The following is a 217963-nucleotide window of genomic DNA, read 5'->3' as shown; positions in this document are numbered from 1 at the left end:
TAAATGATAATAGAAAAAGCAGAATGTTGTTTCTCGTGCAAACAAATCTTATAATGACCTGCTGTAAGGACTATTATACTCCGCTGGGTGTTCCCATACACTATTTGCAATGTGTGCTCAGATTTTCATTCTCTGGTTTCGTAGATGAAAGCAAAGAAAATGTCCCCTTATGGACAAAAAGTGTTGACCTTGTTTTAATTCAATAAGTAAAGTGTCTCCAAAAGTGTAAGGACACTTAAGCCACACCAGAAAACAATTGTCATAGCAAAATATTAAACCAAACCAAAATACCAAAACAGTACATTTAACAGCTGCTGTGATTATCTTTCATCAACAAAGTGCAAACAAACCAGTCTGCAACTCTGCATCTTACTGAGCTCTTCTCCTAATAAAGTGCGGTGTAATTATAGTCTGTTAAGAGGCGTTAATGAATGAGGTTGCTAATGCATATCTGATGTATTCATTGCTCAAGGGAGAATATCAAAGAACTATTGGCAAAACTTACCAGAAAGATTAGCAATCAGATAACACCTTTACAAGATTTACAACAAGCACTGGGGACTCGATCCTGCAGCAAAAAGACCAATAAGAAAAAAGGGATGGACATGAGATTGACCAGGTGCAAACACAGATAACACTCCAGCTTCATGCTGATATGCCTAAAATACTGATGTGATGACGTGAGTGCTGTGAAACCAGCAGAAATCTCTGCAGCTTTTTTGGGTTTTGATCTCACTTATTCAACATGCCCTCTCAAACGATCCCTTGGCATGACTTCAGACAAGTATGATTTAACCCTTACAGCTATTAACTTCATAATTATCATTACCACTTGATAATTTAGTGTACATATGTATACCATACATGCTCTTTATTTAATTAATTCATTGTCAAGAAAAAAATAGCATATGACCTTCATTCCATTGTGATTGTTAAATAGAAAAACAATAAAAATATTAAACATTAAAAATAAAATACAATAATGTCTCTTTGTTAACATTAGTTAACTTATCCCTTGTGCATCAATTAAAAAAAGTTAGCCATGTCAAAAAACTGTCATAAAAATGTCACGCTTGGGAGCACAGATTTAAGTCTGGTCTCATTTTAAAGAAGACCATTGGCAGATTATTGCTGAAGTAAAACCAAAAAAAAAGTTATATAGGTTTAAGTTTATGAAAATGATTTATGAGCATTATTTTATATAAAATTTATATTTTATGAAACATGTTGAACTCTAAAACTGAGCTTTCAGGAAGATGTTGTTTGGGCGCAGTACAACATTTTCCCCATTAGATTCCAGTGGTGCACACAGTGGTTGGATTTGTGATTTGCAGTTGAGTTTTTCTCTCTCTCAAATGTTACAAGCACACACACGCACATTTATTTTATTACACACATGCAAAGCACACTCTGACATCCATACCAACACACCCACAATTATTGATTGTAAAAAAAAAATAGTAAGAATTTTGAAGCCTTGCCAACAAGCCTCTTAACAAAGATTGCATCATTAATTGGCCCTAAGATTAAAAACTTGCAGTTTTAATGAGTTTCAATGCAGACTTTTTTTGTCCAAAGGGTGCTGAGAGCAAGTATTTTGTGTACCTAGTGCAAAATAGATTTTTTTTAAAGGAAATGGGGGTGGAATAGTAAAATTCTAATAAAAATACACACCTGTGCCAAACATTTATGCAGTTGGCATTAACACAGACAAAATTATAAATAAATAAAAAAACACTGAAAAAGACAAAAATGTCCATAAATATGTAATCCATATTAAGCAATATATTTTTACAGCATTTATTAACCTGTTAGTTAATAAAAATTCTTGTTCGTGTTAGTTCACAGTGCATTTAATGTTAACTGAAACAACTTTTTTTAGAATCTATTAGTAAAATAATAAATTAACATTAACTAAGATAAATAAATGCTGCAGAAGTATTTTTCATGGTTCGTGTTAACAAATGTTATTAACTGTTAACAAATTAAACCTTATTGTAAAGTATTACCAATAAGATAAAATACAATTAAAAAGCAATAGTCAAAATATGTGGTTAAAATATTCATGTTACTTTAATAAAATTGAAAACTCAACCATGAGATAAATATGCCCTCCTGGGACTTCAGATATCATTTCAAATTTCTCGGATGATTGCCTTGCATCCTCGAAACAGACTTGAAGGTCTACTATTACACCATTAGGTGGAGCTATTTTCCTGCCACACAGCTTTGCACTCCCCTGCTCTTAGAGTACAACACCACAATGATTTTAACACATCTGGCATGAATCAAACATCAGTGTGTAAATAATATCTTGAATCTGGATCAGAAGGAGAGCTGATTTTCTTTATTCCAGCGTCCCAATAAATCCTGCTTCTGCAATTTTCTTGCAGGCATTCTCAAAATATTTATTTATTAATTAAATTAATACTTGAATAGGGACAATACAAAAAAGAAATATGATTCCAGAAAAAAAGAAAAGCAATACAATTTAAAAAAATACATTGTGCATAGAGAATATAGCATAATTTGCATCTCTGGTCCCTATAAAAGGATTTTTCTCTTTAAAAATAAATAAATAAATAAATAAATAAACAATGCCGACTGCCAACCCTGCTTACCTTTAATATCCCATACATGCATACATATACACACCTAAGAGAAAACACTGGATATATTTACTCACAATTAAACAGCTTATCCATTGTGTTGCAAATGCCTCTGCCTTAAAGCTCTGCTAAATTCTGAGTGAAACAGAAAACCAGAAGGTTTTAAATGTTGCATGCAGGTTCAATGTATGAACCCCCCCACCCCCCTGTACAGCGTTTATACTTCACGGTTTAATTCCAAGTAACCTCCTTTAGATTTATCAAAATGTGTCTGTCAGAAGAGATAAAACATTCAGCTTAATCCCATTTCCCTCTGCAGTAATAGCACCATTACAAGGCTGTGTCTGTTTTTGTTGTCCTGGATAATTACGTGCAAAAGCCTCTTCATTAGGCACGGCTGAGAATAATTAAACAGACATTTTTGGAAAGGTTTTTTTGTGTGTGTGTGTGTGTGGTAGAATGATTTTAATTATGCATGTATGGAAAGGATTGCATGTTCCAAAAAAAGTTGATAAAGCATACAGCCAATGAAACATGGTTGAAACATTACAGCTTGGTTTCAACTACATTAAATTTCCAAGCATCTCAGAAGGAAATGAAAAAATCTAAATCTGCTTGAAAATCAAATAATGTAGCAAAGCTGCACAGTGTTTTGCTTATATCTGCATACATGTTTTTGTGTTGTTTGCATCCGACTTTGTGTAGGAGATACATATCAGAGTTATCCCTCACTGAAATCACGCTAACAAGCAAGCAGAGCGGCATGTATTATACAGTACATCAGCACTGCATGATCCAAACTGACACTTTGGGTTGCTGAGAGCCAGTTTGAGACTAACTCTGCTGGTATCATTTATTGAGAGCCTGAAGCATCTCAGTAATGGTTCGGCTGCCATCTCCTCTTATTCACGTTCCCTTGTCTTGCAGAGATCCACACTTCAGTGCTCTGTGTATTACTGTCTAACTTTTTAATGAGTCCACGGATCACATAACTTAATTGTGTCGTGAAAGTAACACGACATGTCTGAAAAGAGGCTGGTGATTATTTGATCCGTGTATTTCCTGCCCTGCTGTTGTTTGCGCCTGCACTCTGAGTGATGGCATGTCTTAATCCCCCTCTGCGTGTGTTTGTGACTAATATGCAAAGCACAGTATGCATGCCATATGTGAATGTGACGTAGCAGGCTTGGTATTTATATTTTTGCTGCATACAACCAATTTGTAAATCCAATCCATTGGATTGTGAAGATATACTAATTTAGTCATTGTTTCCAGAGTCATATATTATGGTTGGCTTTGAGAATGCACGTAAAGATGTACTAGAACAATTATATGTGTTATATCATGCAGCTATTAGACTGATTACTAATGCACCTTACAGAACGCATTGTGAATTGTATTCCCTTTTAAATTGGACGTCATTAAATATTAGACGGGAACTACAATGGTGTATTTTTACACTGTAAAAAATGATCATAATTTTAATGGTAAAAGACTGTAAAAATGCTACAGTGGAAAAACTGTTAATTGGTTAACAGAAAGTTTCCGTACTATATACGGTAAATAACTGTGATAGATCTAATGGTACATTTAATGTAATTTTACTGTAAAATACCGTTAAATTTAGTTTTTGAAAGTGAAAAAGAACAACTCATTGTATAATTTACAGTGAAAAATCGTAAATTGACATTCCCACAATTCCCTGTGTGACACTTCACATTTGATGTATTTTTGTTGAAATAACTATGTTTCTTCATAGTTTTCTTCGTTTTTCTAATCAGTTATGTACATTAGGGTTTTATGTTACATTTAATGTTGTTAAATTAATGTTTATTGCATTTTTTAAATTTCATGTGTGTTACTGTGATGGTGTTTAATGTTTGTGTGAATGACACTGTGCAGCTTCTATATTAACTTTCTTGTGGAAGAGCTGCTTGTGATGAGCTTTGATTGATCATGTGACTCTCATCACTGCTGTGATTGGTGGTTATCAGTGTATTACAATGGTACAAAACAGATATTAATACTTCAATAGGACGGTAAATTCACATTATATCAGATAATAAAATACGGTTTATTACTGTAAATTTTAAGTTAAGTATGTAAAACCAATAACGTTGCTACCGTATTTTTGACGGTAAAGTTCTGGCAACCACAGCTGCCGGTTTTTACCGTAAAAATCACGGTTAAATTTTGTTACATAAATATCTTCAAAAGTTGCTGCAACATCATGTTAGTACATATACAACCAGATCAACTAATCATATTCTTTAGATTATCCCAGAAAGAAAAGTGTTTATGGTCGTTCACTCTTGGTTTTGCTGCTCCACATGATTGGATTGTGAAAAGTCATTGAAATTAGAGACATATATTTCAATCTCTGCATTTAAAAAACTACTAGTGTTTTTATCACTGCCTGTAAATGTTTTAATTGAGTGTGTGTAGCAATGTGTGTTTGTATGTCAACACATTGCATGGGGTCGCCAACAGCAATCTTAACAGCAGGTACAAGGATGGCACTTGCTGTACCCAAACAAGAGCTTTAAAATCAAAATTCCATCCATGTCTGACTTAAGTTGCAGTTTTTCTAACTGTGATAATGAGAGATGTCCTCTTAGACAGCACCAGTAATGAGGTATTCTAAGTGCAACATCAAAATGAAGCATTTCTTTCCTGTGACACTAATGCATATTTGATTTCTAGATTGTATTTCATTTTTCTTATACAGTTCATATATTTTTTTTAGTAGTAGAAGCATTCATACTGTATGTTAGATTTGTTTTGTAAAAAGCAGTTTTCATAATTGCAAGTTACTGTGTCTGGGAAAAAAAAACACTTGCACCTCAAGCCGTAGATGCTTGTTTCCTTGGTAACGGGGGTCTCGTTGAATTTCTCCATGCATGGCACTTGAACGCGCCTGTTCTGGAGCTATATCTACGGGTGATATATGGAGACAAGCTCTCATTGATTCTTTTTTTGAAAATGTTGCATCCCTCTCTGTTTTAAATTAATGGAAAACAAGTTTATCGACAGTTCGGTATGTAAACGATGATCATTTAATGAATAAGAATGACACGGATTTATCAGGTTGCCATAAATTGTTTTTTGTTTTTTTTACGCAAGCAGGGCTTCCATATTAAAAGAAACTAACGATATCTAAATGTCACCAACAGATTAATGTGAAATAACAATATTCCATAATAAACCATGCAGTTTGTCAGTGTAGTTAAATAGGCTATTGGTTGCCTCCGTGTGAGAAAATTCTGGACAATAGATGAACAAAACAAATAGGCTACAAAATATGAAAAAGATAATCTTTTTAAAGCTTCTCTTTTTAAGATTCACACAAAACTAATACGTACATCTTACTGGTCTCATGTGACTTACACATCAACGTTGTCCAATCAGTTCAATCACACGTTACTGTGATGACCTGAGATTTTCCGCGCATTAACGCAAATGGTTTGAAGTCTATTCAAACGTGACAGCTCGGTGATATCAGGGGTAATCTGCGAGTGCGCGCGCATCAGTGCGCGAGCACAGTTCTCAGCACCAAGGACAGCGTCTCTCACAGAGCATCAGGTCACCCTTGACAAAACCTTGACTACGATTCACTCACGGCAGGAGCGGGAGAAGTGAACGCAGGTGATGACTACAACATTACTGCAAAACTGAGTGCTCCACCTTTTCGCAAGAGAGAGCAACAGGAGCGAGCATCATTTTCTAAAAAGGCGTGTTGACATGGTTTTCTTGAACATGAACGGGTTTCATGAGTGGGCTCAATGAGTGAAGCCCATTCCTCAGCGGACTAGACTGAGGCGATCGCATTCCAGTGCTGCTGGAGAGGACGCAGTGAGAGCGGATCTGTCTAATCAACGGACATCGACACGCATCCTCCACGGGCCACTCAGCTTGACTCCTCTGCCATCCAGGGCAAAATGCGTCTGGTTCTGTTCGCCTTCCTCATCTCGTGCTCCTGTGCGAGAGGAGGATGCGAACCAAAGACTGTGAATATCGGGGCTGTCCTGAGCCAGAAGAGATATGAGCAAGTGTTCAAAGACGCTGTCACTCAAGCCAACAATATATACGGCAAAGATAAGTTCAAGATGAACGCTATTTCAGTCACCCATAAGCCAAACGCCATCCAGATGGCACTCTCCGTATGTGAGGACCTCATCTCTAACCAGGTAAACACGCATTTTGAAAACATCCGAATACATATTTAATAAAATATTTTAAAGTGCCATGTCATATTAGTGCTCTCATTTTTTGAAAATAATATTAATAATATTAATTCTAATAATATTAATAATAAATTAAGAAAACCCGTTTAGAAACATCTATACCAATCTACCTAGGCTAAATAATGCTATAATATTATATTTTTATTATAGGTATATATAGTTATATTTCACTTAATTGCTAAATATCACAATATCATATTGAATTAAACGAGACATTTTTAAGTATACTGACATAGTATTGTTACTTGCACAATTTCTTATTTTAAAGTGCGGTCAAGCAAGCTCAGAATCTATCTATCTATCTATCTATCTATCTATCTATCTATCTATCTATCTATCTATCTATCTATCTATCTATCTAATATGTTAAACATGTTACCGTTTCGGATGAATCCTGTGAATTTAGGCTATACTTTATATAAGAGACTTAAATCAAGCTTTCATTTTATTCATTTATTTTTATTTTTATTGTGTTCTTTGTTAGTTTTTCAACTTGTACTAAGCTAATTGTTTCTGGTAAACGCGAGAAAAAAAAGAATATTCATATACAAATAGCCTACAAAATCGTCAAAATCATGAATCATTCATTCATGGACAGTCATTTTCAGCCAGATTTAGTTACTGTAACTTTGTTTTCTCCAAGGTCAAGCGCTGTCGCGAATCTCGATTTTTATTTGTTGCATGTGAAAACATTCAACAGGATCCGGGGGTCCATTTTGACATACCAGTGAGTGAGCATAAGAAGACTGCTCAGAGGTTACATGAACTGAGATTGAAATAATGCAAAGTATAGGCTATAGGATATGTGACAACCTGTGATTCATGTGGCGTCATATAAATAATACAAATCCAAGCATAAGTAGCTTTTAAGGTAGCATGTCTAACCCCTCTACGAGGCGCCGGCTTCACCGCTGGCCCTCCGCCTCTATTTTAATGAAAAACGAGGCCAACATGGCGCCAGACTCAGATAACAGCTGCTTTGTTCTGCTAGGAAAGCTCTATCAGAATATTACACAGCGACGGAGGCAGAGATTATAGACTTCAACGCTGTAACACGGATTACCATCCAAGTCACACCCGCCTAACATACGCTCGCACGCACAGACACAAGTGCATGCATGCAGTTCATGACAACCAACCTGCAAACTGCTGATGTTAGATCAACACTTTGACATTTACTGTCAACTGGCTCGTCTGGCAAGTTTAAATAATTGCTTCACGTTTTAGAAATGCGTCAATAACAAAATACAGGCAACTAACTAAAACAGTCATGTGTTGTGTGCATGATTACAACTCCTCCATATTGCTAAATTGTTGCTCATTTTAATGGAAAAGAAATGTAAAAATGCTACAAGAAAAAAAGGTTAACTACAAGTTACCTTAACATGTAAGGTGAAACAAATTAATTATATTTAACGGGACATTGCATAATGTAAAATTACTGTAAACTTTTGTTTGTAAGTAGCCCTAATCATTTTCAGTGAAAAACAAGATGTTCCATTCTGACGTAGGTTAGACACTAGATTTTGTTTTTATTTAGGCTAAACATTTATGTTTCTTATCATTTTAAAATAACCAGTTACCCACATTAGTGATAATGCCGTTTTCCTGCTTAGCCTATCAAAAGGCTATCTCACCAAATAAATAAATATGTGGCAAGAAATATTGATTTGAGTTTAAGATATTTTGTAGGCTACAAAAGAATGAATGTATAAAACTATCGGTTTACGAACAAGACGAACACTCTCTGCAACAATATTACTCGAGTCCTAAGAAATCATATTCGCTACAAACGATAACTGAAACGCAAGATGGCGCCAGATGCTTTTGTAACAAGAAAGCGTGCAAAATTAAACGATACATTGAAAATAGCGTCGCGCCAGTTTCAGTTACCCGGATGAGTGGAATGATGCACAGCGTCCATTAACAACGGAGAATATTACCCTAGTGCCCTCCTGCAAAGTGGACTTCACTTCACTCCCAATTGAGATTTTAGATCGAAGAAGCATTTATGTTCTGTCCAAAGGACACTGCAAACTGTATAGGGAACAAGGGTACATGGATATAACGTAGGCTATCACTTCACAGAAAGCAATGAGGAAATGTTTCTGTACATAGTATACTTTATTAATATGATATTTACTGAGTTTGGTCTTTTAATATCACTGTCTTAGCCTACATTAAGCGTTTTTCACGTTAAGCGTTTTAGAATGTCCCAAATTTACCAACCATTCATCGCGTTCCAAATCTGCGCAACTAGAATTTCGTCTGTGCTGATTGTGCTCGATGACGCTGCTGGACGTTCCGAATGAGCATTTTATCAAGTCAACTGAATTTGATTGAACAGATATTTAGTTTTAGAAGTGAACACTGCGTATCACCCTGTGAATCATAACACAGCCTATGAAATTTTTGACCGCCACACGTCCTGATTGACCAATCTGAATCTAGTAGTAAGTCACGTGATAAGGTGAATATAATTTATTTTTACATTTCATGTTGTTTAGTTAATGTTTATGCCATTATACTATTTTCACATTTGTTAGCCTAGTGGTCTTTGTTTGGTAACAAATCCAATCTTTATTAATATGGTCTTCCAGTTTACCACCTGTTTTATGGTGGTTATCAATAGGCTATTTTTCTAGTATCCTACACAGCAGATTTTATTAGGTCAAGTATGTTTGTATATAAATTGTATAATTTAATAATTATATATACATATTATATGCATTGTAAAATATATAGGTAACAAAATACCAGAATTATTTTTTTAAAATTTTTTATTTTAGATTGAGATTTCTCTCCTCACTATGATCCTCAGGTGTATGCGATCTTGGTGAGCCACCCACCCCAGTCCAACGACCATCTGACTCCCACTCCGGTGTCCTACACGGCTGGTTTTTACCGTATCCCTGTTGTGGGCCTCACCACCCGCATGTCCATCTACTCCGATAAGGTGAGTGTAGGTCCGGAGACCACCAGATGCTGGCCTTTGACTGCAGCTCAGTATAGTTCAGACAGATTCAAATTCTACCTGCGTTTCACTGTAGATTGTCATCTGTCCTTTTGTTCAGTCAACTTTCTTTTTTAAATTTGCTTTGTTTGTAGCTTTGAAACCTTTTCTGGAGGATAAATATAAATAAAAATGTATTTTTGCATGACGCTCCTCCTCCATGATGGTTTTCTATTCCTGCATCAGGACAATGTGATATATGTTTACTCCATTTCATTTCTAGTGTGGACCTTTTTTTAGACATTTAATTAAAAACTCTCATAAATACATAGCGTTATGATCGATTGACTCTTTTAGATTCACTTAAACTCTTTGCCTTATGGCATCTTTCTTGGCATGCTAAAGAAGTAATGTTGGGATCCATCTCTAAATTAATTACAGTTAAAGTGATTAAATCCTAATGAACTGAAATTGCCTCGGGCCTTTGAGATTCACCAGTTATTTTCCCCAACCGTCCATTTAGAGCATCCACCTCTCCTTCCTGCGCACGGTACCGCCCTATTCCCACCAAGCCCAGGTGTGGTTTGACATGATGCGTGAGTTTCAGTGGAATCACATCATCCTGATTGTGAGTGATGACCATGAGGGCAGAGCAGCACAGAAAAGACTGGAAACCCTGCTGGAGGAGAGGGAGACGAAGGTGAGACTCACACGGTCCAGCATTTAAATGAGTGTGCGTGTGTAAGTCAGCGTGTGTTCCTGTAATCAATATCTCAGATGTCCTCTATATATGTTAAATGTTTCCTTTTTCTGTTGTGTAAACACATTTCTTTCCATTGGCTAACATTATTTATGCCAGAGGCATCAGCAGCGTCTTAAGTTTATCTGCAAAACTTTGTACTTTTCTACTCATCTCACATTGCTTTTTTACCATAGTCAGATTCTCCTATTTGTCTATCCACAACAGGAGCAAAATGAGGGACTTAGCCTGGGGCTGTGCAAAAAATCAACCAAAAAAAAATAATTGGCCAGGGGATTTGGTTGCTTTGAGTTTGTGTGATTCTGTGAGAATTTCTTCCCAGCAACAGACTGTGCCTGATTTATAGGTTTTCTTTGTGTGCAGCTTTGCACTGTTAAATATTTCACATTATATAAGAAAGTATTTCACAGTATATTTGAAGGTAAGGGTAGTTACACACTGTGTGAACATTAAACCTCTTTAATGTTTGCAATTATACACATATCATGCATGTGTATAATTCAAAATTTCATATGCAGAGTCTAAATTAAAAAAAAAAGATTTGTAATTTAGTAAAAAGAGACATTTCTTCAGGATATGAATCCATTAGCATGGCGCTGTATTTTTAGGACACCTGCAATGTCGTTGCAATGTCATGTTCAGTAATGGCAGCCCCAAGGCCAGCTGTTTTTATATGCACATGGCCAGACTGTTTTGGGAATCACCAGAAGGGTTCATGAAAGTCTTTCAGTTGTGTCTTTCATTACAGCAAAACTTTGCCTGCACATTGTCTGCAGGGTTGGATCACTGCATATTAAAGCTTTTTGTGATATAGTTTTGAACAGTTTTTCGCTGATATATACTGTATATATAAGATATAACCTTCGGGTTACCAGTCTGACTCTCTAACCATTGGGCCATATATATATATATATATATATATATATATATATATAAAAGAATATGTTCAGCTACTGAAGCCTGATACAGTTAGTGCATATTCTGACTGCACAAAAAATTCTTTGAAAAATACAAATGTTTTAAATGCAACATCTCAAATAATCCATGTCTATCAATTTAATGTAGCAGAATTTTACTCTTTAATTTTACTTCTGCTCTGCAAAAGCAACAAATGCTTGACAGACTGTCTTTATATCAGATTCTGTGGCTCTGAAGAATGTGTATTATCTTGATAGAGTGCCTAAAATATGTTATTTCGGGCCATATGTCTAGACAGGCATGTCTTGTGGTAGCAACTTGCTGTGCTTCATGGGCTGTAGCTGATGTTCTTTTACAGTAGATTGACAGAGAAATTTAAATTGATGGATGGGATGGCGTGAACTGGATTAGATTGTGCATTATCACCAAATAGAGTTCAGAAGACATTGTGGTAAAGCAAGGAGCCCACTCAGGGCAGGTGTTTTAATTAAATCCAGGTGAAAAGGTTAAATTAAAATGAAATATTGAGAAAAAAATGAAAGGAGGTGAGCTCATTGAAATAAGAGTGGACAGGTTTAGACCATTTGCAAGGATAGATAAGGTTTGTTGATGTATTTGCAAGCCCCAGGATTTGAGTTTCCCAATTTGAAGCAGAAAAGTGGAGATTTGTTGGAATGCTTTACTGCGCACCATATATAACTGTTTATAATATTCTGTGTCTGCATATTTTCTCTGTGCACATTATTCATCAGAGTAAAAACAGGAACTATGAAAACCTCGACCAACTGTCCTTTGACAACAAGCGAGGACCCAAGGTATATTTGCATGGTCAATGCACGCCGCCCCAAACGTTATATGAAAGTAGCCACTAGAAAACAGTCAAACAATCAACAAACCGATTCCAGGGATCCTTATCCTGCCAGCACGTCTATTTATTTGTTTGGATTCCTTTTATGATTTCAATCGAGAATGGGTTATTTTTTCTGTTAAAGCGTATACAAAAACTCGCTCCCCCACCTGTCACTTTTTTATTTTTGTGTAAAGGAATGCATGTATTGAAGCCAGCAAGATTGCAAGTCTATTCTTTTTGACACAGTGCGTGGAGATCTGGTCGTGTGGGACAGGCACTATCCAGATGTTACTCCCACCTTTCTGCAGCATTTCTTCTTTTTTGTTGTTTTTTTATTTTTTGTTGGGAAAGAAGCCACCACCACCATCTTCCTTCACCTGTTTTTTTCTTTCTGGTTGCATCAATCTTCTTCTCCCTTTTCCTGTAACATGCACGTTTTTCCTTGGAATCTTGATTCCCTTGAGTTTGCATGCGAAAATGCAAAAAAACTTTTTTTTTTTACCTGCTCCAAGCTTACTTACGTTTTTTCATTTAAGCAGTTTATCTCAGAAACTTTTTTTACTTCATTTTTTGAATACCCCCTCCTCCCCCCCCCCAAAAAAAAAAGAAAAAAGGAGAGGGAAAAAAACGCAAGCGCTCAAAGAGCATGGTTCATGGTGGAAATGAGTCAACTACTTGACTAATGTTGTGTCCTAATCCCAGGCAGAGAAAGTGCTCCTGTTCAGCCAAGACACAAATCTGACAGCTCTGCTCCAGGAAGCCAAAGAGCTAGAGGCCAGAGTTATCATCCTGTCCGCAAGGTGAGTTCATCTCCGCTGCTTAACCCATCAGACTGCTAATCGCTAATGTTGCTGAATAATACATGTTGCCAGCCACGAAGCTAAAGTGGTGCTGGCAAATATGGCGAAGCTTTGGTTTGAGGATTCTAAAAAAGATGTTTGTGTATCAGGGTGAATTTTTCAGTAGAGAATTGGCTTCTATTCGATTCAGTTGGAATTTTAATTGAATTGGCCACTTCTCACAGGAAGTTGAATTGGATTTTGAATTGGAATTGGGGACGATAAATTTACTGAATTGCAAGTCAAAGAAATTCAGATGATGAAGAAGTGTTCTTCTACCCTGGTCCAAAAGCTATAATGTAATATAATATAATATCATATAATATGGCAAACTTTGCTTTTCTAGTAAATTACAAGTATATAGATTTCTTCGAATTTCAGTTTATTTAAATTAAGTCCAAAGTCTTGTTCACTATCTCAAAGTTCAGTTTAGATTCAAGAACTGAATTGGAATTTAGACATTCTCAATTCATTGTGCTAACAATTTCAGTGAGTTTATACATTAAAATATAAAAAAAATACAGCAAATGAAGCTAAAATGATGTCCAGCCTCAGTACAAACACTTCATAATCCATTTTCTGGTTAAATGAACCAACATCTAATTTGTTAACAAGAGATTGCCTCAAGATGTCAAACCATTTGTCTGCCCTTCATGACTCACTCATAATCAGGCCCACACAGAATATGCAGACTGACTTGGGGGGAAATTTTAGGCATTCTGCATAATGGATTTAAACATGGCAGAATGTGTTTTACACTCTCGTTGGTGAATAAAAGCATGGTCAAATTCGCCAAAATATTTAAAAAATAACTTTCTCAATAGTGAATGACCTGATTTTGGAGTTCTGCACTCACAGATTTCATGTGGGCTTGCTTATAACATTACAATTGTAGATGTTTATTCCAATCCGTTATAACCAATATTTGTCCAATCACAGTGAAGACGAAGCCGCATCCATTTATAAAGCGGCACGCCAGCTCAATATGACAGGCTCTGGTTACGTGTGGCTTGTTGGAGAAAGGGAGATGTCTGGTAAAGCACTGAGTGAAGCCCCAGATGGTATGTACTTTTCATCCTCTCCATTTTCATCCTCTGTCTCTCTCTCTCTCTCTCCTATGCTGTTTAACAAACTGAACATGTTTGCCTTTTAAGCTTTTTATACGATTACAATTTGCAATCCCCACCGACGAAATCAGTGTCTGTGCTGTACTTGCGTGTTTAAACGTTTAAACATCTGCATGTTTAAAGGTTTTAAACACAGTGATTCTTTACTCATTGTACTGTGCTTTATGTCTAATGTTTAATTTGTTTCATTTTTGAGTGTTTGTCCTTTCTTTCAGTAGACAACAAATGATGCAATAGAGAGTTGTGGTAATCCATATTGGTTTGAATGTGCATACATTTTTAAGGTTTGGCTGTCATGAGTTTATTTATAAGTGGTGCTTTGCTACCTCCACATTGAGGTGTGGATACGATGGTAAGCGACAACCGCATTTCTTTGTTCCCGGCTTCTTTATATACACATCCGTGTTCAACTTCACATCATTCTGCTCAGTGCTGACCCTGTCCTAATCCCCCCATGACTTTCACAGCCCTTCTGTCTGTCTTGAGACAATTCGTCGCTCATATGCAATGCACGTTTGTTTCTCTCTCTGGCAATGTGTGCATTTCTTTATTATGAGTATGCCTTGACGTGCTCTTGAAGTGAGAGTCGTGTTGTGAGGCATTGGCCAACACCATGTAATGTTGTCAACTGGGCAGGCTTGCTCGGCCTTCAGCTTATCAATGGCAAGAACGAGTCTGCGCACATCTACGATGCCGTGGCTGTGGTGGCCCAGTCCATTCAGGAGCTCTTTGAGAAGGAGAATATCACAGAGCCTCCTCGAGGCTGTGTTGGCAATACAAACATCTGGAAGACTGGCCCACTCTTCAAACGGTGAGGCCAGGGATGAGCGCTGGCTAGCATTCGCTAGCTTTCCAACCAACCATCCATTTGCTGTCATGCATTATCATACATTACCACTGGTCTGGCACTGACAAGAGTGGAAGCTTTCACACCACAAAGATTGAAATCGCAAGCATTTTGCTTCTAAAACCATGCCTTCACTCCTCAAAAGGAGTAATAATCGAGTGCAAGGACACATCAAGCCTGTTAAGTTGTTGATTACATTGGCCTTGTGAAATCTGGTGGTACCAATTTGCATTTGAGACCCAATTTGAGACCCTTACAGGTGTCATTTCTGTTCTCCTATGTCTGTGCCTGCACATTACGTGCCATCCGTCTCCACCCCACATGACACCCCCTAAATCTTCCCTAGTTAGTTTTAATGTCTTTTCCTAAGATATGCCTGCATCTCCCATCTCTGAATTCCTGGTAAACTTCCATTACTTCCAGTCATCGTCAATGTCTTCCTTTGTGTTTAAATGAGCATTTTGTGCCTTTTCTAAAAAACCCCCTCTGGTGTACTAGAGTGCTGATGTCATCCAAGTATCCAGATGGCCTAACAGGCCGCGTGGAGTTTAATGATGACGGAGACAGGAGGTTCGCCCACTACAGCATTCTGAACTACCAGAAAACCCGGCTGGTGCAAGTGGGCGTCTACAATGGCTCGCAAGTATGAAATTGGCTCAGTCTTTTTAATGAGCTGTCCTTCTGCTTCACACAAACGTTGCTATTTTAACAGTTGGGACAGTTAGCACACTCATTTTATTGTAACACTTTACAGTAAGTTCACAGCATTAAGTTTCATGAACCAATAATGAAGAGAGGCGGCTCATTGCAGAGCCAATGGGTGGAGCGTGATGTCCAGCTCCCCCTCTGAATGTAATCTGGGCATAATGGGTGGAGCTAAAAAGTCCAACACCCTAACCCTACCCATAATCATACCCATCCACCTATTAGATCAACAGAACTGGACTAGACCAAGTTCCACCCATGACGTCCAGAGAGGGGAGCTGGACTTCATTTGGCTCTGCAGTGAGCATCACTTCACAATGTAGTTTGTGAAGTGGGTTCTACAGCAATGTAGCCTGGGGTCAGCTTACAACACTTTTTACAGCATTTATTTGTTACGTCTTGGTTGAAGCAGAGGAGGAAGCAGGATCCACATGCAGTAGTCTTTTATTAAATAAACTCAAAACTTCACATGCACAAACTCAGGACTAAGACTCAGGAACAGAACAACCACCATGGTGCAACAATATACAAGAACTGACCAAGACTGAACTAAACACAGGGCTTAAATACACAGACAGACAAGCTAAACAAGATAACAAGGGGGCGTGGCTAAACAGAAACACCTGGGAAGACTAATCAACATAACGGGAGACAGCTAAACATGAAAAGACAGGGGAACACATGACAGACAATAACAAAACCAGAGCGGCCTCCATGGTCCAATCGCGGGACCTACTGCCCCCCCCCCAAAATTTTCTTGGGGACAGCTACGGAGACATAGGCTGGAGCAGGCACCGGCTCAGGAACAAGCACGTCGGCGGCCATCTCTAGTGAGGGCTGAGGTTCTGGCATGCCGGCGGCCATCTCTGGTGAGGGCTGAGGTTCTGGGATGGAGACAGGCTCAGGACTGGGCAGAACCAGCGGCGGAAAAGTCTCTGTGCTGGACGGGACCAGCGGCGAAGGAAGCTCTGGGCTGGACAGGACCAGCGGCGAAGGAAGCTCTGGACTGGACGAGACCAGCGGCGAAGGAAGCTCTGGACAGGACGGAACCAGCGGCGAAGGAAGCTCTGGACTGGACGGAACCAGCGACGAAGGAGACTCTGGGCTGGACAGGACCAGCGGCGAAGGAGGCTCTGGGCTGGACGGGACCAGCGGCGAAGGAGGCTCTGGGCTGGACGGGACCAGCGGCGAAGGAGGCTCTGGGCTGGGCAGGACCAGCGGCGAAGAGGGCTTTGAGCTGGGCAGGACCATCACAGACTCTGGCTCGGCGGCGGCGGCCATCTTGTCCAGAGACACTGGCTCGGCGGCGGCCATCTTGTCTGGAGACATTGTCTCGGTGGCGGCGGCCATCTTGTCCGGAGACACTGGCTCGGCGGCGGCCATCTTGTCCAGAGACACTGGCTCGACGTGAACAGTCTCTGGATCGGCAGAAGCGACGTGAACAGTCTCTGGATCGGCAGAAGCGACGTGAACAGTCTCTGGATCGGCAGATGTGACGTGAACACTCTCTGGATCGGCAGACGTGACGTGAACACTCTCTGGATCGGCAGACGTGACGTGAACACTCTCTGGATCGGCAGACGTGACGTTGTGAAGCTCTGGCTGGGCAGGACTGACGTGAAGTAGCTCAGGCACTGCAGGGCTGACGTGAAGAGGCTGAGGCTCGGCAGAGCTGACGTGAAGAGGCTCAGGCTCGGCAGGGCTGACGTGAAGAGGCTCAGGCTCGGCAGGGCTGACGTGAAGAGGCTCAGGCTCGGCAGGGCTGACATGAAGAGGCTCAGGCTTGGCAACGGCCATGGTCATGACAGGATCTGGCGTGGATGCACTGGCGAGCGATGTGAGCACTGGAGTTGCCAATATTAAAGTGGGCATGACGTGAATTGGCTCAGTGTTAGGTAATACTGTGAGCTTGTGTGGCTCCTCATTTGTAAAGCCCACAGTAACTGACGAAACACTCCAAAGAAGGGCAAAGTTAATAAATCCTGCTAGCGAGCCTCGAGGACCATCACTAACCAGTTTTGACTGGTAATATTTATTGAGCCCATAACAATAAAAATCAATGAGTGCGTAATCTGGAAAGTCGATGAGGTGTGAAAGGTCTAGAAAAGATTAGAAAGACTAATCAACATAACGGGAGACAGCTAAACATGAAAAGACAGGGGAACACATGACAGACAATAGCAAAACACAAAACCCACACCGTGACATTTATCTAGATAAATGTTAATTTATAAATATACTATATTTCATCATTCATTTGAAGTAGCTATTAATTCACTTAATACAAACTGACATGGTATTAGTATGTAGAATTTAACATTAAACAAAATTAATGTTTTAAAAGTGATTGACTATCGAAAAAAATGTGAATAATAAAAAAAACATTTACATTATTTAAAAATGCAGTGAAGTTAGACAAATGTATAGTAATGGAAATGAATGAAGGTGAATGACAGAAATATATTTTGTTCCAGGTCGTAATGAACTCTCAGAGGAAGATTATTTGGCCAGGAGGAGAAACTGAAAAGCCGAAAGGCTATCAGATGTCAACAAGATTAAAGGTACTTCATTGCAGGGGTTTTGATACATCTTTTTTTCTTAAAGGAACTGTATGTAAGATTGTGGCCAAAACTGGTACTGCAATCACTTTCAAATTACTGTAGAGCGGTGTATCCCCTCCCCCTCCCCCCTGACTCGAGGTTGCCAGATATGCTACAGAATCCAGCAGGAACGTAGGCTGACACGTTTGTAGCTGCAGCTGTGGTAACTAAAGCAGAGCTGGCAACCCGGATGCTGAAACACTACTGACTTTGTGATTGGTAGATAGGTGGAGGGTGGAGCATCAGGCCAAAACACAACATGACAACATCAACATCAGTTGAGGGCTGCAACTATCACTTTTAAATGACAATATCCTGGCCGTACTACTGTTGTCAGTGATATAAGTATTTGAAATGAACATGATTGTTTAATGTCTAGTGACATATCAGGGCCATTTTATGATTAATTGAAATACATTTCTTACATACAGCTCCTTTAAAAACCCCTTGCATTTACATTCAGTTTTCTTGTTTCTTTGGTAGATTGTCACCATTCATCAAGAGCCCTTTGTCTATGTCAAACCGACGTTACAAGATGGAACATGCAAGGAAGAGTACACTGTAAATGGAGTCCTGATCAAAAAAGTAATCTGCACTGGCCCCAATGAGACCATTCCAGGTAGGCATTATGTATTATTATGTATGTATATTTTTGGACCAAAGTTGTGCTTTGTCCAGATTTGACTGGTTTGTGTATCTCTATAGGTCGCCCCATAGTGCCTCAGTGCTGCTATGGGTTCTGCATTGATCTTTTGATCAAACTTGCAATGACAATGAACTTTACATATGAAGTGCATCTAGTGGCTGATGGCAAATTTGGCACTCAGGAGCGTGTGAGTAATATGATAACTTTATTGATTCTTCACCTGCCTGTTGCCTTGCATGTCTTTTCAAAGGTCATGCAACTAGGTTTGTCTGTGCATTTTCAAGCCTTTCTTCACAGATTCCATTAAGCATCTGCTGAAATATGCATTTAGAAATTTAGAAGAAGCGCATTTAGGCATGACAAATTTCTTAACGTTATCTTCCTGATACCAGGTAAATAACAGCAACAAGAAGGAGTGGAATGGCATGATGGGAGAGCTCCTGAGTGGCTTGGCAGACATGATCGTGGCTCCACTTACTATCAACAATGAACGAGCCCAGTACATAGAGTTCTCGAAACCGTTCAAGTACCAGGGGCTCACAATACTTGTCAAAAAGGTGAGTCTCAGATGACCAATAGATCATTATTTTAAAGTACAGACTTCAAAGTGATTGTTCACCCAAAAGATTTTGACAAATCGACTAATTTTGTTGTGGACCACACTGACTTTCAATGTATGGGCAAAAACAATTCATTAAAATATCTTCCTTTTCTGTTCCACTAAAAAAAAAAAGTTAAACAGCTTTAGAACAACTTAAAATTGGTAAATTTTGGGTGAACTATCCCTTTAAAACGGCATTATTTCCTGTGGGCAATAAGAAAATAATAGATGAAGATCTGGGGTCAGTTTAATATCAGTTTCATGGCTGTTAAGTTTCAAATAAAGTATATAAAATGTAATTAATTTTTGGAAAAATCCTCTGAGAACATGCCTTTCTGGGACAGAAATAGCATTACAGTTTCTTGATTAAATTGAATTCCCTGAAGTGGGCTTATCTCTGTACTGAGAAAATGCTGTGATAAATCAATTGACTCTGGAGTACAGTGAAATCTATTAATACACCTCTAACCAGCGTAGATGTAGACTCCATTTGATGCTCCATATGGCGATGCATGTGGCAATGTGGGTGGTGTTTGTTGGATTGGATAAAGCTGTGTTGTTTTGCAGGAAATACCACGCAGTACACTGGACTCGTTCATGCAGCCTTTTCAGAGCACTCTGTGGTTACTGGTGGGTCTATCGGTCCATGTTGTGGCGGTGATGCTCTACCTATTAGACCGTTTCAGGTAAAGGAAGACTTGTTACATGCATGACACCTTAAAGGGATAGTTTATCCAATCTTGTTTGTCATTCATTCTTCTGTGGAACACAATGGATGATATTTTGAAAAATGTCTCAGTGTTGTTGTTTTTTTTCCTCCATACTATGAAAGTCAATGGGGTCCAATGTTGTTTGGATCCCAGCGTTCCTTGAAGTATCTTCTTTTGTGTTCTGCAGTAGAAAGAAATTAAAACAGGTTTGCAACAACAAGGGTGAGTAAATGATGACAGGATTTTCATTTCTCAGTGAACTATCCCTTTAAAACTCATCCTTGGATAGATGTAGAAATGGCTGAACACACAGGTGTGAGAATGTAGCTTGATATCACGAAAGTTTGCAGAATATCTCAGAAGTTTGGCTGAATACTAACAACATTTTATAGATGCAGTCTAAAAGCATCTGCCTCTGACTGATATGTGCTTTGCCCTGCAGCCCGTTTGGAAGGTTTAAAGTAAATAGTGAAGAGGAAGAAGAAGATGCCCTCACTTTATCCTCTGCTATGTGGTTCTCCTGGGGTGTACTTCTGAACTCCGGAATTGGAGAAGGTAGACATCAGCAACGAGAGATTATTATTCAGTCTATCGCCCCTGTGAGCTGCAAATATTGCTGACTCCGTGTTTGATTGATTTTGCAGTAAGCATAATTTTCTTTATCGCTCTCACCTCCCCGCTTACATTCGCAGGTGCCCCTCGGAGCTTTTCAGCAAGGATTTTAGGTATGGTGTGGGCTGGTTTTGCTATGATTATAGTTGCATCTTATACTGCCAATTTGGCAGCCTTCCTAGTGCTGGATCGGCCTGAGGAGCGCATTACCGGCATCAACGACCCTAGGGTGAGCACTAAATATGAAGCAGCTTTGCATGTTATACAAGAGAATATCAAATAGGACTCTAAATTACTGGGCACAGAGATTTCACATTTCACACGGCATAAAAACACCACGTATAATTAAGCTTGCCAAGGACACATAATTATGGGTCATTTGTTAGCAAAGGTTATTTTTATTTGCCATGTTTCATCATAACAATCCATGTCAATTCTGCCATGTGGGCTGAAAATTAGCAAAGGACTGAATGTAAACATTTGAATAAAAGTAAAATAAACAGTAATACATAATATATTAAAATCAAAGGGGTATAAGTGTATTCTGAATGGTATTTTCTAATATGAGATATTTATAAATTGACAGGTTTATACTTACAGTTGTAGATGCACAGCAGTATGACTTCACTCAACATTTTTAGGTCATACTTACCTTGGTTTGCCTCTATTCCCACAGCTATTTTCCTCAGAAATATTTCATGTAATTGCAGACAAAAAAGTCAAAATGTTGGATTTGCAGACACCAAACACCGGTTTACTTTAATTATTCAGCATGTTTTGAATAAACAAATAAATGATCTTGCGTAGCACCCATTTATTACAGTTCATCCAGACCGTCCCGCTGTTACCTTGTATTCCAGCTGCGAAACCCATCAGACAAGTTCATCTACGCCACAGTGAAGCAGAGTTCTGTGGACATTTACTTCCGGCGCCAAGTTGAGCTTAGCACCATGTACCGCCACATGGAAAAGCACAACTACGAGAGCGCCGCTGAAGCCATCCAGGCTGTGCGAGACAGGTCAGCCAGCAATAAGAGTTTCCCCTAATTATATATATAATTAAAGCATTGTTATTTTTTGTTAGGCCAGAACAGGTTTATTTGAAGCTGTTTTAAAGCTCCCTTTAGGGGCCGGTCATAGATATCAATGCCAGGAAGTGGGCTGCAGAGAGATAAATTTCCATTAAGTATAAAGGATGACACATATTCCTCTCTCCTCAGTGAGTCTGTGAAGAGCAGAGAGAGGCTAAACTCCTGTTAGTGTGACTCAGTACAGTATTGTTGCTGAATACAAAGCAAGGTAGGGAGTTGTATTTTAAAGAACGACCTTCACTACAAGGCTAAGACGGGAACAAATGACAGACTGCCAGTGTTTAATACATTTCCCTTACAATTTTTTTTTACATCTGGAGTTCTGTAATCACCAGGAATTACTTCCACTTATCTCCATTTAGAAGATGCAAGTTCTTCAAGCTGTTTGTGTAAAGTGTAGTAGAGGTGCAAATTAATTATTAAATACAGTGGTGAGCAGAAGTCTAAGACTATAAAAATCTGGGATCTAATTTCTTTTGAAATCTTCTTTCTATTTATCAAAGAATCCTGAGGGGAAAAAATGTATCATGGTTTCAAGAAAAATCTTAAGCAGCAGTTTTCAACATTATTAATAATTAGAAATGTTTCTTGAGCACCAAATCAGCATATTATAATGATTTCTGAGGGATCATGTGACACTGAATACTGGAATAATGATGCTGAAAATTCAGCTTTGTCATCACAGGAATAAACTACATTTTAAAATATATTCAAATAGAATGCAGTTATTTGAAATTGTAATAATATTTCACAATATTGCAATTTTTACTGTATTTTTGATCAATTAGATGCAGCCTTGGTGAGCATAACAGACTTCTTTCATAGAATTTTTAATAGGAAAAATGCAAGATTTATCATATTTTCATTACAATTTTTTTCTTCTCATAGCAAACTCCACGCATTTATATGGGATTCAGCAGTGTTGGAGTTTGAGGCCTCGCAGAAATGTGACCTGGTCACCACAGGCGAGCTGTTCTTCCGCTCTGGATTCGGTATTGGCATGCGCAAAGACAGCCCATGGAAGCAAAACGTCTCACTGGCCATCCTCAGGTAATCTCAGTCTAGACTAATCATCCACAGTACGCTGCTATACTTTTGTTTGTTTTTCTCTTTTTTTTCTGTTCCTTTCAGCTAATCCCTAGGCTTACCGCAATCACGTCAACTGTTTCTATTTCTGGAATAACGGATTGTTTGACTGTGATGTGTTGGCTCTTTGAATTAATAGTTCCCATGAGAATGGCTTCATGGAGGACTTGGATAAAACCTGGGTCCGTTATCAGGAGTGTGACTCCAGAAGCAATGCACCAGCCACACTCACTTTTGAGAATATGGCAGGTATGATCCACCTCTCACAGGATCTCTTTTGCTTTTTAAAGGTTTGTTGACACTGACAGTGATCAAATCCCTCAAGTTCGTTGAGTCTCTGTGCCGTTGGTTGCTAGTAGGCTTTTCTACTTGACCGTGGTATCCAGCTGTATGAGTTAGAAGATTGCCACATCATGTCTCTGCTCATTTGCATTAAATTAAAACCAACTTTGTCATATCACCAATGGTCACTGAAGCTCAGGTTGCCAAATCTTTTAATTTTTTTTTTAAATTAACGCAAATCTGTCAGTATGAATATGCATCATATGTCTTTTGCCCTCTTTGCCACATTGAAGACTGTTTGGAAAAAATCAAATGTACTTTTCATCACACAGGCGTGTTTATGTTGGTTGCTGGTGGCATCGTTGCCGGGATCTTCCTCATCTTCATTGAGATTGCGTACAAACGGCACAAGGATGCACGCAGGAAGCAAATGCAGCTGGCTTTTGCAGCAGTTAATGTCTGGAGGAAGAACCTACAGGTACAGCCGCCTCCCAACCCCCAAACTCTTGCTGGAAGTTATTAGAGCCAACAAAAGGCCAATCTGCAGCTAACCACTGGTTTCTGCCACAGAATGAAGAAATCTCATAGTCTGTTATCCATTCATGACGTGGCTTAAAGGTCATAATGAGGCAGAAAATAACACATCACCAAAAGAGTGAACTCAAACTGAGCAGTGAATGTTACAGTGAACTAAAGCGTTTGTCAATATACTGTATGAATGCATGCTAAACTCTTTTAATGAATTTGTGTACAAGGGAGTATAAAAGGGTGAGCTTACAATGAGCTTAACTTGATACACTTCCTAAAATATAAAGCAACTAAGCTTTCATAATGTAAAGACCACAAAAAATACAACACAGCACAAATACTCAAAGAAAGCAAAGAATAATCCACAGTTACATACTGTTTATAATACAGTGTGATTGTGAATTTCTGATAAATATATAGAACCTCACAGCTTTACAACAATGCCTCGAGGTGAAAAAAGAAAACAGGCCAATTCATAAATTTGGACATTTGGCCATGCAACAGCACACAAGTGTCCAAAATAAATCCTTTATAGTAATGATAAGAGTCGTTCTCAGCAGATCCATGCAAAGACACATTTCTTACCATCCAATCGAAATGCTCAGCATGATAAAGTAGCTCCTGCAGCCTTACTACTGCCACTGGCATTGCTTTTATTGAGCAGCTTGACAAATACACACACACACATTAAAGGAGCCTGTGAGGCTGCTGTGGAGTCAGGAAGACGCATGCTGAGCAGGCCGTCTAACTGTCCCTGCTGGGCTCCAGCAGATCAAAGCGTCCTCACGCCCTATACAGATCAGTGTTTGTCCGCTGCTGGCCTCCAGCTGTATCCATACACAATGGGTCACAGGCCAACATGATGCCCGGATGTTGGCAAAAGTAACAAGGTCAGCCCTTTTGAGACTTGAGACCTGGCTGGCTTACACAACACATGACCATATCTATGAACTTCTGTGAAAGTTAGTGCGTTGTTGAAGCGAGATTACTTTTCCTAATGGGATTCAAGTCATTGAGCGTGGCCTTGTTACTTTAGACTCATTATTAGCAGGCACATATTTCACCACAAGGCAAAACACTAAATCTAACTATTAGATCAAGTGTCAGTGCAGTATCAAAGCTGAAAGCTAGCTGATTGACTTCACACATCAGAGATTCATGTTATAGGGAGTTAAGCGTTTTAACCTTCGGGCTTTACCGCCTACTTGAGTCACAAGACAATGTTGCACGGTTAATACGCCCACACATGCCTCCCACGTCCAGTCAGAGGTCCAGAATTGTTGAAGGCTCATAATTTGAGATGAACAAAAAACTATTATTTGACCACGAACGGACGGTCTTTTTGATGATTTTCCTCCCACTGTTTATTGAATAAAAGAAAAATAATGCTTATATATTTCAATTGCAAACGAGCCTCCATGTAATCCCCATCTGAATGGGCAAATATGGATGTTTAACCAGCGCTAATGGCGACCGAGTGTTCCTTCCTGAAAGCTAAAATCAATTATTACACACTAAAACCGCCACGCTCATTCCAGGTGCACATGCAACATATGCAAAAGCTGTACACACAACTGCTTCCTGAATGCATGAACAGGCAGATCTGCCCTGGATGCATTTGCATTTCAAACCAGAGCGAGCCAGGAGCAGATCAGGCGCCCGTGTGATGTGGGCTAGCTGCCCACTCCAGAGGCACTGGCTCTGTCATCACAGGGCTTTGAAATGCAATGGATGAAAGCACTGACGGTTAAAGGCGCTTGTACGGTCACCCTTTCTAGAAAAACCATAATGCATTATGTGAAAACAGATGAAAACCTTATTGTGGGCATTTTTTGTGTCTTGTTTCTTTTGCAATGTTGTTTGAGAGAGCCAGACAGTAACTAATGATTCATAAATGCTAAAATAATTTAAAATATCTCACAAAAAATGCACTTTACTTTACAGAAGCATTTTGTTTGGCTTTGGACATTGGATTAAAATTCATTTAGAGGGGAACTCTGCAGATCATTATGTCTGTGTTTCACAAATCAAATGGTGTAGAAGTTTTTCAAAACATTAAATTTTTAAGAACCTGGAACATTTGTTTTAAACAATATAAACTGGTTCACTAACCTATTTGTGGTATAATTATTCATATATTGTATTGCTGTAAAGTAAAGTGCAGTTGCAGATGGTCACATTTAGAGTCGCTCACTGTAGGGGATCAGACACATGGTCCAAATGTGCTAGTAAATGAGGGAGTGACGGTGCCAGCCAAGGTCAACTGTCATGTCATTCATTCTGCATTCCCCTTTTGATTCCATCTATTGCATGTCTTCTGGTTGAATTCACCACCCCCCTCCAGACGCTCTTGTCTCCTCTTATGAGCCTGCACACCCCTTCCTCCTTCCTTCATATGCCCATTATACTCTCACTGGGGTATAATGGCAAGGGACTGTGTTAAGTTTCGGTTGTTTATTGATGAGTTGTTCATTTTCCCTGACAACACAAGAACATCTTCTCCCTTTCAAAATGGAGCACATCCCCCCCCCCCCCCCCCCCCCCCATCCGATTACGTTTCTTTTGCTTTTTTCCTTTGCTAATGCTTTGGCTTTCCATTTACGGAGTGTGGTCTGATCACACAATCCACAGAAGTCCTCCTCTTCCCCTCTCTAGAATGTCAGGATTATAAAAGATTCGAAGTAAGACTTTCTGTACACATTCTCATCCAGTCTATGCCAGTGTCCTCTTTCCTTGTAGAACGCTGTGGGTGCGCGGATGCACCGTTCTGACTCACAGCCAGGATGGACAGGAAACTCCATGTTAATTGTGATTAGCACTAAAATTAGCAGGGTAGTGCCATTCAGTAGCTTTCGTAGTCGAGGTGGGTGGTGATGGTTGGAAACCAAACACGCTCTTCCAGAGAGCACGAATAATTGTTCTACATATACTGTATATTTATTTTAGGATAGGAAAAATGGTAGAGCAGAGCCCGACCCCAAAAAGAAAGCCTCTTTTAGGTCCATCAGTACCAACCTGGCCTCCAACATCAAGAGACGTAGGTCGTCCAAAGACACGGTAAGAAGATTAAGAAAATGACGCCCTGCCTGTACTTCTATCTTCTCGCTCTTTTCCTCTTTCTCTTCCTTCTCCTCCTTGGCCTGCCCTGTTTCTTTCGCTCTCTTCCTTTCTCCTGTCATCTCATCTCTCCTCTCCAAAACAAACGTCTCATCTCAGAATATCTTCACCCTCACACATGGAGTTACAGTCATGGCCACATGTCTGTCAGTCAGCCATCTATACTCCATCCAGACATCTGTTGGGAAAGCCCAATCAGGAATCTAGCTGCCAGGGAAAGTGTGGAGAGGGAACAGAGGAGCAGATTTTTTGGGGGGCTTGTGGGTTTACCTTGCAGGAGGGGGTCGAGGTAGCTTCTCCGTCTTAGCGCCTGTGCTGGTCTTTCTCCCGTGCCTAACCTGGATGTGACTTTAAGCTCTGTTTTCATGTTTTCTTTTCTCCTTTCTTATGTGTACTCGTGTGTCTCTCCTCTCATCGCTCAGTCCTGTAACAGTTATTTCCATGTACCTCATTCTCCTTTTATTGTCCCATTTAATGTGGTTGCTCTAACAAAGTCACCCTGTATGCCTCCCGCGATGCACGGTATTACCATTAACAGCCAAAGACGAGTGACGCTAAAATAACCTAGGCTGTTCCCCCGACAGGCATGCACTACCAAGATCTCTGCGTTTATTTTTAACCATTCAATGTTTTCTTTGCAGTTCTATGAATAAAAAAACTTTCATTTTCAGGAAATGCTGCTCAGATGGGTTTTGTGTCTACGTTTACAATGTATTGAACTCTCAGAGCTAGATTCCCACACGAGTTTGTTCACACAAACCGCCTCCTCACTGTGTTTCCTTGGTCCCACAGGCTTAATAAGATGTTGCTCTCAAACTAAACAGCGACTGGCTCTGAGGATTCAATACAAACAAATGTGCAAGCACAAACACAGACTATTTCATTGCATTACTTTAATTGGTTTAGACTGGGTTGTTTTTCAATTGTATGACAATGATTGACCTGGGGCTTTGTCGCATACACCCTCAACTTCCAAATTTATTTCTGATTGGCAGCTCATTTGGTCGAGTTTACAAAGAAACATCCAAATCCATGTAGCTCACATTTCAGTTGATTTCTCCCTCAGTAAGATGGTTTAAATCAGAGGTGAGGGTGCTCACAGAATGCATTCTTAACAAAACCTGATATGATATTATAAAATATTTTTCAAAGATGAAGGTAGAATAGGATCAGATAAAAGTGATCAGATCAACCTAAACAGTGACAAAATGTCTTTTTGAACTGATGTTTACCCATCACAGTCCTAACCATCCTTTTCTTTTCTATCAGTGTTTTTTATAAATGGATTTGAATGGTGTTTTTATTGTCGGTGTCCACACCACATGCCACACTGCCTCTCTCTTCCTCTACCAGCATGACCCTTCTGGTTGTTGTAGAATAGATATCTTATGCTTTCCCCCTGTTTGTAGACAGGGGGCGCTGTGGTTATGACTCAGAATTGACTCGGAACACCATAAACAACGTTGTTATGAGTGAGGGTATCACAACACCCACTAAAGCCTTCTAGCCAAAACTATATATCCCTTCTGATAATAAACTCTCAAAGTTGTCATGATTAAAGGGATAGTTGAAAATCCTGTTATCATTTACTCACATCATCGTCGTTCCAGCCCTGTATGTTTTCTTTATTCTGCGGAATACAAACTTGGGCTTCGAAACAACACTGGACCCCACTGGTTTTCACTGCATGGACAAAAAACATAGACATTATTTTTTGTGGTTCACAGAAGAAAGAAAATTGGTTGGGAACAACGATAAGGCTGAGTGAATGATGACCTATTCCTTTAATTAAATGTCAACCTTTTGCACAAATAATATTTTCGTATGCGGAGAGTATCAAAATAAAACTTTCAGTACAATAATACTATAGAATCATTCAGAAATTGAGAGATACTGAAGGTGAAACCTGTGGCAGACTGGAATGAACTGCACCTTGAGCTGCATATCAAGTCCAGCTGTCATATTTCATTAGGACAGTTACTATGGTGACAGTACTTCTAGGTCAGGTAAATTATTAGCCGTGGGCCAGGAGACAGAGTGCTCTCGTTTGTGCCATTACAGGTTTCTAGTACAGACATTTTCGTGTGTTGATATACGGTACCCGTTTTAAGGAAGCATATTCATTTGGGACTGTAAGCGTGAGCAATGATCCTTTAAGGAAGCAATTGTACGGTAATGAATCCATTACCTCGTTCACTCTATTTATCTTAAGCCACAGTCCAAGGAGGCCTGTCTGTTTTTAAAACGCAGCCAAATTATTCTGGATGACAGATAAACACGGCCTGCAGTGGGTGGAGAGATTGCCTCCGTCATAACAAACGTGAACTAAATACCGGGAGGTACAGTATGCAAATGTGTTTGCTCTTACTTTTCCTTTTTCTGTTTCCTCCTCATTTATAGCCATATCCCACGGACATTACCGGCCAGCTCAACCTGTCAGACCCCTCTGTGAGCACAGTGGTGTGAAAGTGGAGAGAGAAGGAGAATTTGACAGGCAGAAAGAGAGAGAGAGAAAGAAAGACTGGAAAAGCAGGAGGCGGTGGGCTCTGAATCAGACCGCTTGAGACAACACCTTCAGCACCGTCATTTGAGTAAAATCCACCCTGTCTCAGCATATGCACACTGGATATGAAACTTATGGACACACTGTGCCAAATTCAGCCACACTGGAGCAAATCCACACTGCCACACATATCACACCAGACCGACACACTCATAGATACACAAAGTGCTTCACTTTTTACAATTTTTTTGCACATATCTAAAGAGTTTTTGGTGAATTATGTAAATATATATTCAGACTTGTGTTTCTCCACAGTAGGTCATCGTTCAGTCTTAATAAGAGAAAATAATAAGATAATAACAAAGTAGTTTTTCACTTTTATGATACGGACATAATTATGTTTCATACAGTACATCTTTCTACCTCCACCTAAGATACATGTAGCTTATCTCAACACTTTGGTAGTGTTTTGATGTTTTCCCATTTGAAAAGAGCAAACACAGAACATCTCTTTGAAAAAGTGGATCGTAGTAGAAAATGCAGTACTATAAATAATACTGTGGGTGAACGTTTGGCACATTTTGATCATCGTTGCACTGCGTTTCTTAATATTTGATTCTCTCTTCACTGCCTTTTTCAAAACACACTCTCTTGAAGTTTCCCAAGTTGCTTTGGACACATACTGTGGATTTTTGACTACCTTGTTTCTCTACTTTATTAATTCATTTATTTATGTTTTTTATATGTTTATTTTTGGCTGAGAATTAACTGAATATCAGCGTATAATATGGGGTCTATTCAGCCAGGGGCTTAATGTAGCAGATCCGACCTTGTTTATCGTAAAAGTTTAATGGCAAAACTTCAAACAGACGAAAGGAACCTGTTAATGATAAAGAGTGGCGTAGATGTAATGAAGCAGATTTTTTATTACAGGATCTTTTGAGCTTCATGTTGAACCCTGCTTGAAATTCCCTGTAATAATTTCTGCATCATTGTGTGAGCTGGTAGCGTGCATCTTTTTGCTACCACATAGGGACCTTTCCTCGCATTATACATATTTCATCATGTCATTATAATATATGAGCAGTATTATATTTTGTCTGTGTGTAATAATAACACTAGATGCTATTTCCATTGTTTGTTGTCAAGCTTTTGCTCTGTGGACTAGTGAAACGGTTACCAGCAAAAGTGGTAATTTATAATCTGAGTCAGTCTTCTTTTTAAAGTATGCTGACCAAGTATAGGTGAGTCAAAGTATTAGATCACTGTATAGATCGTTTGTCGCAAACAATCAATCTGAGGGCTTTGCTAACTATTGTGAGAAGTTTAGACTGTGAACTATGCGTACTGTAACAGTAAGTTATGGAGCTATTTTATAAGATGAACATTAATATGAGGAATATGTTTTAGATTCAAATTTAGTTTTTGTTTTTTTTATAGAAAAACAGTTTGATTCATAGTTAAGGGTCTGATGGTCTTTGCTTGACAATATTATTCTGTTTGTTCGGTTGGGTTCAGCAAAGTGTCTGAAGTCCAGTTTTACTGTGAACATGACTGTGAGCTTCTTTATGTCAAAGTGAAATTCGTTTTGAAGCGAATAATGTGTTAAGCAGATACGCAAATTCTCTGTAGATTCATGGATATTAAATATGACCTACTTAGAAAAATGTATGCAGATGACCATCAAGCTAATATTTGATCATATAACTGGAATCAGTGTGGTGAAAACCCTCGACGTTGACAGGAATGAATTAAAGTGTGTGGCTTGAAGTAGGCTACTTGTGAGGCTCAATAGGAAAGACATCTTTGACAAACAAAAGCAATGTAATCTGTCCAATTCACTGTTGTGTGCAAACATGCATTGTTTCTATAGCTTTAAGATATTGCAAGGCCATTTGAATCTGCTTTTACCATATTTTTCGACCACCAAATGTGCTTTTGATGACTATTCCAATACTGTTTGTGAAAAAAAAAAAACTCGGAATTGAATTCAAACAAAGTGTACAACTGCTATACTCCAGTGTGCCAATAAAATATGTATCAAATGAAAAACCTAAACCTGGATTGAATAACTTCACTTTGAGAGAAACTAACCGTTCTCTCTCTACCCTTACCTTGTATTTGTTAGAAAGACGTAAGGTTTCAGCAAATCAATATCTTCATATCTATTTCATAAAGGAGTACTAGAAGTGGTAGGTGAATGTCTTAGAAACAGAAAATCAGATATGAGGATTCACTACAAGATTAAGAGCAAAGGTCGGCCTTCTCTCCTCTATAATTAACTATGCTTCTACACATGAACTTTCACACTGAATACACTACTGAATATCTGGCTAAATACCATGCGGATGTCATATTTACATCAATATTCGTAACATGTTTATATTTTCTACAGAGCATGATTGTATGTGCTATTACATATACTTAGTTTACTAGTAGCCTATAATACTTAATGGGTTTACCACGAGGAACAAAATTCAGTGCGTAGTGTGCCCTCATTCATTATTCAAAAGCATATGAAATACGCCACAATGTTTATCATCAGTATCTTGGCACCACTCGTGCTCTTGCTCTCATGGGGACATTGCACAGGGTGAGAGCACGCAAAGCACAAAGAACAACTGACTAAATCTATTTTAATCTTTCAGGGTTTTCTGAAATATGTGGATGCAGTTTATGCGTTTTCTTACAATAGGTACAAATAATGTAGGGAGTATACATTCATCAGGGTGAATGGCAAAAAAGTGTCCCAATCACCCTGAATTCACCCATATTTAGTCTCATGGAAGTTATCATTTTAAAAATGACATAAAATTAATTATCATTGCACAATCCGCCTCTCACATTAAACAGACATGGTCACAATCTGGTGTGGAGAAGGTGTTGTGCCAAGACCGGAGAGGAGGAGGAGGCGCTCTGAATCTGTTTGTTTTGACATTTTGAGCAGAAGTAATCCGAACAGGCACACAGGTCAGTGAATGGACAAACCCTCTGGCATCTTGCAACCTGATGCTTGTTTTTCTTTGTAAGCTAGCAGTCCTACAGCTTCTACATCAACTCAAAAGGTAGGCGTTTATAATGGTGTTTATATTGCGTTTGTGCTATTTTATATAACCATGGCAGGTGTTTCTGATGCAGCCCTTTCGGAGTCAAAAGCTAACATCTATGAAACAATACACGTCTATAAGATCCTGATATTAATAATATTTTTTATCCTTAAAATAATGTTTTTTCTTTCAATATAACTTCTATTTAGAGTCTATTTTAAATCATTGATCAAAAGCTTGATAGCTTTTTTAGACATTTTGCACTATGCATTTTAATAATAATTTGTTAGAATTTTTGGTCACACTTTAGATTAGGGTCCAATTCTCACTATTAACAAACTATTAATTACGACTTTTGCCTCAAACTCCTAATTACTGCTTATTAATAGTTAATAAGGTAGTTGTTAAGTTTAGGAATTGGGTAGGATTAAGGGATGTATGATCATGCAGAATAAGGCATTAATATGTGCTTTATAAGTACTAATAAAAACAGCCAATATCCTAATAAGCAACTAGTTAATAGTGAGAATTGGACTCTAAACTAAAGTGTTACCGAATTGTTTAGTCTGGATTGAATTCAGTGTGTGGTTAGAACGTTTTGTTTGTAATTACTCCTTTGGCTCTACGCACCTGAAGCAAAAACATTTTTTTATCCATGAACACAAGAAGTTTTTCTAGTTTATCAAAAACTTGATCAAAATATAGTTTGCTTATGAGGGTTGGATTTAGCACCAACTCAATATAAGAACAATTAATTCTAGAGTTGAGGAAGCTAATTTGAAAGTTAATCATATTTTTAAGTTGTTTTTAAGTACAATTTTGAAACACTACAAGCTACAACTAAAGTTAGGACTGAAGATAGCAGGGTTGCAATATGTTTTTTTTTTTTACAAATAAAAAAATAAATATATATATGTATAACTTATACACTTATGTCATAACCTAACCAAGTTGAAAATATCTACATAATATCTACATAGTGCAGAGTGTCAAATCAGTGATTCATTTTTGTGAATCTGTTCGATATAATGAATCGGATGTTCCAATGTAATTGTGAGAGGAACATTTGGACAAACCGATTTACAAGAATGAATTGCACTTTAACATTAGGCTAAATATGAGAGAGGAGGACCATTAGGCGAACCGATCAAGTAGAATGAATCAGATGTTCCAACACTACAGCTGTGTCCTAATTCAGAGGCTGCATCCTTCAAAGGACACAGACTTCAAAGTTAGCGCCTTTAAAGTCCACGGAGGTTGAACCAAGCATTGTTAAATGGGAAGGTCTAGCAACTGTGACAGCCAGGGACGGACTGGGACTAAAAAACGGCCCTGGACTTTGACTAGGCCCGGCCCAAAGCAATCGACGCGCGGAAACTCGACAACAACAACAATAACGCCTGGCATGTGTGTCACAAGACTTTAATTGTGGCTCATGATACTATACCATCCAAATTATAGCAGTAGCACTGATGTTGACTAGATGTTGTGTTAAAAGCATATTATTCTAGATTAACTTGAATACTCACATATAAATGGACTTGGTCTAAGCTCAACCTGAATAAACAAATGATGGAATGGATTTAAAAAAAAAAAAACAGGTTTTATTCAAAGATATAGAATGGATGGAATAGATTATATAATGCTGTTATAACAGCATATTATACAATCTATTCCATGCTGTCTTAAAATGAATTTATTACTTAATAATCTTAATTAATTTATGCAGTAATTAATCTTACTGCACAAATAATAATACCACATCTAAATGAAAATACACCATTACAAATGTAACCAAAGTTTGTAAGCATTAACTGTAACGTTACCAACATTTTTAAAAGTAAAAGCACAACATATTTCTTAATATTAGCTACTGCAATGTGGCATTTTACAGCTAAAATGTTGAAGTTTAGCTGTTTTAACTACTGTAATCATTAAAAACGTAGCAACCTGAATATCACTTCCTAACATCATCCCTAGCAAGTAACTCTCTTTCTCCTCTCATGTTCCATACTTACTTGCCCTGGATCTGCCTGTGGAACCAGCTCATCTTTCTGTCCCTCATCACTGGTGGCATGTTGCTGCATAGCTGTCTGGCTCACTCAGTGGTGTAGTCTACGTGATACGCAGGTATACGCCGTATACCCACTAGAAAAGGCCAAGGATTTCCGTATACCCACTTAAAAAATCGTGAGGATACTTAACAACTTCGTTTTGTGTCAGAACTTTCACACTTTCATTCATAAATTCACCCCGTCTGTGTTTGCGAAGCGACACCGAATCGCGGAATCCAGTCACAAATGGAGCTTGCTAAGCAGAACGTCATCACGAAATTTGGCTATTTTTGAATGAATAAATCAAAAGTAGGGATATGATATGGACCAGTGTCTGTGAATATTAAAGTTAAAAGAGACTGCAATTGTTCTACGCGTCTCTGGGAATGAGCGATCAGTGTGTGCTCCACTACGCACACACACACACACACACACACACACTGAAGCAGTGGTGGTGTGTGTTTTCAGCGTTTCACTGTATTGAGACATGATGTAGGATAGGATACACATGTGCACTTTCATCGCAGAGCTGCTATGAGAGTCACTGCACGAGAATTTCACCATTTAATTTGACAAAACTATCGTCATTCATTCGTTTCATATAGCCTACACATAGAAACTGTAATGTCTTCAAAACAACCTGTCAAAATAAAAGTTCGGTATAACTTGAAGAAATTATAACAGAAATATATTACTATTGCACCGTAGAGTATACTTCAAGTAGGCCTAATAATAATAATAATAATAATAATAATAGTTTATTAAAACACACAGAAACTCAAATGTCTACAACCCACCAAAATAAAAGTTTGGTCTAACTCAAAGAAATTAGAAAGAAATTGCACAGTAAAATGAATTTTAAAATAATAATAATAATAAAATCTATTAAAACGTTATTTTAAGGGAATATCACACAAGTTTTCATACATGTTATAATTTAAACAGTAAACTTCCCAAAACAACACCTTTTTTTTATTTTTATTTTTTAAACACCATTTCTAAAAGTAAATTTGTATTTGTGCCTATAATGTTTCATTATTTATTTTTTATTTATTTTTGGAAAATTGTCAGCTGATAAAACCTGTGCTTCAGGGACCATATTCATATAACATCTAAGGCTAAATGTAGCTCTTAACTGGCTAAATTAGATGGTGATTAACACTAAACAGTAGAAAATCAGTCCAGTCTCCCCAGCTGTAAATGTCATTGGCTGTTAAAGTCTTGTGTTGCTTATAATAAATTGACATGTTGATAACACCTAATATTTCATAATGCTCTCAATTTCATGTCGATGAATACTGTATGCATTAGTGAGTGTGGTGGTGCTTATGGGGTGACGCTCTGGGATGGGTGAGTATGAGGCCGGGGGGGGGGGGGGGGGGGTGGTTATATTACAGTATACTCACTACAAAAAACTAGACTACACCACTGGGCTCACTTCTTCACTGCTGCTAATATTTAACTGCGAGGTGCTGCTGCTGGCTGTGCTGCTAAATATTTCAGTTAGTTTGCGATATTTAGCGGTTTCAGTATCTAAATTCCTCATTTTTTTTCTCTCTCGCCTTCTCAGCCACACCCTTTTCTTTCCGTTTTTTACTTTCCTTTTCTTTCCGTTGCATATTGTTTGCTTGTTTCTATGCTTCTATCTAACGTCTTTGCTTTTCCTTACTTGGCGGCCACGGCCAGTGCAGCTGGCATCCAACTTAAAGGTGCATTGCTGCCACCTACAGTACTGGAGTGTGAAACAGATTAGTGGGGGGAAAAAAACAGGTGATGACTGCGTGCGTGGCGGGTGGTGGGCCGGCCCGCCGGCCGTCCTGGAGTACCGGCCGTTCTGTGATTCTCTAGATCACACAGATGGCCAGTCCGCCCCTGGTGACAGCTGTCAGTAACATTTGTACTAGACTTTTTTGAAAGTTATATTCAACTGTCTGAAAACAAAACAGGGTTCACAACCTGTCTAAATATGTTCACCTCGGTCCATTTATGTACATAATAAAAAGTATTAGTTATCAACAAAATCTCTTCAATTTTTGGTTTTGTTTTACATTTGTACATTTAAAAGGGTAATCCGGCATTTTCTTTAAAAAAAAAAATCCAGTAGTTACCAGACAGCAGTGATTCTTGGGATTGGCTAATGGCTATGAAGGATCCATCCGTTCTATCCTTCTGCTGAACAGAAAGGAAGATATTTAGAAGAATGTCAGTAACCAGGCAGTTTTTGGGTCCCATTGACTTCCATAGTAGGAAAAAAATATACTATGGAAGTCAATGGGACCCAAAAACTGTCTGGTTACTGACATTCTTCTAAATATCTTCCTTTCTGTTCAGCAGAAGAAAGAAATTCATACAGGTTTGAAACAACATGAGGGTGATTATATGATGACAGAATTTTCATTTTAAAAGTGAACTTCTCCTTTAATCAGGCGTTGCAAGGCTACATTTAAGAGAATATTGACCTCTTCTCACATTAAGTAGCTAGCTTACTGGGAAAAACAATATTATATGTAGTAGCGTCGCTGTTTTGAGTTATTTTCTTCCAACCACGGATTAATTCTATATCTAAAAAGATTATGTTTGCACAAATGATAAACATAACAAAAGCCCTAGTCAGGCCTGTGCAACATGAACTGCAATATTAATTTAATCGGCCCTACCGCTTGTTTTTCCCACAGCAATCATCGTGCATGAATCTCTGAGTACTTCCCGTACAATGAGTACAGCGCAAACAAAAGATCTCGCCGTGTGTCTGTATCCACATCAGGGCTCGAGATATGTGCTGTTGAAGAAATCTCTATGGAAGTACACACATCTCACTGATGAGCGCTGTCAGAACGGTTGCTGCCTGGACAAACAGCGCCTCCTGCTGGTCAGCATGGTACTGCTGGCATTGTCTGGCATGGTCCTGCTTCTACTGTGGAACTACCAGTGTTTTATTGTTAACCACATGTGCCAGGACCCGGAGCGCAGTTCAGAGTATGTGCTGTTTGATATGGATGAGGAGAGGCTTTCTTCATATGGACCAGCCTGAAGCTACGAGGCTGAATAAAGCTGTGACAGCTGCTTACATAGACATTCTCTTCCAAAGGGCACAAATGAGGGAGAGAGAGGGGAAATGAATAAGAAAAGGTCTGTGTCATGCACAATAATTTAGAAGTATCCCTCTGAATTATTACTTTCATCATTAACCTAACAGAAAGAGGAAAAAATACTGTAGTAATGTAAAGTCTATTGATGTACATCAGAAGTAGCCTTCTTGTAGCGTAGGCTACAGTAAATTTACATCTGCTATGCCTATATGGATATTAGAGAATATTAATAGTTATTAGATTGTAATAGCTCTGTTTGATGTGTAATATTGCATCTGTGATTATAATTCATAATATTGCATCTGTGATTATAATGTGAATATAATTCATTTTGTAAAATGCAGGCCCTGTTTAAATAAATATTAAATAAATCTTCTTGGAACACAAGCACAGCATTTTCTGTGATGAATGACCCTGCATCTGCTCATAGCTTCCAATATGCTACATCCCCTGCACTATGAGCATGATAAAAGTGTTGAATGCTTTTGTAATTTGTTTAACATCCTGTTGACATTCAAAATGCATGCAACATTTAGAGATAAACCTTGTCTAAAAACCTCAAGATCATCTTTTCCTGTGCATGACAACCCAACATTTTGATCGGTTTAAAACTCTTCACACATCTGCGTTTCACATCAGTGTTAACCACAAAGTCAAAAACCAAAAGGCTTTACACCTCAGCATGAACCACTTCACAATGCACAACTTCCTGCAAAAGAGCAAATGACTCTCAGACATTGTGTCTGGAACACCTTACACAAAATGTGCTGTTTTTTTTATAAAATAGCCTATACTATTGCGGGGCTAGTTGTCACACAGGAATGTTTTCACAAGGGTTATAGATCTATCTCAGCAATAGATTTGGATTTTAAAAAATCCAATTACACAAGTGTGAGTGTGTGTTGTGTGTGTGGCCTGCCTGGTAAACCCTACATTATGGGGACAAAATGTCCACACAAAGATGGCAATATCCGAAATCCTTGTCCTTGTGGGGACATTCTTTTGTCCCCATGAGGAAAACAGCTTATACATTATAAGTGATGATTTTTTTATTTTTATTTTTTTTAAGTAAAAATGCAGACAGTTTTCTGTGATGGGTGGGGATAGGGGTAGGGGTCTAGGGGATAGGGGTAGGGGTCTAGGGGATAGAATAGCCTACAGTTTGTACAGTATAATAATCATTATGTATAGCCTATGTAAATTCCACATAAAACATGAAAACACAAAATAACATCATTATTTTTTATTCATGTGCCCTCGAAATCAAAACGATCAATCAAAATAGCTTCCCCGACAACCGTGTTTAACCCTCTACTGCACGCATTATTATGCAATCATGGAAACAAATGTTACAGTGTTTTTTTATATATAAAAAATATATATTTTTGGGGGGGGGGGGGGGGGGGGTACTTTTGGGTTTACGATTATTTCAACAACATTTAGTCTACTACATATTGAGTCTACTATAGGCCTAATTCTGCCTGCCTCTCATACTCCTCATCACTGATCCCTAGCTCATCCTCACTTTCATGAGATCGTATAACCACTTGTACCCTGTACATTTCAGCTCTCCTCTCAGCCTTGCCATAGAACATTGACGGCTTCATTTTCTAAACAAAATAAGTAATAAAAATGTACTTTTATACTTTACTTTTACTTTACTTTATAAATATATACAAATATATATAAATATATGAGTAGAATACAACCATCCAACTATATCAGTGCATCCATACATTGTCATTCATACAAAGCTACTCTGTATTAGCATGGGCAAAATATTGTTCCATTACCGCACAATGTTGCCATATGGCAACATACCTATTTTATTGAATAAAAAGGTAATAGTAGTATCAAAACAATGTGACAATGATTGAAAAAAGATTAGAACTTATCCCAGATGCTTGATGTAATTTTAAATTCTGAAGAAATATGAAAAATTGAGGAAAATCTTCACATATTCACGAGCACTTCTTCAGCAACTGGAGTCATCAAAAGTGTGTGAAAAGAATGACAGTGCAAGGGTGTTTAGTGCCATGTGATGTCATCAAAGCATATCATTGGTTACCACCAGGTTCTACCATGAATTTAAGACCATTCAGAGCTCATGTTTATTTTCAAATTTCAAGAAATGTCCAAAGAAAGGGTATGTTGCCATATGGCAACACCGTGCAGTAGAGGGTTAACGACGCGAGGGCGGGGCAACCTGTCAATAACATGAGATCACAGCCTATGGCAAACCAGCTATTCCATATTTTCGCCATGTCACTTTATTAGGAACTTTTGTAGAACCATCCATGAAAAGGTTCTTTAAAGTTTGGAAAAGCACTTAAGGTAAGAATATAAAAAAATAAGCATATAACAGGGATAAAATAAACTCCACAGAGTCTCGTTTCACGTTTGAATAGACTCACTCGTGTACTTTATCACACAGCGAACACCTGTTATACACCACGGGCACATGACGAGAAACAATTGCCATGCCCACTTGTGAGGTGCCGGTCTATTTAACACACGGCTTCACAATAGTTCCTGACTTGTCAACGAATGTCGTCGCTGTCATTTGTCCTGTGTGGATCGCGTCGCGTGGATGGTATCTATGGGTAACCAACAGCAATGCCAGATCATTACTGCTACTGCTGTTCTGTTTCTGGCAGTCATTGGCATTCTTCTGCTCGTCGTACCCAACAATGACATCAAAGAGCCGCCAGAGTTTATGGTAATAACATTTTTCTTATTCGTGACACGCACACACAGGCTACAAATCCTAAAGATGAAAAGGAAACACTTGAGATTCCCGCAACGTTTCGATGATCACGGTATAAGATCAAGAAAAAGAATGAGTTGCTTATCTGTATAGAACCCTATCGAACGTTTTCCGGTTGTGCAAACAATACAGAGCGCTTCCTCTACATGTTTCACCTGGGTTTGTGTTGCTCATAAAGGAGAGAGATTGAAGGGTGTGCTCAGAGAGATTCTCTCGCAGGTTGAACACTGCACACGTGTTTGGTAGATTCATGATGGAGCTCAAATATAATCCTTCTCTCTCGTGGGGTATTTTGTTATGCTGCTGTTCACAGAGCAATATGCTTTAATTATAGGATATAAAATAAAGACAACGTGAATTTTGGTCAAATTTAAGCCATTGTGTGTGGAAGCGAGGAGGTAACGAACGGGTTTCTAAACTAAATGCTGCCTTGCCGGATTTTAAAAATGGTCCTGTTTGTAAGTGTCTAAGCACTTAAAGATAATGAAATGCATCTTTAAAATGATTTTTCTTTTTATATTAACCATCCAGTCATCATTTAAAAACAACAAGTTCACATTAGCCGGTGGATTTTCCATGTTCTTGCTGAGTTAGTTTATCTAAGGTTATATGTTGAAATAAAATTTTCAGAATGACAAGAACTCTTACGGAAATGATACTAAAAGTGATCATTCGATATTTTTTTTATTTTATGTCCCATCTTTGCCGAACAACATTTTTATTATCTATTTGATAGTAGCCTAGAGGGTGAGCTATAAATATTTATCCACCTGTGCTCTTTATTTGATTTATGACCCCAGTTTCTCTACACAGTTTTAAGCGCATAAAAACTCTTGTTCATATTGGCTGGATCCCATTGTTTGTGTTTCCCAGCCGTTTTGATTCAAAACAGGACAGTGAGTCATTGTGGTGTTAATTATCTGGAACCACATGCACACTGGATCCTCATACACACCTACTGTTAAATTGCTTAATAGGCCTACAGCACCGTAACGTAATTTTGACATGCTGAACATTTGACTGATGGCAGAAACTGAACGTTATGGAGTCAAAATGGCATAGAAATGCAAGCTTAAACATGTTTTGAGTCGCCCATTGAACTCAGAAATCTTTCAGACTAAGAGCTGCTAGACAGTGCTATTATACTAAGCTAAAATGGCTGTATGCAAACTGTAGGCAAAGTCTAGAGTGCAAGATATGTAATTGGAAGAGATTATCATGTTTTGCATGAATGAATAGAGTTAAGTCAGTGTCTTGTCCAAAATACACAATCCATTGGGAAGCCTGTTGCACAGGTGTGTGATAAAAGAAAGGGATGAAGGATTGAGGGAAAAAGAGAGAGTATTTGAAAGGCAGCTACAGAGGTGAGTCATGTTAGCTTGAATAATAATGAGCATTGTGAATAAGGAAGGAAAAGGCCTGACCAAAAAGCAACAAGATGCAGCTAGTAGAGGTATAAAGTTAATTTGTCAGAAAACCTGAAGGGTTTTAATTTATTTAACTTATGATGTTATAATAAGCTAACCAAAGAGAGTGTCGGAGAATTATTTTACATATCTGTGCATGCCGCAGTGAAAACTGTGTAATGCAGTTCCCACATGGCTAATGCTAACATACACTCCCTGTTTTAGCAACACGATATCCAAATTACCTGGGGCTGGTTGCGCCAGTTATGTGCAAGTTATAACTTAGTCCAGTTGTTGCATAAATGAGTGCTAGACTACAATTACACACTTATCTAAAATGTAACCCTGCCTATAAGCAAAATATTAATTGAAGCCTCTATCCAGGAGTAATGCAGAATAAAATGGGAGACTGATTAATCAATGATAAATGAACTCATGTCAGACTTTAGTCATGCTGTTCAGGCCAGGTCTCAATACTAACAATATAAATACAATACATAATTGTAAATTTTTTGTTGTATTAGTATTTGTTTATTCACACTGATTAATCGTAGAAACAATTCCAGAATATTTATTATTTACACATTGAATTATACTATGTAGACTTTAATGTAGCCTCATTTATGTACTGTTCAAAAGTTTGGGGTCTGTAAAATTAATTTGAATGTTTTTGAAAGTATCTTACGCTCACCAAGGCTGCATTTATTTGATCAAATATAAGACAGCAATATTATATTATTACAATTAAAAATAGCTGTTTTCTATGTTGTTTAAATAATGTTTAAATAAAAATGTAATTTATTCCTGGGATGGCTATGCTGAATTTTCAGCATCATTACTCCAGTCTTCAGTCTCACATGATCCATCAGAAATCATTCTAATATGCTGATTTGGTGCACAGTTCTTGGAACATTTCTTATTATTGAGATGTGTTGAATACAGTTATATGCTTAGTGTTGAATACAGTTGATTAATACTTAGGTCTTGAATGCAGCTGATTAATACTTAGTCTTGAATACAGTTGATTAATACTTAGGCCTAGGTCTTGAATGCAGTTGATTAATACTTAGTGTTGAATACAGTTGTGCTGCTTAAGATTTTTGTGGAAACCGTGTTGTTTTTTCAGGATTCTTTGATGAATAGAAAGTTAAAGAACAACATTTATTTGAAATAGATACCTTTTGTAATACTATGCATGTCTTTACTGTCACTTAATCAATTGAATGTGTAATAAAAAGTTGAGTTTTTATTAAAAAAAAACTAAAAAACTAAGAACAATTGTCCCATGTCATCTTTACAATACATTTATTTGTCAGGCTTTTTTTTTTTTTCAAGTGACTTGTGAATTCAATGTATGCATTTCGGCATTGTGTCTGTGTGTGCTTGTGTTCCCTGGAAATCAAAACCCTTATCTCTGGTGTCACAGGTGTTTAGTTATAGCTTTATTTTTTTGCCGTGGGTTTGTTTTCAGTATGGAATAGTCCTGGATGCTGGATCCTCTCATACGGCCATGTTCATCTACAAATGGCCTGCAGACAAGCAGAACGGTACCGGCATTGTCAGTCAACACAGCGAGTGTCATGCAAAGGGTGAGTAGAAACTGATAAATTGCTTGTGATGTTCCTCATTTGAAAGTCCTTTTGTATAAAAACGTCTGTTATGAGACTTAACGTCAACAGATAAAGTTGAGGACATTAGATAAGGAAAAGAACAGCACAATAGGGATGTGAGACTACTAAAACCATGTGTAATGCCTTGAACTACAGGGTTTCGTCTTCATTTTATTATTTTTTTAGAATCAGTTTACCCACATTGGTTTCAAAATATATCACACTTCTCAAAATTCACTTACCAGACAGATATTACAAAATCCAAGCCACAAAGTCAGAAGTTTTGCTTCATTTATGAATGTTTTGTAATGAAGTTCTTGATTTTGTTTTTGAGAGAAAGAGAATTTGGACCGAAATAGGACATACCCAAGAGTGCTGAATATGCACACATTGTTGCTCACTTCCTGTTTTGTGGTTGTGCCCTTTTAAAAGTAAAAGTTGCCCCTTTACAATTTCATCACTTTTGAGTCTCCAACTCAACTCTAAGGATCTGACAATCACAGAATCAGGATGTTAAACTCTTAGTACCCTGAAAATATTGCTGATTAGCAATGTTCTATGGAAACATCTGGAATAGACATGCAATAGTTTAAATGCAATAGACACAACAAATATCTGGTTACATTTATGGTTGTCAAGGATAGTGGCATATCAGGCAGTGAAATAGGAACCGATAGTTCTACCAGAAAAAACTCAGGAGGCAAAATACAGAAACGAGTATATATTTATTAACAGCCCAGCAAGCAAGTATTATGATATAGGGCCCTATTTTAACGATCTGAAACGCAAGTGTCAAAGCACAAGTAACTTTGTGGGCGGGTCTCGGCGCTGTTGCTATTTTCCCGGCGGGATAAATGGCTCTTGCGCCCGGCGCAAATCTAAAAGGGGTTGGTCTGAAGTAGCTTCATTATTCATAGGTGTGGTTTGGGCGTAACGTGAAATAAACCAATCAGAGCGTCATCTCACATTCCCTTTAAGAGCAGACGCGCTTTTTCCTTGGCATATTGCTATTATAACGGCGGATTTGCCAGGCGCGCACCAGGAGCGGTTCACAGCCGAGATCGATCTATCTATCTATCTATCTATCTATCTATCTATCTATCTATCTATCTATCTATCTATCTATCTATCTATCTATCTATCTATCTATCTATCTATCGTAATAATATTATTTGCAAAAATGAAAACTGCTGCTTCTGTGTAGATTAGAGAATCAAAGTGTATGCGCGTTGTGCACGCTATACATTATGGTCAAGCATGCGCCCTTAAAATAGCATAATGAACAACGCGTGACGTGCCACTGACTTTAGACTAGGTTTTTTCTGGCCAGTGGCGCAATTGTTTTATGGAACAGTAAAATAGCACCAGACCCCCTGGGAGGTATGGGAAGGGACCATCCTGGTGGTGGTGGGGAGGGTGGAGGGGAAGGAACCATCCTGGTGGTGGTGGGGAGGATTGAGGTGTATGTAGGCATCAGCATCTGCGAACTCAGACATGTGTAAGTACCGATCTTTTATACTAGAACACGATTGGATAGATGAGAAGGTAATAAGTGACGTAACAATTGAGTCTTCCCGGCAGAACTTGTGCTAAATCTTTCATTTATAATGAACTCTGCGTGGGCATACTTCTTAAGATAATCTATGACTCATTTCAGATATCCGGTGACATGACCCCTCTCTTCCTCTATCACTTTCTCCAATCAGGAGGTGGGATCTCCAGTTATGCAGGTGTCAGAGGAGGAGCAGCCCGTAGCCTTGAGGAATGCATGGAAAAAGCCTTGAAGGAGATCCCAAAGTCGAGACACAAACTCACTCCTGTGTATCTCGGGGCCACAGCAGGCATGAGACTACTGAAGTGAGTCCGAAAGCTCACAGCTTTGTGCCAAAAGCTTTTTTTAATCACTAATGACAAAATAATCATTATATAGGGACAGTATCTATATCCTTTATAACTTGCCTTATACAGTATATGCTACCATTGGTTTAGGGCCAATTAAGTTTTTTTTAAAGACATTAATACTTTTGTTCAGCAAGGACACAATTGATCAAAAAGTGACAGAAAAGATATTGTTTTTTTTTATTTTTAAATTCCTCAAAGAATCCTAAAAAAAAAACACGCATCATCATGTTTTTTTCAAAATTATAAAGCAGCACAACTTTTTTCAACATTAAAGGTGCTCTAAGCGATGTTGGGTGACGTCACTTCTTGTTGACATTCGAAGTATTGTCAAACCAAACGGAGGCTAGCTCGACCCTCCCTCCTCCTCATCCCGTCCTCTCCCCCTCCCTTCCGTGCTTCCTGAAACAGTCATGAACCATTTTGAAAAAACAAACTGGATTTACCCACCTGTCCAGCAAAAACAGAGCCACCTGAATGTCGGATTGGAAGCCCTTCTGCCGTCGGAGTTCTCGCCACCTTTTGAACGCTTTTCTGATGTTCAATTCGGGACTTCGCGTTCCTTCTCCTTTTCCCTATTCTTTGTTATTTGTCTATCGGAACGTCGTCTCTTTGGTTGTGTGTCGGCCATATCAAAAGCCTGGGCTGTCTACAGAGGTCGCGTTTTTTTACAGTGTGTTCAGGGGACAGGCAGCTAGCGGATAGTGAGGAGATGTTTGCTGAATGTGACAAAAAATGTTTTGGCCTAAAAAACGTGTGACATCGCTTGGAGCACCTTTAATAATAAGAAGTGTCTCTTGAGCACCAATCAGCATATCATAATGATTTATGAAGGATCATGTGAATCTGAAGACTGAAGTAATGGCAGCTGAAAATTCAGCTTTGCCATCACAGGAATAAATTACATTTTAAAATATATAAAAATAAAAACATGGATTTTAAACTCTAATAATATTTTACAATATTATTGGTTTTAATAAATAAATTCAGCATTGGTGAGCATAAGACACTTCTTTCAAACACATTAAAACAATCTTACCGCCCCCAAACTTTTGTATGTATACAAAGTCTACATTGTTCAATTAAACACTGCAGGATAAGTTCTGATTTTGATATGCAGGTATAGAATAAATTGTATTGAAAGTGAAAAATTCATATATTTCTGTCTTATCACACAGTATTTCTAAACACAAAGAGTCAGATGATGTTTTGAAGGAAGTGGGAGACAAACTGAAGACCTACCCATTCAGCTTCAAAGGTGCCACTATTTTAAGTGGACAAGAGGAGGGAGCTTATGGATGGGTCACAGTCAACTACCTGCTTGAGAATTACATAAAGGTATATGGTTACTTAGACATATTGTGAATCTCACAACATCTGAATGTTCTTTAATAAAGGTCTGTTTTCTCTTTCATTTCTCTAGTATGGTTTTGTGGGTCAGTGGCTGTCTCCAGGCAGAGACACTGTTGGTGCGCTGGACTTTGGTGGAGCTTCTACTCAGATCACATTTGTGACTAAACAAACAGTGGAGAACAAAGACAATCTGATGAAACTGAGGCTGTACGGACAAGACTATCAGATTTACACTCAGAGTTTTCTGTGTTATGGCCGAGACCAGGTCTTACTCAAACTGCTGGCACATCTGATCACGGTTAAGTGCAAACCTTTGGACTGGTTGTTTAAATTACCAACAGACAAGGTGATTTGATAGTATTTAGAGTATAATATCTGATGTTTACTCTTTCTTTATGTGTCTTATAGACTCAGGGTTCAGACAGCTCCATAGTCCATCCCTGCTATCCCGCAGATTACAATCACTCCATGAAGCTGGGCAGTGTGTTTGACACTCCCTGCAATAAAAGACAAACTCCCTATAAACCTGATGACAACCTGCAAATAAAGGGCACTGGAAACTACAATCAATGCATGGGAAACGTTTCTCATCTCTTCTCCTTTGACCGCTGTTCTTATTCCAAATGCTCTTTTGATGGAGTCTTCCAGCCAAACATAACTGGGAACTTTATGGTAAGAGTTTATATATTTATAAGAGTGGATAATTTAAATGCATTCAGTTGATTTTTTTTATTTATTTTTTTTTATATTTTATCAACCGGCATAATATGAAATTTGTTCCTTCATCTGCCTTAGGCAACATTAATGTCTTTACTGGTGGGGGATGGTTGTGGTGACGTGTAAGCAGCTATTAAGTGGGACAGCTCAAAGCATTAAAATAAATCATAAATTCATCTTCTGGGCACTCGTATGTCATTATTGCATGTGTCATTATTATGATTACGCAATCTCTCTGTCTCTCCATCACCATTCTCTCTCTTTCATTTTCTTGAACAGGCATTTTCTGGATTTTTTTACACCCATTCCTTTCTTCAGAAAGCTGCAGGCATCACCATCACATCTCCAGCAGATTTAGAGGACGCTGTCCGTGTCGTCTGCAACATGAGCTTTCAGGAGGTACCACCCCGTTGAGTTCATTTTGAGCCCTGCTATTCTTAGATGACTTTCCCCTTATCTCAGCAATCGACCAATGATTGAGAGTCTCAGGTTCTCAGAATAAGAGAACTTGCTTTATCCTTGATGATAATATATACACTGTTTTTTGTTCAGTTCAATAATTATTAGCAAATGAAGCAATATTGAACTTCCTGATATGTTGATCTATTTAGCCTAGTTTATTAAATGACTTTTAGATATTTCCCTTGGAAAAGGTCTGCAAAGTTACAAAGCACAAAATCATCTCCAAAGTCCTTGAAACGCCTCGATTGCAGTTTTGAGTTTTCATCTTGGAATGTACACTCACAGTATTCCTCATTTAAATAATTCCTGCCCAAGGCATGTGCAAAAGGAAAAGAAAAGAAAAGAAAAAGACGAAGCCTGGTTGAGTTGCGTTAGTAGTCTGTTGAAACACAGTTCAAGGGATCGTGACATATCCAAAATGTTTGTTTTTTTTACATTCGAGCATGAAAACCTATACTAGTAGAGTATTCTGTTATGGGCATAAAAGGTCCTCTTTAAAGTATTTGACCTCTTCCACTTGACTTTCTCTCTCACTCTCTGTGTCCTAGATGTCAAATATGGATCGGGATCAGGGAAACCGTCTGAAGGACTACTGCGCAGTCTCTGTATTTGTACAGTTGCTCCTGGTCAATAGATATGGTTTTGATGATCTCTCCTTCCCACACATCTTCTTCCAGAATAAGGTAACAAGACATATTTGCAAAAAAAGTACTCTGTTTACTTACTTAATGCACGTTCCCCATTTTTAGGTGCACAACTTTTTTTTTACATCACCAAGCCCTAATTTTTAAACTCCTTCCCTCCAAACGTGTCATATAAAGAGAACTTTTGACTGTCCAGTCAAAATCAAGTGCTACATATCATTGTATTTTTTTTATTTTAAAACTATATTTATCACATTACAGAAGTAAAATGCAAAAGCTGTTTCATTTCATTCAAGCTTCATGAATAAATGGCCCCCTCTAGATCAAGAAAATGTCAACATGTTTCTTTGGTTTGCAGGCGGGAGACACATCTGTCGGCTGGTCCCTTGGCTACATGCTAAGCTTGAGCAACCTGCTGCCTGCTGAAAATGTGTTACTGAGAAAAGCACTGAGCTCAGGCAGCTGGAGTGTTCTGATCCTCCTCTTTTCGGTCCTTCTTATTATGGCGCTATTTTTTCTGTTGCGAGCCGTCCGTAAGAAAGAAAATGCTAATGTAATTTAATAATGAATGAGTTATATTGCTCCCCGTGTACATCATTATGCAATGCCCCTAGCAGAGATACTTCTGTTTACAGTACACTGAAAACAATAATGGTGCACAAAGTATTACATTCAATCAACATTTCAATAACCTATTTGTTATCAAGCATATTTTATATAAATTATATTTTAGAAGAGACTGCATAAAACATTTTGTGTAAAACATGAAACGTGCATGTTATTACGACTTACTAATTTTGTTACTGAACTTAATCACTGTCTTTTCATAATGTTGAATGTATGTTTTTTTTGGTAAGATTGTGGGTTGTGGCTTAACAGCATATAAATAATCATGCTATTTTTTTATAAAACCTTTTAGATTTAGTTGTGAGCTATGCTTTCTTGCTATGTTTGTGTAATACAAAGTCAAAGGCACTGAAAACATTCAAAATGGAAAATCTTGAAAATGTAGCTTTGCAGATACAAGAATTAATTAGAAAACTGTACTATTGTCTGCTTCTATTACTGCTTTTGTAATATTAAATAAGTTTATGTGTTTACTAATTTTTCTGTGAGAGATTCTGTAGATAACAATAGCATACAGGTAACAAAAACAGAACGCTAAATGTTTTTGGATTTTAGTCCGTATCTGTTAGCTTCAAAGCATATGCTAGTGTACTCCTAGTCCTCAATAACAAAATTCATTTGATGACTCATCTTGTGCAACAATACCTGCTACCAAACTGCAAGCAGCAAATCATGTTCATGTCTGTGAGACTGTGACAAAACTAAAGACTACCAGCTATTAAAAAAGATGGGTCCTTTGATAAATCCTTGCTAAATTTCCAATTTCAAAGAGATGTCAACACAGGACAGAATCTGTTCACTTTTAGATATTTCCTTGTCGGAGCAATAGCCTTGTGTGCAGCTCTCTGACATATACAGTAGCACAGCTCCCGGTTTGAGGCACATTGCCTGTCCTCCTCTTCCCCTCTCCTCCCCATTGTTTCCTGTATCATCTAAACTGTGCTATCTAATTAAGGAATAAAAGGCCAAAAATATAACTTTAAAAGAAAACCGAAATTTTTTTGTTTATCCACACACTTTTTGGATTATAGTTAAATTCTTTAATGTTCCCCTCTACTTTTAAATCATTACACTCCTGGATAAATTGAATGAAACTATGGAAGCCTTAATAATCCCATACAGTAGACAGACATCCTCAAGGAAATGGTGATAAAACATAATAAATCTCTATCTCAAAAGCCAAGACGCTTCTTTGTTCAAGTTCTTCACCTCATTGGCCCAATGATGGAATCTTATAGAAAGTCTTGTGTGTAAAAAAAAAAAAAAAATCAATTTCTTTTCACAATGTATATTGTTTCTATGGCTCCTGATTATAAAATAATAGACAAAACATAACTGTGTTTGCTCTAGTGCCACCAAGTGTCAGATTGATGTCTGTTTGCATGCCTGAATAGAAGTTTTGCGTTTCTGTAGTTTACGGCCTCTGACATCCAGTCACTTTTAGGGTACAAAGTAGTGAAATTTCTCTTGTTGTCACTATATGTATATATATAATTATAAAAATGCATAAAGTGTTTTGTGCGGGTTGTGTTTAGGGGTAGGGTTAAGGGATAGAAAATATCAAAAAATATATATAAAAATTAATGGCTGGGCTGCTATTGCCTGTAACATTTGGTTACTCGTGCCAATGCCAAACCGTTTCAAAGGTACCAGCAGCAGAAACTCTTGGGCTGTGGACAATGAGAAACGTGTGTTGTTCTCTGTTGAGTCCAATTTCAAACCATTTATTCCCACATCCGGGAGAGTTATGTGGACAAGCCCCAAAGAACCCCCTGGACTGTTGCACTGGAATGGATGAATGATGGTTAGGGCTGCAATATCATGGCAATCCCTAGGCCCACTTGTGCTGGATGGGTGCGTCACTGCCAAGGACTACCGAATCATTCTGGTGGACCATGTGCACCCAAAGGTTTGTACCCTGAAGTTGGTGCTGTGTATCAGGATAATAATGCTCCAATACACACAGCAAAACTGGTTTGATGAACTTGAAAGTGAAGTTGAAAATCTCCCATGGCCTGCACAGTCACCAGATCTTAATATTATTGAATCTCTATGGGGTGTTTTGGAGGAGCGAATCAAGAACCGTTTTCCAGCACACAGACTGCAGATTAATCTATCAAAAAAACTTTGCCACAAAAGTGCACACTTCACCAGTCAGACTTTTCATGTAAATTAACTTTTGTTCTTGATACAGGTGACATGACATGCCCAGACAGGTCTGACAGGTTGGTTTACTTTAGTGTTACCATGTCAAAAGTTAAAAGTTTCTAAAACATCCTGGCTACCTTCTGACTACAGTCGATCAGCAAATGTCACTGTATTCTTGTTTACAATAGGTTATAATGCAGTTGCAAACATGTACCGCTATTGCAATTCTATTTATTTCATTTATAGGCATCCTTCTGCTAGTCATCAACCCTGAAGACATCAAAGAACCAGCTCAGCTCATGGTAATAATATTTTTGCTGTTCATTAGTGAAATAGGCTACAAATTTGACAAAGACCGACACAAGGCAGTCCAGGCAAAGAACGTTTGAGCTATCTGATTTGATTTTAGAAAAGAGGTTCTTATCTGCCAAGAGGAAGATTAATCTTCTAGCACGTGGTAGACAGCCACTGAATCGCAGCTGGCAGCTTTTATGACAGTCTGAATTTCTGCTTTTGAATCATGATTGCTGTTGCTTCAGCCAAAAACAGAGCAGAAACATTAAATTGATTATTGTGAATGCTCTTATTTAATACAAATAAATTAATTGGTTTGAAAAAAAAAACAGTTGACTTAAAGACAACTGTTTTATTTTTGTAGTTACAATAAATGCATACAAGTAAAATACGAGTGCCATCATTCATTTGTGAATAGTTGCAAATAGTTTTTAGCCTTAGCTCCAATTTTGAGACAGAGATAGCTGAAGGTTGTATGGGCATGCCAAAGGTACATGTTGTGCACAAAGGTGCATAATGTTACAATAGTAACTTGGTTGGCCAGATGGGACGGAACACATATAAACACTTGCACATTTACAATTGTAAAGACCTTTCAGCACGCTTACTACCTTTGCTCGCATATTACTCCGACCTGTAGATACCCAGACTTGCCAATTTTAGCTTCTGTTGTTTTTTCCCCCCCAGTATGGAATAGTCCTGGATGCTGGATCTACTCATACTTCCATGTTCATCTACAAATGGCCTGCAGACAAGCAGAACGGTACCGGCATAGTCAGTCAACACAGCGAGTGTCAAGTAAAGGGTGAGTAGACAATAAAAAGTATAGAGGAAAAAGAAAGAAAGAGTATTGTTGCCAAGAGATATATAGTAAAAATATGTTTAGTTCATTGGAAACAGTCTTTAATCCAATAATATATACTTCCCAAAGGCGATAGCAGACAAAAAAACTGAACAAAACAGGGAGTATATAGCCTATATACAAAATAAATTAGTTATCAACTGAATAACAGGTGAATGGAATCATTAATCACGGGAACAAACTGACACACACTAGGAAACTGGCCCCGTGTTAGAAATCGTCCCCTAATAGCCCTATTCCCTACATTACTCCACTAAAATAGTCCAATAGTGAATTCGGACACTGAGTGTTTGTGCTTGCTTTAATTATTTGAAAATTAGCAAACTGGCAGCTCGAGTAGTAATGAAAAGATTATTCTTGAACTCTGTCATGGAAACTAGCATGTATAAACCTTAATTAAACAATTTATGGATAAAGTAAAAAGGATGTAGTAAATGTAAATGAGACAACAGACAAGGTCTTTTTATAATATACTGGCTTGCAGCGTTATAGGTTCCGGCGGAACTTGACTTGCGTACTGCTGTTACAGGAAGCATGTAGTGATGATAGATTGTAAAGTTATAAATATGGATATTTTTCCATCAAAAGCGCATTGCTGCGCTTCAGAAGGCCTTATTAACCCCCCGGAGCCGTATGGATTACTTTTATGATGGATGGATGCGCTTTTTGGCCTTCAAAATCTAGGGTACAGTACCATTCACGCCTATTATAAAACTTGGAAGAGCCAGGATCTTTTTTTTATATGATTGTGATTGTGTTTGAAAGTCACACACACCTAGGATGGCTTGAGGGTGAATAAATAATGTTTTATTTACATTTTTGGGTGAACTACCCTTTAAGTCCTTGTCCCATTTTCCCTCTCTTCTGATTTCCTGTCACCTTTCCTCTGTCCCATCTATAAAAGCAGGAAAACCCTTCCAGAATAAAAAGATTTGGCTCAATTTCATTAGTTTGGTTTTGATTTCTGCTATCAGGAGGCGGGATCTCCAGTTATGCAGGTGTCAGAGGAGGAGCAGCCCGTAGCCTTGAGGAATGCATGGAAAAGGCTATGCAGGAGATCCCGAAGTCGAGACACAAACTCACTCCTGTGTATCTCGGGGCCACAGCAGGCATGAGACTACTGAAGTGAGTCAGAATCAAAAAGAGCTTTATAGCCAAGTTTGCTTATACATACAAGGAATTTTACTGGGTGACAGAAGCTTCCAGTGCAGACAGAATGACAGCGACAATACATAGATAATAAAAAAATTTAAAAGCGGTCCTGGGTCCATAGTGATTTTGCCAGCCCTTTTAGTTTTAGTTTAGGGGTATAGAGTCTGTTCAAATGATGAATATACTCTTATGAGTTAATTATTGAATAGCTTTTCTTAATGTCCACTCTGCATTTTTCAAAAACAAAGCAATGCTGTTTCACATCATATGTTCATACACTGGAAAAAAAATTCTAAATAGAGTGGAATGCTCCTTAAGGGATCACAAATAACTAATATACTTGTTTGTCATATCACACAGTATTTCTAAACCCAAAGAGTCAGATGAGGTTTTGAAGGAAGTGGGAGACAAACTGAAGACCTACCCATTCAGCTTCAAAGGTGCCACTATTTTAAGTGGACAAGAGGAGGGAGCTTATGGATGGGTCACAGTCAACTACCTGCTTGAAAAATTTATCAAGGTATAGACTTAAGTTTTGTTCTAAAATACAAAAATCAAGAAATATTTCAGAGACTAATTTATTTATAATTCCACTGTATAATTGTATGTTTTATGTACATTATCTTTCTAATCCGTCATTTCTCTAGTATGGTTTTGTGGGTCAGTGGCTGTCTCCAGGCAGAGACACTGTTGGTGCGCTGGACTTAGGTGGAGCTTCTACTCAGATCACATTTGTGACTAAACAAACAGTGGAGAACAAAGACAATCTGATGAAACTGAGGCTGTACGGACAAGACTATCAGATTTACACTCAGAGTTTTCTGTGTTATGGCCGAGAACAGGTCTTACTCAAACTGCTGGCACATCTGATCACGGTTAAGTGCAAACCTTTGGACTGGTTGTTTAAATTACCAACAGACAAGGTGATTCGATATTTAGAGTATAATATCGGATGTTTACTCTTTCTTTATGTGTCTTATAGACTCAGGGTTCAGACAGCTCCATAGTCCATCCCTGCTATCCCGCAGATTACAATCACTCCATGAAGCTGGGCAGTGTGTTTGACACTCCCTGCAATAAAAGACAAACTCCCTATAAACCTGATGACAACCTGCAAATAAAGGGCACTGGAAACTACAATCAATGCATGGGAAACGTTTCTCATCTCTTCTCTTTTAACCACTGTTCTTATTCCAAATGCTCCTTTGATGGAGTCTTCCAGCCAAACATAACTGGAAACTTCATGGTAAGTATGGTTTTCACTTGCATTATATTGTTTTAAATAATTATGTTCTACTGACTTGTAAAATTCACAGTTCCATAGAACAAATGATGGTGAATGATTTTTGCTCTTGCATTCTTCCTCTTATGTTACCACCCGTGGAGAAAGATGGGGCTGCTCAGCAAACCCAGTAGCCTATATCTAGTGAGAGTTAATGGTTGTAAGACTTGAGAAATAATGCCAGGCCGTACTAACTAAAAAGGGAATTTCCGTTTACGAAAAGCAAAATGTTGCTCGACCAACCTAAATAGGGTGAGTCTTCTCTGTTTTAATGTAATGTTACTCTGGCTAAGTGTACGTGGGAAACCATGGCATGACCAAACCAAAGCTACTTCAGAGAAGTAATATTGGTCGGCTTATATCTGTAGTTGTGGTCATGACCTCTGACTAAGAGAGAATGTTATTTTAATTCAAGTGTATACAGATCCATGGGAGCTATACAAAATATCTTAGCTAGAGTAGGCGTGAGTGTGACCATCTAAGATATTAGCCAATTACCTCTGTTTAGTGACCAAAGTTCAGTGTTCAAAGGAAAACAGTTCTCAGGCTGAAGTGTGTGCACCAGTTCACCCAGTGCCCCCCATGTTGTTTCTCCCCTCTCCACCCGCGGGGCTATGCAAGAAAAAGGAGGAGGGATGGCAAAGTTAACTGCGTGAAACAAATAAAAATGTCCCATGTGCATCCAGGCAGTAGGCGCTCAGAAAATTCTTCAGGTTTGCCTATCGGGGCACAGCCTACAAATTTTTGACAGTTCCCTTCAGGCTCTCATTAGCCCTGAGAGTGTTCAGCAAATGTGTCGAAGCAGCTCTGACTCCCCTGACAATAGCGGGTCTCAGAGTGTCAGCTTATTTGGACGATCTGCTCCTTGCTCGTGTCTCATTTAGAGAACTTTGGGTTTAAAGTAAACGAGACGAAAAGCTGGCCCATGAGAGGTTTAATTTGAGTGCTATGGGTTTGCCTGGGAGGGTGATTGAGACTATTCAGAATGCGAGAGCGGCTTCAGTGCGCTCTGCATATGATCGGAAATGGAATGTGTTTGAGCGATGGTGCGCACATCGTTTTCTGCATTGTTAAGGTTTATCTGTGAGCCATGTGGGGATTGACAGGAATACCATCAAAATCCGCTCATATGCAGGTTTATGAGAGGTGCGTGGTGTTTGAACAGGGTTTCAAAGCCACTGATTCGGCTGTGGAATCTGTCTGTGGTTCCTAATGCACATCTCGGCCCCCTTTTCAGCCTATAGATAGTAGTGATTTAAAACTCCTTTCGACTGCAAAGCGGGTTAGTGATCTTCACGCTTTGTTGATTCATAACTCCTGTATGCAGTTCGCTATGGATTACTCCAGAGTAACTCTCAAAACTATTTGAGCGCTTGTGCCTAAAGTAAGACAGTCAGCTTGCGCCTGCAAAGAGGTGGATTTACGAGATGGGTCTGACTGCAGAACCGCAGAACCATACGTCATAGCAGTGTGAGGACGACAGCGCCAGCCTAACAGTCTGATGCCGGAACCGCATACCATACATATCCACCTTACATATACATATACATGTACCATACCTAAACCTACCCATCTCCACCCCCTGACCCCTAAACCCACCCCTAAACCTACCCATCTCCACCCCCTGACCCCTAAACCCACCCCTAAACCTACCCATCTCCACCCCTTAGATGCTTTTACCCCGCCCACTTCCGGCATCAGACTGTTAGGCTGGCGCTGTCATCCTCACACTGCTATGACGTATGGTTCTGCGGTTCTGCAGTTGGTTAATATTGGGATTTACTGGCTTTCCATCCGCAGCCTTTTTCCCCATCGGAGAATGAGCGGCTTTAAGGCTTGCGCCCTGTCCGTGTGTTGCGTCACTATTTGGACAGAACGAAAGCACAAAGGAAGAGTAATCAGTTATTTGTTTCATGGGCTACCAGATGTATGGCTACCTCATGGGCACTATTAAGGCCATGTCAGTTCAGGACATAATGTGCGGCAGCAAGTTTGACTTCCGCCTCACATATTTGTCTGATTTTATAGACTGGCTCATCACTGGCTCATTCCATCTTAATTGTGTAAAACAAAAACCCTTGTTCACATATATACCCATTCTATTCGGAGAATGGGTTTTGTGTTTAAGTTTTCCTGTTAGCTCATACAGTAGAGCGTTGGCGCTTGCAATGCCAAGGTCATGGGTTCGATTCCCAGGGAAAGCAAGAACTGATAAGAATGTAAAAGTGTACCTTGAAATGCAATGTTAGTCGCTTTGGATAAAAGCGTCTGCCAAATGCATAAATGTGAGTAGTCTACATCATTGCGTTGGTTGACATGCCTGCTTCGGACAGCATATCTGCAATACGGGAGTTGTTTATATCCCATAGTGAGATACAAAGTCAATGTTTAAAAGAGAACTTTAGCTTACTTATGTGAGGTATCTAACCACACTTCCCTCCTTGCAGTTGCACAGAGAAGAGATATACTGAGAATGAAGGCTAGCAGCGATATATATTGTGGAGGTGGAACTCCTACATCACTGTCGTGATTGCTTTGTCAACTGACAGGTGTGTTATAATTGGTGCTTTCAGGATAGGTCACACTTGAAGGTGTTTCCCATAGTGAGATACCTCACTCATGTTATCAGAAAACCAGATTTACGTAAATGACAAAGTTTTTTAGTGAATCAAAAACATACAGTGCAATCAGTGTGGTCTGACACCCGAATGATTGATTCTTATGAGTCAGGTTCGTTTTTCAGCAATATTGCAATCAATGTAGTCTGATTCACTAATGAATTAATCCAATGAATCAGTTATGAATCAAATGAATGACTCTTATGAGTCGGTTCTTATTAGTGTATCAAAAACATACAACCACTGTAAACTGATTCTCAAGCAAATGAGTCAGTTCTTTTTAGTGAATCAAAAACAGAGCGCAACCAGTGTAGTATAATTCCTTAACGAATGACTGTAATAAGTAATAATATATATTTTTTATTGAATCAAAAACAGTGCAATCAATGTGGTCCGACTACCGAATGAATGTCTCTTTTGAGCCGGTTTTTTTTTTTTTTTTTTTTGTGAATCAAACACTGCAAAGTGTTAAATGCTTTACGATTCCCATCTCTCCTTATTTGGCACAGGCATTTTCTGCATTTTTCTACACTCATTTGTTCCTCCAAAGAGCTGCAGGCATCACCATCACATCTCCAGCAGATTTAGAGGATGCTGTCCGTGTCGTCTGCAACATGAGCTTTCAGGAGGTACCACCCTGTTGAGTTCAAATAACATTACATTTTAAGAGAACTTGCATTTTTCATCTATAAAAAAAACATATTTAGTAGCCTATGTTTATTTTACATTGTTTGAATCATTAACAAATTGATGCAATATAAGCTGTTTTAGGTGTTCATGAAATTCAATCCAACACTGTCAAGTATTTTACCACACTGGTCAGAGCTCATAATTCCTAAGCCTAGTTTTTAATTAAACTTAAATGTGATTACATTTTAAGTATTCCCCCAGGCAATATCTCTTTCTAACTTCCTCTCTGTCAGATGCAAAATTTGTTTCCTGATGAGGGGAACCATTTGAGGGATTACTGTGCAGATTCCATTCTTCTGCAGGTTCTACTGATCAATGGATATGGCTTCAGTGATCTCTCCTTCCCACACATCTCCTTTCAGGGGAAAGTAAGCCCTCAGGAAGACAGCTCTATATGCAGTTTTAGGCTAAGTTATCATATGCTGTCAAGCTAATGTCAACATGTTACTTTGGTTTGCAGGCTGAAGGCAACTCTGTTGGCTGGTCCCTTGGCTACATGCTAAGTTTAAGCAACTTGCTGCCTGCTGAAAATGTGTTACTGAGAAAAGCACTGCGCCCAGATGCCTGGCGTGCTGCTATTTTCCTCTTTTCAGCCCTTCTTATAGCTGCTATATTTTTTCTGATTCGATCCTACCAAAGGAATACTACTAAATTATGTTGTTACCCTTGATCATTATGCTCTAAAGAGTTTTTCTGTCCTTAAGAAATAAGCAATAAGGATGCACACTATATGCAAGTGTAAACGTTTGTAGACCTATTGACCTTTTAAAAAAGTTTTGTTATGCAATTTGCTGTAAAATTCATGAAGATTATGTGAAGTTCTGAACTAATCATTAATTAAATATGTCTATTGTTAAAGTTGCGATATACTCTTGTGACATATCTGAGTGAAGCGGCTTCTTGAACAAGAAAAATTTTATTTTATTTTTTTTGTAATTTTTCACTGTTGGGTGAACCACCACCACCACCACCACCACCTGGCACGGCGCCAGGATTCCAGTTTTGGATGGGCCCAGACCAATAGTGGGTGGGCCTTAAATTAAAAACGTTAAATTAAAAACGTTATCCAATCACTGTTTAACCTAATACAAAAATATTGACTAATAAAGCCTACTGTTATATTATCTGTGCGTATACATAATATAGATTTTAATAGCTTGATGCTCTTTAAAATTTTTGTTGCATTGTTAAAAGTTTCGGTGCATAGGACGACCTATATCCACGATCGCTCTCCATGGTTCTGACCAAAGAAGAGCGCTTTGGAATCTCCATTACGCATCATACCTGGGCTGCGTTTCCGATAACGTTGTCTCTTAGCGCACTACGAAGACTCTTAAGGTAGGTATAACTTAACTGAAGGTATACTACCACAAAAGGTATACCATTGCTAGGCGTCTTCAGGGCTATCATCCACTCGCGAGGCTGAGGCGCTGGCGCCCTCCTAGCAACGGCGCTGTTTTTGGTAAAACATGATTTTGACGACTTCATTAAGTTTTGTTTTGTAGAAAAGTCTTTTTAAAAGATTTTCGTTTTGTATAAATTGTATCTTAATTTTGATCAATGTTTTATCAACAAATTGCCCGTATTTATTAAATAAGAAGCAAATATATAGCAGGCAATGTAATAAGGCGCCAAGCAGCACAACTTGCATTGCACGTGAACTGGAGGGCGCTGAAACTCAGCTTGTGCCTCACAGATTTGAGAAATATAGGCTATCTATTACAGAAAGCTTGAAATGTCTACTTTTAAACGAAAATATTCAAACCAAAATAAATAGGCTACTCTCTGATTATCCATATGAAATGTGCATTTCTCTCTGCAGCGACACAGAAAACACCAGTTTATTACTAAACAAATAAATGTATCCTTGCTAATTTAGACACATTCATAATCATTACTTTAACCGGTTCTTTGTGGCAAGCTTTATGCGTGCGGTCATAACGCTTATTATCCTGTACCAGCCTATTTAAGTAATTAAATTAATATAAAGGGGCGATTTGTCCACAAATGGCTTAAACTAGTCGACTAGAAAAAAAAAATTAGTCGGAGGCAGCCCTCCACATATTTTCGATCCAGCAGGCCATTCTGGGTTGAGCGAGCGACCCTGCGGAATGAGTGAGAGGAGCGGAATATTCAGAAATGCGCTCTCCGCTCACGAGCTCTGATCGAACCCGAACCACTGTCTGCTGAACTTGCGCAGAAACATCAAAATAGACATAGCCAGCTTTTTAAAAACTAAACATTTAGACTATTTTAGTACAAATTATGAGCTTATTGACGATTTTTTATAATTCTTGACAAAATTAGAATATATTAAGATTTTTTTTTTTTTTTTTTTTTTTTTTTTTTGTTTGTTTGTTTGTTTTGGGTGCGCCGAAAACTAACGCCGTGCCTGGCCCCCACGGAAGAAAATTTTGAAAAATAACCCCTGAAATGATGACTTCTGGTGAATATTGTGGAAACTAATTGATACATTTATATAAATATATTTCATACATTATAGCATATTATAATACAACTTATTAGGCCTATATATTTATAGAATAGCAAAGTAGGCCTAATCAATATACAAGACTTTGAACCAGATAGATGTGAAATATAAAGGCTATAATTTTTAAATTTCCCGCTGTTGTCACTTGTCGTCATCGTTGCTTGCTACGATACGTGACTCACCATGACTGAAAAGGGGATTCTCTGATGATGTTCCAAGATGTTAAAAACGCTACGCTGATCATAGACAAACAGGGGGAGAAATTAGTATATGTTACCGCACCGTAGGGTTTTTTTTTTCTTAGCATACAAATGTCTTCGTTCATATAGTCTGTTTGACATAGGCTATATTAGAAGCTATAATGTGTCTGTCATGGATTTGCACTGAATTTATTCTCAAAAATACGGAACAAAGTGCGTTCCGTATCAGTTCAATACGGAACAAGACTTTTATGTGTCAAATACGGAACGATTCCGTATTATACGGAACGGTTCATTGCAAAGCTTATGTTGACCTTTTTTAATCTTTTAAGAACATTTTAATCTTTTAAAATTAAGAGTCTTTTAATACGGGGTTTCAATGATACGATTTTTTTTAGTAAGGGCAATGGAGAAATGTGACACCTAAAGCCCAGCTAGGAACCTTTCTGAGGCGGAACCTTTTACGATGTATCAGGAACAAGAGTCTGTTGACGTTGCACAATTAGGAAGTGTGCGAATACAGAAAACAACGAACAATGCACATTTAGCCAAGATTAGTCGTATTTCTGTTGTCAATGAATTTCTTTCTTTTTTTCATAGTGGAGAGTTAAACTAGAGAGAGCGTCTCAAAATGTTCGCAGGGTTACCTGAGCTGGGAATATCTAATGGAGAAGATCTGAAAGAAACTCTCACTAACTGTACAGAACCTCTGAAAGCCATCGACCAGTTTCAGGTCAGGTTCTGTGTCTCTAAAATATTCACAGTGTTCAAATCTATTGCATTAGACATAAGCACTTCGCTCGCATGCAACAGTCATCTTCATTGATTATAATGGGAGGGATCTAGTTTCTGGCGTAGCTTTCAGTTTGAATTGTCATATGACAGGCAGCCTGTGACAAGCCGATTTAACTAGTATTAATTTTAACTACTAGTAAGTAATCCAATATGGAATAAGTACCACAACCTAGTGAACACCCTTGTGAAAAAGAAGGGCACATAATTAAAATCGAATGCGCACTTGTAGTGTACTTAAATCTTAAAAAGTACATTAAAAAATGTGCAGATAATATAATATTAATGAAATAAAAAGTCACTTAAGTGTATCTAAAAAGAGCACACTTTAATGACTGTTTCTAACACACTTGAGTACACTTTTAAAACGTGTCCTGGCGCTTTCTAATAATGTCACATTACACGTTTTTCTTTAAAGTACATTCTAAATAATTATGTTTTAAAGTTTTTGTTCTGTTTTAAAGGAGTAGTAGTACTAGTACCATTTTTTGGTGTGTTGACTAACATACTAAAGCACATTTAAAGAGATTACAATTTTAACTTAGTATGTTATTTAATATTACATTTTAAGTTAATATATTTTAAATGTACTAATTCATCATTACAAATGTGCAATTACAAATATACAATATACAATACATAGCTTGTCACTTTGTCAGTACATTTTAACCATATTTCAAAGACAATAATGGTAAATATGAACTTATAATTACATTCAAATGTACTTAAGTCCTACTTAAGTGGGTAAAAAGAAGTCACTCGTAATGTTCAACAAATTGCTATTTCATTGCAATTAAGTGTCCAAAAACATCTTCATTTTGCACTTAAATATATTATTTTAAGTATAGCCTATTATACTTAATAATAGGCTATATAAATATGTACATATTACGTTCTCTCTTTTTTCAAAAGTATTCTTTACATTGTAACATTACATTACATAAATACAAGTTTACATTGGCAAACATTTGAATTTGAGACCAGTAACAATAAAATACTTATCTGTCGCTGTTGGGATAGTGACTAGTTGCAAAAAAATAAGTACTAGTGTCTATGTAATATATCAGAATTTAATAGATACTGGTCACTACTAGTAGTATTTCATGAATAGTTAATAGTGACTTTGAAACTGATACTACTCACTATTTGGTTCCTTACTAGTAATAAAAAAAAAGTACTTGTAACACTTATTTATCTATAAAATCGATATTAGTTCATTTTACTGTGTTTTATTATAACTGTATTATCATTTGCAGGCGGAAAATGGCATATTGTTGCCAACCCTACAGTCTGCATTGCCTTTCCTGGATCTTCACGGGACTCCGCGGCTGGAGTTTCATCAGTCAGTGTTCGATGAGCTTCGAGATAAGCTGATGGAGCGCGTTGCCACCATTGCCGAGGGCAAGGAGGAGGACAGGTGAATGAAAAGTTTTGATTTCAATCCATTCCTTTGCGCAGCGGATCTTAAATCATACTAATGCATCCCCTAAATTCACACAGATACGTAAAGCTGGAAGAACTTCTTGAGAAAAGCTTCCCGTTGGTGAAGATGCCGTCCATACAGCCCGTTGTCATGCAAGTGCTAAAACATCTACCAAAGGTATACATGTGTTCTGTGCTCTGACCTATTACTCTCTGGTACTCAAGTGACAGATACATTTCAAGATATCTCAGTATACAGACACATTTCAAAGCTTATTTTGCAGATCTTTTCAGCCTTAGGTGTGCAATCGTTTTTGTTTTGTTTTCAATTGTTTGTGTAAAGTTTATAATTTTATAACAATTTTAAATTTGACAATCAATTTTCTGTTTGAATGCTCATGCAGGTGCCTGAGAAGAAGCTGAAGCAGGTTATGGCCGATAAAGAGCTGTACAAAGTCTGTGCTGTGGAGGTGAAACGGCAGATTTGGCAGGACAATCAGGCTCTTTTCGGGGATGAGGTGTCTCCGCTCTTGAAACAGTATATTGTGGAGAAGGAGACGGCTCTTTTTAGCAACGACCTCTCCATCCTTCACAACTTTTTCAGTCCTTCACCCAAAACACGGCGACAGGGTGAGGTAAGTGCCAGGTGTTTGTTTACATTTTAGAATTGATTTTGACCATTTGGATAATGAATCTTATTTCATTTGAAAATGGTGTTAGCATTAATGTACTGTTTTTTTCCCCCTGAAATTCTAAAACATTAAAACATGACAATACTATGCATTCCAAAAAATAAAAATTAAACATTTAAGACATTTTAAGGTTAATTTTGAATGTGAATATAAGTTATAAAATAGTGTTACTTTAATGTTTATATAATGTTGTATCAATGTTATCGTAGCATTTCTTTAATATTAATCTTGTGTTCTGATAATTCTAACATACTTTAGTGTCATGGTAATTTAGTGTTCATTTGATGGTAATGTAATGTTGTGTCAATGTTATTTTAAGATGATTATTTATTTATTTTTTCTTTATATTATTTTATCTTTATTCTTTTTTTTATATTTAAACAAATGTTTTTTGCAAACTTGGATTTTAGTGATTACGCTTGCAGTGGAACAACAAACAAACACTGTCCTCTTGTTGCATCTTTGTCAACAATGAAACTGTGATTTTTCATTAGGTGGTGCTGAAGCTGACTCAGATGATTGGGAAGAACGTGAAGCTCTACGATATGGTCCTACAGTTCCTGCGGACGCTGTTCCTGCGCACACGAAATGTGCACTACTGCACCCTACGTGCTGAGCTGCTCATGTCCCTTCACGACCTCGACATCAGTGAGATCTGTTCAGTCGACCCCTGTCACAAGGTGTGGAGCCAGTTTCCCATCTGTAATTTACAACACACCCTTTCAACTGCAACATCATGATTATTGAGCACCATTTGTAGGGTCCTTCCATTTCACAAGGTTGTACAAAATGACCTAAATATCTGTTACAGGGCTCTACACTTACTTTTTGAACAAGGAGCACTGGTGCGCCTAAATAAAAAAATTTAGGAGCACAGACAAATATTTGGGGGCACAGTCATTTTTGTTGTATAAGTTTATCATTATAGTTATCATTATCATTATACTGAAGATTTAGGCCTAAATAACTGATCTCCCGGTAATATAGTGTCCTACTCTGCCCCTCCTCATTCATAGGCGTCGATTTCGGGGGGGACGTGTACCCACCAGATTTTGTTTTCAGTGGTTATGAGGAGCAATATGAGAGAGAAATTTGGTAATCATTGTCTGACCCAACAAAAAAACATTATAATAATCATTTTATTTAATTTTTCGTGTTCGCATTTATGAGGGAAAAAACAACGTGTCAGTTCTCGGGTACAGACGTGAGCGCTCTGAAAGCGGCACTAAAAGACTGCTTTAAAACTTTCACAGAGACCTCAAACAGAACAGCTGCCTTTCTTTAAATTGAATTTCGTTTTGTATTAATTATATCTTAATTTTAATCAATGTTTCATGAACCAATTGCCTGGATTTAATAAGTAAATATAGCAGAATCACGACATGGAGGCGCCGGCGAGTGAACTGGAGTTCGTCTCATAAATGAACCGAAACTCAGTGTATAATGCACATTCACATTCACAGCGTATTTAGACACATTTAGACGCATTCATAATCATTACTTTTACCGGTTCTTTGTGGCAAGCTTTATGCGTGTGGTCGTGCGCTTGAGTGCGGCTATACGTAAACGCTCATTACCCTGTAGGCTATAAGTAATTAAATTAATATAAAGGGGCGATTTGTCCACGAATGACTTAAATAAACAACTAGCCTACTAGTCGACTAGAAAAAAAACTTTTAGTCGGAAGCAGCCCTTATTCCACATATTTTCGATTTCGAACCAGGCAACAGGACATCTGGGTTGAGCAAGCGACCCTGCGGAATGAACGAGCGGAGCGGAATATTCAGAAATGCGCTCTCCACTCACGAGCTCTGATCGGAACAAACCCGAACCTCACTGTCTGCTGAACTTGCGCAGAAACATCAAAATATAACCAGCTTTTTAAAATGGTTTTTAAAACTAAACACTATTTTAGCACAAATTATGAGCTTATTGGCGATTCTTTTTATTTATAATTATTGAAAAATTCGAATAGGCTATAGTAAAAGTTTTTTTTTTTTTTTTACGTTTTGGGTGGGCCTGTTGAAAAGTGCCTGAGCTACAGGACATCGTCTTTCAAAACATAACCTGCGCGAAAGAGAGAAAAAAAATGAATGCGTCATTGTACCCAGCACTTCTGAAAATGCACTTCCGAATGCGTCTCTGTCCACAGCACATTTCAAACCAAACTGACGCCCATGCTCATGATGATGTATTTGCAGCTGTTTCTATAGAAAAATGCTGTGTCACTCGCACGAGTGCGCCCAAATATTTTTTCACGTTCGCACGCCGAAATATTTACTCGCATGTGCGAGTGAAATGGGCGCACTGTAGAGCCCTGTGTTACAAAAACAGTTACAGGAGCTCAACACTTTCTGGAAGTCAGACCAGCAATCAGCATCTTTTTATTGTTTATGATTCAAATATGTATATTCATAAACATTCAAAAACTGTTTTGAACTATTGCAATTTGTGATCATGTACCATGGGGTGACCAATTTCAAATGGCCTGCACCCAAAAACACTCTATATTTATGTTTGCTCTTATCCTTTTGCAGTTTTCTTGGTGTTTGGATGCCTGCATCAGAGAAAAGTTTGTGGATGCTAAACGCGCTCGTGAGTTGCAAGGCTTCCTGGATGGTGTGAAGAAAGGGCAGGAACAAGTGTTAGGGTACGAGATTCAAATATTCATTCAGATACAGCATACATTAAAGCCATAAAACCATAAAAATGTAACACTCTCTGTCTCTGTTTATCACAGTGACCTGTCGATGATCCTCTGTGATCCATTTGCCTGTAACACTCTAGTGTTGAGCACTGTGAGGAACCTTCAGGAGCTTTTGAGCCAGGACGCCCTGCCCAGAGTAAGAACTCCTACTCCATAGTTGATTTTAGGTCTACAGGCATCTTTTGTTTGTACTGATCTATGACCTGATTTATACTAAACATGGCTAGTGTAAACATTCGCAACAACTGCAGCCATGTGAAGTGCAAAAAAGGTTAAGGCATTAATAGTGGTGCAAATACCAGTAAACTGACTACCTCAAATCTTTGTAAATCACGCTGCGTGATTTATTTAAACTGAAAGGGGAAACTCCTACAAATGCATATGCAACAAGTTCAGCTGCAAAAATAACTGTCTATGCCCTTTCATCGCTAATAGGTTAGCTATTAGTGTTTAACAAAACTACAGTGTTGTTTTTGTTAAAGGTAGGGTAGGCAATATTTTTTTATAAACACTTTTTGTTATACTGGTTGAAACTCTTTACATCCTGATAGCAATAATAGAAGTGGTCTAAATATTAAAAACTGTACATACTGTATATCTTCTGTGGAATTCTCAGGACTAAAAAATGTTTGCCCATTCATTGCATTTGGACTAAATTTTGGTCCTACCTGCCTCTCAACATTTCGTATTTCCATACCTCTGCGCATTTCATGAGGATATGCAGAGACATTTAAGAGCTCTTTAAATTGGTAATTTAACGCCGTCTCTCGTGATGCTTTGCAGACTCTGCTGTGTACGTTCATATGTTTTGAAGGAGGCGTGGGTTTAGAGACGATCTGGGGAGGGTGGGATCTCATGCATTCAGAGCTAGCTTGCTATTGCTAGCCTCCCTGAAATTGCCTACCCTACCTTTAACTAAACCAATTAAAAATCATTTTTGGTATTTGGAATAAAATAAAATGTACATATTTAAGTTTGGAAATGTTGCCTTGCCAACTAACTAAAATAAGTTAAAGTTGCCAAAACTGAAATAAAAATGAATTAATAGAAATATATATAAAAAAATAAAAAAATTGAGAAAAGCACATAACCAAACAATCTGTGTTTATGTACAGGACAGCCCTGAACTTCTCCTCCTGCTGCGGATGCTTTCTCTTGGCCAGGGCGCCTGGGACATGATTGACAGCCAGGTTTTCAAAGAGCCCCGAATGGTATGATCAAGTCAAGTCACCTTTATTTACATAGCGCTTTTTACAATACAGATTGTTTCAAAGCAGCTTTACAGTGATAACAGGAAACTAATGTTTGTTTATGAAACTAATGTTAAACAAAGTTTGTTTCGGCTGTACAGCAGATCTAGAAGAAAATAGTGTCTTAGTCCAGATTAAGTAAGTTGAGTGATGGTTCATTTCTGTTGTAAAAAAGTTATTATTTTAGTTAATTTATTTATATAGCCGCTCTGGAGAAAACAGTGATGTCATTGTCCAGCTTACTTCAGTTCTCATATAATGGTGTCAATGCAGGCAGATCAATAATTTTTTTGAATATTAAAAAATATTCCCCAAATGTGTCCCCAACTTAGCAAGCCAAAAGCCAAAGGCGAACCAAAACTCCTTCAGTTCTCTTCTGGCCAACGAGAGAACAGTGTATGATTATGATTCAGGCAGCATTATAAGTCAGAAGTCAGATTGGATTGGAACATTCAGGATATTTATCCAGTTTCATCTGGTTGAAGATCAGAGTCATCAGGCCGGTATAGAGACGGGTTTGTAGAGGATCAGTGCCCCTGGTCAATGAGACCTTCACAGAGGAGAGTCTAGTTGACACAATCTCTGCTGACACTTCAGGGATGCGTTGTGGTCGTGTCTAGTCAACTCTCTGCATTCTTCAATAAACCCAAGTCTAATGTTTGTGGATTTGTGCAATTTGTACAAATGGGTTTACAAGGCTGGTCTTGTTCACCATCAGGATTTGGAGGTGGTAACACGCTTTCTGCCTGCCATGATGTCAATAGTGGTGGATGACTACACTTTCACTGTGGAGCAGAAACTACCAAGTGAGGAGAAGACCTCTCTCACGTACCCCACCACCCTGCCTGAAACCTTCTCCAGGTATCTGCACCATCTCGTGCCACTCTTCAACACAGCATATTCAGCAAGTGCTTAATTCTTTCTAAAATGGATGGTCTTTTTGCTTTATCTAGGTATATACAGGAAAACAGGGTGGCATGTGAGATCGGTCTTTATTATGCGCTTCATATCGCTAAGCAGAGGAACAAAAATGCTTTACAACGGCTTCTGCCTGGACTGGGTGAGACTCCTGTCAGATACATTGGATTAATGGATAATCATGGCAATGCTGCACAAAGACTGATCACTGTGTGTGTGTTTTTGCAGTGGATACCTATAACGACATGGCGTTTGGAGACATCTTCCTCCATCTTCTCACTGGTCATCTAACTCTGCTCTCTGATGAATTTGGATCAGAGGAGTTCTGCACTGCTGTCTTTGACAACTTCCTCCTCACATCTTTCTCTAGGTCTATTATCTTTTTTTAATCACATTATATAGTGCAGCTTCTTCAGGGTTTGAATGTAAAATATTCATTAGTTGATACTGTGGCTCAGTTCACAACAGTTCTAGTATATTTGAGCTTATCGCTCTCATTTGCAGTAAGGAGAACGTTCACAGACACAGTCTTCGCTTGCTGAACCATCTCCATCAGAAGGTGCTGGCGTCCTACATGGAAACCTTAATGAAGACGCTTGAACCACCAAAACAGGTATTTTAAAGGAAACGGTCTGAATGTGAATTTGCTAAATCAATAAATAGCTAATGGGCTGTTGGTTAACATTTCCCAATAGTCTTCTGCTCTGCATGGATTTAGTCACATCAGCAAAAATGGAAGTAATTTTCATTTTGAATAAAGATTACAACAACTTTTTATCTTTTTTTTCTTTGGAACAACATGCACTGATGAATCATTCATAAGACTAGGGACATGCATTAGAAAGTAAATGAGGCCAAGTTTGTTTTAATGTTTAAAGATCACTAGGTGGCACCTCATCCACTCCTGTTCACAGGATGATTTTTGTATTTATATACTATTATAGTATTGATTAATATCTTGAATTAGCTTTTGTTTTTATATTTTCATTTTTCATTTTAATTTGTTTATTTTAGTAATGTTGTTATGTGCTTTTTGTATTTTTTTTGTTTATTTAAATATTTCTATTTAGCTTTAAAATAATTGTATTGTATCATTTTAATTTTAGTAAATGTAGGACTTCAGCTTTAAATTATTTCAATTAGCTGCCAAGATAAGCTTTCTAATTTTCATTTAAGTTTTTCATCTAATATTTATATTTCATTTTATTTCAGCTTTATTTCAATTACTTTTTAATAATTTTTTATAGTTTTTAGTTCTAGTTAACAATAACAACACTGGTTCACAAATGATAAAAGCTCTCTCTGTTCCTCTCTGTACTGATTCTCTTGTGCAGAAATCTTTTAGTAACCGAATCTTAATTCATGTTATTACAGAGCAGCGAGTCAGTGAAAGAACTGTACACCCTGTTGAAGGAGAAGCTTGAGGCTTCTAAGAAAAGCCCCCCTGAACCAGAGGAAGCCCCCTCTCTGGATTTAGGCCTTCACCCTGTTACTGTGCCTCCCACCCCTTCCACCCCCACGACCCCTGTCTGACAGAGACTTGTGCTCCAGCCACTAGAGAGCAGCCACAGCAGCAATGGAGGTAGATGACTCATTTAATGGCAAAAGACTGACCTAAACATGTGTAAAATGGAACTGTGCTGGTTATATGACTAAGTTTCGTTGTTTTTCTTGTTTCCCGGTTTTATAAAGGTCATTTTAAAGCATTTTCCAATTTGCAATTTTGTGTTTCGATATCTACACTTCTTTTAAGAAAACCTAGTCTTGTCTTATGTAAAGCATCTCATGGTTGAATATCGTTTGCTTTGGATTGAGTCAGTGTGACAAACCCTTGTGTAAATAAAATAATTGGTTAGACAAATTTACAATTTGAGACTTTTTTGATATTTGATGCTTGCTTTCTCTTTGGAGACCCACTGCTGTCTCACACTCACAACTAAAGTGCATAATCAAGTGAATAAAAGAACCCTCAATGACTTGTATATAATGAATGACTTATATACTGTATATACAATCTTTGTCATGCATGCAATACACTAGTTTGTTTACGTAGAGCTCACAGTTTGAATGTTCTTGTTTGCTTTAATTTATTTTCTAAGGTCAGGTACATTTTCCATTGTCACATTTATCATGGCTATTACTGTAATATTAAAATAGCATGGCTATCAAGTTGGGCAAACACTGTCCCGTGGTCTCAGAAAACCAGATAATATGGAAAATTGAATTTCAAGACCTGGAAGTGTCATGGAGGTTTATATCATGGATGTCTTATATCTTATCTTTAAAGGCTGTTTTCTCAAAATGATTTTTTTTCTCAGGCAGAAACGTCTCCTTTTCAATAGCACTTACATATACCAAACGTTTTTTTCCTATATATATTCGAAAGGTTTTTGTAGAGGGGTTTGTTCATATAACAGTCTCCTGATTTATTTAACATTTTGTTCCTAAAAGCAGTAAAAAAACAACAACAATTTTGTCAACAAAATGAACCAGGAACCTGGTTTTATCCAATGTTCTGTGCTGCTGTCTCCACCTAGTGTCTTGCCGTCAGAGCTCGGCTCAGTGAAAGGCCTTCTGTCTTGTGATGGTCCAGTTTTTGTTTCGGATTATACTGACCGATGTACCGCTGTAATCTTTTCAATCCCCCTCATGCTGTCATAGTTGGGCTTCTGATTCATTCATGAATTCATGACAGTCAGTTGCTGTCAATTGTGTATCATGTCAAAAAAGACCATGATGGCATGCAATCTGATGTTCTTGCTCATCAGCTGGTGGAAATAAGTGTATGGTGTTTCCCCATTGGTTAGAACATAACCACAGCAACATTTAAAATCTTCCTTAACCACTACAATGTTTACTTTTAAAAGTACTGGGTAAAAAGGAATTGAGAAGTTATTTAAAAGGAAGGCCTGCCCACATTTGAAACCGAGAAGACACCAATCACCCACAGATATGACGAACTCTTCCTCTTTTTTTTCTGTCAAAGCAATGGCTCTTCAAAGAAGACCAGTTAGCATTTAATCTTTAACAGAAGCTCTTAAACATCTTAATGTGTTTTTTATTTTATATTAATTAATTCAAAAATAAAAAACCTCCAGATTTAAAAGTCAAAAAAGAAAGAAAGATACTTTCATTGTGGTTTCAGACGTTTGAAAATATATATATTTTAAGCAGTTGCTGTTACTGAGTGTAGTTTACAAGTCTCAGATGGGCAGAATCACTTCCTGGTGGTGCAGTTGCACGTCCCTGTTCTGTCAGTTCAGACAACATCGTACTTGCCTCACAGCACCAATGCTGCCTCATTTCATTATTCATCAAATGTTACAGCTGCTCAAGGCATGTTACGTGGACTCTGAGTCTGACAGTGTTCTGCTCAATGTCTTCATGTGCTGTTATCTGTAATGCGCTGTGAGCACAGAAAACCAGGGAGAGAAGGATTTCTGCGCAAGGTGTACATTTATTAACAAAACAAGTAAGTAAAGTCCTGTACTCGCTCTGCTGCAGCAGTGTAACAGATCTATTCCACCAAGACCAAATAAATAAAAATCTCATCATTCTCTAGGGCAGTGGTTCTCAATTCCAGTCCTCGGGACCCACTGCTCTGCACATTTTGTATGTCTCCCTTATTTAACACACCTGAACCAGATCATCAGCTCATTAGGAGAGACTCCATGAACTGAACTGAGTGTGTCAGATAAGAGAGACCTACAAAATGTGCAGAGCAAGGGGTCCCGAGGACTGGAATTGGGAACCACTGCTCTAGGGCACAGCTGATTGGTTCCTGCTGTATCAGTAGCCAATGAGCTCGCTGCTCATCCTTCAAATACTCGGTCAGCATTTGCTGTAGCAGTTGCAGCACGCTTTCCCCAGCTCCACCTGTATAGATCTGCTACGGGTAATTCATGTACACTAAATTGTACAGCAGCAGCATGTCTTACTTGCTCTCAGCAGCGTGTTGTGTATGTATTGGCAGTAAAGTCCTGTACTTGCTCTGCTGCATCAGCGATAGCGTAACAGATCTATTCCACCAAGACCAAATAAATAAAAATGGTCATATCCATTACCATGCCAAACACGAGAGTTGTCATGACAGAAATATATATATATATATATATATATATATATATATATATATATATATATATATAAAAAACTGAAGGTCATAGGCTGACATAATTTCTTCCTGTGTAAATAAAAAATCAATGTGAACAAGGAAGTATGATTAAAAGTGCATTGTTTTTGAGAACTGTTTGTGGACTGGGCAAATGTGATGATATTGAAATGCGTCAGATCAGATGATCATTCAAATATAATAACACTGACAAATATAAATTCACACGTAAAGTAACAGTATCAGTTATGCTGAGCTAGAAGTCATGTGGTTTTGTCAGTGGTTTGGGGCTGGTCTATTGTTTGAGCTGAGATGTTGATAAAGAAGATATATGCACAGAGATTAACAAGCTTAACAAGGAAACAAGGAACACCTGGGGTAGACAATCAAGGGGAAATCAAGAAGAAAACTATGAAGAATTACAAACATGTGCCCAAAAACATTTTTTGATTTATTTGATCGTTTGAGGAGGTAATTCCCCTGTTTCTCCTGTCCCCGCTGGTTCTGTCTAGCCCTGACTCTCCTGTTTTCCTGCTGATTCCACCCAGTCCTGAATCTTTAGCTCATTAGTCCCTTTATATTTAAACCCTGTGCTCTCCTAAAATGTATGTCCCTGCTCGTTAGTACTATGTTGTGTTAGTTTGGTGTTATCTCTTTTATCTCCTTAGCTTTTATCATTAAAGACGGTTTACTTTATTCATCTTCGCTGTGCGATTCATACCAGCTTACACTGTGTCAGATGATCTAATTATATATTACATATCTTCTGTCTCTTGCTTTTACTGCAGCCAAATACAAAGTGAGAAGATGAAACCCCACTGCATGCTCTTAACAAGTTATGGTTTTACGGTTGACAAGTCAAGTTTGCATACACCTACCTTGCAAGCTGTGACACCACAATTAAAGATAGTATCAAAACACTTTGGTCACTATGATCACATTTTTACAGGAAGTCTTCACTTGGCACATATAATGCCTTGCAGAAGTCTAAACTATTATTGTAGCCATCAAGATATCCAGGCTTCTCTCTGATGGACTCAAAGGTAACACAATTTGATAATGTGTTCTTTAATTATTGCAAATGTATATGATATTGTAAGACTTTTTTTGTAACATCAAGATAACATTTTGGTATGGGATATATATCTAGATTTAGATCTATAGATAGATAGATAGATAGATGTTATCTTTATGTTACAAAAAAAGTCCTACAATGTGAATGTTTTGTGAATAAGTTACAAAAACAGATATTAATTTGGTTCACCAATAGTAATCAAGTCAAGTCATCACCTTTATTTATATAGCGCTTTTTACAATACAGATTGTTTCAAAGCAGCTTTACAGTGATAACAGGAAAATAATGCAACAAAGTTTGTTTCGGCTGTACAGCAGATCTAGAAGAAAATAGTCCAGATTAAGTAAGTTATTAAGTATTAGTAAGCAAAAAAGTTATTAATTTAATTAATTTATCTATATACCCGCTCTGGAGAAAACAGTGATGTCATCGTCCAGCTCAGTTCAGTTCTCATATAATGGTGTCAATGCAGACAGATCAATAATATTTTTGAATATTAAGTTTCCCAACATAGTAAGCCAAAAGGCGAACCAAAACTCCTTCAGGTGACAGAATAGAGAAAAAAACCTTGTGAGAAATCAGGCTCAGTCGGGGCCAGTTCTCCTCTGGCCAACGAGAGAACAGTGTATGATTATGATTCAGGCAGCATTATAGGTCAGAAGTCAGATTGGATCACAACATTCAGAATATTTATCCAGTTTCATCTGGTTGAAGATCAGAGTCATCACGCCGGTATGGAGACGGGTTTGTAGAGGATCAGTGCCCCTGGTCAATGAGACCTTCACAGAGGAGAGTCTAGTTGACACAATCTCTGCTGACACTTCAGGGATGCGTTGTGGTCGTGTCTAGGTGCAGGACAGTTCACCGTCTGATCTGGATACGGCCAGGATCCGGCTAAACAGAGAGACTAACATTAGCGTAGATGCCATTCTTCTTCTGATGTAGTGAGTACATCGGGTGCTATAGGAAGTGTTCCCGGTTCCGGCTGACCTAGTTTGTGCAGTCTAACAGTCATTTAACAGATTTGAATAATAGAACTTGATAATGTTCTATGTGTATGCCAGGTTAAAGAGATGTGTTTTTAGCTTCTCGAACAATGCTAGGAAGACTGTTTCAAAGTTTAGGTGCTAAATAGGAAAAGGATCTACTGCCATGCAACAAGTGAAATTAGGCATCACCAAGTTATAATTTACAGCATGAAAAATGGATAGAGATTATAGTTTTGTTTTTAAACATTAATTTTAAGTGAGTGTGAGATGGCAGCAAAGGAAATCTAAATGTAAAAAGCATCAACTGGCCAGAATTTTGAGATCGCAATAGACGTGAAGGACTATAATGCGTTAAGAGCTCGCTCAAGTATGGGGAGCTAAACCATTTAGTGCTTTGTAAGTAATCAGCAAGATTTTAAAATGTATACGATGTTTAATAGGGAACCAATGCAGTGTTGACAGAACAGGGCTAATATGGTCATACTTCCTGGTTCTAGTAAGAACTCGAGCTGCTGCGTTTTGGACCAGCTGGAGTGTGTTTATTAAGCGTACAGGGCAACCACCCATAAGAGCATTACAATAAGCCTTGAGGTCATGAACGTATGAACTGTCCTGCATTTGGCATTGAGAGAATATGTTGTAATTTAGATATATTTTTAAGATGGAAGAATGCGGTTTTACAGATGCTAGAAACGTGGCTTTCAAATGAAAGATTGGTATCAAAGAGCACACCCAGGTTCCTAACCGATGACGAAGACATGGCAGAACGTCCATTAAGTGTTAGACAGCATTCTAGGTTATGTGCAGATGTTTTTGTTCAATAATTAGTGATCTATTGAGGAGCCATTTAAAATTGTTAATAATCAAAGCATCTGTTAACCTCAGATAACCTGAACTGATGAAGACCAGGGATCTGTATCTTCTATATCTATCTTATAGTGCTGTTTCTAGTTGCTATTTTACTATTTTATATGCTTAGAAATTTAAACTTTTTTAAAGTTGTCATTAATGTAAAAACTAAATCAAATATTCTATGTAAATTTATGCTTTTTGACAATTTTGTGGAATAACTGAATTCTGATTTAAATTAATTATATGCAGACCTAAATTGTAAATTGTTATAATAGCAATAGATTACGTATTTAAATAGAATAATTCCACTCATATGGTTAAAGGTTATGATGAACAGTGACTGAATTAATTGTAATAATTAAATAAAATAAAAAAATATAGACATAGAAATGGACATAAATAAAAAAATAAATCGCACAAATGTTGAAATTCTAATTAATGAAAAGTCAAGATAGCATGTGGTCATATTATGTTCAACTAATTCAAGTCGTCTTACCCCATCTAACCTACATTTCATCTGTTATGTTTCTTTATTGTAACCATAATAAATAATAATGATATTAATAATGGCATTTGTATTTTCGGCATCTGTTTCTTACAGATGAACAGCACAGAGTTCTCCTCCATCACTTTATGGAATGCCTCCAGTGGTGACATCAGCAGCCTTTGTCCCATAAAGTCCCAGCATATCTCCATCCCTGTGCTCATTTGTCTGACCTTCTTGGTGGGACTCCTGCTCAATGTCTTCAGTCTGTGGGTGTTCACATGCAGGACACCAGTGTGGAAGCCCAGCACAATTCTTCAGTTTCATCTAGCTGTCAGTGATGTCATAATATGTCCTATGGGACCATTTATGGCAGTGTATTATCATTCTGCTAATTGGCTTTTTGGGAAAGCTCTCTGCCGGCTTAAAATAGCTTTAATAATCTTTCACAGTTACAGCAGTATTCTGTTTCTCACTCTAATTAGCATTCACCGCTATGTGGTTGTGGTGCGCTACAATCGAGACTCTTACATGAAGCGAAAGGACTTTGTCCAGAAACTCTGTGTTGGAGTTTGGCTTTTTGTATTGATTATGGGAGCTTCATTCGCCGCTATTTTAGACATGAACACAGTGAACAATCACACTTTATGCCTCAGCATTCACCAAGGACAATATATTGACATTTATTTCATCGTAAACTTCACTTTCCTCGTTCCTGTATTGCTTCTAGCATTCATTGTTTCTGCAATCTGCTACTGTCTTCTGGTGCGCTCGATGTCCCTTCTCGACACTAGCCATGACAATGTACAAGCTATTAAGAACAAATCACGGAAAATGGTAGCTGTTTGTTTGGCAATATTCGTTGCTTATTTCATGCCTATGAATGTGGTCCGCAGTGTGGGTGTTGTGGTCAAGAAATTTTCCCCACACAAATGCAGTCTACTTTTAGAATTGGAGACTGCATATTATGTGTCATGGATTGTGGCTGGAGTCAACTGCTGTCTAGATCCAGTTATATATTGTTTCAGTTCTCAGAAATTCACAAGAAATGTTCATATCTCTCTTAATAGAATAGGTGTGAGACTTGGAACAAGGCATGATTCACCTTTGTAAGACTGACCTCATGTCAGCAAGAACAGCACCTCAGATAGCAAGGAAACTGCTGTTCTTGCTCTTAATTACAAACATTGATGATACTAAATAATATGAATTATGTGTGCAATTTGTTTTGAAAATCATATATTTCAAAAATTGCAGGGGAATTTCATATGTATGCTTATATTTGATGTAAATGAATGCAAATTGAATATTTTTGCTTAGTTTTATGAAGTGAATAATTGTGATGGCCAATGATGAGTAAAGCTTATAAGATTCTGATTATCGGTTTATTTTTTTCTTCATTGACATGTTAGATATTTAAAGTGTTCATTTTTAACTCAGAATGACAAGGGTGGAGTTTTGGGTTAATGACTGCTGACCAATAAAAGGAAATCCTGTCTTGGTTCCTTTTTGTCACGTACACTGATGCCTTAATAATTTGGTAAACTCTCTGTTCAATTTCCATATTCCAAATGAGTTTTGAGGGGAGTGTTGCATGGTCTGGTAAGTTCTTTGTGTAGCTTGATATTAATTTCAGAGAATATATATATAGTTAGTTAGTGTGCTCGCATATATGTAGCCTAATAAAATTGTGAGCAGTTTATATTTACATAATCATTTATATAATCATTAATCAAATATAATCAAACATTACATGACAACAAAATATAACCTTTGGAGAGTTTTTTAACATGTGCTTTGGTGATGACATTTATTAGCATTCACTATAGCAATATATTTGCATGGCCAGGGCATTTGTGTGAAATTCTCAAAGTTGATTTATTTGCAATATACCTAACACAAAGTTTGATCAAAATAACACAGTAATTTTTTCCTACACAGTGGCATTCTTCTAAGATGAACACCTTAAACAGCAGTAACACATGTTCTCCTGAGGCTCAGCACATGTCTCTGGCTGTGATCCTCTGTCTCGTCTATCTGCTGGGCCTCCTGCTCAACGGATTCAGCCTGTGGGTTTTCACTTGTCGCATTCACAAATGGGACTCTGGAGCCGTTCTGCAGTTCAATCTAGCTCTATCTGACGCCATCATTACTCCACTAACCCCACTGATGGCAGCATACTTCGTCATGGATAGCAACTGGAATTTTGGGCCTTTCTTCTGCCAGCTGAAGATTACGGTGCTCAGCGTCCACTTCAACGGCAGCGTGATCTTCCTCACACTCATTAGCATTCACCGCTATATGACCGTGGTTCACTTCAACCGCTCCTCGTTGATGAAAAGGAAGACTTTCGTGAAGAAGCTGTGTGCTGGGATTTGGTGTTTTCTGATAATAATTGGCATTGTCTATGGATCGTTGCTTCCTGTAACCACTGAGGAAAATCATAAGCAGTGTCTTAGTATTCATCAGGGAACACTGACAGCAACTTACTTTGTTATTAACTTTGTGACTCTTTTCTTTTGGTGTATTTTACCCTTAACTATATCAGTGTTTTGCTACAGTCGCCTTGCGAGCTCAGTATCCCGCATCAAAATCAATTCTATTCAGGGCCAATCGGCCAAGACTAAATCCTTGAGGATGATAGGGATATGTCTGGTCATATTTGGCCTTTGCTTTCTTCCTCTCAATGTTGTTCGGACCCTTGGAGTAGTCATGAAAAAGTATCACCCTGAGAATTGCAAAGTTCTGTTGCAGGTGGAAACAGCTTATTATGCATGCTATATATTGGCAGGAATCAACTGCTGCTTGGACCCCCTAATATACTTTTTTGGATCACGTAAATTTATTAAAGCATTCAGGAGTTCTCTTAGGGTATTCAGGCTTAAACGCAGTGCTGAAAACAAAAATGAATCAGAAACATTAGATCAAATTGTAAACAGAAATGCAATTTTTACTGTCTCTTAGGGCATTTTAAAGTTGGCATTAAACAGATTTGTGATCATATGTTCATATTGTAACGTTAATCCAAGTGAAATGTATAGGGTGGCTTTTGCCCATCTGAACTGATTGGATGGTTGTTATTTCTGTTTCTGCGATGTGAGTTACAGGTTGCCCCACCCGTGCGCCAGTTAACAGAGAAGAGAAGTTGCTGCAAGGAGGAGAGGAAATTATTTTGATTAAAGATTATGAGAGCACATGAATTTAAAACAAATAATGATGTGTATGGATAAATTGTTTATCACTGCAAGGACTTTTCTGCTACTGCTGAACTGCACTGAGCTGAAATGCATTAAATATGTTTTAAGACATGAAAATAAATAACTACTGTGCATTGTGCAAAACGGTATCTTTATAATTGCAGTATTACTAAAATTGATTAAGTAATATTTTGACTTGTAGAGCATGTGACTGAAACTAAATGAGTATAAAATCCAATATTTTAGACAGTGAAGCTGTTTTTCTCAGTGTTGATGACTGATGCAAGATATTTAATAAAGATCTTTCTTGAAAATAAAAAAGGGAAGGAATTTTCTTCGAAAATTTATACTCATGAGTGACTGTAAACTATTTTTTGATTATAGGGGAGACCTGGGATAGTTGTAACATGGGGAGAGTTGTAACACTATCAATTCCATATGGTATGGCATACATTTTTAATTCTTTTGTCTTTTGTTACAACTTACCCTAGCATGTGTTACAACAACCTACCCCGATAGTGGGGTAACAAAGGAACACCATGTATTTGACATCAACTCACGAGGTCTGTGATATTCCTGAATTGATTCCATTTGTAGTAAACAAATGTGGCTAATTTGCATAAAAGTTTGAGAACTCAAGATAAAAAATTCAGCGAGTTATAGGTGCTGAAGCAAAAAATGTAACAACCATCCCCGGTCTCCCAAGTTTGCAGATAAATTATTTCAAATAAAATGGAACAGTTTTTGAAAAAGGTTTTTGAAAATTTTGCCATTCTATATCACTAAACATTATTCCAAAAACGTACACAAGCATGTAAAGAAATCTGAGATCTGTTAATCATTTACAGATTTTTTTTTTTTCACACGCTACTGGAAAAACATTGGTCAACAAATAGATTAGTTTAGTCAAGTTTAAGAGTGGAAAAGTCCTTAAATCCCCCATGGACCGATCATAATCTTTTTTATTTATTGAGTTTTAGAATTCCAAACAAAGTATAGGCTACTATAATTTTGTCCAGTGTTCTAGAAATCTCCACAGAAACATCCAGTACCATTGCAGGATGATGGCTCGGTGTTTTTTGTTAGTTTGGTTTTGTTTTTTATAAGGCTTTTTTTATGTTTTTGTTGAGAACCGCATGACGTCACTACATCAGGTGCGTGACGTCGACGGCAACAGGTAAAGCATTTCCTTTATTCATTGTGAGTCGCTCACCCACCTGTTCACGGTGGATAGAGAACAGAATGGGAAAGCTTCAGGAATTCGAAATAACTCTTAATAACAACAAAACGGCGTATAGTCCCGGCGAATCCCTCTCTGGAACTCTGAAAATCTCAACTGCACAGCCCATACCATGTAAAGGTAGGTAAAGCAATGATCGCACACCGCAACCACCCTTTGTGTTTTTACTGGATTTTTTTTTTTTTTTTTTTTTTTTTTTTAAGTTTCTTTACATGTTTACACTTTAAAGTACCCTACTTGTGTATCAGACGTAAATGTTAGCCCACTGGTTGTTTTCTTAGACGCTCGGACGTTTATAGTTGGTATTTTGTCTTCGCGCACTGAGGACTGAAACTGGCGTCGACTCGAGCGAAACTTGTTGCGGATATTGACATACCAACATGGTGCCTAATCTCTAAGCGCTTTCGTTTCTATTGGATTAGTTCTCCTAAATTCCCGTAAAAACAGAAACCGAGTGTAAGCTACTTAAGGACATGGCAATAATAAATGTTTATAAACACGCTTTAAATGTGTAATCTCAATCTACTTTTCGATAACGAGCCAGGTGAATAAACAAATCGCAGTTTCGGATATCAGGTTCAGAATTTTGAAACCGTGACTGAGAAAATAACACATGAAGTCCTGTATTTAAGTAAAAGTTAGGCACTATAGGACTTAAAATAGTGTAAAGAAAGAAATGGTTGTAACGCATGGGCAGCTACTTTGCGGTGTTTATTGTTTTTCCGAACAAGCTATTTGCATAGGCTATTTAGTCTTAAACCTTTTAAAGCGTGTCAAATCATTCAGACATTTAAACATCCTTTAAATTGTTCAACAAAGCAGATTTTCAATCTGGACTCAGTAGGTTACCATATATATGCAGTTTGCTGCAGTAGCCTTCTGGTCAGGCTGCCTGGTAAATAATGCATCTTTTCACCCACCACCTGTAGGCCTACACCTGTTCATGGGAAGGTCTGATATCCTGACATGGCTAAGCCTAACATATTCAATATTTCGCATTAAATCATGATATTTTATTAGGAGAGTATAAATCTGCTCTGATTTCCTGATATATGTGAAGAAATGTAAGATTTTGATATAAAATAAGCTTTAAAGATCCCACTAGACTATGCTAAAACAAAATTGAAGTTTGGAAAAAGAGACTTCAATATGTTCTGCCCAGACTTAGACTGACATTTGCGCTTGTCAAGCCATTTTATGCAGTCTTTATTATCAAAAGATTATCAAAATATCATTGTTGTTGTCATTAAGAGAAATTACAAATTCGATTGTAGGTTTCCACTTATAAAAACACTTACAGGACAAGACAAGGGGCGGTAATACCCACCAAACCATGTCCTGTCCTGTCCTGTAAGTGTTTGTATTATATTGATAATTGTATTGTATTGATAACTGCACACCACATTCAGCTCTGCATTAAAAGTACTGAAGACTTTATTGTATACTATACTGGCATGTCTCTACTGTTAGAATTGCATTGACAAAACAGTGAATAATAAAAAATAACACGCATACATAATTACACTACAGAAGAATTACTATCTAGTAGGCTATGTGCAGAATAGTATGTAGTATAAATAAATATAGCTATCTGATAAAGTATAAGGCTTTGTTACTTGCTGTTCAATTCCAAAAGCATAGTGCACATATATTGAATGTGTTTTTCATATGTATTATGCAGATACAGTACAGCACTGACTTGTTAATACACCCATAAAACTAATATGAAAGTAACCAACGAAATCTGTTGTCAATAAAGAAAATGCTGCTACTGTTTGACTTGTGCTTTGGGCCTTGGCTATTGGATCAAGCTGAAATATCTCTGAATATATATATATATATATATATATATATATATATATATATATATATATATATATATATATATATATATATATAAAATTGATGGCCAATAGGCTGACATAATTTCTTCCTGTGTAAATAAAAAATCAATGTGAACAAGGAAGTATGATTAAAAGTGCATTGTTTTTGAGAACTGTTTGTGGACTGGGCAAATGTGATAAGACTGAAATGCGTCAGATCAGATGATCATTCAAATATAATAACACTGACAAATATAAATTCACACGTAAAGTAACAGTATCAGTTATGCTGAGCTAGAAGTCATGTGGTTTTGTCAGTGGTTTGGGGCTGGTCTGTTGTTTGAGCTGAGATGTTGATAAAGAATACTCACCGGACTGGTTCGCTCACATTCCGGATCAAGGACGACAAGAATAACAATCGCACAAAGTCTCCATTACAACTTCATGGAGAAGTGAAGTCAGCCGACAGTATTTGAAACGATAACTGTTTGAGTGTTTATTGTTTAGATTTTTTTTTTTGACCTGAGCAATGCCCTTTTTTGTCCTCTTTTCAGGTGTATTAAAGATGCTTTTTTTTTATGGTTGGATAAAATTTTCCACCCACATCAGTTCTTGAATGTCAGTTTAGTACTACTCTTTCTTTTTTAAATTAAGTCTGATTGAAATCTCAAGATTCCAAATGTTGTTGTTCACCCAGTTTCTTTCTGGAGTCTCTTCTGACATATTTCCCATGGTTGCTTGTGTATCTGTGGTAACATCTCTGCTTACTAGCACTCAGTGTGCGTCTGGGGGGTAGAGAGAGAGACAGTGAGAGAGACAGAGAAAAAACATGGTGAGAAAACATACCTAATCTGAAAAATATCAATGTACAAAAAACAATTTTCAACAAAGAGCTAATCTAGAAAGGCAAGTCCCCAACCTCTGACAGAAATTAGTATAGAGATGAACATGCATATTAATACAGACACTTTATATGTATGTAAACACACGCACACGCACACAAACACAAACATTTGAAGTGGATCAAAAAAGTTCTTCAAAACAAGAACGGGTATTGTTCAAAATTCACGTATAATTTTGATGAAAGTTTTTGATCCACTTCAAATGTTGACGTATGCATGTACAGTGAGGAAAATAAGTATTTGAACACCCTGCTATTTTGCAAGTTCTCCCACTTGGAAATCATGGAGGGGTCTGAAATTGTCATCGTAGGTGCATGTCCACTGTGAGAGACATAATCTAAAAAAAAAAAATCCAGAAATCACAATATATGATTTTTTTAACTATTTATTTGTATGATACAGCTGCAAATAAGTATTTGAACACCTGTCTATCAGCTAGAATTCTGACCCTCAAAGACCTGTTAGTCTGCCTTTAAAATGTCCACCTCCACTCCATTTATTATCCTAAATTAGATGCACCTGTTTGAGGTCGTTAGCTGCATAAAGACACCTGTCCACCCCATACAATCAGTAAGAATCCAACTACTAACATGGCCAAGACCAAAGAGCTGTCCAAAGACACTAGAGACAAAATTGTACACCTCCACAAGGCTGGAAAGGGCTACGGGGAAATTGCCAAGCAGCTTGGTGAAAAAAGGTCCACTGTTGGAGCAATCATTAGAAAATGGAAGAAGCTAAACATGACTGTCAATCTCCCTCGGACAGTGGTGGAGGAAGTACTGAATCTCAGTACTTAAGTAAAAGTACAAATAACCAGAGACATATTTACTTTAGTAAAAGTAAAAGTACCACAATGAAAACCCTACTTAAGTAAAAAGTAAAAAGTACCTGATTTTAAATGTACTTTAAGTATTAAAAGTAAAAGTACTTTCATAACAATTTATTCTCTTAATGTCTATATTCTAATAATTAGGGCTGTAACAATATGCAATATGAAACCGACATCGCGACACTCGGATCCACGAACCTGTGTCGCGGTGTGAGAAGGCAGAATCGCGACACACCCCTTATTTGAAATTAATAAATTATTCCCCATACTCCCTTAATAAAAAAGTCCAGACATTAGAAAAATACTAGTCTACAGACACATGCGTTTTATATTTAATATGAGGGAAATATAAATCCGTATAGGACGTGACAAAAAAAAATCTTTAACTTTTAGGTGGCAAAATATTTTAGTAATTCTGTGAATTTCACTGTGCAAACCAAAAGTAATATACCCACCGGATGAAGAAGGGTTGGCTCTCCACAGAACATAAAATATTCATTTTACTTTTTTGTGTTCACATTTATGAGGAAAAAAACAATGTTACGGACGTGTCAGTTCTCCGTTAGGCACGTGAGCGCTCTGAAAGCGGTACTAAAATACTGCTTTAAAACATTCACAGAGACCTTAAAAGCCCTTCTTTAAAGTGAATTTCGTTTCGTATTAATTGTATCTTAATTTTAATCAATGTTTCATCCACCAACTGCCTGGATTTTATAAATAAGTAAATTTATCAGAAAATAGATCAGGACACGGAGGCGCAGGCGCGTGAACTGGTGAAAGTGACTCATGAACTGAAACTCAGGTCTGTACTTGCCTCACATTCCTGAGACATATATATATATATATATATATATATATATATATATATATATATATATATATATATATATATATATATATATATATATATATATATATATATATATATAGAAAGCTTGAAATGTGTAGGCCTACTTTTAAACAGAACAATTCAAAACGAAAGAAAACTGACTGACTGACTGTTCTCTGCATGTAATCCGTATGAAATGTGCATTTCTCTCTGGCGAGTTCACTGCAAAGATCGCGCGTCAGCATCAATTAAAATGTCTCCTTGTTAGGCTATATTTTACATATTCATAATCATTACTTTTGCCGGTTCTTTGTGACAGCTTTTAGGTGCTTTATTGGCAGCGCCACAGTTACATGTTAGCCTACATGAACGCGTCAGCACCGAAAACATGGAGATGTTTTTCAATCCCTGTTTTGGCAAGGGGAAAAAGAAAACTGATCAGAAAATGTAACGAAAATGTAACGAAACGTTGTAGAAATGTAGTAGAGTAGAAAGTATAATAATTGCTGCAAAAAGTAACAAAGTAAAAGTCAAAAGTATGCACTATTGATTCTACTTAAGTAAAGTACAGATACATGAAAAATTTACTTAAGTAAAGTAACAAAGTATTTTTACTTCGTTACATTCCACCACTGCCCTCGGACTGGGGCTCCATGCAAGATCTCACCTCGTGGGGTCTCAATGATCCTAAGAAAGGTGAGAAATCAGCCCAGAACTACACGGGAGGAGCTGGTCAATGACCTGAAAAGAGCTGGGACCACCGTTTCCAAGGTTACTGTTGGTAATACATTAAGACGTCATGGTTTGAAATCATGCATGGCACGGAAGGTTCCCCTGCTTAAACCAGCACATGTCAAGGCCCGTCTTAAGTTTGCCAGTGACCATTTGGATGATCCAGAGGAGTCATGGGAGAAAGTCATGTGGTCAGATGAGACCAAAATAGAACTTTTTGGTCATAATTCCACTAAATGTGTTTGGAGGAAGAAGAATGATGAGTACCATCCCAAGAACACCATCCCTACTGTGAAGCATGGGGGTGGTAGCATCATGCTTTGGGGGTGTTTTTCTGCACATGGGACAGGGCGACTGCATTGTATTAAGGAGAGGATGACCGGGGCCATGTATTGCGAGATTTTGGGGAACAACCTCCTTCCCTCAGTTAGAGCATTGAAGATGGGTCGAGGCTGGGTCTTCCAACATGACAATGACCCGAAGCACACAGCCAGGATAACCAAGGAGTGGCTCTGTAAGAAGCATATCAAGGTTCTGGCGTGGCCTAGCCAGTCTCCAGACCTAAACCCAATAGAGAATCTTTGGAGGGAGCTCAAACTCCGTGTTTCTCAGCGACAGCCCAGAAACCTGACTGATCTAGAGAAGATCTGTGTGGAGGAGTGGGCCAAAATCCCTCCTGCAGTGTGTGCAAACCTGGTGAAAAACTACAGGAAACGTTTGACCTCTGTAATTGCAAACAAAGGCTACTGTACCAAATATTAACATTGATTTTCTCAGGTGTTCAAATACTTATTTGCAACTGTATCATACAAATAAATAGTTAAAAAATCATACATTGTGATTTCTGGAGTTTTTTTTTTTTAGATTATGTCTCTCACAGTGGACATGCACCTATGATGACAATTTCAGACCCCTCCATGATTTCTAAGTGGGAGAACTTGCAAAATAGCAGGGTGTTCAAATACTTATTTTCCTCACTGTATGTGCGTATGTACATATATATATATTATATTATATTATATTATATTATATTATATTATATTATATATATATATATATATATATATATATATATATATATATATATTAATATAATATAATATAATATTATATATATATATATATATATATATATGATTACATATTGGTGTTTTTTTTGCACATTGATATTTTTCAGATTATCATAATCTGATAATATAATGATATCATAATCTGTAAAAAATTAAATGCTTGTGGTGTTTTTATGGAAAAATAGGAATTATATTTATCTGCATTTACTGAACCGATGTGTTTTTATAAAAATAATAAAAAATAAAATAAGTTACATGGTCAGTTTTTCCATGTACAAAAGAAATTCAATTGCAATACCCGTCTACTTTGCCCTGCTGCTAATTTAGTCATGTAAGATGTATTTTGTAGCAATTGAAGGGTTGCTAGCCTTGTAAGATGTATGTAGAAATGATTTGAAGGTTGCAAAACATTTCTTGAGAAATGAGAAGTAAATAAATTTGCTAACGTCATTGCTATGTATGTTCTAGACCTCCCCTGTTGACTGTGTATGCTTAATGTGTTTTTGTCTGTTACCATGGCAATCTGAATGTGTTAATGCAACATCCTGCTGTCAAAAGTGAAGGGCAGAGCAAGGAACAAGCCTCTCATCTTGGTGCCAGACAATCCCAGTCGTCATTTTGCTGACACCCATGATGACATATTCCTTTAAATAGCTGTTACCAAGAATTCAGCATATCCTCATGCACTGATCATTTCTTGTCAGTTGAAACGTCATTTTCGGCATACAGTATTAGAATTAGAATCGAATTTCTTTTGACTGACCTATGTCTTTATTTCCTAATCAGCAATCAAAGTGAACTGCCAGGGCTTCTGTGGAGTGACCAGCAAATCAAATGACACTGACTGGACAGAGGAGGAGCAGTACTTCAGCAGCTCAGTCTCAATAGCAGATAAAGGTACACGGGGCATGGTCTTACTCGCACATTAAATGGCAGGATGCTTGTTTAAATTCCTTAACTTACTGATTCTCCCCCATCTGTTTCCCAGGCACTCTGAAAGAGGGCGAACACAGTTTTCCCTTCAAGTTTCTCTTGCCAGGTATGACACACTTTTATGTAATTGAACTGACCTGTCGCCCTGCATTCCTTCAAGATTCGTCAGTTTAACCACTGTTTATGTTTATCCTCGGCAACAGAACAACAAAGCCTAAAAAACCCTTAAACTTTGTATAATTAAAAAATCATGACCTAATAAATGTGAATCACCCAATATAGGAATTTACGGATATAGGAATAAGTTTTCAGTTCCAATATAGGAATACGTTTTTGTCCTATACGTGGATGAACCATTTAAAAAGTTTTTTAATGTTTTTGAAAGAAATACAGTAAAATTTAAATTTTACATAACTGTTAATATATTTTAAAATGTAATTTATTTCTGTGATCGCAAGTCTGAATTTTCAGCAGCCATTATTCCAGTCTTCAGTGTCACATGATCGTTCAGAAATCATTCTAATGCTGATTTGCTTCTCAAGAAACATTTCTTATTATTAAAGTCGAAAACGGTTGTGCTGCTTATTATTTTTGTGAAAAGTGTGATAATGATTCTTTGATGAATGGAAAGTTTAAAATAACTCCATTTTTATTTGAAGTATAAATCTTTTGTAACATTATAAATGTCTTTACTGTCACTATTGCACAATTTAATTTTATCCATGATGTTTTCATGAGGTTTTTTTTACAAGTATTTCCAGTGCAGTCCCACCCTTTCCAGCTATGAGCTGGAATTTCTGTTAATGCCAGTCAATTGTTACAGAGCTAGAGGTTAAATTGGATTCCTTAATATTTGTTCATTTTATTCACTTTTTTCACAATGTGAAGCTAAGACACCCGCTTTTGCCCATCTAGTGTCTGGAACTGCTCGGCTGCTATTTGAAACCTCCATCTGCTGCGGTTCCTCTTTTATCTGAGACTTTTCAGCTCCACCTAAAAGAACAATAGCATTCTTAGAGAAACGTGCCTTGTCATGCTGTAGCGTTGGCTTTTGTGGGATTAGCCTTTTGCTAAAAATATTTGAGCTTAAAGCATAATGCACCTTTTTAAATCTTTTGCTTGAAAAGAACAGTATTGTAATGCAAAAAGCCCAAACTTTAGTTGTGAGAAGTCACCAAATGAATTCATTGTTCTTTTGTAGCTGCTGCTCCAGCTTCATTTGAAGGGCCTTACGGACGGATTATATACAGAGTTCGGGCTTTCATAGAGACTCCTCGTTTTGCAAAAGACTACAAGATAGAGAAGCCATTCTCTATGTTGTACACAGTCAACCTGAATGAAGTACCTGGTATACAGGTATGTGTGCAACACAGACCTCCAAAGAAAACAACCACAAATTTGATTACTTGTATGCTACATGATTCATGCTCTGTTATTTAGTGCCAGTGATTTACATTACTGTTTGCTTTGTGCAGGAACCTAGCTCATCTTCTGTAACCAAGAATTTCTCATACATGCTTGTGAAGAATGGGACAGTGGTGCTAAGTGCTGAGAGTGACATGCGAGGGTATATCGCTGGACAGATCATTAAAGTGTCCGCTGAGATTGAAAACAAATCTGAGAAGTCAACAGGCCATGTGGTTGCCAGTCTAATGCAGGTAAGATGACACTAACTACTTGTTTATTGTGCTGTGCTGTCATAGACTAGAAGTGATCTGGATTATGAATCCTATTATAATGATAAACTCTCTTCTGCATTAGATTATATTTCAAACTAAATGTTTTCAATAAGCTCAATAATTCAATGTAGTGTGTAAAAGCAGTGCTCAGTATTATTACAGGGGATAAATTTTGTTCAAAAGTTTGGGGTCAGTTTTTTAAAAAACTTTTATTCAGCATAGATGCATTAAATGTATTAAAAGTAACAGTAACATTTTTTGCACTGTTAAAAAAAATGCTGTTATTTTGAACATTCCCTTGATCAAAAAAATCCTAAATATTAAGCAGCACAACTGTTTTCAACATTGATAATAATAAATGTTTCTTGATATTGGAATCATATTAGAATGATTTCTGAAGGATCATGTGACTCTGAAGACTGGAGTTATGGCTGCTAAAAATGAAGCTTTGCCATCGCAAAAAATGACTTTATAAAAAAAAATTCTTGTTCTGTATTTTTGATAACATATGTGCAGTCTCGTTGAGTAGTACAAGTGATTCATAAACATTAAAAGAATCGTATCCCAAACTTTTGACTGGTAGCGTACTGTATGTCCGCCCATTATTCATATTAGCAGTGGTGGCTCGTGGATTTTAAAATGGAGGAGGCACAGAGGCACACTAATTGAAGTCTGGGGATCCACTTTTGAGGATTTCTTATATTATTATTATTATTAGCTGCTTTAAAATGGCTTTTTTGGTCACTTTTAGACATAAAATAATTTATTTGTAGCTGCTGCTCGATTGGTATCTTGGTAAATTTGTTGGCGATCAAATATTTAGTATCTCTTCTGTACATAAATAAGGTAGTTGGTACATTATCAAACTAATGTCACGTAATTTTCGTTTCTACAATGATTGGTTGATAAACCAAGGGAGGCTAGCTTCCTCTGCTGTGTTTTTTCTTTCTCAACACTAACTGCTGAAAGTGAAATGGTGATTGGCTATGGATTTGCCTCCCATCCCCTTCTCTATCCCCTCAGACTCACCTTAGCAGTTTTCCGATCGGTGAAGAGCAGTGGTGGTTCTGACTTCAGTGATATTTTATGGTGTTATAATGGTGAAATTGCAAACTAGACATTTGCATTCTGAGACATGAAATTATATGAATGACTGGGAATTTTAAATGAACATTAAATCGTCCTTTTTCTCCTTCAAAATTTTGGGTAGGCTGTGCCTCTCTTGCCTCCTCTGACGTGCCGCCACAGATTAGTTGTTGACTGATAAGGGTTTATCAATGGTTGTGGTTGAATATGCAGTTACATCTGTGGTCAGTATCATGATATGATAGTATATTGCTCATCTTTTCATTTCAGAAAGTGACGTATAATACCAAGAAGCCGACATATGACTTGCGGGCAGTGGCGGAGGTTGAAGGACCTGGAGTTAAGGGTGGGAATAAAACTGTATGGAAAGAGCAGATAATTGTGCCAACTCTTCATCAGTCCTCCCTGACTGTTGGAAACCTCATTCATATCTGCTACTACATTCAGGTGAGTTTTTGTTATGCATATTACGTTAACATAATGTAGTGTACGGCAAGTCCTGTAAGTGTTTTGCTCCATTGGTGAGCATTTAATAGGTGGCTGTACATAATCACTGGCATCATGTATATCAGAGAGATGCATCTTATCATGTGTTCATGCAAAATACATTTGGTATTTCCTGCTTCCTTCCTCTCAATGTCTCAATGAATGTAATTTGCATGTTTGCTTCTGCTTTTTCAGGTCTATTTGAAATACCCAGAGGTGTCATTAACTCTGCCCATTTACATTGGAAATGTCGCAGTGGATCCCACTCTGCCTTCCTCTTCCCGGCCGGTTCCACCCATGCCAGCCCCACGCAACAACCCCACCCCTGCCCTTTCTCCTGCTGCTGCTCCCGCTGAAACAGCCCTTCCTAGTCTGCCACCAAAACCTGCACCCAAGCCTAGGCCTCGTAGCTGCTACGCAGCGTCCCCCAGTGCGCCTCCAGCGGATCTGTACCCTGAACTCCCAGGTGTGGCTAACTACAACGGGGAAAAGACAAAGAGTCCACAGATTGAGTCAGGTTCCCAGGCTGCAGTGTCCCCTAATGCATTCAGCTACGCTCCTGGACTCAGCTTCAGACAGAGACAGAACGGCCTATCAGCACTGCCATTGAGTTCATCCTCCAGCCCTCAAGACACAAACAGGAATCAAATGTCCTCTTCAGCAAGCTTGCCTCCAAACTATAGGAGTTCAGCATATCCACCTGGTATGGGAAAATCATTCCATTGAAACATTTGAATAGTTGTATGTTTATTAGATCTATGAATGTGATTCAGTCTGTGGATCACGTCATAAAAAATGTGAAACAGGTCTTAGTTTTGCATTTTAATATTTAAAATGTAGAATTTCTATTATTATTATATTTCATTGATCAATCAATGTTACCTGATGATTAATTTGATTTTTTTTTTTACAGAACCTCCACCTTCTTATGAAGATAGCTTCAATACATAGGATGTTACCCAACCAAAGGAAGAAGGGAGAAAAACATTGAAAACATTCATAACCCTCCTGTGACTTCATAATAAATGCAGACCTCAAGCACTTTTGAACCAAATGTGTAAATATACAAATTCTGAGTTCTGATATTAGACCTGGTGTAATACTTCAGATGTGGTTTGGCAGCTATAATGCCAAACAGTTGGAAAATCTTTTCATTTTTGTCATTGGAAATTAGATCTGCCTCTTGCAAAAGTTATTTTACAAAATCATTTTATCATGGAAGAGTATTAAGTATTCTTTTATACTCTATTAGACTATCCCTTGGTTTGGACATGCTTGCAATCACACAACCTCCAAGGTATATTTGCTTTTATTAGTATGTTCAGGCTTTAATTTTCTTTGTTCCTGATAAGCTACAGAAGGATCCAGTTCTAATTGAAATTGTAACTTCATATATAGACCATGTTTGGATACACTAATCATCCTCATTATATGAGACTACTGAATATATTAAAGTTCTGTGGTATTTAATTATTCTTTTCTGACTTTGATAGTATTTTCCCCTCAAGACAATTTTATTGCACACTACTTGATTGTTAAAAAGTTTTTGTATTTAAGCAGTGATTTGCATTTATATGTAGTGTACAGATTAATAAAATTCTTTTAAAAAACAATGTCATGCAAATTTGAGTTGAATTGCAATAAACGAAGAAAGAAAACCCATGTGCTTCTAAACAGAATGGGAATGAATCAATGACGTTTCTTGTGACATTGATATAAATCTTTGATAGGCTTCATTTAAGCCTTCTAAAGGTGATGATTGAAGATCAGTGACAGAGGTAAAGCAACAGGATGGTAGACCTTGCTAAGTAACAATAGTACTGTTTTAAGCTGTCAGGTGTACCATAAAGCAAATAGGAGAAATGATACAGTTCAGCCTTGAGGTGACTAGCCTACTGCTGTGCATCGGAGATGTGCATGTTATGCTTGTGCATGTACAATAACTTTCAGGGTGTTTTACTTTAATGAATTTCTATAGGTAATTCTTTGGACTCAATTTGTTGAGGTTCCCCACACACAAACAATAATGTCTTCGTTTTTTTGTGTGATATACAGACCCTTTCCAAAAAATTAGAATATCATGGAAAAGTTTATTTATTTCCGTAATTCCATTCAAAACGTTAAACTTCCATAGATTATAGATTCAGGGCCCACAACTTAAACGATTTCAAGTATTTAGTTGTTTATTTGTACATAATTTGGGCTTCCAGCTCATAAAACCCACGAAAACAGGATTTCAAAAAATTAGAATACTACATGAAATCACACATTTACACAGTGATACCATGGTCATTGAACCAGGTTTTGGTTATTTTGGCAGTGTGGGCATGTGCAAATCCTGCTGGAAAATGAAGTCAGCATCTCCATAAAGCTTGTCTGCTGAAGGAAGCATGAAGTGCTCTGAAAATGTCCTGGTAGACGGCTGCGTTGAGTGGACAGCACAGTGGACCAACACCAGCCGATGACATGGCTCCCCAAACCAACACAGACTGTGGAAACTTCACACTGGACTTCAAGCATCTTGGATTGTGTGCCTCTCCATTCTTCCTCCAGACTCTGGGACCTTGGTTTCCAAATGAGATGCCAAATTTGCTCTCATCAGAAAAGAGGACTTTGGTCCACTGTGCTTTATTAAATCCAGAGTCAACGCAGCCGTCTACCAGGACATTTTCAGAGCACTTCATGCTTCCTTCATTTTCCAGCAGGATTTGCACCTGCCCACACTGCCAAAATAACCAAAACCTGGTTCAATGACCATGGTATCACTGTGTAATTACTGTGTGATTTCATGTAATATTCAATTTTTTTGAAATCCTGTTTTCGTGGGTTTTATGAGCTGGAAGCCCAAATTATGTACAATTAAACAACTAAATACTTGAAATCGTTTAAGTTGTGGGCCGTGAATCTATAATCTATGGAAGTTTAACGTTTTGAATGGAATTATAGAAATAAACTTTTCCATGATATTCAATTTTTTTGGAAAGGGTCTGTACGTGTGATACGTTAATCTTAAATAAATGAATGTATTATATTTTTTTGTGATATACGTGTGATACGTGAATCTTAAATAAAGTGATACATATTGACAGAAAATACTATCGTTTTTGTAACTGAGAAGTTGTTCCTCGAGTGTAGCATGTTGGGTTAAATCTGTTTTTGTTCTCCCCAACCAAATCCTCAACCTCTCCCCTTACCAGTAGAGGGCGCTGTGTGGTCACATGACAGTCGCAGGGCGCATGTAGCAGGGAAGTAAAGAGAGGAAGGCAAACCTCTAAACTTTCGGAATGAACCTTATTTCACAAAAATGCAAACCATCATAAGTTAACGGGTAAATATAAGCAAAGCTGTTATTTTTGTGGATAAATGTCCCAAGACCGACGTTGTTGTATTTATAGGTGCATGCATGTTTTCGTATAGAATTGTGCTGTTGTGGCTGATGTCATGCGCGTGTTATGTTAGCTACATTGTTTCATCCCACTGTGAGCGCGCTACATCCGACATAAACATTAACAAATGTTGTTATATTTCTCAGTTATAAGACGCATTAAATCACGAGGATGATAGTGGGCTGTCATGTCTCTTAAGCAATGCAAAGAAAGGAAGATTTAGCGTTTTCAGAGGGCCAAAGATACAGATTTGGCTGTCCCAAAATCGGGTGAGATGTAATCAGACAGCATTTGATGGCCAAAATGCTCTAGGTAGACCGCTTATTAGATTTTGAAACGCAGCCCTTCAGAGATCGATAATTACCAATAAATATATTTTTGGTTTAAATATAGGCCTAGGCTATATAATATCAAGAACCATAATTGCTCTATTTATGTATTTTTACGTAATAAGAAATAACCATTAGACTGCAAACATACAATATAATTTGCATATCCTATATATATCCTATCCTGCATATCTATCTATCTAATATGTGTGTGTGTTTATATTTAATATTACATAACTGATTAATATTGACATTGGGAAAATCAATAAAAAGTATTGATCAGATACATTTTTGTTCTATTTTAAATTATAACACTGTAAATTCTCATATAGAGGAAGGAACTTGGAAGTGGTCTTGGATTGCTCCAGGTTCCCTCTGCCATGGCCAAGTCCAAGAAAGGTGAGTTAATTGATTTCAAGGTTATTCATGCTTCTAAATAATTACATTCCTGTCATTACGCTTCAGTTAATGTATTCCATAACACAACAGTGTCTGGTATTTTTCTTCAGATTTGATTCAATTATCAAATAAAAAAATACATTTTTTTTATGTTGCATTACGGTATGGTTTTAGGTATGGAAAACCCTGCGAATCCTCCAAAAAGAGGCAGGAAGCCTAAATCCCTCGGAGCTGCTCCAAAAGCTGGTAAACAACAGAGCTCTCCAGGCTACAGGAAGAGCACATGGTCCAGCTTTCAGCTTCACTCTGGTCAGACACCCCATAAGCCACCAGCTGAAAACATCATGTCAGGAAATCATGACTCTATCCAGCAAGATAAACAAGATGCTCCAGAAACACAGAGTTTTGAGTCTGGTAATGCTGCCAAGAGCATCCCTACTTTGTTCTTACCTGCAGCCAGACACGAAGGGGATGCTCAGAGAGAGCCGGAGGAGTTTAAAGCTGTGAATCCTGCTCCTCCACGTTTGGCTTGGAAAACGATGGTTAGACCAGCACCAGCTCCATCTGCTCTGAAGGTAGCCTGCTGTTTGCTTGCTTATGTTATTTACTTTTTAGTTGCGTGCAGGCATCATAGTTATAAATGTGGAAGGTGCATTAAGACATGATTATTGATTATCTCCAAAAAGTGTGGGGGGACGAACAAACATTTCGGAATGTGGTTGAAGATTTGCACTGGTGGGTTGTAAAATTAATGGGGCCCGGGACAAGAAAAAAATGAATGGGTGCAAATTAATAGTACCTTAGTGAGCCCCCCCCTCATCAACCCCTGATAGTAATGAAAACAAAACCCAAAACACATTTTTTCAGGATTCTTTCATGAATAGAAAGTTCAAAAGAACAGAATTTATTTAAAATTGAACTCTTTTGTGACATAAATATCTGTACTGTCACTTTGGACCAATCTAATGCATATTAACTGAATGAAAGTATTAATTTCTTTAAAAAAAATCTTTCTGCCCCCAAAGTTATGAAAAAAATACATATATATTTATTATATGGATGTCTGTTTTTGTTAATGCAACAACATTCAAAGACAATGAACAGAGTGAAAAGCGTGAATGAGAGAGACGTGGAGTCTTCACCCACACATCATCTCCTTTTACCTCAGGAACTCAAAGACTCAACACAAACAGGTAGGGTTTTTTTTAGCTAAAAAGCTAAGCTGAATTAAATTTAGAACACACGAGAGTAAAACAAATGGCATGCTCCTTTGTTTGTATCCTTCTGCAGCCTCCAAGAAGAGGAAAAGAAAAATGGGCTTATATAATTTTGTTCCCAAAAAGAAACCGAAAGTGTCCAAGAAACAGAATGTGTCGTTGTCCTCCTCAAATGAGCAGGTCTGATATCTGGCACATTAGAGACTACTTCCATGTGTGTGAAATTCAGTCATCCATCTCAGTTAAATCTGAACATTTAAGATCTTTGTTTCCCTGCAGGAGTCCTCACATATAGCAGGATCCAAAGGTGGGCAGATGTCCATTGAGGAGGCATTCAAAAATAAAGTTAGTCCTGATAAACCAGAGAAGCAAACTTCAAGGGATGAGAAAGAAAATGCAGCAGAACTGCACAAGAACAAGGAATCGGAGGGCGTTCCACAAGGCCATGCTGAAGAATACACAGAGCTGCCTCTACATGCTCTTGCTCATGATAGCATGTTCACGCCAATTCCCACAGGTAGAGCATATCTGCACCTGAAGACATTAGAATTGAGGTCCACTGCTTGCTTGCTTTTTATGTATCTCATGCTGCCACCTCATGAAATGCGTATACTTCCTGTCTGTTTGTTTTCATCTGATAGGTTGTTCTCAGAATGAGCAGAGACAGGTTTCAGACAGAACATTCTGACTTTGTGAGGCAGTAAGACCACATGGCAACATGCATGCAGACTCTTGTGTAAAAATAAACAACCCTTTGTTGTACATTCGCTTAATCTAATATAAGATCACTGACAAAATTAGTGTGAGAAGGAAGAGTTTAGTGCATAGGATGTTCCTAGTAGCCAAACAGTAAAAGATCTGCTTTCAAGTTCTTAAACCCAGTTATTTATACTTAAATTGAACAGTGCAGGTGGTTTTTGTGTTTATCAGGTTTGCCGGAGGATAAAGAGAACATGGAGGCTGATGACATGTTGGAACCTCCACTGTGTAGCTGTCGAATGGAGACACCGAAGAACCCGGATGTAGTAACTCTGGCTGAGGGCAAGTGCATGGCTGTAGAGAGTGTGGATGGAAAGGTAGAACATGCTTCATCTCTTTTATTTTCCATCAGTTGCAAAATGAACTCATTGGCTACATTCACACTGCTGCAACGGAGGATGCTAAATATAGTTGCGTTCACAACTAATAACTGTAGCATATTGCAATGTCTTTGTGATAGCATTATACTAATGTGTTTGATTGACTGAATGTTTTATAGATTTCAAGAAAGTGGACATTAACTGGATTTTTGAGTGTATATGATTCTCTCTCTCTAGCTGAGTTTATGTCGGAAGGTGATTCTGAAGCAGGAAATGATGCGTCCCTCTCTGAGGATTCCATTGCTCGTGCTGTGCGAGGATCATCGTGCGGGCATGGTGAAACACCAGAGCTGCCCAGGCTGTGGTTTCTTCTGCAGGGCTGTGAGTAAAAAATACACTACTGTTCAAAAGTTATGTTTTTGAAAGATGACTTTTAAATATATGTCAAAAGGTAATTTACTCCTGTGATGGCAAAGCTGAATTTTTAGCAGCCATTACTCCAGTCTTCAGTGTCACATGAACCTTCAGAAATCATTCTTCAGAAATCATTCTAATGGCCAATTCACAGCGCACCGACAAACATAGACAATCACTAGATTACAGTACATCACTTCTCAGACATTCCATGACCTGACAAATGCCAAGGGAGAGATGAACTGTCATCTTTCGGCGTTTGTCGTGCGGTGTGATTTAGCCTTAAAGCCCCGATATACTGATGCTCTTTTTCGTTCTTTGTTGAGGGGTAAAACGAAGTTCGAAATACGTGAGCGGCGATATACTGTTATCGAACATCTGACACCGCCCACACAGCTGAGAATGGCGCTTATGTGAATATGTAAATATGTACTGTGTGCTTTCCTCTCAATAACTAAATAAACACACAACAAAATTGAGAAAACAGCAAGGAGTTTTTAATAAAGCATTAGAAAGGCATCTGATCATAGCAACATGGATATGTCTGTCTGAGCTCTGCAGTTCGGCACTCTAGTTATTTATATTGAGCTGGGCCATTTATTTATACAACACTTTATACAATAGATTGCTTAAAATCAAGCAGCTTTACCGTATTAAACATGAAACATGTAAAACAGTGTCAGAGCCTCGTTTCATCAGAAGTACAATTTCATTTTCTACACCTTCTACACCTACATATTATGTAATCGCAACGGACCAATGGTAGTACAAAGGTGTTTATCAGCCGGAGTGAACTTTTCCGGAAAGATTTTTTTTCAAAATGACGTCACATCAGTTGGTTCTTCGGTTTCGCTTGAAGTATATTGGGGCCTTTAATATGCTGGCTTAAGAAATGTTTCTTGTTAACAATTTTTTGTGGAAATGTGACATTGTTTTAGGATCCTTTGATAAATAGAAAGATCAAAAGAACAGCATTTATTTTAAATTGATTTTTTTTTAACAATGTAAAAGTCTTTACTGTTACTTTTTGATCAATTTAATGCATCCTTGCTAAATGAAAGTAGTCATTTTATTCTAAAGAAATCAGTGGTGAATGAAGTGGGGTTTTTTTTAGAAGTAACGCAACATTATGAATGTTTTTTTAATTTTTTTTGAATAGTGCACTCCTAAGCAATTAGGGGAATAATTTCTGTGTTGGCCTTGGAATACCGTTATAGAAATGTGCAGTTATCACATTTTATCAGCTATTAGCAATCAGCCATAACTAATAAGTGTTTTTAGCACACTGATATAACTACAGTCTTGTGGGTGTGCATGATTTTAAAAGTACTATTAAATCCTTTAGGGGCTGCACTTTTTAATGATGAAATATTACACCTTTTTATTAGTGCACCTTTAATAGTTCAGTTATGGACATTAAACCCTGATACACTGAAATGTCAAAAGTAATATCATAGCGGTCTGTTTAATCCAGGGGACATTTATGGAATGTCAGCCAGATGGGAACATCTCTCACCGCTTTCACCGGAGCTGTGCGTCTCTGATCAGAGGTCAGGTCTTCTGCCCCCACTGCGGCGAGGAGGCTAGCCATGCTAAAGAGGTCACGATCCCCAAACCTGACTGTGTAACTGCAGTGCCAACAGCTGCTGTGCCCGCACACAAAAGAGACACCGCCTTAATGGAGTAAGTTTTCGATCCTGGTGTTTGATTGTGTCTAACTGGACTTGTTCCCAGCTTGTTGCACTTGTCTAATGTTGTGATGTGTTTGCTCACCCTGGTTACTTTGTTCTATATACGTTATGATTGTTTCTCACAGCAGGGCTAAACTGGACTCTGTTACTGTTGGTGGAGCTGTTGACCCTGCTAAAGAATCAATGGAAAGCGTTTTAAATGCACTGGAGGATGGGAAGTAAGTATCCCTGTCTATTATCACTACTATCTTGGTCCTGTATCATTAAATAAGTGCATTATTTATTATTATTTATTTGACTGGACACAATTTGTAGTCTTGCTTTGTTAAACTTAAAAAAATGATTGCATGTTTTTTAAAGGTATAAGAAATTCAAGCTGCCCCCAAAGCAGCTTTATTTCTCTGCTAAGAGAGGAGAGCTCCAGAGGATCTTGCATATGCTGGGTAAGACCTTTTTCAGGCAATCAGTTTATATATATATCTGCATGATAGTACAAACAGCTTTGTGATTGATATGTGTGGTTGTTTTGATGGTAATCAGTAGAAGGTGTGGACCCAAACTTGCGGATGGACAGCGAGAAGAGAAAGACTCCCCTGCATTGTGCTGCTGAGGAGGGCCATAAAGAGATCTGCCATATACTAGTGCAGGTACTGCATATGCTAACAATGCACATTCAAGGATTATCTATGTTCCTTTAAATACACCTTTAAAAAACGCCAGTTGGGGTTGGCAAGTTTTTTTTTTGTGTGTGTTTTTGAAAGAAGCCTCTTATGCTCACCATGAGCATATGCTTTTATTTGATCTAAAATACAGTCAAAACAGTAATATTGTTAAATATTTTTTATAAATTAAAATCATTTTCTATTTTAATATATTTTATAATTAGTGCACGAACTCCATCGCACGCCTGTAAGTAATAGGTGCGTAGGATAATAAGACCAGGTAGGTCGTTTCAACATATAAGGAACTCCCGCACACTATCTTAACTTGCAATTTAAAATAAATTTTTATTAATGCACAACGTTTCGGTCACACGACCTTCATCAGGAGTAAACAAATGTTCAAATTCATCTCTTTTAAGATAAACACATGACCAATTAACAGAGCTCCATCTGTAGATAATTAAGCTCATTGGGAATACATAATCAGCCACATCATACACAGTTACAAATAATGATAGTTACAACAATCAATAAAGATTAACAAGATCATCTAAAAACACATAATCAACACATCGTCATCAACCAGCATCAAATTGTAATTCTAAACAGTTACAACAATCAGTCAGGCTCCATAGCCACTCAAACTCATTGTGAATACATAGTAGAAACAACACATCAATCAAAACAATTGCATCACTATAACATTAAATTAAATCATGCTTCATCGTTCATACCCATAGGTGATAAAGTTTGAAGGGTGTAAATCCAAAACAGTTCGCGTCTCTGTAGAAGTAATTCAATGTCTCCACCTCTAGGTGGCAAAGTTACTTTCTCAATCCCACAAAAGCGTAAAGAGGTAACATCGTGATTCAAAGTTAAAAAATGTGCCGCAACTGGATAATTGATATCTTTTCTTCTGATCGAACTCTTATGTTCACTAATTCTTTGTTTCAATTGACGTGACGTTTTTCCCACATAGCCTATACCACAAGGACAACGGATCAAATACACAACATGAGTGGAAACACAAGTAATCACAGATTTGATGCTATATTTTTTGCCAATTCTAGGATGACAAAAAAATGATGTTTTAAAAGTATTATTACACTGAGCACAATTCCCACAACGATAATTGCCCTTCTGTATAGGACTAAGTAAACTCTGAGATGCACGAGGACTAACGCTCTGAAATTGAGCATGTACCAAGCTGTCTTTTAAATTCCTAGCGCGTTTGTATACAATCAAAGGAGGATGTCTAAAAATATCGCTCAACTCCGAATCAGAAGACAACAAATGCCAGTGTTTTTTAAAAATTTATTTTATCATGTTAGACTTAGGTGAATGTGTTGTAATACAAGCAAAAGAATACTTTCTTGTTTTTTTTGTCTTCTTTTTTAGCAATTCAGACCGTGTCTTTTTAAAAGCTGTGTTAAATGCTTCATCAACCCAATCTGAAGGGTAACCTCTGTTCAAAAATTTATTTTTCATGATTTTCGATTTCTCAATAAAGTCGGAATCAGAATAACAAATCCTCCTTAATCTGTAGAACTGACTCTTAGGCAGTCCTTTTTAAAAAAAAGTCGGATGAAAACTGGTAGCGAGTAAAAGTGTGTTACGATCAGTCTCTTTTGTAAACAAAGTTGTAGTCAAACTGCCTTCGTTCTTCTGTACCCACATATCAAGGAAGTGTACTCTAGACGAATTAATTTCAGAGGTAAATTCCAAGTCGTCAACCAAGCTATTCAAATATTTCACAAATTCTCGAGCCTCATCGTGATCACCCAAAAAAATACAAAATATATCGTCAATGTATCTATACCATTTGATGATCTTTGAATAGAAAGGATTAATTTCTGTATTCAATACATAACTCTCCTCAAAAAAACCCATGAATAGATTGGCATAGTTAGGGGCAAAATTCGAGCCCATTGCTGTCCCACTTATTTTAAATTGCAAGTTAAGATAGTGTGCGGGAGTTCCTTATATGTTCATATATTTTATAATGAAATTTATTCCTGTGATGGCACAGCTGAATTTTTAGCAGCCATTACTCCAGTCTTCAGTGTCACATGATCCTTCAGAAATTATTCCAATCCCTCAACAGTTGTGCTTCTTGATATTCTCACATTCACATTCTTCACATAATGGTGATCCATTTTTTTTTCAGGATTCTTTGATGAATAAAAATTTCAGCATTTATTTGAAAAATAATTTATTTGTAACTATATTAAAATTAATTACTGTCACTTTTGAGAAATGTAACCTTAAATGCTGAATGCTGCATGAAAGTTTTAATTTCCTTCTTTAAAAAAACAAAACAAAATCATTGTACTGACCCACAAACTTTTGAATGGTATTGTGTGGAGTATTTGATGCCATTGCATGTTTATGAACTTAAATTACTTTTATTTTACTTTTATATATTTATATTTACATCTAATATAATGTGTTCTAATGAATGCTGAATTTTAGTAATGCGAATGATCTCTTTATCTTTCTATAGGCTGGTGCAAACCTGGACATGTGTGATGTGGAGCAGAGAACTCCTCTAATGTACGCCTGTGAGAACAATCATCTTGAAACAGTGAAATACTTGCTGAAAGCTGGTGCTTCTACTGGTCATAAGGTACGATGGCAGCCCTTTATCTCTCATTCAACTTTGAAATACATTTTTTTTGGTATGGTTATCTTATACTACATACTGAGACTTGTATGCCAAGGCTTTTGCATGTCTAAAATCTAGTAATTCATGGCTTCAACTTACAGGATATGAGAGGCTCCACATGTCTTCATTTGGCAGCCAGAAGAGGACACACAGGTGTGCTGCAGTATCTCCTTTCAATGGCATCCATAGACGTCAACTGTAAGGTAACACTGTGCACAAGTTTGTTATTGGCATATAAAATATACATTTTGTGTACATGCCATATTTATTATTTACCAGTAAATTCATTTTTTTATTTGTGAGGATGTAGAGTACTCAACTGCAGAATTACCCACTGGTAGATGCTGTATGGATACTGGAGTGCTTTGGTTCTGTTAGTAAAGGGATTGTAATAATAATGGGTTTATGGGTTCCTCTGGTCAGGATGATGGTGGGTGGGCTCCTCTTACCTGGGCAACTGAGAATATGCGTTTGGAGCAGATGAAGATGCTGATCTCAGCAGGAGCTGATGTCCAAATAAGAGATAAGGTCTGTGTCTGCGTATTTCAGATTTTTAATGCACTTATTTATCTCACTTTGTTTGATGATCTTTAAAATGAGACTGCACAAATGCATCACTGCATTCAACTTTGCTATCACAGGAGTGAATTAACTTTTGAAATATATTAAAATATAAAACCGTAAATTGTAATATTGCACAATATTACTGTTTTGACAGTATTTTTTAACAAATAAATGCTACCTTAGTGAGCATAAAAATCTTACTGAACTCAAACCTTTGAACGGTAGAGTATACCGATGGATTTGAGAATATATCCACCAGAGATGAATGTTGCTTGTGGTCTGATTTCTAGGAGGAGAATGTCTGCCTCCACTGGGCAGCGTTCTCTGGCTGTGATGAGATCGCTCAGCTGCTGCTTGACAAGAGATCTGATCTACACGCTGTGAACATCCATGGAGACTCACCTCTCCACATCGCTGTCAGACAGAACCAGCTGGACTGTGTAATGTAAGTGTAGAACAGAGAGAGTGTACCTAGATAACTGGAAACAAAAGCATTTTTATGATACGAGCACTGAAATATAAAGGAACTATTAATGTTATTCCCACTTTAAGGGAAGTAATTTTACTCGAGGCCAACTGAGTAACACTAAAGGAAACACTCCAGATTTCTCTGTAGTTAATAGGCATACAATTACATTTCATATCTGCTTGAATAAATGACTTTTGGATGTATTTGATAACTGAAATTTCCAAAATATATTGACCTTAATTTTGGCCGTTATTGTATTTTTTTCCATTAATTTTTTTAGTAGTGGTCCACCTCCTATTTACACCTTCTCTGTGTTATGCTCCCTATTAACATATATCTAAACAACTTATACAGAATAAATAGATTAATCCAGGGATTCCCAAACTTTTTTGTCAGCCGAACACCTTTGATCTCAAATATTTGCTTGAATTACTCCCCGATATTTTAAGTTAACATTTTAATTATTTAATTTGTATGTTCACAACCTCTGATGTTGGTTAATGTTCACATGACATGCAGGTAAACAAACAAATAATAAAAAATAAATCAAATCAAATATTTTTAACACTTAAAACGCATACCTCGGGTCTTTAGTGACCCGGGACATAATTCACTACCCTCCTCATTAATTTTTTAAAGTTAGACATCAACCTTTTTAGTATTCCTCAATCAATTCATTATAAACAGTATAACAAGAAAAAATTATAAAGGAATGTCTGTTTTCCCATTCATTTTTTGTAAAAATAAATTGTATAGGGTCGCTAACGACCAAAGGCATGTACCAGTGTAAGTGTATATTTTTTTTCCTGCACAACAATAATTGAATGTTTGATGACTTAATAAGTGTAATTAAATTAAATTAAATTAAATTAAATTAAATTAAATTAAATTAAATTAAATTAAATTAAATTAAATTATTTATTTCACTAGTAGTTATGGCTGGCAGAAAACAAAAGAATAGGAAGTATCATCAGAAAAGCTTCAAATGGCGATTTACTGCAGAGCAAGTACTGAACGCAATCAGATATTAGTGTCACTGTCACTTGATGGTGGATCTGGTGAAGAAGCTGTCAAAATATTGTTTTTGAAGATGTTGAAAACTATAGTTTTATAGGAATATGAGCCAGATGCTGAATGTACTGGGAAATGACCTCTGACAAGGACTGTGATGATGGTTTTGAGAACATTTGCTCAAAGTGAACCCTTCCAAGATCCAAAATTTAACAAACAATATGCTTTATTATATTCTTCTGTAATTGTTTCTCTAATATCAGGAGAATTTAAACCTTTATATTCTTGCAACATGTAGAGATCCATCCATGTTAGATATAGATGTGGGTCGCTAAAGTCCCGAATATGTAATAATGAATGGTGAAACATTCATGCTTTTTTTTCTTCTCTTCAACTCACTAACCTCCTGCAGTTCCCTCACTAACCCCAGTTTGGGAATCCCTGAATGAATCTTAAGGCCGTGACACACCAAGCTGACATCAAAGAACTAGCGGTGACAAAAGCCAACTGCGTTTGCATTTGTGACATAAAGCTGCGCTTGAACTAGCTCTGCGTGTAAGGAAATAATTGTCTATATCAGTAGGTATCAATAGTCTAGTATATTTCTCATTCAAAAAGAGAAACCAAAACTAGGACTGCAGATATACAAATATTAAATAAAGTAAACCGTAAACAGAGCGATTTCAACATGCTGAATCGGCCGAACTGCCGTCGACGTGAGGACATACTGCAAAAACTAGCCCAAAAGACGCTCACCGATGGCCTGACGTTGACCGTCAGCTGACCGTTGGCTTGGTGTGTCACGGCCCTAATGTTTGTATCATCAAAGAATTTACAAAGGTTTGTAGTTGAATCTGTCGGTTGTACAGGAATAATCTGAAGCATTGTCTGTAGGCTGTTTCTGTCTCGAGGAGCAGATGTAAATCTGAAGAACAGGGACGGCGAGACTCCTTTGGACTGCTGTATTATAAATTCTAAGATGTGGACAATCCTGAACACCAATAAGAAGCTGACAGATGCTAGGAGAGGCAGAGACGGCCTCAGAGAAAGACTCCTCTGCAGGTAATGCAAGGACACATAGATTAAATCTTGGATCAGATCAGGGTTTGACCACAATTTTAGAAGTTCTGTCCTTTCTCCAAGCATCTTGTAGATGTTGTTGTAGTTCTTATGGATTTAGTTTGTCTCAACTAGGCTTCCATGTTTTGTTAACTATTATTTTTGCTACTCTCTATTGATAGTGCAATTGAAAGTGCTTGGAATTTAATTAATCAGTGCTGCATATTTCCAAACAAGATTCTTTGCCGCTTCAGATCCATACTAAAAATCTATGAAAACTGGCTACAGCTGAATCACTATCCCATTCATTTAGCTTGACTTCAATAAATCTATAGTTTCCACACAGTTCTGAACACGTGCAGCTTAGAAGGAAGATTGGCCCCAAAAATATTTGACACAGAATGTGGGTAAATCTTACGTTACTGTTGTGTGTGGTGTTTCAGAGATGTGTCCCGAGGCTACGAGGACGTCCCTGTGCCCTGCGTGAATGGGGTGGACCTTGAGCCCTTCCCCAGCAACTTCAAATATGTTCCAGAGAACTGTTTTACATCTCAAGTAAATATAGACGAAAACATAACTCACTTACAGGTAAGAGGATGTTGTAGTGTCAAAAGCCATAACAAGGTAAATGCTGTTATTACAGCTATATGAAATGCTCGTCTCTCTCTCTCTCTCTCTCTCTCTCACTGGAATAGCACTGCAGTTGTAAAGATGACTGTGCGTCCAACGGCTGTATCTGTAGCCAGCTCAGCATGCGCTGTTGGTATGACACGGTAAGATGCTGCTAGTGCTAGTGTATAAATCACATGGTAATAATACAGTGACATAATAAATTGATGCCAGTCCCGTTTTTTTTTGCTGCTGTTTTACAACGTTCCTAGTCACTAACCATGACTATCTGTATTTATGATTTATTGGTACCCAGGATGGCCGCTTGCTGAAAGAGTTCTGCAGGAATGATCCACCGTTCCTGTTTGAGTGTAACCACGCCTGTTCCTGTTGGAGAACATGCCGGAATAGAGTGATACAGAATGGCCTTCGGTAATATAACTAATATACATGTATTGTTGCATATGAGTGCATAGATTCAGAGTTTACAACACATTCAGAGAATATTTTTCACAACTTCATAATTTTCTAATCCTCAGGGTGAGACTGCAGGTGTTTAGGACTGAGAGGATGGGCTGGGGGGTCAGAGCACTACAGGATATTCCAGAGGGAACCTTTGTATGCGAGTATGACCCTCTCTTCTGATCAGTTGCTTTACACCTGTTTGGATACCACTGTTTTTAATGGCTTTTATTATAGTTGTCTCTACATATTATAAAATAGAAGATATTTTATTTTATGTTGGTAACCAGACAGTTAACGGTAGCCATTGACTTCCATAGTATTTTTTTCCCTACTATTGAAGTCAATGGCTACAGTCAACTGTTTGAGTTTCACCATTCTTAAAAATATATCTTCTTTTGTGTTTAACTGACGAAAGAAACTCATACAGGTTTGGAACAGTAAGCGATGACAAAATGAGTAAGCGATGACAAAATGTTTATTTTTGGGTGAACTATCCCTTTAACCTGGTATATAAGTGTTTTACTGTGACAGCCTGTGTTCTGAAAAACCCTCCTGACTCCAGTGTCAACCATATTAATTTAATGTGACATTTTCTACAAAAATTAAAGCCATTAGGGGAATTATGAATTATTCACACATGATTAATCTCATGCTGTTTTGGTTAAATACTTTTGCCCTACGGATTTTGCTCTGTGTGCAGGTTTGCAGGTGAAATCATTTCAGATGGAGAAGCTAATGTTCGGGAAAATGACTCATACATGTTCAACCTAGACAATAAGGCAAGTTTAGAGATTTGTCTTGTCCAAAACTTTGCGTTTAGAAAGCAAAAATTATTTAGAAATGATTAGAAAATGCATTTCATACATGTGACTTCCAGGGGGTGCTAAAGTATATTAAAATGTGTATGGAGCTTAAGCACACTTTGAATTGCTTCGTATTTGTGTGTATTTAATGGTGACTTTTTTTTTCTTTCTAGGTTGGAGAGGTCTACTGCATTGATGCCCAGTTCTATGGTAATGTTAGTAGGTTTATGAATCATCTTTGCGAACCCAATCTGTTCCCTGTCCGTGTGTTCACCAAACACCAGGACATGCGCTTTCCTCGAATTGCACTCTATGCAAGCAAGCCTATTCAAGCTGGAAACGAGCTTGGGTAAACCTTTATAACTTTTTTTTTTTATAAACCTCTAGCTCTTTTTAATCCCTTATTATTTGTCGTATTTATCCATTCTTTTCTCTTTCATCAGGTTTGACTATGGTGATCCCTATTGGCAAATTAAGAAAAAGTACTTCCATTGTCAGTGCGGCTCTACGAAATGTAGATACTCTGAGGCCGTTCCAGGCCAGAACCACGCAGACAGCACAGTCCAAATGCTAGGTGATCAGACCATTGCTCAGGTGGAACAAATTCAGTCAGCTAACACGGCTATATCAATTACTCAACCCTGAGGCCTCCACTCGGGATGTGCTGTGGCCTTTAACGAATAAATATGGTCAGGAGTGCAACACATAATTTCCTGAATCTCAGCTCCAAGTGAGGACAATTTGTCCAGAGATACAGCATCATTTTATCACCATGCCATTGAGGACATTTTGTAATAAGACATTTAATCAATGGCCTTTTGTATCTGAATGCATGTCTCACAAGGTTTTTTCTTATTAGGATGATGAAGAGGCTCCTTAATTGTACAAGATATAGACATTAGCATAATAGACATTTCTAATAGACATTTTTAAGCGTACATTTTTATATACTTGGTATTAAAAACAAAGGGTTTTTAGCCGAATACCATGAGTAAAGTGAAATCGTAAGTAGAACAGATGAACAAGTTCTACTGGCTAATTTTTTTAGCCATTTAATTTTTTTTTTTTTTTTAACTCTGTGTCTTCTCAGGAGCAGAGATCAGGGCTTTTTTCTAATCTGTTTTTATTGAAATTTCACTATGAATTTTACTTTCACAGAATTTGAATGTCCTTTCTGTGAGAAATAAAGCTTTCAGTGTTTTTAATTATTAATTTGGTCATTTGTAATTTAGCTGTGGCCCACACACAATTTCACTAAAGCACATTATGAATTACAGGTATATGTAACAAATTCAGTGTTTCATCTATCACTCCATCAAACGTAAATAATTATAATAATAAAATTACACACACACACACACACACACACATACACACACACATATATATATATATACATATATACACACAAACGTTTTGTCAATAAGAATTTTTTTTAAACAAGGACACATTAAATTTATACAAATTTTGACAGTAAAGACATTTATAATGTCACAAAAGTTTTCTATTACAAACAAATGTTGTTCTTTGGAACTGAATCATAAAAGAAAATACATATGGTTACCATAAAAATATTAAGCAGCACAACTGTTTTCAATATTGCTGAAAATAAATGTTTCTTAAGCAGACTAATCTAATGTAGCCTAAAGTATTTGCTGCTGAAAATTCACCTTTACCATCACAGGAATAAATTACATTTTAAACCATATTGAAATCGATTTTTTAAAATTGTAATTATATTTTACAGCATATCTGTTTTACTGTATTTTTAATTTGATTAAACAAAGCACAAGAAACTTTTTAAAAAAAGCACTGTTTTTTTTTTAGCAAAGTATTTTTTAAAGTAAATTTCACGTTTTGTTCTACCACATAAATGTCATGCAGTCATATCTGAAACTCAAATCCACTGCATGTGTGCTTTAAAAGGGAGTAGGCTACAAAGGTGATTGATCAAGCACGTAATTTGAGGCACGTAAATTAGCCTACTACGGCATGTAGCCTATAGAGCAAAATGTAGTCAAATCGAAAACCCATTAGAAATTCCCGTGGGATACAACGTCTCAAAAACCGGGGTTTAGGCTACAAACAGAGTAGGCTTCAGCTCTACTGAAGGGTTAATGTAAATCTGAAAGAGATAGAAGAGCCTCCGAAAGGCGTCCGTCACGAGATCATGTCCTGATTTACCCCACCCAACACCGGTTCCTCCCTTTTATAAATCAACGATCTGTTTACAGTTGTGGGAAGTGCAGCTGCAGATGCACCGACGCATCATATAATGTGCCGGATTCTTGTTAACTTGCTTTAAAGTAGACATTAAACCCATTTAAGTAACTGTTTAATGAACTGCTGGGGTGTGGAAGAGGACACGCTGTATTTCCCCCTCTTGCCCCAGTGCCATGGAGACTGTAGCGGTACAGGTGGAGCCACTGACAGGCTGCCTCACAGTCACGTGATCTGATTCAGAAGAACCAGCGGCTGCAGAAATTGATTAAAATTTCATCGCCAGGCTACGGTCTAGTGGAAAAAAAGGTGTTAATGTCCTTTGCTCGGTTTCATTTCAACGATAAAAGCACGAGGGCGACGGACTGCGCGTGTCATCATCTGTTAGAGCGAAGAGTGCAGGCAAGATCGGAGGAAAACATCGAAGCATCTGCATCAGCATCGCGCGCAGGGGAGCGGGATCTTACAATCTGTGGGCTTGACTCCATTCAATCGCGACACAGTTTGTAAAGGCACCTTTTCTGATAGGACTTATGAATTATATTAGGACTGATTATCTAAATCCTTCGAGTGAGGCGTGAAAAGGATCTTTATTGGAAATGACCGGTCGCTTTTTGATGGATTGTGTAAGGTGGAGCGACAAACTTTAACTGGCGTTCGGTTCATAACAGAGATGCGTTTAGATGTGCTCTGAATGGCTGGAATACTTTAAGCAACTCTGGCTGAACAAGCTCTTGTGGATGCCAGACCTGTACGGATGAGAAGAACTCGTGGCTGGGACTACATCGCGCGTTGTGATGCTTCTAACTTACACTCTGTCTGATGTGAATTTGGATTTCTATAGTCAAATCTGCGCGTTTCTAGAATGGCTCGCTTCGAAGACGATCTCCCGACCCGGTATGGAGGCGGTGGCTCTCCAGCGGGTCCAGTCAGAGGGGTCATCCGGCAGCCAGGCCCCCCGGCCGGACCGAGGGTCTATAAGCAAACAATGGCCCAGAGAGCCCGGACAATGGCCATATACAACCCAATACCGGTCAAACAGAACTGCTTAACAGTCAACAGATCCCTTTTCATCTTCAGCGAAGATAATATCATTCGGAAATATGCAAAGAAAATAACAGAGTGGCCATATCCTTTACACAAATCACAGGCACTTGTAAGAGGGTAAAATAGCCTAATATGACAGTAAAAAAACAGTTTGTAGACTTTGTAATCAGCAGTAATTCGGGTTCACCTTTCAGTGTTTGTTTTTTGTGTTTTTGTTTTTTTTACATTTATTAATATGCTAACGTTAGTTAAGCTCGCAAAAGTTTGGCGGAAATAGATGTATCGTTTTATCCAACATAAGTTATGTAAAAGTTGTTTCGGTTACATTTACTCTTATTGGATTGAAATGACATGCAGTAGGCTATGCAGGGTGGTGTCTCGCTGATGAAGCAAACATTACAAGAGGGGTCAGTTGGTTTCGATATACTAGGCTACGTGTCCCCGGAAAATAGCTCAGATTAGCCTACTTTATATTTGCGATTAGCATGCGGAATGTAAATTTGATGTATAATATCTGTAGACTAAGTCTCGTGACGTGAAATGCCATTTAGAGTTTTTATTGTTTTTGTCCTTTTCTCATCCAGTCACTGCGGTATTGATTCTTTTCAGTCAGGAAACGAGACTCGGTCTCTGTCGCTCATGGCAACCAGAACAGCTCTTGCATTGGGCTGCCTAAATTGCTGTGCAGTCTCAGGAGAATTGCCTCTGGGAATACCAGCCAGTCATAAAGTAACTGAGATATACCTGCTAGTCTGTGCGTTATAATAAGAGCATTCGCAGCTTATGTCGCAGGAAAAAGTCCAAAAGCAATAAAGTTGATAGTCTAGCCAATTTAAGCGGAACAGTTTAGTGCTTAAACGTTATGGGCGCTAATATCATTCCGAGGCCCAGCCGACGGTCCTCAAATTTTGATGGTTCAGAAACCGAATGATTTCGCGAAATTGAGCATTTCCCTTTGACGTGGAGGAGTTTGGGCTGTTTTAGTCGCTCTCCAAGGTGCTGAAACGCCTACGTGTTTAAAACTCGTCCAGGGAAAAGCCTAAGTGATGGAGCCTGAATATTTTACCACCCTAGAATAAAGATTAGAATTAACATTTCGATTTTGTTAACTTAAAACGAAATGTGACGCATTTTAAATGCTTATTTACCAATATCTGGGAAAATGTTTCAATTTGCAGCAGGCTTCACATTTGCTGTCCAACTTTGCTGTATTGTTTATTAGAAGTCCAACATGGACTGAAAAAATAAAAATAAATCAAATGTTAAATATGTGATCAATTTCTCTTTGTAGTCATAGACAGTTGAGTAATGATTTTTTTTTTTTCATTAAACAAACCACTGTTAATCATTGACTATTGAGATACTTGATCAAAACATATCTTCACCTGCCAACCTCACCTGTGAAATTATTCCAATTAAATTTCAATCAGATTGAGCTGAAAATCAGTTTGAAACATAATGGTGGCTAAAACACATTTTGTGAGAAATGGAAATTGTACCCAAACGTATATGAATACCTCTAAACAAAATTAATCCAAAGTACTTTTTTTGAACCATGAACCTTTTTTTCAATTTTGTTGGCTGTTTTGTCCCAGTTCTCATGTATCAGCACTAAGGGAGTATAATTCATGAAATTCTCCCATTTATTGATAATGTCTTTATGCTTAGACTACAATGAGTCTACTAGTCTGATGTGCCACGGGAAATAATTATCCTCCTCCCCACTAACCAGCAGCTGTGTGAGGAATGATGCAGTTCACACAGCTCTTGACTGAGCCATACGGTACCTGAGATGAAGTGAGGTCATTTTCATCAGTAATTCTTGTTAATAAAAAAATGATATTGTAGTTAAAGTATGGTGCATTTTAAATATTATTCCTGAGAAGTCTCAGTGGCTCTCATAGATACACTATGAAGTGAATATTAGCTCTAGATTTACGTTATTTGTTCTTTATACCGCTCTTTATTGATTTTTGCCATAGCTTCCAAAATTGCTTGATGATCATGTTATTGCTGTGAATTAATTCAAACTATTTGTATCCCATGGACTCTTTCCTTAACACCATCACTCCATTTGAGTACTTGATTCTCGCCACCATCATAGCAAACTGCATTGTACTGGGCTTAGAGCAGCATTTACCAGCTTTAGACAAGACACCCATGTCAAAGCGGCTGGTGAGTTGGACTTTCCCTCATTAATCACACTGCAATTTTATAATAGTTGTTTATGTATTAGTCTCTTTTGCAGCATTACCATATAAAATCTGAATTATTCTGTTCAGGTGCAGAAAGCTTTTACTTTAGAAACTTTTAATTGTTACTGTAGGTCAACATTTTGCGTAGCCCTCATTTATGTGATTCATTTAGCAGACACATCGATCCTTTGTGAGTTGCTGTCAGTCATTCAACGATGAATCCTTTAACCGTCCTCCTAAATTGATCCACAGATCTTTGTTGGTGCTTGAGATTTGATTTGATTTGATCAGTGTCTATAATAAAAGAGGACAGTAAACTTAAAAATGAACTGTCTTGTCCCCTAAAACTCTTCTTGAACATTCTGCCTTATTCTTTTCATGTATATTTCTCCTGAGATTTTATAAACATGTGTACATGCTATAATAATTTAAAAGTTTATTTCTCACCATTTGATTTGTTTTTGTCTCAACATTTGTCATGTACTTCCATATAGTCAGGGTATTGAAAATGTGCTTCACTTATGAACTGCAATTTTTAGATGCTCTGTTATTAGAGGTTTGCTTTGAATAGTTATACTGAGAATATAGAATATACTGAGAAATAGTAAAAGGCTCCCCATTCTCCAACTTTAATTTGCTTTATTTTACTGTATTCAGTAACACTGCTTCAGTGTTCTATGGAAGAACAACAGTTTAATGAAAGTTGTAAAATATTAAGTGCGCTTGCCACTGAGAGATTTATGTTCCTCTTTATACATCGTTTCATTGTAAACTTGCATCTTGTATCTAAATTTGTGTGAATAACTGCTTGTGTCTCTCCTCAATCATGACAGGACGACACTGAGCCCTACTTCATCGGAATATTTTGCTTCGAGGCCGGGATCAAGATTATCGCTCTAGGCTTTGCTTTTCATAAAGGCTCCTACCTCCGCAATGGGTGGAATGTTATGGATTTTGTTGTTGTGTTGACGGGGTAAGTTCAAATATTCTTCAAATTGCGACTCACTGAATGGTTACTGAATGGTTTTTATATAAATGACAAACCTTAAACCAAAGGGAAGCAGTATTTATGAAGCATATGGCCATGGTCTGTGACATGAAAAAGAAAATAGGCAATTGTTTTGTCGTTTTAATCAGAGCCGATCAGCCCTATACGCACACTACGCAAGTTGCGTAGGACCCCGCAAATTACTCATGGCCCCGCCTCTCTCTTGTGTCAAAGCGCGTCAATGAAAGTTTACAACATCGATGAGAAAAGAGAGAAAGAGAAAAAAAAAACACCATCAGAGTGAATTGCGGGAACAGCAATCAGGTCGACTTGTGTTTTCTCCTCTCCACGTTTGATGTCAGCAAAGAACAGTAAAGTTAAGTTGATGTGCTTTAGTCTGTCTGTCTAACCCAGCTGGGCAGGGCATCTTTTGCTCTTTCTGTGTCTTGCTTGCTAATGCCGGCCACTTCCAGGCCTGTTCTGTGACTTTGTGCCTGACGAAAAAAGTGAGAGTGAAATACAACTATTTTTTACGTTTGCTAAACGACAAAGGGCAACGGTGTTTGTTTATAAACTGCAGCTCGGAAAGATAACCGCGTCACACGTTAACGTGTTCATATGCGCGTGCACGAAATGAAACTCGCACTTTCCAGCAGAAACATCTGTGGGGACCAGTACAATAAGGGCGTGATGTCACTCCTCATTAGGCGCACATACTTTTAAAACAAGACAATGATTATCTAGTCTCCAAGTCAGTTTAGTTACAACTCTGCGATAAAGCAAGATGGAAAGCAATGTTTTGACAATGACTGTTGATTTATAGGCTATATTGCATTTAAAATATTGATTGGCTGGACATACTGGTCAATATGGATGATGCACATCCCTCAGTAAATAATAACCATCAAGTATCAAGTATTGCTTTTATCATTTAAAACACAGTGACATGCTATGGCAAGCCATTTTAGCTTTTATTCATCCACAGGATGCATTTTTGATATCAATAATTCAATTTGATCACATCTACACATTTATTTGATCACATTTAAAATGTAAATTCTTGATATTAAGAATGACATTTTCTAGTAACAATGTCTATTTTTGATATTAGGAATTACATTTTCATTAGTATTAGTTAAAGGAGTGGGAGCACTGGGGTGTCAGGTGTGACTGTGTGGCAATGGCAAATGGTTTACATGGCTCATGGGTCAGGTATGGGGGCTCTTTAATAGAATTTTGCTTAGGGCCCCAAGGAGGTCAGGATCTGCTCTGGTTTTAATGCTGTCGTTGATAAAAACCTCAGTGGAACTGAGTGGAGAAGCAAATTGGTCTGCTTGGCCCTAGCACAGGCAGTGTAGCGGAGGTCCTGTACATAGATAAATTATGTTAGGGAATCTAGCCTGCAGTCAGACCAGGGGTCTGTATGCACGGGGTCTGGCTTGCGATCCAAAATTACAACCGGGCTGGTACTTTAGAGGTGTAATGGGGTGTAGAGGAGCTACTTCATATCCAGCAAGGAATACAGCGGGGACATTCTGATCCTTATTTATAGCAGTTATAGTCTGGTGTAGATGATTGCTACTGTCTGCATCGTATTTGCCTAGAGATATTGCTCTATTCGTTTTGGTTGTTTTTGAAGTGTTTCTGAAATGGATTTGCATTGTTAGATGGTTTTGTGAGAGGCAACATAGGAATTTCAATACAAGGATCCAGCTTTATTTGTTCCTGGTACTATTGAACTTACATGGTGATTATTGCATTACAGTTATTTAGTTGCAGTGCATTTGCATTTCAAATATTTGAAGAAAAGTCATATCACAAGGTATTTTCTAATACAGGGATAGTGCAGTGCTATTTTAACTAGGTATTAGTTCAATTATTGGTTAGTAGCAGGTTTATGGGGGTTATGCGCATAAACTTCTGTATTCTGTAAAACAGGTCAAATAGCTTCCGGTTCAGGTCTTTTGTATGTGCTTCTGTAGAGCCGTTTTGATGAGCATAAACGAAGGTCATTGCATAAGCAAATTGATATCTTAACAGTTTTTTTTCTTCTTCTCGCTAACATTTAGATATTCAAATTAAACAGAACGGCAACAATAAAAAGAACTAGCTATGTTAGCTGATTACCTTAAAAGTGTAGTCGCCGTCAGTTCGTGCTGCCATTAACACTTTCTCCGACAAGCGGATGCAGTGAGACCTGTTTTCTTGTTTGTCCACTTAAAGCATATTATAGTAAACTAGAACTAAAACCATAAAAACAGTTCAATTACCTGAAATTAAATACATGTTAAATGAAATAAAATAAAAATATAAAAAATTTTTTATTTCAGCTAATTGCCAAGGCAACAATTCTCATTTTCTTTTAGTTTAAAGAGGACCTATTATGTTTTTTCCTTTTTCTTCTTTTTTTTTTTACATTTTCAAGTGTGTGATGTTACTGTTTAAACATGAAAAATGTCTGCAAAGTTACAAAGCACAAAGTCCACTTTAAATGGAGTTATTCTCTATATCAGTAAGCTCTGTTTCTGATCTCCTTGAAACGCTTCGATTGTAGTCTTGAGTTTTCTTCCAGGAACGTACCTTCACAGTATTCCTCATTTAAATAATTACTGCCCAAGGCATATGCAAAAAAAGAAAAAAAAAGAAAAAAAAAGCCTGGTTGAGTTGCTTGAGCAGTGTGTTGAAACTCACATTTATGGTAAAAGGGGTGTGACATTTCCAAAACATGATCGTAGCGGTTGACCAATCACAACACACTGGTCCAGCCGACCAATCAGAGCACATTGTGCTCTGCAAAAATGTATAATATATGAGAAATACATTTTTTAAACATTCAAGCATGAAAACTTATTCTAGTGGACCCCAAACTCAAGACTTTGTAAAATAACATAATATGGCCTCTTTAACTTGATCTGCTAAAGTAACTAAAACTGAAATAAAAATTAATGAAAAATAATATATAAACATATATATTTTTTAAAAAACGAATAAAATGACAAAAACACACAGCAAAATTACTAAAACTTTCAAATCAAAATGAAAAACTATAATAGTATCTCAATGGAGGACCACCAGCAGACTCATTTTATATTGAAGGAAGAGGTGATGTCATTTAAAATGGACAACATGACTGGCTCCACTGCACTGGTTGACGGGCCACAGGGATGTGCGCTCATCCTGGGGCACTGTGCCGTGACGGGCATGGTGTTACACTGATGCTGGTCCCTGTATAGTTACTGGCACCACTAGGGAGTGTCCTGCCTTTCTCTGCCTAATGGCAGGGAGATTTGTTTTGTCCATCCACAGAGGCTTACGTCAGCCCATCACCTCTCTGCAATAAACAGATTTAGTGGAAGCAGTTCTGTTCCTGCAGCGGAAGAGACTGTGCAGAAAGCCCCAGGATATAGAGTTGTCTATTTGCCTCTGGACATCTGAGGCAGCCAGTGGAGTTTATTTATAACAGACATAAAGAAGTCATATTATAACAGCGTGTCTCTTAAACTAGACATTAATGTCACGTAATATTTACAGTATATGTGTGAATTTGATATTTGCAAAAGGTGAATATATATTTCTATGTGTATAAAAATATATATATAAATAAATATATAAATATATAACTTGCTATATATATATATCATATTATCAAATAAAACCATGTATATAATATGGTGGCTTTATTTTATATACATCTATACATTTATTATACATCTAAAACTTACTAGTAATACTAGTATCCACAAATATATATTTACTGTATATTATACTTAGTGTTGTTTTTACTAATATATAAAAATTATATAATATTCACTCTGTTAACCTGTTTCCTTAGTATTTTATTGGTGGAAGTCAGTTGATTAAGCAGTCTCTGTCACCTTTAGTACAGGAGGGTCCATCACCCAGATCATAATATGCCTGGCAAGAAATGGATTTGCTTCATTAACTGGGGCAAGATGGTATAATATGGTAATAATCACAATCAGAGCATACCCTAAAAGGGTCTGCAGTTTAGTGGTTCAGGAGTATGATCAGTCTCAGTCAAGACTTATTGATCCATGTTTCAATCCCAGACTGCTGTTCGATTATCAGAGTATGCTATAAATCACATATGTATGAGATTGTATATGTATATTATGAGATGCTTATTCAGATGGCATCCTTTGTATGGTTTTCCTAATTGAACTTGAGGGATTTGTCGTATAGTATTCAATGTTTTTTAGCCTCCACAATCAATCACTCTTTGTCAATTTTTGCTTTTTAGGCTCAATGAGCTTGGAGTGTGGGCGGGGCTGTCTTGTGCGACACTAGAGAAATAGAAACGACTGACAAAATGTTGCGTTTGTTGTGGATTTAATTCAATTCCTTTTATTGTCATCGCATATATTATACAATGAAATGAATTAGCAAACCTTACGGTGCATCCACACATAACAACACAACAACAATAATGAAGACACCATAAATGTAACACACTACAATACAGAAACTTGACAGTTTCATGTAAAGATATTGCACATTATCATGGAGCATATATCTTCTGGATAGGACCTGGTGTCAGTTTAATGTTAACTGCAAATTAGTCATTGTAATTTCATAGGTTATTCTTACATCATTTTTTTTTTATTACACTCAGTATTGTTTCACAGGAAATAATAGGGTCCTATCAGTACAGTTTATAATATAAAAATTAAAATAATGTAATATTTTTTTTTTAATAATAATGATAATAAAATGAGTAGTATTTCCCTCCTTTATCCAGTCTCACAGCTCTAATGTGCCTCCAGTAAGATCTTTGGACTTGCTAATAAGAGAATATATCTGACTCTCTGGGTTCACATCTCGATCAATACTGTATTGAACCAAACAGTAAGGGAATGGCTTTGCTACACCACTCTTCTTTATGGCTGTGTGTTCGAGCGGCGCACTCCTTCTCTCCCTCTCTCCTCGTTCCAACCAGCTTTAGTGGGTGAGGGGTGTGGTGATGGCCAGGGATCATGCTGCTGTTGATGCTGCGATGAACCGAATGGCCGCTGGGGTTCCCTGCTCAGATCAGTCGCTCTTAATGAGCTGCATGGGTTCCCTGGAGGACCATTATGTTCGCAGCCTTGTGTTTCTCTGGACTCCCATAGAAAAGGATCCTGAAGAAGGCCTTGAATATTATGTAGAGGAAATGTATTGCATTTGGATTAATTTGATGCTCAAACTCAAATTTGAGTCGCCAGATGAACATTAGTGACAAATGCAAATGTTTACACTACATTAATTTTTTCATTATGCTGTTATTGGCTTGGTTATACAATTGCTGCACGGTTACCCAAATTTATTTGGAACAATGTGAGCACAGTTAGTTGTTGTCAACTAGGCCTCTAATAAGCCATATTGAACAATTTATATTATATTAATATAATGGGCTGCCGTTTAGGAGAAATGTAAGAACAGTATAAGATAACATTAAAGGTCAAACCGAAATGCAGAAAATGAAAACGCTGCATTTAAGGATGGACTATGAATGCTTGAGAGTCCGAAACTAGCTGGTAGTTTAATGCCTTTTTTTCATGAAATATATGTGCTTACTTTATATTTTACTCCTCCATCTGTTAAGGGTTGTGTAGGTGGTATGGAATATTCTGCTGCTTCTAACACAATGTCAAGAAACAAGCTGAAGTTTTAAACACCATCTTTCCAGAGCTTTTGCTTTTGCTTTGTCCTGTTTGATCACTGCAGTCTGGGGAGTAATTGAGTCATGTTCCCTCGAAAAATGTTAATAGTCCTATTACTGGAGCTCTGTCTTCTTTTTTCGTCCTATAATCTAGTTCTAACTCCCTATGTGTACCCAACTGTATGTTGTAAAGATGTTGTATATGTATTGATCCCTTTTACTGCATTGAGTAACCGTCTTCACTGTGTCTATTCCACCTTCCTGTTAAAGAAATTTATATTTTGCAGTAGTTGCACCTCTTAAAGCAATATCCTGATTAGCTCTTTCTTGATTCTCTGAGAGTAGATTGGGTGTCTGTGGTTGCCACAGAGGACCTTTACCTGTCAATATTGGTGTGTTCCTGTGAGTGACTGAAGTAATTTGCTTGGAGGGAGATGCAGTATTTTAGACATTCAGGGTGTTGCAATCCTCCCTTGGTGTTGGCCTAAACATCATTAATTGATGAGGACAGTTTGTCAGTGTCTGAAAACAAGGTGATAAGCTTATTTGTGAGTGATCTCTGTGTGGATTCTCTCTGCTCAACGTATGTATCATGTTGTGATCTATTTAATGTCATAGAGGAAAGTGAGTTCTGTGCATATTTTAGCACATCGACCAGGTCAGGAGGTGTGGGATCAAACGATTGTGAACTTTTCATTGAAGCTGAGCATATTGAATCAAGTCTCCCACTGTTGCTACATTTCCTTCATCTCTGGCAATGTTTAAACTAGAGATCAGGGTTGTCATGATACCTTTTTTCAGATTTCAATGCCAGTGAAATTCCTTTATCCTCAATAAGAATGTTGATTTTTTTACGGAGCCCTGCACATCATGACATGCAGACAACAATATGTATATTGTGGCCATGCATTAAGAATTGGTTCTCTCCTTTTAGTAAATTGTGACCACTATTTACTAATTCATTCATTTGTTTTTTATATCATGGCCACAAATTAAGAATTCGTTCACACGACTTAATTTATTCCCTTGTTTTAGTAAATCGTGGCCACATTGAACTTATTAGTTACCTCGTTTTGATTTTACTAAAACGATAGAACAAATTAGTTGTCACAGTCTGGTTGTAATGAAGCGCACAACAAAGGAGTAAGGAACAAAACAGTAATATAAACACAACCACATAAGCACTGACGTTAATACTGACGATAACAGACATTAGAACGAAGGAAACTCAGGGCTTCCATACATACAGGCATAATTAACATAACTAGGAACTTGTGAGAACTCAATAAAAAAACAAGGAGAGAAACTAGCAAAGGGAACACAGATGGAGAGACCAGGGCGATGATGGTTGGACGATCCATGAGCAGGAGTAGCCTGGCAGGGACCCAGAGAGCAGCCAGGATAATGGCCCACGGCAGAGTTGAGGGAGGGAGGAGCCATGGTGGAGACTTGGCTGACAATGGAAGGATGGACGATGGAGCCGATGGAAGAGGATACCAGGGTGCAGATGGAGAGCTGATGAGGCTGGGCAACATCGATGGTCCTGGAGGCTGAGCCGCAGTGATGAGCCTCCGAGGTGGAGCCAGGGTGCCAGAGGACTGAGGTGGAGCTGGTGTGACTGAGGACCCAGGTGGAGCCGGAGGTAAGGCGGAGCCAGACGTATTATACCAGGGAGGAGCTGAGGTGAACCGGCGGAGGCGGGGCCGACGGGCTGGCTGGCTTTGGAAGAGGAGGCGGGAGAGGGAGGGATCTCTGGAGAAACAGGAGACTTTGAGATGGGCGGAAACTGTGAAGACCCAGAAGACTTGAAGCTGGGTGGAACCAGCAGAGACACAGGAGACTTGGAGGACCAGTGGGGATGGGATAATCAGGGAAACATCCTCTTCCAAATCATAACAAAAATTAGTAGAGACCACCTTAGCAAAGAGTTCCTTCCATGCCCTCGTACTCCACGAGCTGTCCCACGACGACGCACAGTGTTGCCGGCTCACGCATCTTGCCAGACACTCTGTGGGGCTCGGGCTTCTGGGCGATGGTTGGCTCAGTCCTCTTCTCTGGCGCTGGCTCGTGCATCGTGGCTGACTCAGGCTTTCCGTCTACGGTGGGCTCTGGCATCATGTCCGTGCAGTGTGTGGGCGGTGGCTGGATGGCCTCTGGGGCTGGTGATGTCATCCCCAGCGGAGCAGATGGTGAATGCCGATCCCTTATTCACCAGCACCCACTCCACATGTGCGGTGAAATTCCCCCAAGGACCGTTCACTTGGAGGCGTGCCCTGGACCGGGTGGTGGGTTAGGGACACCATATCTAAAAAAGTCCCTTGTTTGGTCCTCTAGTGAATGGTTCTTCTGCTTGAGGCAGAACAACTGAACCACAGGTAAATCCATTGTAAGGGGGAAAAGAAAAAAACGCAGCTAAAACAATCTATTCTCGGTCCGGTATTCTGTCACGGTGGGTTGTAGAGAAGTGTACGACAAAGGAGTAAGGAAACAGTCTTTTTTAAATCCACAACTGAAAAACATAGGAGATTGTTAATATTGATGATACCGGAATAGTTAATACTGACGATACCGGACATTAGAATGAAGGGAACTCAGGCCTTAAATACATACAGGGATAATTAACATAACTTAACGTAATGTAAGGAACACGTGAGAACGCAATCAAAAACCAAGGGGACAAACTAGCAAAGGGAACACAGGCAAAACAGGAACAGAACACATAGAAACGAAACCAAAACAGAACATAACAGAGCATACGAATTACGTTAGTAAAACGTTCTGACATATTAGGAAGTCATGGAAATGAATTGTTCATTTGTGGCCATGATATACATTATTTTTTCCTGCGTGTCATGTGTGGGGCTCCATAAACCACAGCATACTATTATGCGAAGAAACATGTTCTTATTTAAATAGTTGCAATTAATTATATTATTAAATATTTGATATAGTATATATTCAATATCAAATATTAATATCAAAATTGATAAATTAACATTTTAATTGACTGACTTTCTTCTAAGGAACATAAACACATCATTGCCCATTGACTGCTGAGAGCAGTTGAAGAGGCTTATAGACGTTCTATCGCTGCCTCCTGTTGAGGCACATCACTGAAACGCTGTGGGGGGCTTCAGTCTGACAAGTGCTGGTGTGTTTAGAGTGAGAGCAGGGTGTTAGGTTTGCAGGGAGGGGTTTAGATTAAATACCGACCAATTAGCAGAGCTCTTTCTCTCTCACTCTCTCCATAGCACCTGCACTGCTACTAGCATCTCAAGCAGGTTTCCCTTTGTTATTTTCACAGCTAACTCCTCATTCGCAGGAGAACATGCAGTTTTTTCTCTTGTAGGAATGGCCAAGCATGGGTTTTTGTTTACTTTAACAAAACCTGCCACTAAGGCACTTTGTGGCAGGAATGATTGTTTTTCTGTTTATCAAGATTTATGCTGGTCTGTAGGGTATTTCAGAACATCTGAACAAGTATAAATCACTTTTAGCCTGTTTTGGCTTTTTGAAAGTCAATAATGACAAATATATCATGTTTTAGAGCGTGATTTAAAAAAAAAATCCCAAACCAGTTCAGTGCAAGTCCCACCCTGTAGCTAATTTTATTGTTTAAGGTTAGGGTGTAGGGTTAGGGGTTAGTGTTTGCTGTAGCATTGTGTAGGCAATCAGCACTGTGATTGACATGACCAGTGAAATCTTTAGAATTGGCTGCGGGGTGGAGTTTGCACTGAAAATATCACGCTGTTTAAGATAATTAGTTAAGCCTATAAATGCTCCTATTAATGTAAAGATTGAACCCGTAAGATTTAGGAAACACTCCTGTAAATAAGGGCTATTATATCAGGAATTTGCGTTTGTTAAGATGTCTGTTGGTTTAGAAGGCTCATGTTTATTTTTTTATTGTAAGTTCAGTTTCATATTTATTTTTTGGAGCTGTTGCCTATTTTTATTGACGAACAGTGAAAAGCGACAGGAAATTATAGGTTGAGAGACATGGAATTGATTTGGGATACAAGGCTCAATGTGTCTGAAGCACATGCATTAACAACTCTGACCACCTCATATTTCTGTACAGATTTTTAATGCAGATCTGATTTTTATTAATTATTTTAATGATTTCAATAAGACTCCATGAAATCAAAACTGAATTAGCTTTGAAGACATAAGTTAGCATCCTTCTAAAAGTTGACAAAATTGACTTTTAGCAGATATAACTTCCCTTTTATAAAAGGAAATGCATTAAACCAGGAAAGAAGTGATTGTGAACACAAGCTGTTGTTGCAGGTGGGGAATATTTAGTGTTAATGATGAAGACCCATTACTTATTCTTTGAGGCAAGTCCTTGGCCTGTAAAATCATACAGACAGCTATGATACGTTTTTACAGCAATACTTCAGCAGTGATGTTTTATCAGGGTCAGCTGACCTCTTTACATAACTCTGTGACCTGAGACATAAAGCCAGGGAAGAATTATTTCTGTAGTCTCTTCTTCTGTATTCAGTTGTCCTCGGCTCACCTCACTGTGTCTGGTTGCTCTTGTGTAACAGTATGTGTGTGTGCATGTAAAATGAACTTCCAGACTCTATTCTGCTGCTGCATTTATTCTGATATCGCTGTGAAATCTGTTGATTTGGGGGAGCAGTTGGAGATATCAGCTGTCATTTAATTCTAAACAGTGAGCAGCGAATGACCCAGTCAAATATTTGAAAGCGGCTCTGTCTCATAAAGAAAGGCAAACAATATTTCAGAGCCTGTCAATCTCTTTGAACAGGCTATAATTTGTCTATTTCATGAGGTCTATTTCATCACATTCTCTCCCGAGTCACATGGGTCTCTAATGGAGGCATTGTCTGTTTACACACAGGGATGTACTGTAGTAACAGGACTGCTGTTTGCTTTAGATAGAGCCATTAGAGTCGTATGACCTTTGTGACTCAGCTCTTCCTTATAGTGAAACAAACAAATACACTGATATAAAAATCAGTAAAGAGACATGAATCATATTCTCTTTAGCTTTAGGTTGGATGGCCTGGCTGTGAAAATGTCATTTTAGAGAATCAGGATCAGCAATTGACTGTCTTTTTCCCTTTTTATTGGTCATTAGAATCCCTCCTACAAGCACAGATAGCCATCATGAAAATGGCTTTTATTAGAAGTTACGATTTATTACCTGCTCAGTATCCAATACATTTTTTTCCCCTGAAATGAGACGCAGGGCATCATATTTCAGTGTAACACCATGTCCTAACCAGACACATTGTGACAAGTTTCCAGCACCAAGTGATTTAAGTTAGAGCTGAAATTGTTTCTGTTCTGAGCTGCATATTTAATTCAAGTGGAAAATCTGAATATTTGGCTAAATCTATTCATAATAAATCTGCCATTCCATTTGTTCAGGAGAACAAAATCTGGGGACAGATCTGGGGAAATTGGTGCAAAATGGTGAAACAGAAGTCTCATGATTTTTTGTCTGACAGCAAATTATTCAGTCACTTGACTATTTTTGGATGCACATCTAGGAATTTATTTAGGAAATGTGTTTCCATTGTAGTTTGTGTACATCTTCTGTTGAATAAACAATTTAGGTTATGTATGTTCTATTTAATGCACATTTTGGATCCCCCCACGTTATTTTCCATGAGATTATGTATCTTTTGCATTTTTCATGTAAAATGTATTAATAAAATACAATTCAAAAGTTTTTTTTTTAAAAGAAGTCTCTTATTCTAACCAAGACTGCATTTATTTGATCTAAAATACAGTAAAAACAGTAATATTATTACAGTTTAAATTAAATGTTTTGAATTTCAATATATTTTAAAATATAATTTATTCCTGTGACTGCGAAGCTGAATTTCATCAGTCTCTACTCCAGTCTTAAGTGTCACATGATCCTTCAGAAATCATTTTAATATGTTCTTCTTAAGAAACATTTCTTATTATTATCAATGTTGGAAACATTTGTGCTGCTTAATATTTTTGCATGAAAACCATGATACTTTTTTTCAGTTTTCATGAATAGAAAGTTCAAAAGAACAGCATTCATGTGAAATAGAAAACAGTTGTAACATTATAAATGTATTTATTGTTACGTTCGATCAATTGAATGTGTCCTTGCTGAATAAAAGCACTTGCTGACCCCAAACTTTTGAACAGTAGTGTATGTGTATGAAAGTCACTGTACGCTTCCTGTCCACATCATGAACTATAGATGAGGCTTATTCGCTCTTCCCTGGAGACCCGTGGGGATGATGCGACAGCTACTGGGGTCAGGCAGAGTTTTTTTATGAAATGCTGTGACATTCGGACAGGTGTGTGAGGACACCCTGCTGGGTGGAGTACCTCTGCAGCGACAGCGTGTCACCTTTCAACACAAACCACAGCGCCTCTGTTCGCTAAACACATCTATACACACATCAAGCTGTGTAAATGACGTGGTCCCTGCGGATACATTATTCAGCATGCCATGCACGTCCAGTAGCCAGATGTCAGTGTTATTGCAGTGGGTATTTTAAGCAGATCGCCAAGCAAACAAACAAATAAAAATAGCTTTAAGTGTGAATCCTATAGTACTTAATTGGGTGGGTGACAAGGGCTGATGTTTGTCCCCTGATGGCGTCCCATAATCTCTCCTTTTCTCTGGGGTCCTCTTGCTTATTTCTCTCCCAGTCTTACATCACTCTCCTCTCTTTTGCCTCCTGGAATACTTCTCCTTTTCCCCACAATCCCTTCTTTCTTTCATCTTCCCCGATTCATTTACTTTCCCTCTTATCATCCATTTCGCAAAAGTGTCTGTTTCTTTCGCATGTCTCACTCCACACGTTCCCATGCTCAGACAGTTAGCAGGAAGTCGAGTTGACGAGAGGAAGAGTTGATGTTTTAATGCTATTAGCTGGCCGTGTTGAGAGAGAGACACTCATTAGTCACTGAATATAAGAACTGACAGCGAGTGCAGTCTGCATCGATTACCTTATTTTGTTACTAGCATGCTTTCCTTGGGCATCCATTTCTCTCGTTGACAGAAAGAGTTGGGAGATTTCGGTGTTTTGTGTAATACGTGTCTGTCAATTGCACATATTCAGCGTTGGGTCAAAGCTAAAGTTCAGCTAAATATTGAATTGGGTTTTAAAACTGAAATGTATTTTTATGATATCATTTCTTATATAATTTACATTATCATATACTTAGTATATTTATTATAATCCTTTACTTTATCTAAATGAAATATTAGTATAATTCTTTCATTTAATTATTACTAATTAATATTTATATTTTAATATGCATAGTATAATATAGAATTGGTATATCAAAGAAATTGGGTCGCTGCATCTTTCTATCCATTTTGGTTTGAATTTGTATTTTAATGTTTGAATACTGTATTTTTTATTTTCTTGTTTTTATTCTGATGCTTAAAGTCTTTTTTTCTATTGTTATCACCACAGAATAATCTTGTAAGCTTTGGTACACTGCTGGAGGGACCTGTATTTTAAAATGACTGATCAAAGACCTCCAAAGGGGACAAATTATGTGGCTTCTCGATAGATCATCCAGTGAAAAGTGTTAAATGCTCAATCAGTCCTTAATGATAAGATGACCTGAAGTCATGATTAGAGATGTGTTGAGCTGAGTGGTGCTCACACAGAAAAGCTGTTATCCGTAACAAGAGACACATGATGCATTGTGTCTGGCACTCCTCGCATTATCTCCACATAAAGCATTGATCTGTGGTTATTGTCTAAAGAGCTTGTATGCACTCACATTACGCAAAGCTCACAAATGATTGCCTTTTAGTCGCTTGTTAGATTTCAGTGATTTTTATTTTAAGGGCTTCCATTTTGTACTTTTTTTTTTGAAAAATCTGACCGTGGCCTCTAGGTTAAATGAGTTTTCCCTCCACGTTTTAATTTGTTCATGAAGATAAGGAAGCCTTCATTGACACTGTTCAGTTTTTCAGTTATTTTTGCAGTCACCATATCTAATATTTATATGGCCTACTAAGCTACAAGAGCACTGAGCTCTTTGATTGATTCATATTTTTGATATGGAAACTGGGGTCCTGTGACCTATTTGCTCTCATAAGTTCTTAATATTTAATTTTCGTGGTACACCAGATCTATCTATCTATCTATCTATCTATCTATCTATCTATCTATCTATCTATCTATCTATCTATCTATCCATCCATCCATCCATCCATCCATCCATCCATCCATCCATCCATCCATCCATCCATCCATCCATCCATCCATCCATCCATCCATCCATCCATCCATCCATCTTCTGTCTGTCTTTTTTTTTATTTTCCAAAACTTTCCAGTTTTTCTTGTTAAAAATGATTCCACTTTCTTTATAATCTAATTCAAATGTCAATTTTGCTTCCTGTTCATTACCTCACTTCAAATTCCGGAATTGAATTAGAATGTAATTCTGAATGGCGCACAGTCTTGTACAGCCTAGTGCTGGCAATGCCGCGTTCATGTTTTGATTCCCTGAAAAGGCCTTATAGGTTTATATTGAATACATTGCAAGTTGTTTTGAAAAAGCATTTACCAAATGAACAAATGCAAGTACTAAATATGTGCATTTTTGGCATGCAGCTCGGCCAGTCATATTAGATGACTGAAAACAACTGTTGCAGTTGCATACTGTAATTTAGTGTCCAGGAGTACAGTTATATCCATGTATTGTCAGATAAATTTCTTTTAAGTCCTTCTGCTTTATATGATTTGTAAGTCTGTCAGTGGTGTCTTCATATAGTGACATGTTAAATGAGACTGATGTTGAGCTGTTGAGCACAAGTTTCTTTTCTCCTCTGCTCCACTGATCTCTGTTTCTCTTTCTTTCTTTCTTTCTTTCTTTCTTTCTTTCTTTCTTTCTTTCTTTCTTTCTTTCTTTCTTTCTTTCTTTCTTTCTTTCTTTCTTTCTTTCTTTCTTTCTTTCTTTCTCTCGTTGGTCTGTCTGTCATAGTGTTCTAATGAGAGCAGTGGAGACCTTTGTCTCTATGGTGATGAGACTGGTCTCCAGTGTGTGTTTCCTTCTTGCTCAGTGTCTGGAAAAGCCCTACACTCTCTCCCCTGATAGGTCAATACAGCTTCTAAAACAACACTTATTTCATCTTGAGTGGCCAGTTTTATAAGAATGAATCTTATGGCTTCTACTGAGGCTTAAAACAGCTGCTAGACATTGCGATAAAGTAGTAATTACAGGAAAAGAAGACACACAGATGCCTTTTGGTAGACAAATGCAATGCAGTCACTCCCTCCTGTCTAGAAAGCGCATGCTAGCTCCAGGATAAGTTTACATTAGTGATGCTTCATTGTTTACCTCTGTCTGTCATGCATGTTTCATTCATGATTTGGATTTGGACGAGGAAAAGAAAAGGACCGGGAAGATGCAGCTATATTCGAATCTGCTCCGCTGTGAGCCGTGCTCTACAATTACAGAGTAGAGTGCCCTGTGCCAGCCCAGAATAATAGAGCCAAAATGTTTAATGAACTGTTTGGCTAGCTGGTAAAATGAAAAATACACAGCTAGCACTTCTGTGTACATGCCTGAGCTGAGAGTAATCATTTAGCGCTGTTCCAGGGACACACCAACAACAAGTTTTTGAGCGCCAGACGACTTTTTTTCCGGTGTGTTCCGCACCGCTGGCTCTAGTCAGACAGTTTAGGGTTTTCTTGCATAAAGTGCAGCGTTTGTCATGATTAACTTTGTTCATTTTTGGGTGAACTGTCCCTTTAAGAATGCAACTGAATTCCTCTATAGATTCAGCCACCAGTACATAATGATTCCAGTGATCTCTTCCTTATCTAATCTGCCTCGCAGGGGAATTGATAGCTCATCTGCACAGCGGGTTCTGAAGGGTCATTACCGAGGGGTTATGGAATCCATTTACAGATGTGCCGTATGTTTTTATTATTGTTGTGATGCTGAGAGGTCTGCTTGCATCTCCGTCCGACCACGGAGAATCAGAGAGATTTCATATTGCATTACAGAGAGACATTCAGTGGCATGAACAAATACCTCTCAGATCAGCATTCAACAAATGAAAACTCTTTTTCTAATATTACAATCATATCATTGTAAATTTCCATCTTTATAATCATTTCTTCATAAGCATTGTTTTTCCGTGCCCCGTCTCCCTCAAATGACTTAATAATTTGTGTGAGAAAGCAATAATACATCCCAGCTACAGACTTTGTACAACAGCTCAGTGAAAAACACAGATATATGAGTGTTTGTTCTGTACTGCTCTCAAAAACTGTCACAAAATTGAAAAATTATCTCTCACCTCTATAGCAGATACCTAGATTTCATCTGTTTACGCTGAATGCGGTGAAGTAGCAAATGCATTATTTATTCCTTTATGAAGCCTGGTGAATTATATAGCATTCACGCCAATTTTCTAAAACCGTGCAGTCAAATGCATTAGATGAATTGTAAAATATGCAGCTCTTGCATTTTTTCGGCTTGTGATATTATTTGTTAATTTGTTATTTTTGCTTCTTTTAAATTCCTTTTATGTATAGATTTTATTGCTTTGCCCTCGTGCCAGATTAATTTTTCAAAACATGATCATTTACAATAAATACACTAACCCTGTTAAAGTAAAATAAACCAGTATTTCACCAAAATTGCACTTTTTATGACTCATTATGACCTCACTTGTTCTGTAATTTTTCTCAATTTTCTCCCTAATATTTTTTTCAGTTAGTTTACTTAGTAAGTTGGTTGTTTTGAGACAACATTATCAGTAAAGAACTTAAAAAAATATGTAAAGAAAACAAGAAAAATCAAGGTAAAATAATTTGTGTGCATTTACATGCTATCAGAAATTAGCCATAGCAAGAATCAGCGTCGCTTCCATCACAGAATGCTATTAAGCTCACATAAGCCACACAATTTGTGATGTGATGGAGATTACGCTGTGGTTGAAATATTCAGAACATTCAGAAATGTGGCAGAATTATACACTGCATTAGTATTACACTAATTGAAGATTGTTAGACAAATGAAGCAATTGGACGTCTGTTAGGGAGGTCTCACAGTCCAAAGGTGCCCATAGTTGAAGAAACAGCTGTAAATGTTCAGATGTATGTCTTGTCAAATGTTTATTATACTGTAGGTGTTGTTTACCTTAAGTACATTGAGCGGGTCTTTGTTTAATTCTCAGGCAGGCTCTTGTATTTGCACAGCTTCTCTGTTTGTGTGGCTCTCGGTCTGCACACTACCTAAAGTGGGGCAGAGTGTCTGACCATGTAAAATCCTCTGAAGTAATGGAGATACAGCACTAACTTTAAAATAGTACGTAGTACCATCTGGGTGACGTCCTTCGGCCTATAATTAGTGCAGTAGCATCTCAGATCTTCTGAAGATTGAACAGTGCCCTAAAGGCAGTGTATGAATCTTTAATGTGTTTTGGGTGCAGCTCTTATAATGATTTGACCTTGCTCAAGATTCGAGCAACAGGGTCTGGCTGACACGGCTAGTTCTTAGAGATTTCTAGCTGAAAAATTAAAAAAATAATAAACTTTTTAAGGTAAGCAATTCTTCTCTCAGACCGTCTTAATACAGACACATGGAACATATAATGCAGTCAACATTTTGTATGCTCATATTTTAGGGAATAACTCAAGACTCAACTGTTATTTATGGTTTATAACTAAATATTCTGATTCATAACTATAATTCAGATTTTATACAAAATTATTCCATTGCAAACCTAGGAAACAATCTGAAATTAGACAATGTCTGCTTGTGACCTCATTATGATGGGTAGTAATTAAATACTATAGTCTTTAATTCAAGCAGCTAAGCAAGTTCTAGCATGTTCTACACTCCCAGAGCTCTTAAAGGGCAGCGTGCAGTGCTTTACTTTAGCAGAGTATTATTTTTCAAAGGATTGTGTTTGCCTGAGTGTTGGATTTCCCCGGTGGATGTCTAGAGCGGTCTCATGTCTCAGTGTTGATACAGGTTGAGCCATCCTCAGGTTCGTTCAGGGCCTCAATGAGACAGCTTGTAAATCAGCAGAATTGCAGGGAAAACATTGAGGCGAATTGATACTATGCTGTATATAAAAGCCAGCATTTTTCACTACTGTTGAGTCAGACTTCTTGGCTGAGAAGAAGAAAAAAGACACTCGAAGATGTGAGAGCAGAAATGCATCTTTCTGCTTTGAGGTTTGATCTGATATATATGTGGGAGTTAACTGTAGTCTGTTTGACAGTCAAAAGTTAGTACTTCAATATAGTTCTCATATGTCTTAATTTCTTTGGTGGAGCACAAAAGTAGATGTATTGGACAATTTCCCAACTGCTCTGTTTATACAACAAAAGCATGTAGTGAACACTAACCAAGTACTGTCAAGTACTGACAATGACAAAAAAAGCACCATATAAGTATTCCATATGGTTTGGTGGCATATTCATAATCTTTAGAAGTCAAAATTGGGATATGAGATAGTTCACCCAAAAAGGAAAATACATTATTTCCTCACCCTCAATTTGCTCTAAACCTACATGAAGTTCTTTCTTCTGTTGAACATAAAGAACATAAAGGAAGATATTTTGAAGAATGTTGTTAACCAAACAGTTTCTGGCCCCCACTGATTTCCATAGTATTTTTTTCTGTACTATGGAAGTCAATGGGGACCAGCAACTGTTTATACCAACATTCTTTATATCTTCCTTTATGTTCAACAGGAGAAAGAGTTTCATGTAGGTTTAGAACAAATTGAGGGTGAGGATATAATGACAGAATTTTCATTTTTAGTTGGACTATCTCTTTGTTATTCACTAATATGTATTCACATTCATATTTCATTCAATCATTCATGTTTACATACATTCAAATACGTTGTGTAAAAGTGCCAAATGCTATTGATTTTTGCATGTTTCATAACTAATTATGACTCTCCAACTTTGAATATAGAGAAACAGACTTTCATCATCGGTTCCTCACATAATTTATCAAAATACATACTCTTCAAAAGTTTGTGATTAGGTTTTTTTTTATTTATACTTTTATTTGAATTAAATTGATCAAAACTGCAGCAAATACTTTTATATTGTTAAAAAAAAACCTGTTTCCAATAAATGCTGTCCTGATGAAACTTTCACCAAAAGAATCCTGAAAACATTTACTGTTTCCACAAAAATGTCACTGTTTCCTATTATTGAGAATAATAAGAAATGCATCTAGAATGATTACTGAAAAATCATGTGACACTAAAGACTTGAGTAATGGCTATTGAAAATGTAGCTTTTCTATCACAGAAATAAATTACAAATTAAAATATATATTAAAATAGAAAACAGTTAATCTTAATTGTAATAATATTTCCCAATGTTACTGTTTATACTGTATACAAAATAAATGCCACTTTGGTAAGCATAAGAGATTGTTAACAAAAAAATAGTAACAACCCCAATTTTTTAACTATAGTGTAGCTCACAGAACATATTGAATAGATTTATAGTGTCATTATGAAACTTGACAGCGCCTGATCACTGTTTGATTTCATACGGAAAAGAGAAGCCTGCTCATATTTTGCAAAACAACGTGAGGATGATGAAAGATTTTTCATTTTTGTGTGAACTATTCCAATAAGCCTGTCTTTTCTTTTCATATTTTCTTCACCCGAGGAGACAAAAAAAAAAGAAAAGAAAAGTAGAGCATCTTGAACAGTGCAAATGAGGTTACAGTATATACAATGAGCAGAGTTTTCTCTCTTTATATCTGAAGCCATTGACTGCAAGTATTAGTTACCACACCATCTTTCTTCCTGTCTTCAAGCAAACATCGCTCTGCCTTCGGCATCATCCAGACCCATTTAGTTAACTGTCACCATGTCCTCATACCAGCTGTGAATCCAAGCTGTGCTTTGGGCCATAATTTGTTGGGCTGTCCTTCTCAGTGAGGTCAGGCTTTTCCGTATGGTGTTTTAAGACTTAACACTCATAGCAGAGCACACTAAGATATGAGAGAATGAAAGGGAACTGAGGATAGAGTGAACACTATTAATATATTAATGCAGACGGTCTTTGCCTCTCCCTTTCACCATGTGAAAGCCTGAGAAAGGAGAATGGTCAGAGTTCTCACTAGTCACAAACGCTGTGTGTGAGAGAATCAGACAGGAGTACTGTGATTGTGTGGCTGTACCCTAGAGAATGGGGAGGATTTTCCCCACAATTCAGCTGTGAGCTGCCATCAGGGAAGGCAGGTCAACATGGGGGAAATACATTTTAAATGTCTCTGTAAAATATACATGTACAGGACACTCTTAGGAGTGATCTATCATGATTCCAAAGATGGTCACTCTGGACTGTGTAGCACGCCTGATGAGGTCTTCAGTTATCTGGTTCTGTTGATTATGACTATTTTTTTCCTCTGCCTTTAGTAAATTGATATTATAAAACCCAGATATTTCATTTTAGAAATAAAATGTTGTCTATTATCACATTATTATATAAGTAGATCTTTATAAATGAAAAATGATTGCTGCCCATATATTGTAAAGAGGGTTTTTCTCACTTGTGGATCATTATATTTGGGGGTCCTTGGTATTAAAATGCTTGAAAACCCATTGCATAGGCTGTATATTGCAATAAACTGTATTATTGGTGTTTTCTCAACAGGATTCTGACCATAGTGGGGCCAGACTTTGACTTGCGAACACTCAGGGCAGTGAGAGTCTTGCGGCCCCTCAAACTGGTGTCTGGAATTCCAAGTAAGTCATATTAAAAATAAAATGCACCGCAAGCTTTTGATTTCCTCTTTTTTTTTTATAAAAAGATAAATTGAGAAATTGTTGTTCATACACTGTTGCACATCTTGCCAGTCTTTGCATTTAGCTGTTTTTAGACATATTTTGCTGTATATAACTTGTAGCACTTACAGTATTTCCTCTGTGTGTGATAAGGTCTCCAAGTGGTTCTGAAGTCCATCATGAAAGCGATGGTTCCTCTGCTTCAGATTGGCCTTCTGCTCTTCTTTGCTATTCTCATGTTTGCCATCATTGGTCTAGACTTCTATATGGGCAAGTTCCACCGCACCTGCTTCAGAGTCGATAACGGTATGTGAGCTTTAGCATGCTAATGGACCTTGTGGTATCAGTTTATTGTCTTTATAATCACTCATACACTATTAAGTTGCTGTAAAGATTGCTGAGATAGTTTACTGCTGACAGTAATGTTGTTCAATCAGGGGAACAGGCGGCTGACTTTCCATGTGGGTTCGAAGAACCAGCCCGGACGTGTGAAAACGGCACTGTATGTAGGGAATACTGGACCGGTCCAAACTTTGGCATAACAAACTTTGACAACATCCTGTTTGCTGTGCTCACCGTCTTTCAGTGCATCACTATGGAAGGATGGGTGGATATCCTTTACAATGTGAGTCTAATACTCTCGTACCTGTAGCTTTTTGCGTGATTACTGACATAAATTGTTGACTTCCCTCTTGAAAGAGAGAGATGGATGATCATTTTAGGTCATGTGGATACAATATCATTCAAAAGTTTGGGGTCAGTAAGATTTCTTTTTAAATGAAGTAATACTTTTATTTAAGAAATTGATCAAAACGGTCAGTAAAGACATTAATAATGTAACAAAAGATTTAAATTGTACATAATTACGTTATTTTACGTCATCAAAGAATCCTGAGATAAAATGTATCACGGTTTCCACAAAAATATTAAGAAATAATTAGAAAAGTTTCCGAATCAGCATAATAGAATGATTTCTGAAAGATCGTGTGACAATGAAGACTGGAGTAATGATGCTGAATTCAGCTTTACCAATGAATTACATTTTAAAATATATTAAAATTTAAAAACGTTAGCATGAAGTTTAATAGTATTTCACAATATTAATGTTTTGGCTGTATTTTTGTTCAAATAAATGGAGCCTGGGTGTGCATGAGAAAAAAAAAAAATCTTACCAGCCTCAAACGTTTGCAAAATTTTGAAAATGTACAGATTGTATCTTCGGGGGAAACCTTTTTCAAAAGGAAATATGTCAACAAAGGACAGAAAACAGTTAGTCAAAGCCAGTTAATGTCTCCAACTTAGACAGGTAGAGACTATGTGAGTGACATCTGAAAGTTCAGTCTGATTTTTTAATGAGATGTTTAGTGGCAGATAAATCTGACATTGATGATGCCACATTAATAGACTGATGGGTAACAAATTGGTAGCTCATTCAAATAAAGCAGAACGGTTGCAGAGATGAGCTCATTTCATTGGCTTCTTTTTAAAATAACACTGAACCAGTAGCGGTGGGTACTATGTCCAAATGCTTAAAATAATAGCCTGAGTTGTATTTATGTGACCAACTGAAAAATCTAGAATTAATATTCTTAGTTATTGTGTCCCTGAAACCATTTAGTACTTTAAGACAATGAACAGTCATAAATAAGCTGCTAGCCTTCTAGCCGCTGTCATCTCTTTAAGTTTCAGCACAGTATCTGTTCTGCTTTTCTCGAATCATCGGCTGAATGTCAAATGAAGCACCATGCTGTACAATCGTCTCTGATGTCTAGTGATGCTGACCTTCTTTGAACCCTGTGCTCTCAGAAGTAGCACTACACTGCTGCAGTTATTCACAATCAATAGACTCCTGCAACCTAGGCTACACACCACTGAGTCTAAACAAAGACAAAGATGGTTCACTCCTATTACTTATGAATGGGAGAAACTGCAATGCGCAACATGGCGGAATACTAAATAAAAGAACCAATCGCTGATTGGTAAAGTCATTGAATCACTGCAGCTGCCATTAGAATGGCCGTCGAGTGAACAGACATTCCTTGAAAGGGACTTTGGTCTGAACACTGTGCCACGGAGATATGATTAATTCGCAGTTGAAGTCCGGTCCGCTTCTTATTTTGCTTAGACAGGAAGAGTCCATCTGAGTCACATCTGTATGACTAGTTTGCTTTTTTAGATAAGATGTTTAGTGGCGGGTAAATCTGAAATCGATGATACCACAACAAAAGACTGATGGGAAACAAAGTGGTAGCTCTTGGAAATAATGGCTCAGTAGATCCGAGAAATGTTGTATAGTTCAATAATATTTGTTTCTTGAACTTGACCCTCCCTTCGCCAGCAATACATTTTTCTATGACCCTCCAAAATGATTGTGAAAAAAGGCATGACCCTCCCCGATAATTTATTGATTACTTCTGTGCTGGTTTGCGCTTGGCAAAGATGTTCAGATAGCCATTGTTTTTTTTACAACAATGAAAAACGACTTTGCTTTCTCATCTTACACATCACACTCCACTGTTATGGTGGCCATTTCAGTAGATTTACTCACTAACATTGTTATGGAAACTAAAATATAGTAGTATCGTGCTACAGCGCACATTCTGTCAGCTGCAGTTGTGGCGCCTCAGTCCCAATACTGTAAAACTCACTCAGTTACACTCACAGGACACTGCACTTATTCGCAATCACAAAAGTTCATTATTTGCTCGTGCTTTAAAGCTTTGCCGGGTAAACATTACATTGGCGTTCTGTTCTGACATGATGCACTTTTTCTGAGCGCGTACGCCCGAAGCGCGCGCGCACTGTCAAAAAGCGGCAAACTGGATTTTTGTTGGGTCAGACCCATGTGCTAGCGATGGGGGGCCGAGACTGAGAGAGCTACATGGAAAAATATGCACCAAACAAGCCACTTTTGCTGTTTTCATGAATACAAAAGTTGGGTGACCCTCCCCCTAGACTAAAAAAAGTTGGATAACCCTTCCCTCAACAAAGAATAAAAAGACATGACCCTCCCCTATTTTCCTCCGGTGGTCCATTCCATAAATACAGAACGGTCCCTAAGTATAGTTTAATGCAGTGATCTCAAACTCAATTCCTGGAGGGCCACAGCTCTGCACAGTTTAGCTCCAACCAGCTCCAACTCACACCTGCAAGGAAGTTTCTAGTAATCCTGAAGACCTTGATTAGCTGGATCAGGTGTGTTTGATTAGGGTTGGAGCAAAACTGTGCAGAGCTGTGGCCCTCCAGGAATTGAGTTTGAGATCACTGGTTTAATGAAAGGATGGCTCCATCTGTGGATGTGTCTTTGAGCATTATCATGTTTCTTTTTGTAGGGTGTTTAGAGTTGGTGCTGCCAGTTAAGCAGTGAATTATGCTCACTTCATTTCTGATCTAGGGGGTCTGGTTCACTTTCCATACACCAGCATGAATAATCTTTATGTCTGGTTTTTTAATTACCTAGTGTCTTTCCTTCCTCTCACTAAGACCAAAAATATCATGATTAATCACAGTGTCCTATGAAGCTATTAGTGTTGAATTTAGCCCAGCGGTTCTGGAGGATATATAAAATCTGCGGTTGGTCTGCTATCCATCATGGAGTGAGAGAATGTGAGTGTGTCTGAAAGCAAGGAAATATGAATAAAATATATTTAGAATGTGTCCGAAACGCTAATGTGGATTATATTTGATTGAGATGTTGAGAAGGAGAAGAAGCTGGTCCTTATGGTGGCTTGTCTCGTTTCCTGCCATTACTTTGAAATCCTGTTGTTAAAGGCCTCTGATGGTTCTGGAAGAGCAATATTAAGGAAAACCCCTCTGACAGGAATCTGTATGTGTGGTGATTAAAGACATCCGTATGGTTGCGGCACAAGACTCATTCTCATGATTAGTGTAGGAATCCTAAAATCTGGTGGTGATTCTAGTACTCTATAGGCAAGATATCTCACACTGTAAAAACATTTTTAGTTTGTGAGTGGGACTGAATGTGTGTACAGGATCAAACAAAAAAACTGGATTGGAACGTACATAAATGGTTTAGTTTGTGTTATAATATAAATTTTTTTTTTTTTTTTATTTATTTATTTTTCCTCATGATGATTGCAAAAAAAGCACTTTTAAAAAGGCAAGTATGTTTGACAAAACCCGCTTTGTTCGTTCATTTTGCTGTTAGGTTTGTCCTCAGATGGTATGGACAGTGTATATTGGTTTAATTGAATGATAAAGCAGACATCTGGTCCTTGAAGTGGTAAGCAGCATTCGGAATGACAGGGATAAGATAGGCGGATAGAGGCTAATGGTCCTGTGGTTAGCTAAGGGCTATTGCAACATGATACTGCACTAGGCTAATGGAGGAGGCTGGTCTGCTGGGGCTGTGTGTTGCCTTTTGATGGTTTAGTGGAGTAAGGGGGTATTTTAATACAGTTTATTGAGGGAGGGGCAAATATGACTAAGCTGCTACCTTTTCTGTTCTTAATTTAGATAATGCTTTTCTTTTCACTGACCTTTTATATACTTCCTCAGTTCAATGTGTTTTCCTATGATACTATGAGTATGCAGAACTGCACTGAGCTGACTGCTTCATTAGTTAATGGAGTTTATAAAAATGTTTTTATACAAATAACAGCAGTCAGAAATGAAGGTTTTGTTGAAGGGATAGTTCACCTCAAAATGAAAATTCTATCTTCATTTACTCACCTTCATGTCGTTCCAACCTCTATCCTTCATCTTCGAAATGCAAATGAAGATATTTTTCATGAAATCTGACAGATTTCTGTTCCTCTATTGAATGTGTATTCATTAAGGGACCATAAATGTAATCCATATGAATTAAAAGTGGTTTAATTAAAGTATTCTGAAGAGACACAAGAACAAACCTTTCTTAAGGTTCATTAAACTCATATTCATGGTGTTCAGTATCTGTACTTTGTGTTTTGTTTTATTTCTGTAAAATAAAACAAAACAGATATTTAGGGAATTGTCCACGTTTTTTTTTTTGCACATATGGAAAGTGGAAAAGTTTGAAAAATGCCAAAAAACAAATCCCCATAGGGTAGTGTAGTCCATAAAACGTGTGTGCTATATTCAAGCCATGCATTATTGTTTGAAGGACAGAGAAAAGATATACAGACATACAGGTGTGGAACGACATGAAGGTGATGAACAATGATGAACAAGTAACAATAATATTCGCAATAACATATCGTTTTATTGAATAATTAAGTAAACCTAATTTCTTAATTTATCTTTGTAAAGAAACCTCATTGCTTAACTAGCTACTCTCTGCTGTCTCAGACGACGACATCTTTTCCTGTCGGCCACCGTAACTTCTGTTGGTTGCAATTCGCAGCCTCACCTCTAGATGCCGCTAAAAATTACACACTGCACCTTTAAACAATCCAAAACGGTTGAACTGTATGCTCTTGCCATGTTTCCAAGAAGGATACATAAAATATGAAATATTATGTAAACTGTCTAAAAGTCTAAAAATAGTGATGAGTGAACACAAATATGTGCTGTTGTAAAACAGTGACAAAGCATGGTATTCCTCTCTGACTGTGCAGAAGAGCTTCCATTTGGATGAATTTATGACTTGCGCTAGATGAGGTCGTGGTGAGTCTCTGGAGTGTTCTTATGATATACTCACCAGTCACCATATATCTTATCTCCCTGTTTGCATCTTTACCAGGGACAATTCCCTGACAGCGCTTTAACCTTAGTAGAGAGAGAGAGAGAGAGAGAGAGAGAGCTCAGAAAGAATATGAAAAAGAATATAATGAGCACACCACTTGAGTTAATTCTTGTGCTTTCCTCTTAATGCAACAATCACATCAATTCATATTTCCGCAACATCAAATCCCTAAACAGACAATCCACCCAATCACATACCCTCATTTTGCTAAGCAAATATTTCATTAAAAATACTACTGTGCTTTTTTTTGTGTTAACGTCAGCTGTCTCCTCTCTAATTAGGTCTCCTCACTACAGATTCCAGGCTGAAAAGCAGGGTATATATGTATCAAATCAGTGGCTTCTCTCCGGATATCAATATGCTTCCCTTCGGTTCCTCATTTTCTCATTTCTAATAGAGCTCTGATAGGCTTCAATCAGTGCGCAGCTCATTTGCAAGAGTAGCCAGAGAAATGGCGTAATATCTCTGAAATATTCAACTCTGACATCCAGTTATTTTTGGGGCATGTGCAATGAATTTTTCAGAACTCTCTGGTTATTTCATAACAACTTATGTTAATTTTACTCACTACAGTTTTAGACCAGGGACAAGATTCATGAAATATTATTAAAGGGATAGTTCACCCAAAAATGAAAATTAGCCCATGATTTACTCACCCTCAAGTCATCCTAGGTGTATATGACATTCTTCTTTCAGTCGTCTTGTAAGAAAAATATTCATATTTAAAACCTTTATAAATTAAAATAACTAGCTTCTGGCCAAACAAACATACGGATTCGACTTAAGCCTAAAGCGCAACGTGCGTGCAAAATGTCAAATCAAACTGCCTTTAATTTAATCAAATGATCGTTTGTTTTACTCCAGTTTTTGCAGTTTCTTCTATTAAAGCCAGTCATGCTCTAGGATGTTTTGCCACTCAGTCCGGCTGAGTATAATATAGAGAGTTTTAATTAAGAATTGTACTTTCTTTCTTACAGACTTAATATTAATTCAATTTATAAAAAATATAGCCCCCCCCCCCATATGTTTATGAATCCAGCCCCAGGTTTGAATCTAAGCACAGTAATGTTTTTCTGGTTTAACCAAAGACTTTGACTTGTGTTTGTGTGTAATTGTATTATTTATGTCAGATTGTGTTGAATGCGTATCTCTGTAGCACTCTAAACAGTAGCGTCTACCAGGTGGCCATGTGATGCTGTGCAGCCACTCTGGACAGGGTGATCTGTGTGCTATATGGCGACCATGTTCCCTGGCATTCAGCATTGTTAGTATGATAGCCCTATTGATCAATCTGCGGTTAAAGATGGATTGTGTTTGGATCCACCACAGTTGTGTGCCAAGTCCTGTCTGTTCATGTGTTTTACTGGAAGACCAGACACCTATAAAATAAACTCTTTCAATCGTACTGCACTCAATCTCCTAGTATGTGTGAGGTTGGAAGTGAAATTCATACTGTTGTTGTTATTTTGTTCTTTGCGGGTGTCCTTTGTGGATGACATGATTTAATAAGACACAAGTTTGGAAAATAAACATTTTCTTTGGTAGTTTGTAGTTGACATCAGACAGGGTGCAGATTGTTTTTACAGTCCGCTGCAATTATGAGTGGAGTGACCGCTGGATGACTGCACTCTTGAGCAATAGCACACTGTTTCTCTGTTTCTCTCCTCCTTAAGTGTCCTTCTGTAAACTAGCCTTTCGGTCCTCTGGGGTCCTTGATGAGAGGTTTAATGACAGATGAATGTTCCTAGATCTTAGCATCCAGACCTTGGCTCTCATAGAGATAATCTGATTATCCCGGACACTAGAACTTTACATCAGTGGAAAATTAGAAGCTGGTATCCGTTTTTCCTCATCCTCTGTGTTCTCCAATTATCTGTAGACACATAAGCAGCTTTGTTCCAAAACCTGGTGATCTGCCTTACTTCCTACTGCCTACATGCTTCTAAAGGTGCATCCTAAAAACTCAACCTCATAAATGACTGATTTAAAACAATAAGTGCACCCCACCAATTTCACTCCATGCTGGAGAATTGATTTTCAATTGATTTCAATGGAGTTTTCATGATGTGATTACTCTAAGAAGCATAAAAAAAGCATAGTATGCTCAATTATTGGGTAAAATGATCCATATTGACATACTCTGAACTATTGTACTTATTGATTCTTTTCAGTGTTGAATGACATATACACTATGGGCTCTATCTTGCACCCAGCGCAATTGACTTTGTACACCGACGCATGTATCATTCCTATTTTGCACCTGACGCACAGCGGACTTTTCCCTCGACAGATGCACGTCGGTAAATTAGGGAATGAACTTGCACTCCCGGGGGCGGTTCAGTGAAAAGAGGAGGTGTGTTCCGGTGCAAACGTTCCCTGGTGCTATTTTGCAGTTCCAGAAAACAATTCCACTTCAGAACAGGAAATACCTAGTCTAAAGTCAGTGGCGCGATTTCAGTGGTGCGTTCAGATGCTATTTTAAGGGCGCATGCTTGGCCATAATGTAGCGTGTGCACAACGCGCATACACTTTGCTTCTCTCATCTACACACAGACACAGCAGTTGCCAAGGGAAAATATTCCACATGAGGGAAATCATTGTGGTGTCCATGAAGATGTGAAAAAATAGGCATAAATCTAGCTTACACATTTACCAAAATTATTATACGCCTGTTTAACCGAAGCTTATTTGGGTGGGTTTCTCCCATCTCCATACAACGTAAATTTTCGGTCTTTTATGGCCCTGACGAGAACGTCGCTCTCCTCGGCTGTGAACCGCTCCTGGCGTGCGCCTGGCAAATCCGCCGTTATAATAGCAATCCGCCATGGAACAAGCGCGCCTGCTTTTAAAGGGAATGTGAGATGATGCTCTGATTGGTTTATTGCACATTACGCCCAAACCACACCTATGAGTAATGTAGCTACTTCAGACCAACTCATTTTAGATATGCGTCGGGCGCAAGAGTTATTTATCCCGCCGGTATGATAGCAACAGCGCCCGAGATCCGCCCACAGTTACTTGCGTTTCGCGTTTGATACTTGCGTTTCAGATCGTTAAAATAGGGCCCTATATCGTTTAAAAGTTTGGGGTCAGGAAGATTTTCTTTTAAAGAAATGTATACTTTTCTTATTTTAAATATACTGTATTACCATAGAAAAAATTATTTGAAATTATAATAATATTTCACAAAATTATTGCTTTTACTGTATTTTAGATCAAATAAATCCAGCCGTGTTGTGCACAAGAGACTTTCAAAAACAAAAAAAATACCCAAACTTTTGAATGGTTATGTAAATTTATGTTTATGACATTTTTGTTGTTTCATTTGCTTGAATTTATTTTTTTAGTTTAGTTTCTTACTTTCATGTTAGCTTATGATGTCTTAAGCTCACTAGGTTTGGAACAGAGCAGTAATGTTTTACGTTCACCCAATTTGTAAAAACATTTTTCACCCCCGAAAAACATTTTTCTAGTGTTTCAGACACTTTTTCTTGGGAGCATTTCCAAAAGATTTTATTAACATTGTACAGTCTTTATTTTCTCATTTCTTTATTTGGCTTTTTACTGAATAACACAGTGGATAACAACAGGAAAATATTGGATGACAAACGGGGTCATGTAATTGGAATTGAGAAATGGAATTGGAATTGAGAAATTACCGAGGGTTGGACTTGATGCAACACATTATGAACATGTGTTAAACACTGCACTATGGTTTCAAGAATGTTGAAGGTAATCCCTGATTGCATGGATTCCTTTCAAAATTACTGGATTCCCTTGTGAAAATGTGTAGAATAACACTAAATGTAGCTGCATTCCAGTAGTTACCCAATCTAGTCTCACTAATCAATGTTAATGGTAAGGAAAAGGCATTACTAGAAACAATAATAATCCCACTTAAATATTAATAATTAAGCACAGACAGAGTTATTCTCAGCTAAGAGAATATATGTCCCTTTAGAGTCTGCTGTGTCTCATTAATGACAGTGCAATAGGAAATGAATCAAATCTCCAACTCTCTTTTGTGGGAGTTTGATTACAGCCTCTATGTTCATACTGTATGGTGTCTCTGAATTTATTTCAGGCCATTCTCATTCATTTTTGTTTCATTTACAGATAAATAATAAGTGTCTAAAGGACAGAGGAGCCACAGTATAGCTACTAGCCGTTTTGCAGATGTGTTTCATAAGTGAACTGAGAAAAAAAGAGTATTGTGATCTTACCACATGACAAATAGTTGAAGATGTCAACAAACACAAGAACAACAGCATAAATGCTAGCAGCAAAACAAAAATAGTAACACAGCTTTATTTATTCATGCCCCAGCAGTGCATTGCTCGATTACCATATTTATCACACTATTATTATTCACAGTTTACACATCTTGTTTAGAAATGCTCACACACATACAAAAAAGACACACACACAACTTTTTTGTGTGAGATTTTAGTTTATTGGCAATGCCTATTCAAATGTATTTTTAGTATGTATTTTTTCCCCCAAACATTACAGTGCCTGATTTCCTCAGACTGCACACAATACAGTTGTTCTGCCCCTATTATTATCAGTTGCAATAAATAAATATTTATGCACATAGTATGTGGGTTGCTAACATGAAATTTATATTCCATCTAAAATGTTAATTGAGAAACTACATGGAATATTTGTATAAAATATTTTAAAATAGATATATATATTTTTTTAAAGGTAAATAAACTGGTAAAAAAAAAAAAAAAAAAAAAACTGTCTCATAACAGGGCCGATTAGTAAATTAAAAAAAATTAAGAAAGAAATCATGGCCATTATTCATCTATGCATGTACAGTGTGCTTATTTTTTAGTGCTTTCTCATTTAAAACTATTTGTTTTATATTTAAAAATAAATATATTGTTACATTTTTGGCTTATATATTTATTTATGGACTACAGCTGTAGTCTCTAATACTCTTGGCATTCTCTCAACTTCTTGCTGTAAAAAATAGTTGGTTTATTTACATAAAAAAGTAAGTAACCTGGTTGCCTTACTATGGAGCCCCTAAAGGGACGTGGTGGTGAAAAAAATTTGGGATGGGAGAATTCTTTCTTTTTTTCAAATCTTTTGCGTTCCCTCGAGAAACTTTGCGTTCCCTCGCAAAGATATTTGCGTTCCCACGCAAAACTTTTGCGTTCCCTTGCAAAGATATTTGCGTTCCCATGCAAAACCTGTTGTGAGCTCGGACAGACACCTATATAAAGAAATGCGGTCAGGGGATATTAAACAGGAGGTGTCTGTCCGAGCTCACAACAGGTTTTGCGAGGGAACGCAAAAGTTTTGCGAGGGAACGCAAAGTTTCTCGGGGGAATGCAAACGTTTTTTTTTAAATGAACTGACTCTAAACCAAGTCCAGTGCAGGGTAGGTTGCCAAATATTGCCATCCTTGTGGTTTGGTAGCGTTTTTCTTTTTTAAAACTAGATGAACGCCATCTGACACCGGGGGGAAAAAAGGAGATCCCACTGAAACTATTTCATCTCATTCTGAGGGTGCATGGAACAATGTTGAATCGCCTACACTTCCTTTACAGCTTGAAAATTGTTTTGACATATGGATGTATAGCAGAAATGCTTGACATTGTCTCAGTGGTCTGGAGGGTTAGATGTTTTCTGTAGGCATTGGATCACAGGTATGTGTTCCCTTGGGTGATAGCGGAGGAATGCTGAATACAGACTTCACCAGATTACCACAGTAATGACATGAGCATCTGCTAACCAGACATGAGAGACAGTATAATGGTTAAGCAATTTAACCTGCGCCAATTATGCAGTGCTTCCAGTACAGCTACTACATTAAAGTGATACTTTTGTGCTGTCATCTTTCATTCAGATGCATGCAACAGTAACCGATACAGACTTTTTAGCAGTAATAAATAAATTATAATTAAGAAAAAGTAGGTCAGACAAATTCCCTACAGCGCTGTAATAAATTCAATACTCCGAGGAGTGGAGATGCAGCAGTGAAATTTGGCCCCGAATGCTTTACTGCTCTTGCCAAAAATGCAATTTTAAAGCTAAAGCAAGAGAGATAAAGGGACAGAGGTAGGCACTACGAGCTGGTTGCCGTAGAAACAGCTGTGTAAGAGAGTAGAGGGGGTTTAAGGATCTGTATGTGTGTGCTGAATCAGCATTCTCCTTGATCCCCTAACAATTACAAGACAATATGTGAGAGCAATTTGCGAATAAATAGACCACTAGGAGAAATCTTGAAATGCATGCCTCATAAACGCTTTGTGAACGGCCCATTGCTGCATAGTGAAACTCTGTCAGTGTCACTCACTAGTCTAGAAGGATTTTCTTCACAGAGCGATGACCAGTAGAGTAGATTGCTTTTCATTTTCTTTTTTTACACTGAAAAAGACTATGGGATCTCACCAAAAAAACAATTATCCGGACAATAAAAAGGATTACAGCTGTATAGATATGGATGTGCTATCGTGAAATTTGTTGAAGAGATTATTACAGGGGTTGTTAGTGAAGGATTTCGAGGCCGTGAGAACTCCCGCAGGTTCTTCTGAGTTCTCGCACTGATGTTTTATTCTCTCTGTACCTGTGCTTCTTCTCAGTTTCTACTTTCTTTACTTCTGTCTCATTACAGGCCAACGATGCTTCAGGGAACCTCTGGAACTGGCTCTACTTCATCCCACTCATCATCATTGGCTCTTTCTTCATGCTCAACTTGGTTCTGGGGGTGCTGTCAGGGTGAGTCTGAAATCAGAGTCATTAGTCTAAACTGCGTGGGAATTCCCTAGAAATTAACCTCATTCGGGATTCTTAAAAAGCATCTTTAAATATTCAGTATTACTTGAAAATAAATGCCTTGCCTGAGGTTGCTATAAAGATGACATTATAGTCTATCTATTAGAGATGCACCGATTACAATTTTTTTGGCCGATTCCGATTTCCGATTTTTCATTGAGTTTGACCTGCCGATACCGATTTTAACCGATTCCGATTTCATTTTTTCTAACCACTTTACAGCAACACAAATATTTATTTTCTATCTTGTCTTTAATAGAACAGAATCAGAATGAATTACTTTTAAATAAATCACAAGACCTGTATTCAACTAGTGAAATTCTTCTGTTGTGTTGAATTTCTTTGAATGGCAATTATTAAAGTCTTTTTCCATTTACACTTCAATTCAATTCAGATTTCAGTTCAAGTTGAAAGGACCCTGGCTTGCGGTTTCATTATATGATTATCCGTTCGACACTTGTCTCAATGGAGAGGGATGCAAACTTCACATAACCTGCTTAACTAATCATCTGCTATCAGAATGCATTCTCTTGATTGGCTGCAAACATACATCTAAAAATGTACAAATACAAAGTATGCAGTAACCATTTAAACCTTTATATTGGAAGCAAACAAACGGTGTTCCTTTTAAAATGATGCCCTCTTAAAGGGATACCTGTTATAGATATTTGGTGGGCTTATTGAAATAAATGTGCTTTCCTGAACCATTGAAAGTCCCATAAAATAATATCTGTCCTACAGTTTGGAATCTATTCACCTATAGCTTATGCATGTACTGAGTAGATGCAATGTTAAGTGCAGTAGAGCCCTGCTTCTCATTTGATTAGGCAGCTCTATTTTGCCAATGTAATGTTGGTCACAATTAGGTTTTTCCTCCATCGATTGTGATCAAGCCAAAAGCCACATACACTCTCTATAAAACAAATAACACATGCTCACACTAAAGCATCTTTATTTTTCCCTCATGCTTTACCTCTCTTGCTCTCTCACTCTCTTTTTGCCTCTTTCTCTCTCACTCACACACTTAAACCCATTGTTTTAATGGAAGGTCTCTGGATGAATGCTTTGTGTGGTGAACTGTAGCTGCTGGTGGGATTAGAATTGATGATTTCCTGCAAATCCTCAATCTAATGTTTACTCTATTTCACTGAATGGCTATTCATGTCTGTGTTTTGCTGTCATGTTTTTTAGGCTTTAGGGGCTGTTTAAAAACATAAAACTTTTTTTGTGTTTTGGCTGTTCGTTTACGTGACAACAGCGTTTTGGGTGCCTAAAAACACAAACTTTTGAAAACGGGTTTCAAAGTGCAATTTTTTGAAAACAGTCTCGGTGTAAACAACAAAAACGCGAATCCCTAAAAAACGATGACGTCATGCACATGCGTATAACGTGTTCAGTCTATAGTGTTTCATTGCATCTAGTGGCCTGCAGAATACAGCGTTTTTAGTCGTTACGCGGATCTTATGTGAATGGGGATCGTTTTGACAATGGTGTCGTCTGCACCCGGATAACTCAAAGGAAAAATGTCTCCGCTTTAAGCATATCGGTGTTGTGTAAACATACCCTTAGTTGACAGATTCATTCTCATGTGGTGGTGCAGTCTCTCTCTCTTTTTTTTTTTACAATTTATTTCAAAAACTGTACATATACTACCATTCAAAAGTCTGGGGTCTTTTTCTTTTTTTAAACAAACAAACAAATAGGCTTCTTGAATTAAGCCATAATGCATTCAATTTACCAAAAGTGACAGTAAAGACATTTATAATGTTACAAACGATTTATATTTCAACTAAATGTTGTTCTTTTTTATTCATCAAAGAATTCTTCTCAACAAATTGTTATGCAGCACGATTTTCAACATTGACAATGATAAGAAATGTTTCTTTAGCACCAAAAAAACATTACAAAATCTCACGGACCCCAAACTTTTTGATGGTAGTGTACAGTATGTAACAGATTTTAGTATGAAATTATGACAAATTTAATTGCAGACTTTTGTATCTGAGCATAGTTTGAGACATTATTGAGATCTCTTCTGAAATTCTTGAAGAGACACATATGAGATTGAAAAAAAAAACTGTTTTATATTTGTTTGAACAGTGCAGTTGTCACTCCTGTAAATAACCAAACTCTGTGTATAAAGCTGATGAACTTGCCACCGTTTCCCTCAATGTTCATTCACTCCCCACATCCTCTCTCTCTCTCTGTCTTTCTCCCTCTCTTCATTTTTATGCTGTCGTGTCCTTCAAGTAATCTTATCAGTCACCACTCTCACAGTGTGAAATTTATTCATTTTAAAGCTGTTTTTAGCTTTAAAGGTGAAACAGACCCCCAAAGACACACATTCTTGAGAGATTTGCATAAGTTTAAGTTTTTATAGTTACCACTGCCAGAAAATGTTCATGTGCACAGCCCATTCAAGGACTGCATGTCTGTGTGTATGGAAGTGACCGAATATTTGTGCAGTTTTTGCTTTTGTGTAGTGAGAGCTCTCTAATGGTGGTATTTGTCCTCATGGTAATCCAGTGCGTTCAAGAGTGCTGTGCAGCCCCTAAATTATCACACTTCCAAAGGCTTTCTACAAACTCCTTCTGAAGTGTAAAATGTCTACGCACCACCGGCCGCAAAGGATGATGGGAGCAGATTTAATTAGGCTAAAATAAAGCGTTACATAAAGGATTCTCTAGCTACGTCATTCTCCTTGTGCTTTCAAAATGAAGGTATTAGAGGAGATGTTTAAGATTTTTGGGAAATTTTTCACATTGCTGGATTGGCCCAGAAGACTTTGCAGCAGTTATTATGTGAAGTTGTGTAAATAATATATAAGTCTAGTTGTCTATTATATTATATTATATTATATTATATTATATTATATTATATTATATTATATTATATTATATTATATTATTTTATATTATATTATATTATATTATATTATATTATGGAAAGTTGGTCAGTTTGTTTGCTTTTTTACCATTAACTCCTCCATTTTTGTCTTTACTAGTTTGCCTTTAAAAATGTACATTTTAAATGACAAATATTGCATGTACTCTTTAATAGGAGATCATAAATCTGCCTGCATTCATAATAAGTATAAAATACACTACCATTTAAAGTTTGGAGTTGATAAGATTTTTAAAGGGGTCATATTATGCTTTTTCACTTTTTCAACTTTAGTTAGTGTGTAATGTTGCTATTTGAGCATAAAAAAGATCTGCAAGGTTACAAAGCTCAAAGTCCACTCCAAAGGGAGATATTTTATTTAACAGAATCCACCTACAACGAACGACTTGTTTGGACTAAAAGTTTTTTGCAGATCTTGTGAAGTCACAGTGATACTCGTTTAAATAATCCCTGCCCACGGAATATGCAAAAAAGGTGCGAGGCGTGTTTGCCAATCACAACACACTGGGTCAGCTAACCAATCACAGTGTATTTCGGAAGGGGGGGGGGGGGGTTCTTCATCAAAACATGAACTCTAAATACGTTCGAGCCAGACTGGGGAGAGAGGTGCTTTAATGATGTAAATTATGTGAAAAATAATGTGTTTTTTGAACAATCAAGCTTGAAAGCATTCTAGTACACCCCAAAAATGAAATCAAGACTTCGTAAAAGGGCATAATACATGAATATCAGATGAAGTCACCAACGTCTCCTCACTGACGTCACTTACTTCTAAAACTTGTCTGCCGCCATCTTGAGTACCTGATTCGGCAAGATCGATACGTCAGTCGCAAAGGAACTAGCTAGCTATGCTTTCACAACACGGTAACATAAATACAACATAAATGTAACATAACATAAATCTGTAACGTTCGTTATCTTGAATATAAATCATCACTCATAAAGCATTCATTCACGTCTTCTCCGGTTTATTTGTGTTCATGCAATATACAGTATCCGCCAGGGCTATTAGTCCAATGGTGCGCATTTTTGGAGAAATAATGATTAATTATCACATGTTTGTAAAATATTTCGTCATACAGAATAACATTTCTATTCATTTTCCACTGAATTATGCGATCTGAAGAGCTCAAACAGCGAATGCAGCGAGATCTGTCTCCTCTTCCTGATTTGCGCTGAAGTGGTTTAAAAAATAAAATAAAATCACGCTTCTGTTCTGCCTGACGCGGTCTGCGTGACTTCCTCATTCTGACATCTGTGATAACAAAGCTAAAGTAACATCTCTTCACCTGAAACAAGAAGCTAATAAATGCATGGTTTGAAGTATATGTGATTTGTGTGTGATTTTCGTGCGATTGGGGTATTTTCATATGAATAAAGAATGTTTACAGTATGCATGCTAGGTAAGGATAGCCCATAGCTTCATATAAAATGTTAAATATAACATATTTCAAAATATTTTTTTGTCTTGAAACCATTTTAAACCGCGACCGTAATATGATACAAATACTCGATGGTGTTTTAAAGTGAGTTTAAAGTAAAAGTGTAATATTAATCAATTAAATGGTGTCATGTAGCTTTATGCTACCTGTTGTGCTAATGCACCTGCTGCAGGAGCTATTCTATTCCATACAATAATTTTTTGAAAAGAATTCAAATAATGTTTCAAGAATAGTTATTTTTTGTTTGTTTTCTAACAAGACTTGAGATAATAGGTTTGTCAGTACCATAGACAGCACTCGGTAGGTACTCAAGATGGTGGCAGTCAACTGGAAAAAGAGCGGATGACGTAAGAGGTCACGTGACTGATATTCATGTATAGGACCCCTTTAATGTTTTTTGATATAGGTATTTTACGCTGTCCATGGCTGCATTTATTTGATCAAAAATATGGTAAAACAGTAATATTATAAAATATTATTACATTTAAAACAATAGTTTTTCATTTTAATCTATTTAAAATTGTAATTTATTCCTGTGATGTTAAAGGACAAATCCAGTGAAAAATGAACCTGGGGGTAATTAACACATGGTTACCGAGTCGATCGTTCCCTGCGATGCGTTTTCATGAAAATCGAATGTAAAGAGTTTTATCTCTAAAAACAGATTAGCTCATAACACTAGTATATGGGGCACAGAGTAAGTAAAAGTAAATCGCTAGTTAATACCACTAACAAGGCTCAAAATAGCCTCACACTAACACGGTAGCATAATGAGGGTCCCTACATGCAAACCGAAGCATTGAGAACTTTGTAAGTGTACAGACAGTTTAATAAGAAGATACTTTATAAAGACAGTACATTACGCGTTTACATGCAGGAGCCATCTTGGAAAACAGTCTCGACTAATCGAGCCACGAACGGCGTGCTAAGTGAGCTTGTTGATAGGAATTACGTTTGTGAAATCTAACGTAGCACGGCGTTCGTGGCTCAATTAGTCGAGACTGTTTTCCAAGATGGCTCCTGCATGTAAACACGTAATGTACTGTCTTTTAAGTGACGATTTACTTTTACTTACTCTGTGCCCCATATACTAGTGTTATGAGCTAATCTGTTTTTAAAGATAAAACTCTTTACATTCGATTTTCATGAAAACGCATCGCAGGGAACGATCGACTCGGTAACCATGTGTTAATTAACCCCAGGTTAATTTTTCACTGGATTTGTCCTTTAAAGCTGAATTGTCAGCATCATTACTCAAGTCTTCAGTGTCTTCATGCTGATTTGGTGCTCAAGAAACATTTCTTGTTATTAACAATGCTAGAAACAGTTGTACTGGTTAATATTTTTGTGGAAAGGATTGTTTGATGAATTTGGAAGTTCAGAAGAACAGCATTTATTTTAAATATAAATCTTTACATGTCTCTATATGGTCACTTTTGATCAATTTAACGCATTCTTGCTGAATAAAAAATAAAAAAATAAAATCTGACTGACCCCAAACGTTTAGTGTGTTTGAAATATTGGTGTTTGTTGGGGCAGTGTAAGTCCTCATTTGATGCTCTGGTTGCCATGGTTGTGTGTATGTGTGCGAGGCCCGGGAGGTCAGTTCACCTGTCTGACCACGCTGCTTTCAAAGCAAAAGGCCGTTCTGAGGCCTCATGGAGAGATGAGAGGACTGCCCTGGGGTGGTAGTTTAAGGAGAGGTGGGCAGCTGGGTCATCTTCTCAGTGGGTAGTTGGGCCGCAGGGATCCTGCAAGAAGCCAATTCATAGCCATTTCATCTAGATCTCTTTCACCTCACAATGGCTTTTTGATCTTAACTGTTTGAGCAGCCCTATTAAAGACTGTAAGTACCAGTACTGTACAGCTTCACCTGTAGCTTACCGATAAATTGTTGATATTAAAATTATTTTTGCCTGATTTTAAATGCAACAAGTGAAATTAGGCATCACCGAGTTATAATTTACAGCATGAAAAATGTATAAAGATTATAGTTTTGTTTTTAAAGATTAATTTTAAGTGAGTGTGAGATGACAGCAAAGGTAATCTAAATGTAAAAATGGGAGAAGTGACGATGCAAAATTAAATATGAAATATTGATCAATATTGATAAAATTAATCTATTATACACCAAAATAATAAATTAGATCTGAATGCACGTTTTGCTATTGTTAAAGGAGAAGTTCACTTTCAAAAAAACTTTTGCTGATAATTTACTCACCCCCATGTCATCCAAGATGTCCATGTCTTTCTTTCTTCAGTCGCAAAGAAATTAAGGTTTTTGATGAAAACATTCCAGGATTTCCCCCCATGTAATGGATTCTATTGGGACCCAAACGGTAGAAGGTCCAAATGACAGTTTAAGTGCAGCTTCAAAGGGCTTTAAACGATACCAGACGATGAATAAGGGTCTTATCTAGCGAAACGATCGGTCATTTCCAAAATAAATAAAAAAGTTTAAGTTTTATAAGCACAAATGTTCGCCTTGCTCTGTTCTGTGATGCGCGTTCGTGACGTCACGTAATACGCAATTACGTTGAAAAGGTCACGCTTGAAAAATTTCTGTCCTGAAGAAAATGTTCTTTTTGGCTTTTTAATATTAAAACACCGAGGATACGCACACGAAATGGGCATTTTAAACGATAAACTGACACAAATACATTTGAAAATGTGTATATGGTCCTCCTTCCGCACATTTGTAAACACGTCAAGCGTGACCTTTTCAACGTAATTGCGTATTACGTGACGTCACGAACGCGCATCACAGAACAGAGCAAGGCGAGCGTTTGTGCTTATAAAACTTAAACTTTTTTATTTATTTTGGAAATGACCGATCGTTTCGCTAGATAAGACCCTTATTCATCGTCTGGTATCGTTTAAAGCCCTTTGAAGCTGCACTTAAACTGTCATTTGGACCTTCTACCGTTTGGGTCCCAATAGAATCCATTACATGGGGGGAAATCCTGGAATGTTTTCATCAAAAACCTTAATTTCTTTGCGACTGAAGAAAGAAAGACATGGACATCTTGGATGACATGGGGGTGAGTAAATTATCAGCAAAAGTTTTTTTGAAAGTGAACTTCTCCTTTAACTGTCATCTGTTTATCCACTCATTTGAAAAGCACCATCCACCATTCCATCCTGTCTGAATTTTTTGCTCACAGATTTTTAAAGTAAATTTCACATGTATGGAATTAAGTAAAATGTACTTAACTAAGTTAACAAAGAGAATAAGTAAATTAAACTTGGCCAGTTAGAGTTTGTTGAGTAATTTCTACTTTGTGTATTGTGTACCTGGCATTCAGAGACCTCAATGCAGGGTACGCAATACATAATAACGCTAACAATCAGTGGATAGTTTTTGAGTATGAATGGGTCATTTTGAGTAAAAAATTAACTCCAGATGTCACAAAACAGCAAGTTACTAAACATAACATCAAAAGCAACGATAAACAGTGTAAATACAACTGGAGAACAGTGAAACAATGCAACCTTATTAATTACTCATACCCCATGGGGTGCATGATGGAAAACATAAACAATTCCAAGTAAAATATACTTATAAGTTCATGCTTTTATTTCTACAAGCTTGAATTGGGTACTAATATAGAATTTTTATTTTATTTATTCTTGCCTTAACTAACTTATTCAATGTAGACATTATATTTGTTAGTGTTTCTCACCGCATAATCATTGTTATCAGTGCAGGATATGTTTAAAAGCTTCTTTAGAGAATCTTTTGTGAGATTAGTTGTGTAACACTTTTAAATTTGTATTTCTAACCAAATAAACACATGCTGAGATGTACAGTAGCATCACTAGCCATTTCTGTGCATCTGCCTCTGTGTGTGTTCTTAGTATTTGCGCGTGTATACAAACTAGTCGAGTTTCTTCCACGAGGAAGATGTTGCTTTCCTGTTGAAACAGAAGTACAATGGATTGGAGTCTGTTTATACATTATGGACTCGTGTGAGTATTAGCATTTGTGTGAGTGTGTGTGTGTGTGTGTATGTGTGTGTCAAAGAGAAAGAGAGAGAGATATACTGTAGATGTTGCCGCAGGGTTAGTATTCCCCCTTGTCTGTCACACACTCACAAACAAATACACACACTCACTGTCACGTCACACTGCCACTGCAATGCAGGGAGGGGAGAAGAAAAGACTTTCTCCACATTGTAGTATGGGAATCCTACTAAAAACGTACTGTTAATAAATGTGCTAGTGCTAGTGTGCTAGTGACCAGCATCAGGTTCTTAAAGGGATAGGTCCCCTCCCCCCAAAAAATGTACTCATCTACTTAATGTTGCTTAAAACCTGTATGATATTTTTATAGTAAATATTTTTATAAGTATTTTTATAAGATATTTTTATATAAAATGGGATGTTGGTTTTGGACCCCATTGGCTTTCATGAAGTAAAATTGAATTGAACAGTGAAACATTTTTCAAAATATCCTCTTTTGTGTTTCATAGTTTTGGGTGAACTGTTCCTTTAACCAGTGAGATTTACTTGGTCAGCCAGCTGCGTCAGATAGACCATGCTAGTCGACCACTTTTACCAGCAAGTTTTGGTGTATGGTTATGCTAATCCACTAATCCACTAAAACAGCATTTGCCAGTATGAAAGTTCAGGGCAAAACAATTATTATTTTCTGTTATTATATGTGATGGAGAGGCCTTGAAGTTGTCTTCCATTACTGTTTTTACAGTACAGTGTTCTTACTGTTCCTATGCATTTATAATATTTACGTGGGGTTTGCTGTTTTATATTTCCTGCTTTGGCTAAGTGGGGATTGCCTTAAAGAGAGTGAGAACTGGATGGGAGCACTCATTTTAGCTATTTATGGAAATGTTGTGCAAATGTAGGTTTTATCCATCCTATTTATTGACTTGTTTTAACTCTTGTTCCTAATCATCTTGTGTATCTATTTATTAATCATATGGTGAGGCATATGTGTGTATTTAAGCCAATGTGCTTTCATTTCTACTGGAGAAAGTCTTGTGCTGTAATGTTAGTAATGACACCAGTGTGTTTTAAATCAATAGAGGAAAGGAGGATTGGAGGATGGATCATGAGGGAATTTTTTGAGGGAATTTGAGGTTATTATAGCGCTGCTTGAGCGCACTGAAACTCTGGCCTCAATAGATGAAGTTTTTAAAATGTTTTATTTATAACCTGTTTAATTTCTCTTAACCATATTTATTTGCACACTTTTGCACATCTGCTTGTATTAAACATATTTTTGGATGCTAACATCGCCCCATTTTTACTTGCTGTGATTCTCCTTGTGACCGCTCTGGTCCCTATTACATTATATGATTGTTGTATGTAATATTTCCTCTCTTTCTTTCTTGCACAGATTTCCTATTTTATTTTCTCCCTTAGTTTTTTTTTTCTTTTCGAGCATGAAGTAAAATCTTGATTACAGAAGCATCAAATCCCTCACATTCTGTCCACCCTACGTTTGTTTTCTTTTTTTCTTTTTTCTTTGCATGTATAGCTTTTTAACCTCCTCTCTCTGTACACTCTTAACACCTGTTAAAGAGTAATGGTGGTCCATCATCGCCACCCTCCTCTAATTATCATGATAACAGATGGCAGGTTGTCAGGGGGCACAAACAGTTTTTTTTTATCCCTTAGTGCTTCTCCATAATCATGTTGCAGAGAAAGCTATAATGTTTCTGAAAATGAAATGGGACTCGTTTAATAACCAAGTCAGGGTAAATTATGCCTCTCACTGGCAATGCATAGGCATTTCTCAGTACAGTAAATACCACTTTTTGTGAGCTATATCTAATGTTAAAAAGTTATCACTACACAGTTTTGTCATACTGTGGACTGAAAGTTAGAGAATAGACAGAAAGATGAGAAAAACTGTCTAGGCATGTAGGTGCATTAGAGAGAAAAAATGATTGACCTCTGTTTCCTTAAGGATGAAGTGCAGCCATCATTAATTAGAAATGCAAAAATAATGTATTTTTGATTAGTTTGAATACCTGGTTTTAACTGGTGATGATGATTTTATATTAATTTATATAAATAATTATTTATTTAAAGTTATGTATATAATTGCAGTACTGCTCAAAGTTTGAGGTCAATAAGATTTTTTTGGGTGAATTTTCTTTATACTTTTATTACCTGAGAGTTTTTATTTAGGTTGATGAGGACTTCCATCAGCCTGAAGAGGGTTTATTCTGAGAGAACAACTGGCTGTATGTACATTATCCCGCTTATTACACGGCTGCTTGCCACATAAGTAAATAATTAGACACGAAATATTGATCTGAGTTGAAATATTTTATTAGGTCTTTAAACATAAAGCTTCCGTGGAGAGAGCAGTTGCTAGCATGGCAAGTTCAAACTAACGTTAGATGGACATTTAGAAGATGCAGTATACAGTCATACCACTTGTTACACAGCATTTCGACACATAAATAATTATGGAGATAAGAGATATTGATTTCAGATTAAACTGTTTTAAAATCATACCTGTTTGTATCTCATAGTCCAACAGTGTACAAAACAATAGTCACAAAATGGCAGCAGCTGCATTTGTATGAAACAAGAGAGAGCTAGTTCACGATACTGGATGGCATAATTAAATAACTGTACACAAAATATTGATTTGACTGAGTTTTAATATTTTATTAGCTCACCAAATGCAAAACTTCCACAAAGAAAAAACATTCCTAGCAAGTTATCTGTTTTCAGTGGTTGTTATCGAGGAATAATATACCGCTGAATGGTGCGATTAACCAATCAGAATCAAGTATTCCACAGAGCCGTGTAATAAGTTTTTTTAAGCAGATCTATTGAAGTCTACAAACCTATTGATCTAGATTTGTAGACATCAATAGGTAGCTTATTTAATTAATTTCCCTGAAATTGTATTTTGACAATTATTATAAAAATGGCTTACTCATCTGACTTTGTATATTAAGTTGGCATAAGAGAAAGAATTTTAACTTCACATTTGTTCTTGCAAATGTTTGTAATGTTTCATTTTGGTGTATTTCTCTCATTATTTTTTGTTTCTCAACCATGAGCCTTATGATGATCAATACGGTCTTTTGTTTATGTGGATAAATCACTATATTATGAGATTTCACACTTTAATAAGCACACACACTCATACTCTTACACACATAACCTGTGTCGTAGAGCAGGGCTCCCCTGATACCTCTGTGCAGTAACAGTGTGTTCATGGATGTGTATGTATGTGCATTTTTTCCCACAGGGAGTTTGCAAAGGAGCGAGAGCGTGTGGAGAAAAGGCAGGAGTTCCTGAAGCTCCGCAGACAACAGCAGATAGAGAGGGAACTGACCGGTTACTTGGAGTGGATCTGCAAGGCAGGTCAGTCTCTAAAAATTAACAATATCTCCATTAACACTTATAGTAATCGCCACAGGACCAAAGACGTTCATGCGTTTTTCAAGACCTGAACCTGAGAATGTTCTACAGTACATCGCAATCACCAGACGGCCTCGGTCAGTTCCAAAGAGCATTTTGTTCCCTTGTGTTTTTCCTCCCTTGACTATTTATCTCACTCACTTCCCGGATCTCTGTTCAGCCGCAATGGGAGCTGATGTATCTGTGCCTGTCTATTGCTCATCACTTCCTCTCTCCATGGCAACCAAATAGCCTTCCTCTCACTTCACCAGCTGGTTCATACCCTCAGTCTTCCCATGACTGCATGTAACAGCTCTTTCATCAGCTGCTTCACTTCAACAGTCAATGTCTTGGAGCTTTCTTTGTCTGTAGATTTGCACTGATCTGGGGCCAGTTTAGTAATGGTCTTCTCAAGTTCTACTCATCATAGGATTTTAACGTGTTTCACACATTCTGAGTACACAATTTCACCATTTTTACTGCGTGATGCTGCATACCTGAAACTGCAGTAGAGTTTTATTGGGTCTCTCTTGCTGAAATCAGCAGAAAATACATTTGCTGTATAAATGTATCTATATCTTGATGGGCCAATAGTTCAATGGTGGTGAAATTGCAGACAGGTTCTTCCGGGTTGAGTGAAGAATGACGAACTTCAGTCTGACTCGGTTGTGGTCTGAGAGTCCTCTCACCCAGGTGGAAAGTTACAACATGGTTTGTTGTAACTGTGAGGCCCTGCCGGCATGGGGAGGTCCTGCAACGTCGCGGTCAGACCGGATGTCTCTAGTCTTTTCCATATGACCAGCAACAAGAAGAGACCGGGTCACTGAGATAAATCAAGGCTTATCAGTCAAGCTCGCATCAGCTGACTTTCATCTGGTTCACGTCTACCTATAGGAATACAACGCCAATCACAGCATCCCTATATATAAGGTCCATTCATTATAATAAGCAGATTTATCATGTTGCTCAGGAGCTAATTATCCTCCTCCATCCCCAGCTCCTCCTCTCGTCCAGTCAGGACTTGGCCTTCTGATATTCCTCATTTTTCTCAAATTATGTTGTACATTAAATTATTGAACATTAAATATATCTGCAATACATTCATGTTGGTTCTGTTCTGTTTACCCTAAAGGGGGTTTATCTGCTCTCCCTGCTCTTATCATGCTAGGCTGCATGGATGGGCAGGAAGTTCTTGCCCAGAACAGAACCATACCGCCAATCCTAATTGTATGCTAATTGTCAATCATCTTTGACGTTAGTGGTCCTGACAGAATGCCCTTTTAGCTCTCTCAAGTTTGGCTTGACCAATGAAAAGGTTGTACGTTCTGTTTGGAAGCTGACTCATCTACATGATCATTGTGGATTGGCAGTATTTTTGTCTCTGATTAATTGTTACTCTGATTAATATAAAAAGCATACAATGAATGTTATGAGGAGGTGATATACACCGATGTGTAGAGAGTTAAACGAGGATCATTTTGACATGAAACGTGATAAGGTTACATTATCTAGTTAAGGCATGCATAAAACGGTATGTCCTGGGGAAATGCATGTTCATTCATACTGTAGAAAGGTTTGTCTATGAATTAATGGAGAGAAGTCTGTTTTATGGGCATTATGTGTCTGTTTCAATAGGAATGATGTGAGAGTGAACACTCTGTTTCCATGTAGATGCACATGCAGGATGTGTGAAACAGGCCTCAGCATGTGGCATTACGACAAATCATCATAACAAAAATTAATCAGAAAAAAATGGATGACAGGATTTTTCTAAAGTTTAGAAAGTTTTAGCTCTGTAAATGTTGATGTTGTTGGTCTTTTATAGTTCTGCCTCATCCATTATCTAATACTGTAGTTCCTAGTTTAGGATGGCACAGTTTCTTGTAAAACTTCTGATCTTCCACCAGCTCAGGAGTTAATAAGCTGTCACAGCATGTGGTATCCTCCCTTTTCTTTCCCAGAAGCCCACTAGAGCTCTTCCATGGGGATTTAATTGACTTAGAGAGGTGATTTCCCAAACTCCTCCATGGTGGCCCTGGCTGTAATGTTTTAACACCATAAAATCATAATGGAATTAACTGCTTGCATGTGCTTTGACTTCGTCATGTATCTATCTACAGCCATTATAGTCAGTTAGATCTTCACTACATTGTTTAAAACGTTAATGTGTTGGGCGATACAGTGCTCACTGCTGTCCCTGCCTCCTGCTGGATGTTAGTTAGATCTGCAGTGACAGCAGTGATTACTGCGTGTGGCACCAGGTTACAAAAAGTCTTTTAGTGGTCGCTTTTGTCTACCTTTTATCCTGTTTATCCACCTGGAAACCAACCACAACACAGAACAGCAACAACCACTTAAAGTATAGTGTGTGAGAGTAGTAAAATATATTCTTTGTCTCAGAGGAAGTCATGCTTGCTGAAGAAGATAAACATGCAGAGGAGAAGGAGGATGGTGCCTGGTACAAGAAGAAATGCAACAACCCAGGTAATTGAATTATTATTATATATATATATATATATATATATATATATATATATATATATATAAATTACATGAGCAGAATAGCTTAAGTTTTAAATACTACTAATAAATAATAATTAACAATATGGTTACACTTTATTTCTATAGTCCACTCTAGTGTAGTATAAGTAACTTACATGTCAATTAATTCTTAATAGAGTATTAGTTGACTGTTTGGATTAAGATTAGGGTCAGAATAAATTGACATATACTTGCAAATTTACTTATAGTCAGTAGAATATCTGTTGGGGAACTATTAAAATAAAGTCTTAGCAGATAGTAAGCAGGCAGTCTACTAATACTCCAATGACTGGTACTTGACATGCAGTTGCAAAATTACATATAGTTAGTAGAATGTCTAAATAAAGTGTTACCTAAAAATATATGATTATAATTTATACTACTACTGTTTATTCACGTGCTTTCCAACATTTTTTAGTATTGAAAAGAGCCAAGAAGAGCAAAAATGACCTCATTAATGCAGAAGAAGGAGAAGACCACTTCACTGACATCTCATCGGTTGGTGAGTTCCAGGCCCGATGCCTGTGTCCTTTGAACTTTCGGTGGACGTTCTCCCAAAATCAGCACAGAAAATGGGGGAAAATAGCAGATTCAACAGATTCAAGTCAATGTATCATAAATCTCATATCAGTGATGTTTTCATAAAAAAGAGAGGGGATAATGAAGGGATAGTGGATGGATGGATGGATGGATGGATGGATGGATGGATAGATAGATAGATAGAAACCCTCTCCTCTCCATCATCTGTGAGCTGTTGTGAACATCTAAAACAGTCTCTCTCTCTCTCTCTCTCTCTCTCTCTCTCTCTCTCTCTCTCTCTCTCTCTCTCTCTCTCTCTCCTCTATCCCCCTCTCCACAGCTCCCCAAGGCTCTCCATTCACCCGTACAAGTGTGAAGAGCAGCAAGAACGAGAGCTCTTCTTACTTTCGCAGAAAAGAGAAGAGGTTTCGCTTCTTCATCCGACGTATGGTGAAGGCCCAGAGCTTCTACTGGACCGTTCTGTGTATAGTGGGACTGAACACACTGTGTGTGGCTATAGTCCACTACGACCAGCCCGAATGGCTCACATATGCACTGTGTAAGTGAACCGCATCTTTTAAACATCACTGCAGCTCTCTGGAGAATCACAGATTTATGTGAACAATATCTGAACATGGCTTAGGCGCATTGGGAGCGATTTAAAAAACCTTAAAAAATCTATGCAAAACAAGGGCTTTTAAGTACTATGCTACTTATCTTTGCATTATTAATTGTTCAACTTATTTTACGATTTGACTCAAATTAGCTTTAGTTTTTAGCCTTTGAATTTGACATAAAACTGACCCTGTTGTTGTGACTGAGGTATGTTTCTTAAAGCTGAAGTAAAGTTGAAGCCTTGAAACATGCAGCGTTATCAATATGCTGATTTAATTTACACTGAAACAGGCAAACATGGCAAAACATATCAAGCAGCTCCTCCCCTTTTTAAAATATCCAATAGCGTTTCGTTTATATCACAGCTCAGCCATTGAGCTCGGTAAAGCCGCATTTGCCGCAACTTCAATTTTGAATTCATGGGGACTTTAAAGGGATAGTTCACCCAGAAATTTTAAATTAGCCCATGATTTATTCACCCTGAAGCCATGCTTGGTGTATATGACATTCTTCTTTTCAGACGAATACAATCGGAGTTATATTAAAATGTCCTGGCTCTTCCAAGCTTTGTAATGGGAGTGAATGGGCACTATTTTTTGAACTCCATACAAGTGCATCATATCCATGATCATAATAGTGTCCCAAACGGCTCCGAGGGGTTAATGAAGGCCTTCTGTAGCGAAGCGATGCGTTGGTGTAAGAAAAATATCCATATTTAAAACTTTATCGACTAAAATAACTAGCTTCCGGCAGACGGCCGTACGCAAGTCGACTTACGTCAAAAGAGTAACACTTTACACTTGACGATGTATGACGTAGGATGTAGGTGACGCCTCTGGCGGTTCAAACAAACAGGGCTGGGCAACCGCGTTCGTCATTAAGTTGTGCGTCAAGTTCAAGGGTTACTCTTTTGACGTATATCAATGTGTACGGCCGTCTGCCAGAAGCTAGTTATTTTAGTCGATAAAGTTTTAAATATGGATATTTTTCTTACACCAACGCATCACTTCACTTCATTAACCCCTCAGAGCCGTTTGGGACAATTTTATGATGGATATGATGTACTTGTATGGACTTCAAAAAATAGTGCCCGTTCACTCCCATTATTTAGCTTGGAAGAGCCAGGACATTTTTTAATATAACTTCGATTGTATTCGTCTGAAGGAAGAATGTCATATACACCTAGGATGGCTTCAGGGTGAGTAAATCATGGGCTAATTTAAATTTTTGGGTGAACTATCCCTTTAAGTTAAAAAGAAGATTCATTCCATTAAAAATTAAATTAATTTAATTTCAAATAATCAAGGCTGTATTAAACTGATCAAAAGTGACAGACTTTTTGGAAATTGGACAAACAAAAATGATATTTCAAATAAATGTTGTTCTTGTGATTTTTATTTTCATTATAGAATCCTGAAAAAAATATCACAGTTTTTACAAATATATAAAGCAGCACAACAGTTTTCAACAGTCAACATATTAGAATGATTTCTGAAGGATCATGTGACACTGAAGACTGGTGAAAATTCAGCTTTGCCATCACAAGAATAAATTGTATTTTAAAATATGTTAAAATTAAAAACAATTATTTTAAATTGTAATAATATTTAAACAGTATTACCATTTTACTGTGTTTTTGATCAAATAAATGAAGCCTTGGTGAGCATAAGAGACTTCGTTTTCCCTGTCACTGTTTCCTGTAATCTTTCCTAATATATCTAAGCCCTCAGTTTTCCTCAGTTCTGCGTCACGCATCATCTGTTGTATTGCTTATTTAGCTCACTGTTACAATAGAAAATAAGTATAAGTATATTGGTATCATGGTATTTTTCTTGTTAAAACAGCCCTAAATAATTAAAACAAAAAGTGTGTGTCGGCTTGTTGGGATCCACATCAGGGGTGCAATCTGTTCTCACAAGTTCAATTCATTAGTTTCTAGTCCACAAAGCATAGAGTCCCATGTGCCAGATTGGTGCCAAAAATGACAAAAGAGCATTGCCCCACCTCCTACATTTACCTCTGCTTGCATGCCAGCTGCTACTCATCATTAAGTGACATTTAGCTGATGCTTTAATCCAAGTTATTGCAGTGACAGCTCCCCCAAGAGATTTAAGGGTCACAATGTGATGGAGTTTATGATTTGCCCCTTTTAAGGTTTAAATGTGCAACCTTACATTTACATGCCCAGTTCTTTACCCATGAGGCCACACCATTCTGACTTATCATCGTCAGACCACTATGATGGCCGGGATGATTATTCTTCAGATTAATGATCTGTTATGTTACTTTGAAACCTGTTATAGAAGCAACAAAGTATGAGGTAAAAAAGTGTCAGTAGGTTATTGCATCTTTCACTATTGGCATGACTTAGGGGCTGCTCACACAGAACGTGTTTTTCCATTCCAATGCGCTACTTTTCCATTGTTTTTCTATGCAAACACACACTAGAAGGATGTGTATGACCATTGCGCTTGCTTCGCCTCCAAATGTGCTCGCCTCCATTGCATTGCACCTATCTAGCCAGTGAGATTCTTTTCTTTTTTTTTCCCCATTTCAAAAATAGTAGCTATCTATTCTGCTGTTTGGCTATTTCAGTTATAGCATCACATCTCAAAAGCACGTCTCGAGACCCTTGCGTTATGCGCTGTGCTTTTTAAAAAACATTTCTGAGCGCTGCGTCTTAGCATTTTAGACGCAAAGATGCGTTCTGTGTGAACGGCCCCTTAATGATCTTATATGAATGATAAGTAATGGGACTGACAAAGTCCTTTGTTAAATGTTTTCTTTGTTTATATAGATTTGGCGGAGTTTGTGTTCCTTGGTCTGTTTCTAATAGAGATGAGTCTGAAGATGTATGGCCTTGGGCCCAGGACCTACTTTCACTCCTCATTTAACTGCTTTGACTTTGGGGTGAGTAACGTGCCATCAAATACAAATGATATGCCATCTACGTGTTCAGTCAGTGCCAGGGGTTCTGGCACCAAGACAATTCTTGTGTTTTTTTTGTAGGATAAAACAAATGCTGATTAAATATGATATATATGATCACATTTATTATTATAATTTATCAAATTATTTCTACTGGCCATCCGGCCTGGGTCTTGACCCACATGACCCTAAATAGGACAAGCGGTTTGGAGAATGGATGGATAAATGGATAGTATTGCTTAAATGCTTTAAATGCTGTCTTTGTTTTTTTTTAGGTGATTGTGGGTAGCATTTTCGAGGTGATCTGGGCAGCTGTAAAACCAGGAGCCTCTTTTGGCATTAGTGTGTTGCGAGCACTGCGTTTGCTGAGGATATTCAAGGTTACCAAGTAAGAGATCATAATTCCCTGTGTTAATCTGTGGTACTCTGCAGATCAATGGCCTAAATTGATCATATTTATACCAAGACATGGTTGAATGCTTGATTCTGATTGGTTCACAGTTTCAAATTAAAGGATTAGTTCACTTTAAAATGAAAATTAGTCCATGATTTACTCACCCTCAAGCCATCCTAGGTGTACATGACTTTCTTCTCTCAGATGAATACAATCGGAGTTATATTAAAAAAATATCTTGGCTCTTCCAAGTTTTATAATGGCAGTGGATTGCAACCAACAGATCGAAGCTCAAAAACGTGCATTCATCCATCGTAAACAAACTCCAAACGGCTCCGGGGGGTTAATAAAGGCCCCCTGAAGCAAAACGATGAGTTTATATTCATATATTCATGAGAAAATATTCATATTTAACACGTTACAAAGTAAAATTCTAGCTTCCGGCCAAGTGGCCATACACAGTCTACTTGCCCCTAATGCGCAACTTACGAAATTTATGACGTCGGAAGTAGCGTAGTGCGTCATGTTGTAGCGTAAATATCAGCAGTACGTCGCATTACTCGCATAAGTTGTGCTTTAGACTTAAGTGGAATCCGTATGTTTGTTTGGCCAGAAGCTAGTTATTTTACTTTATAAAGTTTTAAATATTAATATTTTACCTACACAAACTCATCGTTATACCCACAGGAGCCGTTTGGAGTTCGTTTATGATGGATGAATGCACGTTTCAGAGCAATCCACTGCCATTATAAAACTTGGAAGCGCCAAGATATTTTTTTATATAACTCCGATTGTACTCATCTAAAAGAAGAAAGTCATATACACCTAGGATGGCTTGAAGGCGAGTAAATCATGGGCTAATTTTCATTTGAAAGTGAACTAATCCTTTAAGTTTCGAAAGACACTAGTCAAGGAAACTGGATAAAATGTTTTGATTAAAGTGGAATAACTGTCTCTGAATTAGGGTAGAAAAAGCATAATTAATATACCTGGGGAGTAACAAGCCTTCCAATTCCTTATGTGGCTGTATTATTGCTGTAGTTATTATGGAATGTTTCTGTAGGTATTGGAACTCGTTGCGTAATCTGGTGGTGTCTCTACTCAACTCAATGAAGTCCATCATCAGTCTCCTGTTCCTGCTGTTCCTCTTCATCGTGGTGTTTGCTTTGTTGGGGATGCAGCTCTTTGGAGGACAGTGAGTACTGCAAATCATCTAGTCCATGTTCTTGCTTTTGTTTTTGCTTTAGGTTTTACACTGCCAAATTTTACAAGCCAACACAGTCCCAGAATAGCTTATCATGCAAAAGTAAACAAAAAGTTTGGATAACAGGGGCTTGTATTTTAAAGTTTTAGTGGTTAGTTTCTAATTCCAATTGATTTCTCATGCTCTCAGCAGCCAATAATTTACTGCAGAAACAAATTGTGGATGGCACAAACCATGGTTGTACGTGAATATGTATTTAATGGCTATTGACAGACTAGATTCTACCGAGAGACAGAGAAATTTGTGCCAAAATACTGTCAACAAAAGATATGGAAGTATTTCTCCTCCTTAAATATTCCTATTTAATTGGTTGTCCTTATTATACACAATTATATGGTTAGTTGCATTTTATTATGTTTGTTTTTTCCCGCCTCTCTGTAATCAGAACAGACCTGTGACGTGCCCCACTTTTGGGTTGCGACCCACCAGTTGAGAACAGCTGATCTGGGCCCTGTACTTTTCAGAGCACTTGTGTGATGTACTTTTCACCAAAATTGATAAATCAAATCAAATCAAATCAAATCAAGTTTATTTATAGAGCACATTTAAAATCAACCTTGGTTGGCCAAAGTGCTGTACAGTAAAATAAGAAAAACAAACAAACAGGACAAAAAACATACAAATTATGGTACATTAAACGCTTTAGAGAAAAAATGTGTTTTCAGCAAAGATTTGAATTCAGCTATTGTGGAGGCTGATTTAACATGCAGTGGTAGGGTGTTCCACAGCTTAGGGCCGACTACTGCAAATGCCCGGTCACCTCTTCGTTTTAAACGGGATCGTGGAACAGCCAGGAGATGATGATCTCTTGATCTGAGTGATCTGGATGGATCATGAATGATAATTAAATCGGAAAGGTATTTGGGGGCCTGGTTGTTAAGAGATTTGTAAACAAATAATAAAAATTTAAAATCAATTCTGAATCGAACCGGTAACCAATGCAGAGAACGTAGAATTGGGGTGATGTGATCTCGTTTTCGGCTGCCAGTGAGCAGACGGGCAGCCGCGTTTTGGACCATCTGAAGACGAGAGATGGAAGTGAGAGGTAACCCAACATATAGTGAGTTGCAATAGTCAAGTCGTGTTGAAATAAAAGCGTGAATGATTGTTTCAAAGCTATTCCTGTTTAAAAATGGCTTGACTTTGGCTAACCGTCGTAAATGATAAAAGCTGGCTCTAACTGTGGCATTAATTTGCTTGGTCAGTTTAAGACTACTGTCAAGGTAAAAACCTAAGTTTTTAACTTCAGAAGTGAGGTGTGGCGTGAGGGTACCAAGATCAGTGCAGTGTCGGTCAAAGAGCTCATTTGGACCAAATTGGATGATTTGGGTTTTGTCATCATTTAGCAGCATGAAGTTATTAGTGAGCCATAGCTTGAGTTCATGGAGACAGTCTTGTAGTCTCTTATATGTAGTGTTATGTTCATTAGGTTTTATAGGTATGTAGAGTTGGGTATCGTCCGCATAACAATGGTAAGACACACCAAATCTACTCATAATTGATCCCAGAGGAAGCATGTACAATGAAAAAAGTAGGGGTGCCAGAACCGATCCCTGAGGTACCCCACAATTGATCGCAGAAGATAGATGAGTGCCTAATCTAACAGAAAAACTTCTGTTAGATAGGAAAGACTGCAACCATTTGAGTACCATACCTGAGATACCGATCGAATGTTCTAGCCGAGATAGGAGAATCTGGTGATCTACAAAGTCAAAAGCTGAACTCAAGTCTAGTAACACTAAAGCCATGGTATCGCCAGCGTCTGTCGTTATTAAGATGTCATTAAGGACTTTTAAGAGAGCGGACTCAGTGCTGTGAAGGGGTTTAAAACCAGATTGAAAAATATCCGAAATAGAATTAATGTACAGATAGTGTTGCAGCTGTATAAAGACCGTTTTTTCTAGAATTTTTGATAGGAAAGACAGGTTGGAAATGGGTCTGTAATTCGCATATACAGCGGAGTCGAGTGATGGTTTCTTGAGAATGGGAGTCACAGTGGCGAGTTTGAAACAAGCAGGGAAAACCCCAGTTGAAAGACTGTTGTTAATGATATGCAGAACATCTGAACCAACAGAGTCAAATACCTGTTTTATAAAACGAGAAGGTAAAATATCTTGAGGAGAGGTGGTGGATTTCAGTTTTAAAGTGATTTCCCTGCATGTCTGAAGGGAGATCAGTTCAAAGTGGCTCCATTGTGAGTTGGAGAAAGTAGGGTCAGGTACATGCTCTCTTGAGGTAAAAACTAGTGCTCGGGTAGTGTTAATTTTATCAGAGAAGAAATTAAGGAAGTTTTCGCACTCGGTGGGAGAGATCATAGGAAAAGACTTAACAGAAGGGTTTAAAACAGAATCGATAGTAGAAAAGAGCGTTTTGGAACAATGCACATTTTTCTCAATGATGTCAGATAAGAATTTATGCTTTGCTGCCTTGGCTGTTTTTTGGAAATTATTTAGTGAAACAGTCAGCATCTCAAAGGAAATTTGAAGCCTGTCTTTCTTCCATTTACGCTCAAGCCGACGACATTGTTGTCGCAATAGACAAATGTCCCTAGTTATCCATGGCTGGGGCCTTTTTTGAGGGTGAATAAGCTTTCGAGGTGCAATGGAGTCTAAGATGCTGGAACATTTGTTATTAAAAGCTTGTAGCTGCTCATCGACATCCGGATGATAAGTAGGGGAGTCCAAAATGAGAGGATTGTCGGCCTCAGAGTACATTTCAGAGAACACAACATGAGAGAGTGGGGTTAAAGAGCGAGACCAACGAGCATGGGGTGGTACAGTTGTGGGTGGTAAAGGAAGAAATGTTGAGAAGAGCAGTGGTTTGTGGTCGGAAAGTGGAGTATCTCTAATTTCAATATCGGCCACAGACAGACCATATGACAGAATTAAATCTAATGTATGACCGTGACAGTGGGTGGGACCATTAACCCACTGAACAATGTTTAAAGAAGATAATAGGTTTAAAAAGTCCTTGGCTAAAGCATTAGCAGAACAACATACATGAATGTTAAAATCACCAATTATTAAAATATGGTCATATTTAGTCAAGACGCTCCCCAAGAGGTCTGCAAACTCATTTATGAAATTACTGGATGAAGGTGGACGGTAAATAAGTAGAAGTAAGACTGGATAAGGAGAATTTAGATGAATTTCCTGGAGTTCAAAGCTGGTAAAAGTGGTAGTTGACTACCACTAAATCATCCATTGACGTGGAAAAAAACTGCCCATTGTTTACGTTCCTCTCTGCATAAGCATCTGTGACTCTTCCAAGCCCTGCCGTTTCATTTACCCCTCAGCCACATGTTAACAAACATGACTGAGTTGATCCAGACGGTGCAAGTTTTCATTTCTCTGTTCCATGAATTATTAATCGTATGCTACAGCAGAGGAATTGCCTCTACGCACGCTTCCCATGAGGTAAATATCAGCTTAGATGCGCAAACATGCTGTCATGTGATCTACTTTAATGAGAAGAGTGCTAGATAAACAAATAGGCAGTGCGGAATGAGAAAATGTTATTGAAACATAACAATGTGAGGATAGCTGCAGGAGAGACTATTCCCCCCGATGGCGAATATGTGAAGTCTTTCCAGATCTGTGCTTAGTGAAATGAGAAATTGCTTTTGTGCCTCTCTGATACTCGATTTCAGCTCCATAGAGCATTAATATTTAAGACTGTAGATGGACATGATAAACTGACTGTCTGATCCATGAAGTCATTATCTGGGCTGGATGAAATAGACAGTGTCATATGTTCAGTTGTGAAGCACATCAGAGAGCAGAGCTGCTGAAAACAATGAGACCAGATAAAATATTCTCACTTTTAGAATGTTTAATATATACAGTGGGGAGAACAAGTATTTGATACACTGCCGATTTTGCAGGTTTTCCCACTTACAAAGCATATAGAAGTCTGTAATTTTTATCATAGGTACTCTTCAACTGTGAGTGACGGAATCTAAAACAAAAATCCAGAAAATCACATTGTATGATTTTTAAGTAATTCATTTGCATTTTATTGCATGACATAAGTATTTGATACATCAGAAAAGCAGAACTTAATATTTGGTACAGAAACCTTTGTTTGCAATTACAGAGATCATACGTTTCCTGTAGTTCTTGACCAGGTTTGCACAGGTTTGCAGCAGGGATTTTGGCCCACTCCTCCATACAGACCTTCTTCAGATCCTTCAGGTTTCGGGGCTGTCGCTGGGCAATACGGACTTTCAGCTCCCTCCAAAGATTTTCTATTGGGTTCAGGTCTGGAGACTGGCTAGGCCGCTCCAGGACCTTGAGATGCTTCTTACGGAGCCACTCCTTAGTTGCCCTGGCTGTGTGTTTCGGGTCGTTGTCATGCTGGAAGACCCAGCCACGACCCATCTTCAATGCTCTTACTGAGGGAAGGAGGTTGTTGGCCAAGATCTCGCGATACATGGCCCCATCCATCCTCCCCTCAATATGGGGCAGTTGTCCTGTCCCCTTTGCAGAAAAGCATCCCCAAAGAATGATGTTTCCACCTCCATGCTTCACGGTTGGGATGGTGTTCGTGGGGTTGTACTCATCCTTCTTCTTCCTCCAAACACGGTGAGTGGAGTTTAGACCAAAAAGCTCTATTTTTGTCTCATCAGACCACATGACCTTCTCCCATTCCTCCTCTGGATCATCCAGATGGTCATTGGCAAACTTCAGACGGGCCTGGACATGCGCTGGCTTGAGCAGAGGGACCTTGCGTGCGCTGCAGGATTTTAATCCATGATGGCGTAGTGTGTTACTAATGGTTTTCTTTGAGACTGTGGTCCCAGCTCTCTTCAGGTCATTGACCAGGTCCTGCCATGTAGTTCTGGGCTGATCCCTCACCTTCATCATGATCATTGATGCCCCACGAGGTGAGATCTTGCATGGTGCCCCAGACCGAGGGAGATTGACCGTCATCTTGAAGTTCTTCCATTTGCTAATAATTGCGCCAACAGTTGTTGCCTTCTCACCAAACTGCTTGCCTATTGTCCTGTAGCCCATCCCAGCCTTGTGCAGGTCTACAATTTTATCCCTGATGTCCTTACACAGCTCTCTGGTCTTGGCCATTGTGGAGCGGTTGGAGTCTGTTTGATTGAGTGTGTGGACAGGTGTCTTTTATACAGGTAACGAGTTCAAACAGGTGCAGTTAATACAGGTAATGAGTGGAGAACAGGAGGGCTTCTTAAAGAAAAACTAACAGGTCTGTGAGAGCCGGAATTCTTACTGGTTGGTAGGTGATCAAATACTTATGTCATGCAATAAAATGCAAATTAATTATTTAAAAATCATACAATGTGATTTTCTGGATTTTTGTTTTAGACTCTGTCTCTCACAGTTGAAGAGTACCTATGATAAAAATTACAGACCTCTAAATGCTTTGCTAGTAGGAAAACCTGCAACATCGGCAGTGTATCAAATACTTGTTCTCCCCACTGTATGTATGTATGTATATATATATATATATATATATATATATATATATATATGAATACTAAATTACCGTAACTTGAATACTAAAGTTAGACGAAAAAACACTGTTTGCTAACCAGGTTGAACCCTACGTAAAAAGTAATGTTTTCGTCCTCACTTAAGGTAAAAATGCTGAGCAATGACACAATCACAGCCAACCAAAACACATTTGATAATTAATATGCAGCTATGAGGATTTTGAACCGATGAGATTTCAATGTGTGTGAGGCTTTCTAGCACATCACAGCATAAATAAAACCAAAAGATCGCTTTTATCACCATTCTGAAAGTTATACAAACAAATGGAGTATGAAAGTTATATGAAATCATGATAATTTTAGACATGACAGTATACCATTGATATGTCACTGAATATAGAAATCACTTTTTTATAATCATTATTAACTTCTGTTTGCTTCATTATATTGTTATTGCACTATTTTCTTGCAATAAAATGAGGAACGGTGGTTGGAAAAAAAAAAAAAAAAAAAAAAAAAGATATCACTTTTATTTTCCAAAATAACATAAACAAGCCCTTGGTTGTGAAATGTTTCTTCTCTCTTTTTACGCATTTCTCTACATTCTGTAGTAATGAGGCCCCTGCAGAGCCCCTGAGAGTGTACATGGAGGAGAATGGTGAAGAAGAAAGCATATTTATTATGTTTTTGTTATTAACTCCAGAGATACAGAGAGGAGAACTCAGCTCAGCTTTTATATGCAGATGAAACATTATTATTGGAACATATCAATCCCGTTTTTTGCTGTCTTTGCGAGCAAACAAATTGAAAAAAATGAAAGATTTTGAAATAAGAGCAAAACTGACTCCTACTGTAAGCATCCACATGAGATTCATCCAAGGAAATGATTCACAGCTCATCATCTCTCTTCTAGGTTTAATTTTGAAGATGAGACCCCGACGACCAACTTTGACACATTCCCAGCTGCTATCCTGACAGTGTTTCAGGTATTGACCGTCTGGTGATATGTGTCTGAAGGCTCTCGTTTGATATTTGTATTTCCATAATGTATTTTATCTTGTCAGATTCTGACAGGAGAGGACTGGAATGCAGTGATGTATCATGGTATCGAATCCCAGGGAGGAGTGCACCGGGGAATGTTCTGCTCTGTGTACTTCATTGTGCTCACACTGTTTGGAAACTGTATCCTTTATATACTGTAGAACATAGGATTTTATTGAGTAAAGGAAACTACATAATATGTACAAATGACACTCATCGTAAAATATAAAGCCCTTCGTATTGTATGTATAAACTAAAGACACCATACAGAGGTAGATTTCTGCAACAGTGCTCTTTATTAATGTCCCCCAAAAAACTATATTACTCTGTTTATTTTAGAATGCACAGGTATTAAATGAAATAAATGTATTAAATAAGTAAGTAAATAAATAATAAATAACTTCGCTCATACTTAGGATTGAAATTATGTGTGTAAAGTTGTTTTTGCTACTGATTTGTAAATAATATTTTCATATGAAAGTGTTTCTCCATTTACTGTTAAATGGGTGCTACATACAGCTATATGCATTTTATGTGTGTATTTAGTATTTTACAAGTCACACAACAGAATGAAGCACTTGTAATGTCAGATTGAATTTAAAAGTTTGGGGTTGGTGAGATTTTTTAATGTTTTTGAAAGAAGTTTCTTATACTCACCAAGGCTGCATGCATTTATTTGATCAAATACAGTATCATCAGTTATAATGTAAAATATTATAATAATTTAAAATAACTGTTTAAATATAATAATTCCTTTAATACTTTTAATACATTCTAAATGTTATCATATTAAGTAATCCTTGCTGAATAAAAGCATTAATTTCTCAAAAATAAAAATAAAAATCATACTGATCCCAAACTTTTGAACGATAGTATAAGGACAACCTGAATGTTTTACTATTTTATTAGATGCCCACTTTCACCCCAATTCCTTAAAGCACATTTGATCAGACACTCTCCTAAATGTATTTTTGGCCATTGCTGTTGATAACCTTGCCAATGCACAAGAACTCACCAAGGTTGGTTTTGCATATTTAGGTCCTACATATGAGCATATGTACATACAATGGCAATACTTAACTTCTGGCACTGTCACACACACATCCGTACCTGCACACCCACCACATGAGTCTCACATGTTGTGTACACAGAGTGTGTGATCCTATCGCTATGGACTGATAGTTTTATTAGTTTGACTGTCTGTAAGGGTTCTTTTGATCTGACTGATGTTTGCCCTGGTCAATAACTCAAGGTAATGAAGCTCTCAGCCCATTATGGGATTTATAGCCTCACGTAAAGATGGCATCTACAGTATAGGGTCGTAAGGCTCCTGGGACATCACTATTCTGATTTGTTGATGGTATCCACGGTGCTTTGACATGGGATGCAAATTTATACTTGTCTGTCATTCTGTGTTTCTCTGTCTTACTCCTCTCTCAGGATGAAGAAGAGCAGGAGGAGGCCATCAATAAGAAACTGGCTCTGCAGAAAGCCAAGGAGGTAAAGGAGGTCAGCCCCATTTCGGCCGCTAACATTTCCATCACAGCGTAAGTCAGAGGGCATTAAACCTGAAGTCAGGGTACTGCCCTCCCCTTTCACTAACCCTTTGTAAAACCTGTTCATCACCCCATCATGTCCTCTCATTGCTTTTTTTTATGTGTCCCAAGAATCCTGTTTGTCTCTGTAAGCAGATTTCTGAGTGTTAGTTATTTTTGTTATTTTTCTGTTGTCACTTTTATTTATGTCTCTGTAGGACTCCATGTTCTCTGTGCAGTTGGTCCTGCACCCATAGTGGGTTGTCTTTAGACAGAAGTGGCACGTATAACTTGATTCAACCAGCCTGTGTGGAAATCTAAAGATTTTTTTTGATGCTCCCTTACTAACTGTGTTTGATTAGACTTGTTGTTAGACACCAATTAATGTACAGTGAAAAATATATTTAGCTCAAATTAATCATGCCATCAAAATCTGATTTAGTTCTTTGCAATTTAACCTAAATTTGTTGTATCACTGTTGCTAAAGACAGTGATTGTGGCAATCCGATGTAAATTAAGTATTAAAAACTTTGATCAACCACAATTCTGAATATTGGGGTAACATATGTGACCCTGGATCACAAAACAAGTCACAAGTAGTACGGGTATATTTGTGGCAATAGCCAAAAATACATTGTGTGGGTCAAAATTATCGATTTTTCTTTTATGCCATAAATCATTAGGATATTAAGTAAAGATCATGGTCCATGAAGATATTTTGTAAATTTCCTACCGTAAATATATAAAACATTTATTTTTGTGAGTGAATGCAGCACAATCGCGAACATAAATGGACAATTTTAAAGGCGATTTTCTCAATGTTTCGATTTTTTTTGCACCCTCAGATTCCAGATTTTAAAATAGTTGTATCTTGGACAAATATTGTCCTATCCTAACATACATCAATGGAAAGCTTATTTATTCAGCTTCTCAATTAAATTTTTTTTACCCATGTGACCAGGTGGACCAGGGTCACATATATCATTTCCAATATCAATTGTAGTTATGGCCCTGAATAGGATTTTTTCAGGATCTTGTAGAAATTCTTACTGATTTTTGTAATATTTTGATTGAGTTAACATTTATATATTATATCTTAATTATGAAAGACATTTTTTTTCCGGTGTTAAAAAGTAAATTTATTATATTATTGAATAGAGTAATATAATAATTAATTAATTGAATGTAATATAATTAATTAATTTAATCAATTTTAATGCACCTGGAATTTGAATGTCTTTCTTAATACTGTAATGCCTTCTCGCCTGTTTTGTTTTTCATTCTGTTTTGAAGTCACACTATTGTTGATATGTACTTCCCATTGAGTTGGGTGGAGTTAGAGTCAGAGTGATTGACAGCTGTAGTCCCTGTACACTGACTCCTACCCCACCAAACTATTTATTTCCCCTCTGATGGTTTTTGTTTTTGGCATATGCAGTTTTATAAGGCCAATTCCCGGTGCTGTTTCATGCAGCTCCTCCAACTCCAGCTCTCATTCACCGTGAGTTCATTTACTCTCTGTTCAAATCTCCTCTCCTCCTCTGTCCCAGCACACTGCTCTAATATGATGTCAGACAGCCAAACTAGTCTCGCTGACCAGAGTCGTTCACAGTGTAGCTCATAGTTTAACAAATGACTGAGGAAATATTGTGTATGGGTCATAAGAAGCCATTAAGAATACAATGAATGAAAGGGTAACATTTAAAATGGCTTTCTTTTCTTTCTTTACTTAAAACCATTTTAAATGTTAAAATGTCTTGTTAATGAAAGCTATTGTAAAGTGTTGCTGTAAAAAAGTACAAGTGTGGACTTTAAGTAAACTATCAGTGTTAATCTGCTTCAGTTTACTGCAACTTCATCAGTGGATTAATTACTTTCTTTTGTAACGTTATGTTTGCCGTATTTCTTTAGCTAGCGGGTCAGACAAGTTTCTGGATACTAGATTAACTGTTCGCTGGGCTCATTGGCTGCTGTTGGCATTGAGCCCTGTTCTGAGAAGTGGCCGTCTGTTTCCCAGTGAGCATCACTACTAGAGCTTCTGCTACTGCTAGTGCCTAATGAGTCAGCACTCCTGTCAGACAAACCCACTGTGAGAGCGTACACACACACACACACACACACACACACACACACACGTTACACATACAATTAAATCGAATATTTGGAATTAGAATCACAGAAGTTGACTCGTCAATCTTTTGAGAAGCTAAAATTTTAAAGACATTCGTGTTCAAGCTAGTGATAGATTAATTAGTTTATTTAATTAGTCTTTGATGCTTTAAAGGAACAGTTTACCCTAAAATGAAAAGTCGTTCATCATTTACTGACCCTCATATCATTCCGAACCTGTATGACTTATGTTCTTCCATGGAGCAAAAAAAGTGATTTTTTTCACATAATAAAAGTGAATGAGGACTGTCGCTGTTACAAGACAAAAATATAATTAAAGTTATAACACTAACTTTATGTGAGACACAGACAAATTAAGGTGTGTTTCATGATTTTATCATGAATTATCATGATTATTCACTGGAGGGGATACATTTTCCTTCCAGTGGACTGTTTACTGCAAAATCATTGATTCAGTGAGTTGATTCTGAGAACCGATCAGTCATCGTCTGAATCCGAAATCAGCCCCTATACCCTCAAATAGGACGTTATTTGAGGGGACAGCCATTTGTAGTGGCGTCATAGTGGACGTTATTGAGTGCACTTATTCAATCCCACATTACACTGCAACAAGGTTTTAGGGGGCGATTTCAGATTCAGCCATCATGCCCATGAATGAATCATTCTTTTCAATGAATCGATTGATCTAGTTCACAAAACAGGTCTGAATTATTCATTCATGAATTGGACATTAATACTTCTCTGATGTACTTGAACTTATAATGTCAAGATTTATGTCAGTAACAATTAAAAGTCTGTCTGTTTCGGGCACAAAAGCTGCCGTATGGCTTCAGATGATTTAAAATATAGCACAAAAGTAATTTGAAATACCATTATTATGCTTTTATGGTTCATTTTGGGACTTGTCAGCCCCAGTCCTCGTTGATTTTCATTATATTTAAAAGAGTGACTAGAACATTAAACATTTGTGTTCCACAGAATAAAAAGTCCTATGGCTTTGTAACTAAATGAGGGTGAGTGAATGATGACAGATTTTTATTATTTTTTTTTTTTTTAGCTATTCCAGTAATGGTTCAGTTTGAGCAGTACTGAAGATTTTAGCATTGTAGAGAGTCTGGATAAGTCTGCCATCATCTCACTTCTCTCCACTGTTTCGTACATTCTTTAATTTTTCCACCATTCGTTTTCTACTGTCTGTCTTTGATACATCTTTATTCCTTTCTGATTTTCTTGATGTTTGTCTTCTGACGTGTTTTCTGTGGCACTGTGGGGACTCTTAGCGTGTCTATGTGTATCTGTGTATTTCAATGTGTGCTGTATGTGTTTTAGGAGTTATGTCTGCTCCCCTGCACATCACTACTTGAGGTAATGGTACAGCAGGGCATGATTACTTCTACAGTACATGAATGGACATATTTTGAGACTAATACTCATTCACAACACACCTCATAGTGTTTGACAATGTGGACTATATGGGACATTCCAGAATCTTGCCCCACATTCATACATATACAGTATGTCAATGTTAACCTATGATTTCATTTTTAACCCTTGGACAGCCGTAAAAAATCATTCATCGATAACATTTCACTCTTGCACTTTAAAGCTGTTGTAAGCATTTTTAATCAATACCACACTTAAAATTCAGAGTTTGATGAAGCTGTGACTGGTTTTTATTAGCCAGAGACTTGGCAAGTTAGCAAAGCTAGAGCGATTAGCCAGAAGTTAGCAAGATAGCTAACATTGTTTACAGCAGCTTTAAAGTACTATGTTGTTGCACGTTGAGAACATCTCAGTCCTTATTTTTGATAAGTATGTTAATATTTGCTAGAAAAGGGGAAATATCAGAACTGTGGTGTAGTGAGTAGTTCACATGCTCTGACACATGAGCCTTAGAGCCAATTTTTTGTTTTGTTTTTTGGTCTCTCTGCTACCTATTATAAATAACATGGCCAAAAGTCAAATAAACAGAAAAGGGAAATGATTATCACACCATGAGCTAGTCCACAAGAGGTACAGTCTGACCTCAGGACTGATTCACACTGCAAAGCCCTGTTAGCACTTAAGCAGTGAATAATGTCTGATAATCAGTCTCTCCACTCTCTCCCAGCCTCAGAGAGCTTTCTGTTTCCCATCACCTGTCTACACATTGCTGTAGTTCACTCCTCACGCCTGCTCCCTGGTACACGGCCTGCCTGCTAGAGGTGTGCTCAGAATAAAGTGATGTGGAGAAGAGAGAATTGTAGATGTGTTACTTTTCCCCAGCTCAATCTTTTCCTTTACTTTTCTTTATTTGTCTTGATTCATATTTTTTCATGCTAACTAACTGGATAAGAAATATAGGAGACTTCTGTCATCATTTGTTCTCTCTCATGTCGTTCCAAATCCACATGACTGGCTTTGTTCCAAGGAAAAAATGCACACACACACACACACACACACACACACACACACACACACACACACACACACACACACACACACACACACACACACACACACACACACACACACAATACACACACACACACACACACACACACACACACACACACATTCCATAGGCGTAATGATTTTTATACTGTACAAACTGTATAATCTATCCCCTACACTAACCCTACCCCTAAACATATCCATCACAGAAAACTTTCTGCTATTTTAGATTTTTTTTAAAAGATCATTCTGTATAATTTATAAGCTTGTTTCCTCATGGGGACCAAAAAAAAAAAATGTCCCCCCAAGGTCAAAATTTACTTGTATTACTATACTTGTGGTGAAATTTGGTCCCCATAATGTAGGGAATACCAGGATCAAACACACACACACAGTTCAAAAGTTTGGGGTTGGTAAGATTTTAAAATGTTTTTGAACTGAATGTTGTTACTCACCAAGCCTGCATTTGTTTGATCAAAAATACTGTAAAATATTATAATATAAAATATTATAATAATATTGTAACAGTAACATTCTATATTCTAATATGCTGATTTGGTGATCAAGTAATATTTCTCCTTATTATCAATGTTGTAAACCATGTTTAATGTTGTAAACCATGTTGCTTTTTTCAGGATTCTTTAATGAATAGATTTATTTTTCATTTGAACAATTTGAAAAAGAAATGTTTTGTAACATTATAAATGTATTTACTGTCACTTTTGATAAATTTAATGTGTCATTGTAGAAGAAAAGTATTAATTAAAAAAAAATTAAATGTACTGACCCCAAACTTTTAAACCTTAGTATATTTTGGCAAGTTCATTAGAGAGAAAAAAGAAAACAAGTCAGATTCATGAGTGAATCATTCTTTTAAGTCGAATCTCAGTGAATTTCCATTTTTTTAAATTTCTCCATTGGTATTCCATGGAAGAACAGGTTTGGAATGAGATGGGGATGATTAAACAATGGCGAAAGTTATTTTGAGGGTAAACTATTCCTCATAAGGAAGGGATAGATATTAGGTCATTAAACCTGGCAAACCCCTCTAAATATTCTACACTTGTTGTGTAACGCAGGTGTAGAATGCATGATTAAACTTCATTACCCAAACCATTGTTCACAAACATTTGCAGGATGAGTAAAGCATGACCATGACTAATCTTTGTAATCTGGCATCCATAAAGACCTTCTTTTTATTTATTAAACAGTATTTATCCTGCTTAGAATCTGCTTGGACAAACACTGTTCCAAGAACACTAATATTTAGTCCAGCAGCACTGGAACTTTTCACTATTTGTATCACTCCGCATTTCTGTCGTAGCTGAAACCAGCTCATTTGAGTTTGAGTCAAGACCCAGAAAAGGTACCAGTCAGAGTCAAGACAGAATCCACATGCTCCCATATTTTCATGGTCTTGGTCCTCGTCCTCATGTCTAAATCCAAGACTATATTTTCATGTTCTTGTCATGGACTCAGGGACCATATTATAATGGTCTTGATCCTCAAGTCTTAGTCCAAGACCATATTTTCATGGTCTTGGTCTTGTCATGGACTCGGGAGCATGAACTTGTCTTGACTACAACACTGTTTGACTACAACACTACAGCTTGTGTAAGTTGCAGCCATCCAAAATTAAGCCCAATTTTCAAATCAATTAGGATTTTTAAGTGAAAGCAAACACAAAATCACCATCATGAAAGGGGGTCTCGACATGGATGGGGACTAACGTCAACACCATGCCTAATTGTTTTATTTAAATTTGTGTGTCTGAGGCTAATAGATTTGTTTCCTTAAATCTTCACTAGTAAAGAACAGCAACGTTCTCTAAAGATGATGTCCGTGTGGGAGCAGCGCACCACCCAGATTCGGAAGCACATGCTGGCCAGCAGCGAGGCATTGTACCAAGAGGAGCTCAACCCCAGGCTGACTTCCAACCTTCACCTCCGCCCTGACATCAAAACCCACCTCGACCGGCCTCTGGTGGTGGAACCTAACTGTGACGGCCGCATTAGCCCTAACAGAGGCTGGGACAAACCCCAGAATTTGCAAGGGGAGGGTGGCACGCCGGAGGAACGAGTCCCCCCTGGGATGGAGCCCCCACAGTTGCATGCACCGCGCAAGCACCACCGTCACAGGGAGCGTCCCTCCAATGAGACCAATGAAAACGGTGACACCGGGCATGGCAAAGAAGGCCGGCATCACGTCCATCACAGCCGCAGTAAGGAGCATGATGGGACACGGTGTAAGGAGGGGAAGGGCGAGGGGGGCCGCAGACATCACCACCAGAGCTCAGTGGACGAGGGAGTGGGAGGTGGGGAGAGAGAACACCGTCACCATCACTCCCACAGGCATAACAGGGAGGGCAATGGGGTGGTCAGTGCTGGGGGGAAGAGCGAACGGCGGTCCAGGCAGAAGGACGGCTCACGATCAGGAACAAGAGAGGGAGAGAGGTGCTCCAGGGGGGAAAACGGAGGTAATGGAGGGCGGAGGCGGCACAGGCCGCGAACCAGTAAAGCTCAGTCCACACTGGAAGGAGAGGAGCAACAAGAGAATGGAGAGAAGGAGGAGGGCAAGTCTGCCAGTCACAGGTAAAACTTTCTTCTCAAATAGTTTTTAAAAGATGTAAATTTTTTTATTATTATTTCTTAGTTTGATTAGCACATTTGTTCTAAAGTTTACAAAGAAAACTGAACCATGTTCCACTAGCTACGACACTAGTGATAACATATTTGTATATTTTTAAATTATTTCTTAGCTTAAACAGCACATTTGTTCCCAAGTTGTACAAAGAAACTGAACCATGTGCTGAACCAGTGATCTTATTCGTATATGAGCAATGATGCCTCTAGTGGTGGGGATTTTGATTCATCCCAGTGACTCTTTTAAATTTCTTTTAGCAAAAAGATTCATTCATATTTGTTCATTGATTCTTTCAGTAACTTTCTTTTTGTTGACCAGTGAGTGACATTTTGTGTACTTTAAGCAAATTCATGTAATCAACAGATTAGTTCAGAAATATTTTGAGCCAGAAACAAATCTTATTGTTTCTAAAAATGTGCTTGTGTATATATCTAAGATTCAAGGAAGAGTGTTTCATAATCACGGTAAGTGATTTGTCACTCAGCACATCCTCATTCACATGAGATGATTTGTGCATTTAGTTTATTTATAAATCCCAATTAGTTTGATGCCTCACTGAGCCAATCCACACTGAAAACACCAACTCATTCATTGAAGGTTCTATTTATTGAGTTTGTCCAACCAATAATATACTATGAAATACAAGTCAGTGAATGTATTTGAATGAGAATGATTTATTCACTTAAAAGATTAGTTCAGAAATACTGAACAGTCTTTTCAGTTCAGAGTCTTTCATGACCAAAAATCAAAGTGTAAATTTGGTTTGACTCCCTGCTCCAGGCACATGGACATGGGAGGAGATTCATTGGCTATAAATCCCCATCAGCCTTCAGATGGGAACCGATGGTGTCTTGAGAAACCAGAAGACTCGGACAACAAGCGAAATATTGGTCAGACTGGAGGAATGGGCACACACATACCTGTGACCATCACATCTCCCCCAGGAGAAACAACCCTTATTCCCAGTTAGTATTTCTCATTTAGTCATATCAGGTCATGATGGCTAATTTTAACTCATTTTACACTCACTTTTGTGTGCCACTTTTTCAAGTTTCAGCCAAAAATGAAAATTCTGTCATTAATTACTCACCCTCATGTCGTGCCAAACCCGTAAGACATTCGTTCATTTTCGTAACACAAATTAAGATATTTTTGATGAAATCCGATGGCTTGGGGGGCTCCATTGACAGCTATTTAATTAACACTTTGAAGGCCCAGAAAGGTAGGAAAGACATAATTAAAATAGTCCATGTGACTACAGTGGTTCAACCTTAATTTTAAGAAGCGACGAGAATACTTTTTGTGCACCAAAAAAACAAAATAGCGACTTTATTCAACAATTTTTCTCTTCCGTATCAGTCTCCGACGCGCGTTCACAAGAGCACCACGACGCATGCTTGTGGTGATGACCAGGAGCAGGCGTTCTGACATATGACCCATAAACGCAGGGCTGTGTTTACAAGCAGAGGAAGACGCACGCGAGGTCACGCATGTGTCGTGGTGCTCTCGTGAACGCGCAGGTGAGGAACGACATGAGGGTGAGTAATTAATGACAGAATTTTTATTTTTGGGTGAACTATCCCTTTAACACTGGAAGCCAATGTTGGTCTAACAAAAGTGACATTTGCTTGTCTTCTCAGTGAACAGTATAGACAGCGAGACGATGCCCATGACTGAGAAGAATCTGGAGGATCTGAACCAGAGCAGCACTCGCCCCATCCTCCCTTTCAGCTCCATGTTCATCTTCAGCCCAAACAATCCGTGAGTCTGTGTGTGGTAGTTCTAGGGAACATGTCTGAATAAACTTTCAAAACCGTGTGTATTTGAACATTTATTCCAGTGCAATGTCACAAATACTGTTGTTAGTGCATTGAACCAGAAATATCCCTTCAACAATTTTTTTTGGTTGCTTGACAGTAGCTTACATTAAAAAAAGGCTTTCTAGTAACAAGCTATTTTTTTTTGTCAACAAGCAGCATTCAGTGAGGATATCAAGTACACACTCAGATAATATGCTTGCCTTCAAGTAGTGTTCAGACATCAAACAGTAGCCTCAGACTTGTAGCTCATTTTAAAGTCACAATGAAATGGAAGTAGCAACAGACATTTTCCATATTGTGAGGTACATCCAAGTGAAACAGAATATTTCAAAAAAGAAAAATATATGAGGCTGGGATTTCTATCCATCTGTTGATGATTGGATGGAAGCAGATATTATAGTCAGTTGTAAGAAAGGGGCGGGGTTTCAGCAGGCTAAATGATTGGAGAAGTCCAGCATACGTCACCAGAGAGAAGTATGTAGTTTCATTAAGATTAAATTATGTTATTTTGGTTAAAAGTTATTAGGTAAAAAAAAAAAAAGAAACATATATGGATAAGTCATTCACAATAAGATAAATAACATGCATTTAGAAAATATATATTGAAAACAGAAAATACAGTGAATTTTCATTTCATGCCGACATTGATTGTTGCTCCTACTGTAAATTATGAGTAGCAAATTAGCTTCCTTAACACTGGTGAGTGGCTTCATAAACTTTCACATACAGCGTTTGTAGATGGCATCTGGCAAACCACCAATAGATTTATATCTGCAAACGTTTTTGCTTATTACCTGTCTTAAACATCCCTAAGATTGATTGTAAAGTTTGATTGTGTGAGTTTAAGGTGAACTATTTAAGATCTTTTGAGTCTAAAAGCCATCCAACCCCATAAACCTCCACGTAAATCTGTGTTTTTAATGGGCAATTGCCAAATGCAGCTGTCTGCCATGGCTCTGTTGGTGTAACAATATGGGATTAGATTTATTTTACTATATAGTAATGCTACAAGAGTGTTGACCTGACCGTGTCTACTATTATTATTACTGAATTATTACTTAATTATCTGTGGTTAATTAAATGTACCTGTCTGCGGATTTAAAGTAATGTTTAGGTGTCAGACTTCATTATGTAATTGCCTTCAGCCTCACTCTCATAGTGTGTGTCTTTTTTGTGCAGGGTGAGGCGCCTGTGCCATTATATTGTGAGTCTGCGCTACTTTGAGATGTGTATCCTGGTGGTCATTGCCATGAGCAGTATAGCCCTGGCTGCGGAAGACCCAGTCCTAGCCAATGCTCCTCGGAACAATGTGAGTTGCTCATATGTTTCGTCTGCGCTGGCCTTGCTGTTTAAAGTCAGATTTTATCAGTGTTTGACCTCATTTTCCAATATGTCCCAAATGACTGATGATAATCTGATGATCATTTTACTCTTCGCTTCATAGGTCTTAAAGTATTTGGACTATGTCTTCACTGGTGTTTTCACATTTGAGATGGTCATTAAGGTAATTTTATGGTACATTACAGTGTTTAATTGGATATCTCACTGGAGGAGACGTGATCCAAAAGTCCTTTTATGACCTGAGATGTGGATATTTGGTGCCAGTCTCTCTATGTCAAGTCAAGTCAAGACACCTTTATTTATATAGCGCTTTTTACAATACAAATTGTTTCAAAGCAGCTTTACAGTGATAACAGGAAAATAATGCAACAAAGTTTGTTTCTGCTGTACAGCAGATCTAAAAGAAAATAGTGTCAGAGTCCATCTTAAGTAAGTTCAGTCAGTGATGGTTAATTTCTGTTGTAAAAAAGTTATTAATTTAGTTCATTTATATTTATAGCCACTCTGGAAAAAACAGTGATGTCATCATCCAACTCAGTTCAGTTCTTATATAATGGTGTCAATGCAGGCAGATCAATAATATTGTTGAATTTTAAGTGTCCCCAACTAAGCACGCACATTGTGAAGCACATTGACCCATATCAGGCATGTTGCAAACTCTATATTTTCATAAATTATTAGTTAGTGGTTTGCCTGATCGAGTGGTCAACTAGTTGGTCTAATTAAGATGATTCACATAGGACATGTTCTTGTGTTCATAAACAGTTAGATGGAGTGCAACAGGGCTCTTGAGATACATCTTGAGACACATATTTTTAAAAGCTGAACTGACATATTTTAAAAATGCAACACTAATGACGCAAGACATAAACAAGAAGTTAGTATCAAATAACTTGTATTTCAGACAAAGTTTGAAAAGTTATTTTGTATTTTTTCGCTCTTCAGTACAGTAACTTACAGACTTTTAACAAATAAATCGGTCAAATATCTATAACATTTTATTGTACCAAACAGTCATATTCTTGACAATAAAAGACTTACTAGGACATAATAATATGACTTAATAATAATGGGAAAGTTGCTCACAGCGAGCAATATGAAGTCTGTCAGTAATTGTCTTGAAATTTATTGTTATAGGCAATTTGTTACAGAAATAGTGCTTTGATGGCTGTAGTGATGGTGTCGAGGTTTTATCCTCAATAATCTTTCATATTTATGCTTCTCCTTTGAAAAGATGGTGGATTTGGGTTTATTGCTGCATCCTGGTTCCTACTTCAGAGATCTGTGGAATATTCTGGACTTTATTGTGGTCAGTGGTGCACTGGTGGCATTCACATTCTCGTAAGTTGCCTTTCATTTACAAAAACCTACACAAATCCCTATAAGTTAGAGCACTTTTAACTAAAAACTTTACTTAAGCATGTTTTAATTTTTATCATTGATCTTGACTAAAATACTTTGTAATTTGAATCACCTATTAGAATATTATTTTCTCTTTGTTTTAAAGGTTTTACTCTACACTTATTCCCACAGTGTGACAAGAGTGTCTTTGCCTATCTTTGTATTGGACATTTATTATGTGTTAAATTCTTCTCATTCATTATTCCTCAAGAAAACTAAGCTTTGATTGAGGTGTTTGCCAACTCCCACTGATCCACTGACCTTCCTGTTTTTCTCTCAGAGGTGTGGGTCAGTTGAGTGTGAGGGAGCTAATAAAGGAGTTGTCTGATACGATCATCTGTTCGCTCATGTCTTGTACAGTTATGGAAGTGCCATTGAAATGCTTTAGTTTTAAGGAAATGCTATTAGCTGCTATAAGAAACACTTGCATGATTTGCTGGTGCTGTATTGTTTTATGAAATCAGTGGGGTGTTTGACTTCACATGATGCCCAAACCCCTCCACTGCCTGACACCTAATTTAATTACAAAGACTAGAAATTGTTGATGATATCAATCAGCTCTGTGATAAAAGGTCTCAAGGAATGTACTTCTTACTTTATTTGTATCATATTTGTGTATATATTTAGATCTGAGTGCATTTCATTTATAGGTATGGGATACTAGTTTGGTGGTGTCCCCACCAAGCTTCTTAACTAATTGAACCAGCAAGACTTTGTGATTGGAATGGGATACTGGTTTGGTGGTGTCCCCACCAAGCTTCTTAACTAATTGAACCAGCAAGACTTTCTTGGTCAGCGTGAGAGTGAGATCAGAGCTCAGAAATTGTTTCCCGCCACGTCAGTTTATTTTCACTGAGTAAGACAACCGGAGAAAAGATTGGGTGCAATACCTAGAATATTGCTTCAGAATAAAGGGGTCTCAGAGCTGTACTGACTAATCTGTCCTTCTTCCTGTTCGTTTTTATGTTTGTTGCTGTGTTGTCATGTCAAAGGCGTGTTAAATGTGAGTGAATTGATGTGCTGTCACTGACTTTCCTCTCTTCCTCTGTTTCTCTCTGCCTGGAATCGCTTGAAGGAGCTTCATGGGGTAACGCCTTAACTCTCTCTGTGTCTTTGTTTCTGTCTCTGTCTCTCCTTTTCACTGTTCGTCTTCTTGCCTGTCACTGTATGAATCAAATAATACTTACCCCATAGGCAAGTGTTGAAGCATGGGAAGTGTTTCAGCCTCTCCATAATCCATAATTTAGCATCACTCGCCCATTCTCAGCAAACAAGCTTGATTCTTCTTCTTCATGTCATTTAATCCTCCGTTGTCATTGAGGGCAGACACTATTGATATGTTACTGTTAAAGATTCCTACCATTTTCAGTAGGTCTACAGTACTTACTGAATATGGAGCATCCTGGACGATACCCACAGTGACCTCAGACAGGATGATCAGTGCATGTGTCATATCATATCAAAGAAGACCTGTTCACTTGTGTTGGAGTGGTATATCAGGGCAGGTCTGGCTTTTTAGGCCAACGACTGAAATATTGTTCACTTCAAACATCACATCGGAACTCCATTGAATTGGCGGGCATGAGAATACAAACATTTTCATGCTCATCTTTCTGCATGTTTTCAGATGTGGTACTGCAAATGTGGCTGCTGTGATTGGCCAGATCTTTAACAGTTAAAGCGTGAAATAGAGTTATAACTAGGGATGCACTGATTACAATTCTATACTGCTTTGACTAAATACATGTTAAATTAAAACACTAAAATACAACACTATAATGTATGAAATTGTTTTTGTTTTTTTAGGTATAATGGTTATTCATTTTGAAATGTTGAAAAGCTCAATTTAGCTTAAAATGGAATAAAACTGTGTTATTAAATATCGTTTTTAAGAATTAACTTTGTCAATGTTAGATGATCCAAAAATCCAAATGTTAAAATAGAGGAAATAAGCATTAACAATTAAATTTCCAATATCATTGGATTAAAAATCTCAAATATTACGAGCCTGTAAACGATATGATACCAAGATATCATGCATCCCTAGATGTAACATTTTGCTCATGTGCCAACTGACCAAAACTAACAGTTGTACAATAAAGTATAACAATAATGCTATACATTTTAGGTTTATAACCATTTGCTTGCATCTTTCAACCATGCTCAGGATTCATGAGCGTGATATGAATCAGATCTACGGCTCCACCATTTCTTATAGTCGGGCATGTCTTGGTATTCGCACAAGATCTTGTTTGTGTTGGTTTTCAGATCCACCCTCAGATGTTCCCTCTGTGTCAAGTGTCCCCTTCATCTCTCCTACAACTGTCTCTGCAGACTCCAGCAAAAGAAGCTGTCATTCTGTTACATCCTTAAAAGAAATGAACGGCAGTTGGAAGTGTCTTGTTTCTCCCACCATACAAAGCCTCTTCCTCCTTTTTGCCAGTTTCCAAAACATTTGCCTAGAAACACTGCCACAAATGTTTCTCCAGCATACAGCCATTATGCCTCATATTTTAGTCTCACAAAGGAATGTGATGGCGCCCATGATAGTCTCTTTCATTCTCATTGAAATATCATGTGCAATGTTCTGAAAGGATGATGTGGTTTACTGTTAGTGCAGAGGTACTTACTGTTCTCAGTATGTCATAATGTTTTGCCTTTTGCTTTGTGTTCTTCTCATTTATTAGACCACATCAAAGCGTTAACAGGTGGGGAACCCCCAATATTCTCTTTTCTCCTTGATAAATCTCCTCTATTCTTCATTGTCCCAGGGCTGACTGGGATAATGTTCTTTACTGTCACTACATATTAGTAGAGCGAGAGTGTCTGTACAGGGTTGGAGCCTCTACAATAACACTGATAGCTTTCATCAGAACCTCGTAGTGAATGTTGTATTGATGTGAAACAGCATTTCTCCTCCATAATTGTTATCTGGGGTCCTGTGAAAGTTACCAGGGTGTCCAGTGGGACGTTATTGAGGCTCTTTATAGTTTGTAGTGGGTTTTGGGGATAAACATCAGGCCCTGTACAGTAATTGCATGCTAGACTAATATGCATCAGGGAGCATGGGTGGAGTTGCATGACCTTGCTGAGCCCTCTGATTGGGCCAAAGGAGTAACTTCACCATGCTGATTGGTGACCATGCTGTAAGGTCTCTGCTGATTGGCTGTTAGATTGGTGTTCACTGGACTTTTAGAAGAATGTATGAACTGTGCATGTGTGAGTAGACCTTGGCACTTTCTAAGGGTGAAGATGTAACTGTTCATTATTGTAAATGCTAGAAATCTGCAAATGTACTACCACTTGCTCTTGCACATGGAAAGGTCTGTTGTAGTTGAAGGTCATTTGTTTTGAGATATGTCTTTGTGCTATGAAGGGGAATCACTGCTTGGGGATTTTTCTATTGTAAGCATTTTCACAATAATTTCTTGAAGTTATTTTCTGCTGATTCATCTGTCAGCACCAATCATACACCTGCCAAAGCCTTGCTTATATCAACGCTTTATCGAAGTAAGAGACCGTGAATAAATGAGATGCGATATGACCTCTCAGATATTCTGTTGTTCTCTCTTCCATTGCTGCACTGGAAGAACTAAACGGTACCTGCAAACTAATACAAATTATAATGACGACTTACTGTACGTTATATTGCTTATTACACGGCTTCTCATCAAATAAATAAATGTGTTGATGTGAAGTATTTATTTGAGTTAAAAATTATTTTATTTTGCCTGTATTTTATCAGTTTAAAATGTTGGCTAAGAATAAAATAATAGTCCAAAACAATCAGCCACAAAACAATACAAACACTTTACCAATATTAAAAGTCCAATGTAATTTTCACTTCAGTCAATAACTTAGACGCAAGATGCTGCCAGTTGCATTTGTAGAGACAGCAAGTCTGTGGTGGGATACAAGAGACATGAAAGTTGTGGCAGTTTGAGCGGATTGATATACAGCGTTGCCATGAGCGGCGGTAGGAAATATCTGGCCGCAGAATGTCACAATTAAGTAATACATATCAAGTAATACAGAGAGCCGTGTAATAATTAGTTGTATTGTAAATTAAGATAATTGGGAAAATGAATCGGTACAGAAATAGTAATTTATCTGCAGTTTATTTTGTCAGACATCCAACAAAACACATGCCCTGCATCAAAATAGGGGCTTAGTAAAGGTTATTTGAATGAATGTGATGTCTCACAAATAATATATGATTCAGTGTGCTCTTTGCCTGCATTCGATATAATGCGAAGGGCTTCAGTTATTTCATATGACCATTGAGTATTTCCTCATGATTCAGTTATCGACTATGCTTGTCCTTGCAGTTACTTCATTAAATGACATTGTAAGCTTGGCGGTTATGATTTGAGTATTTAGGAGCTAAAGCATGACTGCTCTTTTCATTAAGGGTGAAATAACTTGAATTACATTTTATTTAGCCTTCCACTTTCTTTTCTTGCTGTAAGCTCCATTTGATTGAATACGTACACTGTATTCAAATCTATGCAGTCAGTTTATCAAGTTGACACATTTGAAGCATGTCAGCTTGATATAACCTCAAAACAGCATTGGTTCCTGAAAAGAAACAATGCCCTTTTTTTCAGGGTGCGGTTTCTTTGTTATCATTGGTGGTGTGTTGTTGTGTTAGAATCTGATGCATAGCAGCATTTGGATTGAATCCATGTTGCCTTTCTTATTTTATGCATGAATAGTGCTAATAGTAAGGTATCATTCAATAACAGGCTAACATTTCTGATAGAGGGCGTTTAATGCAGATATTAACTATTTTACGTGCATGCAATGTATTTCATACTCTGTCACCAAAGCATGTGCTTTTGTGAAATAACACCAATCCATTAGTGGAGTGATCTAAAGCTATGACTCTAAAAGATGCTCATTTGTTAGAGATTCAGCTGATGTGTTTGTCAGGATAGGAAGGTGAGTATGTTTAGTGTCAGTTAATGCTGCATTATTGATATTTTAACTGAAGGAATCATGTTTATTCGCATTCTCATGTGTTTTGTCTGGATATGTATGAATGCCTTGAAGAAGTTTGACTACAGCATGTGTTGTGTTTGATCCTGAGTTTACTGAGCCTTTGCTTGTTTTGACTCGTGTAGAGGAACCAAGGGCAAAGACATCAACACGATCAAGTCCCTGAGGGTGTTGCGAGTCTTGCGACCTCTGAAGACCATTAAACGTCTACCAAAACTGAAGGTACATATTTTTTTGTCACTGTTAAGGGAAGATCAATCCTAACATGAATATCTATACATTTTTCTTTAAATAATTTTTATAAAGAAGTATCTTATGTGCTATAGGCTGTATTTGATTTGATTACAAAATACAGTAAAAACTGTAATATTGTTAAACATTATTACAATTTAAAATGACTGCATTCTATTTGAATATAGTTTAAAATGTAATTTATTCCTGTGATGACAAAGCCCGAATTTTCAGCAGCCATTACTTCAGGCTTCAGTGTCACATGAAATGCTGATTTGGTTCTCAAGTAACATTTCTTATTATTATAAATGTTGAATACAGTTCTGTATGGGATGAATTTAGTCTCAAAATGATTACCACATGCATACACAGTTATCCATGAACTTGATAAATGTTGCAGATATGTTTTACTATCCACAACCAAATGCCTTTCAGCTTACGTGTGCAAAATTCAGAATGTGTAGCAGTTTGTACAAGTAGAGACATTTTTGTGAATAAAAATGTTTTCTTTTGTATTAGTGTATCATAATTTGCGCATGCAACAAAGACGTGCATATGTGGATCAGGTGATGTGTGCATTCATTGATGTCTTTTCTGAGTAGATCTCATTTGATTCATTTGGATTTTGAGACTTTCTTTTCATGGTTTTCAAGCATTTCACAACCCACTCACAAAAAACTACAAATGAATAAGCCTTGTGCTAATTATTAACGTGTGCACAACTACCCATCTATTTGACAAATTCACAAATGTGTGTTACTACATTTAAGCTAATACTTTACAGCTTGTGTGTGCAAAATCCTGAAATACATGAATGTGCAGCATTTTGTACAAATAGAGACATAGTTGTAAATACAAAACTTTGATTTTTTTTATTAATGTAGGTCAGATTTTGTGCATGTAACAAGTAAGATGTACATTTGTGGAAAGTGATATTGAAGCACCACATTTAGTACACAACTTATTAATAAAACATAGCTTACCTTTTACAGACAAGCAGAAAAATATGAACTCAAAACACGCAAAGTTTCACATCGAATGTTTCCTCGTTATAAAGAAAACACTTAACAAAATGCATCAAGACAGTAGGCTAACATTAAAAGACCAAACTCGGCAAGACTATATGTCTACCTTTTTAATAAAGTATACTTTGTACAGGCAAGCAGATTAAATCAGATTATGAACACAACATTCAGAAACTTAGAAAACTGGCAGTTCCAGTAGTAATGAATAGATCTTGAACTCTGTCATGGAAACTAGCATGTATAAACCCTTATTAAACAATTAATAATCAAGTAAAAAGGATTTTTTTACTCCTGTATGATATTACGTAGCCACATTGGACCAGCGGTTTGGAAAATGAATGGATGGAAGATTCAGCTGCGTGCGCCATCTTCTGGCGAGACGCAGGAATTAATTCGGCATGCGACTCTCACAGAGCATTATGGGTATTCTATAGTTGTTGAGCATACATCAGATGTACACTCGTTATTGCGGTGCATTGTGATTGAATGAGTGCACTCAATAATGTCCACTATGGTTTCGGACACCACTACACCACTAGTGCCCTATTTAAGGGTATAGAGAGCGATTTTGGACATAGCCAGATTCTCATGAGTCTGCATTCAGCTTTATGACTTGAGTTGAATGGTAATGAACAAGAGTGTATTTTTATGTGTCTGCTCTCTCTCAGGCCGTGTTCGACTGTGTGGTGAACTCCCTGAAGAACGTGTTGAATATCCTCATTGTCTACATCCTGTTCATGTTCATCTTCGCTGTCATTGCTGTGCAGCTCTTCAAGGGCAAGTTTTTCTACTGCACAGACGAGTCCAAGGTCCTGGAGAAAGACTGCAGGTAGAGTGGGATTAAGAGGCCGCTTACACTACACCATCTTCTTTTCTTTTTTCTTTTTCTTTTTTTTTTGTTGGCCTTTTTGTGCCTTTATCAGATAGGACAGTAGAGATTTTGACAGGAAAGCATGGGGTAGAGAGAGAGGATCGGCAAAGGACCTCGAGCTGGGAATCGAACTCGGGTCGCTAGAGGCGCAGTTGCGCTATATGTCGGCGTGCTAACCACGAGGCTATCGGCGCCGACCACAACACCATTTTCAACTAAAAACAGAAAACTTTATATGCGTTTTGGTCATTCATTTACACAACAGTGTTTTGGGGGCCTGAAAACGCAAACTTTTGAAAACGGGATTCGGGAAAGTGCAAGTTTTTGAAACGATACCGTTACCGTCTCTCTGTGTAAACTACAAATCGCGAATTTGTGAAAACGTTTATCGTGTTTAATCTATAGGCTGGTGGTATTTCTTTACAAAGTGACATTGCCAACTACTGGCCTGGCATGCATAATACATTGTTTTTAGTCATTTTTCGCGGATCTGTGTGATCGTATACAGGAGCACATCTCACACCTGCAGCTCTCCCTGCAGGCATACAGCAGTACTGTCCAATCCCATGCAGAAGTGAGTGGAGTAAATGTGTTGGGTCCCACAACTATGGAACCTTTGGAAATAGTTTTATGTTTCCAAACTATCAAGAAATTTTTAAAACAAGCCCTGTAAAATAAAATCATGGACATTTCTGAAGTGATTGTACATTTCTCTAATTATGTTCACCTCTAAAACACTTTCCCATTTGCATTTTGTGAATAATTTATATAAAAATATTCTTTAAAATCTTTAAAAAATAAACATTTTAATCCATCTTCCAAGTGTGCTGACAGCACTATGTTCAATTAAGCAGTGCTTTGAAAATTGACGTATAGATATTTTTTATATTCTGTCTCTGTTGTTATTGTCTTTGTGCTTATTAGAGGGGTATTTCTGGATTATGATAAGGATGACGTGGCGGCCCAGCCTAGGGAGTGGAAGAAATATGAGTTCCACTACGACAATGTGCTGTGGGCGTTTCTCACTCTTTTCACCGTTTCTACTGGAGAGGGGTGGCCCACGTAAGTCAGCAGACATGTCACGGTCCCTAACTACATTTATATCACAGATTTGATGGTATATTTTGGTATATTGGTATTGGTATATAGGTATTGGTATATATAGTACAACCATTTGCTATTCAGTATGTTTTGCTGGGATTAGAAACTCATAAAAGCTTCTGTCCTCTTCAAACACTTCCCTTGTGTCCTCTGACCCCCTCAGTGGCCTTTTATTCTCTCACTTTAAAGGCCATAATCAGTTTGAAGTGCTCTTTGAGGCTCTGTCATACTGGTAGAGCACAGCTCTCAGGAGGCCGAGTAGGCAGCCGTTCATGAATCAGCATCAGCCCAAACTCACTGCCAAACTCATGAATGTGCTGGACAAGCCATTGTAATTGACTGTGATTTATTGAGTTGTTCACAAGCTTGTTGGGGTCAGTGTTCTTCTTCCCCTGGTGTGCAAGTCTGTTTTCTTCCCTGCCCTCTCAGGTTTTAATCGTTTAATTAGATCATGTCAGTGTATTAGTGTATTAGAATGATGCATGATTTGTAAAAATGCCTCAGGTTAAGACCCATTGTCACAATCTGGAGGAACTCACTTGCTTAAATTTAGTTTTTTTTTTTAATGTTTGTTACTTTGGCCACACTGCTAATGAAAAAAAACTCTGTTAAGTGAATCAAACCTAACCAGTTAAAACTGTTATCTGTGTGATTATGCTGTGATTTTATTGTCTTAGATCTACAATTTGAGGGTAAAGTAAAACTATATATGTCTGTCTTCCACAAGGCACTTTATCATCTTAAACGTTAGGGTGTAATGATGTCATTTTGTCTTCGCACAGGGTTTTGAAGCACTCTGTAGACGCCACTTTTGAGGACCTGGGTCCCAGTCCAGGCTATCGCATTGAGATGTCCATTTTCTATGTGGTCTACTTTGTAGTCTTCCCCTTTTTCTTCGTCAACATTTTTGTGGCCTTGATAATCATCACATTCCAGGAACAGGGTGATAAGGCCTTGTCAGAGTGCAGTCTGGAGAAGAATGAGGTATGACTGAATAACGTTCAGACATGGTCGCCCCACAAATCTACATTATGTAACTCATTCTTGAAATCCTACCCTGTAGACAAAATATAGCTATGAACTGGTGCAAAATCCAAAAAGAGAGAAAAAAATTGTAATTAGGACAAATACTATTTTTCTATAATATCATGCAATATAATATAATATAATATAATATAATATAATATAATATAATATATAATTTCCTAATTTCACTTGCAATTGGCAGGTGTGGTAAAATTATTTGTATTTGGCATTTGGCATCATAAAAATATTTATGCATCATTAAAAATATGATGGACAATATTACTATTTTGCAGTTATACCTAATAAAAAAATATATATTTAATAATATAATATAATTTTACTGAAAATATATTATTTATAAAATATGTGTTTTTCTAATTATTATTATTATTACAATTAACTTCTTATAGAAAATAATGTTTTTTGGAAAGTAAAAAAAATATATAGTTCAGATATGAACAATTTATCATCAAAAAGAAAGCTTTTAGGCTGACGTAAGAGATACAGAGACAAACATTCATTTTCCTCTTACAAACACTGGAGGAGTTTTATAGTGTTTAATGATGTGATACAGTACCTACAGTCAAGCCAGCCATGGAAACAGTTGCAGATGGCCAGGTAGGGAATTTTGACAGAATTAATGCATGTGCCTGCGGCGGACCACACACACACACACACCTAAACACATGTTCAGAAACAGGTATACATTCATACAGTGACGCACAGTGTCTAAAGACACACACAGAGACAGCCAGCCCCATGGAAGAGCAGTCAACAAGATGTTCCTGCCCCATTTCCTCTGAGGCCCCATTAGACGGGCCCAGTCGTCTGCAGAGCCTGTGCTGTTTCACTCTCTCCCTCTCCATATGCCAGCCTAACATGACTCACAAACTGTGGTAAAAACCCAGACCTCAGGAGAAGTCATTTATCATCAACATTCACAGCAGCGCAGCCAGAAAATATCAGCTCAATTACGAGTCTATTTTCTTGTTCTTCAACAGGTTAGACTACTGTATATCTTCCACAGTTGTTGTCGCTGCTCTTTTTATGGCACTTTTCTGATTAGTTGTGATTATGAGAAGGAAAATGTGACAAATTATATTGCAAATTAATTCCTTTGTTGCTGTTTCTCTTCTCAGAGAGCCTGCATCGACTTTGCTATCAATGCCAAACCGCTGACCCGTTATATGCCACAGAACCAGCAGTCCTTTCAGTACCGCCTGTGGAAGTTTGTGGTCTCTCCACCATTTGAGTACTCCATCATGATCATGATTGCTCTCAACACTGTGGTGCTCATGATGAAGGTCATTTGGTCATTTTTCTTTCAGTAACACTAGAGTCCTTGGAGAGTTACTTGACAGCTATGAAATTTTCATTAATTTTGCATATTTCCTTTTTCTAACCATTTGGTGATTCATAAAAAGTATGTACAGTACCATTCAGAAGTTTGAGATCAGTAAGACTGTTATTATCATTAATATTGAATAGAATATATCATTTTTTTTGCAAGTTATTCTTTTAAACATTCTATTCACCAAAGAATCCTGAAAAAAATCACAGTATCACTGTTTCCACAAAAGCATTAAGCAGCACTGTTTTTAACATGGATAATAGTAAGAAATCTTTCTTGAGCACCAAATCAGCGACACTGAAGACTGGAGTAATGGCTGCTGAAAATTTTAATTTGTAATATGTCACTATTACTCTTTTTACTCCATTTGATCAAATAAATGCAGCCTTGGTGAGCATAAGATACTTTTTTTTACTGACCTTAGACTTTTGAACGGTGGTACTATACATCATGTTTTTGTATTCATTTAAATAATCTTTTCTACTGTAATATGCTAAATTTCTGCATCACAGTAAGGCAAATCTATAGATAAACACCATTGAGAATAAGAATTACAAAAAACTCAAAAGTAAAACAATTAGGTAAATTATGGTTTTGTGGGTAAAATTGTGGGTAATTTCCTACTTTTTCAGTGTTCTTTTCTAACCTCACTTGATCAAATGAGCACAGATTCTCCCCAATACTTTTATCAATACATTTGACACAACTTTATGGACAAAATCTAACCTGTTTATCACCGTTGGTTTTGCTGATAACAAAACCAAAACAAAACAAAAACTTTGTCTTCTTATACCTGCAGTTCCATGGGGCGAATGAGTCTTACGAAGCAATGCTCAAGTATCTCAACATTGTCTTCACTGCTCTCTTTTCAATGGAGTGTGTTCTCAAGATTATTGCTTTCGGACCCTTGGTAAGTATCATCACTGATACCCTCAACAACATTATGCACCTTGGTCCAAAAAGAGCTGAACCTAAAAGCAAGGAATATTTCACCCAAATACAAAACTTCTGTCAAAGCCATTTGATAGCTTTTGAGGAACAGATTCACTGAATATCATGGTAGCTGGGTGAATCATGGTGAACTAATCCTTTAATTCACTGTAAATCGTTCCTATGCTAGAGTGTGAAATTGTAAGCCTCTCCAACCTGTCCCTGAATTATCTCTCTAATTCTCTTCCTCACAGAATTACCTGAAAGACGCCTGGAATGTGTTTGACTTTGTGACTGTGCTGGGCAGCATCACTGACATCTTAGTCTCTGAGATTAAGGCAAGTGGGCGGCACTGAGCTCTGTGTTTGAGCTCTGTTAGAGAAAGGTCTCAGAGCTAGACCATGTGAAATACCAGACAGCAGAGATAGGCTGAGAAGAAATGCCCAAACATAGATGATGATGAGCTGGATAACATCACAGCTCAGGAACAGAAGGGAGAGAGAGCTCAGCTCTGTGTTGTTATTTTCCAGATAAAATGACAGTAATAGAGTAACTAAATCCATTTGGTAATGCTCACTATGACCAAATCGCTAGTTTGTGGCTTTGATTTGTGTTTTATGATGTTATGAAGTTTTATGTTGTATTATGCTCTATGTCTTGACGTCCTCGTCATTGTCAAAAGCTGCTACTGATGGTTATTGTGTTTGTTCTGTAACTATATTTGTGCGTGATGGCTGTTCTTGTTCTCCTGTGTTCCTTAAATGTCTTCACTCAAATCTTGGCTTGCTCCTGCCACGATTTAACATCTTCATGTATAGACAACGGTGAGTTGCTCTCTTGTCTTTGATCTTAGGTCTATTCCACCCTGCATGGAATGAAAAAACTTCCTATTGCAGACATATATGGCACATCATAAGGTTCTCCCTTATTAAAGGTTCACATTTACTGAAGATAATGCAACATCATCACCCCATGGTTGTCAGTTGAACATGTAGTAAATAGGTCTTATTTTAAGTCATCGGGGTTCACTACTGCTTACCGTGGATCGACATCCATGTTGGTCCAATATATTTTTGTCGGGATTGTCAGCATTGTTGTTTTAGGACCAACAAAATATATTCACATATTCATGGTTGGTTAGTGTTCACAGACCATGAAGTTAAACAAATAAAATATTGCATATGTTTTATTTTATTTTTTGACAAATTGTATGATTTAATTATTAGCTAGTATTCATCAACTCTCAAACTCTTGCATTTCACTTATGAACCCCAAGGGGTTTGCAAACCACAGTTTGAGAATTAATTAATGACATTCGAACAATAAAAAAATCAACTCAATCTCAAGATTAAAATCAGGTTCAGTGTGAAGAGATTTGAGAACTTTTAGATCAAAGGATAGTCCAACAAAAAATGAAAATTCTGTCATCATTTACTCACCCTCATGTCATTCCAAACCTGACCTTCTCTGACTTCAGAAAATTAGGAGAAATGAATTTTCAAATTGACAAACCCTGCATTCCCACAGGACCGCCTGCTGAATTTCAGTTTCCTGAGACTCTTCAGAGCAGCCAGACTAATCAAGCTCCTCCGGCAGGGATACACCATCCGCATCCTGCTCTGGACATTCGTCCAATCATTTAAGGTAACTCGAAATAAACTGATTTGACATTCATTGGTGGAGACTTTTTTTAAAAGTACCAATTTCTTAATTTTTGTTTCCAGGCACTGCCTTACGTATGCCTTCTAATCGCCATGCTGTTTTTCATCTACGCCATCATTGGAATGCAGGTAGCTATCTAAAATAATTTCAGTGCTTCAGTGTTTGTAATTAAAAAGGTCATTGCAGAGCTGGAGTGTATTGTATTATAGGTTTTATTAATTAAAATATAGAAACTGTATTGTGTCTGAAGGATGTTCAATGTTCAACTGTTTCAAAACATAAATTCATTTAAGGTAACATTGTGATTGCAGGTGTTTGGGAACATTGAATTGAATGACGATACTGCCATCAATCGTCACAACAACTTCCGCACTTTCCTCCAAGCACTTATGCTGTTGTTCAGGTCTGCACACACCTGTCATTCTTTACCTACTGCAATCAAATCCACCTGAGAATGCAGGAAATCTTAGAGAGGCTTCTGGGCTGTATAACGGAATCAAGGACAAATTCCAACAAAGTTCAGATAGAATTATAGATTTAGAATGTTTCTACTGTACTGCTTCTGAACACTATATTTAACCTTTGATTGATATCAACATTAATAGCGCGCATTTGTCTAATGCAATTAGGAATTTTGTGGGAGCTGTATTTATAATTGATCAAGATCTTTCATACTCAGAAAATATGAATGTATAAAGTACTAAAATAAAGGCCTAACTACAGCCAACCTAGTCTGATCTCAAGTTATAGATCTGCTAAAGATCTCCACTGTGTTTTGTCAGATTACCTTTATATTAAAAATAGATTTCATTTCATGTATCATTTGAGAACTCTGAGATCTATTTAGGGCAATTTTCTTTTTGCACACCATATTTTGATCCTATTACATGTCTGAGTGTTACCATACAGATTCAAAGGATCCATCTGCCTGTCTGTCTGCCCATCCATCCATCCTCAGATAGATAGATAGATAGATATAGTACTTTTTCTCACTGTGTTTACATCTCGCTGTCATGCTCTTTCTCTCTCTGGTCTCCCCTTTTGATCAGATTGAATTTTAAAGTATCATCTGGAGTATCAGCCATAATGCTAGAAAAACGACATATCCTAATGAAATTCATAAATAAATTTCCATCTTTCCCTTATGTTCATTACCTTGAAGCTTCCTCTGAGCTGAGAGCCATGAGCAGACAGCACATCAGTCTGACAATAACACTGTGAAAACATGAAATCTGTCTCAACTGTAATTTAAATATCAGCACTTCTCCAATCATCTGCAGTCTGTGTCATATTCTCTGACAGTCATTCCTGGGTTTAATAGAAGATGCAGCATTTATTCAATCAGCTCTTCATCGTGTCTCTTGCAGGAGCGCCACTGGCGAAGCCTGGCACGAGATCATGCTGTCCTGTCTGAGTGAACGCACCTGTGACAAATTTTCGGGCACACTTGGAAAGGAGTGCGGGAGTGACTTTGCCTACTTCTACTTTGTCTCCTTTATTTTCCTCTGCTCCTTCCTGGTCAGTCATACCAGCCAAAACAGGCTCATCATTATTGTAGCATGTCATCACATCCTACTGCCACAAAGCTTGATTGTTTATCTAAAAAAAAAGAAGAAAAGCCTTTGAACATGACTGAAATATTCCATTGTGTTTAGAATAGGGCTGGGAATCGATGCAGATTTCCTGATTTGATTTGGTATTTTTTAGTGGTGTAAATGATCAGAGTAATGTTTCATACTGATTCAAACCAGTCACACTACACTTTTCACTCCATTTACTTCCATTCACATTCCATTCAGATCGGAAACATCTCATATGAAGTTTTGCATTTCGCTGCGTTGCAAAGTTCAAGTATGCTGAGCTTTGACCTGCGAATTCATATATTCATTCGTGACCAATATAAGATTGATACGTTGATACAGTGTGGCCTCTTAGCTGAATTAAAAGAACAAACTTTCTTGCTGCAGGTTCGTAAACATTACAAGAAAGTGGATAAGATTGTATATTTTTACATTTTGGATTTATTATTGTTTGTTTATATGTCAAATTTCAGTGTTCTTTTTAGTGAATCAACAACATAGAAAGTGACCATTGTAGCCCAATAGTCCTTAAATTGTACTCTAAACTGTATGTATTTAATTGTTTGTGGTGGTCACACTAGATTTTGAGCATGCAAAATGTCATGATATGTGCTCTACTGCATATTTTTAAAAACATAAAAGTTCATGAGAGTCATTTTTTTGGGAATCGGACTGCACTGGTCATGTTGTTGTTTTTAAATGCAGACTAAAAACTCACATTCACAGCAAAGGTAAAATATTTTATTGATTGTAATTTGTTATTTTGTCATGGCGCTGAAGACACAGCAGCCAGGGTCTATTTTTCAGACTATGATTAATCAGAAAATCAATGTTTTTACCCAGCCCTAATTTACAATTAACCTCATACTCCCAGATATTTTCAGATTGTTTTTCCAGCTCCGTGACCTTCAGAGTCTTTTCTCCTGACACTTTCTCCAGATGCTGAACCTGTTTGTGGCTGTCATTATGGACAACTTTGAATATCTGACACGTGACTCCTCCATCCTGGGCCCTCACCACCTGGATGAGTTTATTCGAGTGTGGGCGGAGTATGACCCAGCCGCATGGTATGTTTCAGCCTGCGCTCCCCCGCCAGATGGAGACCTACTCTTGTGATAAATATAGTAACTGAGTTTGGCAACAGTTGAGAGAAGGAGAATCATTCTGTTAGGGCTCAAAGGCCTTCTCAGGTTAGACCACATAAATAAAAGAGAGAAATGCTGAATGTTCCCCCTTATTCTTTATGTGTGATTGAAGACCTCCCACGCAATGCCTATAAGAATTGTGCTCTGGATGTAAATGGGATCTTGTACTCCTATCCGCATCTTGTCCACAACACAAATATGCTCTCCAAGCTTTCTTCATGTATGTGTCATGTTTTGCTTGTTCTTTCCGCAGCGGACGGATTTCCTATAAGGATATGTACAATTTGTTGCGAATTATCTCGCCCCCCCTTGGCTTAGGGAAGAACTGCCCTAATAGGGTAGCATACAAGGTTTGCAACCCAAGCAACTTCTTCCACTCGTGTGGCCTCTGTGTGCAAACGCCCAGAGACCCAAACTTGAATGGCTGTGCTCAGATGACTTGCCTACACACAAGCACTTGCCCCACCAGATTTGACTGGCTTTGGTTAATGATGCTGGATGGGAAACAAAGATTTCAAGGCCACATATAGATTGGACACCTCCTTTAATTGGGTATAATTGAGTAGTTTTCATATTGACAATTCACTAAACTAATGTTACACTATCAAGCCATTTTGATTTTTACATTTCTATCTTAACCATTCAAATGAAATAGAACAGAAAAGAAACTGGCGTTGAAACCTTTGTTTCTGTGCACTGAAAGTGGAAACTCCCCCTGATGTCTCAGCATGCAGATGCAGACATCTTACAAACAATGCAGCCATTCTGTCACCATCCACTCCTCGTGCCATCTCACTCACCTCTTCCATCTCTCCTTATCAGGGATCAACTCTCTCACCTCTGACCTCTAACCTTTGGGATCCATCTCTGACCCTGCCAGGCCAGGATGGCATCCCTGTCCATGACACTCTTGGAAATCTAATTAACAAAAGATTTCTGTTTTTTGTCCTCTGTTGTTTGTTTGGTCTTTTTTCATTTTGTCTTGTTTGGTTTACTTTCTGCCCCTCTTGTTTCTCTTCCCGTCTCTCTAACTCCCCATCCTTTTCTTTATTTTTGTTTTTTTCCCCCGTTGTCTGCACTGTGAAGTGGCCGTATCAAGTACCTCGATATGTATGAGATGCTGCTCCACATGTCCCCACCTTTAGGTTTGGGAAAGAAATGCCCTCCACGAATCGCCTACAAGGTAGCTCAACTTCACATGCCCCCCCCCCCCCCACTCCCCCCTGCTCGTACTGTCTTCCCATTGGCTTATTCTTCAGCCAATCTCTGTGCTCTTGCAGTGTTTCCCCTCGTTTTTTGTTTAACTGTTTATTTTTTCTCCCCACGCTCTAATCTTATTGGTGTAGTTCCTCCCTCCCCGTCTCTCTATTTATTCAAGAGTTCCCCTCCACTTCCTGTGTGATTTAGGGATGGTCACAGACTAATTATGAGTATGACTGCAGAACTTTAGTCCATTTGTGACCCTGGAAACCAGTCACATGGGTAAATTTTCTGAAATTGAGATTTATACATCACCTGAATGCTGAATAAATAAGCTTTCCATTGATGTATGGTTTGTTAGGATAGGGCAATATTTGGCTGAGATGCAACTATTTGAAAATCTGGAATCTGAGGGTGCAAAAAAATCAAAACATTGAGAAAAAATTGTCCATTTATGTTCGCGATTGTGTGGCATTCACTCACAAAAATAAATGTTTTATATATTTACGGTAGGAAATCTACAAAATATCTTCATGGAACATGATCTTTACTTAATATCCTAATGATTTTTGGCATAAAGGAAAAATCAATAATTTTGACCCGTACAATGTATTTTTGGCTATTGCCACAAATATACCCTTGCTACTTGTGACTGGTTTTGTGATCCAGGGTCACATTTAATGTTTAATTACAACCCAGGCTCATTGGAAATACGTGTCTGTGGCAACATTTCTACAAGTTCTTTCTTGCATGTTCCGCGACACTTTTAAAGTGAAATGTCCAGTAGTGCCACTAAAAGTACATTCAGTTTTTAACGAATGAACACGGATATGTAAATGTTTTATTGCAATGCTTGCTGTACGTATCACAGCAGTTAGGGAATGAAAAGTCTGATGAGTGGCGCTAAAAGGTTAATGCTCTGTCGCTTTTGAAAATAATGCACCACCTACACTAAACCTGCAAGTTCAATGCTGTACCACCAGGTGACCTACCGAGCAAGTTTACTGTGTCAAAAAAGCCATACAAGAGCTGGTTATTTGATACATGTCAAAATGTATTATTTTACAAATCATGTGCTATGATAAAAGTGTTTTGAGGTCATAACAGTATTGTGCAAAAAAATTCTTTATTAATCGACAATCTGCACCATAATCATAATCTATGTGAAAAGGAATCAAATTTGATGGTGTTTTACTGCCTATAGTGGTCATTTCAGCTGGAAACTGCTGTGTAATTGTATGTTTTGAATTTTGCAAAAATGTTGGTAGAGGCACGTATTTCCAATCAGCCTAGGTTGTTTAATTATAATAATAATAAAAGAAACTTAAATCTCAATTTTATCTATGGGCATACTTCATATATAAACATTTACCCCAAAAGTTGCATTGTGTAAGGGTTTGTGCACGACATTACAAAAATTATTTTCTGTAATAATCATATGCATTATAAATGCAAAATATTTTATGTAAACTCAATTTACATAAAAACAGTGTGGCCAATTGCTCTTTTTGCGGGTTTCTGTGTCTTTGGGATTCACTTAAGGGCCCCAAATTTAGCTGAAAAACCTCTTTTAGAGCCCTTATGTTGTGTTAGAATAGGAAAGGACCCCCCTCTCACCCTTGTTTTCATGGAGCAGTGTGTGAAGTTGCTTTCACTCATGAGAACTATGCACTTGACCTCTTTCTTTTTCTCTTGGCGGTCGTTCACTTATATTCTCCCTGTCTTGCTTGTGCTGTCTATGTCTCATCCACTTGACCATTTCCTCTCTCTTTTTTCTTTCTCTTAATAGCCTTCTCTCTTTTTTCTTTCTCTGCAGTACGTGAGAATGTATGTCTGTGTGTGAGACTGTCCATCTTTTTTTTCATTCTGATCTTTTTCTTTTTGCACTGCTACTGCTAGTAGATGTATGTTCTATTTGCTCAGGGGAGCTCAACTCTTCACAATGAATCACTCTAAACCATATCGTACACTTGTACATCCCATGATACAAAAGAGATGTCATGTTTAAAGGTGCACTCAGATATTTTCCTCTTTAAAAAGTTAAGCATACAGAAAGTAATGGTACTTTTGATTTAAAACCATGTGCACTCACTCTTATAAAAAGCTGTTTTAGTTTACATGGGAGGAGTTCGGCCATTTTGAGTCAGATGATCAGCCAAATACTACTTATTTTATCTTTATAACTCCCCAATTATTGGATACTTTTGCTCACAGAATAAATTATTAAAGACTGAGTGCTAATAAAGCATTTCTACAAATGCATTGTAACTGAAATCTTTTAATGATGCTTCATCCACACCTCTAGGTGTCAGTATACAGTAAGTCCAAGAAAACTGCCACATTTTCCTGTGCAATATAAGCAAACAATTGAGTGCACCTTTAAAGATAAAGTGTGTATTTTTTTGAGACTCTAAACTAGAGCCACCAAACCAAAAGGGTATTGTCAGAATGATCCAGTTGAAAGTTTCTGGTGTGTTTAGCATTATTTAAACTCCAAAAAGCCACAGCTGAAAAGCAACTATTTGCTGAACTTTTATTGATTAGTAACTCCCAGAGTCGAGCTCCCATGTCCTCTGAAACCCCTCATGGTTATGTGTACATGCTTTTCTTCACTCTCGAGTTGGTGTCGGTTTATCACCAGTGCACTTTGGTTGCAGATCGTAGCCTATAGCAGTGAATGTGAATGTTCGATTCTGTACGTTCTTATTCTCTTTGTGAACAAAACTGTTTGTGTGATTGAAACGCTAAGATTAGAAAAGGATCCAGTATATTTGTTGCTTGATTTATAGAATATATAAACTGAATAAAAAAAAAAGGATATGAAATATGAAGAGTCTAATCTCAGACACACACAAACTGTTTTGTTGGAGTTGTTGGGGTGTTGGGATGCTGATTTTGAGGAGTGTTTTACCCCACTAATGAACCTCATGGCTCCTCGTAGCGGCTGGTGAAAATGAACATGCCCATTGCAGATGACAACAGTGTGCACTTCACCTCTACCCTGATGGCTCTGATCCGCACTGCTCTGGAGATCAAACTGGCATCAGGTCAGTCTGGTACCCATTTTATTGTCTAAATGATTGTGTAATTATTGTAGAAATTAGTATCTAGATAACTGTTCCACCTTCCTTCTCCTTTGAAAGAGTCTGTCTTTCTCTTTTCCATATAACTACAAATGTGATTAGTGCCTGATGGAGAAATGTACTTCTTCAGTGTGATCTGTTCTGTTGCTTCTCCTAGTGCCATTTCCACTTATCAGAGCAATGTGTGTGGGATGGTGTGTGTAGCATCTGTTGTGTCTCTTTGAATGGTTGGCACTGGATGGTTTTTCTAGCTTCACTACGTTCTTTCAAAGCAACTCCTCAGCAAAGCTGTTTTGTCTTACAATACATTGATCTAAATTCACTGAACTTAAATAATTCCTTCTTCTTCCTACATGAGATGAAAAGAGTTTTTCTAGCTACACTAAATTCCAGAAGGGGTAAAATTCTCCCAAAGCAACTCAAAGCATTGCTCTAAATTAACTGAACTTAATAACTGATTAATCATAATTATGATAATATTACAGGAGAAAAAAATGTTGAGGGGTGAAGCGAATATTTTTGAAAATAATTGTCAACACCACAATAATTAGACAGAACAGAGTTGTATAATGGATATGTAGTCTTATTAGCCTCTTGTGTTCATGAATCTCTCCACAGGCATGGTGGCCCAACGTCTGTCAGACGCTGAACTGAAGAAGGAGCTCTCTACAGTCTGGCCAAACCTGTCTCAGAAGACTATGGACCTGCTGGTCACTCCACACAAACGTAAACACATTATAAATCATCACCCAGGAGATTATTTCTTACTTTTGCCTTGAAAATGCTCTCCACACTTGTATCCACATATCACAAGACTAACACTGAGGTACAGGCACACACTTATGAATGAACGCAGGCACAGTAATTCTGCACACATCTCTAAACACCAGTAATACACAGGGACCTCTAGTGGTCACCAGTAGAACTTCTAAAAGATGCATTTGTCTCTTTTGCAGCCAATGAGCTTACAGTGGGGAAGGTGTATGCGGCTCTTATGATCTTTGACTATTACAAGCAGAACAGAGCCAAAAGACTTCAGATGCAGCAACAGCAGCAGAAGGAACAGGCAGGACATGGATCTCAGGTGATACATATTTACACTACTAATCAAAGGTTTTGTACATTTAAAAGAATATTAAAAGTCATCAAGTAGTCATCAAACTATAATAAAAACCATTATATTGAAAGTAATATAGTGTTTATCTAGATCATATAGTGTCTAAAATTCCAAGCTTAAGCCTTTACATCAAACTTTTTTTTTTAAAGATCCTGAGAAACATAAATTCAAGACTGTCTAATCTTCCAGCTGGTAGTGAGTTTATTATCAGTTACAAAAATAAGCACTTTGTATTTATAGCAATGTTTTTTTTTTATTCTCTCTGTTTGAAGAATAAAGTCAGTGCTCTCTTAGAGCCCATTCTCCCACTAACTCACATTCAAGATCAGGCCACGAACAGTGTAGATTTGGCCTCAGAGTTTCAAGCTCAGACCAGACCCAGCTCCACCACGCTCAATAACGGACGCACACAGTGAGCATACCATCCCTCCTGCATACACATACAGTACACACTTGGATTAGCCTGTTTGCCATGACAAGTGTTTCTACTCTAATATGTTCTTTCCTCTGTCAAATTCCGTGCCCAGTCATGACAACCCTATTAAAGGATCTTCATCCTGGGCCTCAGAGAAGTCCAAAGAGGTCCAACGGTCTAAACGACGACCAATGTCCAGAGGTCAATCAGAGGAAGCCTCAAATGCAAACACTGCCCAGGTGCCGTAAATAACATTGACTCTCTCTGACACAGAGTGTCTTTCTTTGATGCGTATTCAATCCCTTATTGTGTGTGTGCATGTAATAGGAGTCAGTAGAAATGAGGAAGATGGAGAACAGTGCCACCACTGCGACCTCTGGCGGCCTTGAGGGCCAAGGACGTGCGGTATCCATGCCAAAACTCAATGCAGAGATGCAGGTATTCTATTGGGTGAAGGTTTTGTAGTCAAACCTCTCCCTGACTTGCTTAAAATCCTGTACATATGCAAATAATTGTTTAATAATGTGTCATTAAATGGAATATGGTTCTTGTATATGGTTTAGAGAAACTCATGCCGCAAGAATTATACATATACTTATACACATCCTGTACTCTTCTTATAGTTTAATACATAATCTTACTCCTGTTTCTTAGAACAAATACATGTTGATATATTGTTTCATCCCAAGTCTAATGAAAATTCGACATTTGTCCTATTTCAGGGCTCAGAGGAAGTAAAACAATACAATTAGTCATTGATTGGTTGCCAGATCTGCGCCCTGGATCATTTTGTTTTTTGGCTTGTTCTGGCTAAGAGGAAGTGAACTGTCAGAATAAGTATAAGTATACTCTCAAGAAAGAGGTTGAGATGACTTTTTGGCTACTTTGAGATGGATTTAAAAATCCATCTTGATTTGAACACTGGATGGCATTTCTCTGTTTTTATTTGAAATGTAATTTGCACAGAACTGGATAAAAGGCTTATGGGTTTTACTAAAGGATTGTGTTGTTTTAAGATCTCAACATTCAGTTTGCTTCATGTTATAGTATGTCAGAACAACAGCATCACTGGAAAAATAAATCTAAAATCATCCAAGTATGAAATTCACATTCCATTTGGACTCTGAAAAAGACAATCCATCCATTAAGACTCATTAGGATATTCCTGCTATCAAATCACACCTATCCCACACCTCTCCAGTGCTAATGGGCTGCTCAGGCTCACTGAGTGCCTCTGTTTCACTTCCAAATTTGATTCCCATCCAGAACCAAATCTCTTTAAAGTGCTGGACTAACCGATAAAAGACATTAGATGCTGAATGTAATGTTTCAGCAACTGCTAATATGGCCAAATCCCTCTGATTTCTGTGGGGGAAATCCCTTCTCCACTGGCACCTGGCCATGTCCAGTCCTTCTGCTCGACAAAATAACAGCCTCAAACACAGATTAATTTAGACCACAACCCAGAAACCCTGCAAAACTATGATGTGTGTAAGATCTGCAAAGACTTTATGATTGACAAATGTGTCTTGTCTTTTGTTTGTCATGGATGGATAGAAGAGGATGGATGATAAATGATGATATAGATTCCCAAAGGGAAGTTAAGCTTCCAATCAAATAAATCAGTGCATGAAAATAACACAAACCATTTTTTAAGCATTCAGAACAATATTTTGACTGTCCATTTACAAATGTGGGTTTTCAGTGTTGTTTTATTCAAAGCGTTAAAGGTGAAGTGTGTAATAGAGATCTAAAACTCTCAAACGAGTTAGCATTTTTGCACTTCAGTTTCCACCGTTGCAGTCAATGGGTTTTTTGAGCTCAAGGGATTTTCATGTTTTATTCTACAACATAAAATACATCAGTAATACCTCACTATTGATTTTTTTTAAGCTTTTACATGTCTTGAAAAAGACAGTTGCTTAGTGGTGGTGACGCTGAATTCAGAATGTTGTAGTTTGCTTATAGCCTAACTTTTGACTTCTGACAATTGTATTTAGACTTCAAATTCATAAAAGCTGTGTTCATTTGTTAAGATTATCTTGATGAAAAAAACATGGAAGAATCTTAAACTTTTGTTGGTTTCAGAGCTCATTTTCTGCAGTAATCCAAAAGCTAATAGAAAAATCCTAATGTTTTTTTTGTTGGAAGATACCAACTTCTGGGTCGGCCTTAAAAATGATGTGCCACTAGTGTCACTAAATATTGCACAAATATGGATTATTTCCAAACATAAATATGTTTACATTATCATTATTTTGCAATTCTGATACTGGTGCAAAAATGACACACTTCTTCACCTTTAAGTGACTGAAATGAGTGACTCATTAGAATAGAACTAAGAAAATGGGCTTGACTTACTGTGTTTCTTTACAAACTATTTTCTATTATCTTTTTTTCATGTCTTCTCTGCCATCGGGCTTCATTTTGTCCTCTGACGTGCTTCATCAGAGGAGTCATTCCCGTCATTCTCCTGGGACTTTACTGGAAGTATGATCAACTTTTAAAATATTCAGTTTCATAGTAATATACTGAGCAAGTTTTGAGATAAGAACCCAAGGTGAACTTTGTAATATTTTAGTAAAGTCACATGTTTGTTTTTCCTCAGTGTCAGTAGGAATATGAAGATTAGCAGCCTATTGTACTGCAAAACATGAAATCAAAGGAAGTCTAGTACTGGCTCAAGAGTCAGTGACCTTTGATCATTTCAGACAGATTAAGAGGCACAGGGTAAAAATGCACCTGTGGATGGATGGGAGCATAAATTGAGGGTATAATCCCAAAATGAGTGTTTCCTCAAATGGGATTAGCTCAGCTGCTACAGATGTTACACTGCCTCTGATACGTTGATACCATAATGGTCCCTTAGATCCATACTGCGGTTTGGAGTTCATCCTTGTTTTGATGCATCTGAGATAAAAATGGAGGTTTAGCGTACAAGACAGTGTTATTATGGACAATTTCAGTACAGCATTCCTTTAATATTCCAAGATGACAATGTCCAAAAGCATTCATCTCACTTCATCCAACCACCACCTTGTTTTCTTTCTCAGCCCATTCCCGATTCCCCTATGAGACGCTCTGCATCCACTTTTGCACCGCAGCGCCCTCAGGAGGTGAATTTGAATGACTACACTTTGGAGAAACCTGTTCAAGAACGACATCATCACCATCACCATCATCATCGGTGCCATCATCGCAGGGAAAGAGACAAGAAACAGAGATCTCTCGACAGGTCACCTACAGGCCAGCACAAAGCTACAGGTAAATACACTTTCATTGCCATTAGATAAAAAGTAGTAGTAGTAGTAGTTGTAAAAAAATTAAAACTAGCTGCATGAAGCAAAGCTGCACAATATTTTCATCTACAGATCTCTCCGGAGATGTTTTGTTGCGTTGGTTCAGTTCATCCTGAACCCAGACGGGACTCGGTTGTGTTGAGGATCGATTAAGTGCAGAAGCAGAGCCTGGTGTGAGAGCGTCGGCCGCAGCTGGCCTCTATTAGCCAGATAAAAGGGGCTGACAGACGTGCAGGCCCATGACCTGCTAATTTATGGTTACCTCTCAGCAGGCCAATCGAGAACAGGGAAGAAAAATTCGGAGACAGTCAGGTTTTTGACTAGAGTCTGTTGCAAGAATGTGAAATCCAGAGGAGAGGGGAGACTGTGAGAGATGGATCTGCCGCAGCAGGGCTCAATAGTTCAAGAAATCCTGTTGTTTTGTTTAATTTTTTCCTTTAATTTTCTTTAAAAAATCAGCAGGGGGTCAAAAATCCCGATCTTTTAAGTTCAGCGATGATATTTCTACTTGAATTGAAAATAAGTGCAACTTTTTCTCAGTTGTTAAAAGTATTTAAGTTCTCAGTCATTTTTTTTTTTAGCAGATATTATACACACTGCGTGTTCTGCTTTCCACACAAAACATTTTATTAATAATTATTTTGATTTGATTTGTTAAATATATCTAAATATCTAGCCTGAGAAGCAAAATGATGATATTAAAACATATTTTCAGAGAAAGAAATGTTTTTCTTACCTCACTTGGCAAAAACAATATTTAAGCATAAATCTTAGTGAATTTGATGGTTTAAATAAAAGCAATATATATATACATACATACGATACTTACTGTATCTAAAAAAAACTTTGAAAGAAGAGGAATTTACCCCAAAAGCTAAATTGTGTAAGATATTAAGATTTTAATAATTATTTTGACTTTTTTTTCCCCAGTAAAAATACATAAAAATATCTAACAGGTTATGATATTAAAATTATGGTATTAACACTTATTTCCAGAGAATATATCTTTGAATTAAGTTTGTTTTTCTTAATTTGGTAAATACTATTTTATAGTGAATTTTATAGTGAAAACAATAATAAAAACTAATTAAATGTTTTTAAAAAAATCCTACACACTTTTGCATAAATTTCTATTGTTTAGATAAAAGTACTGATTAAAAAAAAATTTTGTTGCAGTGCAAGTTTTAATGGATTGCCTTTCTTTCCCTCATATTTTTGTTTGGCTCTCAGACACAAGAGCTGACCCCGTAGAGGAGAGGGCACATGACCGGGGTCGTTCCCACGAGAGGAAGCACCATTCGTCTTCGGCAGAAAAGCAGCGGTATTACTCATGTGATCGCTATGGCAGTCGGGAACACTGTCCCAGCAAGTGTGCCGTGGCAAGCTGTGCCACCTCGCCCAGTGAGGCCGAGGAGGGCAATCTCAACAAGCAGGTGGGACGGGGGGTGTCGGGACAGGACAGGGACATGTGTTAAAAGGAAAGGTTGGGTCAGGGGTTAGAGACTGGAGAATGATCAGGATGTAATGAAAGTATCTGATGAGTGCGATCAAATGAAAGACATCTTAGGATTTGAGACAAGGCACAAAATAAATAATGATGAAGGCTGAAATCTGTGGTTAGAAAGTAATGAAGATAATGTACCAATTCAAACACAAGTTAAGCTCTATGGATAGCGTCTGTGTCCCTCAACAAACAAAAAACAATTGTACAGATGTACACTTACAATGGAAGCCAATGAGCAAGAGATTTTTAAAATAACACTGTTTTGAAACACATTTGTAAGACTTGTACACAATAACATGGAACTAATATGATGAAATGGCTAACCAAACTTGTCTGTAACTCGTGTTATGACCTTATAACCTGGTATTTTTCACATGATGTGTGCAAGGAGACCAGAAAAGAAGGTGACATAACTTTTAAAGTAGAAGATCCGTTAATTTTTTTCTCTACAACTACTATGTATTTCCGCTAAAATATCAGTGTTACGTGAGTTTTCAGTTTAGGATTCTCTCAAACGTGGTAGTAGCAAACTCTTTTTGACATGTTAATTATGGTTGATCACAACTAATTATATTATATTATATAATAATATAGTATATTATTAATTGTAGTAACTTTTATCATGCCTTTCAATTGCATTCATGTGAAAGTGTTCATTGTTTTACAGACTGAGTGACCAGTTTAATTATTGTCTGTAGAAGTAGAGCTCAACTTGTATTGAACCTTATAATTTATTAGCTGCTATAGCTTGAAGAGCAACAAAGTGCAGTAAGCTGTGAAACTATTTGCACTACAAACCAGTGTGTTTATGATTATGATAATAATTCTAAATAATTTGATAACAAATATCAGTCTGCTACATCAAGCAGGAGAACATACTGTTTTTGTGCAGCTAAAATAACTGGAAATGGCTGACACCAGAAGGCTCGCACATAGCCACGCCCACTCTTATAAAAAAAAAGGTCAGTTACGTAGGTAAATTAGTTTTTATACCTTTTTAATTGAGAAAACAACAACTTTGCATTGTTTTTAGAAGAGCGAAGTGTTAGAAGAGCTTCTGTGAAACACTAACCATTCCTACTCAAGCCATGAAGATAACGAGATATTATTTTCTTATAAAGTTTTACATTTTGTGATATAAACCTCATAAATGAAAAGTTTCTCTTCTCTTTGGCTGTAGTGCAACCACTCATAGGCTTTCACTTCTCTTTCCACTTTTCCTTCACACCATTTCTCTGTGCATTTGTCCGTCTTTTCTTTCTTTGTCTTGACTGTCATCTTCACTTCCTCCTTTGTTTTTGTCTTTCATTTTTGTCCAATTCATCTGCCATCTTTCTCTGCTGTCTTGTCCAACATATTACTTTTCCTTCCTTCCCTTCCTTCCTTCTTTGGCTCCTGGTCCCTGTCTAACCTTTTGGGCATTTTCCCCCTCATTATTTTATTGTTTTGATTTTGCCTGTTTAATTTTCATCTAGGGCAGTGGGTGGGCTAAGGGGAGCCCGGTGTTGTTGACCTCAGGGGCGAGCACTCCAAGCCGTGGGCGCAGACAGCTGCCCCAGGTCCCCCTTACTCCTCGTCCCTCCGTGGCCTACAGGACTGCCAACTCTTCCCCTGTGCACTTTCTGGGCACACAGGCCGGTTTGCTTCCCCCTAGTCCCGGCAGGCTGAGCCGCGGTCTGTCCGAGCACAACGCCCTATTATACAGCGGCTCCATCTCCAGCTCGCCGGCCCCCGTCAGTCGCATTAACTCAGAACCCTTCTTGGGCCCCCCGGACCACCCTGCCGGCCTCCAGCCCGAAACCTACGCTGTCTTCCAAGAGGATCCGACCCCCCAGACGGGCCTTTCTGCCCGGATCGTGGCGATTCCCCCACCTCCCCAACAGCAGTTCCGCGGGGTTCCCAACGGATACCACTTCGCCACGGGCCCCGGAACCAGCAGAGGACGGGCACGGCAGTACTACCCAATGGCAGAGGTGGACGACTGGTGCTAGCATGGCTTTTATTTACACAACACATACGGATGATGTTTTTGTTTTCGATCCAAGATGAGTTTTATCATCTCTTATTTTGCGGGTGGTGTTAAATGCAGTAATACATGTATTTGTTTTTCAATATCCAGGGGATAAAACATACATGTACGCTTACAAAGCAGCTACAAAGTGAGATAAAAAGGCGCCAACCCAACCGACTTTGATGTATTCCAGTCAGGCTAACTAGTTTGTGGGTGTGGTCTCTTTACAAACATGTGAGATTGACAGTTGATGTGAAAACACATGTTTTTTTTCTTAATCTTTGCCTTTCTAAAGGCAACAGATGCCAAAACGTGCTTGCGTAACTTGGGAAAAGAGTGACCCACTGCTACGAATGTAGACCACAATGGGCCTCTAGCCAGTTTTCTTCAAAGCAAGCCTCTGAGACACACTCTAAATGCAAATATCCCCATGAAAATGTTACCTTGCCATTAAAGGTGTAACTTTTATGGAGCGAAACCTTTACAGAAGTGGCTGGAAATGCAAGCAACAATTTTTTTTTTCTTCCTTTACAAAACGCACAATAGCAGTGCCCCCTATCGCCATTTAAGAGAATTACATGTCATTTCACACTGTTGCAAAAAGCAGATTGTTCGTTAGGCTGCTGATGACCATTCCTTGCACATATGTGAAACCTTTGACAACCATAATGTACTTTGTTTTATATCAAATTGTTGTACATATTTTATCTGTACATTATGTGCTTTTTGTATTGTAAAGACGAACGGTTTTACTTAAATCGCTTACGGCTTCACCATACTGTCAGGTCTACTGATTCTTCTTGACTGCTCCAGATGTTATTTACAAAGTGCCTAACCTTTTGAATATATTGTAGTAGTGATGCAACCTCAGCTTTTTTAATGCATCAACTCTTAATAGAGTGAACTGAACAAGCTCTAAGGGTTAAAAGGAACTACAAGGTGTTACGATCGCAGGCCTTAATTCAGAAGCAAAGACACAGTACCTTTGAATTCACAATAGGTTTTTGAATGGAAATTACAGTATGATTGTTTGTTTGTTTTTATTCTCGTCTCCTTTTTTGTATAATTTTAGTACTAAATGGAATATTGAAAATTCCATTACCAAACGCATATATTAGTATGGAGTAACTATTAAAAAAACGCAGTAGTTGTGTATTTGTCCTGACAGGGACTTTATAACCACAGTTATAAAATTGCATGTTTAAAAAAAAAAAGTCTTCAATTCTTGATTGACCATGGTTACGAAACCAATATATTTTAATATTTACGGTGTATATTTCCTGTCCTGATGAAGATGCTCAGACTGCATTGCTATTTGCCTTCTCTGTTTGGTCTTTTACGGTTAAATGCGAGGACTGAGAACCAATGAACTGTCACAAAAGAGTGAGCTTTGCTCATGTAGCAGATTTCCCGATGTGAGCGCGTGTTGTGTTGCGTTGAGTCGGGGTCCTGGCACCGGTACAGTAGTCTGATCTGTGTTAAGTTTAAACTTTCCCCCTCATGGCACTCCTCCAAGCACCCCCAGACACACATACACACTCACAGCTTTCATTCTGCCGCCGTTCCCCAGCTGCTTGCTCTATAGAAATATGTCCGACTCCTTTTATCACGCTGGTAACATGAGAGGAATATTTAGCCACCTGAATGCCGAGGGTGTGGCAGTCTAAAAGAACAGAAAAAAACCCCCCTCTGTATTGGGACACTATACTGTCTAGGATCATTTAATGTGTTCCACATTAACATACATGAGTACATTAGATGCTTGGAGAATTGTTTGACTAATCAGGTGATTCTTGGCCACCGATGTGTCAGGACTTTTGCTGACAGTGAATGTTCTTTCCTTATTCATTTTTTTAAACATATATTTTCTTTACGTAGGGCTATGCAACGAGATGACACTTTGAAAAATATACTTCATTCATTTAGTAGCTTTACCTGCTGGGAAATCCAGATTCAGGCTTTAGCATGATAGTGACCAAATCTTCCTTTTTTTTTCTTCTTTTTTTTTATACAAATAAACAGCAAAAATGTATGAAAAAGTATATTTTAGAATGCATAAAGGCACAATGATTAAAGAAAATTAAAGATTAAAGAAAATTATATATATATATATATATATATATATATATATATATATATATATATATATAAACAAAAAAATCAGTATGTGCATGCATCAGAGATGTCCAGTTTGTCAGGGGAAAAAAGAAAAAATGTTGTTTCAAATCTGCAGTCTAAACAACTGCTATTTTTCTACATAGGCTACTCTGTGAGACTGAATGATAAAGGGTTAAAGG

At 37.7% G+C, this 217963-nt stretch overlaps 8 protein-coding genes across 12 annotated transcripts; all 8 read left to right on the top strand.

Moving 5' to 3' along the window:
- The first annotated feature begins 6109 nt into the window (after window positions 1–6109).
- grin1b (glutamate receptor, ionotropic, N-methyl D-aspartate 1b) lies at window positions 6110–31685 on the top strand. Of its 3 annotated transcripts, XM_084113977.1 has the most exons (20): window positions 6110–6796; window positions 9675–9809; window positions 10330–10506; window positions 12237–12299; window positions 13037–13134; window positions 14113–14234; window positions 14937–15111; window positions 15646–15790; window positions 18327–18413; window positions 18936–19071; window positions 19158–19285; window positions 19491–19655; window positions 20267–20385; window positions 20852–20964; window positions 21102–21250; window positions 21882–22039; window positions 23000–23161; window positions 23337–23446; window positions 23812–23957; window positions 29525–31685. In XM_084113977.1, the coding sequence occupies exons 1-20, from the start codon at window positions 6548–6550 to the stop codon at window positions 29588–29590; spliced, it is 2703 nt and encodes a 900-aa protein (XP_083970103.1). In that variant the 5' UTR covers window positions 6110–6547; the 3' UTR covers window positions 29591–31685. The 3 variants fall into 3 exon arrangements, with proteins under 3 accessions (XP_083970103.1, XP_083970104.1, XP_083970105.1); XM_084113978.1 differs by lacking the exon at window positions 12237–12299 and having other exon boundaries at window positions 6133–6796; XM_084113979.1 differs by lacking the exons at window positions 12237–12299; window positions 29525–31685 and adding an exon at window positions 26954–27222 and having other exon boundaries at window positions 6133–6796.
- An 8593-nt stretch (window positions 31686–40278) lies between these two features.
- Window positions 40279–59471, top strand: LOC311083753 (uncharacterized protein). The gene is made up of 18 exons (XM_084115509.1): window positions 40279–40536; window positions 43462–43579; window positions 45307–45457; window positions 46678–46837; window positions 46923–47150; window positions 47261–47524; window positions 47849–47968; window positions 48580–48714; window positions 49034–49228; window positions 51639–51752; window positions 52432–52549; window positions 53581–53731; window positions 54119–54278; window positions 54406–54633; window positions 54741–55004; window positions 58168–58287; window positions 58582–58716; window positions 58809–59471. Exons 1-18 carry the CDS (start codon window positions 40408–40410, stop codon window positions 59016–59018), a joined length of 3000 nt encoding a protein of 999 aa, XP_083971635.1. The 5' UTR covers window positions 40279–40407; the 3' UTR covers window positions 59019–59471.
- A 1325-nt stretch (window positions 59472–60796) lies between these two features.
- Window positions 60797–70874, top strand: nelfb (negative elongation factor complex member B). Its single transcript, XM_084113651.1, has 13 exons — window positions 60797–61772; window positions 63088–63248; window positions 63332–63431; window positions 63658–63888; window positions 64440–64625; window positions 66483–66595; window positions 66686–66788; window positions 67768–67863; window positions 68621–68763; window positions 68856–68962; window positions 69049–69190; window positions 69325–69433; window positions 70195–70874. The coding sequence occupies exons 1-13, from the start codon at window positions 61671–61673 to the stop codon at window positions 70351–70353; spliced, it is 1752 nt and encodes a 583-aa protein (XP_083969777.1). The 5' UTR covers window positions 60797–61670; the 3' UTR covers window positions 70354–70874.
- On the top strand, window positions 70263–77833 carry LOC311082666 (P2Y purinoceptor 4). 2 transcript variants are annotated; one of them, XM_084113654.1, is made up of 2 exons: window positions 70263–70402; window positions 76449–77833. In XM_084113654.1, exons 1-2 carry the CDS (start codon window positions 70397–70399, stop codon window positions 77442–77444), a joined length of 1002 nt encoding a protein of 333 aa, XP_083969780.1. In that variant the 5' UTR covers window positions 70263–70396; the 3' UTR covers window positions 77445–77833. The 2 variants fall into 2 exon arrangements, with proteins under 2 accessions (XP_083969780.1, XP_083969779.1); XM_084113653.1 differs by lacking the exon at window positions 70263–70402 and adding an exon at window positions 73839–73974.
- Window positions 77834–77837: 4 nt separating this feature from the next.
- Window positions 77838–79832, top strand: LOC311082665 (P2Y purinoceptor 4). Its single transcript, XM_084113652.1, has 2 exons — window positions 77838–77933; window positions 78273–79832. The coding sequence occupies exon 2, from the start codon at window positions 78288–78290 to the stop codon at window positions 79293–79295; it is 1008 nt and encodes a 335-aa protein (XP_083969778.1). The 5' UTR covers window positions 77838–77933; window positions 78273–78287; the 3' UTR covers window positions 79296–79832.
- Window positions 79833–80427: 595 nt separating this feature from the next.
- Window positions 80428–92750, top strand: arrdc1a (arrestin domain containing 1a). Its single transcript, XM_084114659.1, has 8 exons — window positions 80428–80888; window positions 87740–87850; window positions 87942–87992; window positions 89088–89242; window positions 89362–89544; window positions 90922–91098; window positions 91333–91840; window positions 92051–92750. Exons 1-8 carry the CDS (start codon window positions 80771–80773, stop codon window positions 92086–92088), a joined length of 1341 nt encoding a protein of 446 aa, XP_083970785.1. The 5' UTR covers window positions 80428–80770; the 3' UTR covers window positions 92089–92750.
- Window positions 92751–94342: 1592 nt separating this feature from the next.
- On the top strand, window positions 94343–109167 carry ehmt1a (euchromatic histone-lysine N-methyltransferase 1a). 2 transcript variants are annotated; one of them, XM_084114089.1, is made up of 24 exons: window positions 94343–94465; window positions 95185–95251; window positions 95426–95826; window positions 96345–96444; window positions 96542–96648; window positions 96748–96985; window positions 97399–97544; window positions 97785–97928; window positions 99436–99644; window positions 99781–99870; window positions 100013–100095; window positions 100193–100299; window positions 102818–102940; window positions 103081–103182; window positions 103403–103507; window positions 103834–103988; window positions 105918–106085; window positions 106526–106670; window positions 106778–106855; window positions 107008–107123; window positions 107231–107317; window positions 107857–107935; window positions 108133–108308; window positions 108403–109167. In XM_084114089.1, exons 2-24 carry the CDS (start codon window positions 95233–95235, stop codon window positions 108602–108604), a joined length of 3180 nt encoding a protein of 1059 aa, XP_083970215.1. In that variant the 5' UTR covers window positions 94343–94465; window positions 95185–95232; the 3' UTR covers window positions 108605–109167. The 2 variants fall into 2 exon arrangements, with proteins under 2 accessions (XP_083970215.1, XP_083970214.1); XM_084114088.1 differs by having other exon boundaries at window positions 99778–99870.
- Window positions 109168–110932: 1765 nt separating this feature from the next.
- On the top strand, window positions 110933–217725 carry cacna1ba (calcium channel, voltage-dependent, N type, alpha 1B subunit, a). The gene is made up of 48 exons (XM_084113650.1): window positions 110933–111320; window positions 113306–113401; window positions 114255–114394; window positions 134711–134802; window positions 134995–135147; window positions 135279–135466; window positions 147156–147259; window positions 158900–159015; window positions 161452–161535; window positions 162011–162094; window positions 162452–162670; window positions 165524–165636; window positions 165930–166042; window positions 167112–167243; window positions 173687–173759; window positions 173838–173955; window positions 174766–174833; window positions 175255–175361; window positions 178809–178844; window positions 181721–182503; window positions 183336–183520; window positions 184196–184316; window positions 185555–185684; window positions 185820–185879; window positions 186951–187057; window positions 192241–192337; window positions 194040–194200; window positions 195167–195304; window positions 196126–196327; window positions 197509–197673; window positions 198520–198630; window positions 198905–198992; window positions 200176–200294; window positions 200375–200440; window positions 200624–200715; window positions 201680–201830; window positions 202832–202959; window positions 204124–204220; window positions 207179–207284; window positions 207939–208046; window positions 208277–208404; window positions 208710–208849; window positions 208965–209091; window positions 209180–209290; window positions 211304–211342; window positions 211906–212116; window positions 213382–213584; window positions 215131–217725. Exons 1-48 carry the CDS (start codon window positions 111045–111047, stop codon window positions 215644–215646), a joined length of 7002 nt encoding a protein of 2333 aa, XP_083969776.1. The 5' UTR covers window positions 110933–111044; the 3' UTR covers window positions 215647–217725.
- The last annotated feature ends 238 nt before the right edge of the window (window positions 217726–217963 follow it).

The sequence above is a fragment of the Abramis brama genome (assembly GCF_963993115.1).
Source record: "Abramis brama genome assembly, chromosome: 5".
NCBI lineage: Eukaryota > Metazoa > Chordata > Actinopteri > Cypriniformes > Leuciscidae > Abramis > Abramis brama.
This window is presented reverse-complemented; position numbering and strand designations above follow the sequence as displayed.

Coding starts and splice junctions, on each gene's coding strand:
- grin1b (XM_084113979.1), top strand. CDS start 6,548: ATGCGTCTGGTTCTGTTCGCCTTCCTCATCTCGTGCTCCTGTGCGAGA. Junction 6,797..9,674: donor AGGACCTCATCTCTAACCAG/GTAAACACGCAT, acceptor TATGATCCTCAG/GTGTATGCGATCTTGGTGAG. Junction 13,135..14,112: donor GTTATCATCCTGTCCGCAAG/GTGAGTTCATCT, acceptor GTCCAATCACAG/TGAAGACGAAGCCGCATCCA.
- LOC311083753 (XM_084115509.1), top strand. CDS start 40,408: ATGGTATCTATGGGTAACCAACAGCAATGCCAGATCATTACTGCTACT. Junction 43,580..45,306: donor CAGCGAGTGTCATGCAAAGG/GTGAGTAGAAAC, acceptor TTCTCCAATCAG/GAGGTGGGATCTCCAGTTAT. Junction 54,279..54,405: donor TGCTTGAAAAATTTATCAAG/GTATAGACTTAA, acceptor TCATTTCTCTAG/TATGGTTTTGTGGGTCAGTG.
- LOC311082665 (XM_084113652.1), top strand. CDS start 78,288: ATGAACACCTTAAACAGCAGTAACACATGTTCTCCTGAGGCTCAGCAC.
- nelfb (XM_084113651.1), top strand. CDS start 61,671: ATGTTCGCAGGGTTACCTGAGCTGGGAATATCTAATGGAGAAGATCTG. Junction 66,789..67,767: donor GCCAGGACGCCCTGCCCAGA/GTAAGAACTCCT, acceptor GTTTATGTACAG/GACAGCCCTGAACTTCTCCT. Junction 69,434..70,194: donor CGCTTGAACCACCAAAACAG/GTATTTTAAAGG, acceptor ATGTTATTACAG/AGCAGCGAGTCAGTGAAAGA.
- ehmt1a (XM_084114088.1), top strand. Junction 103,508..103,833: donor ATGTCCAAATAAGAGATAAG/GTCTGTGTCTGC, acceptor TCTGATTTCTAG/GAGGAGAATGTCTGCCTCCA. Junction 107,318..107,856: donor GAGGGAACCTTTGTATGCGA/GTATGACCCTCT, acceptor CTCTGTGTGCAG/GTTTGCAGGTGAAATCATTT.
- cacna1ba (XM_084113650.1), top strand. CDS start 111,045: ATGGCTCGCTTCGAAGACGATCTCCCGACCCGGTATGGAGGCGGTGGC. Junction 173,760..173,837: donor CTATCCTGACAGTGTTTCAG/GTATTGACCGTC, acceptor TTATCTTGTCAG/ATTCTGACAGGAGAGGACTG. Junction 213,585..215,130: donor AGGGCAATCTCAACAAGCAG/GTGGGACGGGGG, acceptor ATTTTCATCTAG/GGCAGTGGGTGGGCTAAGGG.
- arrdc1a (XM_084114659.1), top strand. CDS start 80,771: ATGGGAAAGCTTCAGGAATTCGAAATAACTCTTAATAACAACAAAACG. Junction 87,851..87,941: donor AGTCTCAATAGCAGATAAAG/GTACACGGGGCA, acceptor TCTGTTTCCCAG/GCACTCTGAAAGAGGGCGAA. Junction 87,993..89,087: donor CTTCAAGTTTCTCTTGCCAG/GTATGACACACT, acceptor GTTCTTTTGTAG/CTGCTGCTCCAGCTTCATTT.